The sequence below is a fragment of the Furipterus horrens genome, unplaced genomic scaffold (assembly GCF_987537825.1).
Source record: "Furipterus horrens unplaced genomic scaffold, mFurHor1.1.pri manual_scaffold_4, whole genome shotgun sequence".
In the NCBI taxonomy this organism is placed as follows: Eukaryota; Metazoa; Chordata; class Mammalia; order Chiroptera; family Furipteridae; genus Furipterus; species Furipterus horrens.
Window position 1 is genome coordinate 91,980,588 of NW_028327174.1, and position 288,358 is coordinate 92,268,945.

A 288,358-nucleotide genomic window follows, 5' to 3' on the forward strand; every position below is an offset into this window, starting at 1 on the left:
CTTATATATTTTTGTTTTATTTTGCATAGGATGATATAGAGAGGAAATATCCAGCCGGCTGTGCTTTTCTCTCCTCTGTGCATGAATAGCTCAGGTATACCAAATGCTTACTATTGATATATACCAGATATTTTTAATGCCTTGTCTCATTTAATCATGACATAAATCTAAGATGCTGCTATTATGATCATTTTAAATGAAAGTAAACATACACTCAAAGTTTAAGTACCCACGGTCAAGATCACATAGGTGGTCAATAGTGAATGCAGGATTTGCATCTGAACACCTGGCCCCAGAGCCCACCCTCTTGGTACTGTTTTTGTATGTTGATTCTGTTACCCAAGGACTTACCAAAAAGGTATTCATAGTAGCTACCATTTACTGAGTCCCTGCTAAGTGCGGACACTGTTCTGGTTCAGAAAGCAAATCCTAGAAACTGGACTGAACTTGGCATAAGAAAAGCAGAGTAAGCCAAGTAACTGGGGGCTGGGATTGTGCTGTGGCCTTCATGTGTTCAGAGCACCCTTCAGAGGTAGTGTTTAATGCAATTTTCTTCTCTTTCCACTAATGTGTTCTGAAATTGTGACTGATGGGTGAGTTCTTTTTGAAGTTCAGTAATCCAGGATTCTTTCTGTACTTTTGTTTTTACTTCATCTGGACTTCCACCTTATGTTGAAAATTTTGGTATCATAAAAATCTTATTCTTAATATGCTTGTAATAATTCTGGAAAATAGTTATTCTGAGGTACATCTTGCCTTATTGACTCACATCCAAACTCAAACTCATTATGTGACAAAAATATGAGGTATAATAAAAATACAGTAATTTATCAGCTAGTTTTCTGAGATATTAGACACGACTTAAGCTACAAATAAAGTCTAATAAGAGATTCTAACAGACTGACATTAAAAATCATCTCCTTTTATACCAACAACCTTTGGAAATGTCAATACTCAATATACTCGATAAACACCATTGATTAAATGGCCCATGAAAATAACTATTCTCATTTATTCTCCTTACTCTTTACTGTAACTCTTGAATGAAGGAGATACTTTTCCATTTCCATTTGAACAATTAATAAGGTGAAATTTCAGTCCAAATTAAACTATCCTTCTCTGTGAAATTCTATCATGAATTTTTATGCTCCTATATAATTCTTAACTATAAACTTCACCATCCTTTCCACTGAATTTTATAGATAAAAGCATTACTCATAACCAAGTATAAATTCTATGCATTATAACTTTGAACAAATATTGAAAATTAATTTGCTGAACAATATATTTTCCTGTTGATGTCCTATAATGACACAAATAACAGCAGTTGCAGGATTGAAGAACTACTTTTCCTAGAAAAATTGGTTATCAAAATAATAGCGTGGTGAACTAATCAAGCAGTTCTTAACTATAGAAGCAATATAGTTTCTATAGTACCATGCAGCACTATAAAAATAATTAGTTATGCATAAAAGAAATTTAAAGAGACAAACTCAATAGTTTTTATGACAAAAAAGAAAATAAGCTACTCTATGACGAAATATGGCATTCAAAAAAGAAACAGCAGACTACAAATTTTAGGAGTAAATATTTAAGACAAAAATATAGAAAGCTCATAGAAATAACTTTAAAAATCCTAGGACACCAACAGAAGCATAGGCAAAATTCACAAAAGAGGAAATGCAAATTGCTAATAAACATAAGAAAAGGAAACAAAGATATGCAAATTAAAATGGACAGTGGTTTAAAATATGTCATATTAATAAATATTTAAAATAATGCACCATTGACTAGAAGCATTGGAAATGGGCATCCTTGTTTTGTTACTGATCAGAGAAGCAAAACATTGTTTGTCATCATTAAGTATGATGTTAGTTACATATTTCATATAGATGCTCTTGTTTGAATAGAGAAAACTTCTTTCTATTCCTAAATTCCTTTTGTCTTTATTTTAAGAATAATGCACAATGCTGGCAACAGTGCAGCAAGACAGGCACAGTAGGTATAAGTTTGCACACTCTCCAGAAATCAAGTTTGCAATATGTATCAAATGTTTTTTATGCCATATTTTATGCTGATAGTTATTTCGACTTATCTGACTTAAGAAAGTAATCTGATGTATGGTTAAAGATTTACAAAGATATTCATAAGAACGTTATTCATAATTGTGACAAATTAGAACTAACATAAGGTCAATATTAGGAGAATGGTTAAGGTAATTGTGGTCAAACATAAAAGAAAATAATGTGCAATCATTCAATTTCCATTCACAAAGGTGTTTTAATGCCATGGGAAAATGCTTACTTTAAAAAAAAAAAAAAAAAAAAAAAAAAAGCACAATAAAGATCAGATCTGGCCCAGAAAGTTGGCTACAGTCACAAAAGTGAGGTGAATAGATTTAAAGTGACAGGGCTCTGGGATCCTGATTAGGGACATGATGCGGGGGACCAGATATTGGGGTGAAAACTCAAATTAGGGTCACAATTCCAGAACTTCGGGTTTAGAGGGAGAAGGGCTAGAACAATATGAGAGAAAGGAAAGGAGAGTCATCAGTGAGCATGGGCAAAATAGAGAGAAGACAAAGACCACACAACTTTAATATGGAAAACAAAGTGTTCTTCTCATGTAAATCCACTCATCTCAGCACCACTGTAAAACCCAGAACTCCAGAGCAGCTGCTTTCTATCTGCAGAGAGAAAAAAAATACTGGAAGGAATACACCAAAATGTTAACAGTGATTTTGTCTGAGTTGTGGATTATGGTTGAATCTAATTCCCTCCTTATGCCTTTGTATATTTTAAAATTTTTATAAATGAGTATTTTTAAGGATTTCTACTGTAGAAAATCAGCACTTTATTTTCCTTCTTTGTTGTCTTGTTTTCATTCTTGTTTATTTATTTTTAATTATATTTTATTAATTATGCTGTTACAGTTGTCCCAATTTTTTCTCTTTGCTCCCTTCTGCCCAGTACCCACCTTCCCTCCAGCAATCCCACCCCCCTTAGTTCATGCCCATGGGTCGTGCCTATATGTTCTTTGGCTTCTCCCTTTCCTATATTATTCTTAATATCCCCCTGTCTATTTTGTACTAACCAGTTATGCTTCTTAATCTCTGCACCATTTCCCCATTTCTCCCTCTTCTCCTTCCCAGCTGATAACCCTCCAAATGATCTCCATACCTATGATTCTGATCCTCTTCTAGTTGTTTGCTTAGTTTTTGTTTTTATTTTTATTTTTTAGGTTCTGTTGTTGAATAGTTGTGTTTGTTATCATTTAATATTCATAGTTTTGATCCTCTTTTTCTTAAATATGTCCTTTTAACATTTCATATAATAATGGAATGGTGATGATGAACTCCTTTAGCTTTTCCTGGCCTGGGAAGCACTTTATCTGACCTTCCATTCTAAATAATAGCTTTGCCAGATAGAGTAATCTTGGTTGTAAGTCCTTGCTTTTCATCACCTTGAATACTTCTTGCCAGCCCCTTCTTGCCTGCAAAGTTTCTTTTGAGAAATCAGCTGATAGTCTTATAGGAACCCCTTTGTAGGTAACTCTCTTCTTTTCTCTTGTTCCATTTAAGATTCTCTCTTTATCTTTAACTTTGGCATTTTAATTATGATGTGTCCTGGTGTGGTCTTCTTTGGGTCCACCTTGTTTGGGGCTCTCTGTGCTTCCTGGACTTGTATGTCTATTCCTTCATCAAATTAGGGAAGTTTTCCTTCATTACTTTTTCATATAAGTTTTCAATTTCTTGTTCTTCCTCTTCTCCTTCTGACACCCCTATGATTGGGATGTTGGCGCATTTAAAGTTGTCCCAGAGGTCTAAAAGCCTCTCCTCATTGTTTTTTTTTTTTATTCTTGTTTCTTCACCTATACTGGTTGACTGTTTATTTCTTCCTTATGTTCCCAATTATTGATTTGAACTCCTGTTTCCTTCCCTTCACCATTGGTTTCATGTGGACTTTCCTTCATTTTACTCCTTCCCTTCTGAGTTTGCCATACTCAAGCATATCTGTCAAGTCTGTAAGCATTGTTATCACCAGTGTCTTGAACTCTGCGACTGTTAGGTTGGCTATGTCCTCGTCACTTAGTTCTCAATGGAACCTTGATCCGTTCCCTCTTTTGGGCCATACTTCTCTGACTCCTCAACTTGACAGCCTCTTGTGTTTGCCTCTGTGTCTTAGATAGAGCTGTCACATCTGTTACATTATAAGGGGCAGAGCCTTAGGTATTTATCAGTACTGAATGATCAATTTCATCACATTGTGACACTGTAAGTAGCAGAGGGATTTGAAAGGGAACAATGTCAGTTGCTCAGCACTCGCCCCTTTTCCAGGCACTTCTCCCGCTTCCCGTATGGGGCTGGCACCTCTTTAGCTATTGCCATGGCTGTGGTTCCCAGAATGGGTGGGTCTCCAGATGGTCTAGGACAGGGGGTCCCTCTAAACAAGTGGATTCTGCTGAAAAACTGGCAGTTTCTTCCTCCGCCCCAACCGCCACTGGTTTTCACAGTCAGAAGCAATGAGGCTTTATTTTCCCCATTGCTGGAACCATGAGCTGTGTGGTCTGGTCTGATTTTGGGAGTGTTCCCCAGGTGTCCTTCTCTACTTTTTTTAATATGTAAATATGCTTTCCAGCGGCTGGCTTCAGCTGCTGATGTTGCTGCCACACCACTTCTTCTCTGCCCCGGCTCTGCCCCTCCTACCTGTCTGGATGAGTATTTCTTCTTTATATCTTTGTTAGTTGAACTTCCATGCAGCCCTAATAATCTGGAATTTCTGATTGTCTTCAGTTTTGAGGCAGTTGTTTCCTTCTTAGTTGTGGAGGAAGATGTAGTGTGTCTACCTACACCTCCATCTTGGTAGGAGGTCCAATGTCTATCCTTAGCAAGATTTTTTTTAAATTATTTTTTAGCCCTGGCTGGTGTGGCTCAGTGGATTGAGCATCAGCCTGCACACCAAAAAGTTGCTGGCTCAATTCCAGGTCAGGGCCCAGGCCTGGGCTATGGGACAGGTCACCGCTAAGAGGCATGCAAGAGGCAACCAGTCGATGTTTCTCTGGAACATCAATGTTTCTATCCCTCTCTTTCTCCCTCCTTTCCCCTCTCTCTAAAAATAAATTAATAACATCTTTAAAAAAACAACATAATGTTGTCTTTGATGTCTGCTTTCTTTCACTTAGCATTAATATTTTAAAAATAATAATACTAATAATAAATTATTTTTATTGTGGTTAAATATACATAACAATATTTATCATTTTAACCATTTTTAAGCATTAAGTACATTCACATTGTTGTACAACTGTGATCACCATTTATACTTACAAGGTTTCATCATCCTCAAAAGAAACTCTGTCCCTATTAAACAGTTCCTCCTTTTCTCCTCCTTCAGCCCCTAGAAATTACCTTTCTATTTTGTCTGTGAATTTCACTGTTCTAGGTACCTCATATGAGGTACAAAAACATATAGTATTTGCTCCTTTGTCATTTGCTTACTCCAGTTAATGTCTTCAAGGTTCCTCCATGCTGTGGCATGTGTCAGAATTTCCTTCCTTTTTTAGGTTGAATAATATTCCCTTATATGAATTTATCGTAATTTGTTTATCCATTCATTGATGGACACTTGGGTTGTTTCCACATTGCTATTGTACATCCATTTACTTTTTGAATCAAGCCATCATGCACTGTTTTGACTGAATTATCTTGTTGAGGAGGGGAGAGAAAAGATTCTAGGTAAACCACCATGCTTTTCCTCTTCATCTCATTCATTCTGGGGGCCTGCTGAGGTTCTGTGTATTTATGCACAGCATGTCATTTAATCCTCCCAACAACAGTAGGGGTGTTCCCCTCTGTATAATGAGGACTGAAACTTAGAGGGTTAAGAGCTGTTCAGGATCACAAACTGAATATCCTGAGGCTGGTGAGGACTGGGGGGAGGGAGAAGGGGAGATTCAAGCTAGCCTTCTTATACCCTAATTCTTAACTTGAGACGCTCTAGTACAGCAGTTCTCAGCCTGTGGGTCGGGACCCCTTTGGGGGTCGAACGACCTTTTCACAAGGGTCGCCTAAGACCATCGGAAAACACATATATTGTTTTTGTGATTAATCACTATGCTTTAATTATGTTCAATTTGTAACAATGAAAATACATCCTGCATATCAGATATTTACATTATGATTCATAACAGTAGCAAAACTACAGTTATGAAGTAGCAACGAAAATAATCTTATGGTTGGGGGTCACCACAACATGAGGAACTGTATTAAAGGGTCGCGGCATTAGGAATGTTGACAACCACTGCTCTAGTATTTCAGGGGCCAACTACAATACTACTTTTGAGCTTTATAAAATTTGACTTTTCCTTATTCATTATTTTTGTTGTTTATTTCCCATGCAATGATTAATAACAGAATTCTTAAACTAAAAAAAAAACCAAAATCTTTGCTACTTACAGGCAGCAAAAGAGAGGAAGTAGTGGCTCTGGTGACATTGTGTGCCAGTTTCTCAGGAGAAGCATCCATGAGCTTGAGCTATGGAGAGACTAGTGTGTATTTTCCTGTTACCTGGAAGACTATTTATTTATTTTTTAAACACCCTGAGTTCCTTTTTCTAATCATCATGTAAGGACATATTATATTGATTTTAGAGAGAGAGGAAGGGGGAGAGAGAGAGAAACATTGATTGGTTGCCTCTTGACTGGATCAAACCCACATCTTAGGTATGTGCCCTGACAGGGGATTAAAACCACACCCTAGGATATGCCTTGCCTGGGAATTGAACCCACAGCCTTTTGGTGTATGGGACAATGCTCCAACCACCTAAGCTACCTGGCCAGGGCTACTTGGAAGATCTTTTGAAAGAAATTCTGCCACAATCTGTCAGTTGCATATCCTCAAGGTTTATGCCAGGAAGCAAGTGTATCTGCTCCTGTGCATTATTGCTGTTAAAAATTTTAAAAAAGTAAATTTCAGTATACACCATGCCTGTTAGAATTGACCCAAGGAAATTGAGAAAGGCTAAAGCAAAAAACAACACCGCCCCCCCAAAAAACACACTCTACTAAAAACAACAACAACAACAACAACAAAAAAAAACAGAAAATGTTAAGATGCAAAAGTGCCTAAGGAGATGAGGGTGCTTCCTATGCCAGGGAAAAGCCAGTCAGAGGACTGTTCTATGAACAGGTGCTAGGCATCTGATCATGTGATCATATGATCATGTGATGGACTGTGAACATTGCTTGCTTTTCAGTTTGGGCCTTGAGGATGCCAAGAACATGAGAACAGAGAGGAATTTCTGGGTTCCTTTACCTTCTCATCTCTTACCCCACAACTTCTGCCTTTTGACAGAACAAGAAAAACAACCTATAGACAGCTGCTTGAAGCAGGCAAATAAAAGCTTGCCCCGATTCAAGTGTAAAGAGATTGTGGCTTTCTTTACTAGGAGAGTCTGAGCCAATGAAGGCAGAGATAAGGGTTCTAAAAGAGGGCTACAGAAGGAAGTCTCAGAGTTCCAGTGCATGTTCTACTCAGAACTAAACTTGCCTCACGCTGAGAAGTCACTTCTAAAAAGAAAAAGCTTCACTTTTAAAATGATTTTATTTATTTATTTTCAGAGAGAGGGGAGGGATGGAGAAAGAGAAGGAGAGAAACATCAGTGTGTAAGAGAAACATCAACAGACTGCCTCTCACATGCTGTCCCAACTGGCGACCAGGCCTGCAACCCAGGCATATGCTCTGACCAGGAATCAAACTGGCGACCTTTCAATTTGCAGGATGACACCCAACCCACTGAGCCATACCAGTCAGGGCAAAAAAGGAAAAACTTCAGAATGTGCCTTGTAATTTAAAAATATTGTTACAGAAATGTCTTTTATTTAAGCTTTAAAATGTTCAATTTATTTAATTTTTGAAAGTTAGTTAAACATTTGCATGGTTAAAAACTCAAAAAGTATTAAAAGACATACAGTAAAAATTCCCTCTTTCCTGTTGCCCCCAATTCCCTCATTCCTACTTCCCCAATTTAGGAAATTACCATTAACAATTTCTTGTAATATCTGATAGCATAAGCTAAATATATTTTGGAGTTCTTACTTTTGTTTAACACGGCAATGCTTGACTATTTTAGTAGAGTGTTTTTTAAAAAGAAGAAGTGGAAGCCTTGCCTACTTCCCTTAACTGATGATGAAGCTTGAATGTTTCAAGAAAGTCCCAGGTGGTCCACTGCCTCTCACTAAGTGCGTTAGGTAGGTGAATCAAGTGGCAAGGAGGCCTTGTGGGTCTTGCTAATATATAAATTTGACAGTAAAATCACAAGCTAGAGCCAAATTCTTACAATGCAAACTCCAGACCTACAGTTAAAATCTTGTAAGACATAGAGAAAGACCACCATGAAACATTTGGGAAGTAGATAATAGGGAGAGGACAGGGTGAAGGAAGAAGCTGTCTCTACAGGGAAAAAAGACACAATAAAGAAAATCAGAGTTATGATTGGGGAAGTTAGATACAGGTGCTGGAAACCTTTTGGAGTCCAGAGGATATTACTTTTCTTTTTTTTGTCCTGATGAACTTTCTGAGAGCTGAGCAAATGCTGAGGCACAAATGGGGAACTCCAACCCGAAGAAGGCCCAAGAAGCATCAGAGCATCTGTTACTGTAACAAGGGGACACACCCCAGTAATGGGAGAGAGTTTGGGAAGCACCAAGGATGGCACAAGAGCAGCAGCCACAGTGTGGCTGCTGAACCAGCATACGTTGCCCTGGCAACCAGGGCAACACATGCATGGTGCATGAGGGATTCTGGGAACAGTCTTTAAAAAGCAAAGCTCATGACTTCTGGTCAGGATGGAGGCATAGGTAAACCCAGCTAGACTACTCCCACAACTACATCAAAATTACAATTAAACTACAGAACAACCATCGCTCAGAACTGTCAGAAATCAAGTTGAATGGAAGTCTGACAACTAAAGACTAAAGAAACTACATTCATCCAGACTTGTGGGAGATGCAGAGACATGAATAAAAATTCAGGAGGGGTATCTTGGGAGTGAGGAGTCCCAGCCCAAAGAAGGCTCCGCAGCTCAGGGTTCCAGTGCCAGGAAGGTAAGACCCCATAAATTCAGGCTGTTTGAGTTGGTAAAAGGGACTACTGGATTCCCAAGCAGTTCTTCTTAAAGGGCCCACACATGGATTTACACAAACTCACCCCATCTGAGCTCCAGCACCAGGGTACCAACTTAAAGGCACCAGTGGCATACAGTGAAGAATTGACTGTCTAGCATCAGGGCAAGAGCTGGGGGACAGCTTTCTCACAGACAGAAATATGGGCAGAGGCCATTGTTCCTTTTCTGAGCCCTTATCCCACCAACCTCAGAGCCAGCAGGTGGGTGCCATATCTCCATCAACCAGGCTCTCATAGTTTGTTCTACCCTGATGAATCTCTGAGGCTCCACCCCACCCAACTTACAGACCATCCAAACTGTTAACAGTGGCTTTTCCATAGGAATGGCTAGTCTTGGCTCAGGCTTCACATCTTTCTAATTCCTCTCAAACAAGCAACAGCTAACCTCAGCAAACCCCTAGCCCTGTACTTCCGACTAAGCAGCCCCAGGCTTGGCACTAGCAGCAGCCAGGTTTGGATCACAATTAGGCTTCCTCTTGGAACTCCCAAGCACAGCACAAGTAGCATCCCCCTGCAGATTGCTTTGTAACTCATTCTGGGTGGCCCTGGGCAGAACATAGGTGGTTGCTGACCCAGCCCGCACCACCTGGGAAACCCCAGAGCCTGTGCACCCAGTGGACAGCTACAGACTATCTTGGAACAACACTACACTGCCTCTGCCCAGCTGATTCTCCACAGAGGGTGGAGGTTGGTGGTCAGTATCCACAGCCAGTCCTTGAAGCTGAATGACCTGGCTAAATCTCTCATTGACCTGCCAACAGCAATCAAGGGGCAACTACAAAAGGATGATGCACTCAGTCCATAAGAAAGGTACACCTTGAGTACCCAGCTTTAGTGATAGTAGAGGCTGTGTCACTGGACCACAAACAACACCTAATATGTTAGGCTATGCTATCAAGACAGGGAATCATAGAAGCTCTACCTAATACATAGAAACAAACACAGGGAGGCTGCCAAAATGAACGAGACAAAGAAACATGACCAAAATGAAAGAACATATCAAATATCCAAACAAAGAACTAAACAAAATGAAAATGAGCAATTTACCAGATGGAGAATCCAAAACACTGGTTATAATGATGCTCAAGGAACTTAGTATGTCCCTGAATAGCACAAAAAAGATCCAGGCAGAAAGGTAGAATATACTAATGAAAATAAATATACTAATGGAAATAAAGGTAGAATATACTACAGGGACTTACTGTAGAATGGATTAAGCTGAGGGTCAAAGCAATGATATGGAATCAAGGAAACAGAACACAACCAGTCAGAACAAGAAGAAGAAAAAAGAATCCAAAAAGGGCGGGGGGTGGATAGTGTAAGGAGCCTAGGGGACAACTTCAAGCATTCCCACATTTGTATCAAAGGGGTGCAAGAAGGAGAAGAGAAAGAGCAAGAAATTGGAAATCTATTTGAAAAAAATAATGAAAGAAAATTTCCCTAATGTGGTGAAGGAAATAGACATGCAAGTCCAGGAAGCACAGAGAGTCTCAAACAAGCTAGACCCAAAGAGGACCACACCAAGACACATCATAATCAAAATGCCAAAGGTTAAAGATAAGGAAAGAATCTTAAAAGCAGCAAGAGAAAAGCAGTTAGCTACCCACAAGGGAGTTCCCATAAGGCTGTCATCTGATTTCTCAAAGAAAACTTTGCAGGCTAGAAGGGATTGGCAAAAAATATTCAAAGTGATGAAAAGCAAGCACCTACAGCCAAGGTTGTTCTACCCAGCAAAGCTATCATTTACTATAGAAGGACAGATAAAGAACTTCCCAGACAAGAAAAAAACTAGGAGTTCTTTATCACACAGCCCTTACTATATGAAATGTTTAAGGGACTTATTTAAGAAAAAGAAGAAGATCAAAGCTATGAACAATAAAAAGGCAATAAAGCATAACTATCAACAATTAAATAAAAAAAGAACTAAGCAAACAAGAAGAACAGAAACAGAATCATGGATACAAAGAGTGTTTTGATGGTTCATAGATGGTAGAGGGTATGGGGGAATGGACGAAGAGGTGAGGGGACTAAGAAGTGCAAATATGTAGTTACAGAATAGTCACAGGGATGTGAAGTACTGCAGAGGAAATGGAGTAGCCAAAGAACCTACGCATGACCCATGGACATGAACAATGTGTGGGGATTGCCTGAGGGAGTGGGGGTGCTGGGTGGAGGAGAGAAAAGGGGGACAACTAGGACAACTGTAACAGCATAATTAATAAAATATAATTTAAAATAACAAGTAAAATAATAAAATAAAAGGCAGAGTGCGTAGCAATGCCACATGCTTTGTAGTTTGTTCCCCTCACTGGTCAGGTTGGCCACTGGGGGCTCAGGAGCAGGGGAGTTTCCCAGCACGACCCATTCTCCAAGAGCCTGCCTGGAGTGCAGCAGGAAGTGGGAAGGGAGGACTGCCTGGGTGTGCAGACCCCGTGTGCTGTCAGCCTGGCAGTAAGCTTGGCACCCCTTCCCCACATGGGAAGCCACGATGGCCACCTGTGGAAGACTTGACCCCAAGACTGTGCCTGCCCTGCACCCACAGGCTTGGTGCTGGTTGCCAGGAATTCCAGCATGGTGATAGAAAACAGGTTTGGGGCAGAAAGGAACCCCAAGACCTTGTGAGCTGAACCCGCATGCATGCTGGGGGTGGGGCCCTGTGCTATGTAGTCACTCTGCCATCTTGGGTGTCACTTGATGTGCCACCATCTTGCGTGAGTCATGTGAGTGCTTTACATGTGGGACAAGTCACTTGGGTGTGCTGCCATCTTGGCTTCAGGCAAGATGGCAGCCTATGCACAGAATTTGGGTTATGTTTCATGTGAGCACTGCAAGTCAGATTTCTGGGCAACTGGGATATGATAGAGGCAGTTCTGATTCTGGAGCCCATAACCTGTCATCTGATGGAGACAACTCTGGTTCTGAGGGCCTGGAATTGTGGTCCAAAGGGGACCCTTTGGGCTCAGGAGGCTTTGAACCAGTGTCCAATGGGGACTGCTCTGTGAACTACAAACAAGGCTCTAAGCGAGAACTGTCAAAGCTCAGGGGGGCCACTGAGTAAATGGGTCTGGGAAAGAAACAGACTCTAAGAGCGGGTGAGAATCACTGAAGTCTTGAGAGGTTGCTGTTTGGTCCTCTGGCCCCACACATGGGTCTCCAGGAAGGCCATGTGGCTAGGTTTTGTTGAAGAGCACCAGAGCTCTAAGGGGCCAAAATCTGGGGACCACCATCTGTAGCACCAGTTTGCAGAAGATGAGGCCCTGAAGCCTCCTTGGGAGATGGAGTTGTGGGTTCAAGTGTTGCTTACATGTTCCCGTTTTGCCAGCATTTTTCTGGTTATAGCCTTCGGCCTATACGTCTGGTCATATAGGGGTTATTCTGTGTTGGCTCCTGCAGGGAGCTCTCAGGGTAAAATTTTAGTGGATTTGAGTAAGTATGGCCATGTTCCAATGAGTAAGAAGGAATTGGTCCCATTGAAACATTGTTTGGTCTATGTACATTTTGGACTATGGGGAAAGATGGTCCATGTATGGTTTCCTTAATTGCTGTACCATTATGGAGTTGGAACTGTATTGTCTATGGTTAAGGAAGTGGGATGAGATCTCATATGTCCAGGCATTCGGGTCATTACACAACACGATATTTGCAAGGTTTAAATATCAGCAATTTGCAGGATATCCTTGCAGATCTTGGGATTTTTAGCTGCCAGATACAGAGTTAGGGTATGGTTCTTCCCATTGTTAAAAAGAACAAGGATTGAAAGTGAGTTATCATTATTTCTGAATGAGTATTTAAAGTTGTGAGTGTTTTAACTTGAAATGAAAGAAATCTCAGTTTTTGGTTAGTTATTCTTTGCTTGTTTCCTTATCTTGTGGGGACTGAGGGAATGAAACTGTTTTGTTTACATTGGGAATTCTCTGTCTGTGCCATTTGGGCTTCATGCCATTTGGACCCCATCAGCATCATTTGTAGTACTGGTTGGTATGAGATGACACCTCTGCTGTTTAGGTTTCATGCCATTTGGACCCCATCAGGGTTGTTTGTGGTAACGGTTGGTGTGAGATGACTCCTCTGCTGTTTAGGTTTTATGCCATTTGGATCCTGTCAAGATTGTTTGCGGTAATGGTTGGTGTGAGATGACACCTCGGCTGTTTGGGTTTTGTGCCACTTGGACCTCATAAAGATCATTAGCAGTATGGGTTGGTGTGAGATAACATCTCTGCCATTTGTGCTTCGTGCCATTTAGACCTCATCACTGTCATTTGTGGTACCGGTTGGGGCGAGAGAATGTCTCTACAGTTTGAGGCTTTGGGCCATTTGGACTTTGGAGAGGTTGTCTGTGCAACCGGTTAGTGGAACTGGTTGGTGTGAGACGAGATCCTAAGGCTAGCTCGAGTGCCCTCCTCCTTTTTTATCAAACTCTGTCCTTGCTTTGGATTTCTGTTTTAAAAGAAATTGAGGTTTTTAAGGGTTAAAACTTCACATTTAGTTGGAAAGTAAAGTAGCAAAAGATATAAGGCATGGAAATGCAATTATGGTGATATTGGAAGGATAAAGATTTTCCTTTTTGCTTTGTAATTTTCTCCCTACCTGATCCATCTAGAATTTGGCATTTATAATGAGTAATGACATAAAGCTTCTTTGCATGAAACCAATAAGACCAGTTTCAAGTTGTGGTTTTAATAACCAAGACTTTGACTGGAATATCATGCCTGAAGGAGGCATTCCTGAGCTCTGGTTATTACAAAAAAGCCTTGAGAAACTGATATTGATTTTCAAAACTAATAAAAGCCCACTGGAAAAATGGCCTGGTAACTTGTTTGGTCATGTGATTCATGGCAGTCTTTCCAGGGAAAGAACAAAGGTTGCTTTACTGAAAGATGGCAAGAGGACATGCTGGGAACCTTAAGGACTTGAGGAGTACAGGTACTGCAGGCAAAGCCAGATGGCAGGGGTATGGCTTGGCTTCTGTGCCCTGAAGTGTTAAGAGTCAGTCTAACGGTTCCTTGTGGAAGTTCCAGCCAAGGAGATTTAAAGAGCCTATGTAATCAATTGTTGCTCTTGCGCTCATGCAAATGATGCGGCAAAATTAAAACTTGACAGTGTCTTTCACGAGGGTTATCTTAGGGAGAGGAATCAGGTCTCAAGGAGAATCACAATGCTCGGTTGTGAATATTGAGATTTAGTGCAGTTAATTGTCCTCAAAATTTATTTTCCCTTAGAAGTTGAACTAGTTTACTTCAGCTCCTGATGGCATCACCAGAGGTGTTCAATTTATAGACATGAAAAATTTGTCAAATTATCATCACTGCTTGCCATGGCTGGTGTGGCTCAGTGGGTTTAGTGCCAGCCTATGAACCAAATGGTCACTAGTCCAATTTCCAGTCAGAGCACATGCCTGGGTCGCAGACCAGGTACCCAGTTGGGGGTGCACAAGAGGCAACCACACATTGATGTTTCTCTCCCTCTCTTTATCCCTCCTTTCCCCTCTTTAAAAATAGAGAAAATCTTTTAAAAAACTGTCACTGCTTGATATCATTCCAGCAAAGGCCTTGCAGCGGAATGTATTCTCAAAAGACAGTCTTGCAGACTCAGATGGTGTAGGACCCACTTGAGAAGCCCACCTGCAATGTCACCTCCTGAGACTCAACGGTTTGACTGGTTGAGTTGGAGAAGTATGAGGCGGCCTATTGGTTTCACTTTAAAACTGTTTCCCTTTTCTGCCCTAATGGTTTAGACAGAAAGGGTCCAGAAGTGTTAAAGGGGTTAATTTCAGAATATTTTCTTCAGCCTGATTTGAATGAAGTGTTGTGGACAGTAAGGCTTTGGAAGGGTGTGACATGCCTCACACATCTTCCTCCAAGGAAGCCACTCTTTCTTAATGAGACACCGTAGAATTAGTCCCTACCTTTGTCATTTAGTTGTTATGCTTCTGATTATGCTTTCTGACCCTCTTGCCAAATTTGTTGCCTCCAGAATACAACAAATTTCCCAACTTGTCCAGCAATAGCACCCTTTGAACATTATGCATGCTGCTTTCCAGGGACAACCCACTGACCTGGACTTTGCAAAATCCTTCTCCCTTGTATGAAGACTCCTCTCCACTCCAGAACCCTTTTTGTTAGGGACTGCTGGACCAGGAGATAGGCAGGATTATGCCCTTGGCCAGCAGGAAGTATTTATAGAAGAACGAGACCTTCATCCATTTTGCCCTTGAAGATTACACCTCCAGAGTATTAAAAGGGGAGAGTTGCAATGGGGGACCCATAGAAATTGGGGAGACCCCTAGAAATTGGGGAGGAGTTGGGAAGTACCAAGGATGCTATTTGAGAAGCAGCTGCTGAACCAGTGTATGTTGCTCTGGCAACCAGGGCAATGCACAGATGCTATGCAAGGGATTCTGGAGGCAGTCTTTAAAAAGTAGAGTGTGCAGAAATGCCGCATGCTTTGCAGTCCACTTCCCTTGCTGGTCCGGATGGCCACTGGGGGCTCAGACTCCTGGGTTGGCAGGAGACACTACGGTCTGGGGAGGTTCCTCGTGCCCCTCCCCCAGTGCTCCATGGCCTGCCTGGAGTGCAGTGTGAAGAAAGGAGAGGACTACGCAGGTCACCAGACCCTGGGTGCTGAGCAGCTGGGAGGCAAGCCCTGCATCCTCCCTCACATGGACAACCACGGTGGCAGGTGCCTACCTGCTGCCCACAGCACACTCCTCCAGCGTATGCCCCATCAATGGAGCTGCTGCTGCCTCTACTGTAGGCTGTTCCTGCTGCCAGTCGGGGCTCTGTGGGCCTGGGATGCAGAGAGAGGCCCCAAGCCCATGAAGAGGAGTGCCACTTTATGCAGCTGGGGGACAAGTGTTTTGGTCACTGACCATTCTAGCACCTTACTGGGAAGGAGCAGCACACAGGGAACGAGGAAGCTGCTGTGAGGTGACGGTGGCTCTGGCCCCAGAGAGAGAAAGCCTGGCACTGGAGAGATGGAGAACAATCTTGGGCTGCAGATAACAAATAATGGGAATCTTCTGGGCATGAATTTGGACTTTAATCTTCCTGGGGGTGGCAGGTTTTCTGTACTCTGTGGATAAGGTGGGCTCAGAGCAGGAATGCTCCCAGCCCCCTCAAAATGGGTTATCCTGTTAATAAAAAGCTAGTTCCTTCCCACAAATCTTCTTGTTATGTGTGTACATGGCGACAAGTGGCCAGACTCTAGGCTGCCTGGTTACATTATTACTTTAGGAAAATTCAAATTTATTGTGTTGATTCATTAAGATGGAACACCTCTATGTGCCAGAGTTCTTTTTTATTTGCTCTGGAGTTGGGCATACTTCCAGTGTAGATGTTTATCAGTTTGAATTCATTCAGTAACCAGTATTTCCTGAGTGCTTATTATTCTCTCTCAGGCACTGGGGATAGAGCACTACAAATAGACATGGTCCTGGTTCTCAAAGAGCTTACACTGAGAGGAGGAGATCAGGATCAGGGCAGGCCTCCTTGAGAAGTTGACATGTATTGTAGTTGAGGCCTATCACGTGAAGGGGTAAGGGTGTTCCAGGGAGAAGGGGTGGCCAGTGCAAACGCTCAGAGGAGATGTGGAGCTTATTGGCGGCAAGTGTGGTAGGAAACATAGTGATTGAAGGGGGACGAGTATAAGATGAACCTAGAAAGATAGGAAAGAGGAGGAGGAAGTGGTGGAGGAGGATATAACAACAACAGGTATAATTGTTCTTCAAGATATAATTATGTTACTCTTTAAGATTTCCCCATTTTCCCTGTGAATCAGAATCTAGTATGTGGTATCATTTTTGATGCTTAAAGAAGAAACAATCCCTGGTCAGGTAGCTCAGTTGGTTAGAGCATTGTCCTGATATGCCAAGGTTGTGGGTTCAACCCCTGGTCAGGGCATATACAAGAATCAACCAATGACTGCATAAATAACTGGAACAACAAATTGGTGTTTCTCTCTCTCTCTCCCTCCTTCCCTCTAAAGTCAATAAATTTTTTAAAAAAGAAGAAAGATTTACTCTCTTCTCTGAGCCTTTATAACAGCATAAATCACATAATTGGCATGCATCTAATTTAAAGTTATTTGCATACATGCCTGCTCTCTCAATCAGACAGCAGACTTTTTGAAAGCAGGACTCTTATTCCTTAAGTGTCAACCATAAGCCTTCACAAGTAGGAGTTACGCAAGAAATATGTACTGACTGAAAAAAAAAGTGCAGTTCAGATATATTTGGCCAAATGATTGCACGATCAGAATGGATCATGTTTATACTTGAGGTTGTCAGTGTGTTCTACACTTTTGGCTCTACCTTTCTCTGTCTCCTTTTCACAGAAGAAAGGGGTAGTTAATGAAAGTATTGGAAAAGGTGTCCCCTTCTCAAGTAAAGCTCAGCAACTTTTGAACTTTCTTTAAACAGCCAGAATAATTGTGTCATCCTCCCAGCATCCTTCCGGTCAGGCCCTGCTAAACAAGAAGCCAAATGCACAAAGAAAATATTCTGGTTTACTTTTGTGCTCACCAGAAGTCAAGGCTTTCTTGCCAGTTATAGACCTGTTGGTTTGATATCTCCTTGAAATTTTCTGCCATCTTTAGTCTCAACAAATGGCAGGACTGGGAATTTAAACTGGTGCTATGAAGAACAAAGAAGAGGTTGTAAGGTAGGCTGATTCTACCACTTAATGATGGATATGACAGCAGAGATTGCAGAGCCCATAACCTTTGCTGTTGTCACTGTGGGTTGGATTGTCCCCTTAACATTCCACTCATCTCTACAAACTCCCTGCAAAACTCCTTGTGCAACTGCCTTGACACATCCCATATCTTTCAGGGTCCCTACAGGCAATTTCCCCCCTGCCTGGGAGACCACTGCCTTCCCCTACCCCCTCCTCACTGTTCACTCTATTCTTCTGGATCTTAAGCTGTCCTCAGCTTGTTCCTCCTGCAGGCAGAGCTAGACATGCTCCCCAACCCCTCACCCCCAGCTAACAGCAGTTGGTTCTTCATTTTCTTAGCTCATTTTCCATAAAAATCATCTGTCTACCCCAATGGACTATGTGCTTCCTGAGGGCAAAGACTCCTCTTAGTCATCTGTAGGTGATCAATAATAATAGTTTTAATGAATGAACTCCCATTTCAGTTTTAAATACAGTACACTGAAGCTGTGCCTTTGGCCCTCTTTTTAAAAATGTTAATTTCAATAAAGACAAAATTTTAGGTATATTAGCTATATGCCATCCTGCCCAGCAAATTAGTCATGTGTTCACTGTGTAGATGACTGGACTTTGCTCATTTGAATTAGAAGTCAGCCTTGAAAAGCAAGTGGGTGACTTGTTGATTCAAACCAACAGAAAGAACATCACTTTCAATATCTACCTTTGAGCAGCTGGATGATGTTAATTCATACCACCAAGGTTGATTCATTCAACTGTCAATGGGCAGTGTGGAGAAGGGGAGAGATCATGGGTTTCCAGTCAAAGTGTCTGGGTGTGGACCCTGGCTCTGTCCTACCTGGGCAGCACCATGTTGACTGTGGTAAAATGAGCAGGAAGTGACTGAGTTCCAGGGGCACTGGAAGGGTTACATTAGACAATGCATCTAAAGTGAGAATTAGGTGCCTGGCACATAGCAGAAGCTCATTAAATCTGAGGGAGTAAACTGGCACCCTGAGGGCTCTATTTGCCCACCCTGACTTTTAAAATGTTGACTTTGAATGGCTGTTGTGAGCTTTCCAGCTTGTATTGGGGGCCAGGCACAATTCTAAACATGCCCCATGTTTTGTCCTTGGAAATAGGCATAACCAGATTATCCAGATGAGGAGAGTGAGACAAAGAAACATCTCTTTAAGTAAGTATGCTTTGTAGCTAAAATCTTCAGGTGAGTCCTAAAGGAGCCAGCGCCTCTCAGGTTCATCCTAGTAGAATCCAAATGAGGCACTTTCACATGATCTGGTGTAGCAGGAGAGTGGATACAAGTGTGGCCTCTAGAGCCAGGTTCAGATCCTAGTTTTGTTTACTAGTTGTGCAACCTTGTGTGAGAGAAGAAAACTTTTCCCTTCTTCCCTTCTAGGTTTTTTGGCTGGTTTAATAATTGGCATAAAACAGATAAACAGGAGAAAAACAATTTTAATTTGGAACATACAAGAGCTCATAGAAATATGAGACTCAACTGAGTGACCAAAACAGGCAGCCTTTTACCTTTTAGACAAAGAAATAATACATTTGTGAAGAACTGACGAAACAAATGGGTTTGGGCATGGGGTAGCTAATGAGTAGAGAAGTAACAAGGTTCATTTATACAGCTTTCTCAGCCCTGAATTCACTATCTCTATTGGTAAGGATGTTTCTCTACCCTCCTGGTATAGGGAGGGTACCTTTCACATGGAAGATTTATCTCCTGCTCTTAGGGGGACAAAGAGGCTCAGAGTGTCCTTGCACTAGCTGTGTCTCAAGTAACTTTAATTCAAAATAATGAATATGCTAAAGAAGTAAGTTTGGAGATACTATATTCTGCTCCCCCTCACTTGGGAGTTATCTGTGTGCCCCAGTTTCCTAGAAAATGGGGATAATAATAACACCACTTTCTTGGCTTTGTTGTGAGGATTTGATAAAATGCTTGGTGTACAGGTAAGTCCTTAATAAGCACTACCTGTTATAATAGATATCTTATACCCCCTCTATACCCCCTCTCCACCTCTCCCTTCCCCACCCTATCACAGGCCACATTTTCACTCATTTATGTTAGCTGGTTCTTATTCAAATACCTTCAGGGAGAAGCGGCAGAAATATATGAAGGGGCATGTGGTTCAAGGGAGACAGGAGGAGTAACAGAAAACATGGATGACTTGCAAGGAATTGGACAGTACATGATTGTATAAAAGTATTCAAATTAAACAATTTTAAAAAATGTGCTGACCAATTAATTGAGGTTGGCTTTAGTTCATTTACTTGATTGGTCCCTGTGGTTATTTGGGTCTGTTTTGTAGCTTATACTCTCATAAAGGCCCAAAAGAAGATAGAGGTACATAAACTCATCTTTCTCTAGGCACGATCAAGCTCTTTGTAAAACTAATACAGCTGCAGGTAAAAACTGTGTTCTAAGCTCAGATGGCCTCTTCCAAGCTCTAGGTGCAAAAGTGTGGCATTTCAGCCAAATCTTATCTTCAGCTGCATTATAAATGGTTAAAAAAAGACCCCAGGGTGGCGCCTACCACATAGAAGAATCTCTCTTTTTATTGTGCCTCTCTGACTAACCTTAGGCTGGGAAGACAAGGCATTGTGAGGTTGTGCACTTAGGTTCTACGATAATCACTTGAAAATTTAGGTGGCTATAACACTAAGCACAACTCCAGATAATTCTAACAGAAATTCACTTTAAAAAGGCCTTGTTTTTACATAAACTTTGTATAGAGCTGGTGGCCTTTTCCTGTGACATTTTAGGACTGATGCACAAAGAGGCATTTTGGTGAGCAGAGTAGATAAAGGTGGGGCTTAATTCTGGCACATCAGACCTGAGTGCTGGAACAGAATAACAATAGGGGAGGACAGGATGACAACAGACACTTACCCAAATAGGCAAGACAGGACCCAGGAGCATGGTGACAGTGGTAGGAGGCCCAGGCAGGCCCTAAAGGTCTAAGTAGAATGGAACATAGCAAGTAAAATTCAGGTGGGTGACACTTCCAAGTCTAGGCAGGGAAGTAGGAGGCAAGCACCCGTATACCTGAATGCATAGTGAAAAACAGATACCCACTGGATTGGGTATCAGGCAAAGAGGGTGGGCCCCCACTTACATGGAGGCAGGTGCCTGGAGAACCAAGCCAGTTACCATGGGACTCAGCTATATTCTATTTGTAAATATTTTCTCCAAGCAAGCTTAGAATCGAAATCACTATAGAAGCAGAATTCATGTACCAGAAATCTATATTTCACCTAAATTTTTCTTTGAATGCTCTGTTTTATATTGTGAGTACTTTGAACCTATAAGGTAAGCATATCTGATTTTAGAGGCTTGTCAGAATTCAGTTTCTCAGCCCCACTGAAATGGGGCAACCCAGAAAGTCACCCCATCACTACATTACACCAATAGAAAAAAAAATCACAAGCTTTCTAATATAATAATTTATAAAGTTAATCTACTCACTTGAACTACTTTCTCAAATAGGAAGAAATAAAGCTGAGCTGCTTGACATGAACAGGGTACAATAAATTTTATAAAAGTAGAAAAGAGGAACTATACCACTAGCAAACACGGCTTAAGTATTTCTCACGGGACATTTTTCTAACTTGAGCGACTTCTTGTCTTGGTAACATCATCATCATTGCTAGGTTGAGATCTTTCCTATTTTGCAACTCAACTTTCAGAGGAATATATTTAGGAGCTATATTTATAAACATATTCTAAATTTATGGCCAACAGGCAGTGATGAAGGCAGCTTAGCTCCACCCTCGTCCCCATTACTTACCTTTCTTCTTAATTCAAAGAGCTAAACATAGTTTCTTCTTTGTCTCTTTCATTTTTATGCAATTAGCCTTTCGCTAAGTTAGGGAGTTTTGACTCAGGCAACCCACCCAATATGTGTAAAAAGAAACAAACCACCTTACATTTTAAGTACTTGGGACGTTGGATTACCTGGGTTATTTTAACTGTACAGAAGCAGGTTTACTTCCATCCCACTCTGAATCATCCATCACCGTCTCATTTTCTGTTTCAACAGTGGGAAATAGCTGTCCTTTCGCCCTCGATGGAGGTTGCCGGCCGGTCCCTTCCAGGATTTGCGTAGGTCGCCCTCTTAAGCCAACTCAGCGACCCGCATCTCCCCAGCAGCCCCTCGCAGCTAGAGCTCGGACTGGTGCGTAGGCTCTAGGACCGCGAGGGACGCCGGCAGGAGGCGGTACCTGGCAGAGTGTCTGGCGGAGCCCGCTCCGGAGTTCCGGGGCAGGCGCGCTCCAGGAGGGAGAGGCTTGAGCGGGGAAGTGGGCGGGGCTCCGCGCAGGGCGGTTCGTGCGCGCGGTGAGTGGGCGGGGAGCGCCGCTGGGCCGCTCAGCTGCTGGGCAGGCCGGGCATTAGGGCCTCGGCGAAGCCCGCTCCCCAGCGCGCTGGGCGGGGTGTGTGGCGGACCGCTTCGCGGGCAGGCGCTGGCCCGGAGGCAGCGGCTGCGCCCTGCGCCGGGGAGGAGCCGGAGGCGGACGGGCGGTCAGCAGGCGGGGGCTGGGATCCGAGGTAGGGAGTGCCGGAGTGCCGGCGGCGACGACGGCAGCGGCGGCAGAGCAGCCTTGGTGCGTGGGTCCTCGGTGGCTCGGGGTCCGCCCGCGGGCTGCGGTGCGAGCGGGCGGCCCGGCTCCCCTTCTACTCTGCCTGCCGCCGCCGCCGCTGTGATTGGGTGGAAGATGGCGCTGGGCGGATGGAAATCCTAATGACAGTCTCCAAATTCGCCTCCATCTGTACCATGGTAAGTGCGGCGGGAGGACAGCCGGGGCCGCCCGAGACTTCTGGGGCTGGGCTCCCCGCCCCTCACTCCAGCCGTCGGTGGGGTCTGGGCGGGGGCGGTTGGACGGCTGCGGGCGGGGAGCTAGGGGATTAGCGGCCCCTGGGGAGGGGGAATGCGGCTGGCGTTCCCGGACGGCGAGGGGGTGACCAGAAAGGGAGCTCCCTTGCGGGTTGTGGCTTGGGGATGGGGCCCGGTGCTCAGCGCCCCGGGGCTCAACTGCTGAAGTCTTCCCGCGGCGCCGGGCCGAGCAGCGGGGCGCACCCAGGCTAATGGGTGCGCGGGCTGGAGCGTAGCCCCGGCTGGGGTCGGAGGTGGAAGTACGCGGGGCGGCACGCTCCGTTTCCTTCTGGCTGTGTGTGGAGCTGGGAGATGGCCCTGGCTGGCGGTGGGGGTCCGACGGCTGGAAGGCAGGGTCTCATTCCTGCCCCAGAGAGGACGGAAGTCTAGTGCAGATTCCCTCCTTGCTTCTCTGGCGAGGCCGAGTTCCCCACCCGGCGTTTAGGGGAAAGGGGTGTGTGTGAAGGTGGAAACTTTAAATAAGTGCGGTGGAAATTTTCCCCTTTTCTACTCTTTCTGAGAAAAACGAGCTCTCCCGTTTCCAACCACGTGTCCAGGTGGCAGTCTCGTCTTTGGGAATCCACGTTAATGTTGCCAACAGCTTAAGCTTCCCTGTCACTTGTTTACTTGAATATACTAGGCACATCTGTGTGTGGCTTAAGTATTTCTGTGCAGGGACTGACTGTAAGGGTTATGGTCTGTGTTTTATTGGGGTTTCTAAATAGATTTTTAAGGGCAAAGTGCTAATGCTTGTTGAAAAGTACCGAATGAAGCTTGGTGTTCTTGTGCTTGGCCGGATCGACCACAGTTTTCCACGCGATGTGGCAAATTCATTTCATTAGCTCTTCATGAGCTTACATCTGAGGATAGTAATTATGGGCCATCACAGAAAAAACTTATTCTTTGCAACGTAGGCCTAGTAATTATGTTTTTAAAGATTCTGAAAATCTTTCTGTTTTGTCTTACTAGCCTTTTATATATTTTTTAAATGCACCTGTGTATGGGAGAGCCCCAAAGCAATCTTTGATTTAAGGGTGGTACACTTTATATACTTTATTTTTTAAAGGAGTGGTGAATCAGATCTGCAAGATGCTTTAGAAGCAGATTCTCTAGTGCATACTGATGAACAGTATTAAAAAATGGCTGAAATCAGGTGGGATTAAAATCTACAGCAGCGATTTTCAACCTTTTTCATCTCATGGCACACATAAACTAATTACTCAGATATCATGGCACACCAAAAATGTGTTTTTTGCCGATCTGACCAAAAAATAGACATAATTTTGATTCATTCACACCAGATAGCTGTTGTGTTGGCTGTTGTCATTTTTTAAATTTGACTATCTAAGGGAAAAGAGGTCAGTGCTCCTGACTAAATAGATACTGCTTTAAAAATTCTTGTGACACACTAGTGTGTCATGGCACACTGGTTGAAAATCACTGGCCTACAGGATTAAAGCAATTATAATGAATAATGAATCATTGGAAAATTCATTTCCCCAAATAAATGTTTGGTTTTTTTCTCCCTTCACAATTTATATTCTAGGAAGCTTTGATATTAAAGGAATGATACTAAAATGGTTTCTGAGGGTCATTTGGATTACTTTTAGATATTCCAGTTACTATTCTATTTCAAGAGGAATCTGATAATTAAGTCTTTGAAAGTGATAATCTTGCCAAATTGCTGAGCTACACAGATTGTTGGGTCGTAGTTCCTTGTCAAAGTCTAGTGCTTCAAGAGTGATGTGTTACTCTACTAAGTATTCATTCACTCAGGTATATCAGGTATACATTTGGCATCCACTAAGGGCTAGACTGCTGAGTGCTGAACATACAGCAGTGGTCAAGACAATCCCTGCTGTCATGGTGTTTACATTGTAGTTACGGGAGACAGACAATATTCAAATGAACATGTTAATAATTATAAAATATGCTATAATCAGATTAGGAATGTGAGGTATAGAGAGATTTGCCAAATCAGACGTGGGTAAGTGGGATTCTGATCTCAAGAATGTTAGACTCCAAAGCTGTTCCCTAGGGCTTCCACTCTGGGGCATTAATTGCATGTGGGGTGTGTGTACTGTTGGCAAATACAGAAACACCAGTGGCTGGCCAAATGAGATTGTTTCAAAAGTAGTATTAAAATTGTGTCTATATTTATATTTGAATAAATTCTGATGTGCTTCCAAAGTAATGCTAAATATCTCAAAGTAATATGCAATTGTATCCTTTCAAGAAAACTATAAACCACCTTCTCAGAATTACAAAATTAACAATCAAGAAAAGCAAAGGCATTTACCTCTGTGCCTTTGTAGATGTTATTTTTTGATCATTCCTCCCTCTTTGTCTAGCGAGTTCACACCTGTCAAGCCTTAGTTGAATAGTTCTACCCCTGTCCATCCCCATCCTCTATCCTCCTCATATAATTTCACTGCATTTTTGTAATGTCAGTAGCACTTATCATATGTACTGTGTTGTACTTTTTTTTCTTATCTGCTTTTTAGGTTGTGAAGGTTTAAGGTGAGGGCCTGTTATTTATTTCTGCCCTTGGGTGGAACACTAACTTCTACACATAATAAAACAGTCTGGTTAAATATGGACGAGATTGGAGGTGTGTGTGGTGTGGTGTGGTGGAGAGAAGAGGGGCTGCACCTAAAGAGAATGGTAATTCTCAGAGAATTAGCAGCTGTGGAAACATGATGAGTTGAAATTTTATTTTATAAATAATGAAATTTATGTAATTTTTTCTTTTGTCAACCTGAGGTACCTAGGCAAATCGGCAATACCGTAATTGGGTTAAATAACTGTGTTAAAAGCAAACCTTTCAGATATATCTTATTCTAGATCACTATTGTTTTACTTAGATGTCAAAATGAGTAAAGTTTTTTTTCTTAAATTATCCTGACCCAAATGAGAATGTTTAGATTTCACTGAACAAGTTTGCAAAGGTATCTCTTGAAATGCCGCTTGCTCTTTGTCCATAAAAAAATACATTTTCAGTATCACATGGTGTTTGTTTTGCCTCTGAAGTAGCTTCAGACTTCAGGGCCTGACACAAAGTGGCTACCCAGTACTTACTGTTATACTTAATGGTGAAAAGGTGGGAAAAGTGGCCAGAAACATATAGAGAGGCTTATGCTTTGAAACTGAGCTGGAGTTCCAGAGCAGTTTTTGGTCGCCTGGAGAGGGATAGTGTGGGTCTTGGGTGTTGCACGGAGGCAGGTACTATTGTAGCAAGGGCTCCATATATGTTAGCTAGCTCCCGCTGTGATCATGATAGTTTCTTCCTGTGCGGGTTGTAGGAGTCATGGGTGGGAAGGGATTGTTGGGGAGGGGACTGGATAAGGGAGAAGCTGTTTGCCCAGGAAGGCAGGTAGATCATGGGGTGGCACTGGTCTGGCTACTTGCCCACCGGCAGTCACAGAGATGACATAGATCTGTTAGAACATGGTGTCAGTCAGTGAGGCCAGCGCCACAAGTTAGCTGCCAAGTGGGTCTAACAGGTTTACCTTGAACAAGCCTGTATCAAGCACAGCACCCTGCCCATGGTAAACTTTGAACTACTTATGGAAGGAAAGCCACAAGTGGAGCTGGCTGTTTGTCTTTTTTTTTCATTCTCACTGGTGTCCCTCCGCAAGAGTAAGATGAGTGTGGGGTTAAAGCACTCCAGAAAGAAAGGGAAGTGAGGAAAATCCTCAAAGCCCTTGCCTTGGTCAGGGGGATGGTTTGATAGTCTCCTTTTCAGTAGTAAGAATATTATATTAGATAATAAAATTCTTTGTTCAGTCTCAAGGAATAGGGTAGATGAATTTTTTGTTAGTAAAATATTTAATTTTCATTAATATTTTGTTAGTAAAATAGTGCTTCAACGACAGGAACAAAGTGTTGCCGTTGTTTTACTGATTTTTGCTGTTTTTACTGTAAATAATTTAAGAGGAACAAAAACTTCAAAAATGAGGAGTCTTCTGTCATATATAAATGCTGGTTAAATACTGATAAGGATTTGTGATAAGGAATGTTTGAGCACACGTACTTGAGGAGACTTACTGGAAAGAACATTTAGCATAAGTATTATAAAAGTTTCATTTAAGCCTGCTGATCTTTTGAATTTGGTTAACATACATTTTGGTCATTAAAAATAATACATTCTTATAGGAAATTTGGAAAATATTCTATTAAAAAAGTGAGTTTGGAAATTCTTAAGGAAACAAAAGGAAAATAATTTATTTTACCTCTCAGAGCATATTTTCTCTTTTCAAAAATTTTGCTGTTTAGTTTGCCCCATAAATGATTGTCTTGTTAGTTTTAAAATTTGTACGATTTCAGAATTAGCATTATAAAATGGTGCTGTAGCAAGATTGTTGACCCAGTAAGGCACCGTGATAGGCTACTGAGTCCTTGACAGGTTATTTCATTATTATTAGAGGGTAAAGTTATATAGGCAGTAGAAATGGAATTTTATGAGATGGTGGTTTTATTCTAATCTTAGACACTTATTAGTTATCATAAATAAAGGCAAGACCATTGGGATTTGAAACTTTTAATATGCTTAAAATTTAGTTTTAAATACCATATTTGGATATGGGCAATGTGTATACAAGTACTCTGGTGTTATTTTATATCTTATGACTCTGCTTACCTGCTGGTGTTTTCTCCTTTCACCTCTGGCTGATCTTTTTATAATAGATCTCAATGTAGGTTAATTATCTACTCTGCCTTGAACCATGTGGCCAATTTCAGCCAGCCTTATCTCAACAGGGGTTGTAGTTTTGTTTAATTCTAGGCTTTTGACCAAGCCCCCAGAGATTGAGCCCACCTCCTTTTCATCACTTACAAGTCCTTTCTTCCTTAAAGTCGTATTTATTCTAGGTTTCCTGAAACTTTAACTGTCTCAGGATATTATTGAAGCATTTGTTTACTTAGCATTAATTCCTCTCCAGAAACCTTCATTTTTAAGATTTAAATGATTTAATTTGGTTTTGATTTCTCTTTTAGTAGCTCAATTAAAAATTTTTATGTTGTATTTCATGTATCCTATAGCTTGGTTTATTAAAAAGAGAAGTTGAACCAGAAGGTAAACCCCAGTCTAGGTTTTGACATTTAGATCTGTATGGGAAAGTCTGTTTAAAACTTTCTGAGTTGATTTTTCTCATTTATAAAATAAAAGGATTGGATGAGACACTCTTTAATCAATATTCCTTACACGTTTATTTCCTTCTAGATCTAAAACTCAATATTCTATGATCCTCTGAGAGTTTATAAATGATTATTGATATCATAATCATTTTGGGATTTCTGATCATGTTTTAGGTAATGTGAAGAGCATGGAATAGACATAGTTAAGTATGAATTATGCGTAGTTTCCCAGTTTTCTTTTTAGTGTTATTGAATTTATGGAGAGTTACAGTTGAAAGTAAATATATTTTTCTTCCTTTAAAAGCATTTAGTGGAGGTTAGTGATACCACTATTTTATTCATTAACAGGCTAAACTAACATAGCTATTTACTCATTTGTGACACTTTTCTAATACCATTAAAAGAATTTGAATTGGTTTCCTTTTTTACATTCCACATTTCTCTAGCTGTGAGTATACTATCTTGGACAAGTTACTTCTCTGTGTAATGATTTCTTGTCTGAAAAATGGGGTAAAATAATACCTGGTTCATGGTAGTCACTCTAGCAACCGTTGTTGGTGGTGCTGGTGCTGGTGCTGGTGCTGGTGCTGGTGGTGGTGGTGGTGGTTGTTATTATTCTAAAGTGATTCACTCCCCTCTGTGGTAAGAAGGACTCATTGGCACTACTAATTAATGTTAGCTCAATAAACACTGGTAACCAAATTGAAATTTGTGTTTTATGAAATGCAGTTATTTCAGTTCATTTTCATCATAAGAAACTAGTTTATTAGTAGTATATGCCTCTGAGAAAACACAAATATACTTTGAAGTTAAATGAATTAGATTATAATATAAATTAAGAATGTAGATTGTCTTCTCTGTTTTGAATAGTTTGTAAGAAGACATTTAGTTTTGTCAAAGAATAAAAATGGTCTAATTTGTGATATTCTTACACATGTTTTATAGGTTTAGATGTTGGGAATACTGCTTTTACAATAAAATCTTACTCTACTTGTTATACTAAAAAAAGCAAAACTTTTTGTGTTAGGATGAGGTGTATGTGTGTGTTAAAAGGGAGCTTCAGGCCGTATTCCCTTTCAGGATTTCCTATTGTTTACTGGGGCCATATTATTGCACTGCTGAAAATCCGGAGCCGGAGTCCCTAAGGCGGTTTGACGTTGTAGTCAACACCGGCAACTCCTGCGGCGCACCTGAACCCAAGCTGTATCGACTCCGTCTTTCCCTTGGACCCTTCAGCTGCGAAGAGAGGGGGGGTCTGCTGCATGGGCAACAGCAGACCCTCCATATTACCCTGCCCAGGCTCTGTAGCTTCAGCGTCATCACAAGATGTCGATTCAACACGGGAGGAGACAGATACCATGTCACTCCCGAGTCGGACTGCACAGCCATTCTCGGCGGTGCAGATAGACTCTTAAGAAGCTACACCATCGTCTCTCGAGACGGACGGCTGCCGAGGATTATTGCACTGAATTGCCTTTTGCCTCTGTTCTTTACTCTTGTGGGTCTACAGTGAAGTTACCCAGCTTTCTTTTAGACATTTTGTCTAAAACCTGTTCTCTCCCTATCTATGGCCTGGAAGAGGATTATTTAAGTATCTGTAGTGTACTTTAAGGTGTTGAAAGGAAAGGGTAAATGCTAGATAGATATTATGAAAAGTTATGGGCTGCTGAATTGAAAATTCAGTCAGACCCAGTATTGTTGAGAACACCTATGTATAAGATTTGATCATTTAAAATTTTATGCTCAAAATTTGTATTATAAGGAGATGAGAGAGACAGTTCATATACATAATTTATTTTGGAAGAAAAACTATTAAATCTTTGACTGCTTTCACAGAAGTACCCAATTGAGAGTTTTGTGGTAGTTTAAAGTCCAAAATATTTAATAGAGAACATGATTGAGTGAGGTTCTGTAGCTCCTCATAATTCTTTGTGTTCACTGGCTGTGTTTTTCTGTTGCTTTTCTATAAGAAAGGCCATTAGCTTTTTCTAAAAATTGTGTTGTGATTACAGAGTAATGTATAAGCTTGCCTAGGATCTCTGTCTGTTGTGATCCGCATGTCTAAAACTATAAGCTGATAAAAGTGAATTTTCAGCCTAAAGTAAGAAGTGATGTTTATTTTGGTGCTAACTACAGATGTTACTGAAATGCTTCATAGGTCCAGGAACCATCCATACATTTCCTACTCAAGAATTGTATTTTAAGTCATTATATTTTTTAGTGGTGTCTTGAGTATTGTTGACTTTGGTTTTATTTTTGTGCCCCAATAAGCCTTCTGTATGATAGTGAATAACTTTTTTCATGAGATGATAGGCATGATTTCTTTTTTTTTAAAGCTAATAGTGACTTTGTATGTGTGTGTGTGTGGTGAAGAGTACCTTTTTTCTCTTCAGTAAGTACTTCCTGGAAGTATTAATGGAGCCCTACATTATATTAGGGTATATGTGGGTTTTGAGAATACAGGGATGTCTATGATAAGCTCTGGTGTTACAGAGCTCCCTATTTTGTGTGTCCTGCATGGGATATAGTTGTGCTGAGAATGTAATCCAATCCCTTTGGCCCCTAGGCAGCAATGATACATCTGGGTTGACCAGAGACCCTTGACCAGTCATATTCACCTGTATGTTCTTGTGGGCTCCATTCTTGTATACTTATGTGTGTGCCATAATGAGAAAAAGGTTGGGAAGGAGGATACAAAACAAATGAGTGTGATGAAATGGCTTTCTTCCTATTAGTGTAAGTAATGAGTGTATGTGAAAGAGAAAGTGATTATTTCTCTCTGGGAGAGTAAAATGGGTCTCCAGGGAAAAGACTACATAGAAGAGATTTAAACTTGTTGAACTGAAGTCAGCTATTGTATGGATAGGAAGAGATGGAATTCCAAATATGAGCAAAGATATAGAGTCATGGTATCATGTGTTACTTTTAGGTCCTATAGCTGGTTTAGCATGGAAGGGGTCTTGGGAGAAATAGGCTGCAGAAGAGGATGGGATAAGATCAGGAGGTCCCAAGCAAGTTTACCAGCTATTGACTCATTAAAATATCTGTAAAATATGTATTTAGCTTTAGGAAATATAAGTTCAGAGGAAAGGTGTGGGGATAAAGAAATAATGGAATTGCTAAAAATATGTTGGTAAATCCATTCGTTATATTGACTTTTAAAAAGTTGCTTGTATATTTTTTAAAAAGATAAAACGATGACAGTAACAAGATGGGGTAGGGTAGAAGTATTCAATGGGTAGTTAAAACCTGTTAAAGGTCTTGTCTCCCCAAAACCCTGGTATTAGAAAATTTAGTTATATATGCATGTTAAAAATTAAGGGTAAATACATACCTACACAATAAATGAATATTTTTGCTTCTGAACCAGCAGAAACTTAAACTTTATCATTCAAACTTTGAGAGCAGGAGAATAGGAAAAGCAAGATGGAAAAGGAAAGGATAAATAGAAAACCAAAATACAGTGGAAAAAATAAGCTGTATTTCATTAATTACAATAAATCTAAATGGATCAGATTTATTTATATTATATTAATGGAACTATCAGATTGGATAAAAAAACAAAATATTGCTTAATAAGTAACCTGCCTAAAATAAAAGGACACTATTTAATAATAACAGTACTGCCACACCTAAGAAAACTGAAAATACTGTACACATATAGATTGCTATTTGAAATATTTCAAAATCATTTAGTTCTTTTTGTTAGTCTCATACTCTTTCTCACGTCTGTCATCTCTATGATCCATTTAGAATTAAAAGAGCTCAGGTAATATTAGCCCCACTTTCACAGGTTTGGGGAGGAAAAGCTTCAAGTCATCCCCCTCATCCACCAGGGAAGAGGTGCAGATTTCTTTACTCCCAAACTCATGATGAAATCTACAAGCCAGTGTGCTGCAGACTTTATGTTTGAGCCAAAATTGTTTTTTCTTACAATTTAAACAAGAATTTGGGAATTTTTTTGTTCTAACTTTTAAGCTTTCTGTATGGCTTTGAGTCCCACTTTACTTACTAATTATTTGTTCTTGGATAAATCAGGTACTTGATTTCTACCGTGAAATGGAATAATAATTTCCCCATTAGGTGAAATGAGAGGATACAAGTGAAAGGCCTGTGTACTGTACGTATCAATTAAGTTGTTCTTACATGATTATTATTTGGTAGGACTCACTAGGAAACGATAGGAGGTACATTAAGATATCATGGACTGTGGGAGTTACGACAGGACCCACCAGCTATCTTTGACAAAGTGTAGTCATTTCAAAGTTTAAAAATGAGTATTTTAGTGATCCTGGTCTTAGGATGCTCCAGGTACTCAAAGAAACAAAGTTTTAGATTACTTTTTTAAAAAAATCCAGTGTGTAGGAATTTATGGTTCATGGAAGTTTTTTTTTTCCTAATAAGATATTTGTGGCTTTGGTTCTCTTATCAACATACAGTTTTTGGTTAAATTGTTTGTGCTGGGAGGGAACAGTGATATCAGAAAATTTCTTGTAATTCCCTTTTGATAACTTTTTTTAAAGGTCTAAAATTATAGTGAGTAAATTGTGTGAATTTCTATGGTATTAGTCTACCTGGGGAACATTTGTAATTCTTTCAAATGGGAATCATTTGGGCACAAAGTAAGCAGTGAAGTCAGTTCTAGGGTCAAGGAGAGAATAAAAGACTTTTGTTCTTTGGAATGCAAAATATGTTTATCATATGAGATCCTCTGGACAAAAACATTTGTTCTGCTTTGTATGTGCATATCTCAGTCTAAAAAATCTAGCCATTATATCTTAGAAGAACTTAACTATCTTTCTTTCTAGAATTTTTTTCCACTTTTTTTTTTTTTTCCTGATGTTGGAAAGATTCCCAGGTGTTTAATTTGCTTCATGAAGATACATACCAGATGGTTAATGTGGTATCTTGGGGGTAGCAATTGGTACTTTGAAGTTGTATGAGGAAGATGTATCTTGATGTAGTATAGGAAGGGTGTTCTTCTTTCTATAAAATAGGATATAATGTTTAGAAGGTGTTAGACTCATAGTCTTAATTAAATGAAGGAGATTTGCTTCATCTAGGAATAGGTGAGGAATAGAAAACGTGTTTTCAGTGTTCATTATTTGATGTACTTAGGGGTAACATTGATTATTTCCTCAGATTGATGGTACTCAGAGTTATTTATTTCAAGTTGTACAAAAATTGGGACAATTTTGAAATGTTAGAGCCTTAAAACTAAATATACTTGATCAAAAACAAAACTAAAATTACACTGTGCTGTGATCCTCCGAGGCAAATTGATTATTTTTGTTGTCATTTCTTGCGTAAGTTTCTTTTAAAAAGATCCCTATTTTTTTTTTTTTTACTAGTTTCTTTGACAAGTATTAAGTAGTTTCATTTGTCTGTACTGTCTTTTCTTTTTCTTTTCAATTTGAGGAGTTTTACATCTGTCTCACGGGGAGCCCACCTTAACGAAGACCTGATGTGTTCCCATGCTGAATTCAAGCAGTTGCTTTGACTTTGACAATCATCTTTGCAAACACGAAAGTTGAAAGGAAGCAACTTCCAATGTCTAATTGTTTCATTTCTTACAAAAATCAAGCCTTACCCTGATAACTATACTTGCATCATTTTCTAATTTGAAGGCATTATAGAATGCCCCTTTTACCTAAAATCATACAAGTGCGACCCATCACCATTTTTATCTATGTATGTAGTTTGTTTTATTACTTTTGCTCTTTTAAGACTGTGTGATTGCCTTTGCTCAGGTCACTGCTCCTTCCTAGCTTTCTTTGGCACTGACCTTTGAGTGGTTTTTGCTTCTTTGTGTTCTCAAAGCCTTTTTATTGTTTGTTGTACTTTTTCACCCCAAATGTTAGTTGCTTTAATTCCCCACCATCTTTTTTCACTCCTGGAACTGAGTTGTAGTTGTAATACCATTTTAGTGCTGGGAGCCTGGCTTTATTGTGATATTTTTGCTGTTCTCTGTTAATTATGACTTGGGTCATCTTAGCAGACTTTATACAGTTGAGTGTGACTTCTGTAATTTTCAGCTTACCCAAGAAACTTATACAGTAGTCCCTTTCTATATCGTGGTTCACTTATCGCGGCCTCACTGGATCACGGGATTTTTTAAAATATTATATTTAATTATTTATCGTGGATTTTTCACTATATCACTGGATTTTGCAGCATTGTATACATATGTTGTTAAAGTTATGTATGTTTAAGAGTGTAGAATAAATGTAAGGTTCTTTGTGGGGGGTCTAGAATGTAATACCTGCGATAAGTGAGGGAATGTATAGAGATCTAATGTTTATTGAGTGCCTACTTTGTGCTGTCACTAGGTACATACTTCACAAATTGAAATCTTGAAAATGAAGGTGTTCCCTGGCTGGTGTGGCTCAGTGGATTTAGCGCTGGCCTGCAAACCAAATGGTCGCCAGTTCAGTTCCCAGGCAGGGCTCATGCCTGGGTTGCGGGCCAGGTCCCCAGGTGGGGGTGCATGTGAGGCAACCACACATGGATGTTTCTCTCCCTCTCTTCCTCTCTCTCTAAAAATAAATAAATAAAATCTTAAAAAATGAAGGTCTAAAAAGGTTTGGAGTTAGGTAAATTTATAGATGATAAATGTAGAGGGATTATTAAAGAAAATTCAGATATTTGGTTGACATCAAAGTTAACAAGGCACTCTTAAATGTTGCTTGGGACTGGAACAAATAGAAGGCTGAACTGAGTAGGTATGGCCCAATGGAGAAATAAAATTCAATGATAGAACATTTGTAAAAGCTCCAGAATTATGTGCCGTATAGACATGATGTGGTGGGTAAATGTTATCTTCTTTTTCTTCTGTCATTTTTGCAAACGTCTATGTTTAATACTGCCTCCAAAATATAATGACGTGGTCACTGTTAGAAGTGGTGTGGTAGATATGCCTTCGTAGTTCAGTAATTAATGAATTGTTTCGAACTATCAAATTGAGGAATTCAAAAGTGAATTAAATGACTAAGGTTTAACTGAGTATTGATAAAGAATAATATGACATCTGATTATCTTTTGGAAACAGTTTCAATTCCACATTTTAAAAAAGTTAAAAAATAAACCATCTGGTTTTTAAAAAGTACAAAATTATGTGAAGTAAGAAGAACCTTCCTACAAAAAAATTTCAAGAATGGATTGCTTGTAAGAGTTCGTGTGGTTTGACATTTCTTGTGCATAATGCACACATGGTATTGTGGGCTTGTCATTCCCCGTACCCTCAAATAAAATCTTGAGATTTATTTGTAACTTACTCTTTTCACTTAATGTGTAATGGACATTTTCCGTTGTCTTTATGCTGCTTCATTCTAGGTCAGATTGTGCTTTATTTTATTTTAAAAGATTTTATTTTTTTATTTTTAGAGAAGTAGGGGAGGGAGAAAGTGAGAGAGAGAAACATCCATGTGTAGTTCTCTCTTACACGCCCCAACCGGGGATGGGCCCAGGCATCTGCCCTGACTGGGAATCAAATCGAGGACCCTTTGGTTCCCAGGTTCATGCTAAGTCCACTGAGCCACACCAGCCAGGGCCAGACCGTGTTCATTTTAATTCTCCATTATTTTCCATGTCTATCATATTAGAAAGGTTTGTTTATGAAATACTGTTTGTATTATACATTTTCATTTTCTTAAACATCAGTTGTATTAGTTTATTAGTTTCCTAGGGCTGCCAAAACAAAGTACCAAAAAATCTGTGTGGTTTAAAATAACAGAAGTTTATTGTCTCTTATGGTTCTGAAGGCCAGAAGCCCAAAATCAAGGAGTTGGCAGAGTTGGTTCCTGTGGAGGGCCTCTGAGGAGAGTCCTATGCCTTTTGCCTAGCTTCTGGTAGTTTGCTAGCAATTTTAAGCATTTAGATATATCACTCCATTTTCTGCCTCTGTTGTGTGTGTCTGTTTACATTGATTTCTGTCCGTGCATTGTTTTCTCTCTGTGCTTGTCTGTCTCCATGCCCAAATTTCCTCTTTTTAGAGGACCCTTTCCGCCCTCCAAATCAATACATGGCTTTTATTGCATCTTTAAAATATCACAGATAAGTCTGAGGCATCTGCTGTTTCTGTAGCTGGACAACCTAGATCTCATTCACCAGCCTTTTTCAGAAAACAGATACCATCCAAATTTTTCTGATATCCTTGTGTGTCTTGCTGAATTTGATACAAGTTCAATGTTGTTTCCTTCAAGAATCAACTCATCTTTCTGGGCTTGAGATACTGAACAAGCAACTCCTGATCTCATCCGAACCCTGCAGACTTATTTTTTGCCCAAGAAATTTCTGATTTCAACAGGGCCATTCTCCTGAATAACGGCAGTGATGAGGAAGTGAGTGTATACAGACCTCATCTTGTAGCAGCAGCCCAGGGTCACACCCTTGATCATGTTCTATACATGAGTGCGGTTAGTGGCCAGTGCATTTCTGTTGCCCCACCATTTGTCAACCAGGAGGCTCTTCTCTTCATTCCAAGGAGACTGAGTTCTACATTGATGGAATTGAAGGCTCTGCAGGGTGCCCCTGGGGCCCTTCACAATAACTGTAATATCCACATTTTCTGGGATGTCTACAAACTTGATTGTTGTCAATGATCTTCATCCTCTCAATAGATGTGGCAAAGAAAGCTAAGGACCATTGGGCCCAGCATGACCTTTTAATTTGATTACCTTGTAAAGCCTGTTTCCAAATAAAGTAACATTGAAGTTCTGGGGGTTAGGACTTCAAATATCTTTATTGAGGGGCACAATTTATCCCTTCACACCAATGGAGCAATCAGGCCCATTTTTACAGTCAGTATCAATGAACGTTCAGTACATAGAGTAATGTACTAGACATTAGAGATGCAAAGTTGTTTCAGTTTTTGTCTTCAAAGGACTTGTAGTTTATTTGAGAAGACCAGATTGTACATAACAAGGTGAAGTGAGTGATGCAGACTTGATAGGTAAGTGTTAATGATGCTTAAATGGAAGACAGGTTGGCACTTGGAGTGAAGCCTGGACCGACTGGAGAAGAGGAGGCTTTTGAGAGTGGTGGAGAGGGAGCTTGGTGGGATTTGAAAAGTAATTTAAGCAAGATGAAGAAGGGGAAAGGGCTTTGGAGAGAAGGTGAGAGTGAATGAAACAACTAACAAATACAAGTTTAGTGATTTAAATTATTTATGTAGTTTAATGTTTCAGTGATTTTGTCTTCAAATTTATTAAATTGATTGGATTTGTATTGGTTTAGGCAAAAATCTATGAAGGTTGCCTGGTAGTTAAAAAAAAGGCATGTATATACTGTTCATGATCACTTTATGATATAGCTTATAGAACTTATTTTTGCTGAAATGAGTTAATAAAAAGATCCAGTGAGTGAAGGAAAGTGGGAGAGATTGTATATAGAACACTCACGCTATATTTTCCATTGTAGTGATGGAAAGAAAAGTCTGTAAAACCCCAAAATTTTATGTTTGAACTATGGCACTCTTAATGTTTTTTTAGTTTGTTATATGTAAAACATCAAATGAAAAAGGATCAGAGGAAGTGGTTTCATAGAAAATTTAATTAAAACAGTCAATCAAATATGGTTACTGTGGGTCACTAGTAAAAATAACTTATCCAGAGTATATTTTTGTGCCAGTATTTGCTGTAAAGAAACCTCATCAATGTTATTTGCATTACAGACAACTTTATTATTATTATTATTTTTTTTTTTTTCCCAAACAGCAACTGTAAAAATCTATGTAACGGGTAGTAGTATTCTGTTTCACAGATTGGGAAATGGTCAAGTGGACAAATAGATTACTTCAGACTACAGTTATATAGTCAGTGATTTGAGATTAGGATTATGGCCAGAGATCTGTCTACCATTTACTGCTTGTGCCACTGCACTGTGCTGCTGCTAAGAGTGTCTCCTTCCCCCTATGCAAGCACAATATCATTACTCCCTGAGCATTGCCCCCCCACCCTCAATTTCTTAATACCCTTAATTATTGTGCCCAGTTGTCTCAAATGGTTTTATATGGTTAGGTTCATATGTTGCATTTGATTGTTATATTTCTGAAGTATGGGTCTCCCACCCCTTTTTAAAAATTACAGTTTATCTAGTTTAAGAAGTCAGGTTTCCCCTTAGCTTTTTCCATTTTCTGCATTTTGCTGATTGTATCTTCTAGTGGTGTTTAGCACATATTCCTCCTGTGTACTTTCTGTAAACTGGTAGATGTAGAGGCTTGATTCAGATTCCTTGTTATATTTTGCTTTGTTTTTTCAGAGGTGGAATGGGTGAGTAGGTTGGGTGGTGGTGAAAAAAAGGTATCCTAGGTGATATGTATTTCCTGTTACATCACATTAGGAGGTACTTACGTCCTTTCTTTTTGTGATGGTAATTTTACTAGGTGGGTTGAAGTGTTGTCAGCATGAGTCTTGTATTAAGCAGTTCCGTTGCAGCTTTTAGCAACTGTTGATAATCATTGTCTAGATCCAGCATTTCATTAGAGTTTTAGAATAGAATTTTAACTGCTTCATAAATTTCTTGTTTTAAAGAAATACTCTAAAAAAATTGAGACTCTAGATCTATTTATTATCTCTTTTAAAGCTTATAGATGTAATATACAGAATATTTTTATAATTGTACTCTGGAAATAATAAATTGTGTTAGGCTGAGCTTTACGTAAAGTTTAACTTTTTCATACCTAAACATAATTTTGTTATTTGACAAATGAATAAATGCATGGGGTTCTAATGAAAATTCTTGCATCTGAATTATAATTAGTAAGACTTGACCGATAGTATGCTAATGATTGACAAAGTAGGTTTTCTTTTATATTCCATTTGAACTCATATACTTACTACTCTTTGTTTTTAAAACAGCCTCAAATTCTTAAGCATATGATTCAGAAAACTAGATGAACTTATCAGATATAGTCACTTGAAGTTTCAAATTTTAGGGCTGTTAGAGTACACTTTTGTATATTTGTAATATTTAAAATGAACCCAAAATGTATTCTCTAGTTCTGAGGATTAGGATGTAGATGTTTTGGGGTAGGGTGGAACTATTACTTTTCTGCTACCACAGTGCTGTTTCTGGTCCGAAGTTTGTGTGCCCGATGCTTCGAAAGGCCAAAACTCAAAGTCAGAGTTTGGTATAAGGAAAGGTTTATTGATCTAAAAGCTGGTAACTGAGAAGATGGGAGACCTAGTGGTACCTCAAATCCATCTTTCTAAAGTGCAGAGTTCAGGCATTTTTTATGTCAAGGGAAGGAGAAGAGGAGGTGATTGAGGACCATAGACATCTGGTTACCAGCAGGGGTCTGAGGAAGACCTTGAAACCTCTTTCCAGTCTGTTGACTCCAGTTGATTTGAGTCCGGTCATGAGGTTCCTGAAGATCTTTAATAAAGTTATTATTTTTGTACAATTTCCCCCATCTATGCTGTAGAGACACCTTCTACGAAGGGGCTGTTTTTGTTAAAACTCAAGCCACAAGCAGAATTCCTCTAATGATACCATGTCTGTGTACAAGAATACAGCAGGCTTGAACAAGATGTGAGAGGCCGAGCATTTCACTCTGTTATAGTGCGTATACATTTTTAACTTTAAAAAAATCAGCCATCATCTATGAAAAGTTTAAAATTGGTTCTTGATATGCTTGTAATGAATTTTGAGCTGTAGTGGAGTATTGGAAAAAAGTTTGAGTGGATTAGTAAACATAGGCCTTTTGTACTAAATGGACATTAAGAGGTGGTTATTATCTGTTGTAAATGTAAGAGTAGCAAGAAGTGATTTCTTTTTTCCATCAAAAGCTGTTAGCATACTACCATTCCCAGCAAGAGAAACATAAAGATGCAACAGGGCATTAAGGAAAAAGTAGTTACTAATCCTTTTACAACTTCTGATAAGTTAGTAAATATAGGCTTTGTCACACAAGAGATCATGAAAATTGATAAAACCTATACTATGTGGCTTTGCTCAGCAGAGAATATATAGAGCAGATTTAAGGACTTGAATAATAGATCAAAACCTTTTATACCTATAATAATTCAAATGATAGTTGGGTTTCATTAAAAGGTAATTTTGGGGTAAATTTAGAGAGAAGACTATAACAGACTGTGTGCCTCCTCAGGAAGAAAGGATGGGAAAGGGTACTTGGGGTATTTCTTATGCAAAGTGAAAAGATAGGGAGATTCTTACAGGTCGTAAGATACATTTCATGTTTAAAGATAATTATTAGACTTACAGTCAAGATGGAGGCATATGTAAGACACACTTTGCCTCCTTACACAACTAACCTTAAAACAAAAAACACCCAGAACTGCCAGAAAATTGAACTATATGGAAGTCTGACAACCAAGGATTTAAAGAAGCTATATTCATCCAGACAGGTAAGGGGGTGGAGACGGGGAACCATGGTGAAGAGGACGTGGTGTGGCAGTGGCAAGGCTGTGGCCGGTGACCAGGCGGCCCCACATTTGCCTGTAGTGGATAAAATTCCAGATACCTTGGGAGCGAGCGATCCCAGCCGTGGCCAAACTGTGCAGCCCAGTGTTCCAGCACCAGGAAAATAAAGCCTCGTAACTTTTGTCTGTAAAAACAAGTGGAGGTTGGGGTGGTGGAAGAAACTGCTGGTTTCTCAGGAGAGTTTGAAGGCCCTAGAACATACAGAAACCCAACCACTCTAGGGATCACCACCAGGGCAACAGCTGGAAGGGCACCAGTGGCATAAGCAAGGAGGTGAAGTGACTGGGAATGGGGTGAGAGCCGAGCAGGCCCCTAGGGGCCAGGCAGCAGCATTGTCCCCTCTCCACCCTTGCCCCACATACAGAGTCACAAAGTGGTGAAAGTGGTTGCCCTGACCTGGTGAAACCCCAAGGCTCTGCCCCATACAACTTAAGAGGTGTGCTAAGACAGGGAATCAAAGCAGCTCTACCTAATACACAGAAACCAACACAGTGAGGCTGCGAAATTGAGGAGGCCAAGAAATATGGCCCGAGAGAAAGAACAGAATAAAACCCCAGAAAAAGAACTAAACAAAATGGAGATAGTCAACCTATTAGATGCAAAGTTTAAAACACTTGTTGTTAGGATGCTCAGAGAACTCATTGAGTATGGCAAGAGCATAAGGGAAGAAATGAAGGGTCCCTAAGTGAAATAAAGGAAATTCCACAGGGAACCAACAGTGAAGGAAAGGAAGCTAGGATTCAAATCAATGATTTGGAATGTAAGGAAGAAATAAATATTCAATCAGAACAGAATGAAGAAACAAGAATTTTTTTTAAAAATGAGAGTATAAGATGACCCTGGGACATCTCCAAATGTACCAACCTCCAAATCATAGGTGTGCCAGAGGACAAAAGGAAGAGCAAGAAATTGAAAACTTATTTGAAAAAATAATGAAAGAGAACTTCCCTGATTTGGTGAAGTAAATAGACATACAAGTCCAGAAAGCACAGAGTTCCAAACAAGTTGAACCCAAAGAGGACCACACTGAGACACATCATAATTAAAATGCCAAAGGCTAAAGATAGAGAATCTTAAAAGCAGCAAGAGAAAAGCAGAGAGTTACCTACAAAGGAGTTCCCATAAGACTATCAGCTGATTTCTCAAAAGAAACTTTGCAGGGGAAAGTTTGTCTGAATCCTCAAATTTTAATAAGATTTGTGACTCTCATGTGCCAACTAGTGGATTGCTTTACAACTTCTTGCTGTTATAGAAGTGAGATATTCACTCTTGACATTTCCATTTTTGGAGTAGTGTATTGTTACTAGATTTACAGAACTTATTTTATTTGAGACTAGAAAATATTTATACGCTATTACTTTATATATGCATATATGTATGCAAGACATTTCTTGAAGAAGATTAAAGATACAAGAAACATTGTACATAGGACAGTGGCATCTCAGTCCCCTTCAAAGAAGGCACCTTGGGACTTCACACAGTTCTCCCAGTCACCATCAGCTGCCCCCTGTGTATTTTCCTGACTCTCATTGATAGTCTAAAGTCTCTTCTCTTTCAAAGGTGATTTTAGTTTTGGGGAAAGCCAGAAGTTATAGGGTGCCCAATCTGGGCTGTAGGGCAGCTGAGTCACGTGGTTGATTTGATGTTTTGCCAAAAAACTGCATGAGGCATGATGTATGAGCGGGCTCATTGCTGTGGTGAAGCTGCCACTCAACCATTTGCTCATAGCTGCAGACTTCTGAATCATCCAAATATTATATTAACAATAGCTGGGCTTTTCCCAGACAGACCTGGTATCCATTTTATCTAAACTACACTTATATTGAAGACTATAAAAATGGATTTGAGGTTTGAATACTGCAAGCTTCCATCCCTTTGTGCCATTTTTATACGTATTAAACCTGTTAATGTTATAAACCCAGCAATGCATTGTTGTAGTTAGTTCATTACAGCTTTGCTGTCACCCACCTCTTTTGTGTTGTTATTGGTAAATATATTACATGTATGTTACATTTATATATATATATGTTTATATATGCCCAGCAATACTTTATATACATACATCTTATGGTATACAATTTCTTTTTTAATTGATTGAGAAGAATGGAAAAATACATGAATAGTGTTTCTTGTAGGGAAGTAATTGTCATTACAGGTTCCTTTTTTTTTTTGTTCATGTGGACTCTAAATATTGCCTGAGGTCACTTGATTTCAGCCTGAACAACCTCCTTTAGTATTTCTTGTAAGATGTGTCCACTAGCAAAAAAATTGTCATTTTTTAAAAAAAGTCTTGGGATGTCTTTATTTCACATTTAGTTTGGAAGCTTTGACAGATTTAGTATTTTTGGTTGACAACTCTATTCTCTGAGTATTTTGAATATTCACCCCTATCGCCTTTTTGCTGCCATTGTTTCTGCTGAGAGGTCAGTTGTCTTATTGGTGGTCCCTTGTAGGTGAATCATCCTTTTTTTGTTGTTGCTTTCAAGGTTTACTCTTTTGTTTCTGATGTTCAGCATTTTTATTATCATGTGTCTGTTTGTAGGTCTTTTTGTTCTTATCATATATATTAAATTTTGGCTTATGTTAAACGCTTATACCTTTCAGTTGGCAGTATTGTTTTTGTTTTGACAGTTCAGTTATAGTATACTATATTAACTTTGTAAGTCAGAATGATTATATTCAGATTTGTTATGTCTCACCTGAGAATATATTGCTACAGTGAATATTACAAACATTCTCATAGAAGACATTCATAGGAAAATTGGAAGCATACAAAGGAAATAACATATAAATTCCTTTCATGAGTTGTATATTGTTGTGCCTATAGGTTAGTTTCACTGTACAGTTCCACCTTGAACAACACAGGTTTGAACAGTGCGGCTTTACTTACATGCAAATTTTTTTTCAATAAATACACAGGCAGCTCTCCCTATTTCCAGGTTTTGCATCTGAGAATTCTACCAACTGTGGATTAAAAACAGTATTTTCAGTTTATGGTTGGGGATCTGGAGTGGAGGGCTGACTGTATGCATTATTCTGTGCCACTTTTTATTGGTGACTTGAGCATCCACAGATTTTGGTATCCAAGGTGGGTCCTGGAACCAATTTCCTGTGGACGCTGAGGGATGATTGTAGTTATGTTTTTGGGAGTCAAAAGTTATATCTGGGTTTTTGACTGTGTAAGAGGGATTCACCACTTCTAATCACCATCTTGTTCTAGGATTGACTGCATATTTATTCTACAAACAAAATTGTTCACTGCTAGCTCTTTCAAAAGGCAATTAATAAGAGGCTGTTGAACTGCGTGGAGTTTATAGGATGGCGTATTAGTTTCCTAAGGCTTCTCAAACAAGTACTACGAACTATGTGGCTCAGAACAAGGGGAATTTATTGTCCAAATTCAAGGTGTTGGCAGGGTTATGCCCCCTCTGAAGGTCTGTTATAAAGAACGATTTGTTCTAGGCTTCTCTCACAGCTTCTGATAGCTTCAGGTGTGCCTTGGTTTGTAGATGGCTGTCTTTCCTTGTGTCTTTTCACATTGTCTTTCCTCCGTGTCTATGTCTAAATTATCCCTTTTTATAAGGACACCACTCATTGCATTACAGTTCATTTAATGTCCACATTTTAACTTGATTACTTCTGTGAAGACCCTATTTCTAAGTAAGGTTCCATTCTGAGCTACTGAGAGTTAAGACTTCAATACATCTGTTTTTTGGGGGGTGGGGACACATTTTAACCCATACCAGATAGGTTAAAGGAATATTACCATCTTAAGGCCATTCAGAAACAATATAGGGATTTAAGGTACTGTACTTTTTAAAGGGGAATGGTAATTGGTTAGTTTAAGTATCTTTTTAACTAGTTTAAATACCTCTAACCTAACCTATAAGTCAGCATTGGAGCTCTACAGTGGTGGAACTTAACACTTAATTTTGCATTAATCTATTAATGGTTGGGCATTTTCTGAAATTGAAATTGCTTGCTACCTCTGCCCGTCTTTGTAACTGCTCAATCCTCTACCTTTCATTTTCCAGCCTTTCACAGCTATGATATATATATATATTTCTTTTTTTTACTAACATGGATACTTAATAAGACATTTTATTGTTTTACTGATTATAAAAGGAACACATGTTTGTGATGGACAGAAATGTGTAAAAAAATACTGACAGTCAACTATAATGAATTAATTACTAGTAATTGATAACATATTTGTGTATGTTATCCTGGTCTTTAGAATGCATGGCAAACATGATTTTTAAAACAAAATTTGGATTAGTAAATATCCTTTGAGTAATTGAATTGTTAATGCTAGTACTCTCAAATAAGATTTTTTCTCTCATATTTCCTTCTATCCTGTAACCTCTCAGAGACCAACTTTTTTTCATTGTTTCTCATTTTCTCTAATGACAACAAAAGTTTGGTGTCATAGATTTATAGTTTTTTTTGTTAAAAGGAGTCTTAGGACAACTAGCCCTTTATAGTGGTAAGTACTGCAGGTGAACTAAGCTAAGATCATGATGTTTTATAGTGATGAACAGGTTTTAAATGAATTGCTTCAACTTAGTACTTAGATTGAAGTTATGTGGGTGCCAGTTTAGGTTAGTTGTTTGATACTCATTCATTTTCCCATAAATTCAGTTCCTTAGGCAAATGGTCAAGGTGTGTTCCAGCACTGATGGCTACTATAGTTCAGTAACATGTCAAATTGGGGCTACTGTCGTTATATGGAGAAAAGCGTGGCTCAGAACTTCATGTCTTTTGACACCTGTTATTCTTCAAGAAGGAAACTCACTGGGAAATACCCTACATTTTATAGGTATTTGAGGAGACCCTGGTATTTGGGGAGGAAGAGAAAGAGGTGTAGTGAAGAGTGGGAGGTCTACATTTGATAAAGAGGCCTGTGTTGAGGTTTTCTCATTGCCATTTTATTAGGTACAACTGTGAGCAAATTTCCTTCAATCGTTGAGTTCATTCTATTTATAATATGGACCAAAAATGGTATGTGTAACAGGTAGTACTTACTGTGTACCTGGCATTATTCTCAGCTTTTTACACATACTAACTCATGTAGCTTCCACAACAACTCTGAAGTTGGAACTGTTATTTTTTATGGATCAGAAAACTGAGGCACAAATAACTGAAGGGATTTCCCCCATGTCATACAGTAATGAAGCTGGTAGAGCAGGAATTCGAGTCCCTGAAATTTGGACTCAGAGTCTTGGTTTATAACTTTCATACTCAGCTGCTTGTCTTAAAATGCTGCTTTATGGGTTGTTTGGAGGACAACAACCCATGAGAGTGCATGTCAGGTGTCCAGTTCAGTAAACATTAGTTTCCTTCTTCAACTCTTTAGGTGTCTGTTAATCACAACCTATGAATTCCCTATATCCGCAAAATAAGTTTCAGTAACATAGTACCTCTCTTGATTTGTCTACACATTCACTTCTGACTCTGGGTGAAAATCCCCAGTCAAAATTTAGCACAGTTTCAGGGTGAGTGGAAAAGGGAAGGAAGAACACTGGGAAAGGTCTGACCAGCACTGTGATGATTTCACTTGAAGACAAGGGATAGTTGGGGACTGCAAATCCCTGACAAACGCACTTCCCCTCTCTGGGGATTAAGAGCCTTCTCTTTGTAGTCTTGAATTATACTTATCTCTTCTTTGATTTAGCTTCTAATGAGAAAATTTAACCTTTAGGCTAAAAATTATAGACATTTGATGAAGGAATTGAATTTTAGTGAGTGATTAGGCAGACCCTGATGGATCATCCAAAAATAAGGGCCTCCTTCTACCTAAGAACTCCATTTTCTCATCCAAGAAAAATATTGGTAATTTTTAAGTATCATCCACCTTTTAGACCACATTCTGGTTTTCCAATTAAAAGGGCCTTTTATGCTCTTTCGTTTTTTTTGAACAACGGTCCAGTCAGTTCATACTGTACAGTTGGTGTTGTATCTGTGTAGTCTGTTTAAATCTGTCAGGTTTATTTTTTTCCCTTTTGGCACTTGACATTTTGAACAGACAAGACAGGTTGTTTCAATATAATGACTTTTTCTGAATTTGACCATTTCTTTGTGGTGTCTCTTAATTTGCTTCTCTATACCTTGTATCTACTATAAAGTAGAATATAGGCCTTAAAGCTTGATTACACTGAGGTTAAACACTTTTGACAAGAGTCCTCATAAGTGATGGTGCAAACTTCATATTGCAGCATGTCATGTGGAAGATGACCGATGTGTTACTACTAGTGACACTGAGTTTGGTAGCCCGATTAAAGTGGAAAACGCCAAATCTCTTCACTTTAAGTAAAATGTTTTACTTTGCAATTACCAAGGTATCCGAGGAGTTTGGCGCTTTGCCCATGTTTTGTTCCCCAATGCACCCACCCATTGATGATGAGGGCAGTTTGGAATGATTTCTTTGGGTTCTTCAAGATAATATTTTTTGAATTCCATTATTCCTTCCATGTTTATTAGTAGGCATTCTTCCATAAAGAAATTCTCTCATTAGATGAAGTTGAATTTAGTTCTTCGTAAAAAGGTAGAGTTAAATGCTTAAGTTTTCCATGACCAGTTATTAGAAAAGGGATTCAGGATGACACTTTGACACCAATGCTGTGATTGAGCCTTTCCTCTTTTATCTTTCTTTTACTCTTTTCTTTTTTTGAGTATCACAATGGATTTTTATTTATTGTTTTATAACCAGTTACAGTTTGATGATTACAAACATTTCTTTCAGTGCTCAGATGATTCTAGATTTTGCCACTGAGAGCCCCTCACTGGTCGCTGTGACTTTTTGCTGTAATTTTAAATGTCCAGAAAAGTTACAAGGATAGTAAAAGTAGCTCCCACATATTCTTAAATTCACCAGTTGTTTATATGTTGCTGAACTTGATTGGCACATGTTCAGTGATTTTATTTGAACCATTTAAGGATAAGTTGGAGAATTGGACCGCTTTACTCTTAAATTATTCAACATATATTTCCCAAGAACAAGGATATGCTCTTTCATAAACGTAGTCAAATAAAAAAAAAAATACTGTTATATAACCCATTTTCTACTTTTAAGATTTAGTCACTTATCCTGGTAATGTCCAAAATAAAATGAAAAGTTGTTATGTGATGTATTTGTCTTCTTTTAGTGTTCTTTGATAACAGTATTTCACCTTTCTTTGTCTTTATTGTTGTAGTACTAGCCAATTATTTTGTATACTGTTACTTGATTTGTGTTTGGCTGATATTTCTTCAAAATTAGACTTTGGTCATGCATTGTTTTTAGCAGTGATGTGTCCTATTCAGGAGGAATATGATGATACTGATTTTTTCTAATATTGGTGATGTTAACTTTTTATTATTTGGTTATGCCTCTTAACCAAGTTTCTCCACTGTCAAGTTACTGTGCTTCACTTTGTAATTAATTTGGGGGGGCAGTACGTTTGATACTAAGTAAATATACTGCTCCTCATCAAATTGCACTAGTTTCAGGACTGTCATTTCTTCTATATGTATTTGTTGGCATTCTACTGCAACAAAGACGTTTCCCGCTCCTCTGTTTATTTGTTCATGTATTTATTTATAACAGTACGGACATTTACTTTGTTCAGTAGATTAGGCTCCATTATCATTACTATTAATTTTGATTCTCAAGTCCCTGCATTAGCCAGGGGACTTCAGGCTGCCTCCTCTTTCCCTTTATCATGTCTTCATCATTCTTTGAACAAATTCTAACATAAGATATTCTAGGTTCATCTTGTATTTTCCTTTACACAGCCTGATGCCAGCCATTTCTCTAAAGTGTCATGGTTTGTTTTAGTGAAGAATGGTATTTAGAAACCAAGATACAAACTCTAGGTGTGCTTATTGCTACTGGGGTGTCATAGTTTGAGGCTCTTTTAGTGGACATAGAAGGACATTTTTAAAAAATTAATATATATTGATATTTTCAAGTCAAATGTAATATTAGAGTTTTTATTTTCTTTGAATCTTAACGTCTTCTTTTTAAAATTCTAATACCTACAGAAGGCCTTAGAGAAACTGTGTGATATTTTTGAAGTTTAGTGGTAATCTAGTGTTATTAGGTTGTTTTGGCTGTAAAGTCACTGTCACCTGACTTAAAAATAATTGTGAAATCTGCTGATTTCTTGTTAGAGCAAATGAACATTTTGCAATTAAAAAATTTTACATTTCAAGTTAAATCTTTTAAAATGAGTTTATTATATCTAAATATTTATTTACATATGAAGAAAGAATAGCATTAATCAAATTTCAAGTCTTTCAAGGATTCAAAGTGCAAATTCTGCTATCTATAAAATTAAGGTAATATCTTAATTTTATATCTAAAAGGGTTGTTTTGAAATGAAAATAGATCATGTATGTAAAGTACCTTGTACAGTCTTTGGCTCTTCACAGATACCTAATAAATGGTGCCTATTATTGTTATTGTGCCCTGTTTTGCCTATAGAGGCATAATAAGCATCAAAAATTACTTGATCCTTGTTGATATAGCTCTAGGATTTCATATTCTAAACTGACTTTCTGTTTGTTTTTATAATTATACTGACTTGCTTAACATATAAGTGAAAACTGCAGTGGATTTTCAGACTGAATACACCTATGTAACAGCTCCAATATTAAGAAATAATATTATTAGCACTTCTGAAGCCTCTATTATGTTCCCTCCCAGTCACTGCCCACTATCTTCTCTTTTAAGTGGCAGTACATGAGTTTTTCTTTTCTGCCCCATGCAAAACGTAAAAGAACTGTTTTTGATATTAGAATTGTATTAGATGAGAAACTTTAACTGGGCTTTGTAAATGACTTTTTTTCATTGTATTTTGTGATTATTAATGCATGTGCCCTAATAATAAATTTGCAAGTAGGAAGTAATTTGTATTTGACATTATTACAGGGTAATCAGTAAGTAGTCTGTGCACAACAAAAGCAGAACCTTAGTTTCCTTTTCTGTAGGGGTAAGCTGACTTTGTATCCCGTATCCTTATAAGCCACAGAAGAAAATGTTTTTAAAATACAGGGTGGGGGAAAATTAGGTTTACAGTTGTGAGTAGGTGAAAGTTTATTCTTGTATTATTATTTATTAGTTATTGTATTATTTTCTGTACGAACAATTGTAAACCTACTTTTGCCCTACCTTGTAAATACAAGAACCAGTAAAAGCAAATACTTATAAATATGACTTCACCTATATATATTTGTATCCTACCTACTTAGAATAATTTAAGGTGGGACTTGCATGTATAAAGTCATTATAGGAGAATTCTATCTTTCTAAAGAAATTTCAGGTGTTACCAGTTTATGTGAGTGACTGTTTTTGAAGCACTTTTATACAAGTATATAATGTAAGCTGTAGGAAACTTCTCATAGTTGTAGGAATGTAGGGTATATCAACATTATAGGAACTAATAACACTCCATTCAGATGTAGGGTAAGCAAGTGTGTTTCCACCTTAAGTATTGTATTTTGATCTGTATGCTAAATATCTTTGTCATAGAAATCACTAATTCGGGAAGAGTTCAGTAAATTGTTAACAGTATTGATTAGAGAGATAGGAAGAGTATGTAATAGGAGCAAACTGAAAAGAATAAGATAATCTCGCCTGGAAAGATAATGATTAAACTATAGAAGGTGAATTTAGGACTGAACGATCACTTATTGTCCAAACTGGGACCCTTTAGGAGTGAAAAGTGTCATGGCAACTGACACTCTAGGCAAACTGGGTCATTTGATCTGTTACAGGGTGAACATGGATTCTCTGCCTTTTTCTGGAGTTTTAGAATTAATATTTCTTTAAACTCAAAAGAAGTAATAGTAGCACAACTACAGGGGTTAACAGTACACAAAACATGGTAAGTCAGGAGATTTTGAATTGAAAATGTGAGAGAAAGTTGTATTAATTTTCTATGCCATGGAACAAATTGTCACAAATTTAACAGTGTTAAGTCAACACAGACTTGTTATGTACTAGCTTCTGTGGATAAGCCATGCCCTCTGCAAGGCTGCAGTCCATGTGTTGGCCAGAGCTCAGTTCTCATTTGTAGTCTCTGTTGGCCATGGATCTGTTTCTAGGCTCCCTAGGATGTTGCAGAATTGGTCTTAAGACTTGAGTGAGGGGTGGAAGCTGCCCTTAGCTCATTGCATGGCAGCTTGCTTCTTCAAAGCCAGTCAGTCAGTCAGCATTACAGAGTCTTCCATAATGTACCACAATCACAGAAGTGACGTCCCATCATCTTTGTCATAGTGTTTTGGTTAGAAGCAAGTCAAAGATCTTGCCCACATTTGGGGGAACACTTTAATTTTTGCCCACCACAGTAATGCATTCACAGTAGCTTGTCAGTGAGACAGGTTTAATTCTTGCCTTGCGTAGTAAGTATATTACTTGTAATTATTTTATTTGAAGGGACATCTCTTTTGGAACCAATGCAATTATTATCTGGATCACTCACTTGGCAGTTAATCATACATTGTCTTTTTTAACCAAGCATGATCTTTTTTATTTTTAATTTTTATTTATTTATTTGCATGAAAATAGTCTACATGTATAAAATCAGACATTATTGTGGTATTTGTTAATATGGGATTCAGCCTTTTCCATCATAATCTGATTGTCCAGTAAAGGTGTCATTTGTTCATTTGCTTAACAAATATTTATTGAATTATTTACACATGAGACGTACTGTGTGTACCGATTAGATAAATGAAAGATCTGTTGACTACTAAAAATTTTTAGACTTTTTTTCCTCCAATCTGTCAACAGCTTAGAGCAGTAGAATTTGGCTTTTTTTTTTTTTTTCTATATTCTTAAATCCTAGCAATCTTCATCTCTAATAATATTTGGGGGATGTTAATGCTACTCTTTTTTTTTTTACATGAATTTTATATTTCCAAAATATACTAAGTAATTTGAATTCCCAGTATAGTATATAATTCAAAGTATAATGAAGATCTTTAAGTACAATAATTTTGATAAAGGTGATTGTGGATCGTGATTATAGCCTAATGACTAGTGACATTGACTGAATAGGAACCTTTTTTTCAGTGTTGTAAAGGAGCATGTGTTCTTCTGTGTGTGTGTGTGTAGAATTGGCAGGTTGATGAATGTCAAGGAGAATTACTTATTAACTGTTTGAACCTTGAGATTAAAACAGATCTGAGTTCCAGTTCTGTTTTTGCTTAATATAAGGAAAGAATGAGATTGTAGGTAAGCTTTTAACATAATTTCTACTGCAGAGTAAGAGCTCTGCTATTATTTTTTGTTGTTGTTGTTTTTAAGTATATTTTATTAATTATAATGTTACAATTGTCCCAATTTTTTTTCCCTTTGCTCCCCTCCACCTAGTACCCCACCACCCTTAGTTCATGTCCATGGGTCGTGGATGTAAGTTCTTTGGCCTCACACTTTCCTATGCTATTCTTAACATGCCCCCCACCCCCTGTCTATTTTGTTCCTACCAATTATGCTTCTTAATCCCTGCACCATTTCCCCATTTCTTCCCCTTCCCCCTCCCAACTGATAACCCTCCAAATGATCCCCATACCTGTGATTCTGTTCCTATTCTGGTTGTTTGCCTAGTTTGTTTTTGTTTTTATCTTTTAGATTCTGTTGTTGATAGTTGTGAGTTTGTTGTCATTTAATGTTCATAGTTTTGATCTTCTTTTTCTTAAATAAGTCTCTTTAACATTTTATATAATAATGGCTTGGTCATGATGAACTCCTTTAGCTTTACCTTGTCTGGGAAGCACTTTATCTGCTATTCCATTCTAAATGATAGCTTTGCTGGGTAGAGTAATCTTGGTTGTAGGTCCTTGCTTTTTGTCACTTTGAATACTTTTTGCCAGTCCCTTCTTGCCTGCAAAGTTTCTTTTGAGAAATCAGCCGATAGTCTTATAGGAACCCCTTTGTAGGTAACTCTCTGCTTTTCTCTTGCTGCTTTTGAGATTCTCTTTATCTTTAACCTTTGACATTTTAATTATGATATGTCTTAGTGTGTTTGTCTTTGAGTCTAACTGGTTTGGGACTCTGTGCTTCCTGGACTTTTATGTCTATTTCCTTTGCCAAATTAAGAGAAATTTTCCTTCATTATTTTTTCACATAAACTTTCAGTTTCTTGCTCTTGCTCTTCTTCTTCTGGCACCCCTATGATTGGGATGTTGGCACATTTAAAGTTTTCCCAGAGGTTCCTAAGCCTCTCCTCATTTTTTTCAATTCTTCTTCCCTCATTCTGTATTGGTTGACTATTTTTTTTCCTTTATGTTCCAAATCATTGATTTGAAGGGTTTCCTTCACTTCACCATTGGTTTTGTGTGGATTTTCCTTCATTTCTTTTCTTATGCATTTGCCATACTCACTCATGTCTGTCAGGTCTCTGAGCATTGTTATCACCAGTGTTTTGAACTCTGTGTCTGTTAGGTTGGCTATTTTCTCATCTGTTAGGTTGGCTGTCTCCTCGTCACATTGTTCTCCCACTGAAACCTTGATCTGCTCCTTCTTTTGGGGCCATACTTCTCTGTCTCCTCGACTTGACAGCCTCCTGTGGTTGCCTCTGTTGTATGATCTTTTTTATTATAGAAAAACTTAAATGTATTAAAATACACCACATAGCACTGTGTACTAACTGCAGCAAAAAAGCATCTTGGGACCAAACCATGTGTCTTTTTTTGTTCTTACCTACTTTAAAACTTTCTGGATTATTTTGAGGGAAATCCCAGGCATTATTTCATTATTTAAATATTGTGTGATTTGACTTTTTATGTGTTTGACCTATGTCCCCGTCTTTTATATTGTATATTCCATATGTTTTGTTCTAGTGGTGCTTAGTGGATAGTCAGTACATATTTGGAAAGCTATCCATATGTATACATTTAGAAATTAGAATTTTCTATGTTCTCTATAATTAGTTAGAATTGACACCACGAACTAACCTAGGATAAGTTATTTACCTACTTTATTCTCTCCATTGAAGAAGAATATCACCTTATTAAACTACCCAAAGGGTTTTTATTATGGTATGTTTTGTTCTAATTATTCAAAAGACTTGCACTTAGGAGCCTTGAATTATTTTGTGCTTCTGAAGCAAGTGTTAACTTTTTGAAATGAAGGCAATAGGTCAAATAGAACATGGAAAACTGTTTGCTTTGTTATAGTCACCTTGACTCTCCCACCCTCAGCAGTAGAGCAGAAAATTAGAGTTCTGCATAAAACAGCATTCTTAGAGCAGGAATCATTTCAGAATCCTCCAGCAGTGGGGAACTGGACCACTCTTCCTAATTGCTTTTTCACAATTGACCTGTGTTGGGGAAATAGCCCTTATATAACATAATTTCAGCGGTAACTCAGCCCTCCAGGGGGAAGAGTGGGTGGTGAAAAGGACTTGGGCTGCCTCAATTCTTAGACAGAATGAGCCCTGTGAAAGAAGTTCCTATGTTTTGGGATGGGGTAGTCTTACCCAGATTGGAAGTGAAGAAAAGCATGTTTTTCTTTGTCATTCCCCCACTGCTTCTCATGCTTGCTTCTGGCAGTAAATGTTTATATGTGTATGTATAAAATACCAGATACCTAATGATTTATATATTTCATGGACCTTAATATTTAAGTGTTTGAATTATAAATGTTTATGGATTCACATGCTGTAGTAAAGGGTTGTTTGTATTTTATTTATAAATTTTGTTATACATAGAGATTAAAAATTATAAATATTTTCATTCATTTTGTGATACTATTTTATTAATATAATTGTTCATAAGTATCTTTCGCATCAGTGTTTTGTTCATCTCTAGTTATTTTTGTGACATTAATGTAGTTGGTCAGAGCATATCATCTGTATTTCATTTTAGTGTATCCCTATATACAGCACTTTCAAGTGCATTTTTGATGGCATCAGTGATGCTGTGGCTTGGGAGAGCAGTTCTATTTATATAGTATTGATAGTTGGTTTTTTGTTCACTTATTTGTTGATATCTTCACATAATATATCACCAATTGCTGGCCTAGTCTTTCCTTTATAAAAGTAATTTTAAAAATTCACTGATTTTAGAGAGAGAGGAGCGGGGCAGGGAGAGAGACAGAGGGAGAGAGAGAAACATTGATTTGTCATTCCACTTATTTATGCATTCATTAGTTGATTTATTGTTTGTGCCCTGACCAGGGGTCGAACCTGCAACCTTGGCTTATCTGGATGATGCTCTAATCGACTTACCTGGCCAGGGCCTATAAAGGTTTTTATTTACTATTACATCCATCATGTACAATAATGAGATATTTCTAGTTCAAGGCAATCAGTGTGTTCAAGTTTTTCTATAAAGGCATCTAGAACTATCATTTATTGAGGTTGTTTCAGGTCCACGAGATTTCCTCTGATAACCCTTTGTTGTTCGAAATGAGGTAATTGTGAGAGTATTTTTTGTAACCTCAAAGACTTTAGGGGACTTGAATAGAAAGTAACTCCTCCTTTTCTGAGAGCTTTGGATGAAAGTTCACCCTGTTTGTGCATGTAGATATATGTATTCTGACCTTGAACTCATCAAACTCTTTTCCCACTGTCTGATTGAATAAAGGGGGCCTATTCTCCCCCTTTTTCTGAGTCAGTTTTCAGAATATAACAGAGGATGAGCCTAGATAGCAAGCCAAATGTCATAAATTTTAGAAGTTGAATTGCTTTTGACCAGAACACTTCTGTATGTTACATCTCCCCAAGTTCTGTCTTGTGAGTCTTTCGTAACCCTGCGAATAGAGCTGCTTCAGTCCTTTTCATTTTTAGTGTGGTGACACATTTCAGTGTTAATATATGACCAATACAATTATTTTTTATAAATAATAATAAAATTTAAAAGTTTTCTAAAATAGATAATTTATCTATAAATTTTGTTCACATTTTTACATGTAATATTTAAGAGAACATTTTCGGAGGTTATTACTTAGAATAGTGGTCTGAATGATGCTGGCTTTGGTTTGGGCTGAGCTTCTGATGAGATTGATGTAGCATCGGAGATATTCCTTCCAATATTGTAGATGTTTATTAGCAAAATTTTCTATATGATTTAGACAGTACTTATACTCTGGGGAGAATAGACTACTTTGAATATACTTGCTAAAATAAAAACTTTATTTTGTAAGAAATATGTCCTAAAGGAACCTCAGGCCAGACTGAACACATGCACATCCACTTCTAAAATTTCTATGGAAATAGCAAAGATGTGTCTGTGTGAGTGTGGTGAATATTGCGTTCAGTTTATTAATCTATAATAGAGCCCCAACCAGTGTGGTACAATTGATTTGGCATTGTCTGCAAAGTAAAAGGTCACTGGTTCAATTCCTGGTTAGGGCACATGCTCCGATTGCAGGCTCCGTCAGGTATGACAGGCAACTATCCGATTGATGTTTCTCTCTCACATTGATGTTTCTCTCCCTCTCTTTCTCCCTGTTCTAAAAATAAAAATAAAAAATTTATAATAGAACTAGAGAATAAATGGTGCTTACCAGTAGAACAGATAGTTTAGGATTAAAGATAGCAGGAAGGAGAATAACTGCTAAAAAGAACAACTGGCCATGGAAGCTGAATTTGGATTCTGCAGTTGGTTGTTGGAATGTGGCTGTGTTTCAATCACCCTGGTGATCAGAGAAGTGGAGACATAGCCTTTGCAAAAAGTGGGTGAGCTTTTAGGCATTAGGGCTTGAGAGTAGAGAGAGAGCGGAGGGAGGTTGTGGTAGTTTGATTTTGCCACACACTTGGGGACAGGTTGCAGTTCCACACATGAGTACTTCTCCCTTTCTTGACTTGCCTGCCAGTTTGTCACACATGTCCCTGCTATGGAACTTGGAACCTGTGTGTTTCAGGACAGATGCAGAGGAGACCCATGGGATTGTCTTTAATTCACAAATCTGAACAACTAACCTGGGATTTGCAGTCATGTAAGGAGCATCAAGAGTTTGAATGAGACCAGAAACTTGGCAGTTTCTCCTTTGAATAATTTAATGACTAAGGCCCACATTTCCCTTCCTTCACTTTTTTCTTTCTTTTTTTTTGCTTTCCTGTACTGCTTTTTTTGGGGGTGGTGGTGGTTGTTTATTTATTTTACTCATTAACCATAAATCTTTTAGCATACATAACTAAAATTTTTTACTTCTGAAGTTACCAGCATCTCTGTCCTCCCCTCTACTGCATAAGTCCAGCTCCTTTGTATTCACTAGCTAATATTTGAACAACTTCTTTCCAGTTACTGTTTTTTAAATAAAGCAGATTTAGTTATAATTATAGAAGCAAAAGTAAGTATTATACTATCTGAATACATAAAGAAGGATTTGGGAGGTGGAGGAAATGAGAGGTAGAAGGAGAGGAAAATGCTAATTTCCTTTGGTTTCTTAGATCCTTTTTTAAAAAGATTTTATTTATTTATTTTCAGAGAGGGGAAGGGAGAGAGGAAGAGAGGGAGAGAAACATCAGTGTGTGGTTGCCTCTTGTGCACCCCTAACTGGGGACCTGGCTAGCAACCAGGCATGTGTCCTGACTGGGAATTGAACCAACGACCCTTTGGTTTGCAGGCTGGTGCTCAGTCCACTGAACCACACCAGCCAGGGCTCTTTTTGTTTCATAGTGGACATTTCTGAAACACTATATGAAATTGGTAAATCTAGCTAGAGATTTAAATATAGAATGGCTAGAAGCCCTAAAACAAATATTATATCCAATAATATGTAAAATGATTAGGAGGTACCCTGGGGAAGGAGAGTTGGGAGGTAGTTGTGTGCCAGTTTTTCATCCTGCATAGTCCAGATTTAAAAGCTGTTGACTGAGGCATATATTTATTATTTGAAGTTGAGATAATCATCACCATAAAACTAAACTGTTAATAGTGGTTGTTTCTGGGTTAAGGCACCTGAAGGGAGGGAGTGGTAAATAATACCTCTATGTTTTTATTTTATACCCTCTCTACTTTTTGTATTATTTTTAGATTGTGAACATGTGGTATTTATTATATAAAGTTTTATACAGGAGTATAACAACTGTCCATAAAGAGGTAACTTCAGACTTTTGAATAGATTAAATATTGGTATGTTCCTTCTACCTTCACAGTAGCTTTCAAAACAAAGTTCACTTAAAGAAAAATACTATCTTCTACTTGAATTTTGCATGTGTTACTCAGTTTGGTAAAATGATCACTTAGAAAAGTTTAAATATCTTTACACAGTGTCTTACAGAAGTTTCATATTCATTATTTGATTTTCACAATACCCTGTGAGGTGGGCATAGTAGATGGTTTCCTGTACTATATGTGAGGAAACAACCAAGACTGACAAAGTGACTTGCCCGAGGTCATATGGCTTATAAAGTGAGGACAGCCAGTTCTCTGATTTCAGCTCACTGCTCATCCCACTACTTCGGTAATGGTCCTGCTCGGCCTTCTCTTGTCCTGTGACATTTGAGATGTCTCCCTTTTATCGGTTCACATCTACCTTCTTTATTATATAACCCAGAACAAGTTCCGACATTGATTTCTTATGGTGTTCTGACATTTGTATTCTAATTGTGTTTTAAATAGGAAAATCTGGGGTTTATTTTAAAAGATGAATTTTATTGCAATTTTGAAGGAATGTCACACATAAACATTGGGTATCATTATGCCTCTTGTGATTTCCGCAAGTAGATAACGCTTACCACTCACCAGGAGAAACTGATTCTCAGAGACATAGGTACCTTCCAAAGTTTTTCTGATATCCTTGTTTTGCACTTTTGTGGCTTGCTGATTCAAAGCCGTTGAATTTAAATATTTACTTCAAGAATTAATATATCTTTTTGGGGTTTCAATATGAATAAGCAACAGGTGGCCTTATCTGAACCCTGCCATTAATGTTTTTCACCCAAGAAATGTTGAATTTCAGAAAGTGAGTTGCTCTCCAGGAAAATGGCCCTGGGGAGGTAAACAGTAAGCAGTAAGCATATTTAGCTCTTGTCTTGGGAGCCCAGTGTAAGAACCTTTGACCCTTGATTACGTGTTTTTGTAAAAATTGTGGTAAAATACATATATTATTAAAATTTGCCATTTTAAATACTAGAAGACCTAAAACATGAAACATAGCCATAAGTGTACATTTCAGCGGCATTAATTACATTCACCATGTTGTGTAGCCATCACCACTATGTAATGTAATTCCAGAACTTTTTCATCATCCCAAGCAGAAGCTATAGCTAGTTATTCAGTAACAACCCCCCCAACCCCCTGTCCATACCTTGCTGTCCTCTGATCTTCTTTCTGTCTAATAGGAATTTGCCTATTATAAATATAGCACATAAATGTTATTGTGCAATATTCTTTTGTGTCTGGCTTATTTTACTTTGCATAATTTTTTCAAGTTTCATCCATGTTGTAGCATGAATAAGTACTTCTTTTTTTTATGGCTGAATGGTGTTTTATATTATTCCACATTTTTATCGATTTATCTCTTCTTTTGTATGTTTTATTGATTATGCTGTTACAGTTGTCCCAATTTCTTTTACCTTTGCTCCCCTCCACCCAGCACCCCTCTCCCTCCAGTACTCCCACCCCCCTTAGTCCATGTCCATGAGTCATGCATAAGCTCTTCTGTACATCACCCTGTCTATTCTGTACCCTCCTACTATGCTTCTTAATCCCTGCATCATTTCCCTCCTGCACCCTTCCCTCTCCCCATGTTCCTCATACCTATGATTCTTTTCCCACTCTGGTTGTCTGCATAGTTTGCCTTTGTTTCCATTCCCCAGATTCTGTTGTTGGTGGTTGTGATTCTGTTGTCATTTTAATGTTCACAGTTTTAATCTTCTTTTTCTTAAATAAGTCCCTTTAACATTTCATATAATAATTCCTTGGTGATGATGAACTCCTTCAGCTTTACCTTGTCTGGGAAGCACTTTCTCTACCCTTCCATTCTGAATGACAGCTTTGCTGGATAGAGTAATCTTGGTTGTAGGTTTTTGCTTCTCATCACTGTGAATATTTCCTGCCAGTCCCTTCCTGCCTGTAAAGTTTCTTTTGAGAAATCAGCTGACAATCTTATAAATACTCCTTTGTTGGTAATTCTCCTCTTCTGTCTTGCTGCTTTTAAGATTCTCTCTTTATCCTTAACTTTTGGCATTTTGATTATGATATGTCTTGGTGTGGTCTTCCCTGGGTCTAGTTTGTTTGGGACTCTCTGTGCTTTCTGGACCTGTATGTCCATTTCCTTTGCCAAATTTGGGAAGGTTTTCTTCATTATTTTTTCATTTAAGCTTTCAATTTCTTGCTCTTCCTCTTCTCTTTCTTGGACCCCTTGATTCAGATGTTGGCATGTTTAAATCTATCCCAGAGGTTTGTAAGCCTCTTCTCATTTTTAAAAATTGTTTCCTCCTTCTGTACTGGTTGACTGTTCATTTCTTTGTTATGTTCCAATTTGTTGATTTGATCCCCGGTTTCCTTTCCTTCACCGTTAGTTTTGCTGGATTTTCCTTCATCTCACTTAGTATAGCCTTCATTTCCTCTCTGTCAAATTTAATCTTTTCTGTCAGGTCCGTGAATATCTTTATCACCAGCACTTTAAACTACGTCTGTTAAATTAGCTATCTCCTCATCTGTTAGGTTCACTGTCTCCTTATCTGTTAGGTTTGCTATTTCCTTGTAGCTTAGTTCTCCCACTGAAACCTTGATCTGACCCCCCTTTTGGGTCATACTTCTCTGTCTCCTCATCTTGACAGCTTTCGGTGTTTGCTTCTGTGATTAAGTAGAGCTGTTTCGCCTATTATATTATAAGGGGCAGAGCCTTAGGTATTTGTTAGTGCTGTTGACCCATTTCACCACGTTGTGGTGCTGTATGTAGGGGGGGTGTTCTGAGAGGGAACAATGCCCCTTACTTAGCACTCGCCCCTTTTCCAGGCATTTCTCTCCCTTCTTGTATTATGCGAGCTGCCTCCTTTGAGAGCCTGGTGCCTTCTTCCTCTGCGCCAATCCCCCCTGGCTTTCACAGTCAGAAGCAGTGTAGTTCTATTTTTTTCTGGAGCTGGAACCACAAACTAGGTGGTTTGGTTTGGGACTGGGATCACTTCTGGGGTTTAAAATGTATGACTGTTATTTGCCACTGATAGAGTCAATAGAGTCGCTGTACTGCTAGCCATGTTGCCAGCCACTGCTGCCTCTAGCTGCTTGCCAGCTGCGGCTGAGCACCTTCCCCATAGCCGCTACTCAGCTCCTCTTTCTCTCCTACCTTTCTGGCTGAGCACTTCTTTATTCCTTTGCTGAACTTCCCTGTAGTTTTGATTTTCTGGATTTTCTGGGTTTTTCTCTTAGTTTTGAAGTGGTTGTAAGTTTCTTCTTAGTTGTAAGGGAGACGCAGCGTTTCTATTTATGCCTCCATGTTGACCGTAAGTCCCTTAATTCATCCCTTGATAGAAATTTAGGCTTGTTTTCACTTTTGGGGTATTATAAATAATGCTGCTATGAACATTGACACATGAAGTATCTGTTTGACTTCCTATTATCAAATCTTTTGGATACATTCATAGGAGTGAAATTGTTGAGCCATATGGTAATTCCATATTTAACTTTTGGAGGAACTACCAAATTTCTTCACATACTTGCCAACACTTATTGTCCCAGCCACCCCTTTTTGGTCCTAGCCATCCAATGGGTGTGAAGTGATACCTTACGATTTTGATCTGCTTTTCCCTAATGAGTATTTTTAAATGTAATTAGTTGCTGTTGTATACCTTCTTTGGAGTAATGTCTGTTAAGTTATTTTCCGATTTTTAAATTGGATGGGTTTTTTTTTGTTCTTGAGTTGTAGGAGTTTTTTCTATACTGTGGATATTAATCCCATTTGGTCTTGGTCAGTGATTCTCAATATGTTTTTGAATTTGGTCTGCTAGTGTTTTGTTGAGAAATTTTGCATTTATAGTCATACGAAATATTAGTCTATAGTTTTCTTATAGAGATGTCAGTCTGGGTTCAGTGTCAGGGTAATTCTGGCTTCATAAAATGGGATAGGAAGTGCTTCCTCCAGTTTTTTGGAAGAGCCTGAGAAAGATTGGTGTTAATTCTTTAAGTGTTTGCTGTTTAATTTCCACATATAGGTAAGTTTTCCAGTTTTGTTTTTTTTTATTAGTATTGTTTCATTACAGTATTCTCAGAAAAGATACTTCATGTGGTTTCATTCTTTTAACATATATTAATGTGATCTAACATGTGAACTATCCTGGAGAATGTTCCACATGGCACTTGAGAAGAATTGATTCTGTTGTTGGGAAGAGTGTTCTGTTTATATCTGTTATGTGTGGTGTTCAAGTTCTCTGTTTCCTTATTGAGCTTTTGTCTGGTTGTTTTATTCATTATTGAAAGTATGTATCGCAGTATCCAACTTTTGTAGAACTGTCCCTTTCTCCCTTCAATTTTGTCAGTTTTTGATTTGTATATTTTGAGGTTTTGTTGGTTGGTGCATGTATGTTTATATTACATCATTTTGATAGATTAAACCTTTCATTAATATGTGATGTTTTTATTGTCTCATAACTTCTCCCCCCAAGCTTTATTGAGATATTGTTGACATATAACTTATGTAAGTTTAAAGTATGTACACAGTATGATTATTTGATACATGTATATATTGCAGATTGATTACTACCATAAGGTTAGTTAACATCTCCATCCCCTCACATAAATACTGTGTGTGTGTGTGTTTGGTGATAACATTTAAGATCTACTCTTTCAACAACTTTCAAGTATGTAATACAGTATTGTTAACATTTTTTTTTTTGACTAAAAATATATCTTGTCTGATAATAGCATAGCTTTTTTCCTTTCAGCTATCTCTTAGTTACTGTTTTCTTGGACTGTTTTTATGTCCTTTTACTTTCAACCTCTTTTTGTGTCTCTCTCTAAAATGAATCTATTGTAGATATGTATTTGGGTAATTTTTTTAAATCCACTCTGCCAGTCTCTACCTTTTTATTGAAGAGCTGAATCCATTTACGTTTAAAGTAGTTATTAAGGAAAGACTTCTGTACCTAGCTATTTGTTTTCAGTGTCTTAATAAGTTTTTGTTGGTGGTGGTGGTGGTGGTTTTTTTTTTTTTTTGGTTCCTTAATTCTTCCATTAGTGCCTTTTTAATATTTACTTTATTTTTTGTAATGTACCATTTTGATTTCCTTCTTTCCTTTTCTGTATATTTTAAAATTGTTTTCTTACTGATTTTCTTGGGTATTACAATCAGCATCTTAAGTTTTTAACAACGTATTTTTAATAACGACACTAACTCTGTTCTAATAGTACACAAATACTCTGCTCCTATACACCTGTTGCTCTACCTTTTTATATTGTCACAGATTACATGCAGGTTTATAATTGTTTAATGTGTTTTTCTTTTTTTGTCATATATGAAAAAAGGGTATTAAAAAACTATAGTATAGTTACAAGATAAATAAGTACTAGGAATATAATGTACAACATGATGACGATAGCTACTGCTGCTGTATGATATATTAGAAAGTTGTTAGGGTAAATCTTAGTAGTTCACAAGGAAAATTTTTTTCTTTTTATCATATCTGTGTGAGAAGATGGATGTTAGCTGAACCAACTGTGGGAATCATTTTACAATATATATAAATCAAACCATCATGCTGTACACCTTAAATGTATACAGTGATGTATGTCAATTGTTGCTCAGTAAAACTGGAAAAACCCCCAAAAGTACAATAATGCTGGCTGTTATAGTTACCCATGTTCTTTATTTCTTTACATGGTTTTGAGTTATTGCCTAGTGTCTTTTCATTTTAGCTGCAAGGACTCTCGTTAGTATTTCTTGTAGGGCAGGTCTAGTATTGAATCCCCTTAGGTTTATATTGGAATATCTTATTTTCTCTTTTACTCATGAAGGATGGTTTTGCCATTTATAGAACTGGTTGACAGTTATTCTCTCTCAACACTTTAAATGTCATCCTCTGCCTTCTGGCATCTGTGGTTTCTGATGAAAAATCAGCTCAATCTTGCTGCAGATCCCTTGTATGTGGTGAGTCACCTCTTTCAAGACTTGGAACCCTGGCTGGTGTGGCTCAGTGGATTGAGTGCCAGCCTGTGAACGGAAAGGTTGCCGATTGGATTCTCAGTCAGGGCACATGCCTGGGTTGCGGGCCAGGTCCCCAGTTGGGGGCAAGAGGTAACCAATCACACATTGATGTTTCTCTCCCTCTCTTTCTCCGTTCCTTCCCCTCCCTCCAAAAACAAATGAATAAAGTGTTTAAAAATATATATTTTAAAAAATTCTTGGATTGTCTCTTTGTCTTTGACATTTTACTGTAACATGTGGAACTTCTTGAGGTTTTCCTTTTTCAAATTTGTTGAACTTCTTGAATGAGTAAATTTGGGTCTTTCATCAGATTTGGGGTGCTTGGGTCATTATTTCTTCAGATTTTTTTTCCTGCTTGCTCCTTTCTTGTCCTCTTTTGGGATTCTCATAATGCATACATTGGTATGTCTGATGGTGTCCCACAGGTCTGTCTATTGATTTTTCTAAATTATTTATTCTTTGTCCTCTTTAGAGTGGATAATTCCAATTGCCTTACTTTCGAGGTCACTGATTCTTTCTACTTCCTCAAATCTGTGTTGAACTCTAGTGAATATCTTATTTCAGTTATTATACTTAACCCTTTGAGTGCCATGCTTAATTGCTAAAATGCATGTGAGAAATGCCAGGCTATTTTGCTGCAAAATGCAGAGTTTGTGAAAAATGTGTATAAAAACATTATATTTCATAATAATTTGCTGAAAATTTCACGACATATAGTAAATACACTCTTCTTTTGTAAGCAGTGTTCTTTGATGCAGTTTAGCAAAAAATTTATTGTGTTAAAATTATTTTATTATAATAATTATTTTAGAAAAAATAGATTCTTTCCTTCAGTATGGCTTTTGAAGTATAATATATGGCATAATATAAAACCTATTATTATAATTTGAAAAAACACATAGCAACATGGATAACAAGCAAGAACTATGCCAAATAGTGCATAAGTTTTGGGGAAAAGAAAACACTTTCTAGTGTACAAAAAAAATGAACACAAACGGCATTCATACTAGAGACATATATCAATAGATACCAACAGTATAAAACAGTTTATAAACAAAACTGAAATGCAAAAACAATACAATAGCAAAAGCTTCCTTATCATGCACACTGCATAGAGTTTCGGTGATTATTGCAAAGATAAATGAAATTGAAAGGACTGTTTAAAATATAAGTAAAAATTATAACAGAATTAATATGTCAGTACTTGAACAAGTGTAAAAATTCAAAATTTGGATCAACATGAGAAAAAGTTATATCAATATATAACCTGAGGTACAAAAAAAGAGAACAAAATATAAAATATGAATTATTCCATTGTTATTTACATTTATAGCCATCGAAAAAGGAGTTGCTGGGAGCGACACTGGCACTTTTGGGAAAATTTGTCAGCGTCGCTCACAGCGACTTTGGCACTTAAAGGGTTAAAAAGAAAGCAAACAGAAAATTTAGAATTATTATAATTTCTTCATTGACATTCTGTATGTATTCATACAGCATTCTCCTGATCTTCAGTTCTTCAATGTTTCCTTTAGTTCTTTAAGCATATATAAGACAGTTGATTTAAAACCTTTGTCTGGTAATTTCAATGTCTGGAATTCCTCAGAAACAGTTCTGTTGTCCAATTCTTCTTTTCCTACAAAAGTGCTGTATTTTCCTGTTTCTTTGTAATTTTTTTATTGAGAGCTGGACCATTTGAATATTATAATGTGATACTCTGTGAATCACATTCTCTTCCCTCCTCAGTGATTGCTTTTGAGTGTTGTAGTCATCTGTATAGTGACTTTTCCAAACTAATTTTGCAAAGTCTGTATTCTTTTTGGGGTGTGGTCACTAAAGTTTCTCTTCTGTTATGTCTGTTCAGTTTATGACATGACAGAGATTGATTTAAATATCTAGACCCCCACCCACCCCCTTCAGAAAGGGAAGTTCCTGTAGTCCATCTAAGAGGGTGGAAGCAAGTACAGTCTTTGCTGTTCCCCAGAGTCTGGAGGGCAAGTCCCATTGCCTGCCTGGTACCAGCCTTTGGTCTAGGTACATAGGTTCTGTGCCCACCCCTGCTGTGGGGCTGAGTAACAAGGAATGGTAGCTGGCTGGCACACTGTTTTGTCACCCGGATTCAGCAGCCACTTCCCTGCTTGTTGTATGTGTTCTGAGACAGTTGATTTTGATGGATTTTTCAGCCTAGTGGTTTAGGTGGAGGGACTGGCCCCTGAAGCTTCCTACTCTGCCATTTGCTGTGACAGCATTCCACTCTTGTTTATGTTTAGACATGACTGCTCATGGTGCCAACTGCAGCCAGTTCCTTTCTATATTTGACAAAACTAAGTTTGATGATAGTTTTACTTTTTATTAGTGTGAGCTAGAGTATTGTTAGCCTCTGGAATCTTGAGTATGAATTCTGTTGTAGTAGTTGGAGAGTAATTAAGGCAGTCAATATATTACACAGTTTTGATTTCACTTTAACTTAATACGACCTTGTATCTGTGTAGTGATTTTCTTTACAGGAATGAGAGTGCAAGACATTTGGACTTACCCAATTAGTGTTGGAGACTGTACCTCCCTGTTGGTTTTTATTTTCTTGAGGGTGGCTTTGCTTTGTGCTGAACTCCGATTGTCAGACAGTGTTTGCAGCCCTCTGAGATATGCTGTGATGGCACAGTGTCAGTGCTAAGTCTGTGTCAACCTACGAATCCTCTCTACCGTCTGTGGAACACATTTTAACATTGATGGTAGAGTTAAAACCAGAGGAGACCACTGTAGAGGGCCTAGATCAAGGCTCTTAAAATGATTGCACACCGGGGTGGGGCCTCACGGACTTCCTCAGTGACTTTGGGAATTGCAGCCTTTTGAGAGGTTCATCTGAAGATGGGAGTAGTAAGAAGACGCAAAGGAGCTCTTTATTTAATGCTTATTGTTCCATGCGTGCTTCTAAATTATCTTCTACACAGTTTTCAGAAATAGGCCGTGATGAAGGTGCTGTTTGCCCTTTTTTGCAGCTTAGGAAGTTGAAGCTCAAAGGAGTGAAATATCTTGTCCTAAAAATCACACATTGATTGTGATTTTGTATTACTACTATTTTATAATAGTAAGATTTTTGATTACAATAGATACCATAAACCTGGCATCTTGCTGGTGAGAAAAGCAAGGCAACTTGTGGAAGGTGACCCTGTATTTCGCAGGTTGTGTTAGAACCAGTCCATAGTGGAGGCTTCCTGATCTGTAGGCCTTTGCTTAGTGTAATTCACAGCCTGCAGCTGCACCGTTCAAGTGCCTGTTCGGGTTCTTCAGACTCTGTTTCCAACATGAAAGGCCGCAATGAGAACACCTCTGAAGAAAAATTCAAGGCTTGGCTCTTGTAGTTCCATCTGTTTATGAAGCCTTTCCCAAATCCTCAAGCTCTCAGTGTTATTTTCTGCCTGATGTCCTGCAGCACATGCTGTGTTGTAGCATAGTTTCCTACTTATTTTCTCCGCTATAATTCTAAATTTATTTTTAACAATTTTCTACCTGTGTTATCACGAAAAGCTAATTTTTATTTATTGTGTACTTCTCAATTAGATTATGACTTCGCACTTTATTTTCTTCGTGTTTTTATCCTTTACAGCACTGTATGTGCAGCTTTATTGATTTCAACCTACAGTGAGAAATAGACTTATTTCTTTACAGTTAGACATAATTGTACATAAACACTGGAACAAAAGTTTCAAGAACCATTGTGTATACTGTTAGTAGGGAGATGTACTGTGATTTATTCTGTTTTACTGAAAAAGAAAATGGTGTAGTTGGATGCTGTAGTTTGAAAATCCTGTTCTGTAACATCACATGGGACTAGATATTCAGACACTTCATGGATTTCACCTTTTTTGAAGGACTGCTGCTTTGAGACTATTTTTATGATATCTGAAACTTAGGATACGGAAATGGTTGTTTTTTTCATAAAATTTTTGTTGTATTTGATACAGTTTCAGGGACAAGTGTCTTTCAGATCAGGTATGGGTTTTTAGCCTTAAGTTTCTTTGGTTTCTTGTATAAGAGGAAAAAACTTATTTCTCCTATCTTCTGTACTCTGAATTTATTCACTTCCTCTTTGTTGTGTTCACATTCTCACATCAGTTATCTCTGTGCCTCCAGAACTTTTCCTTAGTGTACTAAGGTCACTTGCTTCTCTTATCTTTGGGAGGCCTTTTCTGCCTGTTTTGGTAGATCTCCTTTAGTGGGAAAAATGTGTTGTGTTTTCTTATATTTGTATTAAACAAAAAGAAAGTTACCTGGAAACTAGCAGTTTGCCATAACTAGTATTAAAAAAGGAAGTATTCTTGGTAAGTATGTTTTCTGGATAGATGTTCATCCTTTTACATTTTAAACATTTTTTTCTCATATATTAAGTTCTCTGTTTTCTTAAACAGATATACTGAATATAATTAGCTTTCCAAAATGATATGTCTTCATAGATACCATTTTCTACCATTTTTCAGATTGTGGAGATTTTCTTAACTTTCTTGAAAACATTCCTAGTTATCAGTTTGATTTCGTATAATTTGCGTCTTTCTCATAATGGCAAAATGGAGGGCAGATATCCATTTTCCATGGTTGACTGTGTAAAAATTATTTAATGGGAAGCAGCCATTTCCCAGCTTTTTTCACTTTTTCTATTTGCTGATGGTATCTTCAAAATAATAGATCAGAAGTGTCCTTCTAGTTTCAACTTATTCTTCTTTCACTTGCATGCTTAATTTTTTTGGCATGGAAAAGAAGCATTCCTAAGCTTTTGAAGAATTCACACTTAAGTAGGTTTAAGGAGGTACTCATTACAAGACTTGCAGATTTTTATTACCAGAGGACTGTTTCTGAGGATTTGATACTATGTCCTAACTTTTCAAAATTTTGTTGACATTTGATAGACTATACAGCATTTTACCCTTAATGTTTAATGAGAAGGGAAGAGCCAATAATTCACATGTTGCTAGGAATGTGGGCGCGGGAGGTACTATTAGATACCAGTATCTTACATACGAGGTAACTGAGGTGCTGTCTCCAGTTACAGAGAGAATTAGTGACATGACCAGTACGACTCAGATCTGTAGCTTTGCTAATTTAGAGCTATTTTTTGTACCCCTGGTCTCTCTACAGCCATAAAACATTTCCTGATGGCCAAAGGTGCAGCTTCCAGTTATAAAAATAGTAAATTCTGGGGTTGTATAGCATGCTGACTGTAGTTAGTCATACTGTATTGTATAGCTGAACGTTTCTAAGAGAGTAGGTCTTAAAAAGATTTTATCTCAAGGAAAAATTTGTAACTGTGTGTGGTAATGTTAACCAGAGTTACTGTGGTGATTATTTTGTGATATACATTAATCAAATCATTATGTTGTATACCTGAAGCTAATTATAATGTATGTGAATTATAGCTCAATAAAATAAAAAACCCACAACATTTTCTAATTTTAATAAAACTTTAGTTTCAGTTAGTAGCATTATACTGATAGGAATATTAGCTAAAAACATTACCTAATATTAACCCTGTTTCTTAAGCATAAACATTTTTCTTTCCTTTTCCCCTTTATTTTGTTTATTAAAACATTTTTTTTAGATCAGTTTTAGGTTTATAGCAAAATTGAGGGGAAAATACAGAGATCTCTTATAAATCCCCTGCCTGCACACATGCATAGTTTCCCCATTATCAACATCTGTCGCCAGAGTGGTGGTGCATACATGTATTACAATTGATGAACATACACTGATACATCATAATTACCAAAAGTCTATAGTTTACATTACAGTTCTCTCTTGGGGTTGTGTATTCTTTGGGTTTTGACAAATATATAAAAACATTTATTCATCATACAGAGAATTTTTTCTGGCCTAAAAATTCTCTGTGCTCTGTGTACTTACCCCTCCCTCTCCCTGACGCCTGGCATCCAGTGATTTTTTTTTTAATCCTCACCTAAGGATATGTTTATCAGTTATAGAGAGAGAAACAGAGAGACAGAGCCACATTGGTCAGTTGCTTCCCATATGCGCCTGACAAGGGATCTAACCTACAACCTTCTGGTGTATGGGATGATGAGGTTTCTGTGGATGCTTTGTTTATTCAATCACTTTGTCCCTGTTTTTATCAGGAGGGTCATGAATATCCCATTGGTTCTTCATGATGAATTCTGTATAGCTAATGAGTCTGTAATAATGTTTTATGTAAGTTACAAAAATGGAAATAGTACAGTCAGAAATAAATGTCTTCTTCCTTCTATGCGTGTCACGTACTCAGAAAAGACAAGTGTATCCCAATGCCTGTGAAAGCCTTAGAGCAGAAATCCAGTAAAGAATTATTGAATTCATAAAACATCGTTAATTTTAGTAGCATCACATTTTTCAAGTGTGGGGATGGCAATACGGATTTGTTCTATGGTCAAGTTAAATCTTGGGATGCTTGATTGACCATTATTTTACGTGATAGAGTTTATCGGCCTTCAACAAAATCTTCAAGGGATGTCTGTGTTCGAGAACCCTAAAGATGCTGAAAATTGTACAGCAAATTTTTGACTTTGTGGTTGGTTTTCACCAGTTACATCTAACTCTAGTACTGAAAACACATTTTTGCCTTTGCCTTTTTATTTTTTATTTTTATTTTATTTTATTTATTTTTAAATTTATTTTTATTGTTTTTCTATTACAGTTGGCCCACTTTTTCCTCCCATTGCTCCCCCCCACCAAGCCTACCCCTTCTCCCACAATCCGTCCCCACCCCGTTGCCCATGTCCATGGGTTATTTATAATAGTTTCTTTACTAAACCCTTCCCCTACTTACCCCCTTCTCTCCCTCCCTCCTCCCCCCGATAACTTTTTTTCCTTTTTATTATTTTTTATGTTATTTATTTTTATTTTGAAAACACTTATAAAAACCACTTATTAGAAACTAGATTGCTTAGTATACTCTTTGCATTTGTAGTTAGCACTTGGCTAGAGATAGGGAAGTACTCTGATCATTTCTGCAGAGAAAATCCTGAATTTGTGCCAAAAGATTATCATTCTGCATTCACAGAATCAGTGATACAGTATTATTACCATAGTATAGTCTACTTAATTTACAGCTGTCATAAAGTAAATTCCATTCTCTCTTTGTACTTTTCATTTTAATCTGCTATCCTTGCTCTATCTGTAACCATAATCCTTCACCGTTGAATTGTATTGCTTGACATGCAGTGGTTGGCTTGGACTTGCCTAGATTTTTGTGTTAATATCATAAGGTCCTTAGAAGAAAAGTGATTGGAAATGATGGACTGTTGAGTTAGAAGAGACTTTAGAAATTACCTAATCTTTTAATTTTTAAAACATATTTAGCTGTGTAAACAAGTAAAGATTTATTTGAAAACCCAACATAAACTTGGGACTGGGGGTTTTGAAAATCATTGGGACTGACCCTTTTATTTTGCAAATGATTCTCTTTTTTTTCTTCTAAATATTTTATTGTCCCAATTTTTATTCCTTTGCATCCCCTACTCAGCCTGTCCCCCTCACTCCCACAAAATCCCTGTACTGTTCACCATGCCCATGAGTCATGCTTGTATGTACTTTGAGCAATCCCTTCACCCTCTTTCAATGAGTATCTACCTCTCCCTTCCCCTCTTATAGCTGCCAATCTGTTCCATGTTTTTATGCCTCTGATTCTGTTTAGGTTGTTTGTTTTGTTTTGTTTATTAGGTTCCTGTTATAGGTGAGATTATATGGTATTTGTCTTTTGCCACCTGGCTTACTTCACTAAGCATAATATTCTGCAGTTCCATCCATGCTGTTGTGAAAGGTAGGAGTTCCTTCTTTCTTTCTGCTGCATAGTATTCCATTGTGTAAATTACCACAGTTTTTTGATCCACTCATTTACTGACGGGCATTTAGGCTGTTTCCAGCATTTGGCTATTGTAAATAGTGCTGCTCTGAACATAGGGGTGCATAGGTTCTTTTGAACTGGTATTTCAGGATTCTTTGGGTATAAGCCCAGCAGTGGAATCGCTGGATCAAAAGGCATTCCAGTTTTAGTTTTCTGAGGAAATTCCATACTGTTTTCTATAGTGGCTGCACCAGTCTGCATTCCCACCAACAATGCACTAGGGTTCCATTTTCTCCACATCTTTGCCAGCACTTGTTGTTTGTTGATTTATTAATGATAACCATTTTCTCCTCAGGTGTGAGGTGGTATTTCATTGTGGTTTTAATTTGCATCTCTGATGGCTAGTGATGTTGAGCATTTTTTCATGTGTCTATGCACCATCTGTATGTCTTCCTTTGTGAAGTGTCTGTTCAGGTTCTTTTCCCATTTTGTAATTGGATTGTTTGTCTTCTTGGTGTTGAGTCATATGAGTTCTTAATATGTTTTAGAGATCGGACCCTCATCTGATGTATTATTGGCAAATATGTTCTCCCAAGCAGTGGGTTTTCTTTTCATTTTGATGATGGTATCTTTAGCTGTGCAGAAACTTTTTAATTTGATGTAGGCCCATTTATTTATTGTTTCCTTTGTTTTCCTTGCCCTAGGAGATATATCAGCAAACATATTGCTACTTGAGGTATCTGAAATTCTACTGCATACGTTTTCCTCTGGGATTTTTATGGTATCATGACACATTTAAGTCTTTTATCCATTTTGAGTTTATTCTGGTGTATGGTGTAAGTTGTTGGGTTTAGTTTCATTTTTTTGCAAGTACTAGTCCAGTTTTCCCAACTTCATTTATTGAAGAGACCTGTCCTTACTCATTATACTCTTGCCTTCTTTGTCAAATATTAACTGACCATAAAGGCATAGGTTTATGTCTGAGCTCTCATACTGTTCCATTGATCTGTGTGTCTGTTCTTATGCCAGTACCAGATGGTTTTGATTACAGTAGCCTTAGTCTGATATCAGGTATTGTGATCTCTCCAACTTTGTTCTTTCTCAAGATTGCTGAAGCTTTTGGGTTTGTTTTTTTTTAATTTTATATAAATTAGTGGAATATTTGTTCTAGATCTGTGAAATATGCCATTGGTATTTTAATAGGCATTGAGTTGAATCTATAGATTATTTTGGGTAGTAAGGACGTTTTTAATAATGTTAATACAGTGTACAGTAGTCTCTCACTATATTGCGATTCACTAATCGTGGTCTCACTGTATCATGGGATTTTTAAAAATATTATATTTAATTAGTTATCGCGGATTTTTCACTATATCGCGGGATTTTGCGGTACTATATACGTATGTTGTTCAAGTTATGTAGGTTTAAGAGTGTAAAATAAATGTAAGGTTCCTACTTCGCAGGGGGGTCTGGAACATAATACCCACGTTAAGTGAGGGAATACTGTATATGCCTCTACTTATTTGTGTCTTCCTCAGTTTCTTTCTTCAGTGTCCTGTAGTTTTCTGAGTATAGGTCTTTTACCTCTCTAGTTAAATTTATACCTAGGTACCTGTTTTTGTTGTTGTTGCAACAGTAAATGGGATTTTTTCTTTGTTTCTCTTTCTGATAGTTCATTACTGGGGTATAAAAATGCCTTCAGTTTCTGAATATTAACTTTGTATACCACTGTTTTTGCCAAATTCACTTCTAAGGTCCAGTAGTATTTTTGTGGAGTCTATAGGGTTTTCTGTGTATACTATTACGTCGTCTGCAAATGACAGTTTTATTTTCTCCTTTCCTATTTGGATGTCTTTTATTTCTTTTTCTTGTCTGGTCACTGTGGCTAGAACTTTCAGTACTATGTCGAATAGAAGTGGTGATATGTCGAATAGAAGTGGTGAAAGCAGACACCCTTGTCTTGTTTCTAATCTTCTGGGGAAAGTGTATAGTTTTTGCCCTTTGAGTATGACGCTGCTGTAGGTTTCTAGTATATGGCCTTTATTATGTTGAGGTTTGCTCTCTCTATTCCCTCTTTTCCAGTATTTTTATCATAAATGTGTGCTGTGCTTTATCAAATGCTTTTTCAGCATCTATTGATATGATCATGTGATTTTTGTCTTTTAATTTGTTTATGTGTGTATTATGTTTATTGATTTACAAATATTGTACATCCTTGCATCCCTGGGATGAATCTGACTTGAACATGCTGTATGATCTTTTTAACGTAGTTCTGGATCTGGTTTGCCAATATTTTGCTGAGGATTTTAGCATTTGTGTTCATCAACAATATTGGCCTGTAGTTTTCTTTCTTTGCTGTGTCTTTACCTGGTTTTGGAATTAGGATAATGCTGGCCTCATAAAAAGAGTTTGGGAGTCTTCCCTCTTCTTGAATTTTTTGGAATAGTTTGAGAAGGATAGAAGTTAGTTCTTCCCTAAATGTTTGGTAAAATTCACCTGTGAAGGCTTCTGATCTAGAGCTTTTGTGTGCTGGGAGCTTTTTGCTTACTGCTTCAATTTCACTAGTTGTCATCAGTCTATTCAGGCTTTCTGCTTCTTCTTGATTCAGTTTTGGAAGATTATATATTCCTAGAAATTGGTCCATTTCACCCAGGTTGTGAAATTCCTCATCATATAGTTGTTTGTAGTAATTTCTGACAATCCTTTGTCTGTGCATCTTATGGAGCAAATATTGCGCCACAGACTGTGATGTGTTTTACCTGACCTCTCAGCGATGGCGACAGCCATTAGAAGAGGAAGCGGTGGGCCCATGCGAAACCCCTGGGGACACTTAAATGTCCCACTTTACTGCTGAATCTCAGAGCGTCTGGTCAGTGTGAAGATAGTAAAGAAAGTGATATCAGTGATTGTGAGCAACTGAGCTTCATAAATTCTGACACTAGCAATGATGAGTTTTGGGGGTTCCCAGAAAACTAGAAGAGTACTTGAACCTTAAAGTCTCTCCTCATTTGTTAATGACAGTGATGATGGTTCTTAATACAGCTGTTGACTGCTGTTCACTTTACATGGTTGAAATATTATTCTGTTATATTTTATTAAATATGTTAGTACACCATTTTGTTCAGGTTTTTTTTTTTTTTTTTCATGTTTTCCTCCTCTAAACCTAGGTGCATCTTATGGTCAGGTGCGTCATATAGTGTGAAATATACGGTATATGTTTACAAGGTTTATATCCTCTTGTTGTATTGTTCCCTTTAGTATTATGTATGACCTTCTTTGTCTTTTGTTATGGCCTTTGTTTTGAAGTCTTTTTTATCAGATATAAGTATGATATCCCCAGCTTTTCTTTGGTCTCCATTTGCATGAAATATTTTTTCCATCCCTTCACTTTCAGCCTGTGTAAATCTTTTGTTATGAGTTGGGTCTCTTGTAGACAGCATATATATGGATCATATTTCCTTATCCATTCAGCTACCTTATATCTTTTGATTGGAACATTTAATCCATTTACATTTAAGGTTATTATTAATAGGTACTTACTCATTGCCATTTTATTCCTTTATACCTTTGTTCCTCTCTATTTCTTCTTAAAGCAGTCCCTGTAACATCTCTTGCAATTCTGGTTTGGTGTTAATGAACTCTTTTAGCCATTTTTGTTTGTTTGTTTGTTTTTTTTAGTTTGGGAAGATCTTTATTTCACTTCCAAATTTAAATGGCAGCCTTGCTATATAGAGTAGTCTTATTTGCAGATCCTTGCTTTTCATCACTCTGAATACTTCATTCCAATCCCTGTAGCCTGAAGTGTTTCTGTTGAGAAATCAGTTGACAGTCTTATTGGAATGCCTTTATAGGTAATTGACTGTTTCTCTCTTTCTGCTTTTAAGATTCTCTTTGTCTTTAAACTTTGCCATTTTGAGTATGATGTTTCTTGGTGTGGGTCTCTTTGGGTTCATCGTCACTGGGACTCTATGCTTCCTGAACTTGTGTGATTTTTTCCTTCATCAGATTAGGAAAGATTTCTGCAGTTATTTCTTCAAACAGGTTTTCTTCCCATGTTCACTTTCTTCTCCTTCTGGTGTCCCTATGATGCGGAAATTGTTATGTTACGTGTTGTTCTAAAGTTCCCTTAAACCATCCTTATTCCTTTTAAGTTTTTTCCCTTTCTTTTTGTTGCTCTGATTGGGTTTTTTTTTTTTTTTCTACCTTGTCTTCCAGATTGCTGATTTGATCCTCTACTTCATCTAGTCTGATTTTAATTCCTTCTAGTGTAGTCCTTATTTCAGATATTGCAGTCTTCATTTCCAACTTAAAAAAGATATATTTATTTATTTTTAGAGAAAGGGGAGGGAAGGAGAAAGGGAGAGAAACATCGACATGTGAGAGAAACATCGATCGGTTGGTTGCCTCTTGCATACCCCTGGCTGGGGACCTGAACTGCAACCCAGGCATGTGCCCTGGCTGGGAATCAAACTAGTAGCCTTTCGGTTCATAGGCTGATGCTCAATTCACTGAGTCACACCAGCCAGGGCCCAGCTGGTTTTTATTTATAGTTTTTATGCCCTTTTTCATGCTGATGTAGTTCCCACGAAGTTTCTTATAGTTTTACGTTTCTCGAGCATCCTTATAATTGTTACTTTGAACTCTTATGTCTGATAAATGGCTTGCCTCAATTTCATTTAGCTCTTCTTCTGTGAATTCCTCCATTTCTTTTGTTTGGGTGTTATTTCTTTGTCTCCCCATTTTAGCTGACTCTTTTTGTTTGTGTCTATGTATTAGATAGATCTGATTTGACTTTCTGTATTCAAGGGGTGGCCTTATGTGTAGAAGTCCTGTGGGACTCAGTGATTCAGTCTCCTTGATCTCCTGGATGCTCTAGAAATGTCCCTTGTATGGGTTATATGGACTCTCCTGTTATATTTGGGTCTTGATTATTGTTGGCCCATTCATTGGTGGGATCTCTCCTCTGGCTAGCTGACTGCAAGGCTCAACTTCCACCGTGTCTTATACGCTATTGTACAGGTGCTGACAGAACAAAACAAAATAACACACACACACACACACACACACACACACACAAAAAAAAAAAACCTAAACAAGCAAAGTCAACCACAAAAGAGCAAAGAATAATTAAAGTGGAATGAGAAATACAATAGTAAAAGAAAAAAAAAAAGAATATGAGAAGACCAAAGGGGACACAAATGATTAGGAGAAGTGGGAGAAGAGAAACAATAAGAGTAAGGATTAGAAAGAGGAAATCTTAAAAAAACAAAACAAAACAAACAAACAAAAACCAGGAAGGGAAAGAATAAAAAAAGAAAAGAAAGGAAAAAGAAGGAAAAGGTAGGAAAAAGCGGAGTAAGAAAAGGAAAGAGTAAAATAAGAGAGATGAAAGAAAAAAAGAGGAAAAAATTGAAGAAAAAGAAAGAAGTAATAAAATGGCTATCCAAAAGAAAATACCAAAAATAATGCAAAAGAATGAAGTGGAATTCGTTGCAGTAGAGTTTAGTGCTTGTCTGCTGGGTTCTCCCTTTTGATATGGCTCTGATGTTGTTTGAAGTTGGTGTAAGCCATTGTCAAATGCTGTCCATGTCTAGCCCTCTGCAGCCTGTTTGAAGCTACAAGCAGTCCAGTTTGTGGCTGTCTCCTCTGGGCTTGTCTGTGCCTGGGATGGGCATTGCTGTGCTGCCAGGCTGGCTTTTATAAGCAGAAGGCCAGGAGTGTGTCAGCAAATGACTGAAGGTCCTGCAGGATACACCTCCACCTGCCTCTGCCTGCTGGACTGCTGTCAGTCTTCGTGTAGCCGCTGGCCTGAGTTTCTGAGAGGACTTCTGGTGGAATTGAGAGAGGATGGAACCTCTGGATCTCACATGGGAGGTGCCATTTAGACTTCAAGGAATGTGGTAGTTGTGTTACCCCATCCCCACTCACATATCTCAAACTGTCCTGGATTATTTCCTTGAACTTGACAGAGCCCCTTGTAGGAAATGGGTGGGGCCTCCAGACCTCAGAGTTTGGGTCTGCTGGAAACCAGGAGGGTGTTTCTATGGCTCTCTGCTGAGGGGGAAGCGCCTGCCTGGTGCTCAGGAAAGTGTATGGAATGGCTGTGCCCTAAAGCTAGTCTCTGACACCCCCTGAGTCTGCCTGTGTTGCTGTTTACTCAGTTGGGGTTAAGATGCAGGGTAGGAGAAAGGAAGAAAAATAAAATGCAGGGTAGGGCAAGCAAGATTCCAGAGGTTGAAGCGAGTGGTTTCCCACAGGGTAGGATAATTGTTTTTCTTCTGTGAGTGGCTTGCTCTTCTCTAGAAAGATGGCTACTGCAGTATCAAGGTATGTGCCTGCACAGAGAACCCAGCAGCCATTCCCCCACATCTCTCCCCAGCCCTCCCACTCCAGACTTCCCTCAGTCGACTCCAGTCTGTGCTGCCCTCCCTTCACCTGAGTCCAGGGTGAGTGGCTGCAAACCAGAAATGTGGGCTTTGGCCCCTTAGGAGAAAAGAAAATTGTGGCTTTGTCTCCAGTGGGTTCCATCTATTCCCGGCAGACAAAAACCCCACAGCATTTCTCCACTGGATAGTGCACGGACAGCTGATCCCAGCTCTGTGCTTAGAAGTCCAACCTCAGGTCCAGACTTCACTTTTCTCAGAGGGAAGCTTCCACAGCTGTGTCTTATCTGGGCCTGCTGCCCATGGGCACTGTGCCGGCCCCTTTCACAACCTCGTCCTTCTTCCCGGGCTTGAGGTGGTTTCTTCCTGTCCTTGGTTAAGAATCTCCTTTTCAGGTAATCTTTGGTTGTTTGTTTTTTTATTTTATTTCCAGTTTGGTTCTAGGAGGTAGTGTGAGACAGATCCTCTTGCTCCACTCTTCTGCTACCATCTTGTTCCCCACTAGATTCTTAAATCCACAAAGGTTAAATAATGGTGGTCTATGGTTGTTTCCATTTTCTCACACATAGCTTCCTCTTCCCAGACCACCTTGGATTACGGTTCTGCTCTGTTTTTAGACTTTTGGAATGTATAGCGTTGGAAACTCCAGGGGACTCTTTGTGTCCTTGGCCAAACCAAGGAGAGGATCTATTTTTTAATGATAGCTGTCTCATTTGATTCTTATGATTTTTGTTTCCTTGTCTTCTTAGTTTTTTCTTGTTAGAATGTAATAAACATTTGTTGAATACCCACCATATACCAGACACAGGATGAATGAGACACAGCCTGGTTCCTGTGGAACTCCAGGTGCATGCAGGTCAGGACAGATGGCCCAGGTGTCACCCAACTTTCTTTTCTTCTCTAGGCTCCACCACAGGAAGGAGGAGGGACTCGTTGTTTCCTTTCTGCAGTCTTCTTCATCTGCTTTTTCTGCTACTGGCCCCCAGTTCCCTCTTCTATTTAGCCTCTCAGGAAAGACTGCAGCCAAAAATCTCGTGGTTGATTAAGAGGTAGACTAGAATTCTGCATAAAGTGCAGGGCCCCTGAGGTTGATCGATGTGCAGTACTTCCTTGAGCATTTGAGAGTTTGTCCTTGGCAGTCCAGGAGCGTAATTACTGAACTCAGTAGACAGTGTCACATACTTATTTCTTAGCTTTTGCATGGATCAGATGATATTAATATTACTAACTCACAGAGTAGCTTTTTTCTTCTTCTTGGGATTAAAGGGAGGAGGGGGAAGAGAACCAACATTTATGGGGCATCTGCTTCTATACCAGATACTGCCAGATGCTTTTTCAAAAATTTAAATTTTGATTATTTCTGACTGTTACCAGTGATTAAAGGACCTTGGTTTTTGAGTTTGGCAAAGAAAGAATTCAGAGTGAAGAATTCCAGTGCTAGAGGAAGTTTATTTAGCATACAAAACAAAAGACACTTAAAGAGAAGATTTGAGTGGGCTGCTCAGAGAGCTTCCTTGGCGTTTTAGAGATAGTCTGAGGCAGAATAAGTGAGCCACCTGGGCTGCTTGGACTCAGGAAGCAAGGTACAGAGGCAAAAGAAGGGCCCTTAGAATTTAGGAGAAAGAGTGCCCTGGCTGCTGTGGCTCAGTGGATTGATCATCGGCCTGTGAGCCTAGTGTCGCTGGTTCGATTCCCAGTCAGGACACATGACTAGGTTGCACGTCAGGTCCTCAGTTGGGGGCACAAATGAGAGGCAACCACACAGTGATGTTTCTCTCCCTCACTTTCTCCTTTCCCCTCTCTCTAAAAATAAATAAATAAAACAAATTAACTAATTAAAAAGACAAAAAGAATTTAGGAGAAAGTAAAGATATATACCTGAAGAAAGAAGGTGTGGGCGTACTCTGGAGAGAGCACATGCACTGGGTCCTTTGCCTTAAGGGTTTTTATCTGTTTTCTAAAGGTAGGAATTTTAGGGGGAGGTCTCAGGGGAGGATCTCAATATATTCATCAGCTTTCCAGGTGTGTCCTTTAATATGCTGTTTCATCAAAATGAGTGTATAGGGTCGGGGTTGTGGTCTCTACTGATAGGTTGGCACTAGGGTCATTGGTCATTGCATCTGGTCCTGTCATCAGCCATGGTGTCACTGCATCTGGTTTTGCTGCTTTTCTGGGCCTGGAGCTGAAACACAACTGAGGCCTAGAATGTTCTCTCTAGTTTGACCAAAGCTCAGTCTCTATGGTCAATAGACCCTGAGGCCTTGCTCCTAAGAGTATTTGATGCTATTCAGAACCACACTGACCCGAGGACATAATGCTTAAAGGGGTGGTTGTGCAAGAGAGAAGGAGACACGTTAGTCAGGGCGCTGGATGGGGCCATTTTCAATCATCAGCTGTCTGTCTCAGTTTCCCTGTTCCACTTGCCAAGGAATTTTTCTAGCTTAACTATCCTGCCTCATAGCTACCCTGTAAAGTAGTTGGTAACATTTTCATTTTACAGTTAGGAAACTGAGGCACAGAGAGGGTAATAACTTGGCTCATAGTCAAGACGTGAGGACAAGAGAATGGGGAAGGGCTTTCTCAGCAGTGCATGAAATTATGCGATATATATGGGGACAGGTGGAACATTGGGGGTGGTTAGACGACACAGTGTGTGGCATGTGGTTGGAATTACACTGGAGAGAGAATGTTCACATGTTGTTCTGTCCTTAGTTCATCCCAAGGCCAGAAAGGCTTTTCCAAGGTGCGTGTAACTGACATCATTCCATATAGAAAAATATATGAGGTTGTATTTTGGATAATAGCTAAGCTTTCCTCTCTCTTTTTTATTGGTAGGAAAGAGTATACTCATTTGAAAATTAAAACCAATTTCAGTAGGTGGTAAACATCTGGGCTTAATGATAGTTGTGAACAGAGGTGAGGAAATTCTGTGACAAGGTACTTGAGCGGGCAGGGGTGGAGAGTGGAGCTTACAGCATTCCCGTGAAGACTTTTGGTCAGGGGGTCTTGAAGTTGCTGTAATTGAATTTGATGTTGTTATAAAACAGTTATTGGTAACCTAATCTAGAAGTAAGTGCTATTTGTAAACTAGTGATTGTGTCAGGATTTTATAGAAAAGTAACACACACATACAGAGTGCTAGAAGGCTAGGAGATATTAGAGGAAATACCTTGTTTCAATGGAGCTTGACCAGCAACTCAGGGGTCCCTTTAATCAGCATATACTTATTTTCAGGCTTGACCCATCTGGAAATTGAGGATGTGTTGTCTCACAAGGGTCTTGGCTTCTCAGGTTCAGGAGACAGCAGGGGTGGGCTTCTGCCCGCTGGAGGTGATGTTAACCATATGCCAGTGTCCTTAATGAGGTAGAGTGTGTATGATGTTGTTTTGTGTTCATCTGCTTTCCTTTTTTTATTTAACATTGTTTTTGAGAAGTATCCATGCTTTTTATGTAAGTCTAGTTTGTTCAGACTCTACTACATAATATGCTATCATAATCTAAAGACCATGTAGATTACCGTCATTTGTGGAATCACCAATGCTACTTCAGTAAACATTCTTGTCACCTTTAGTTTGTGTGAGAATTTCTCAGGTGTATACCTCCAGAGAATTGTTAAGGCCATGGAATATATGCATTTTAATTTCACAAAACTTCAACTCTCTAAGATGGCCACTATCAGATTACAAACTTCTGTTAGAGCACATGATACAGCAGGGACTTTAATTCATTACTTAGATAAAAGAAATAAGTTAGAAATATAATTCCTTGATCCTTCTTTGGTTACTTGAGAAAGTTTCTGCAAACTAGTGTTCAGTAATATTATTAAAAGCTTTTATTCTTCACTGTCCTTTTTTATTTTCTTTGAATAATGTTAGGTAGTTATAGGGAACATAGTTTTTTAAACAATGCCTCCATAATGCCTAAGTAATTGTGATAGTGTTTTGAAAATACTCTAAATACTGAGATTTTTGTTTTTTGTTTTGTAGGGCGCCAATGCCTCGGCATTAGAGAAAGAAATTGGTCCAGAACAGTTTCCAGTCAATGAACACTATTTTGGATTAGTCAATGTAAGTATTCACTGATGCTTAGTCTTCAAAATTATGGTTGGAAGTATATTTTTAACTGGTGAATGCATTTTATAATTTATTAAAGAAAACTTGTTTATTTGTATCTGTAGGCTTAATACCAAGAAACTTGATTTGGAACTTTGAAGTTATAATTAATGGAAGGAAACGTGGTTGTCCGATGACTTGAGTCTTAGAACAGTTTCTACTTGCGAGTCTGACTTCTCCTACTGTGTGTCAAATTTCTCATAACCAAAATTTCATATGGCTTAGTCCAAATGATCTCTTTATTCTTTGAGAGTTATTTAAATGTCTGTGTGTAAGTGGTCCAGATAGTTTTGTAAATGCCTTCATGTATTGATAGGGTCTTTGTTCAATTACTTCTGGCATTTTTCTACTAGTTTAGATATAAAAGTACAAAATACAGTATTCTCTCACTTATCGCGGGTATTACGTTCTAGACCACCACCACCACCCCTCCCCCCCGCGATAGGTGAAAATCCGCAAAGTAGGAACCTTACATTTATTTTAGTATTTATATATATTTTAAGGCTTTATAAATCCTTCCCACACACTTATAAACCATTCCCAGCCCCTTATTAACCTTTCCCACTCCCTTATTAACCTTTTCCACACTTTTATAAACACTACTTATGTTCTTAAACATAGTCTATACTCTTAAACCTACATAACTTTAACAACATACGTATACAGTACTGCAAAATCCTGTGATATAGAGAAAAATCCGTGATAAATAATTAAATGTAATATTTTTAAAAATCCTGCGATACAGTGAGGCCGCGATAAGTGAACTGAGGAAGAGCGAGGAACTACTGTATAAGGAAAAAATACATACCAGTTTTTGTGGAGGTAATTCTAGTAATTATACATTATTAAAACTTTAGAAGAACCGTCTTTAGAATTTTTAACTCTTTTACAACACCAGACAACACCACAAATCTGTGTTATATAATTCTAGTAATTTTTACTCTTGTACTATACTGTTAGGTGGATCCATGGTGAGTGTTTAAAGAAAAAATATATGCATATATGATAATAAAGTGAGTTAAATTCAACAAAATTGGTGTGTCACTAAATACTAGCATGTAATTATGATGTATGAGATACGTTCTTGTGCGGTTTGGTGAAAGCACTTAAGTGCCATGTATGCTTCCCCTGCTTTGGGAATTATCTCTATGATTGTAAAGCTTATGATAAAGAATCAGCAGTCTCCACCCTCCTGCCTCTCCCCAGCTGACACTGCTTATTATTCCTCCGGCTATATTTTTCTGGAATTCATCCTCAGATTCTAAATAAAGTGCTTATACTTCTATTTTTAAAACCCTGCTATTAAAAAAAAAAAAAATCTATTGGCTTCCTGTTATGGTAGATGAGAAATTTAGCTCTTTACATCTACCACCATCCCTTGCCAAATTCACTTTCCCCTATTCTTTCAACATGGAACTAACCATTGCTTTATTTTATGATTTCCTTAATTTCCATTTATTCTTCCCAAAGTCTGTCAGAACTAAAAACAAAAAACAAAAAGAATTTCTCAGTATCGGTTTCTACTGAGTCATCACCATCAAGCGAAACTCTTCTTTCCCTGTAACATCCCTCTGGAGCCTTCTGTCCTGCTGAGCAGCCTTTGACTGCCATTCTTTTCTGCCACCTGGTCATTCCTGTCACATCTTGCCTTTTCTAGATCCTGCTTTCTTTCCTGGTTTTTTCCTTGGCTTTCTGGAACACATTCTATAGTGGCTTCTTTAGGGAGTGTGCATGGGAGATAGACTTTGAGATCTTGTGTATTTAAAAATGTTTTGATTATTGTAATAGCTACATATAGATCCTAATTTATAACCTTCTTTAGGAATTTTAAGGGCCTTACTCTCTTGTTTTCTGACTTCTTTTGATGCTGCTGAGAGGGTTTATGTCATTCTGATTCTTGATCTCTTTTGTATGTGGCTTTTTTCCCCATTTAAAAAAATTGGGGATTTTTAGGATGTTCTCTATCTATTGTCCACAGTGCTCTGAGATTCCTCCTCCGATTACTGCATTGGGCATTTTTGCACCTGTTCAGACTTTTATTTTTGTTAGTTCTAGAACATTTTTTTAAAAATTATTTGTTTGTTTGTTTGCTTATTTATTTTTAGAGAGAGGGGAAAGGAGAAAGAGAGGGAGAGAAACATCACTGTGTGGTTGCCTCTCATTCTCACCCCCAACTGAGGACCTGACGTGCAACCTAGTCATGTGCCCTGGCTGAGAATCGAACCAGCGACATTTGGTTCCCAGGCTGATGCTCAATCCACTGAGCCACAGCAGCCAGGGCTTCTAGAACATTTTTGATACTGTTACCTGAATAATTTCTTTTCTGTCAGTGTAATTTCTTTATTCTGCGTTTTTTGACATACCGTTAAGTTTCATATTGAAACACTTAGACTGATTCTCTGTATTTATTTATTTTTTTCTCCCATATTTGATTATCTGCCTTTTTAATTTTGAATTTTAGGCTATTTCTTTGACTTTTTTATCCAGCCCATTGTGCTTTTTATTCCTTAGATTGGTACTCTTGCTTTTTAATCTTGTTCATGAAGGCAATATTTTCTATTATTTTTCTCAAGTTAGTATTTATAGTTTTGTTGTTGCTGAGGTTTTCTTATACATATCGGATTATTTCTGAGATCTCTAAGTTCATTCCTCCCCACCCCATTTTAAACCTTTTTTTTTTTTTTTGGTTAGAAACATTTCTCAAATTTAATTCATATATAAAAGTGAAATTCTAAAAGGCTGATAGGGTTATTAATAGGTAAAACTTGTCTATCATGGATTTCACTTTAGAATGACCTCCTGGCAAAAAGACTTTTAAGAAAATAGCTCCCTTTCCATACCTCCGCCCCCTGCCACATACACACCCAATTTCAGTAGCTACATCATTTTATCTGGAGCTGTTTATTCTCTCCTGGGAGTACTCCTCCAATCTCTGTCAAGGGGTAGCTTAATTTGGGCCTTTATTTAATCCATTGTTTCCTGTTCAGTTCCTCACTGCTGTCCTTCAGAATTCTTGACCAGAGCCTCCTGGTCAACTTCTGTGGAGCCTAAACCTGCTATTGAAAGAAAGGTTAAGTGTGTGTTTGGGGATGGGGGCGTTGAAATGGCCTTTTTGAAGACTTATTACTAGACTTGCGATTTTAGATGCACGGTACCTCCCTACCCCTCACACACCAAATTCCCAGGTCTTCGGGTGTGAATAAATTTGGTTTTTGTCTCTTATAGGCATTTGGGCTTCTACTTTCTCTCCATCTGCGTTTATCTTCTGTCAGTTTGCTGACATCTGTAGTCTGTGGTTGTCTTGGAACTTCTGAGGTTTTCCCTAATCTGTTCTTTTACTGTCATTTTATTAGGGTTTCATGGGGAGTAGAGTTTAAATGAGTATATTTAATTTACCTTGTTTAATGAGAAGTCTGATCTCTGCTTCTTGTATCTAATATGTTTATGTTTACATACGGAGTTGTCTAGTGATCAAAAGCCTCATTTAAATTCTGGGGATGGCAGAACCCTGGTTTCTTCAGTCTCCTTACTTCTTTACTAAAGCTGTCACCTTTATTTGATTCAGACTCCAGCACTAATATGTGTATTGAATTGTAGTAAAGTTGTGCCCATTGATAGTGTCCCAGAAGAACCCATTTTTAATAGAACGATAATAATATCTTATATATTGAAAGTTGTTTTGCTTTTAACCTTTATTGGTATAAATACAGGGTGGGGCAAAAGTAGATTTACAGTTGTGTGGAAAATAATGCAATAATTAATAAGTAATACAAAAATAAGCTGTGTTTTGTGAACTCACAACTGTAAACCCACTTTTGCCTAATCCTTTATTTCAACCTTTCCACTTTGTGTCTAATATTTTTTGCACATAGCCTCAGAACAAGTAAAACAACATCCTAGATAAAATTACATAAAATGAGCACTAAAGTTCTGTATTTTTTTCTGCAATTGTTTTTAATTTAATGTATATTTAATAACAGTAACAAAATTCAGTGTTGATCATGTAAAAAAAAGCATTTCTAAGAAAGTACCATTTTTATTGCTCCTTGTGAATCAATCTGAATTCAGAAGGTAGTCTTTGTGCTTCTCCCTCAAGCTGAGAAACTGAAATTCAATGAAATCAAGAGAAGCAGAAAGGAGCGAAGGTGATAAGAGACCACCAGAGGAAGCTTTGCCTTTATTCATTTGATGAGTAGATGTTAGTTTCCGATCTCCTAGTTATGATGATGAAGAGTTAAGGTCTCTTAAAGTAACTAGGGCCCTAGCTATGAAAGACTGATGAAACACCTTCAGTTATACCTAGAAATAAATTGGTGGTCAGAGTATATGCAACAGAACTAGTGTAGTGATTAATTTTCTGTGATTTATACTTAAGGCTACTTGGCAATTGTGTTTTGTACTTTAACCTTTTCCTGTAAGTCCTGTTTTTCAGCTCTTAAATTATCACTTCTGTTTCTTATTCCCCTTCCTCTTTTACTTGTAGAATTATCACACTAGAAGAGTTTCTCAGAAATTAAGGTTGAAGTTTGGAGGGTTGGGGGGTGAGTAGGGGACGTTGGCTTATTAGTTAAATAAGAGACCAACATTTCAGCTTTTTTTATTCCATGTTCTTATCCTGTCTGCCAAGTAGTTAGTGTTGGAAGCTACACTGAAATTAGGCTGCTTTAAGAAACTTTGTGGTTAATCATTTCTAACTATTGGATTTTGTTACAATGGAGCACACATATATTCTTTTTAAAAATTTTTAAAATTTAATTTAATTTTTTTAAGTATAGTTTATTGATTATGTTGTTATTGTAGTCCCAATATTTTCCCCCTTTCTTCCCCTCAGCCCAGTAACCCCCTTCCCCCAGCAATCCCACTCCCCTTAGTTCATGTCCATGGGTCGTGCATATAAGTTCTTTGACTTCACCCTTTCCTATATTATTCTTAACTTCCTCCTGTCTATTTTGTACCATCCAATTGTGCTTCTTAGTCCCTGCAACATTTTCCCATTTCTCCCCCTCCCCTCTCCCAGCTGATAACCCTTCAAATGAACCCCATACCTGTGATTCTGTTCCTATTCTGGTTTGCTTAGTTAGATTTTGTTTTTATTTTTTTGGATTCAGTTATTGATAGTTGTGAGCTTGTTGTCATTATAATGTTCATAATTTTGATCTTTTTCTTAAGTAAGTCCCTTTGACATTTCATATAATAATGGCTTGGTGATGATGAACTCCTTTAGCTTCACCTTGTCTCGGAAGCACTTTATCTGCCCTTCCATTCTAAATGATAGCTTTGCTGGATAGAGTAATCTTGGTTGTAAGTCCTTGCTTTTCATCACCTTGAATACTTCTTACCAGTCCCTTCTTGCCTGCAAAGTTTCTTTTGAGGAATCAGCTGATGGTCTTATAGGCACCCATTTGTAGGTAACTCTGCTTTTCTCTTTCTGCTTTTAAGATTCTCTCTTTATCTTGAACCTTTGGCATTTTAATTATGATATGTTTTGGTGTAGTCCTGTTTGGGTCTAGCTTGTTTGGGACTCTCTGTGCTTCCTGGACTTGTATGTCTATTTCCTTTGCTGAGTTTGGGGAGTTTTCCTTCATTATTTTCTCACATAAGTTTTCAGTTTCTCACTCTTCCTCCTCTCCTTCTGGCACCCCTGTGATTCAGATGTTGGCACATTTAAAGTTGTCCTAGAGGTTCCTAAGCCTCTCCTCATTTTCTTCAATTCTTGTTTCCTCATTCTGTACTGGTTGACTGTTTTTTTCTTCCTTATGTTCCAAATCATTGATTTGAACCCTTGTTTCCTTCCCTCCACCATTGGTTTTGTGTGGATTTTTCTTCGTTTCATTTAGCATAGCCTCCACTTCTTCCTTTATGCGTTTGCCGTACTTAAGCATATCTATCAAACCTGTCAGCATCTTTATCACCAGTGTTTGGAACTCTTTGTCTATTAGGTTGGCTGTCTCCTTGTTTGTTAGGTTGGCTATCTTCTTGTCACTTAGTTCTCCCTCTGAAACTTTGATCCGACCCCCTTTTCACCCATACTTCTCTGTCGCCTCATCTTGACAGGCTCCTCTGTTTGTTTGCCTCTGTGTCTTAGGCAGAGCTGTCGCTACTGTTACATTGTAAGGGGCAGAGCCTTAGGTATTCATCAGTACAGGGTGACCCGTTTCACCATGTTGTGGCGCTGTATGTGGGAGAGGAGTCTGAGAAGGAACAATGCGGCTTGCTCAGCACTCGCCCCTTTTCCAGGCACTTCTTCCACTTCCGTATGGGACTGGCGCCTCTCTAGCTATTGCCCTGGCTGTCGTTCCCATAGTGGGTGGGTCTGCGGATGTTCTAGAACCGTGGGGACTCTGCTGAGATACCAGCAGTTTCTTCTTGCAACCCCCACTGGTTTGCACAGTCAGAAGCAATGAGGCTTTATTTCCCCTGGCGCTGGGACTGTGAGCTGTGTGGTCTGGTGTGGTGCTGGGATCACCCCCCTAATGTCCCTCCCGACTTTTTAAAAGGTGTGACTGCGCTTTCTGCCGGCCTGCCACTGCTGCCACCACCACACCGCATCCTCTCCGCCCTGGCTCCGCCCCTCCTACCTGTCTGGATGAGTATTTCTTCTTTATATCTTTGTTTGTTGGACTTCATGCAGCTTGATTTTCTGGACTTCTGGTTGTTTCTAGTTTTGAGGTAGTTGTATTCCTCCTCAGTTGTGGAGGGAGACCCAGCCTGTCTGTCTAGGCCTCCATCTTGGCCGGAAGTCCTTCGAAGCACACATATTTTCTTTACATTAATCTGTTCTCAGCCGAGTGTGTATTTCTAGGTTAATTTTAATTACTTTTATACAAAGCATATACTGAAAAGAGTTCCTATTAGATATGCCCGATTGGAGCCTTTTTTTTGCAACCGATGAGTAGTAGAATCACTCATTAGCACTTGCCTCTGGGAAATAGTACATATGTTTGGGCAGTGAGAAAAGTAGACCTTTTTTTTTTTTTTTTTTTTTTTTTTAATGGAGAGAAGAAAAGTAACCAGTTTAATTAGCCTAGCAGAAAATTTAACAGTGTGGTTATTGTAACATTGTTCATAACAATCTATTTTCCACTATTTTCAGTTGAAAATATTTTTGCTTTGGAGGAATATTTTTATAAATGATAGCTTTTATGACAGTTTACTCTTAATGATAATTCTTATGTCTATCACAGTAAACTACATGATACATAGAATGGGGATTTCCTGTTGCTTTATCTTGTGTTTTAATATTCCTAACGTTATTGGAAGAGGCGTAGGGCTCCGAAAGAATCCTGAGAAGACAGAAGGACCTTTGGAGGCTTTCTCTTACTGTAAAGTATCCTACTTGCATGCCAGTTGTCAGCTAAGTTCTTTGAAGACACATTGTTTTACTCTGATAAACCAGATTGCATTTTTCCCTATATCTTGAAGCTGAAGAGTACTTACTTTAGTAAAGTTGATAGTAGAGTGTGATTCAAACTAGTAGTATTTTCTACTTTTTGTGCAGTTCATACATTTTTAAGAACCTGTTTTTATTGTTTTATTGTATGGTTCTATATTAATTTTCTAATACAGTAATCCCTAACACCAGAAGTAGGTTGAGCTCAATAAAGCTGTTTGTGAGGCTACCATGGAATGTGCTCTCCCCCCAAATCTTTGTTACAAAATTATGATTGTGTTCTTAGATCATCTTATGAAAGTGATTTAGCTTGAATTTAGCTGGTAGTCGTTACTTGGAATTCTGGATCCAAGTAATGGATCCACAGGGTCCTTTGTGGAGGGGAGAGAGAAACAAAAATGAAACTTTCTTTCCATTTTTGGGTTATGAAGTTGATTAAGCAAACATCTCTTAGTTCTGTTTTCTTTTGTGTCAATTTGATGGCGATAGGCTATTTGAGGTTTACATTATCAGAGACCTCAAAGAATGTCCTCAAACAAGGAGACAAAGAACTCTGGCCCAGGTTCTCTGGCTAGTTTGGATCAAGTGCCCCATCCTGTCAGGTGCCTGACCAATAAAAGGATTTGTGATTGACAACCCTGTAGAATTTGCCTAGAGAAGTCAGTTCCTAGAAGGAAGCATGGGGCAGTGGAATAAGAGTATGTAGGGGTTAGCTAACAGATGTCCGCTTACATGTGGAAGGACACTTTTGGATTAGGTCCACTTGTCTGTAGTGAGGGTTTTGGGTTGGGCAGTGGGATGCATAGAGTTACAGACAGGACCACCTAAATAGAAACTTGGTCCCAGAGAAGAGGCCTTTTCTATGAGGAGATTATTCACAGGGGGATGTTGACAGAACAGCACCATCACCAACCTCCAACATGGGGGACAGTGGAGCATTTAACATTTTAAAACATTTTTTAAAGGCAACATGTTGACATAATGTTAAAACCAGTAGTCTCTAAATGTAATAGAGTATTTAAGGTGATTTTAGGGATATGGGGAGAAATTATTAGAATTTCTAATGTTTATTTAATATTTTTAAATTGATTTGCAAGAGAGAGAAAGAAACATCGATTTATTGTTCCACTTATTTATTTATGCATTCATTGGTTGATTCTTGTATGTGCCCTGACTGGGGATCAAACCTGCAATCTTGGCATATCAGGATGACGCTTTGACTAACTGAACTACCCAGCCAGGGCCTAATGTTTATTTTTATCTAAAATGAAAGGTAGCTTAAGCTTAACTAATTCTTAATAAATGGATGGTATTGGCATCTATGCTCTATCTGTTTGTGAAATGCTCCTGTGTTCCTTCAAGTTGAGTAATGCTGAAGAGGTGACAGTCTCACCTTCTCTTATTCATTTATAGATTGCAGTGTATTATAATTTAAAGGTAGTTTAGAGATTATATGATCTAATTTCAGATAATCTAATTCTTCAAAATGGGCACATGGCTTTAAAAGATTTTTTCAAAAGTAACTAATGATGAAGTGCTAGGAATTATTCTAATTGCAGATTATTCATTTAATTCTCTAGAAGATTCTAAAAGTTAAGTGCTGTCATAAACCCCATTTTATAGGTGGAAGCTGAAGAACAGAGCGCCTTAATAATTTTCCGTGATCAGGTTGTAGACCTGGACTCGAACCTAGACTGTCTGGTTTCATGCTTCATATGTGTTTAGTTACCATGCTGCACTGCTCATGAGGCACATAGTTACTGAATGAATCCAAACAAATTTGGTAGATGAGGATTGTAAATTTAATACTATAATTTAAAAAGTAAATGCCATCAAGGAGACTTTTCCACTTGGATCTACGTATATGTCTGTGTGTGGAGATACCTTTTTCAGCCCTGATAGCCATTCAGACCACATATCCAAATAACCCAGACTGTCAAATCACTGTACTAAAATCTATAACTCACAGTTTATCATAGAAAGCATACTCGTTTCAATTTTAGTGAAAATAAAAAAATTAGCATAAGACAAAAATTGAAAATGTTCACGTCATCTTAGTCACATTTGTTACATTTTTAGTGTACACAGTGGAGTATCTATATAATTTATAAATGTGCATATATTAGGGATTTGTACTTAAATGATCTTATTGATGAGGATATAATAAATATTTGTGGGGGGCATATTTTAAGATGTAGGGTAAAAGGCATTATAGAAAGCAAGGATAGGTCATTGTGTTCAATATACAATTGACAAAAAAATCAATGATCAGGCTTGAGGAGGGTGGCAGCCTTTAAAATTTGTCGCCCTTGATTATAAGTCTAGTCATTTTTAATTGTCAGAACCAACTGAGAAAACACAGGGTAGATTTCAATCCTTAAGAATGTCTTTTTCAGAAATTGAGCTTTCAGAAACAGAAAGTATAGAGGTAATCATCTCAGGCACCCTTTTGCATGAGTATTTACTTGAAAGAGATAATTTTAGGTTTTAGGAACTTGAATGAAAGTTACTATTAAAAATCAAGGAAATTGAAGAAGTTTCAAAGATGTGAATAAGATAAAAAGTTAGCATATTCTGGAGAAATATTTCAATCTTTAATGTTTCTTTAGTAGGATTGATAAAGGTAAGTAAAAGAAGACCATACTAGAAAACCTCACAGAATTGATTATAATGTTAACTTCTGCTTTATATTCAGAAGATGAGTAAGGGGCTGACTTCCAGTATTCTGTACAAATGTAGACCCCCTAGTCTAGTTTCTTGGCCTATCCCATCTGCTGCTGCTGTTGCTTCTTTTAATAAGCAGATCAAGCATCATGATGAAATTTTCTAATATACTGTGAAATGCTGTCTTTTGTTTTTATCTGCCTCCTCTGTGGAAGTTGTTAGAGTCCCCTGTTGCTTATTCTTTAATTAAAATGTCCAAATGATGGAGATTATATCTTCTCTTCAACTGACAAGAGCCATAGTTTGTTGGTCATTAGAGTCATTAGACTGTGGTACAAGTACTAATATTTTTCAGACTGATATTAGTATTTTTTAGACTAATATTGAGTAATTGGTAAGTTAATCTTAACAATTATAGATTCTACTGCAGGTGTCCTTAGCCTCTGGATAAGCTTTATTGGAGTATATCCATAGTTATATTCATAATTAATAATATTAATGCATCATCATCATCTACTTCTTTTAGGATTCCTCTAGAAAGCCTTTAAAGCATCTGCCTTTATGAAACCAGTTATTGGCTCTGATTAGCAATATGAATGGAGAAGTCATATATCTTCACAGGATTTCATGTCCCTATTCCTGTTTGTGTGGTATTGTTTAACTTGTTCCTCTGTTCCTGAATGTCTTGTAAATTAGTAATCTAGACATTTGATAAAAATTGAGTGGTTTTGTTTTGTAAGACAGTAATACTTCATAGTAGATGCTATATATTTCTTGGTGCATCATATCACAAACAGAAGTTTGGTTGTTCATTATTAATGATGCTGGGATGCACTAGAGGTTCTGGTCTGGAGCAGCCTTCCATTTTCAAGTTTCCTTTCAATCTTGAACCTAATGTTTTTAGTAGCCATTGATAATTTTTGCCTAATCCATTATTTATAACCTTTTCTTCTGAGCTTAATAGCTAGAATTATTTTATAAACAAAAACTTCCTTTTATCAACTGTTTAGTGTCCCCTGAAATAAGGTTCTTATAGGAAAGGCAAGGTGAAACTTGCTTTCCTCTTATATGTTACTTTATAACCTCCATTGGAGACCAATGAAGGGCTTTTTTAAATGTTATTATTAATTCATAGATTTTTATGTAGTTGATGTACTTTATATTCATTGTGGTAAATCTTGATGCAAATTGGCTTTTGTATTCCCACTAAAAGATTCTTCAGGCTAATCTTGTACATTGCTCATTTCCTGTCACAGACCTTGTATAACCCTATTCGTAAGGTGTCCTGGTTCCTTTTTATGAGAAAAAGGTCTTTAGAGGCCACAATCTGGGTGCAGAGGAAGCTTATTGTTGGTAGGCCTTTTCAGAAGACAGACCTTTAACTCTCTCTCTCTTTCTCTCTCTCTCTCTCTCAAAGATTTACAAAAAGACAAGAGTTTGTACTCATATTTCTAATTTCAGTTTATAGGGCTTTTACTCTATTATTTGTATTGTCTTTTTTTACATTAAAAATGTTGGTTCCTAAGGATATAAACTTAATTCCTTGATTACTTTGTCCTACAATATATCTGTAGTAGTTTTAAAATAATATCAATAGATTAATTCTAACAGTGTGACTGCTGAATGCTGTTTAAGATTTCTTTCTTTTTTTATTCTTACAGTGTAATTCGGTGGTATGTATAGTAAAAATTTTGTTTTAAAATCGCTTGGAGTAATTCTTTTGTGTTTGTAGTTCTGCCACCAACTTGATACACATTAGGTTTTATTTATTTCTATTTGTTTTCAAGAATTTATTTTTTTCTCTCTTTTTTTAAAAATTTAGTCTTTAAAAAATGGATACAAATTATAAACTTTGTATAACAATGTATACTTACAGGAATCTCACTTTCATTTTTCTCTACTCTTTTTTCATCTTTCTTTATAAATATTTTCATTAGATTTTAATTTATTTTCTCTTAGTTTTTAAATATAAGCAAACATGTACATGTTTATGGACATATACTTGACACTGTCAATTGTTAAACACTCTTCTGTACTAGTCTTTTAAAGTTCATATGTATGTGATGTCACCCATGGCAGTGCTATGAGAATTGTCATTATTCCTTTTTTACAGAGTACTCCCCAAATCCTCATTCATTGACCTTTGGGTGTTTTATCAGCTGATTTTGGGAGCCAGTGCCTATCAGTGGGAAGGGAAAAGTAAGGCAATAAATGTTTATCAAAGTATATGTAATTTTTTTCTGTAAGGTAGGACTATTTTCCCTAAAGAGGAGGAAATTGAAGCTCAGTAAGGTATAGTGACATACTCCAGAACACATGACCAGTAAAGAGATGATCCCCAGTTCAGGATATAACTTGGGGCTAAAGTTCGTTTCTTTCTGATAGAGCAAGAATAAGTGAACTAGCATTTCAGTGGTCATTAGGCTGTTACATTAATTATTTTTAATCTAATATTTCAGAGGATATTTTTTTCTTTTTTTTTTTTGTCGTTGTTGTTTATTTTTGGATGGCCCTTAAGAACCTGATTTAAGAAAGAACCTTCACTTTGTGCTTTTTTTATAAAGAATTTTTGACTTATATTTTTAAATGTACAATATATAAAATGCTTAGTATACAACCAGTACTATTAATAACAATGGGAATTTAAAAAGAACAAAATTATCTGGAATCTGAAACCTTAATTAAATCCATTAATTAATCTTACTATTCAAACTATATAGTTCTTTAAATCAGTTTTCAGAAAGGCCAGATTTATCGTATATATTTTCCTTCAATTTTAACCTGAAACGGTTAAAAATGCCTAGAGCATCTGTGTAATGTTAAAATGGCTAATTTGCAGTCAGAATAATTATTTCTATTCCCAGATACCTTTTAATTTATGAAGATCATAAATTTCCTATTTTTCTCTTTTCTCAACTATACACATGGAAATTCTTTCTCTTGAAAATGTGTTGTCCTTAACTTAACCAAAAAAAATTTTTTTTCTATTCTAGTTTGGGAATACCTGCTACTGCAATTCAGTTCTTCAAGCACTTTATTTTTGTCGTCCATTTCGGGAAAAAGTTCTAGCATACAAGAGTCAACCTAGGAAGAAGGAGAACCTTCTTACGTGCTTAGCAGATCTGTTCCATAGCATAGCCACCCAGAAGAAAAAGGTTGGAGTAATACCTCCCAAGAAGTTCATAACAAGATTACGGAAAGAAAATGGTAATCCCTTTACTTCTGAATGTATTGCTCACCTAACAGGAAGGTTAATATAGCATAATGCAGTTCAGCAATCATTGCCTGAGCACCTTCTTTATGCCAGGTGACATGTTAGACACTGAAGACTCTAAGGTGTGTTCCCATGTTTAGGGAGGGCTAGTTTAGTGAGGAGACAGTCAAACAGTAATTAATGAGCTGTAACTAATGTCTGAAGTGTGTTGCACCAAAATCAGATTCTATATGACAGGAAATGAGAAATCATATAGTAATTTCTGTCTTTTTTGCTTGCTTGGCTTTTCTGTCAAGAATAAAGTTTTTTTTCACATGATCCTTTATTTGTTGTTTTCTAATGCTTTCATGTACTTAACTCATTTGATGCTTACAGTAGACTGATGTACAGAGCATGTTTTTGCCCATTTTAGCCATGAAAAAAACAAGATGAAAACCTTGCCAGGAGTCACACCCTAGGGAAAGAAAGAACCAGAACAATAAGTCCACTTTCTGGCTTAGGATAGATAGCTTAGTCATTCCCCCCTCTTTTTAAAAATAGTTACCTATTAAACCCCACTTCCCTTTTCTCAAAATATTTTTAGTTTAACATTTACAGCAAGCCCATAAGTTAGACATTGTTATACTTTACATGAGATAACTGAGGCTCAGAGAAGTTAAGGTAACTTGTTGGGTCCCTGATATCGAAGCCCAGTGTTCTATTTAATATTGTATATTGCCTTAGAAAACTCCAGTGGGATTTAAATAGCATGTAGAATTCGGGTTTTGTTTAAGGTGGTCATTTCAATCATGTAGATATAAAATTGAATCGTATTTTTAGGTTAATATTGTTATCAAAGAGAAAGATACTCCACAGAAATGATTTAAGAAGTCTTTAAGGTTGATTATTAAATACATCAATGGGTAATCTTGTCCTTAACTCAGTTAACATTGTTCGTTATCACTTCAATTGAGATGTGCCTGGGTCATATCTTACTTTATAAAACACAAGAAAATGCTGGAATAATATAGCTATAGGCTATTATTCTTTCATCTGATATGCATGTTAAAGATTTTGTTCCTTTTCTCCATGTGCCAAAAAAAAAAAAAAAAAAAAGAGTAGTTGATTAATTACTCACTAAAATTCATCTGTTTTGTGTTTCTCTGATGAGGCTTAACAGTGTTTACTTTCTTAGATTATACATCTGTATAGTATTCTTATGATTTTAAGAAAGCCAGATATAACTCTGTTAGCATGTAGACTGAGTGAGTCAAATCTTCCCAGTGTTTTTGTCTGTATTTCTACAAAACTTTAAAAATTTTGTCCTGGTAGAATATTCATGTTCATGATAATTGAACATGCCATTCTTTCTCAGTGATTTTTGTTAGTATTTCAGAAGCACAACATTAGAATCATGAAATGCACACAGAACATGCATTATTTTCCTTTCCATTGAATGTTACATTTTTTTGACCTCAGTGTTTAATATATTGCATGTGAACTGTGATAGTTGGGGCTGCTGTAACAAAAATATTCTAGACTAGGTGTCTTAAACAATAAAACCTTTATTTCTCACATGTCTAGAGGCTGGGGAGTCTAAGATTAAGGTGCCGGCAGATTCGGTGTCTATTGAGTGCCCTCTTCCTGGTTTGCACACAGCTGGCCACCTTCTTGCTGTATTGTCACACTTGTCACACTGCAGGGGCAGGCAAACTTTCTTCTGTCTCTCCTTATAAGGGCACTAATCTCAGCTCTCAAGACCTAAATGACTTCCCAAACGCCCTATTTCCAAATAATATCACACTGGAGATTAGGGTTTCAGCATATGAATTTGACAAGGTTGGGGGACACATGCATGCAGTCCATAACATGATCTGTAAGTGTGCGATAACTTTTTAAAATTTTACATTGACTGTCGTGTTGAACACAGCATTCAAGTTACTGTGTTTTAAAAGTTTTGTGTAGTTAAATAACCATGGCTTTATATTTTTGCTTCTCAAAGTTTATTATTTTTAATTGTTTAATATTTTCTGAATTTTGTGTTTAGGCAGAGTAAATTGATGCACAATAGACTTCTTAAATACTTTGTTTCATGTTTCTGTACTTCAGAAACAATATTTAATAGAAAAACTTTTATTATTCTGGTACTCCTTGCATTTGTAAATATGTTTTGAAATACATTTTTGCTTTTGAATTTTTCCTTAATAATTATATCGAGAAGAACATACAAATCAAAGAGGATTTCATAGGTTGTCCATTGTGTAATTTGTCTTCTTAGATTTTGTTTGCTGGTTTGTTTTATATCTCTGTAAAAAATGTCGCCCATATCGGTGTTCCCACTAACTTCACTGTTCTTAAATCCATTTCCTTCCATGTTATGTTAAAAAGTTCATGTTTTACATTCACAGTAGATATTAGCTCCATATTTTTAAATGACTATTGCCTTATATAAGTAATCATTTTTATATCCCTCGGAAAGAATCATTTAATTTTAGTAATAAATTTTTGTCTTTAAAATTTTAAGTTGGATTACCCAGCCTTGGTATAAGAGGACTGTGGCACAGCCGTGCTAAAGCACAGTGTAATCATGTGTGCTCCAGACGTCTTCTGTGATGAGGCAAAACTAGCTGAATGCTGGAACTGATTAATTATTACATATTAGCTCCTACTGTGTGCCAGGCACTGTGCAGAACCAGGGATACAGAAATAAGATAAGGCCTCTGCCTTCAGGGAGCTGACATTCTAGTGGGGAAGACAAATAATAAAGAGTTCTGTAATACAATGTGTCATGGCTATGGCGGAAATAAGCCAGGGAGAGGGGATGGAGCATGAGGGACTTGATAAGTGGTGTTAGAGCAGAGATCTGAGGTGAAAAACAAGCTATTTGAAGATCCAAGGCAAAATTTTTCTAAGCAGATAGAACAGAGATTGCAGTTGCCCTAAGTGCTTTGAAAGACATCAAGAGACTTAGTGTGGCTGGAGTGGAGTAAGATGAAGATAAAGTTAGAGAAGCTCCAAGAAACCATGGAGTGTTGAGAGTCCTTTGGCTGCCAGGTGGCTGCTCTGCGGGAATGGGGTGGGATGGGCAGCGGGAGAAGAAGCAGGGAGACCAGCCAGGAGACTGTTGAGAGATTTAGGTAAGAAATGAAGCAATCATTAGTAACCTCCTCTAGGCTTTCTATTATTTTGGAAGAATTAAAACGGGTTGGTGATCTAATTATGTTAGCTAGAGTTGAATACTGTAAAGTGTGGGGTCATTTACAGTGTCTTTGAGCGTCAGATCAGATGGCATCTATAGCTGTGCTCTGACTTGCTGAATCCTGCTGATGTACATAGCTCAGATTGTTGTTTTGGGCCATATTTACTTTACTCATGTCATTTTTAGCTGTTTGAACCCCTATTGTTCCTCGTTAGTTTCTTCATTCATTCAAAAATGTCAAATCCATCTACTAGGTAGAGGGCATTGTTCTAAGTGCTAGAGGCACATCTGTGAATGAGGTGGGAAGGGTCCTGGTCTCAAGGGACCTGTGTAGACATAACGGTGCTTCAGGTGCTGGGGGGAGATACAAATACAAATAAATGTATGTGTATATATGTTTTTTTCAGGTGTTGGTCTTCCTCAAATGAGGAAATGTTAGTTGTTCACTCATAACACTTATTAAATATGTTTGAGTAAATAATTTTCCATATTCATTGCATTCTTTTTTCTTCAAAAGAGCATGAAAGATACTTTGTGTAATGAAAGCTATTGCAGTTTCTGAATTATAAAGAAAGCATAACTTATTTTTAAGCAGTGATTTTGTTTTCATTTTTTGCATTAATGTTGCAGCTATATCAGGACTATAATAGTTTATACATCTTATATACATTTCTATAATAATGGAATTGTCTCTCCCACTAGATTGTTAGTTCTATGATGGAGGGAACCTATTTGTTTTTGCTCACCATTGCATTCCCAGCACATAATCCAGTTTCTGGCACATAGTAGGTGCTTATTAAATATTTGTTGGTTGAATGAATGAATCAATGACTGTATTTGTTTAATTTTCCAAAGAAAATTTGAAGTTCACCTTTCCCATTATGCTACTTAGCAGAGGAGAAAGCAAACCAGAAGAAAACAAAGATTTTAAAAACAAAATATGATATAGTTTACAAGGATTGTCCTGAGGCCATTTAGTTTATGTTGTTTTGATGTTTATGCAATCCTGGTTGAGGTTTTTAAAAGTATAGTGGCTGTTTTGAGGCAGTGCAAAATTCTGGCATATGTATACTATATTTATAGAAAATACACTGTATCTTATTTTAACTATTTCGACAAAACACTTAAAGAGTAGTTTCTGGTTTACTTTGGATCTCACTTCTGGTGCTTTCAAGTCAGTTGAGGTATTTCTGTGAATACGAAGTCATTGTTCTTAGTTAAGAGAACATCCAAAAAAAAGATGTTTCAGGTTTTTAAAAAACAAAAGCATGTGCACAGTTTTGCTGTACTAAAAACTAATTATTTTGGAAAATGTGCATATGTGCTAAAATATTTTTTAACAGTAAAAAATAAGACTACTTCAGATTGTGGCACTGAGCAATCTTGTAGACAGATATCCACTTAGTGAATTATTCCGCTCTCGCCTTAATTAGGCAGTGTTTATAAAAATCTTCTTATTGGTCTTCTCCCATAATCCTTTTTATATTTCTCCAAGAATTTCCCAGTTTGTTTCCACTTTTCCTTAAGCCCCCTAATCAACTCTAGCACGGTTTTCTTCCAATTTTTATCTTCATGGATTTCCTGAGATGGGTGGTTCTAGATCTGACCTGGGATGGAGAGTGAGGAAGAGGAAAGCTTTTGATTTTTAATGTGCACATAAGGAAACTTCCTAGACACTGGAAGTGGCAAGATTGGTGCAGGAGTCAGGTTGGTTGGAGAAACTGAGTCAGGCCATCAGTGGGTGAGTGGGGGGAGGTTGGCAGGTGACCACAGGGATAGGAGGGTGAAAGATAGTATGGCCAGATTTTTAAGGCTTTTTTGATTGAGGATGAGTTTTTATCTGCAAGTGAGAGTGTGATGATTTAGAAGTGGCAGTAGGGAGCTAGAAAGTGCCAGAGGTTGAAGTGATAGGGAGTTTCTAACAGAAAGTGGTTCCTAGAAGCAGCAACATAAAGGGTTAGGAAATAAGACAGTCCTTGGGCTGCGGAAAGAAATAAGGCACAGAATGAAGAAGAGTAGTAAAGGACAGGAGACTGAGGTTGAGGGGTGGGGCAGTATTTCAGGGTTGGAGAATTAGAATTACTGCATTGAGAGGAAAGGTTAAAGGTAATTGACTTCTGTTATTTCAGCTTTGGTCTAGACCAGTGGTTTTCAACCTTCCTAATGCTGCGACCCTTTAATACAGGTCCTCATGTTGTGGTGACCCCCAACCATAACTAAAGCATAGTGATTAATCACAAAAACAATATGTAATTATACATGTGTTTTTGGATGGTCTTAGGCAACCCTTGTGAAAGGGTCGTTCAACCCCCAAAGGGGTCCCGACCCACAGGTTGAGAACAGCTGGTCTAGACTGATCCACTGGTGGAATCACATGAGGGTTCCAAGCGTGACTTGGCTCCATCTCAGAGCAATGAGGTGGGTGGCCAGAAGGTTTTACAGAGGTGCAGGCTGTCTCGGTGTCAGGGGTAGTGCAGTGCCTTATTCAATGGGCAAAACCCAGTGGACACATGATGTACCAAGTTAAAGATCACATAGCTGTTACTTCTGCGTAGGCTCAAGCAGTAACTTGTAGAATTCAGGGCTTTTATTCTTCAAAATAACATAAGAGTGAAATCATGTAATTCTTAGCTTTTTCTGACTGGCTTATTTCACTTAGCATAATATCCTCAAGGTTTATTCATGTTATCACAAATGGCAGTATTTCATCTTTTCTTATGGCTGAGTAGTATTCTGTTGTATGTATGTACAACATCTTTTTTATCCAGTCCTCTGTTGAAGGACACTTTGGTTGTCTCTATGTCTTGGCGACCATGAATAATGCTGCAGTGAACATAGGGGTGCATATATCTTTGCGAGTAAATGTTTTTAAGTTTTTCAGGTAGATCCCAGAAGAGGGGTTGCTGGGTTATATGGTAACTCTGTTTTTTTGAGGAACCATCATACTGAAGATTTGACTCTGGGTGGTGGGCACACAATACAGTATATAGATCATGTATCATAGGAATGTACACTTGAAACCTATATGACTCTGTTAACCAATGCCACCCCAATAAATTTAATTTAAAAATAACATAGGGAGTTTGTTTAAGGCTAATCAAATCCCACAAGACAAATTCATAGCAGAGAAATGAACTGTGGCTCCAATTTAGTTCTTAACATTATTGTATTGATTTGCAATCCAATAGAGAAGTTAAGTAAATTTCCTGTGACATGTGATGATTAGAGGTGAACTCATAATGTGAATTCAAACAGTCTTGCACCTTAAATGTGATACTTGGTCTTCATGACACCAAGATTAAACTCATGTTTTATATTCATATACCTCCTTGAGAAATATTTTCACTTTTTCCCATTTTATTTTTACAGTAACTTTTCAAAGGAAGATGGTATTCCATTTACAGATAGGAAAATCAAGACTTCTGATTATCGTGCGGGGCTGAACATGTTCTCATGTTTCTTAACCTTTTGAATTTTGTTTCTATAAATTGTTGATTTCAGGTCCTTTGCCCACTTTGTGTTTTCTTTTGTATAAGCTCTTTATGTTAAAAACTTGCTATGTTGTAATATTTGTGGGATAATAGATTACATGAGCTAATAAAAAGCAATTGCTTCTTGTCCCAGTACATTATGTAAATGCATGAGGGTAGATTTTGCCCTTTCCTCGTGGGTCAGTATTACTTAAAAAAAAAAAAAATTCTCATTCATCTTAACTTTATTTCTCCAAATTGAGTCATTAGTTTTAGATGTAAAAGATATTTATTCCTTGTAAATTACTAACACTACCAAACATTTTTACATAATTCTGATGGAATACTAGATATATTTTTTTTTAATTTGGCTTTTATTAAAGTTATTAATTCTGAGATAATTCTCTAATATATTTTTATTTTTAGAGCTTTTTGACAACTACATGCAGCAGGATGCCCATGAGTTCTTAAATTACCTACTAAATACAATTGCCGATATTTTACAAGAAGAGAGAAAGCAGGAAAAACAAAATGGCCGTCTACCTAACGGTAACATTGACAGTGAGAATAACAACAGCACACCAGACCCAACGTGGGTACATGAGATTTTTCAGGGAACATTAACTAATGAAACCAGATGTCTTACTTGTGAAACTGTAAGTATATTGTAACATTTTGTATAGGAAAAAAAATATCATTATTGTAAAAGTCCTTGATAAGTATGAGAGATGAACTTAGAAGCTGTAATTCTTAGATGTGCAGTACACGTTAAAGATGGGCTTGTCAGTTGAAAAAAACTCTGTAAACATTTTCATAATGCTGTTTATGTGAACACCCACGGTGACAGGAAAATACTACATTTTGAGCTATTTGATTTTGTTTCTGTTTAGGAGGTCATAGACCCTCGTCTGGAACTTATGTCTTAGTTAAGCTTATAAGAAACTTATAGGTCAGGGAGGTATATGATATATTTTTTTTTCTCTTCTGCAATTATGTTTGTTGTTTACAGTTGGAATAAAAATGAAAACACACTCTGTACACACTTGAAGAAGGGAAAATATCCATTTGCTGGGTACAATGTCACCCCTTACCCGCAGGGGATACATTCCAAGGCCCCCAGTGGATGATGTTGAACATCTTTTCATATGCTTATTTGCCATCTGTGTATCTGGTGAGGTGTCTGTATGGGTCTTTTCCCCATTTTTAGAGTTGGGTTGTTTGTATATTTTGGATACCACTCCCTTATTAGATGTGCCTTTTGCAAATATTTTCTACCAGTCTGCAGTCTGTCTTCTCATTCTCTTAACAGTGTTTTTAGTGTTTCAATTTTAAGATTTTAATTTTAGTAAAGTCTATTTTTTTCCTTCATGGAAATGATGTTGGTGTTCTCAAAATGCTTTTGGTGTTGTATCTAAAATGTTTTCACCAAATGCAAGATTATCTAGATTTTCTCCTATGTTAATCTTTTAGGAGTTTTATAGTTTGCATTTTGTAATTCATTTTGAATTAATTTTTGTGAGAGGTGTAAGGTCAATGTCTAGATTTTTTTTTCTTTTGCATGTAACTGTCTAGTCGTTTCAACACAATTTGTTTGAAAAAAAATCATAGCCCATACCAGTGAATGATCTGTCAAGTGTTGAATGATCATTGTCCATACTATAATTTTAATTAATGTAGGACATAGTAGTTAATAAATAAAATTCCCTTTTCTAAATTTTTATTGGTGAGCCTCTTTCAGGTCAAGTGAAAGAGGTATGACTGAGTGCTTAAATAGATTAACAGCCTGTGAAGATATTTTTGGGTTGGAGGAAGGTTATCCTGGGTGTGGGCTTTGTTCATTGCTGCAGCCATCAGTTAATTGCAGTAATGGCTTTGACTGCTCAATGTCTGATGTTGCGGGATGGGCTAAATACTCATCTTTATTCATTCTAATCAGCTTCAGTTATTTTTTAGTTAAATTTGTTGGGGTGACATTGATTAATAGAATTATAGGTTTCAGGTGTTCATTTCTGTAATACATCACCTGTAGACTGTATTCTGTGTTCACTACCCCAAGTCAAGTCCCTTGCCTTCATCATATATCCTGACTTTACCCACTTCTCCCTCTTCCCTTTCTCTCTCAACTTCAGTTACTTCAAAAAGTTTTTTTTTAAAGGTATTTTATAAAGAAAAATTTTGTCATAACTGAATTCTGAACTTTAGGAAACATATTGCCAAATTATTGGAGGAGTATTTCAGTTGGAATAGTAGGTATAAATCAGAGAATTTGTCAGTTGCTTTTCTTTTTTTTTTTTTTGAGAGAGAGAGGAAGGGAGAGAGAAACATCAATTCATTGTTTCACTTATTTATGTATTCATTGGTTGCTTCTTGTGTGTGTCCTGACCAGAAATTGAGATCAAACCCACAATCTTGGTATATCAGGACAATGCTCTAACCAACTGAGCTACCAGGCCAGGGTCTTGATTGTATAATGGTATTTGGTCTGTGTTAGACAATATGTATAATTCAGCCTTCTTCAATGAAATAGAAAGTAATTGAATTTACTTAGCATGTAGAGAAATGCAATAATAGGTGAAGCTAGCAAGGTAGATTTGGGACCCTGTGCGGAGGTCTTTGAGGTACTGTGCTAAGGACTTTGAAGTTTATTTTGTAGATTAGGGGTTTGGGGGGCTGGGGAAAAAGTTATATTAGTCCTTATTAGTGCTGAAATATTTATTAATTTGATTTGTAATGGGTAGGTAGTGATCTGCCCGCCCATTTTTTGTAATATATATTTGCATGTAGTCTCCCAAGGATTAAGGGTTTGAATTGAGAATACTTTTTTATAATCAAAGCTATCATTTGACAGATTCAGGAGATGTTCATTAGTACCAAACTAATGATACCAATTCTTCATTTAGTTTTGTGCAAATATTTAAGTACCACCTCTGCCAGGTAGAAGATAGGTAGAGGTTGGGGGTAGATGAATAAGATATGATTTCTGGTCTCAAGATGCTCATGGAGCTAGTCAGGCAATTCCAGGATAGTGTGTGATGGTATAAGGGAAGGACAAGATGCTGTGGAGCCAGAGAAGAGTAAACCTAATCCAGGTAGTGGGGAGAAGCATTGTGAAGGTTCAGGACGGGCTTCCAGGAGAAGACAGTAGGGCAGATTTTAGTAATGCAGTTGTTACTCTCCCAGTTGGTTGGGAGGCTGGTTTCTGTAACAACACCATCTTCTGGTGTTCTTCTCTGTTGTGTGATGGTTTCTTCTTTGTCTTATTGACTGGTTTTTCTTTTCTTTACCTTTTAAAGGTGGGTCTCCTCCACAGTTTCATATTGGGCTGCCTCTCACTCTGTATTGGGAGGGTCATGTTCCATTTTCATTACCACTTGTGTCCCCAGTCAGACTTGTTCACTGAGTTTTAGACCTGTGTCTCCCAGATATTGCGTGTGACCCCACCTTGGGACATAGCAGTGCAACAATAACCAGATGTGTTTACAAACACTTAAAAGTTAAATACTGCCCCATTGGGTGATTACCTGGCACAAACACAATTGTGAACACAAATGTAGTAACTCAGATATACCCAGATGATTTTTATGTTACCATAAAAATGAAAATTTAAGATGAAGACCTCTGAGGCAGTGTCTGAGAACCACAATCTTGTCTTGAGAAACACCACTCTCCCACCTTTATTTCTCTTTAGCCCTGCCTAGTCTAATATAAAGCCCTGTCTGCTCTGGCCTTAGCCCGCCTCTGCCACACTATCTCTTGTTACCATACCCACTTCACTCCAATGCTGGGCTAATTATTTTTTCTTAAACACATCATGTTTCCTTTCCTCTTTTACTTGCCCCCCCCCCACTCTTTTTTACTGAATCTTTTGAGACCCAGGTGAGTTATCTTGCAGTACACATACTTCTGTTTGTTCCTATTTGCACAAGTATCTAATATATATAGCCCCACAATCTGTCACAAGCTAATGATACTGAGCTTATAACAATGATACAATATTGAAGCAGGAGGACATTTACTTGATAGGGTGTATAGTGTCATTGTGGGTGAGACGCAAAGGGGAACTGAGACTTTTCTCCTATTGCATGGTCACCTTGGACAGAGTCACTGAAGGAGGAAATAGCAAAAAAAAAAAAAAATTGATATCTAAAGTTGTGGTCTAGTCCAAATCAAATGAATAAGTAATAACCATTTTTTAAAAGGTGATTTGCCCAAAAGTCAAACAGAATTTTGTATTAGATTTTTTTGTTTTTTGTTTTTGTTTGTTTGTTTTTAGAAATAAAAGGTCATAAATTGCGATAGGGATTTGGCATTTTGGGCTAAGTTATTTTCTTAAATGACAAAACAATACAAGTGTCATGTCCTTTGCCAAGCATTCTCATTCACTCTTGGCCTGCCTGTGTGTATATGGAATAGTTAATTTTGTGGTTTACAATAACACCAAGACTTTGGAAAGTAATGGAATTTCACATTATGTAGCTTTTGCCAGTAAGACAATCAGTCACAGGTGTACCTTGATATTTTACCTGTACAGATATTGAAAGTTATTTATTCAGTGTTCTTCTGGATAATCCAAATCAACTCATTTTTTTTTTTAACTTGGGGAAAAAGATTTTTTTAAATTATTTTTTATATTTTTAGGTTTTCACGCCAGGTTTATTGAGGGAAGGGAGGGAAAGGGGTTAGAGGTCAGAGAGAAGCTCCTGGTCCACCTCAAGGGCCTGTACACTTACTACTAATATTAGAATTCATTTAATTCTATCATTGTGGAACACTTGTTTACTGATATTTGAAAAAATCAAAGGTAATTCCCTATTTTCACAGGTAAGTAGCAAAGATGAAGATTTTTTAGACCTTTCTGTTGACGTGGAACAAAACACATCAATTACTCACTGTTTAAGGTAAGTTTAGATTTATTCATTGTGAAATTTAATGAATATCTTTAGAGTAGTTCTAAATGAATACATGGCTTTCTGGTGTAGACAAAATAATTTTTTTTTTAAATTTTACACAGGGGTTTTAGCAACACAGAAACTCTATGCAGTGAATACAAATACTACTGTGAAGAATGTCGCAGCAAACAGGAAGCACACAAACGGTAATTTAGTGTTTTTGAAAATTTTAGTGATTCTTTGGCAGTGGATATTGTAGGTGAGCTTTTCTAGCTGAAAGTGATCTATGAAAATTTACACTGGATAAAAATTTTTAATTTTATCACCAACAGTTAAGACTCATTAAGTAATTACTAGGTAAATGAGTTTCAGCTCTGTAACCTCAGTGATTTTTCTGCACTTAATGATTGTTTAATAATCATGAACCAGTACAGTTAAAGTATTTGGCTTGGACGCTTTTTTAATTATGTAAACTTTTTTCTTAGTGAGGGAAAAGGGACTCTTCTTAGCTCCATCCTAGTTTCTGCAATTCTTATACTGGACTTTGTACCTTGTCTTAGTACATCATTATAAAGAAGGGAATGTGGTACCAAGGAATGGAGTCATCATCGTCATTCTTGTTATTTTACCTTGTTTTTTGAAATGATCTCAAACTCAGAGAAAAGCTGCAGGATCAGTACTGAGAATGCTTTTTTTGCCCTAAATCATTTGAAAGTAAGGTCCCAATGTAATGTCCCATGATTTTGGACACTTTAGTAGCTATTTCCTACCTGTAAGGAAGTTTTCCTGTGTACCGTGTCCTTCCAAGTCAGGAAAATTAACACTGACATGTCACTGTTTTGTAGACCTGACTGTAGTGCCACTAGTGTCCCAATAATGTCCTTTATAAAAGAGAGGATCCTGTCCAAAATCACACATTGCATTTAGTATTCATGTCTCTTTAGTCTTTTACATTTGGAACTGTCCCTTAGTCTTTTCTTGAGTTTAATTGATAGTTTTCAAAATTACAGATTACTAATTTTGTAGAATGTCCCACTTTAGGGTCATCTCATGTTTTCTAAAATCAGGTTCAAGTTATGTATTTGGGGTGGGAATCTTATAGAAGTGATGCTGTGCTCTTCTCATTGTATCTTGTTGAATGACACATGATTCTGATTTGTCTCATGTTGAGGTTCCCCTTTGACACTCCTTGCTTTGGTAGTCACTAGAAGGACCCACAGGACTCAGCATATAGTACAGTCATGTTCATAGCTAAAATGTATTACAGGGAGAGGTGACAAAGCACAGTCCGCAAGTAAAGCCAGGCAGGCTCCCGAGAGTTTTGTCCCAGTGGGATAACACAAGATGCACTTAACCTTGGTGGGACTGCTCTGTAAATCCAAGCTCCTGGTAGTTAATAGTGGTCCATCCTTGCAAGCAGGCTTTCCTATCCAAGGATTGTGTTAGGGCTGCTGTGTTAACTGCTTTCTTAGCACTGCATTGCTGATGCTGTTGTCTATGAACACTAATTATGGTGGTGTCTCCCAGAATTCTCCACTGTAATCTATGCTTCAAACTTCTAATTTTTTTTTCATTTTTAAAAAATCTCAGTGTGGACTCAAGATTCCTATTTTTTTAGTGGGTTATGATCCATTACCATTTTTATTTTCATGCTCAAATTATTCCTGTTTTGGCTAGTAGGAGCTCCTTCAAGTTGGCCCCTGTCTCTTTTTGACATGACCCATCATCCTTGAGCACTTCTTTACTTTCTAGCACAGAATTTTCCACACACATCTTGTACTTTCCTTGTCTCCAGCCGGATACTCCCCATTTCTCTAAGGATCTCTGTTTTTTTGTTTTGTTTTGTTTTGTTTTGTTTTGTTTTGTTTTGTTTTGTTTTGTTTTGTTTTACGGAGAGTATGATGTTTAGGAACCAGGACCTTGGTACAGGTATTTTCATTGCCGTTGGGATGCCCCAGTTCCTGAGCCCCTTAGTGAACAGAGGTAGAGAATATCAGAGGTAGAGAATATGCATGGATGTGTATACATATATATGCATATCTGTTCACACATATGAACACCTGTTCTTGTCTATTGATCTATCTTTTTAAAAAACAATGATTTCACAACGATTATTTCCCATTTCAGCCAACACTATAGGGTTCATTCTAGGTTTTTTCCTTTTATTTTTTTTTCTATGTAGAATTTTTATTTTGTTTTTCAATTACAGTTGTCCCATTTTTTCCCCCATTGCTCCCCCACACCCAGCCCACCCCTTCTCCCACAATCATATCCCCTCTCCCCATTGTCCATGTCCATGAGTCATTTATATACGTTTTTTGACTAAACCCTTCCCTTATCCCCCTTATCCCCCTTCTCTCCCTCCCCCCTCCCCCCTGATAACTGTTATTCTGTTTCTTGTTCAGTTTAGTTCATTTGTTTGTATTGTTCCTTAGTCTCCTGTATTAGGTGATATCATAAGGTATTTTTCTTTCTTTGCCTGGCTTATTTCACTAAGCATGATTCTCTCTAGTTCCATCCATGTTAGTTTTTTCCTTTTTAATATTTGTGATTCTTTTCTCTGACAGGAAAAATGGGCTCCCATTATCCCAACTTATTTGTTGTTTAGTCAGTGCCCCTGTAGGTAACCAGTCTTACTCACCTCACGTATATAGATGCACAATTCTCTCATATTCGTATAGATATGTTCTTACTCTGCTTGGGCTTTTATTCTCCCCTGCCTACACAGATGTCTATCTTCCACAGCCCCACTAATGTTTGAAGTGAAATGTTCATGAAGGGAAGGGAAAGAACTTACATGTTCAAATGATTTTATATATATATATATATATATATATATATATATATATATATATATATATATATGTGTGTGTGTGTGTGTGTGTGTATTTAAATATGTTTTATTGATTATGCTGTTACAGTTGTCCCAATTTCTTTTTCCTTTATTCCCCTCCACCCAGTGACTGCCCCTCCCTCCAGTTGTCCCCCCCCCCTTAGTCCATGTCCATTGGTTGTGCATATAGTTCTTCTCAACATCTTCCTATCTACTCCACTCCCTCCTACTATGCTTCTTAATTCCTGTACCATCTCCTTCCCTTTCCCCCTCCGCCCAGCTGACCTCCCCCCAATATGTTCCCCATACCTATAATTCTTTTCCCACTCTCATTGCCTACTTAGTTTGCCTTTGTTTCGATTCTCTGGCTTCTGTTGGTTGTTGCAATATAGTTTTCATTTTAGTGTTCGTAGTTTTGATCCTCTTTGTCCTAAACAAGTCCCTTTAACATCTCATATAACAGTGGTTTGGATCTGATGAACTCCTTCAGTTTTACTTTGTCCTGGAAGCACTTTCTCTGCCCTTCTATTCTGAATGACAGCTTCGCTGAATAGAGCAATCGTGGCTGTAGGTTTTTGCTTTTCATGACTTTGAATATTTCTTGCCAGTTCCTTCTTGCCTGCAGAGTTCCTTTTGAGAAATCAGCTGATAGTCTTATTGGGATCCCTTTGTACATAATTCTCTTCTCTTCTCTTGCTGCTTTTAAGATTCTCTATTTTTGTTTTGGACACAGACTTTATTGGGAACAGATTGCTCAATGTTCCCTTCAGGTGTATTAGATTAATCTTGAAAATGTAAAAGTGCCTAAGACTTGGTTAAGGAAGATAAGAGTCAAGAACTAAATGTAGCTAAAAGGAATGTAACTCAAATTTTGCTACATGGAGAAAGGCCCATCTGTGCGCATAAGCTGGTCTTCACATAGCATGACAAGTAACCTGTACATGAGTAATTAAAAATTGTCTATAGAGTCAAGCTATTTTGAAGATACACATGAGATTTTATATATTATTTAATATTAATCTTTTATAGATTACGTGAGGAATATAGGTTCTTTGTACAGAAATTAGAAGATATAGTTAAGTATAAATTACTTACAAGTTACTATTCTTGAAAACACTTAACATTTTCATATAAATCCTAGATATTTTAAGTGCCTATGTATGTACACATATAATTCTTAAATGGAATCAAACTTTATATACAGTTTTGTAACTTTTTTCACTTACTAAATACAACGGTCGATGAAATTATACTTGACATCAGTCTTAAGAGGTGCCATGTATATTTTTTGTATGAACATAGCAGTCTAAATACACCTAACCATTTAGATTGTTCCCATTTTTTCACTGTTTTGGTGCTTCGATGAACATATTTTTTATGTATACAGACACCTCTACCCACATATTTTCAGACAGATTTTAAAGTACTTCTATAAGATAAATTATGTGTAAGTCCGTGGAAAGACACCAATACAGAAATTATGTATTTTCTAGTAGGGTGGAATATCAACCCTTCTGATAACTTGTAGTGTTATATTGGACAAGTCTTTTGGGTTTCACTTGGATTAGTTGATTTCTGAGATCTCTATCATCTCTAAAAGTGTGTAGTTTCTAGTCTCAGAATAAGATTGTGTTGAATATACAGATAATAGTTCTTATTAAAGAAACAAAAATCAATTTGACCTAAAAAGGTTTCAGTCTGGATGAACACAAAAATCCCTAAAGCATTTGACAAAATTCAACAGCCTTTTATGATTAAAGCACTCAACAAACTAGGAATAGAAGAAACATAGTTCAACATAAGGAAGGCCATATATGAAAAGCCTACAGCCAACATCATACTCAGCAGTGAAAAACTTTGAGAGCTTTTCCTCCAAGGTCAGAAACAAGAATACTTACCCTCATCACTTTTATTCAACATAGGATTGGAATTCCTAGCCAGAGAAGTTAGGCAAGAAAAAGAAATAAAAAGGCTTCCAAATCTGGAAGGAAGAAATAAAGTGATCTCTGTTCAAAGGTAACATGATCTTATATATAGAAATCACTAAATAGTAAACAAAACCTTGTTAGAAACTAACAGATTTAGAAGAGATCAGATACAAAAATCACACAAAAATCAGTTGCAGTTTTGTACACTAATAATGAAAAATCTGAAAAGGAAATCAAGAAAATAATCCCATTTACAAACCATAAACAAGTACTTAGGAGTACATTTAAACACAGAAGTGAAAAACTTGTGAGAGCTATGAAATATTGCCGAAAGAAATGAGACACATCAAATAAATGGAAAGATATCCTGTGTTCATGAATTGGAAGACTTAATATTATTAAAATGGTCATACTGCCCAAAGCAATCTATAGATTCAAGACAATCCCATCAAAATCTTAATGGCATTAAAAAAAAAAAAAGAAAAAATATATAAAATTTATATGGGTAACTTTAAATGACTCCGAAGAGCCAAAACAATCTTGAAAAAGAAAATCAAAGTTGAAGACCTCATACTTCCTGACTTCAAAACACATTACAAAGCCACAGTAATCAAAACAGTGTGTTCCCAGCATAAAGACATATAGACCAATGGAACAAAATAAGGAACCCAGAAATCAACTCTCACTTATATGGTCAAATGATCTTCAACGAGTATTCCAAGGCCACACAATAGGGAAAGGATAGTCTCTTCAACAAATGGTACCAGAAAACCTGAACATCTGCATGCAGAAGAATGAAGTTGGACCCTTACTTTACAGCATATACAGAAATTAAGTCAAAATAGATTAAAGACCTAAGCATAAGACCTGAAACTAGAAAACTTCTAGGGAAAAAATAGGAGAAAAACTTCAAGACATTGGATTTGATAATGATTCCTTAAATAAGACACCAAAAGTAATAGCAGCAAAGCAAAAATAGACACATGGGACTACATCAAATTGAAAAACCTGTGCACAGCAAAGGAGACAATAAACAGAGTGAAAAACCATGAATGAGAGAAAATATTTATAGAGTTTTTACAGAATGGGAAGAAACATTTGAAAACTACATACCTAATAAGAGGTTAATATCCAAAATATATAGAGAACTTCTATAGCTCAACAACAAAAAAACCAAAACAGTCACTTACAAAATGGGCAAAGGGACTTCAATAGACATTTCTCCAAAGCACTAATCATCAGGGAAATGCAAATCAAACCACAGTCAGATGTCACCTCTCCCCAGTTTGGATGGCCACAATAAGAAAAAGAAGGAGAAAATAACAAGAATTGGTGAGACTGTGGAGAAATTGGAACCCTTGTATACTGTGGTAGGGATGTACAATGGTGTTGTAGTTATGGAAAACAATATGGAGGGTTCTCGGAAAATTAAAAATAAAATTACCCACATGATCCAGCAGCTCCATTTCTTGGTATATACCCAGAAGAACTGAAAACAGGATTTTAGCAAAATATGTGCACTCCCCTGTTATCACCACTCTATTCACACTAACCAAGTGGTGGAGGCAACTTAAATGTCTGTTGACAGATGAATGGGTAAAGAAAATGTGTATGCAGTGGGATATCATTCACCCTTAAAAAAGAAGGAAATCCTCTCACATGCTACAACATGGGTAAACCCTGAGTGCATAAGAGAAATAAGCCAGTCACAAAAAGACAAATTCTGTATGATTTCAGTTTTATGAAGAATCTAAAGGAGTCAAATTCTTAGAAATAGAAAGTAAAATGGTGGTTGCTAGGGTCTGAGGAAGAGGAACGGGGGTTGTACAGTAGGCACAGTCAGTTTGCAAGATGAAAAAGTTCTTGATCTATGGCACATCAGTGTCCATGTATCTAACATTACTGTACTGCACACTTAAAAAGGATTAAGATGGTCAAGTTTATGTTATGTATTTTTTACCACAATAAAAAACGACAATGAAGTTTGACTTTCATTCATGATGTATGTTTTAGTTAATATAAAGACAGTGTCTTTAAATAAAGTTTCAATTTGAAAATGAGAACAGTTTCTGGAAATCTTATTAATGTGCCATAAAATAAGTATTCTGTGATCCAATGAATTTGCTATATGATAAAATTTCCTGGTAGTTATTTATTTATACTTCATATTGTAGATTCTGAGAAGACCCACAGAATAGAAGAAATGTATCTGTTATGTAGATTCTTACAGAATTTATTTGCACATAGACTGCTTTCATACAGCATACTTACTGAACTGTGTATAGCACGGTCCAGTAAAAATACCAGCTTGGTAAATGGGATGTAACAGTCATAGACTTATATCCAACAGGAGGACAGAGCACTTGGGGAAAATAGAGAGATGTCCCTGGAGAACTGGAATGAAAAAGGATTTGATGGCTTTGTTTCAGGTGGTGTTTCCCTCTCCTCTGGGCCTTGGGGGAGGGAATGGTGCGGAGGTTTTTAAAGAACAATATTTCTGTTGCTCCTCTCTCACTGTGATGATGAGTGACCGTAGACTGGGAGCCGAGCCAATGTGCCTGGCTCCCTGCCTACACATGCTTCCTTTCTCTTTATTTGCTTTGCTGTCCCTTTATTCCATATTCGGCTTAGCCCACTTCTAGGACCAAACCTGTTCTTATGAGACATCAAAGAAGACTCCTTTGATGCCCAGGTGACTCAGCATTAAGTTGTCGTGTCCATATGTGTGTCTCTATCTGCCCTAGATCTCGTAGTTGAGATTCTTTCTATTCCTGATATCAAGTCCTTCCCTTTGCTCCATTTTCATAACTGAATCCTTATCTTACTCCTCTGTGTCCAGGTGCTATATAGTAAGTACCATGTCTGGATCTTCTCAGCAGTAGAGTTTGCCTTCCTGGAGTCAACATCCCCAGTTACCCTTGCACACATCCCATCTTAATCCATTCAGGATGCTGTAACAAAATACCATGGGCTGGGTGATAATGAACAACAGAATTTCTTTCTCACGGTTCTGGAGGCTGTGAAGTCCAAGGTCAAGGTGCCTCATGGTCATGTTCTGGTGAGAACCCTCTTCCTGGTTCATAACCAGTGTTTTCTCACTTTGTCCTCACATGGTGGGAGGGCGCCAGCAAGCCCTCTGGTGCCTCATATACTACATATGAATCCCATTCATTAGGGCTACACCCTCATGACTAGGCATCTCCCAAAGGGCCCGCTTACTAGAACCATCACATTGGGCATTGGGATTCCAACCTATGAATATGGGGGCGGGGGGGACACAAACATTCAGACCATAGCCCCCCTCCCATACCCCTTTAGAAGCCTTCTGAATCTGACCTGTGTTTCTGATTTTCTGGGTCCTCTTGTCTTTTAACAGGTTGATGCTGCATGCCTGGCAGCATCTACAGATAGTGCTCAGTATTCTGTTCCACCTGTGATTGAGATACTCCATGGACCTCATCCATCCACTGACCTGCCCTTCATTTAAAAACAGGCTGGAGGTCAGGTTCTGTCTTGTCTGACGCCTCTCAGTGCTCACATCTCGGTCTCCTAGTGTCTTCCTTGCATCCAGTCATAGCATTGAATTTTCTTTTCATTCCTTAGCCTAATTTGCCCTACAGTTTGTAAGAGTATGGAATTTTATGTCTGTACAATTACTAAACTTTTCTGTGTGATCAAGGCTTCTCTACTAACAGTATTTAGTGAATTTTTATGTGCCTATGCTGGGATATTAAATACTGTGTGTCATTTGCAAACTAGTGCCCTTTGGGCCAAATTCTGTCTATAGACCTCTTTGCTTGGCTCACACAGTTTATACAAGCGGGATATTTCACTTTTAAAAAGAAAGTGATTTCTGGCTCTTCCTGGGGGGGAAAAATTAAAACAGCAGACAGCATTGGGCCTGCGGTGCATTGTGCCCTTGATTGCCTGCAGCTGAGTAGTTGGTATCCTAGTTAGGACTGGGTGCAGTCCGTGTCAGGTCTCCTGCCTCCCCTCCTGCAGATTTCTTTCACTTCTGGCTCTTCTTTGGAGGACTCGCCTTGGGCTACTACAAAAGGAAATTTGGGGGAATTTCTTTCACCTTTGACTGACAGGAGAAGGGAAAATGAAAGTCCAGCTATCCTTGGTGTGGTTGAGAGAAATTCACAGTTCAGGTTTCCCCGTGGGACTCAGGGAGCTGCCCTGTGGGATTTTGCCTGCTCTGCGCCCCCTTCCCTACTTCCCTCAGTCTGCCCTAGAGCATTGCCTGGATAAATCTCCCAGTAGGACACAAAATAGGGAGGTTGTGCTTCTCCTTACCATAGTCTCAACACCTTCTATTATAGGGGCTGTGGTCATTTTAGTTTGTAACCTGGTATATAATGTGGGCAATAAATTCTTACTAAGAAAATAAGACCTGTGGTCTACTCATTCCCAGTCTCGTGGGAAAATACTTTGATTAGGTTGGAAGAGGACATGCTCGTTTTGAAAAATCACATTATTGATTAGTGTTAAGTTTCTGGAAAATTTAAAGTGGGCTGAACATGCTTCCCTTTAGGAGAGATATGCTGTACTAACTTTTAAATGCCCCTTCTGTATTTGTTATCACTTTGTTAATTTAGGAATATAAAGGAATCTTTCCATTTTATAGTTACTGGTTTTTAGAAAGACCCTGAGGCAAAAATCATCCATTCATTTAGTGTAACTATTACATCATCACCAAGTGGGGTTTATATGTTGCTGGATCCAATTTGCTAATGTTTTGTTAATGATTTTCATGTTTATGAAATCTCATGAGAGATAGAGGTCTGTAGTTTTATTTCCTTGTAATACCTTTGTCAGGTTTTGGTGTTGGGCTTATGCTGACCACAAAAATGAGTTGGGCGTCATTTTCCTCTCCTCTTTTATTGAATAGTTTATGTAAGATAGGTTCTATTTCTTAAATGTTTAATAGAATTCCCCCATGATGCTGTTTGGTCTTATTGTTTCTTTTGAAAAGAGGAGATTTTGATTACAAATAGGTATGGGAATATTTAGATTTTCTATTTCTTGTTTTCAGTTTTGGTAAATTGTGTGTGTGTGTACATTTAAGGAGTTTGTCCATTTCATTTAGGTTGATGTAATGCTGAGAAAATTCTTCTGGAGCTACACTTTACTGGAAACTTTTAAAGGATACTCTGGGTTTTTTTTGTTTGTTTGTTCTGTTTTGAAAGCATTCGTTCTAGCAGCTCTACATGGCTCTGCTGTAGAGTTGGATTATCGGTTATATAATTTTATATCTTGGTTTTTTGGTTTTTTTTTTAACTTTCCTTAGGTATTTTCCCATGCCATTTAGAAACTTTCACCATCACTATTGAAGTTGCATAATATTCTGTTACATTTATATTATATTCAGCATTTTCTATTGTTTAATAATGAAGATTTTCTCAATTTTCCATGATACTGAAATAACTCTAGAAGGGAGTTTTTCTCAGAAGTCTTCTATTTGAGATATATTTAATTTAATTTTTAGAAATGGGATTACTGAGACAAAGGCCATAAAAGGCTCTTAATTCATATTGCTGGATTGCTGTATAGGCATGATTAAGAGTTTACATATGTTTTTGCTAATGTTTTTTCAAAGGTTAGTAGAATAGTAATAGTTCCAGAATAATAAGCTGCCTACCACATTTGAGATCTGAAGAATGCAGATTTAGTATAATGCTATAAAATGATTATTTTTCAGTTCATTAGAGACAATGACATAGTAAATTTCATTTTTTAATTATGAAAAGTGTTTTGCTTCACTGCACACGTATAGAAATCAGTTCTGCAACATTTGTTAAGTATCTATCATGTGCCAGGCATGTTGCTAGATAGAGGAGAAATAAAATGAAATAAATGGTTTCAACCTTGCCACAGTTCAGGCCTAGAAGGAAAGAAAGACCCATAATCATATAAATACTTTATAGTGATAAACTATACATATATTAAGTGAATCTGTAAAATGCGATTGGAGAGAGCAGAGGGTATAACATTTGAGCTGAAGCTTTGAAAGAGTGGACTGTTGCTAGGTGAAGTAGGGGTTTAAAGATAATCCAAGACATAGTAAAGATTATTTAGAATGTGAAGGGTAACCTGTGTCTCACAATTAAAAACTTAAGTCCTAAAATTCCCTGATTATTTTATTCTCTTTCTAGGATACATGTAGTCTTATTCTTGATATGGAGTGATTCCTTTCTGGCAAACACCTTTAGTAGAATGGTCTTTAATGCTTTTCTCATGTCTCCTGTTCTAAATCTATTACCATTTTTTTAAATCATTTTTTATGTTTCAATTACAGTTGACATACAATATTATATTAGTTTTAGATGTACAACCAAGTGATTACACATTACATAACTTACTAAATTTTCATTTTCATAACTCTTACCCATCTGGTACCATACATAGTTAATTAGAATATTATTGACTATATTCCCTGTGCTGCACTTTACCATCCCCGTGACTGTTCTGTAACTGTCAATGTTAACTTCTTTATCCCATCACATTTTCACCCATCCCCCCAGTCCCCCTCCTGTCTGGCAACTGTCAAAATGTTCTTTCTATCTATGAGTCTCTTTCTGTTATTCTTGTTCATTTCTTTTTTAGATTCAGTCGTTGATAGATATGTGTTTATTGCCATTTTATTATTCATCATTTTTATCTTTTTTTTCCCCCCCTTAAAGAAGACCCTTTAACATTTCATATAATACTGGTTTGGTGGTGATGAACGCCTTCAGCTTTTTCTTTTCTGGGAAGCTCTTTATATGTTCTTCAATTCTAAATGATAGCTTTGCTGGGTAGAGTAATCCTGGTTGTAGGTCCTGGCTTTTCATCACTTTGAGTATTTCTTGCCAACCCTTTTTGGCCTGCAAAGTTTCTGTTGAGAAATCAGCCAACAGTCTTATGGGAGCTCCCCTGTACTTAACTTAACTGCTTTTCTCTTGCTTCTTTTAAGATTCTCTGTCTTTAACCTTTGTCACTTCAATTATATTGTATCTTAGTGTGGGCCTCTTTGGGTTCATCTTGTCTGGACTCTATTTCTTGGACTTGTATGTCTATTTCCTTCATCAAGTTAGGGAAGTTCTCTGTCACTATGTTGTCAAGTAGGTGTTCAATTGCTTGCTCTTTCTCTTCTCCTTTAGATACCCCTGTGATGAGAATGTTGGTGCACTTGAAGTGGTCTTGGATCCTTAAACTATCCTCATTTTTTGGGTTATTTTTTCTTTTTGCTGTTTTGGTTGGATGTTTTTAACTTTTTATATTCCAAATCACTGATTTGATTCTCAGCTCCATCTACTGTACTGTTGATTCCCTATAAATTATTGTTCATTTTAGTTAATGTAGTCTTCATTTCTGACTGATTATTTTTTATGATTTCCATGTCCTTTTTTATGCTACTTAGGTTTTTACTAAATTCATCTATTCTACCTAAGTTCATTGAGCATTCTTATAACCAGTGTTATGAACTCTGCATCTAGTAGATTGCTTGTCTCCATTTTGTTTAGTTCTTTTTCTGAAGTTTTGTTCTGTTATTTCATTTGAGCTATGTTTCTTTGTCTCCTCATTTGGCAGCCTCCCTGTGTTTGTTTCTATGTATTAGAGCTGCTACTTCTCCCAGGCTTGGTAGAGTATCCTAATGTAAGTGTCTTGTAGGGTCCAGGGTCATAGCCTCCCCATTCACCAGAGCTGGGCAGTCATGGTGTGCTGCCCCACTTTCCCTGTGTGGCTATATACACTCTGCTATTGTAGTTAAGTGTTGATTGCTGTTGGGACGTCGATGGGGAGGATTTAACCCTGGACCAATCAGCTGCAAGGACTGGATGCAACTGCCGTGGAGAATCAGCTTTGCATGGGCTACCGCATGGTACAGGACTTACTTTAGTGGGGCTCTGGTGCCCACTGAGTCTGTACTGAGTGTGTTGATTGTGGAGATGGTTGGGTTGTGCTTTGATGTGATCTGAAGCTTTCCATTGGGTGCAGTGGCTCTGGGGCCACCCAGGAGGTGCAGACCAAGGTCAGCTGCCACCTGTGTTCTTCCTGGGCCCACCTGGCATGAGCTACAAAGTGATCTGCAGATGGCTGCTGCTTGCGCTGGGCTTGGAGGTGCCCAGGAGAGGCCATGCTGTGAACGCAGGCTAGCTTCCACTAGTGCCAGGCCTGGGGACATTTAGTGGGAGGTAGGGGGCACTCTAAGGCTAGATGCTGCTTGTTTGAGAGGTGTTAAGCTAGTCTGAAGTATGAGCCGAGGCAGGCCATTTATTTAGAAAAATCCACTGTAAATGGCTGGGGTGGGCCTGTAAGTTGGGTGGGGGGGGGGTGGGCCTGCAAGTTGGGTGGGGGGGGGTCTCAGAGAAACATTAGGCCAGTGTGAATCATGATAACCAGGTTGACAGAGACTCAGATGATGCTCCAACCAACTGAGCCATACCTGTCAGGGCCCTCCTACCAGTTCTAATGTGGCTTCTTTATATCTTTACTTGTAGGACTTCTGTTCAGCTAGATTTCATGTGGTTCTGAGTGATGGTTCTCCTGTAGTTTAGTTGTAATTTTGACATGGCTGTGGGAGGTTGCAAATACCACATTTATGTCACCATCTTGAGCGGAAACTCTCAATCTGTTACAAATTATATAGATTAATAGAAGCAATGATTTCAGTCTCCATTCACCTCCAAAAGAATTAGTGGCTCTAGGAACTGGTTTTCTCTTCACCAGTTGTAGACATTATGTGCCTTTATTTCAGAAATAAAGATTTCTTAACAAAGACCCATGCCGTTTCATTTGTTTTGGAACTGTGTTGAGTGCTCAATGTATGTGGTTTGGTGATAATGGGTGGAGTGGGGTGGAGTTGTCTTAAGATGTTCAGACTATTGCTTTCTTAATATAAAAATAATTGGTAGAAATATGCAAAGTGGAAGGGCTGGGCTGTTAAAATTGACTATTAACTGTTAATTGAATCATAAAATTTGTTAATTCTTTGAAGGATATAGTGTATGTTTTATGAAATTTTGTTTTATGTTTATTTTAATAGGATGAAAGTTAAAAAATTGCCCATGATTCTAGCTCTACACCTGAAGAGATTTAAATATATGGATCAACTTCATCGATACACAAAACTTTCTTACCGGGTAGTTTTTCCTTTAGAACTTCGTCTCTTTAACACTTCAGGCGATGCAACCAATCCTGACAGAATGTACGACCTTGTTGCTGTAGTGGTTCACTGTGGAAGGTAATCGCAGCTTTGGGGCCGGGCAGTAAGAGTATGGGTTGGTGAACAGTGAGTATTCAGGGTGTTCCTGGAGGGTTCTAGGATAGAGCAAAGTTTCAGAGGTTCTCATCCAGATCCATTTTATCATTTCTTTCTTAAAATTTACATATTTATTAAAATACATTATTGTCTGGGTTTGATTTTTAATTGTTTATCGGGGTGACAGATTGGTTAGTAACACACAAGTTCCAAGTATACAGTTCTGTAGTACATTATCTGTATGCTCCATTGTGTGCTCACCGCCCAGTCTTGTCTCCCTCTGTCCCCATAAATTTGACCCTCCTTACCCTACTCCCACCTGCTTCCCCTCTGGATCTGAATTTTGTTCTTACTGTTTAAATACTGCTCTAAGAACTTCAAGTCCTATTTTCTTTTTCTACTTTTTTATATATTTTTATTTTGGGTTTTTGGTAAAAATGGGTGGTACCCAAATAGCTTTGCAAAATAAATTATTTCTGAGATTCATTGGATAAGTCCTTGTGTTAATGGTTGTGAAACCATTTTAAATGGCTCTGGAAATAATCTGCAAAGATAATTTTTTTGTTTTTAATCCTCAGTATGTTTATTTCATGTTAGCCAATTTAGTGTGATGTTCTACTGTTTGTGTCTCAATTTATAAAATATCTCAAAAAATTCTTAAAGTACAAGACATCACGTTATCAGAATTTATATTTGAAACACACAGTCTTCATTGACGGTTGGGAATTTCCCGTAAGACTTGTAAAATAGGGCACTCATCCTTTTCCCCCAGGTTTGGGGAAACATATACTAATAGTATGTTTTATTCAACTAAAAAAGTCCCTGCCTCCCCAGTTTTAGATGTCCCTCCCACCTCTCTGCTCATAGTATGACAGCTGGAAGTCAGTCCTGTCATAACACTTTTGAACCTCATTAGCCTGTCTTCCTGTGTTTTATACTTTGCTGTCATTTTTCTTTTCTGCTTTTAGAGCATTCTATTTTAAAAGTAAGAGTGATGACATCTGAATGCAGGAAAACGAAAACAGTAAGACATAACTCAAAGAACCTGTAGTTACTCAGAGCAGAGGGTATAGAGGCAGAGAAATCTGGATTTCAGTTCTCTTTCTGTCATTTCTGGTCAGTGTGACCTCATACAGAACTCCCTGAATGTGAGTTTTCTCTGTTTTTATAAAAGGTAGAAATAATAACTACCTTATTTCATTGTTAGGATTAAAAGGGAAATGTAAATCGCTTAGCTGCAGCCACTGTTTTAATAAAAATATAATAATGTTAGCTTTTCACACACTGACTTTTGTAGCCTTTCATATTCGGTGACAGTTTTACCCCATTTAAATTCTTCTTCATTTTTGGAATTGCTCTACTTACAAGATCTTGAACTCCGAGATTCCTGATCACAACCCTGGGCCCCGTCTCCTCTCTGTCTTCTTTTAAAATTTAATCCATCCTTTTTCCCCTTATAGTTTCTTAATTCTTGACCTTTATTTTAAACCCTTTCGTTGGTCTCATGTGCTTTTCCTCCCAGCCTTACCACCAGTCAGTTATTAAAGCGTGTTGTCACACGACTGTGACATTCTCTTGCTGCTTGTCCCTGTCTCCAACGTCAGCTGTCAGAAGGCTGCTGAAAGCTGAGGGGTGCTCGGTGCCTCCCTCCTCACAGGCTGGCCAACTGCAGTGGAGCTCATTCCTGCTTGAGTTCTTCACAGCAGCTCTTTCTCATCCTCCCCACCCTAGTCTCTTACTCCTTTTCTCTCACTGTGGTCCCCTCGGGCCGTCTTCCTGTCCCCTGCTCTGCCTGTTACACCTCTGTGTCTTCCCTGGTGCTCTTCTCCACAGTCCCATTTTCCATTTGGTGCTGCTTTGTGATGTATTATATTGACCTGGTTTATGTTTCTTTTCCTTATGAGAATGGGCACTTTTTAAAACAGAAAATGATTTGTTCATTAAAACACTAATAATATTTTATTCTTATTTTATTTATGAGATTTGTCTGTAGATATGTTTCATATCAGTATAAAGGGCTTACCTTTGTCTGCATCCTTTGACTATTGGGGGATCTCATTTTTAGCGTGTTTGTGCTGGTCCAGTTTGCCTCCTCTCTATTCCTAATGCCTGGCATATAGTAGCTTGCCAACAAATGTTTGCTGAGTTATTAAATATTCTACTTTCAGCCCATCTCAAACCCCAACTCCTTTGTGTAACTAAACTTTCTCGATTCCTCAGCCCTCTTCCCTCCTCTTTCACTGGATGAGGGCTTGTTTCACAGTCCCTGTGGCTCTGTTTTTGTAGTTCTGTATATGCTTTTGGAGTAGTTTATCTACTGAACTGGCAGTGTCTTCAGGGCAGGACATTGTGGGTGTCTCCCTAACCCCCACAGCAGCCAGCACAGTCATTTGTACACATCAGGCATTTGTACATATTGAACTGAGCATGTTGTATGTTCAGAATGCAAATCCCTAATAAATAACTTCCCTGGGTAAAAATTTATTACACTCAATTCTTTATCTTATTAGTTTATGTGATTAACTTTTTCTGCTGTTCTTCAAACTAGCTCTTCACCAAAGGAAAAAGCTGCCTATTGTTTTCAGTCTAATACGTACCCATCCTCAGACCACCTACCTCCATACTCTCAGGCTCTGTTACTTAGCCTTTCTGCAATTTTTCTTCATTTTCAGCCCCCTTAAAATTTTTTTTTTCCCATTTCTTACCTCTCACTATAAAACACATGATTTTTAAGATGAGTCCTATAGAAATGGACAAATTAGACTTATTTTAGCATTAAAATCTTTTTTAAAAAAATGTTTTGAGATGTTTTCCTCTGTAGTGAAAAGTCCTCTTGTTTGTGCTGTTTTGTCAGCTAAGATATTTATCTCACCTATGGGACTGAAGGATCTTGACACATGGGAAATGTAGCAGGTCACTTATTCTGATGTTTGAGGTTGCTTCTTTAAAAATAGTATTCACCATAAAGAATAATTTATGTTGAAAATTACTTCAAATTCTATAATATCAATTATAGAATTACAGTTTAATAAAAAATTATATATTTTTATAATGAATCATACTTAAACTGAGAGGGGTTAAAACCTTTAGCATGTCCCTGTATAAAGCAAAGAAATTACTTTTAAAAGGAATACTGTCCTTTATTTTTACTTATATCTAGATTTCTATATTCCAGGTTTATTTAAAATGAGATACAGAGATATTTATAATAATTATAACTTAAATGTAGCACTAATAATACTAGTTGTTGGGCAAATGTCATTTGTTTTTAAAGAAGTTTATGAAGTTTGAGCTTAAGTTCAGAAGCATGAATTTGATTTCTTTTTTTGCCTTTTCAAGCATCACATAGGATCTTTCCATGAGAGAAAAACTATTGCCACAGGAGTCAGACTTAGAGATAATTCAGCATGCATTGTTTGGTAGTTTACCTACCTCAGCATGTACTGGCTGTGACCCTCTTTTCTCCCACCAAAAATGCTAGAAAATTTTATTTAAATCTTTCATAAATTTGAAAATTATTTTTCAAAACAATTAAAATTATTTCAAAGACAAAGAATTTTAATAGCATAGTTTTAATATTAATAGGATATTTGTTATATCTCTCAGAGTACTAATTATTTGATTTTAAAATTGAATGCCAGTTCAAATCAATGTAGCTTGATTTGGGGGGGAATGAATAGGTAAGGAGTATTTTAATCTGTTTTGGTTGTTCTACTTCATACGATATGAAATTTAGGGCATAGACAAGTAGTAGTAATAAACATTTTATAAAATTAACTTTTTTTTTTTTCTCTTTTTTTCAGTGGTCCAAATCGAGGCCATTACATCGCAATAGTTAAGAGTCATGACTTTTGGTTGTTGTTTGATGATGATATTGTAGAAGTAAGTAGTTTCTTCATTTCATATTTTTCTTCAAAGTTGTGTGTGTGTTTTACTCTTCACTTTTTTCTCCCAGCTTCTCATTTGTATATGAACAGATGATGAATATTAGACAAATGTCTGGGTCTTCAGATTGTAATCTAATTTCTACTTTGTACTCTCTAACATCCAGTGCTTGAATTGTCAGCAAACCTTTACAGTGTTTAGACTAAAACAAGGGGTAGCTTTTAATGGCAGAGTTTGTTTTTTAAAAACCTTCATTATTAAAGAAGAAATGTATTAAGCTATAATATAACTATGGGGAAGTACACAAACCTTAAGCAACAATTTGATGAGTTTTTGCATGGGCATGCACACACACACACACACACACACATGCATATACAGACACACATATATCCAGAGCAAAGTATGGTGTATTTTCAGTACCCCAGCAAGCTTTCTTTTTCCTTTTCTCCGTTAGTATCCACAGTTCTTTTTCCCTCTACCCACCTTCCTTTGAAACCCACTATTTTACTTTTATCATTATGCTGAATATTGCCTAGCTTGGACTACAAATGTACTCATCAAGTATGACTTCTTTTGCATCTGGCTTTTTTTACTCATTATATCTGTGAGAGATTTGTTCTTGTTGCCTGTAGTAGTAGTTCTTTATTGCTATGTAATTTTCCATTGTATGAATATATCAAGTTAGAAACTTGGCTTTTTGCCCATTATTGACTATTATGAATAAACTACCTTGAATATCCTTGTACAGCTCATTTTCTGAACATATGCATTTACTTTCTTAGGTTTATATATTAGGTTTGACCACATGAAGCTGCCATTTGACAGCTCCCAAATGGTTGACTATTAATGGTTTCATGTAGTTTAGCTGATACCTAGGAAAAGAATGGCTGGATCTAAGGGTAGTGTATGTTCAGCTTTAGAAGAGAATGCTAAACATTATCGCAATGTTTCTTCGGTTTTATATTCCCCCCAACTATGTATGAGTTACAGTTGCTGCATATTCTCATCAACACTTGGTATTATTGGTTTTACTAAGTTAAGCCATTCTGGCTATGCAGAGTTATTTTATTAATAAGAAAACGTAAGGCATGTTTTCTAAGAAATAGTGAAGGTTTTACTGGATTTAAGCAGTTCAAGGCACTTGTTTATGTACTAATGTTCACATTTTCCCTCACAGAAAATAGATGCACAAGCTATTGAAGAATTCTACGGGTTGACATCAGATATCTCAAAGAACTCTGAGTCTGGTTACATCCTTTTCTATCAGTCTCGGGACTGAGGGGGAACTGTGATGAAGAGATTTCTGCCTCATTTCTTCTGGTTATTGTGGAAAAGATCAAGCACTGATTTGAAGAAGAGAGAAATGCAGGAAGCTCAGGGGGCAGTAGCACACTTTGCACACAATAAAGCAAAGACTATGGATTAACAAGCTCTTCCTATCATGATAGTTGATTTATTTGCTCAGGTATCATATTGTCTGTGCAGTTCCATTCAACAAGGACGTGACATCAGAGATAGCAGCTCCTCCTGTAAAACAGCCTTCCAGTAATTGACACGCATGTTCTCTTTATTAATTGTACCAGTAATGATTTGAATTCCTTGGGGTACAGTAAAAAGAACAGGAATCTGTGCTAGGTTGTGTTGATAATTTAAGGAGATGATAGAGAATACACTGCATAAATTTGCCTGTGCCGAATATGTATAGAAAGAATACCCGGTGGTCTTTTCAAGCGTAAACCAGAAATACTTTGGGGCCCAACACTTGCAGTTGCCTTCCTGATGTGAAAAAAACTAACAGGTATTAGAATCCAGTGTCAGGAAGACAAATATGTTTTGCTTCTCTGAAGAAGCTTTTAATAATATACAGTATATGTATATGTAGGGAACAATTGGTCAAAAGTGGCTCTTTGTTTCCCCAAGGGGAAAGACTGGCTTTGTAATTATAATTTTTTTTCTTATTTATTCTACTTAAAACTGGTAGAGTCTAAGTATTGTATGAAGTGCCCATGATTCTGTCAGTAAATTTGAGCTTATTTTTACTAGTTTTTGTCAGTTTAACTAGTCCTTTTGTTTGTTTCTATTTTTAAGGTGAATTTTAAACTCTTATTTTAAATCAGTAAGATACCTTAAGAAAAATTGCAATGAGAAGAGGTAAATATTCTTTTTTAGGAGGAACTGATATCTCTGGCTAAATATTTATCTTTTGTTATAGTTTATAAGTCAGTTACTTTATTCAGCTTTAATTTCAGTAAAATAAGAAATTATCAAAAATTCCCTATAGTTGTTGGAATGATAAAAGACATTCTGGTACAGTGGTGGTATACCAGTCTGTAGAATTCTTAAACACTCTAATGTTTCAAGTTGAGGTCATGTCTGGAAGACTTGTGTCATAGCAGTTAGGTTATTTTCAAGTGTCATTCTTTACCTTGGAAAGAAAGGATCGTTCACAGTAACCCCAGCAGCCTGGGCAGCTCGCTAACAAACCCTTTGAAAATTAATTTTAATGAAGTAGATCAGGAATACTCAAACAAACCCTTTTCCCCTCTCTACCTTTACACATCTTCATGGAAGAGTGTTTGGAAATTAACTTTGTTAAGACTCCCTTCTTTTGGGAGTTTTAAGAAATAATGTTTGTAATTAAAATGTTTGTAATTATTGCAGTTGACATTTTTCCATGCAACAGTGGCCGGATGTCACTTGCAGAAAATAATTGAATATATATTCAAAATAATAGCAATCAGGCCTTGGATAGTCTTTATCAGAGTCTTTTCAGGCAGTCATTTTTTTTAATTGCTGTAATTTTCTAAACTTACTAATACTGTTGAATACAAAAAACAACAAATGAATCTTTTTGTCTGCTGCTATTACTAACATTTATTATCTGTATCTTTTAGCTCAGGAAATGACTTCACCTATTCGTTCCATGAACATATCTCTAACAGGGTCACTTAGCTAATTGGGCTGTTTAACAGATGTCCTAGGAGAAAATTATGATGTATTTTGACAAATTGCTTTTTAAGGTACAGTTTCTGAAGCCTTATCCCTCGCTGGAATTGTTTTTGTACAAATCACATAGCCTGGCTGATTTACCAACATTGCACAGAGAATCACAACCAAGAATGTGGGGAAGGTCATAGCAGTGGAACTGGATACATTTCCTATTTTGAGAGCTTAACCAAATTGTCTTGGAATTTAAAGCTATGTTTCTGTGGCTTTCAGCCCAGGGAAGGAGAGTAAAGGGAAGCTGAGTCAGCTTTTATATGAGTCAGGTCACAGCATGTATAAGAAAGATAGATGAAGTCATTTGCATAAAGGTACAGCGTTGGAATACTATGTTTTGTTTTTCACAATGTACATTTTTAAAAGACACAGTAAAAGCCAAGGTTAAATTTCATATTAAAGCAAGTGATAGCATTCTTATGGAGTCCCATGGTAGTCGCACACTGTTCACATCTACACCGTATTTAATAGTATGATTTGTCAAGGGGAGGGTCTGTGGGGTGATGGTTCTCAATGTACTTTTTACTCTTAGTGCAGCTGCATCCAAGTAAAATGTTTGGAAGCTTATCAGAAACTCAATATACTTTAAAAACATATAGGGTTAAGGTTGGGGGGTAAATGCCAATAGAATAAGAAAAATGACCCGTATAGACAGCATTGTGAGGTTGTCTGTTGGTTGATGTGATTGAAGTGAGGGGTGGGCTTAAGTTGCAAATGATGGCTGATTGCTGTTTATGTACATGATTGTTGGGATGGCTGTCCCATATTTTGTATATTGGAATAAAAATTTCTATAAATTATCGTAACTAAAAGTAAATTCTCTAAATTAAAGTCTCACTTTGAAGTCATACGGCTTCTGTCTTGGCAACTTTGCCTTTAGAAGGTGATTAAAGACAGGAGCCTTGTGACTTCAGGAAGGATAAAAGGAAAGTGTAATATATGGGTCTTGTTGCCTCTAACCATCAGTATAGGGTTCTTTCTTTCCTTGATGGCAGTAGAAAGACCTCATTTTCATAACATACTACTCTTGATACTTCTTTAAAGACAATTTTCATTAAAGATTCTCTCCTGAGGTATTTAACTGGGAGCTGGGAAGCAAAGGTGCTCAGGTCCTGGCTCTTCAGTGAATTTAAATGTGTGACCTTCGGCAAGTCACTTAACCTCTCTGTGCTTCAGTCTCCCTATCTTGTAAAATGGGAGTAATACCTACCTCATAGGGTTGTTGTGGGGATTAATTAGATATAATGTCTGTAAAGCATCTAAGGTTCTTGAAGAAGGCGCTATATAAATATAAAATAATATCTATTAAAGTTGGTTTATTTGTGCTTGTGGGTTTTAAGTGTGTTTTTTACTTTTTGCCTAAAATGCATTTGGAGACTGCTTTGGAAATTGTCTTACTGCTTTTGCTCTAAAGTTACTACTTTTGTTATCCAAAGAGATTTTCCCAGAACAGCATTCCATATTGTATTTTTTTTTATGGAATAGCATTGTCTTTCCCAAAAGCCCAAGTTTAAATATTTAAATCTAGAGTCATAGAATCTTAGAGGGGAAAATGTTACAGAAACAGGGGTGTTCCAAAAATCCCCAGAGTTTGCGGCTGGGGATGGGGAAAAGGAAGCAACTTTCAGAATGCCTCCACATGCCTGAGGCTGGTGGCTAGTGTCTTTCTTATGCAAAATGGCTTTAATGCATCCAAGGCCTCAGGTAGATGGGAGGAGTCTTGAACCAGGGGACGGTATGGAAAAAGCACACAGAGCCTATGTGTGGTTCTGTGAATGGTCAGAACTGTTTGCAATGCCCACTGCGTCAGTGGACGCAGTCAGGGATATATAAGCAGCTGCGGACATTTTAGCTCTCGCTCTTTCGTCCCCTCCTTGAGGCTTGGTGAAGGGTCCTTCTCCATGTGGAATAAAGAAGCTAAGTTCTCCATGTGGCTTGGAGAAGGGGTCTCTAGGCTGCTTTAAGAGGCTCTCGCCATGCGGTTTTGAGGAGAGCAGATCCACGTGGTTTGCAGGAAGAAGGCAGTTTCCAAGGAGGCTGAGAATCCAGGCAGTTCTGCATTGAGAGCTGGAGGGCACCACAGCACAGAAAGGACCTCCCCAATCAGATTTGAGTGATTGGCAGCTGCTGGTAAAGCTGAGCTGTGTTTGGAAAGTAGGGAAACAGTTTCTCTAACTTCTAAAACTAGCCTGGTTTGGTAGGGGGGAGGCAAGGATATGTGTTTATGGGTGTTTTAAAGAACATAAGACTTAACAGAAATCCACAAATAACTAAATCTATATAACTGTTAAACAATTCTTTTTCTTTTCACTAAACTCTGGTATTGAGAGTTATAATTCTGGCGGTGGGCAATCAGGCCCCTAACTGAAGAGCCCGTGGGTTTGTTTTCAATTGGAGCAGCCCAAGAGTTCTGTTACAATTACACCTTTGAAGTCAGTGTTCCTAGAATTCCTCCTCCCTTCCAGTGTAGTAATTGTGTTACAGAACCCTTGGACAAATATATAGATTTAGATTATTTGCGTATTTCTGCCGTTAGGTCTTATGTTCCTTAAAACACCCACAAACACATATTTCTGCCTCCCCCTACCAAACCAGGCTAGCTTTAGAAAAGTTAGAATACCGTTTCCCTACTTCCTAGACACAGTTCAGCTTTACCAGTAGCTGCCAATCATTCCATTCTGATTGGGGGAGGTCTTGTCTATGTTAAGGGACTCGCCAGCTTTTAATCCAGAACCTCGTGGATTCTCAGCCTCCTTGTAAACTGCATGGAGTTTTCCCTTCTCAAAACAGCATGGTGTACCCTCTTAAAACCGCATGGTCAGTCCCGTTGAAATGTCTGCCGCTTATTTTTAAGTCACTGGGTCCTGTGACGCAGTTGACCAGTTCTGACCATTCACAGAACCTCATGCAGGCTCTGTGTGCTTTTTCCATACCAACACCCCCCTCCAAGACCCCTCCCATCTTCCAGGGCCTTGGATGCATTAAATCCATTTGCATAACAAAGACACTAGCCCCTAGCCTCAGGCATGTGAAGGCATCCTGAAAGCTGCTTCCTTCTCCCCATCCCCCAGCCACAAGCTCTGGGGGTTTTGGGACACCCCCATTCTGTAACAGTTGCTCCTGTGAGGTGTGTACTTCAGTACCTGCAGCCTGCTCCATTGTTGGGAAATGTGAATAGTCATTTATGTCACTGTTATATGTAATCCATCCTCACCATTCTCGGGAACCCTCTTCTGGAAGCGCTCCTGTTTATCCATGTGCCTGAAAAGTGTCCTCAGAATAAACACCGTAACAGGTGAACTGGACTGTCGTTGGGAACCTCAGATTGCGTTTTTTCTAAGCATCTGTGTCACACTTTGTACTGAACTTGGAGTAAATGAAATTATCTGCATTCAAGACAGTTTTCATGAACTGTTGAAAAGCCAAGGCTGCTCCTTCCTTTTAAAAAATGCCTTTCCTCCCTGGTGCCTGTGCGTGTATTTTAAAGCTTTCCACCTCTCCACTTAAGGTTTTTTATAGCCTACTACCTTCTTTTTTAATCTCTAGAGCTGCTAAAGTAACAACCTATCACGGTTGAGTTGATAGTGGATAGGCCCTATACTTGGCATTTGACTCTTTTTTTGATGTTAATTTTGACAACAGTCTCTATGAGATACTGGTATCCTCCTTTTACAAAAGGGGAAACTGAAGCTTTTCAGAGGTTAAGTAAGTTTTCCAAAGTAGAAAGTAGCAGATCAGGTTTCAGATATGTGTGACATCATTGCCAAGTTCTTAACCATCGCTGTCATTATCAAGAGATTTTATTTATTGAGGGAAAAACAGTATAAAATTTACCATTCTAGCCATTTTAAGTGTACAATTGAAAATTGACAGTACATTTACAGTGTACAAGTATCACCACTATCAATTTCCAGAGTTTTCATCTCCCCAAACAGAAACTATACCCGTTAAACAATAACACTCCCCTCCCCAACTTCTACTTACCCCTTTCCTACTTTCTATCTATGAATTTGCTCTAGGTACTGCATATAAGTGGAATCATACTGTATTTGTCCTTTTGTTTCTGGCTTCCTTTACTTGGCGTGTTTTCAAGGTGTATTCATGTTGTAGCATGTGTCAGAATTAACTTTTTAAGACAATAATATTCCATTGCATGTATAGACCACATTTTGTTTATCCATTCATCTTTTCATGGGCATTTGGGTTGAGGCCATCTTTTGGCTATTGTAATGCTGTTATGCACATTGCCGTGCAAGTATCTGAGTCCCTATTTCAGTTCTTCAGGTATACGAGGCCTGTCCAGAAAAAGTCCAACCATTGTTAATATAATGAGAATGGTTTGCGCAACATTGATGTAACCTGGCAGCTAAAGAGAGTGGACTGGAATGCACATGAATGAACAGTGGCAATGTTACTAGTCAGTAGGGGGTGGTAGATGCCCTTGAGTGAGCATGTGTACTATGTGGCCATCACGTTCAAAGTGAGCAAGTAGACCAACAAGTCTGCATCCAGTGTTGCGTTAAGCTTGATTCCTCTGCAGAAACCCTTCAGATGATTCAGAAGGCCAGAGCTATGGGCAACTGGTGACTGGCAGCTTCATCGTGACTACATGCCTGCTCATACATCATGTCTCATGCAGAGTATTTTGGCAAAATGCCAAGTCACCCAGGTGACTCAGCTCTGCTACAGCCCAGATTTGGTGCCCTGTGATTTCTGACTTTTCCCAAAACTAAAATCACCTTTGAAAGGAAAGAGATTTCAGACTGAGATTCAGGAAAATATGACAGGGCAGCAGATGGCAATTGGGAGAACTGTGTGAGGTCCCAAGGTGCCTACTTTGAAGGAGACTGAGGCATCATTGTCCTATGTAATAATGTTTGTCGTATCTTCTTCAGTAAATATCTATTTTTCATATTACATGGCTGGATACCTTCTGGACAGACCTCGTATACTAGAAATTGGTGGATCATATGGTAATTCTGTTAAACTTTTTCAGTAACTGCATACTGTTTTCTATAAAAGCTGTACCATTTTACATTCCCACCAGCAGTGCACCAAGGCTCCAGTTCCTGCATCTCCTTGTCAACACTTACTATTTTCTGTTTTTCTTGCTGTTTGTGGGGAGGAGAGTTTGTAGTGGCCATCCCAACTAGTGTGAGGTGATATTTCATTGTGGTTGTGATATGCATCTTGCTGATTAATGATACTGAACTTCTTTCCTTGCGCTTATTGGCCATTTGTATATCTTATTGTTTGGAGAATTGTCTAAGTCCTTCGTTCATTTTTTAAAATTGGGTTGTTTATTTGTTGTTGAGTGATAAGTTTTCTTTATACATCCTGGTTATTCATCCTGCTTCAGTACATGATTTGCAAATGTTTTCTGCCATTCTGGGAGTTGTCTTTTTTACTCCCTTATGGATAGTATCCTTTGATGCACAAAAGTTCTTAATTTTGATACAATCCAGTCTACCTATTTTTTCTTTTGTTGCCAGTGCCTGAATGTTATATCCAAGAAATCATCAACAAATCCAATATCATGAAACTATTCTGTGTTTTTCTAAAAGTTTTATATTCTAATAATTTTAGCTCTTACATGTAGATCTGTGATCCATTCTGAGTTAATTTTTGTGTGTGGGGTAGGTAAGGATCCACCTTCATTATTTTGTATGTATATTTTGTATATTCAGTTTTCCCAGCACGAGTTGTAAAACTGTTTTATCTCCATTAAGTATTTTTAGCACCCTTGTCAAAAATCAGTTGAACATATGTGCAAGAGTTCATTTTGGGGCTCTAGTCTATTCCATTAGTTAATATGTCTGTCCTTATGCTAATACCACACTGCTTTTATCACTGTATCTTTGTAGTAAGTTTTGAAATGAGGAAGTGTGAGACCTCCAGTTTTACTGTTCTATTTCAAGATTATTTTGGCTATTCACAGTCCCTTGAGAGTTCATATAAACTTTAGGATGGGTTTTTAGTTAATGTGAAAATTGCTGTTGAAAAGGAACTAATATAAGTAACCCATGAACACGGAAAGCGGGGTGGGGATTGACTGAGGGAGAAAGGGTGGGCTGGGCGGGAGTAGCAATGAGGAAAGAAGTGGGACAACTGTAATAGAAAAACAATAAAAATAAAATTAAAAATAAAATTGCGGTTGGAATTTTGATAGGGATTACATTGAATCTGTAGATCACTTTAGGTAGTATTGTTATCTTAATATTGTTTTCCAATCCATAAAGACAGGACATCTTTCCATTTATTTGTCTCACCTTTCATTTTTTTTCAGCAGTATTTTATAGTTTTTAATATACAAGTCTTTCACCACCTTGGTTAAGTTTATTGCAAAATACTGTTTTTGATGCAGTAGCATTATTTCTTTTGTTCTTTTTTTTTTGTGGGGGGAGGTTTATTTATTGTTAGTGTATAGAAGTGCAGCTGAATTTTGTGTATTGATTTTATACCCTGTAACTTTGCTGAATTTGTTTATTCTAACAGTTTTGGGTGGACTCTGGGTATTCTGCATATAAGATTGTGTCATTTGCAAATAGATAGGTTCACTTAATCTTTTTCAAATTTGGATGACTTTTATTTTCTTGCCTCATTGCTCTGGCTAGAAGTTCTAATACTGCATTGAATTAAAGTGGTGAAATCAGACATCCTTGCCTTTTTTCTGATCTGAGAGGAAAAGTTTTCAATCTTTTACCATTTATGAATATCCTTTTTCATGTTGAAGTTTATTTCTATTTTAATTTGAGTGTTTTTTTTATCAAGAAAGGGTGTTGAATTTTGTCAGATGCTTTTTCTGTGTCATTGAGATAATCATATGCAGGGGTTTTTGCTTCATTTTATTAATGTGATTTTCATATATTGAACCATCCTTGCATTCTGGGTATAAATCCCATTTGGTTATGGTGTATAATCATTTTAATAAGCTGTTAAGTTTGGTTTGTTAGTGTTTTGTTGGTTTTTGCATGAATGTAAGGGATCCTGGTCTGTAGTTTTATTGTAGTGTCTCTGGCTTTGGTATCGGGGTTATGCTGGCCTCAGCATGAGTTAAGATGTGAGAATATAAAAATATTTTTACAAATAAGCAAAATTTACATGATCACTGTAGGTTATTAAGAAAGTTGAAGGCTTACTCTTTGCCTTGTAGGGATTTATCATCTAAGAGGAGTCAGAGGAAATAGGTTGCTATGAAAGTCAGCTATATGTTTAAATATGCACCTAACTGCAGAATAGGTGGAGAAATGTGAGGTAGGAAGGTATCATTGATATTCAGAGAGATGCAGTCAGACTACTAGGCCCAAAGAGAGAATCTGGAAATCAAAAACAGTCAGAGGGAGTAGGTACACTGTAATAGGAGTTTAAGAATATTAACTCATGATACTGTTTGGTAATAGAAGCCTGGTTCAAAATGCTTATTTTCCCCCTTGTTTCCCTAAGGAAAGACTCTGTATTACTCTCAGGAATTCTCACTCAAGGAGCTACTATAAACCTATGATTCCTGAGGAAATGAGCTTACTCTGTTCTGCATCAGATAGCACTTACTATAATTCGCTTTAACTGGTTCCTTTTTAAAATTGTCCTTCCTATTGTCAATGATATGCCCTATAATTAAACTGAGTAACAATTAAACCTTCATACCTCCTAATTGTTTTCAAAGAAGCAAAACTCTTCTGAGATCAGGACAAATAGTCTTACTATACTGACTTACTGAATCATTCTCAAATCTGGGTAATTAGCAAAATCATGGGGGGAATTTTACAAATGTTCAGATTTCTGAGATTCATCCCCAGGATTTTTATTAAATGGAGATAAGAAATCTAGCTTTCAAAAACTCCCGGAAGATTCTAATCATCCAGGTTTGGGACTTCCTGGGTTAGATCTTATCTGAAGTTCTGTAGTATCATTTTTCTGTAAGGTCACTGCTAATCTGGAGTTGACCTGATGGGAGTGTTGTCCCAAATCAAGTTATTTAAGAAATGGTCGCGGGAAACTTAAAGGGGGATAGAAAACTTGTCTTTATATGTGGCATTGGGAGGGTTGCCATTTGGAGGATGTTTTGCTTCTAGGATTGAATTGGGATGGAGATGGCGTAAGGGCAGAGGGGCCATAGTAAATACAGGGAAAGGCTTTCGGTTGTTCAGCAGGGAGAAATGCTGACAGGCTAAAGTGTCAAAGTGATGCCATTTGACTCATTGTAGGTGGGGTTCTTAGACTGGATAGGAGGTTCTGCTAAAAACCTTCAGCTTCTCCCCAGTTGAGGCAGCCAAGACCAGGGTAAACGGCAAAACTGGTATTCTAGGCCATTTTCCCTATTCCAGGGTCCATAGTTCTACATCACACTGCACTTTCCTATCCTCTAAAACAGTGGGATGTAGAGTGCTATCATTTACCATGCGAAGAATTTAAATTGTCATTAGGTTATCACCAGTCCCTGACTAGGGAGCTGTGTTGAACCAAATACCAGTCTCACGATCCCAGAAGTGGCAGAAGTTGAGTATATGTTGCTCTCCGTTTGAGTAGGCACAGTGCATGGCCTTGAGTGAGTCTGCCTTACAGAAGTAAAGCGCTGTGCACTGTCTCTAAGAAACACTTTAGATTTAGGAACCTCTGAACTGTGGCCAACTTAATAGAAAACACATTAAAAAGTAACTGAAGGGTGACCTAATCATCTTGTATGTGTGTGCTGTTTGTAATACTGTCCCAGTACGTCCTGGGAAGTGTGCAGAGTAAAATGGAATTTTGATTGTACTTCAGTTGGCCATTGATTGCAAAGTCTGTCCATTCACTGCAAAGCACGGCAGGACAGTGGTATGCGGTCTGTGTACATTTTGGGATAATAAATACAATGGCTTTTGTTGTTTTCAACCTACTTGTTTTCCCTTTAGGTAGAAACCATTTTTCAAATAGTGTTTATTTTAGTTTGCGAAAATTAGTTTCTCCTTGGCTGGACTTTTACTGACTAGTTTTTTTATAATCTGCCCAGGTTTTACACTTATTTTAAGGATAAAGAAGTAGTTATAAAATAATGAGGAAGGTAGACTTATAAAATTGCTTATCAGTGGATTACATTGTTAGATGGGTAATGATGGGAGTTTCAGAAAATGTAACTATAGGTAAGCATCCTACCTAGTTTTCTGGTGTTAAGTATATTTATCATTCCGAATGTCAGTGATCCATGTCATGCCAGGGCTTCTGTGCATTATATATACTCTACTTTTTGCTGTAGACTAGAACTGGTTTGAAATTACATTAATTTATCTAATGGAAAAGAAAGTTACAAACTGAAATAAGGTTTATGATTTCATGCCAAAGTAGACAGGATTGGAGAGATTAATACTTTTAGAAGTTAATCTTGGGCTGTGGTTTGGAGGGGGCCAGACTGGATATGATGAGACCTCAGGATGACAGGACTTGGCAGTGGGCTGGCAGGGGATGAGAGGGAGAGGTGGTAAGGAGGATTCCTAGGTTTCTCTGGCTTGCACAGTCAGGGGGAGAGAAAAGCCTTTTGCTGAGAACTCAGGAAGAGATCTAGGCTGGGGGGTTAGATCATAGTGTTCCATGGTATGAATGTAGCAGAGGTGATTTGCAAACATTTGCTTTTAATAAACTGACATCACCTGGCAGTTCGGGGAGGTGTAACCGTGATGGCTGTATAGCTGGAATTCACACGCACCATGAGTGCAAAGCTTTGACACTACAACTTACTGGGCAAGTGTTTCGATGGCTGTTGTGCTTCTGAGATAACTACTCTGATGAACTCACAGATGGTGTTACAGCGTCTGCAGTGACTCAGGCATTCAGTAACTGAGGAAAGACTGATAAAATTAGCAACCTTGCGTTGAAGACCGTTGGATGCCTTTTGAAATTTTTTACTGGAAACTAGTTGTATCCTCATCATTTGCTCTGGCATAAAAATTTTCTTTTGATCTATTGAAAAGTGATGAATTTTAAGGACCCTGGAGAGACTTTAGGATTAAAAAAAATTGCAGTTGATGGGCAACTTGAGCATTCTTGGAGAGAAGTTTTAGGAAGTGAACTTAGTGCTGGATAAATTAAAGCCCAGGCTTGAGTCTGATGAAACTGTCCCAGAATCTGGGTGTTAGATAGAGAAGGTGGTCACATAGGACATACGATGACTTCAGTGCAGCCTTTCAGTCCCACCTGGTGGGTGATGGCTAGTAGGTATCACTTGCTACTAGCCTCTCAAGGGGATTCTCTGGTCAGAGACCTCTTTGGCAGTGTGTCACGTTCCACTGACACTGGTCTCATAGCATCTTTGCCAGCACCAGTCCAGCGCTGAATGGTGATCACTTGGTAATCATGTTTATTTCCTTCTTTGTGTGTCGAGCAACTCACACACTTTTAAGTAGACAGTGAGCCAGCACTTGTCAGCCACAGGACCTGGAGTGAGTTGCATGGCCCATCTAAGCCCACATTCCTCATTTATAAACAGCAAAGTACTACTATCCGGTAGGAATGGTGTGAAGCTAAATTGAGATGCATGGGAGATATGCCTCGTACAGTTCATGGCAACAGTTCCTCAAATAGTGTCTAGAAACCCAACATTAATTTCTTAGATATTTATTGAATAGTTATTATTTGATGCCTATGTCACAGTGAAGAGCATTGTAATAGTTGTTACAAGGGCCATAAAGATGGCTAAGAAGATTGCTGTTTTCATGGGACTCACAATGTAGAAAAGTTAATTTTTAAAAAATATTTTATTGTTTATGCTGTCCCAGTTTCCCCAACTTTTCCCCCTTTGCCCTCCTCCACCCAGCCCACACCCCCACTTTCATATTCAATTCCCACACCATTGACCATGTCCATGGGTCACTTCATTTATGTTCTTTGATCTCTTCACCTTCTTTCAATCATTCCCCACCTTCCCTCTCCCCTCTTAGAGTTGTCAGTCTGTTCCATGATTCTGTGCCTCTGGTTCTGTTTTGCTCATTAGTTTATTTTGTTCATTAGGTTCCACTTACATGATATTTGTCTTTCACTGACTGGCTTATTTCACTTAGCATAATAGTCTCCAGTTCCATCCATACTGTTGCAAAAGATAGGAATTCCTTCTTTTATACTGCTGTGTAATATTCCATTGTGTAAATATACCACAGCTTTTTTATCCACTCATCTGTGATGGGCACTTAGGCTGTTTCTACCACTTGGCTTTTGTAAATAGCACTTCTATGAACATAGAGGTGCATAAATTGGAATGGTACATGAAAAAAAAAAAAAAAAAAAAAGAACCAGACCACCATCTTACACCATACACCAGAATAAACTGAAAATGGTTAAAAGACTTAAATGTAAGTTGTGATGCCATAAAAACTGTAGAGGAAAACAAAGGCAGTAAAATTTCAAATATCTTTTTTTTGTGTGTGTATTGTTGTTCTATTACAGTTGTCCCAATTTTTCCCACCCTGCTGTCCATGTCCATGGGTCATTTATATTACTTCCTTAACTAGACCCTTGCTCTTCTATCTCTCATTTTCCCCCTCTCCTCTCTCCTCTGGTCACTGTCAGTCTGTTCCTTGTTTCCATGCCTCTGGTTCTATTTTGCTCGTTTGTTTATTTCGTTAATTAGGTTCCTGTTATAGGCGAGATCACATGGTATTTGTCTTTTGCTGCCTGGCTTATTTCATTAAGCTTAGTACTCTCCAGTTCCATCCATGCTGTCAGGAAAGGTAGAAGTTCTTTCTTTCTGCTGCACAATATTCCATTGTGTAAAAGCACCACAGTTTTTTGATCCACTCTCACTGATGGGCGCTTAGGCTGTTTCCAGCGCTTGGCTATTATAAATAACACTGCTATGAACATAGGGGTGCACGGGTTCTTTTGAACTGGTGTTTCAGGATTCTTAGGGTATAATCACAGCAGTGGAATTGCTGGATAAAAAGGAAGTTCCATTTTTAGTTTTTAGAGGAAAGTCTATACTCTTTTTCCACAGTGGTTACACCAGTCTGCATTCCCACCAGCAGTGCACTAGGGTTCCCTTTTCTCCACATCCTCTCCAGCACTTGTTTGTTGATTTGTTGATGATGGCCATTCTGATCAGTATGAGGTGGTATTTCATTGTGGTTTTTAATTTGCATCTCTTTGATGGCTGGTGATGTTGAGCATCCTTTCATATGCCTATAGGCCCTCTGTATGTCCTCCTTGGTGAAGTGTCTGTTTAGGTCCTTTGCTTATTTTTTAATTGAATTGTTTTCTTCCTGATGTTTAGTCATATGAGTTCTTTATATATTTTGGAAATCAAACCCTTGTCTGAGGTATCATTGGCAAATATGTTTTCCCATACAGTTGGTTCCCTTTTGTTTTTGCTTATTTTTCTTTAGCTGTGCAGAAGCTTTTCCATTTGATGTAGTCCCATTTGTTTATTCTTCCCTTTATTTCCCTTGCCCTAGGAGATCTATCAGTGAAAATATTGTTGCTTGGGATATCTGAAATTTTACTGGCTGTGTTTTCCACTAGGACTTTTATGGTGTTACAGCTTACATTTAAGTCTTTTATCCATCTTGAATTTATTCTGGCGTATAGTGTAAGTTGGTGGTCTGGTTTCAGTTTTTTTGCAGTTACCTGTCCAGGTCTCCCAAAAAATTTCAAATATCTCACATAGCAATATTTTCAACGATATAGCTCCTTGGACAAGGGAAATAAAGGAAAAAATTTAAAAATGGGACTACATCAGATTAAAAGGCTTCTGCATGGCTAAATAAATCATCATCAAAATGAAAAGGGAACTGACTGTATGGGAGAGCATATTTACCAAAGATACATTGGACAAGGGTTTGATTTCCAGGATGTATAAACAACTTACCCAATGCAACACCAGGAAAACAAATAATTCAGATAAAAAATGGGCAAAGAACCTGAAAAGACACAAATCAAACATTCTTTGGGTTCAGAAGAAGGGTTATTAGAGGTAGTTTGCTGTGGTTAAGAGCACAGGTTGTAGAAGTAGACCACCTTCACATCTCAGTCCCAAAAAATAGCTATTACGTATTTATTTATTTCATGTTTAGTGAGCGCCTAATATGTACCAGTTACCAAGAACACGAAGTTGAATAAGACTATATGTCCAGTTCAGTAAGGGAAACAGTCAAATCAGTAATTAATTGCAATGATATGGTGTTGAAAGCCTGAATGGGAACATAAATTAAACAACGTGTCAGAAGAGCATCTAAATCATTGTGGGCCAGGGAAGGCCTCCCAGAGGAAATACCTACTGCTTGAGCTGAGCTTTCAAGGAGAAGTGAGGATTATTTAGATCAAGGAAAGAGGGGGGGGATTCCAGGTATAACAACAAGTTGTGACATAGAAAAGCATTACATATTGGGGAAGAACATAGGTTTATGGCTAGTGCAAAGTACATTAACAACCTGAGGCAAGGAAGGTAGGTAGGGCTCTAATTCCAAGAGGCCTAATTTATCAAGCTAAGCAGTTTAGATTTTCCTAAAATAGGCAGAGGGAATTTTTGAAGGATTTTAAGTAGTTGACTAACAGATTTTAAGAATCAGAATGTTAGTAGTGAAACCAGAAAAGCAGGTGTCCGTGCTGCCTGTCATCTACCAGACCCAATAAGCAGAGATGGGTTGAACCTTTATAGGTGCTTTATTCAGGTGGTTGGTGATCTGAGAAGACAGTGGGTTTGTGCCCTAAGAGACTGTGTTAAATTCCATTATAAATGGGCCCTTTTTATAAGGAGAAGAATAGGTAAGGGGTTGGAATTCAGAGAAAAGGTTAAATCAGATAAAAGCTGCAGCATTCTTTCATTTGTGTCCTGGGAGGTGGCCCTTGTGCCCTGGGCGGTGGTCTTTGTGTCCTGGGCAGTGATCACCCTGGAGGACAGTGGCTCAGATACCATCCTGATTGCTTGCAGTCCTCCTGAGGCACAGAGGTGGAACAGCTTATGGTTGTTACCTGAGTCAAGGTGGGTCATACCTCCAGTTCCTGAAACAATAGCTTTTTACATACATTGATTACTAAGCTTATTAGCTATTACCTTAAACTAAAATTTTCCAACATTTGAGTCCCCCATCAGTAGCAGTGTGAAAATAGATTTCTCCTTCCTGCAAGAGGAAGACCAATGAGAAGATTGTAGTAATCCATTTCAGAAGGCATGAGAGCCCGGGCAAGGTGATGGCATTGGAAAAGGAGGTGGCAGATGACTTGATTGAAAAATCAACAGGAGGAAGGATTCCACTCTGTCCCCAAATGGTGATGTTCTCCAGGGTTCTCTTTATGCATTTACTAGTCTCATCACTCTTCTGGGACAACCACACCCACTCCCATGGCTTCAGTTATCATCTGATGCCACTGACTGCTACTTCTTCACCCCTGGCCTTGAGTTTCAGTCCCATTTAGCCATTGTGCCTCCTGGGCAGCTCCACCTAGATGGTACACAGACACCTCAAACCAAATTGTTCAACCATTTCTTGCTCCAACATGTACTCATCCTTCCCACAGTGTTCCCTGTCTCTGTCATAGCTCTGTCATTAACCCATGTGCACAACACAAACTGGAACAGCATTCCATTCCTTTGTCTTCATCCTGCACATAGACCCAGACACCAAGTCCTGTCAGGACTACCTTCTGAAATTCCTGGTCCAGGCTCCTTGTGCCTCCTGTCAGCATTTAGGCCTCCAGTCTCAGCCTGTGTAAATCTATCCTCCACTATGAAATCTGAAGGCTTTTTGGGGGGAACGTGTTGTTGAATAAGCGGCGAAATAACTCACCTGCTCAAAACATTAAATTGAGTCCATGTTCCTTGGGGTGAAATCCAATGTCTTCAATACAGTCCCTAAGAATTTGGCTTCTCCACCTCTCCACCCCTTTTACTTATTCTTATCACTCCCTCCCCATCTGCACACACACACCTCTCTACAATCTAGGAGCCTGCCATACTGAAGAACTTTCAGTTCCCAGAACATAATGCACTTGTTTGATCTCCAGCAATTGTACAGCCTGTTTTTCCTCCTGTAAGACCCACTCCATCCTCCAGTTTACCTTGAAGACTCAAAGCCATCCTTCAGTTTCAGCTTTGTGTGACCACCTCAAGGAACTCTGCCCTGATCTTCCAAAGTCAAGTTTCATTCCGAAGTGTTCCCGTAGCATTGCATTGCCTCTGTTAGAGCATGTCCACACTATAAGGTAACTGCTTCTGACCTGTCTACGAGCTTGCAGCCAGCCCCTGACTCTACCCCCAGTAAATCATCCTCACCTCTAGATTTTAGTTGTGAGCACATAGCTGTGAGGGAAGTTGTCCATCTTGTGTTCAGGTGCCTAATGAATAGCTGAATCCGTGGATGACTGGCCTTCCTAAAATCTGGCTTAGATGAATAATAGATGGATAAACGCGCTCAGGCTTAGAGAACATAGTTATGAGGAATTAATTTGGGGAAATGATGTATGATTTTGAATGTGTTGAGCTCGAGGTGCCTGTGATGTGACCAAATGGAGATGCCCAATATGCAGGTAGGCGGATGTTGGAGCAAGAACTCGGGAAGGGTTGAGCAGACATGGACTTGGAAATCGTTAGTCTGTAATTGCTACTTGACACCATTAGTTTAGACACGATCACCCAGGAAATGTGTATAGATGAAGGAGTGGAGTGGGCCCCTGATGGTGTCCCAGAGAACACTGAAGAGGTGAGAGGGGGAGCCAAGAAGCAGAAGAAAAGACAGGAGAGAAAAATGGAAGAGGATGTGGACAAAACAGGGGAAAGAGAGTAGTCAACAGATCAAATGTTGAAATAGCAAGTAAGATGAAGACAAAAACATGTTCCCTGGATTTGACTATAGGAGGCCACTGTTGGCCTTGGGGTGTGGGCTGAAGTCGGGGAGCCAGAGGCAGAGATGCCAGTGCGTGAAGATGTGGAGAGGCCCAGGGTTGACTGCTCTTTCAGGAAGCTGGTCTGAGAAGATGTGGAATAAGCGAAAGGCAATGGTTACCTCCTTTGCACATTTAGTGTTTGTAGGATTTAGTATTAAAAATTTTTATCATCACTGTCATTGCTTTTACCTCCGTGGTAATGGCAGAAATATTTTCTCATTAGAGAATTTAGAACACGCAATAAGATATAAAGGAGATTTAGCCATAATTCACACAACCAAGAGACAGCCAGTGTTCCCATTTTGGTGTACTCGTATTTCCCATGCATGTGTGTGTGTGTACATGTGAGTGTATGTGTTTATATATTGGCCACCTGTTCTTCAGCCTAATGGCAGCATCATGACCTGTGGAATATAAGTAGAAATAACTAAGGGTGGAGGGATTGAGCAAAAAGGAAAAAGGACTCATGGGTATGGACAACAGTGGGATGATTGTGGGGGAGTGTCAAAGGGGACTAAATGGTAATGGGAAAAAACTATAAAATAAATAAAAATAAATAACACCAATCCCACTGGAAGGAGGCCGGTACCACTGCCAGCACTCCACACCCCCTCAGTATCTATAGGGACACTTGGTGGTGGTGGGAGGTGTGTCTGTTGGCCGGGGGTGGGGGAGGGTGGCTCCTGATCACCTCTTGATCAGATTCCCTAAATGTTGCTAATTTTTTTTATCACTTTGTGTTAGGTTTCTTACTTGTGCTCCCTCTGTCTGTCCTGAGGGTGCCAGCCCTGCTGAACTGCTACCTTCTCATTACACCCAGGGAGTCTGTGCTTCCCTGAGCATCCTTCCAGCATCTACCTCCTGCATTGTAATCACCTGCTGACTTCCCTGTCCTTCCCACTTAAACTCTAGGACCCTCTAGGGCAGGGACTGTGTCCTGTCCACTGCTTTTTCCTGAGATGTAGCGAGTAGCTCAAGGAAAATGTGTCAAATAACACCAACATACCACCATGTCATTAAAATTAATCTTAATGGATATATAATTTTCCATACACTGGAAGTTTATTTGCTAAGCTTCGTTGTTTTAAATGTTTCAAATTCTATATAAGCATGATGTTTCACAGGACATCCAGACTGCATCTTGAATTATGAACTGTGATAATGAGCTTAAATCAGTTTTCCACATAATATTGCCACCTAAAAAACTATCCTGAATTTTAACAGTGCATGATAGTCATTTTATTATGCTTCTAAATTGTCTGGATCAGGACACAACAGGAACAGCCTGGGACCTCATCTGAGCTGTTGCCTGGCACAGCTATGCCTGGCCTTCCATGTGGTCTCTACCCCTGGGCTGGCTTGAGCTTCCTCACTGGATGGCTGCTGGGATTCACAAGAACAAGACGCAGTGCACAGCATTGTGACTCCCCTCAGGTGTCACACAGCATCACTTCTGCCACATATACTAGGTTGGGTGAGGCAGCCTCAATGGTCTTCCCAGATTTGAGGGAAGTGGACATGCGTCCCATCCTGAGTTGAGAGTGCAGGAAGAGCAGGTGGGATGGGAGGTACTGTGTGCCCTTTGGAAGATAAGATCTGACACAGTATCACATTTCTTCTGTTTGATCTTGTTGAGGAGAGCTGTCCCCTAGAGAGCATATCAGGTTATTTGTTTAGTAAAAACATTTTTGTTATGTCCCTCACCAAAAGCTCAAGGCCAGTACAAGGTATAGAGGAAAGAGGTGAAGACCAGAGAAGGAATTCTGGGCCCTGCAGATATCAGTAGTCATAGGTGTTGCGAGCAGGTCACATTGTGTAAGTTTCACAGTCACTTGGCATTAATTAGTCTTTCTCATCAATAAGTCTTGGGTCTGATGTTGCTATGAAAAAACAAGCAGGAAGGAGGTGTGTTGCCCACACATAGTAAGCAACACACACACCTTTGCTCTTTGTAGGTAGGACATTGATGGAAGCCCTTTGCCTTGGGCAGTTCCCTGGGAACTCCTGAATGTGGGACCAGCAGGTTGAGAATACATAAGTACTTCAGGCAAGAAACAGAATCCAGAACATTAGGGGACTCCTGGCCAAGATGGAAGCCTAGACAGTCACGCTGGGTCTCCCTCCACAACTAAGAAGAAATACAACTACCTCAAAACTAGAGACAACCAGAAGTTCCAGAAAATCAAGCTGCATGAAAGTCCAACAAAGATATAAAGAAGAAATACTCATCCAGACAGGCAGAGGCGGAGCCTGGGTGGAGAGGATGTGGTGTGGTGGTGGCAATGGCAGCAGTGTCAGGCTGGCAGTAAGTGCAGTCACTTGTTTTAAAAAATATGGAAGGACACCTGGGGAGTGTTGCCAGCTCCTGACTAGACCGCACAGCTCACAGTCCCAGTGCTGGGGAAAATCAAACCTCATTGCTTCTGACTGTTCAAACCAGTGGGGGTTGGGGCGGAGGCAGAAACTGCCAGTCTCCTAGCAGATTCCACTTGTTTAAAGGGCTCCCATGGTCCTAAAACATCCACAGACCCACCCACTTGGAACGACATCCAGTGCAACAGCTAGAGAGGCGCCAGTCCCATACAAAAATGAGAGAAGTGCCTGGGAAAGTGGCTAGTGCTGACCAAGTGGCATTGTTCCCTCTCAGACCCCTCCCCCACACGCAGCACCACAACGTGGTGAAACGGGTCACCCTGTGCTGACAAATACCTAAGGCTTTGCCCCTTACAACATAACAGGAGTGACAGCTCTACCTAAGACACAGAGGCAAACAAACACAGGAGCCTGTCAAATAAGGCGACAGAGAAGTATAGCCCAAAAGGGGGAATGGATCAAAGTTCCAGTGGGAGAACTAAGCAATGAGGAAATAACCAACCTAACAGATGCAGAATTCCAAACATTGGTGATAAAGATGCTCACAGGCTTCACAGATATGCTTGAGTATGGCAAACGAATAAGGAAAGAAGTGAAGGCTATGCTAAATGAAACAAAGGAAATCCACACAAAATCAATGGTGGAGGGAAGGAAACCAGGGTTCAAATCAATGATTTGGAACATACAGAAGAATAAAGCAATCAACCAGTTCAGAATGAGGAAACAAGAATTGGAAAAAATGAGGAGAGGCTTAGGAACCTCTGAGGCAGTTTTAAACGTGCCAACATCCAAATCATAGGGGTGGCAGAAGAAGAAGAGGAAGAGCAAGAAATTGAAAGCTTATGTGAAAAAATAATGAAAACTTCCTAAATTTGGTGAAGGAAATAGACATACGAGTCCAGGAAGCACAGAGTCCCAAACAAGCTAGACACAAAGAGGACCACACCAAGACACATCATAATTAAAATGCCAAAGGTGAAAGATAAAGAGAGAATCTTAAAAGCAGCAAGAGAAAAGCAGAGAGTTGCCTACAAAGCGGTTCCTATAAGACTATCAGCTGGTTTATCAAAAGAAACTTTGCAGGCAAGAAGGGACTGGTAAGAAGTATTCAATATGATGAAAAGCAAGGACCTACAACCAAGATTACTCTATCCAGCAAAGCTATCATTTAGAATGGAAGGGCAGGTAAAGTGCTTCCCAGGCAAGGTAAAGCTAAAAGAGTTCATCACCACCAAGCCCTTATTATGTGAAATGTTAAAGGGACTTATTTAAGAAAAAGAAGATCAAAACTATGAACTCTGAAATGACAAACTCACGACTATCAACAACTGAATCCAAAAAAATAAAAACAAAATCCAACTAAGCAAACCAGAATAGGAACAGAATCATAGGCATGGGGATCATTTGGAAGGTTATCAGCTGTGAGGGGGAAGGGGGTAAAATGGGGATATGGTACAGGGATTAAGAAGCATAATTGGTTGGTACAAAATAGACGGGTGTAAGTTAAGAATAATATAGGAAACGGTGAAGCCAAAGAACTTATATGCACAACCCGTGGACAAGAACTAAGAAGGCTGGGATTGCTGAGGGAAGGGGGGTACTGGGCAGAGGGGAGCAAAGGGGAAAAAATTGGGACTACTGTAACAACATAATAAAACATACTTAAAAAAGAAAGAAACAGAATCCAATATCTTCTGGTATCAAAGTGTTAAATATAATCTGCCAACATATTAGTTGCTAAAGTTATGAATCAGTGCCACATATATATAAATACATTGCTTCGGCAAGGAAAATTTCTTTAACTAAATGTACATGAGATAAACCAAGCACGGGTGAGTTGACACTTAAATATAAAACAGAAGGTTACAAACAGGTTTGTTAGTGAGGGTTCTATTATGGTTAAAAAGAAGGAAAAACGTTATCTTCCTTTAGAAAGAGGGTCATTCAGGTCAGATATTTAAACTGAAGAGGCCATTTATTCTTGACTCATTCAAGAAATATTTATTCGACACCTGATTTGGGCTCAGCCCTAAAGAGGTGAGTGAGGCTGTCTGCCTTCATGGAACTTCCATTTGAGTGGGGGCAGATGTGGCACAATTGTTAGATGCTGTGATGTGTATGAAGAGCAGGAACAGGACTATGTGCTGGAGTGACTGAACTGGGGGAGTCTGCCTCTGAGAAGCAATATCTGAGCTGGACTTGGGGGCGAGGTGAGAAGGGTCAGCCACCAAAGAGCTGGGTGGAGAGCACCCAGGCATGGGATGGACGGCAGGGGCATGATCCCTGAAATGGGAATGCAATAGGGGTGCAGAGCGAGGCCGTGTGGCTGGTCATTGGGATTCCTAAACACAAGCTGCTTTGCTGCTTTGTCTTAAACATAGCAAGTTTTTTGCTGAGTGCAAAGGTTCGGATATTCTTTGGGTAGGTCTTTAAAAAGTGACTGAAAATCATGACATTTGTTTTCCGTGCCCATCATAGAATATTTGATGTAAGAAACAAAGAAGGAAATCAAAGAGCTAGCTAGTTTTTCCAATGTCATTCACTGACTGAATCCTCTTCCCCCTTGATTTAATGAAATGCCTTCTCTACTATGTGCTGAAATCACACATGAACTTGTAGCTCTTTGGGGCTCTCTCCAGTTTAATTGATCTGCCCATCTAGTCCTCTACCCAGGACCATACTGTTTTAACTGCTGTGGTCCTCTGTAGTTCAGAGAAGGAAAACTCTGACTCCAAAAAACCTCCGCTGCCTTGCGGCATACCTCTTCAGGGGAAAGGCTAAGGGAGTAAACCCCGACAGAAAATCTGGAGCCGGAGTCCCTAAGGCGGTTTGACGTTGTAGTCAACACCGGCAACTCCTGCGGCGCACCTGAAGCCAAGCTGTATTGACTCCGTCTTTCCCTTGGACCCTTCAGCTGCGAAGAGAGGGGGGGTCTGCTGCATGGGTAACAGCAGACCCTCCATATCACCCTACCCAGGCTCTGTAGCTTCAGCTTCACTGGAGAGGACACTCCAGCATCATTGCAAGATGTCGATTCAACACAGGAGGAGACAGATACCGTGTCACTCCCGAGTCAGACTGCACAACCATTCTCGGCGGTGCAGATAGACTCTTAAGAAGCTACACCATCGTCTCTCGAGACGGACGGCTGCCGCCGCCGACGGTCCTCTGTAGTAGCCATACCTAATTGAAAAATAATACATATAACCATATAGGAGTGTTTAGGGTTTTCTTGTATGATTGTTGTAATACATTTCAGAAAGGAGTATATAGGCACTGATTTTTTTCATAGAACACTATTAGCATCCCATGAAACATGTGTGGTCCCTAGATTTCAGTTTGAGAAATAGTAAACTTGCAACATGTTGCTTCAGAAAGCACTTGGAAGGCCTGGTGTTGACCCTGGGGGAACTCGGATTCACAATGCATTTACTGAACACCTGCCATGTGCCAGGCTTTGTGCTCAATGCTTTTAAATATATCATCGCATTTAATCCTTCCCCTTACCTGCCCTTAGAGTATGTGTTTTCACCTCTGTTTCCACGGGACATGAAGGTTCAGGGACTATGTTATGATGAGGGTCTAATATGTATCAAGCAATGTGCTAAGAGCCAGGGATGAAAAGAAACTTCTATCCACATCCTCTGCTCCTTTCAAATCGGACTGCTTGATGTACCCCATGTAATGAAAACAACAGCTAATATCTATGGAGCACTCTACATGCGGAATCACACTTAGCATTTAGCATGCATGGCCTCTTTCTGCCCTCACACCACTGGACGGTTCTGTCACGGGAACTTCAGCTGGTTCATAAGTGGTGTGGGAGAAAGTGTAGGAACCTTGAAGTTGGATTTTGTTTACAGGTGAGCAAATGGGGGTGTGTGGGGGGGGTCAGTGAATTGCTGGCAAAGTCACACTGCTGACAAAGTGGCAAAGCTGGGATTTGGATCCAGGAGAACCAGGCTCAGAGTTCATGGCTGGCACAACAGGCCACACCCTGGGTTCCAAGATTCTCTGCCTTTCCTCTGCCCTTATTTCTCATGCCTCCTTCAAGGCTGATCTGAATGCCAGTCACAGCAGGAAGCTTTACCCATTCCTCAGCTCCATGTAACTGTTGCTTGCTTTCATCTCCGCTGACCTGCTGAGCTTGGCAATGGTGCACCTGCCCTAGCCTGGCTACCAGATTTCAACCCAGCACAGGGCTGGGGCCACGTCTGACACATCCTTGGCAGCACATGGACTATGCCCTACAGACAGAAGGGTTGTTTATTGAATGTATGGAGCTGACTCTCAAGTGGCCAAACCCAAGAACTTACATGGGGAGAACAGTTGGGCAAAAGTTGTAACCCCTGTTCAGGGCAGACAAGAAGTCCTCTTTGGGCTATTCCTTAGTAAGTGGTACAAAGAAGAGTATGAGACTGGTTTGAAAACTGGTTCCATCACTTATTAGATCCATGCTAATAAGCAGTAGATAATAATTGGTTTGAAAATTGGACTGGTTTGAAAATTGGTCCCACCACTCATTGGCTCGGTGCTCTCTGGAGCTTTGTGTCTTCCCTTGGGAACTACTGTGAGACTTATATAATGCAGTAATGTAATACATGAATAAAAAGTTCCTACCAAAGTCTGGGGGACATGCCACCTCGGTCCCTATCTTCCCTGTTTACTCAACAAATAGTTAGGAACCTCCCATGAAACTGAGGCACTGTGCTATAAATACTGAATTTATCACTTGTTTCTATGGAGCAGTATTTCAAGGTTCAGTCTGGGAGTACCCCAAATACACCAAAATGGAGAGATCGTCACAAACTTCAGAGCTGAGTGAAATGTCTGTGCACCTGCCCTGTGGATAACATCCCCCAGTGCTGGGCCTAGCCTTGACCCTCATTCTTTAGTTTATAAAAGTATATCACCTTCACAAGCAACATGTGACTTCATCAGAGTTCCGTGTGAGGCAGTGTTTGGATAACTCAGCCCAGCTCTCTGGTCTCCCAGCAATTATGGAACCAAGAGCTGGTGTGGCTGATCCTCTGGTGACTCGGTATGAGGGTTGTCAGTCTGGCATGTGGCGGGGGAGGGGAAGCCTCTTCCACACAGGCACGTAGGGTAATGCCATGGGTTTCTTTATATCTCAGGAGTTACTTCTGCAGTTGGAAGAACTCTCCATTTTAACATTTTATGTACCTAATTCCACCATGCCCCGAGTGACTCTTGTCAGATTCAGGCACTGCAGTAAGTCTCCAAAATCAGAGTCAGAGTGAGTTTAATAGGGAGGTGATTGTTTTCTTAAGGATTAAAATAAATGGAGAGGACCAGTATTACATAATCAATAATGTTAGCTTCTTGATTAAAAACACAGAGGTAATTTTAGCTCAGAATTATCTTCTAGTTTTTGTTCTACAAAATTAGATTACAATAATATGAGTTGAGCCGCCTGAACATAAGCAGTATCTTCACATCAACAGCCTCTGGAGGAAGAGTCTTTCCAGCCTGGATTTCCTATGGATGGGATTTTGGGAAAAAAGTGTTACTGATGTGAACATTCAAACCCTAGTTCCTACAATCATTCAAGTCTACAAGATAACAGGACGTCTTGGGGGAAGCTTGGAATCAAATAGACCTGGAGTGAGGTATGGCTTCTTTACTTAACCAGATCTGTGGGTTTTGGTCAAGCTATGGACCTTTCTGAGTCTCATCTCTTAGCGACAAAAGAAAATACAGTATTCCCTCACTTATCACGGGTATTATGTTCTAGACCCCCCTGCGAAGCAGGAACCTTACATTTCTTCTACACTCTTAAACCTATGTAACTTCAACAACATACGTATACAGTACCGCAAAATCCCGCGATACAGTGAAAAATTCGCGATAAATAATTAAATATAATTTTTTGGGGGGGGAGCTTTCTTTATATTCCTTGCTTTGCTTTGCTTCATTAAGGGTGCAAAATGCATTATTACAATACATTAGCTTTTTTTTTTTTAATTTTGGTTTTTCAATTACAGTTGTCCCCTTTTCCCCTAATTTCTCTCCCCCAAAGTCCTGTGATACAATGAGGCTGCGATAAGTGAACCGCGATATAGAGAGGGATTACTGTAGATCATTGAAAAATGGGGATAACAATACCTTACAGCGTTGTCTTTAGGTTTTTAGATACTGTATATAAAGGTACATAACACTGTTTGCACAGGTCCTCAGTGTATGGTAACTAGTACTATTGTCGATGCTGAGTAGAATATAGATCATAAGGCTATTCCAATTGGTTCCAGAACCAAAGGCTGTCTTCATCTTAGAAAGAGAGATACACGAAGCCAGTGGTTCTCAACTAAAGCGGCTCATTAGAATCTCCTGGAGAACTTTTAAGAATAGCCACTGTCCCAGCCTCGCCTCCAAAGTTCTGCTTTTAACTGACCTGGGCTGAGGCTGGTGTCCACTTTCTTTTGGACACAGATTCGACGTGGCACCAGGGCTGGGAACAGCTGCTGTGCGTCCTCTACTGGGACTGGCTGACAGACATCGGGAAGCCTTGTGGAGTGTTTTCTCTGGGGTCTGGTTTTAGCTCCAAAGTTCAGAAACAATCTTGTCAGAACCCTTGAGGTGACTGGACTCAGAGAGGTGGACACTCATTAGCTTATAATGAAAAATACTCGTATACTTGTCAAATAGACCAAGTGTGCACACTGGCCCAAACAGCATGGTCTCCTCTTAAGCAGACTGAAAAAGAAGCCACATAATAAGTGGTGGCTCAGAACAGAGGAGTGGTTGCATGGTTTGGATGTCACCTGGCATCTGGCCTGAGAGCCCATGAAGGTCATGTGCCCTCAGGCAGCTGGGATGCACCTGTCCTCCTACCTAGTCCCTTCTGACCCACGAACAGTCTGCATGGTATGTTCCTTCCTGTGTGTTTCAGACTCTCCCTTGCTTGTGACCATGATGAGATCATTCAGAAATGGGGGTCAAAACAGTGAACTAGCTCACATCTGCATTTAACAAAGTGACTTGTCGGTGCACTAGAAAATGGAACGGTCTGACCGTTAGCTGTGGTTTGATGAAAGAAGTATCATAAGCATACATGGGAATGCCCGAAAGGAGAGGATCTTGGCCTTAACTTCCATCCTTCTCATTCCAAAGGAGGATTTGAAAGCTGCCTTTAAAGGTGTAAGGTCATAAACATTCACATGCACAAACAGTACCTGCAGGATCATAAGCACTTAACTTTTGGAGCCTCCTACCTATTCCTCAGGTGCCCAGCCCTTCCAGACTGTGAGCAGCATGGCTGACCAGGGCTCAGCAGAGAGAAGCTGCTGGGCTTCTGAAGCCCGTGACCCTCAGGAGAAGGGAGGATGATAACATGCCATGACCAACACGCTTGAGAGTTACCCCACAGAGTCAGCATCTGGCAGGGGGACCATTAGGAAGAGGGTCTCAGTGAGTGACAGGGTGGGGAGTCTTATTGGGACAAGATCCATAGCTGAGACCAAAGTTGTCCATCAGCACACAGGTCACAAATGATCGGAACAGGGTGATGGAGACCTCTGAGTTGTATAAAATCTAAAATCTTACCAGGTAAGGAAGGCAGGAGTTAAAGGTTAGGTTCACTCTGGATTCAGATGTCTGTCCCTAAAAATACCTGAATTCATAAGTTTTAAGGGATAAATTCTTTAGAATTTAAAGGACCACAAAAAAATTGAGAATGATTATTCAGTCATTCTTACCAGAGCATGAGCACTAAGTTCAGTTTACTAACCAATGATATAGGATAATTCTATTTCTTGAAATCCAACATTTGTTATGGCTCTGTACTGACTTCAGCTCCTCGGGCCAGGAGGGGCAGAAGAAAGTTCCTCTCCTATGTTCTGTTTGGTCCTTGTTGCATGTAGCTTATCTAATTTTGCTTCTTTTATTCTCTTCTGCAGCATCCATAGTTTGCTTTGGAATGGCCACATGCCTATGTCAGGGATTTGTATAGCACAGTAGTCCCTGGTTACCTGCAGTTTTATGCTCCATGCCTTTAGTTACCCACAGTCAACGCAATCCAAAAATATTACAGGTAACCCCCGTATAACACAGTTGTTAGGTTCCTAACAAATGCCCTGTTATGCAAACCCGTGTTATATGAAACAAAGAACTAGTACAAAAAGGGGGGTTAGGCTCCAAAAATTAAAAAAACATACTATTATATTTTTATAATTAAGAGAAATATCTTTATTAAAGCAATTTTCATCAAAAGTATTATAATTAATATGAATTAAGTAATGTTTTCTTCATCATCACTACTAAGCTTCAGTAACTGAATGCATTCTTTTTTTGACAAGATAGCCTCATCCTCTGAACTTTCTTCAGCATTATCTTGATTTCTATGCTCTACTTTTTGCAAAAAACCTGTTATTTTAGATGGCTTGCTTTTAGCTGAGAGATCTTTATAAATTTTGTTATATGGTGCTAAGCACTTTTGAAATTCTCACTTAAACTTTGTGCTCCTTTCAGTGCAAGGATCTTCATATAAGAAATATGACTCGTAACTGTTCGGCTAAGTCTAGGCCTTTCTTTAGGCTTTTAAGAGTAAGCTGTTTAACTTCTTCATTTTCATCAGTGCTATCGTCTGCTAAGTTATCTTGGCGCATTCTGGCTGTCATTTCCACCAAAATTGCTTCATCAGTTTCTTCTACCAGCAATTGTTGGATATCTTCTACAGTCATATCGTCAAAACCTTCCCCTCCTAAATACTTAGCAAGTTCTCCTATTGCATCCATCCTGTTTTCTGCTGGCTTGATTAGGTTTTCCCTTTGAATTGACTCCAGCATGTATTTTTCCAACAAGCATTTAATGTTGTCAGCTTTATTTCTTTGATGGATGAGTTTATTGGATTAATACAGTACAAAATTTTATCATGTTCAGTATTGCACAGGGATTTCCCTAATTTTGTGTTATGCGGGAGTTTTCCCCAATTCTCTAGCCATGTTAGAGTGAAACCATGTTATAGAAGTACTGTGTTATATGGGGGTTTCCCCAATTCTCTAACCATGATATAGAAGTGCCATGATGGCTATACATAGGATACCTGTAAATGGAAAATTTCAGAAATAAACAATTCGTAAGTTTTAAATTGCACATTGTTTTGAGTAGTGTGATGAAACTTCTCACTTGGGTTATGACTCACCTATTTCTCCAGTATCTCCACACTGCATACACTCCCTGCTTGTTAGTCACATAGTAGCCCTCTCAGTTATCAGATTAACTGTCCAGGTAGCAGTGCTTGTGTTCACATAACCATGATTTTACTTAATAATGGTCCCAAAGCACAAGAGTAGTTATGCTGGCAATTCAGATGTGCCAAAGAGAAGTCAAGTGCTTCCTGTAAGTGAAAAGGTGTGTATGTAGCAGAAAAAGCATAACACGTATGGGTTTCAGTAATATTTGCAGTTTCAGGCATCCACTGGGAGTCTTGAAATGTACCGTTGAGGATGAAGGGAGATTACTGTACAGAAAAAGTTCTATTTTCTGACCTCTTCTCAGTTAACTCACCTTAGCAAACCCACTGGTAGGTGGTAGAGAACATGGGTAGCTCTCTAGTTCACCCGCACACCTTTGAGTTGAGTGGTATTTGTTCTTAAACCAGCTTATGCCCATAATACATCCTATTGTACTTAAGTAATTTAATTACATATATGTTAACCAATTAAATATTATGTAAACTATAATGAGTATAAAAAGGAAGAGTTGTTTCTTTGAAAGTTGAGTTGTTGAAAAGACTCAATAAGGCAGAGTGACTTAAAGATTTGCTTTAAATTAAGTGTAGTGGAGATTGGGGGAAAATAATAAAAATATGAAAGATTTCTGTACTGAAATTGCTTTTCAAGAGTTTTTAAGATCTCATGCTGCTTTGAAGAAATTAAAATTTGAAATTGTGGATGATACATTATAGGTGTGACTTATGCAAAAAAGGAAACAGCCATGATCCCCAATGAGGACACCATATTAATAAAGAAAAGGCTTTGGCCCTTTTTCAAAATACTGGCAAATAAATGACCATATATCATATTTGTTTATTTTAAAGATTTTATTTATTTATTTATTTATTTATGGAGAGGGGAAGGGAAAAAGAAAGAGGGAGAGAAATATCAATATGTGAGTGAAACATTGATCGGTTGCCTGTCGCATGCTTCCAACCTAGGGAACTGGCAGTCAGCCCAGGCATGTGCCCTGACCAGGAATCGAACTGGCAACCTTCAGTTTGTAGGATGATGCCCAACCCACTGAACCACACCAGTCAGGGCATGATCATATATTTGTTTTAATTTAAGATAGAATGTTTAATATATTGTTATAATTTTTTAAATCATTGATTCATCCATCCACACACATTTATTGAGTGCTTACTATGTGTCAGCATGCTGGGTTCTGGGAATGCAGAAATGAGAAAGACCAACAAAGTCCCTACCAACAGAATGTACATTCTACTGAAGGAGACTGCAGTATGCAAGTGTGAAACGCACATTCTGCTCATGTATGAACTCCACGGGGTGAGCAGATAGGCAGAGGTAGGAAATGCCTCTCTAATGAGGAGACATTAGAACGGAGACAGAAATCATGTGGGGAGTGTGGAGCCACATGAAGCCCTAGGGAAGAGGATCTGGGGCAGAGAGACTATGAGACACAGGCCACAAGCCAGCCTGAGCTGTGTGTACTTAAGGAGAGCGAGAAGGCTGGTCTGCCTGGAGGAGCAGGTTGGAGGTAAAAGCTACGGTAAAGGGAGACACAGGCAGGGTCAGGTCATTGAGGGCGTAGGAACTCTTGGAAGGACTTTGGATCCTATCCTCTAAATGAGGGGCGGCACTGGGGGGTTTTGAAGAGACTGGCCAGGTCTGATTTCTATTTCTACGTGGTCACCCTAGCTGCTAAGGAGAATGCACCATAAGGGGGCAAGAGCAGAGGCAAAAAATCAGGAATATGACAGAAAAGGAACCGGCAGTGATGCCCAGGAAGACCAGTGAGAGGAGATCCTATGAAGCAAAGCAGGAGAAGTATCCAGCACTATAGAGGGACAGGGTGCCCTGGTGGCCTGACCAGGCCCATGGGGAGATGCCTCAGAGGGACAAGGTGTGAGAACACAGGGGCAGCAGAGGAGGCAGAGAGGAGGGTCTGGCCCACTTACAAGTAGCTGGAATAGAAGGAACAAGGTGAGACCCTCAGGGCCACACGATCTGCTATGTCTTCCTTGGGACTCTGATTGAGAGGAGATGGCTTTGTTTATGAGAGAATAGGCATAACTTGATATAATTCCCCATTAGGACTGGTTTTCCCAACTTGGGAGCTACTCCCTTCTTGTCCTCTGCAATTCTGGTTTTCTTTCTTCCAGTGAGGAGGGCAGAGCTAAGGAAGGACAAAAGCCTGCTTTTTGTTTGTCTTGGCAGTGGGTCTGTCTCGGGGACCCTGAGGCTGGTGGTGGGACCTGCAGTGTCAGGGGAGGTGGTCCAGTGCCCATGGGGGCGGTTCCTGCCTGTTTTGGGGGCAGTGGCTGTTGGGGAATACTATTGGCAAGGTTCCCACATTGGAGAAAATTGAGCTTCAGGCTTAAATGTCTCAGGCTTCAGGTCAACTCTTCCTGGTTTAAAAGCTTTAGAAAAATATCCATTAATGGAGATCTATTTTATATACATGTGTCAGCAATCAAACTGGAGAAAAAGTGGTTCCTGGAAATCTAGGGACCTGGCTGGGACCCTAGCATGAACAAGAAATGTCCCCAGGTAAGTTTTAGGGACCAGATACAAGTATTTCTGGCTGAGGAATAGAAGGCGCATGGTTCAGAGATTTTACCCCGGAGGGCTGGCTTTAATTTTCCCACCACTTCTGCCTCCACCCCTTGGTACTGACCTTTGGGAACAGACAATGCCAAAGGGTTGAAGACCCTAAATCTAAATTCTGTCCCAAAATAGTGCTCTCTCCCTTTGATGTATGCAAGACAGGGAAGTGGAGGCAAATGCACACTTTACATAACAACAAAGCCCCATGTGGATTCTACAAACTAGTGTGGCCCCCGTGGAGAATGCCTCCTTGCGCTCTAGGGGCAGGTTCAGGGCCTAGAAACAAATCAGGCTGTGTGAGCATTTCCTCCAAGCCACCCCTGAATCTTCCCCTGGGAGGAAGTAGGCATTCCTGTCTAGAAAGGGCCTTTGCACTGCCCTCGGGGGAAGGCTGGAGCCAGGAGCCTTCACCCCAGGACCTGTAGCATGTGGCCACCCCAGGCCAGCTAGCTGGGGGAGGGGGAGCACTGCATTGGGGAGTGGGGAGGGAAGGCTGAAGGTGAGAGGAAGGGGAGTGAAGGGAGCACAGGAAGAGAAGGCAGAGCTTCTCTGGGCAGGACAGCTCCCTGGGCCCAGCCTTTATTAAATTTTTGCAAATAGTACTTTTATTGATATATACAACCAACATACATAAGCTTGCCTAAAAGTGTATGTACAGTTTTAATTAAGCATTGTGCAGAAATAACTGGGTCATCACTGCTTGTCAAGAAGTGGACTAGATCCTGCCACTGTGCATGCCTGCCAGTCACCCCCAACCCCAGTGACCAGCAGCCTCACTCTTGTGAGAGGCACCTATTTACTTTCCTTTGTAATATGATCCCTTACGTATGTATCTAAAACAATAAACTTTAGCTTTCATTGTCTTTAAACTTTACAGGAATGAAATCATACTGCATGTAATTTTTTTGTCTTGCTTCCTTCCCTTTGAGAGTCATCACGCTGTTATGTGCTTTCTGATTTCCACTGCAGGGTAGGATTCTCTCGTATGCATGTCACAGTTCTTATTCATTTGACTGTAGATGGGAAATTGGCTGTTGTTTGGCGTCGTTGGCAATGGACAATGCTGTCTGTTATGAACGTTTCTGAATCGGAGTCACGGTGCACATGTGTCTCTGCTATCTGTACCTAGAATTGGAAATTCTGGGTTTGTATGTCCATAATTTTAAAGATAATTCCAAACTGCTTTCCAAAGAGATAAATTGGGTTGTCTAACTCTATATCCTTGCTGATTTTTTTTTTTCAGATTTAATGTTTTTTATTGATTAAAATATTACATTTGTGCCAATTTCCCTTCCCTCTGCTCCCCTCCACCCGGTGGCCCCCCTCCCTCCAGTTGTCCCCCCCTTTTAGATTATGTCCATTAGTTGTGCATACAGTTCCTCCCAACCTCTCTCCGTCTATTCCATTCCCTCCTACCATGATCCCCAATTCCTATATCATCTCCCTCCCTCTCCCCACTCCCCCTCCCTGTTGACCTCCCCCCACTATGCTTCCCTTACCCACAGTTCCTTTTCCACTCTCGTTGCCTGTTTCGTTTGCCTTTGTTTCATCTCCCTAGCTTCTGTTTTTTAAACCAGTCCCTTTAACATCTCATATAACAGTGGTTTGGATCTAATGAACTCTTTCAGTTTTATTTTGTCCTGGAAACACTTTCTCTGTCCTTCTATTCTGAATGACAATTTCGCTGGATAGAGTATTCGTGGTTGTAGGTTTTGGATTTTCATTACTTTGAATATTTCTTGCCAGTCCCTTCTTGCCTGTAGGGTTTCCCTTGAGAAGTCAGCTGATAGTCTAATTGGGACCCCTTTGTACATAATTCTTTTCTTCTCTCTTGCTGCTTTTAAGATTCTCTCTTTATCTTTAATTTTTGACATTTTGATTATAATGTGTCTTGGAGTGGTTCTCCCTGGGTCCAGTCTCTTGGGAACTCTCCTTGCTTCCTGGACCTGCAAGTCTATTCCCTTCCCCAATTCTGGGAAGTTCTCCTTTATTATATTTTCACTCAATTTTTCAAGTTCTAGTTCATCTTCCTCATTCTCTGGCAAACCAATGATTCTTATGTTGGGCCTTTTATAGCTGTCCCAGAGATTTCTGATCCTCTCATTGTTGCTTCCTATTTCCTCTCGCTGCATTGGTTGACTGCTTGTTCCTTCTCCATATTCCAGTTTGTTGAAATGAACTCTGGATTCCTCACCTTCTGTCTCATATGTGGTTTTGTTCCTTTCATTATGAAAGTTTTTCGCTTCTTTCATATCTTTTTCCTGCTCTTTTGTGAATTCTGTAAGCCACCTGATAACAATGGCCCAGAACTGAGCCTCTGACAGGTTTCTTATCTGTTCATCTGTCAGGTTCTCTATCTGCTGTCTGGTGAGCTGTGCCACCGGGATCTCTATATTTGTCTGCCACATTTTGACAGATGCGTTTTGTTTTCCTGGGCCGGCTGTCCGGGGCGGTGCCTGTGTACGCGTCACAAATCAGCGACCGCCGGCGCCTGCCTGTCCGCGACCTATTTCGCAGCCCTGTGGTGCTTTCTGTGGGGGCGGGGGTCCAAGATGGATTCACACAGTTATTCAGCTAGGAGACCGGGATCCGTCCTCCCGCCCCCCTGGGCCTCACTGTTCAAGGCGATGCTGCGGCTGCTCTCCCCAGCGCCCGGAGTCGCGCACGCCAGGGGCTTGATTGCCTCCGGGATTTTTCGCCGCCCCGCCCGCCGCTCCGCAAACAGCTTTGCCTTCTTTAACTCTTACCTGCCCAAATGGCACCGCTGGTTTATAACTTCATATGTTGGACTTCCGTGTAGTTTTATTTTCTGGAATTTCTAGTTATCCTTTGTTTTGAAGTAGTTGTATTCCTCTCTAGTTGTAGAGGGAGACCTAGCGTGTCCGTCTAAGCCTCCATCTTGGCCGGAAGTCGGCAGATCTCCTCCTTGCTGATTTTTATCTGTTTATCAATTACAGAGAGAAGTATATCAAAATCCCCTACTATGTTTGTGGATTTGTCTATTTATCATTTAAGTTCTATCTCTTTTTTTTGCTTTATATATTTGAAGCTATGTTATTAAATACATAAAATTGTTGTATCTTCTTTGTGAGTTGATTATATTCAAAACAATTTTGACCTACACTCAAAAACATTTATAATAGTATTATGTACAGCCAACAGAACCAAACAGCAACCCCAGTGGGAAACTGAGTGTTATCATTTTATCGCTATGAAGTGACACTTCACTATTTCTGCTAATACTTTTGCTTTAAAATCTATTTTGTACTTCTAGCTGTGTTGCCTCCAGGATTCTGAGAGAGAGAGAGCCCGAGAGAGCAGAGTTGCTAAGAGTGAGGCAAAGAAGGCAGAGAGAGAAGCTGGCCCCTCTGCACTCAGAGAAGTTGATGGAGCCCATTTTCCTCCCTCTTGGGGACTGGGATGAGGAAGCGGAGGTGGAGCAGAGGCTTGAGGACAGCCACTTCCCATCAGACCACCTGCTGGATCTGGGCTCTGTGCCCATGTGACTTCTCACGTGCTCACCCACAGCTGCAGGGGTTGGTGGCTAGTGTCTCTCTGTCCTGGACTGCTGCCCGAAGGATTGCTTTTCCTTGAGTTCTGAGTAGAAGAGAGGCTGGGATAATGTTCTCAGGCGCTGTGTGAGGGCACGGCATCTCCACCTAGCTCAGAAGAGAGCTCCAGATGTTGGTTAACTGTGTCATTGTCTTCTTCACGTATGTATTTAGTCAGTCAGCAAATGCTGAGCTCACTCAACAAATACTTAATTATCACCTACATGTGCAGGCACTGGCCCATTCAGGCTCTTTGAGCTTCCTGGTCCTTGTATTACAGTCATTGGAGAAAGGTCTGTCCTTGAAAGGCCCAACTCTCTAGGGGTCTGTGGTGGCCAGGAAGGCTTTGGCCAGTTTGCAGGGGAGAGCAAGAGGCAAACACTTCCCACCCTTCAATATCTCTCCTTGCAAGTCAGTGGCCTGTGATAGGGATGTCCCTGCTCTGGGGTAGTTCTCTGCTCTGAGAACCATGAAGGCTGGTGACAGGGAAATGCCCTCTGAAACCACCTGGGGATCTCCAGTGTGTGGGTGACATGCAGTGTGGAGTGTGCTGCCAAATATCCCCTATTCTTTCTCCCCAAGCTGACAAGAATCTTTAGGCTTTTCCCCAGCAGACTGTTCAAGTATAAACAACTGCCAATTACCAGGAAGGCTTTAGAAGCCAACAGGTGTAGCTGCCGTCACAGAGACTGAGGATAACTATGGACACTTTCGAGAGTGAAAGAACAAGAGCCGTAAACCAAGCCTGTCTGGGGCAATCTGAGACATACGGTCACCCTCACAGAATGGAGTTTTTCATAAATAATCTGTAATGGAAAATGTTGCTCCCCTTCTGCCTTCTAGGAATGTGACCCAGAACTCATGCTGACCAACAGGAATCTTTCCAAGACAAATGTGTTCCCTCTTTCCAGAACATATATCAGGAGAACATCTCTAAATGCTGCTGGGCCAGGGCCATTTTATAAAGGTCCTTGTGTCCTGTGAGCCATGGAGGCTGTGGTCTAACTGATGTACTTCTAGCAGTGGGATATCAGGCAGGTGACTCAGCCTCCCTATGTCTGTTTCCCCATCAGGAACGTGGCCTAATGGCCTCAACCTCAGAGGGTTATTGTAAGGATCCATTGAAAAACTACATTTAAGCCTTTTCAGTAAATGTTTATGACTGTGTCTGATAATTATCACCATCAATCCAGTGTCCATCTCTGTTATTCCTTGTTGCAATGCTCCCTGCCTGTGGCTTCCCCCATTCTACCTTGATTTCCTTCTACTCCTCTAGCTGCTCCTCCTCAGTTTGCTCTACTCTTCTTGCCCATCTGTGATGGTTAATTATATGTGACAATTTGACTGGGCCATGGGGTGCCTAGATATTTGGTCAAATGTTATCCTTGCTATGTCTGTGAGGGTGTTTCTGGATGAGAGTAACATTTGAATTGATAAACTGAGTAAAGCAATTGCCCTCCCCCCAGTGTGCCTGGGCCTCATCTAATCCAATGAAGGCCTGAATAGACAAAGAAGCTGAGTGAGGGAGAATTTGCTCCCTCTGCTTGATTGTCTTCAAGCTGGAACACCAGTCTTCTGCCTTCAGACTTGGACTCAGATTGGAATTTATACCATCAGCTCTCCTGGGTCTCCAGCTTGCACATGGGAACAACCGTAAACCAAAACCAGGGCAAATTGAGATGTATGGTCACCTTCTATAGAATGAAAAATGTAATTCTCGCCCTGACCAGTGTGGCTTGGTTGGTTGGAGCACCGTCCAATGCACTGAAAGCCTGTGGGTTCGATTCCTAGTCAGGGCAAATACCTAGGTTGCAGGTTCGATCCCCAGCTAGAGCGCCTACTGGAGACAACAGATTGATATTTGTCTCACTCTGTCTCTGTCTCTCTCTGTCTCTGTCTCTCTCCATCTCCTTTTTCTCTAAAAGCCGTGGAAAAATGTCCTCTGGTGAGGATTAAAATTTATTTATTTATTTATTTAAAAAACTGTACTTCTCAGCTTCCATAATCATGTGAGCCAATGTCTTATAATAAATACATCTCTATCTATCATCTATCTATCTATCTACCTACCTACCTATTACCCATTTATCCACCTACCTTTCTATCTATATCCCATACCGGTTCTGTTTCTTGGGAGCATCTTTACCAATGGTGTCCTCAAGCACTCTACTTCTTGCTTCCATGACATTATGTCTGTAATAATAGAATTTGCTTCACATTGTCATAGCCTAATGAGCTCCTTAAGGACACAGGTTACATCTTACTCATCTACCTAACCCACAATAAGTGCTCAGAAGTGTTTTATTAATGAATGAACTATGAACTTGGACACACATAGAATTAAGTACAATATGTGTGACAATAGGTGACTCTCACCAGCTGTCTAGGTGCTCCTCATGTTAGCAATGGGGCTGTCATGGAGGCCCAGGAGGCTAAAGATCTCACTCCTGGTCCTCTGCACCACCCTGAGCCTTGTCCACACCCTTGGGGCTGGTTATCACAGTTGGCATGCGCCTGGGCACCTCAGATGCTCTCAGACCCTAAAATTAAGGTTTTTTGTCTTAACCGCTAGGGCAACTTTTTATGAAAATAATCTTTCATTTGTTTTTGTCTCTGCATTATATTGCATAACCAAAATGGAGTCTCTTTTCCCTGTCCAGGAAGGGCAGCACCCGAGTTTTTTCACCTGTTTGTTATGCACTGCAGGAATCTGGGTCTGCTGGGCTCAGTCCCCTATGCTATACCAACGCCAGGCTGGGTAAGTCGCCGTTTCTTTTTTCTTTTCTCTTCTCTTCCCTTCTCTTCTCTTCCCTTCTCTTCTCTTCTCTTCCCTTCTCTTCCCTTCTGTTCCCTTCCCTTTCCTTCCCTTCTCTTCCCTTCCCTTCCCTTCCCTTCCCTTCCCTTCCCTTCACTTCACTTCCCTTCTTTTTTCTTCTCTTCTCTTCTTCTCTTTTCTTTTGTTTCTTTGCACTTTCTTCTCCTTTTGGTCAACTGGTCCCAGGCTCCTAGGCTTGCAAAGATTCTCCTCTGACCTTGAGCCACAGGACCAAGACTTCACCATCACAACCTCAGAGTATGAGTCCTCTGTGGACTGCAAAGAGGCCTTCCCTCACCAGGTTCTGTAAAGTAGCCCCTCCTGGCCTTCTGCCTCAGTCCCTCACTGCCTCACCACCTGTTTATTTTCTTTATTAATTTATGTGCTCACTTGTTTGTCTGTCTCTGGGCTGCTGTGCGGTCTCCACACCAGAATGTGAGCTCCTTCAGATTGGTGCTTTTTCTTGCCTATTATGTCCTCAGTCCCTAGAACATAACAACCCACAGTAGGTGCTCAATACATGTTCATTGAATAGATATTGTTTTATGAATATTTGCTTTTGTTGTTACCATTTTTAATGTTCAGACCCAGACAAGACTGAGCAAATTTCTCCAGGCTCTCTGACTCTGAGGACTTGGTGATTCATCTAGCCCCAAAGCCCCTCTGTATTCTCTTCTCAATGGTCTAGGTGGGCAACACCTCATGACAAGTCATATGTAGGAAAAATACATTGCATTTTCTGGTACAATCTATTGTCCCCTTTCTTGTCTTCCCTTCCTTTAAATACCCCATTTTCTTTATAAACACTTTGAACGCAAAACCTCTTGCAAGCAATTCAAAGATTTTCACGCCCTCCTATTTCAACTCATATGGCCCTCACATACACATAGCAAATATTATTTATATGACTCTGCCATTTTGCAAATCACATAAAGTTATTCTAATTGTTTAGTAATAATGATCTCCATGGAATGGTCCCCATAGAATGGTTCCATGGAATAATCTCCTATAGAATAGTCTCCATGAAATTATCCCCACAGAATGATCCCTCCCTCTTTTTTAAGTTAATTTTTATATGAGGTATGAGGTATAGGTCAAGGTTAATTTATTTTGGATACAAATGTCCAATATTTCCTGCACCATTTTCTGAAAAGACTGTCCTTTCCACTGAATTGCTTTTGCACCTTTGTGAAAAGTCAGTTGACCGTATTTATGAAGGTTTATTTCTGAACTCTCTTTTCCATTGAACTTTGTGTCTATCCCTTCAGCAAAATCACATTGTCATACTTACTGTAGTTTATAGTAAGTCTTTATATTGGGCAGTAAAATTCCTCCAACTACTTTCTTCTTTTTCAAATTTGTTTTAGTTATTTTAGTTCCTTTGCTTTTCTATATAAATTTAAAAATTAAGTGTTTATATCTACACAAAATCCCATTGGAATTTTTACTGAAATTATATAAAATCTATAAATCAATTTTCGGAGAACTGACAACTTCACTATGTTATGTCTTCCAATTTGTGAGCATATTATGTCTTTCACATTTTAAATTTTCTTTGATTTCTTTTATCAGCATTGTATAGTTTTTTAACACAAAAGTCCTGTACATGTTTTGTTAGATTTATTTCTAAATTAGGGTTGCCAAATAAAATGCAAGTTGTCCAGTAAAATTTGAGTTTCAGATAAAGAATGACTTTTTACTATAAGAATGTCTCATGCAATGCTTGGGGCATGCTTATACTAAAAATTATTATATAAATAATAAAATTCTATATTTTAATAGACTGAATCTGATAACCTTATTTACTTAATTTTGAAGAAAACTATGACAAATGGTGTTTCAAAAAATTGGTTTGCAATTGTTCATTGCTGGTATATGAAAATATGCTGGTTTTTGTGTGTTGATCATGAATCCTGTGACCCTGCTAAACTACTTTATTAGTTTCAGAAAGTTTTTTTTTTCTCCCTTGGGATTTTTGTTATCTGTGAATAAGGACAGTTTTTATTTCTTTCTTTCATTGTTTTTGTATGTGGGAATTATTTCCTCCTTTTCTATTTTCTGGAAGAGATTGTGTAGAATTGATTTTTTTTCTTCTTTACATGTTAGATAGAACTCACCAGTGAGATCATCTGGGCCTAGAAATGTCATTTTGAAAGGTTTTAAACTATCAATTCAATTTTTTCTTTCTTTTTCAATTACAGTTGACATACAATATTATACTAGTTTCAGGTTTACAACGTAGTGGCTAGACATTTATATACGTTATGAAGTGATTGCCCCAATAGTTTAGTACACATGTGACACCATACTCAATTTCTTCAATAGTTGTAGAACTATTTAAGTTATCTAGTTCATCCTGAGTGAATTATTTAATTAGTGGTTTTTGAGTAATTGACCCATTTGAATTTATTTATGTAGAGTTATACATAGTATTCCCTTATTTTCCCTTTTAATGTATTTGGGAGCTGTAATAATATATCCTCTTTTATTGCTGAAATTAGTAATTTGTGTCTCCTTTTTTTCTTTGACAGTCTTTATAGAATTTTATCAGTTTTATTTTGCTCTTTTCAAATAACTAGATTTTTATTTTTCTGTTTTCAATTTTATTTATTTCTGCTTTTATATTTATTATTTTCTTCCTTTTGCTTGCTTTGCATTTATTTTGCTCTTATTTTTCTAGTTTATTAAGGGTTAAGTTTAGATTATTTAGTTGAGGACTTTCTTTTTTTCTAATGTAAGCATTTAATGCTATAAATTTCCCTCTTAGGACTACTTTAACTATGTCCCACAAATTTTGATATACTGTATTTTCATGTTTGTTTAATTCAAAATATTTTCTAATTTCCCTTGAGAAATTACTTACTCTCTAAATGTTTTTGTGGATTATTCTGTTATTTTGGTGTTATTTTTTATTGTTTAATTCAATTACAGTCCATACTTCGTATGATTTCTTTTATTTGCTAGGGTTTGTTTTATGACATAGTATGTAGTCTATCTTGGAGAATGTTCCATGTACACTTAAAAAGTATGCATAATCTGCCCTTGTTTTGTATACTGTCCTATAAATGTGCATTAGATACAGTCAGCTGATGGTATTGTTTAGTCTATATCCTTGTCGATTTTCTACTAGTTTTACTTTTTAATGGGAAAGAAATTGAATACTCCATGAATATTTGTAGACTTGTTTATTTTTCCTTTAGTTCTGTCAGCTTTTGCTCTGTGTATTTTGAAGCTTTAATTTTAGGTACATATACATTTAAGATTATCATATCTTCTTGGTTAAGTGATCATTTTATCATTATATAATATTCTTTATCTCTGGTGATTTTCCTTGCTTGAAGTCTAGTTTGATGATATTGTAGACACTCTAGCTTTCTTTGATCCATGGGACATGTCTCTTTCCATTCTTTTACTTGTATCTATGTCATATTTTAAGTGACAACATGTAGTTGAGTCACATCTTTTGAAATTTATTTCTTTAATTTCTGTCTTTTCATTAGTGTGTTTAGACCATTTATACTTAATATAATTAATGATATTTTAGAATTAGGCCTACCATTTTATTATTTATTTTCTCTGTTTTTCATTATGTTCCTTTTCCTGCCTTCTTTTAGGTTATTTGACTATTTTCCAATGTTGTCTTTTAATTATTAATTAATTGAGTATATCTCTTTGTATGTTTTTTATTTATTGCTGTAATAATTGTAATATAAATATTTAACTTTAACAGTCCACTTAAAATCAAAACTTTACCACTTAGGTTGAATGTAGGATCCTTACCACTATATTGGTACCTTAACCCGCCACCTTATTATTCTTTTCTTAAATACTACATCTACATACCTTAAAAACTCCATCAGACACTTACAATTTTGGCTTTCATTGTCAAACTGTCAAAAATTTAAATAACTCAATAGGGAAGGAATAGTCTATTCTATTTAGCCAGATATTTACCATTTTTGTTGCTCTTCATTTCTGACATTCTGAGTTTCCTTCTGATATTATTTCCCTTCTGCCTGATGAACTCCTCCTGTTGGCAATTATTTTGGAACATGCTGATAATGAATTCTCATACTTTGAAGACATACACTTCCCTTCTTACTTCCATGGGTTTTTTTTTATAAGAAAGCCATAGTCATTTGAATTGTTTTTCCCTATAGGTAAGTGTGCCTAGTATGGGATCAGCCAACACTGTCTTCCTCTTACTGGGAATTGCCAGTGATTTTAACCTTCATATATCTGAAATCTAGTGTGGAGTCTAAAATCCCCGAATGCACTAATTCTGTCAGGCTCTCTGTGCTTTGGTCTCAATGGCCAGGCATTCTTGTCTGAATTTTGGTAAATTGAAAAGAAAAGAATAAATGTAGATTCTTTTCCTGAGCTTACAGAGATAATTTTCAAACCACATCTCCACCAAGGGACCTAGATGTTCTTTCCCTGTGCACACTGTATTGCATTCTCTCTTCTTCTCTCCCTCCTTCCTTCCCTCCTCACTACTCCCCTTTCTGTCACTGAGTAATATATGAAGGATGGAATTATTGGAGAAGAGAATAAGCCTGCATGCCTCTTTTCTATGTTAGAAATTATTTGGCAGGTTAACATTTAGCCCTAGGCCTTATCCTCTGGCTTGAATTTATAGATAAAGTAACTAAACTCTTCTAGGCTGACATAAAACAACAACCACCCATTTTAGCTTTTTTGGATGAGCGAGACCAGGCTGCAGGGACCTGTACAAACTGAGCAGCAACAGTGTTAGAAGGTGCGTCCAGGCCTGAGGGCTGCCTGTGACAACAGCAGGAGACAGTTTGGGCAGATGCTTATAAAACAGAAAAGAGCAGAAAAACAGGTTGTGAGAGTACATAGGTCAATTATGTAGAACATTTCATCTCATTTCTTGTGTGTTTTTCCCAGGGATACAGAACCAGTTTTTCTTCCATGTGTTTCAATTCACCTGGGCACAATGTAGAGTGTGTGAGGACAGAGAGGAGATGCCAGAGCTTCAGAATGGTCATCACATGGCATAGCCTTGGGTGAGGCTGCAGTTGTTCCTGCTTTTTAAAATGTGTAGTAGCACTGGCTCCAACATCCATCTGTTTCCAAAGTATAGTCTGTAAAGGGTATCTTCCTTTTCCCCAACACATATATGATACATTATTAAGTGCAAGCCACTGACACAGCCAGAGTTTCTTATTGAAAATGGCTCCACGGAGCCTGTATAAAACTGAAATTCTTCCTTCCTTTTGAAGAAAACTCTAATAATAAAAGAGAAAATACCCACAGTCCAGTGGTACAAAAGGACACCACCACTGTCAGCCAAGATTTCTCCTGCGTTCTTATGGATGAGACCAAGCATGTTCAGCTCATCTTTCTTGGGGATAACTCCAAGTTGGCAGTTACTTTTAAGCTGGAAGTTGATGAATTCTTGGAGTTTTCATCACCAGGCAGAAGCAGTACCTGAGGATCTATAATAGTGACTCCATAACAGTAACAGCTGCCTCTCAATGACTGTCTCTTTAGGTCAGGCCCGTTGCACATTAGGCTTATTTCTAATCAAGCCAGATCCTTTCATGGCTAAAGAAATCTGAGTCTGAAGAAGTCTGCCACAACCCCTAGCCAGTTACCAGCAGAGCTGAGAGGTCAGCCCCCTGTGTTTTCGGCCCCGAAGTTTGTGAGTCCCCTTCTCCACCCTGCATGTTTTCCGTGACTGCTTTTGTCTTTTTCATTCTCTTACTCTTTATTCTGCTCACCAAAGAAGCTATCAAGAGGAGACTCTTGCTTACTGAGGGTACACTCCTGGCCGTCCTGGGAAACCCAAACACCAACAAGTGCCCTCAAACTTTCAGATCCCTTGGGTGCTTCTTACCTGTCTCCACCTCCTTTCCAAACATGAGCTTATGCCTCAGGCTGTGGATGACTGGTAGACAGTCTGTCTTATTCATCATGGTGTTCCAGGTCTGAGCCTCCACTGGAATATAGCGAGTGGTCAGTGTGGACAGAGCCTCCCTCCTTTTTCACCTCCCACTAGTCCCACTAGTCCTTCTTCCCATGTCTCAGTGTCCTGACTGTTCCTCATTGCCACCTCCCTTGCCTTCTCTAACAAGCCACACTCCTCATGCTGCCTGGTCTTTGACGGGACCTTTCCCTCACAGAGAAAAAAAAGATACGAAGTATAGGGAAGAGGAAGTTATTGTAATAAAGTTGCTGTATGTGTTTCCTGTGGCTGCTGTAACAAACCCTCACAAACTGGGTGGCTTAAGACAACAGAAATGTATTCTTATGGAGTTTGTGAGGCTAGAAGTCGTGAAGTCATGGTGTTGGCAGGGCCCGTTCCCTCTGACAACTCTAGAGGGGAATCTGTTCTTTGCCTCTTGCAGCTCCTGGGAACTTTGGGTGTTCATTGCTTTCCTCTTCTAAGGGCTCATGTGATGCCAGTTAGGGTCTACCTGATAATCTAATGTAATCTCCTCATCTCAAGATCCTTAACTGAATCACATCTGCAAAGACCTTTCCAAATAAGGTCACATTCACAGGTTCCAGGAATGAGGAATTTCTACTTTGGAGCCATTATTCAGCCAAACACTGTCCTTGAAGAATGGGAAGGGAAAGAGGGATCCAAAGAGCAGGTAGAAACAGTGAGTTGGGAGCAACGGGAATGCTCCTCCACCGTTGGAGGAAGAAGAGGAAAGGATGTGTGGGGATGCAAGACAAGTTCATAAGAGGAGTTAGGGATGGGCCGGGGGGAAGTGATAGAAAAGGGCTCACAAGAAGATGAAAGACTGTGTGAAATAATTTCTGAGAGATTTAGGGAGTGGACCGGAGACACAGAGCATTGCCGGGCAGCGCAGAGGCTGCTTGTGGCTGGAGGCCACAGGTCTATCGTGGCGCCACATTCACACGGGAGCACGTTCTCTGATCGTTTGAGCGGCCTGGGTATGTGTGTGCAAACATAAAGCAGAGTGCTGATTTTATCCAGAGCTGAAGTTTGTAGGGCAAGTTTGTGAGGAGAACGTGGGGCTTGGGAGTGGAGAGCGCAGGGGAAGCCGGGCAGCTCAGGCCGGAAGGAACGTGGAGAGGGCACAGATGGATTGAAGAGCCGGCCATCTCGGTACAGTCCAAGGCGAGTGTGGTGGCTGACCACCAGAATGTGTAAAGTTCCAGAGTTGCCAAGTAACCAGAGAGAGTATAACATTGAGGATGACAATCCAGGGTCCCAGGTGTATAATAGGTGCCAGTGGCTGAGATGCAAGGGGGCTAAAGAGCGCTGAGAGCAGCCTGTAGAATGGTCCACCCCAGAAGTGGATAAGATTTGCCAGAATCACAGCCAGCTTGTGGGAGGAGGAAGAATGGGCTCAGGGGCCATGACCTTCCATGAACATATGGGTGGGAGGGGATGGGCAGACGTGAGCCCAAAGGTGGAAGGATTTCATTTTTCTAAGAAAAGGCATTTAGAAGTGCTTTTTAACAGCAATGATTGAGAAAGGGATTGGAAGCTAGGATAACATATGAGAAAAGGCCAGGAAATCAATGAAGCCTCCTTTGATTAAGACTGAGGACATAGGCAGACTTACCGTGGACCGAGAGTGTCAGAGGCACATGGGCAAGCCTGAGCGGAGGGAGTGCCGTGGGAGTCTGCATCAGTGAATGGAAGCCCAGGCAGTGCAGGCACAGCCTAAGGGGGATACACGAGGCATGGAGGAACTGAGCCATCTCAAGGCTTCAAATGTAACTCCAGTTTCCCATTGGAGACCTGTGGCAAGGCCCCAGATGGTATGAGAAATTATGTATTGTTGATAATTTGTTCTGTGTTTGAAAGAGGTAGCTAAAGTTTAGCATAAGCCAATGGGAGGCCATTTCCGAACGAAAGAAGAATAAATGACCTATTCATCATTTGGGCGCTGATGAAGGATTTTGTTGCATAGGGTAGCCATTTACCTGCATTCAGGAAGCCTGTACAGTTTAGTCAGGGTAGCTGAGCTGATATGAGCCCCTGCAATCAAGGTGAGAAGAAACCTATGCTAAAGGGCTGGCCATGGACAGTGGGACTGAGCCTCGAGACCCATCCTCATAACTGGGTGGCTGAGTCTGCTCACCTGCAGCAAACTCTCCAAGTGGAGAAATGAGGCTCCAGGCTTCTCCAAGAGAGTCAGGAGCTGCAAACAAGGGACCCTGTAGTAGGGGATGGGGCACATTTGAGATAAGAGGAGGCTTTTAACTGGAAGAATTCAAGATCTATTTTGCCACAAAAATAAAAACAAAGTCGCAGGACAACCTCTTAAAGCACATGGTTTGTTTTTGCCTTAGAGTTGCTTTAAGTTTTCTCAGCCTGGCTCTAAGTTTTGCGGAGTCCTCTCCCCTAAAAGAGCAGTGTGGTATCTCAGGGTGCAGTCTTTATAGCATGTTTGTCAGAGTTAATGGATTTCAGGCAAATTTTTCACCATGTGCACATAGTGAACACTTAGGTGACATTTTTATTGGCACCAAAAATACTTCAAATTATAGTGTTAGCAAATGATAAAATAATAGCACACTAGTTATTAAAATCACTTATAGGATTTCCAGTGTTCAAGAACAGCTTGGCTCAGAGGGTACAGAACCCAGAGTTTCCAGCTAAAATGGTACCACCTGTGATAATGTATATAATAAAAAAATATATTTTTGGACTTTGTTCCTGGCACAGACCTTCTAATGTAATACAATAAATTAATATCTGGTTTTTGTCCCAGGTTTCCGGCACAGACCTCCTAGGACCCTTGGAATTTCCTTGGGTGATCGAGGTGATTGGTACAACTTTTGTTTTTCGTAGCAGCCCCTTTCAACCACATCTGAGTTTGTGTTCCGGAGGTGAGGGGAGAGAGGCTGGAGGCTGAGTTTAATCACCAATGGCCAATGAGTTAATCAGCCATGTCTACATAATGAATCTTTTATAAAATGCTAACAAAGGGGTTTGGAGAGTTTCTAGCGAACAGGTGGAGGTGCTGGCAGGGTGACACATGTGAAGGTCACAGAAGCTCTGTGCCCCTTCCCACATACCTTAACTGTGCTTCTCTTCCGTTCGGCTACTCCAGTGTTGAATCCTTCATAATAAATTGGTAATAATAAGTAAACTGTTTCCTTTGGGAATTATTCAACTTCAGGAGGAGGTTGTGGGAACCTCTCATTTGTAGTCAAGTTGGACAGAGCTGTGGATAACCTGGGACCCACTACTTGCAATTGGTGTCTGCGGTTGGGGGCAATCTGTGGGACTGAGCCTTTTACCTGTGGGGTAAGGGCTAACTCTGGGCAGTTAGTGTCAGAATTGGGTGCCCTGAGAGTTGGAGAATTGCTTGGTGTGGAAAACCCTACACATTTGGTGTCGGGAGTGTTAGAAGTACAGAAACAGAGGTTTTCCTTTTAACCTTAGTTAACAGCAGAAACACAGCTTATAATTTTCCTCTCCTAGAGGCTCTGAAATTGTGTAAATCTTGATGAATACTTGCAATTTGGAAACAATTAAGTCACTTCAAATTTTGCAAACCAAGTGAGGCTTCACTAATATTTTACATGGCACCATTTCAACTTTGCATAACTTAAATTAGCATGAAATAAATTCATTCATTAAACAAATCTTTTTGGAGTATTTTCTGTGGACCATACTCTCTTTTAGGTACAGTAGTCCCACTCTATATCGCAGTTCACTTATCGCAGCCTCACTGTATCGCAGGATTTTTAAAAATATTATATTTAATTATTTATTGTGGATTTTTCGCTATATCACAGGATTTTGCGGTATATGTATGTTGTTAAAGTTACGTAGGTTTCAGAGTGTAGAATATGTTTAAGAACATAAGTAGTGTTTATAAAAGTGTGGAAAAGGTTAATAAGGGAGTGGGAAAGATTAATAAGGGACTGGGAACAGTTTATAAGTGTGTGGGAAAGGTTATAAAGCCTTAAAATATACATAAATACTAAAATAAATGTAAGGTTCCTACTTCACGGATTTTCACCTATTGCGGGTGTGTGTGTCTAGAACATAATACCCATGATAAGTGGAGACTCAACAAAGTGAAGGAAACAAAGTTCTCACCCCCAAGGACTTTATAGTTTATTATGGAGACTGACAATAAACAAATAATAGATGTATTGGGTTAGCCAAAAAGTTTGGTCTTTTCTGTAAGATGGCTCTAGTAGTGCTTAGTTGTCTTTAACTTCATTTGAAACAATCTTGTTAGATTGTATTGTGACAGCTATCACACCATGTACATTAGAAAAAAACTTTTCAAAATTGGTGAATTTTCGTGTAGCCATTTTAATATTAAGATGGAAGAAAATATGCAACATTTTTGGCATATTTATGTTTTATTATTTCAAGAAAGGTAAAAACACAACTGAAAAGTGAAGAAAGTGAAGTGAAGAAAGATTTGTGCCATGTATGGAGAAGGTGATGCGACTGATGGAATGTGTCAAAAGTGGTTTGTGAAGTTTTGTGCTGGAGATTTCTTGCTGGACAATGCTCCATGGTTGGGTAGACCAGTTGAAGCTGATAGTGATCAAATCAAGACATTAGTTGAGAACCATCAACATTATACCACATGGGAGAGAGCCAACATACTCAAAATATCCAAATCAATAAAGCTATTGGTGAAAATAAAAAAAATGTGTATTTTATTTTACAGAAAAAACCACACAGACTTTTTGGCCAACCCAATATGTGATGTCAGGTAAGGGTAAGTTTTATGAACAAAAATACAGCAGTGGAAGAGATAGGAAGGATGGAGGAAGAGATGTGTTGTCTCAGGTAACATACCAGAGGGAGCTGTGCAGATATGGGTGGTGGGATGGGGAGCATTCTATGCAGAGGAAGCAGCAAGAAATAGGAGCATCCTTGTAACTATTTAACTCATAATGGACTTGGTCTGGCTTTAACTTGGTGGGTTAAACCCACTAGTTATGCAATCAGAGTTAAAAACTCAGCTCTACTACCTACTAGCTGTGTGACTTTGGACAAGTGATTTAACTAATGTTTCTGAAGTCTACATTTGCTCATCTGTGGAATTAGGATAATAGTATACTTGGCTCATAGCACTGTGGTAAGTATAAAATGCAGTAACGTATATAAAACCTTTATCTCTGACCCCAACACACAGGATGTGAGACCAAGATGAATGCCACTAATAATAATAATAATAATAATAATATTTATAATGATAATTATTATTATTATTATCACCAGGAATAGTTAACCCTTTGAAAGCAGCATTTCTGTGGTTGCTACTGTCAGCACATGGGACATGGGCAGAGCACAGAGGCTGTCTGCTGGGAAATGTCTAAAATATAAACATGTCTGTGGATATGCAAACACACTAACTCCCGCTGACAAGAGCTGGTGAGAGCAGAGGGCAAGAGAGCTTTGTTCAGAGCATGAGAGAACAAGTAGAGAAGGAGTGTGTAAACAAGGCCAATTTTAGAGGACATGCTCATTGTTTTGCACGTGTCGGCCCTGACCAGCTGGGTCTGGAGCTGCCAGAATGATTCCTGTGTAAGCACAGCTGCCCTTGGAAGGCTGAGTACCTGGTAATGCTGGCAGAGCCAGGGCCCTGGGGCAGCTCTGCGGAGATGTCAGCTGCTTCACCACAGCGGAGCCTGTGCGCAGAGCTGCTGGGGCTTCCTCTGAGCTCATAGTTGCCTGGCCGGAGGTAACCAGAGTTAGATGTCAGTGCTGGGTGGAACATTTATAAGTGCAGCATAGAGAACTGAGTCTGGCAAAAGGAAGCTCTCATGTTTTTATAAATCTAAAGTTTAAAGCCTTGTCTTTCTCTTATTCCAGCCAGTGGCGTCCAGCGCTATTACAGTTGGCTGTTATCTTCCCTATGTCCCCACAAAAATGTGAGCTCCATGAGAGAAGAAACTTTTCTTGTGTTCCCAGTACCTGGTACATAACACATGCTCAATAAGGAATGAGTGAATGAATGATCCAAGTGTCAAAGAGAGAAAATAAATCACAGTAAAAATTAGCCTTAATATAACCATGTATTTATCTTGCTTTATATAGATTTATATAACACTTTCACTTGAATTATCACACTGGACATTTACCCCAGACCTACCTGTGAGGAAGGTGTTTTTGCTCTTCTTGCCAAGGAAGAAAGTGTCTTCACTGGACGTTTAGTTAGATAGTAAGTGGCAGATGGCTGGGTCCCCTCCGCTAACAACATGGCCTCCTAATAATGAGCAGAGAACAGCTTTACAGAGATATAAGCTTCGTCCACCCACCTACCCATCCATTCATTCATTTATTCATCAGTGTTTACTATGCACTTTTTAAAACCATATTTTGGTAGCAGATAGATCTGACCATGGAGTTGGTCGACTCCCATTCTCTGGAACGGTGACTCTATGGGATCATCTGTTACTGTGAATGCTACACCCTCCCCGAATACGCTACGGTGGCAGCTATGGTTGTACCAGAAGTGATGGTGATAACAGTAAAACCCAATGACATCAGTAATACCCAGTAGCTGCCATTTGCTGACCGTTCACTTTGGAACAGGTTCTGGGAGAAGAGCTTCCTTTATGTCATGTAATCTTCTCCATAACTTGAGGTATTATTGTTGTGATTTTACAGATTACAAGGCAGATGTCAGAGACTGAGTAACTTGCTCAAGGCCACCCAAGCAGCTTGAGTTTGAGCGAAGCAGCCAGCGGGCCCAGACGCAACATCGCAGCCAGTCACCAGCCCCTCACCCAGTGTGAATGCATTCATCCACTTAGCAGTCTGTGAACTGGGCAAGTAACTTCACTTTTCTGTACTCTTGTTCCTCAACTGTGGAAGTAGGGGATTCTAACAGTACTTAAGCTTTTGGGGAGATGGTGAGGTAAAAAAAGTTATCATATTTCATGGTGCCTGACATATAGTAAGCACTCAATTGGAAGGGGCTGTTATTGTAGTTATTATTTTAGAACATTTGGAAAATGCAGATTATAAAGATAAAAATAAAAAATACCTTTAAACCACTGTTTACATTTTGATATATTTCTTTCTAGTATATATTTTGCTGTAGTTTATATGTGTATCTATAGATTAAAATTATTATTATTTATTTATCATACAGATCACATGTTAATTTAAGAAGACACAATTTTAAAAAGTCACCACACATAACAAATGACTTTTCCTATATTTATTTTGACTTATTTATTTATCTGTTAATGTGTGTGAATATAATACCATTTTATTTTTTGACATTTGACTTAATATTATATCATAAACATTTCCCCTGATACATAAAAACTCTTAAAGTTTCTTCTTTTAAATCTCTGCACAATATTTACATGTAAGCCTGGGCCGTTCTGGGCTACCACTCATCCTTCATTCTTGAGTGGCTCCCATCTTAACCCCCTCATCTCCCCACCCCCCTGCCAAGCTGCTTCATTCACCCATCAGGATCTTCCCGGCCCACTCCAGACCATCCTGGAGCTCTTGAGCTGTCACACCATCCAGAGACTTTGAGGTGATTCACAAAATGATCCCCTGTGACTTAGCAAGGAGCAAGCACATCTATGAGTTCTGGGAATTGAAAGACAGAGTGGCAGGAAGGTGACGAAAGGCCCACCCTCATTTTCCACCCCAAGTCTTCTCAGGAAGCCTCACTATGTGGGTGGCCTAGGGTAGGAAGGGGGTTCTCATTCAGTTCTTGCTTGACCCACCTTGACCTGAGGTACAGGCATCATTTCCTCACCTGTCCTGATCCTCCTGCCTATGTTTCGCTAGTGTTTGTCCACTGGATTCCCAGGGCTCACCATTATGCCTGGCATGCAGTAAGCACTCCGTAGATGTCTGTTTTTCCTCTCCCTGTCTGCCTCCCACATTGTCTCTGATACTCACTGTGTTGGTGCTACTCTTTCTCCCACACCCTGTCTGCCTCCCACATTGTCTCTGATACTCACTGTGTTGGTGCTACTCTTTCTCCCACACCCTGTCTTCTGCTGTCCCTCTAGCTTCTGGCTTTGTGACTATCATAAGGTTCTGGAAACCAATTCATCTGACCTGCAATTTTTCCTCTATCCTAGGATGGGTAAAGTGTAGAACTGGCCTAATTTGATGTGCAATTTGAAAGCGGCTTATGAATGGGGCTGATTACAGAAACTGAGTCAGCATGGGGAAGGTTCCTAATGGAAAAAGGTGCACAGCCTGGCACCATCCACCATCCAATTGCTGAAACCTACATACAAGAATATTGCAAGTGTTTCTGAAATAAAGTACACCAAAATCAATTAAGACATTGCAGAGAAAGAGATTGGTATTCAGTAGAAAGGACTTTCCTGTGAAAATGTAATTTTCACTTTTAGTCAGTTCTGCTATAATGCTTATGAACTTGTCCCAAAGCAATCGATCTAGAAGGGAACAATTTGAACATAACACGAATTTTGCGTTTACCTGTGAACATCAAGCTGCACCCAACTGAAATGACTGAATAGGAATATACAAAATACACACACATGCATACAGTTGCACACACATGCACACCTCAAACAGTTATCAGCTACTTCAGTTCACCACATGTTATCCCAGAAGGTTGTGGTTTGCTATGCTTTTGCACAATGTGAGTTTTTCTATATTAAAAAAAAAAAAATTCATTCAGGGAGCTTCTGGTCAAGATGGAGGCATAGGTGGACACACTTTGCCTCCTCCCACAACCATTAAGGATTACAACTTCAAAACAAAGAAAACAACCAGAACTGCCAGAAAATCAAAGCCTGCCAATCAATGATTTAAAGAGGAAGTGTTCATCCAGATGGGTAGGAGAGGCAGAGCTGGGAGCTGGGGCAAAGGGGACAGTGTGGCGGCAGTGGGAGGTGGTGGCAAGGCAGATGCTGTGGCTCATGGTTGAACTAGGGACCCCACATTATAAAAGCCAGGAGGGACACCTGGGGGTTGATCCGAGCCTCAGGCTAGATTGCACAGCTCAGGGTTCTAGCGCCAGGAAAAAAAGCCTCATAGCTTCTGGCTATGAAAACCAGTGAGGATTGGGCCAGTGGAAGAAACTGCCCATCTCTCAGAAGAGTCCATTTCAAGGGCCTCATGGTCCTAGAAGGTATGCAAACCCACCCACTCCGGGAACCACCACCAGTGCAACAGCTAGAGGGGCACCAGTCCCACACAGGAAGCTGGTAAAGTGACTGAAAATGTTCCCTCTCTGAACCCTCCCCCACATACAGCCTCACAAAGTGGTCAACCAGGTTGCCTAGCACTGACGAATACCTAAGGCTCCACCCCTTAAAATATAACAAGTGGAGCAGCTCTACCTAATATACAGAAGCAAACATAGGAGGCTGTCAAGTTGAGACATGGACCTATGGCCCAAATGAAAGAACAGATCAAAACTCCAGAAAAATAAGTGAAAAGGAGATAGTCAACCTGTCAGATGCAAAGTTAAAACACTGGTAATAAGGATGCTCAGAGAAATGATTGAGTGTGGTCACAAAATAAAGGATAAAGTGAAGGTTATACAAAATGAAATAAAGAAAAATATACAGGCAACCAACAGTAATGGGAAGGAAGTGGGGATTCAAATAAACTATTTGAAACATAAAGAAGAAATAAGCCAAAACAAAATGAAGAAACAAAAATTCAAAATAAAAATGAGGAGAGTTTAAGAAGACTCTGGGAGATTTCCAAAAGTGCCAACATCTGAACCATAGGCATGCCAGAAGGAGAAGAGGAAGAGCAAGAAATTGAAAACTTATTTGAAAAAATAATGAAGGAATACTTTCCTAACTTGGTGAAGGAAATAGACATACAGGTCCAAGAAGCACAGACAGTCCCAAAAAAGTTGGACACAAAGAGGACCACACCAAGACACATCAGAATTAAAATCCCAAAGGCTAAAGATAAAGAGAGAATCTTAAAAGCAGTAGGAGAAAAGAAGAGTTACCTACAAAGGAGTTCCCATAAGGCTATCAATTGATTTCTCAGAAGGAATTTTGCAGGCAAGAGGGAACTGGCAAGACCTATTCAAAGTGATGAAAAGCAAGGACCTACAACCAATATTACCCTATCCACACATTTAGAATAGAAGAGCAGATAAAGTGCTTCCCAGGCAAGGTAAAACTAAAGGAGTTCATCATTACTAAGCCATTATTATATGAAATGTTAAAGGGAGTTATATAAGAAAAGGAAGAAAATCTTTTGATTTAACTATGAATGTTAAAATGAAACAAACTCACAACTATCAGCAACTGAATCTAAAAAGTAAAACAAAAACTAAGCAAACAACAAGAACAAAATCATAGGTATGGGGATCGTTTGAAGGGTTATCAGCTGGGAGGGGGAAGGGGGAGAAATGGGGAAATGGTGCAGGGATTAAGAAGCATAATTGATAGGTACATAATAGACAGCAGGATGTTAAGAATAGTATAGAAAAAGGGTGAAACCAAAGAACTTACACACATGACCCATGAACTAAGAGGGGGCACTGCTGGAGGAAATGGGGGTACTGGGTGAAGGGGGGCAAAGGGTGACACATTGGGACAACTGTAACAACATAATCAATACAGTATACCTAAAAAAACTTAGTCAACATCGCAAAGATGTTTAAGGCTTCTGGTTCAAAATTCCAGTGAGCATGTGTGCCCAGGAAAGTATTATTTATAATGAAAACCTTAAGGGAATTGCCAAACCCTGCAGAAGTGACTCCTTTTAGTGCCTGTAATGGCTGGTTTAGTGGTTTCAAGAATTGAGTGCAGATGCGAAAAATAAGATAGTTGAAAACAATCTCCAGCAGTGACAGGAAAGTTCACTCACTGTAAAGGAGGTCTGTAATATTGGGTTAGACTTTCAATTTTGATGAAACAGGTATTTATCCTAAACATACACCTCAACAGATCTGCATCTCAGAGGCAGAAAAACATGCCTAAGGCTTAAACGTTATGGGTGATTGCTTACCTTTGATATCCAGTGCCAAGGAAAACCCAGGACAGCAGCCCTACCCATCTGCATGGGCATTACCACTTCCTGTGCCATTTCCACCATCCACAGTAATGCAACCCTTCCCAGCCCCCTCCACAAGCAAACTTCAGGTCATTTTCGAGGTACAGTGCCATCCATGTTCATGGTAATTTTTAAAAATTTATTAACCATTTAACATGTTAAAACTGTGCTACTGTTTTCATTGGGGTTTTATCTTTTTTCTTAATATGTCACTTGATAGCACTTAGAGTTGTTCCTCAACCCCATTTACCCCCATAAACCCTGTGCTGTTTATTGAGTGATTTTGTGTAGTGTGGTGATTTTTAGGAGCACATACGTCACCTTGAAGCACAGTGAACTGTATTTGGAAATGGTTTGTCAGCTGCACTACTTAATTCGGCTTAGTAAGCTTGCCACATGGCCCGAGTGACTCATAGGTTTTGGGGAGGGCTGAAAGGGGGAGAAGGGGAGCTGGGGCAGGGGGTTGAGCCCGTGTTAATACTCTTAGGAGCCTCATTTTTACTTAGTTACTTTTTACTCTATGGTTTTCAAACATACAGAGATGTTCCCTTTTTTTTTTTTTTTTTAATATTAAAAAATGTCTACCTGGATCTTCTCATGTAAGACAGTCCTGGAACTGGCATCAAAAACCTGGCTAGGAAAGTGGGAATTCCTGACGAAAGCAGCCAAAGACAATTCAAGAAAACACGCAGATGATTTGGGCAGACTCTCGGCTCAGGGCAGCAGGGCCAGAGATGTGAGCTAGAAGTGTGAGCTGTTGACATCAGGGAAAGGGGAGCTAGGAGGATTTGGGGGGAGGTGAGAGGTGGGAGTTACAAGCAAGAGAAACAACACATTCCCTTGAAGCCCTGGATGTGGGAAGTGGGTAAGCAAACCCCAGTAACTCAACTTGGCTCCTGATGTCCAGGGTCTTCTCTGTCTGTGATGCCCGTGTTGCTTCAACAATTCGACTCTCGTAAGTCACTTAGCAGTTCGGAGCCACACAGCTGCTCTCCTCCCTCTGTGCAGCCAGAGTGAATGCATTAACGTTTGTGAGAAATGCCTGAATAAAAGCCACCAAACCCATAAGTGGAGGGAGCAGAGTGTAACTCATTTCACAGTGGTTTACTTGGATTACACCAGCCTCATTTCTTCACTAGGAACCCATTTAAAAAATTCAGCCAGAGGCTGTGGAGCCAGAAGAGCAGAGAGGTGAGAGGGGGTGGAATCTTGGTGACCTGACACGCCTTCTGGATTTGTCCCAGAGGAAGCTGACTGCAGAAGCCAGAAAGGGGTCCCACCCAGCAGAGTCTCTCAGGTCTCACAAGGCTCGCTCCACTCTTCAGCTCTTAGGGACTGGGGAGCAGCAGAGGGAAAAATCCCTCCTCAGCTACTCAGTCAAACCCTCTCCCCTGTTCCTCAGGCTTGGAACCCACCCCCTGGCGTGGCTTCCTGCTCTGATCTTGAGGCTGCAGGCCCCTCCTTGTTTGGAAGTGGTGGGAGAAGTACCACCTTTCCTCCTCCCTGTGCGGGTGAGGCCAACGTCACAGCCCTTGAAAGCACTCCACTAAGAAGTCCTTCCTTCCCACTACCCACCCCCATTTCACCTGCTCCCACCTGCCGCCTTCCCTCTCACATGGAGAATGTGCCTGGGGACACCTCTCAGCAATATGGACATAGATGGTCCAACAACTCTAGAATATGTGGGTACTTGTCATCTGTTATCTCAGCTAAGGGGCCTCTCTGGAACACTAAGGCAATGGAAAAGGTCATCTGTTACAATCCTACTCACATGGCTCTTCTGTGAATTTACTGCTTTTATTCCTTTGGTCCCTTTGTACATCCTGTACCACAGCTAACATGTTATTGTTACTGCGAGCTTGTTGCACGTCTAATTCTCTAGAAACTTGTCATATCTGTGACTGCAGAATATGGTAAAAAAAAACAAGGAAATCTTAAATTTCTTATAGTTTAGTATCTGTAGTCACGTTGTTGCAGTAATTTCAAAACTAATGTATATTGTAGGATAAGATAAATATGTAAATTTGTTGACACATTGAGTCAAGATTTTCAAGGTGAGAGAGAAGACAAATATAAAATTAAAGTTAAAGAAGTTTGCATTTATTTTAAATTGGTAATATTGATGTAAATTCATGATTTAAAACAAAACAAAACTATTTCCTAGCTCTGTCCACTGAAAGGCCTAGAAACAATGACACCGCAGTAGCAGTGAGCACATTTAGGGTCCAGGCCTTGTTTTCCTGGTATGAGGATGAAACCTGTAAAATGGCCATTTTTTTAATATAATTAAGTCTGATATTGATCCTTACTAAAGGAATCAGGGCTATGGAGAGGTGGCTGATTCCAGATCTGGACAGAGATAGTATAAGGTGAGCCTGGTGTATCATATGTCCAAAAGTAAGGAAGCTGCCAACATTAATGGGGTCGCATCAAAAACATACAGAAGCCAACCCAAGGGGTCTCTCTAATGGCCAAATCTGGGACAATTTGATCATCAGAGATAAAGGACTAAGATTGATTATAAATAAATGAATCCTTTATTAATAATTGAATAAATAAAAATCCATGGCTCCGTAGTTTTGCAGAGAAAGGGAGAATCATTTACCACCATGGGTTATGATAGTTACACTAATTTCTTTTCCTGAAAATTTGCAGTTAAAGGGAAAGAATTAAGCATTTATTCTACCTATTGAGGAAAAGGTGCATTTCATTCCTAACTGATGAGAAGCAGTTCTTTACAGAAGAAGGTCAGCTAATATATATGGGGGGAAAAAATGAATTAGAAAAATTAGCATTTTGCAAACCTCAATGAAATATTGATTTGGGCAATAATGGAATCTATAAACCAGGGGTGAGCAAGCTACCATCCACCAGTCAAGTCCAGCCCACTGCCTGAAGTGTATATTCCACTGTCTAAGAATGTTTTAAATATATTTAGATAGTTGAAAATATCCAAAGGAGAACAATATTTCTTGACAGGTGAAATTTATGCATATTCAATTTCAGTGTCCATAAATAAGGTTTTACTGGAACACAGCCACATTCATTCATCTACATATTGCCTGTGACTGTGTTTGTGCTGTACAGACAGATTTGAGTAATTGAGATAGAGACAATATGGCCCACAAAGCCTAAATTATTTAGTATTTGGTACTTTGCAAAAATACTTGGAGGACTCCTGCTTTGAATCATTTGGTGAAAGGGAGTTGGGGATGAGGATTATTTGCATGGTGCCAATGTATCACTCTATAAATGATTCACTGATTGCAAAAAAAAAAAAATGCACTTTATAATGGAGAGATGTGGCAGTCACCACCTTCCTAAGTTATCAAAATTAGCATCACTAGTACAGGGATAATTTGATACGAGGTACCTGCTGACATGAAGCAGTATGACGTCCACACAACACTTTGAAAATAGTCTCACCAAACATGCTTAACTTGAAAGAATTTTAATGGCTTTATTGAGGTCGTGTTGACAGTGCACATACAGGGAGCAAGAGTAGATTTATAGTTATTTGTATGGAAAATAATATAACTAAATAATAAGGGAAGAATAAACTCTCATGCACTCAGAACCATAAACCTACTTTTGCTCCACCCTGTATTTAAAGCATTTTGATATCTGTTTACACCCATGAAATCATCAGTGCAATCAAGAGAATGAACATGTCTATACCCCTGAAGTTCCACTGTGCCCCTTCTTAGTCTCTCCCAATCACTCGCCCCCCTCACTGGTCTGCTTTCTGTCTCTGTAAGACAGTTTCTATTTTACAGAACTTTAAATAAATAGAATCACACAGTATGAACACTTTTGTGTCTGGCTTCTTTCACTCAGCATAATTATTTTATAATTCATCCATGTTGTTTCATGCATCAAAAGTTTATTCCCTTTAATTGCATGAAAAAGTATGGACATATTACAATTATTTTTTCCATTCACATGTTGACGAGCATTAGGGTTGTTTCCAGTTCGGAGCTGTTACAAATAGAGGTAATATGGATATTCATATACAGGTTTTTTTTTCATCATTATTTGAGGACATGCTTATTGATTTTAGAGAGAGGGGAAAGGGGTGGGGAGAGAAACATCAATGTGAGAGAGAAGCATCGATTGGCTGCCTCTCATAAGCACCCCTACTGGTGACCGAATCTGCAGCCTGGGCATGTGCCCTGACCACGAATCAAACCCATGAACTTTTGCTTTACAGGACGATGCCCCAACCAACTGAGCCACATCAGGCAGGGCCATAAATAGGTTTGTGATAGTCATCTATTTTCATTTCATTTGGATAAAGACCTAGTAGTAGAATTGTTGAATCATATGATAGGTTCATGCTTAACTGTTAAAGAGGCTTCTAAACTGTTTCCAAATGAGAATTCCAGTTGCTCCATATCTTTGCCACACTTGCAATGCTCAGTCTTTTCACATTTAGTCATGTAACAGATTTGTAGTCATAATAGTGGTTTTAATGGTAAATGGTGCTGAGCATTTTTCCTGTTTATTGGCCATCTGTATGTCTTTTTTGCCATTTAAAAGTGTCTGCTTGTTTTCTCATTCTTCCATTTTGAGAGGTTTTGAAAAATATGTTGTATTTGCAACATCATAAATGGATCTTAAGGGCATTATAAACAAGTGAAATAAGTAACTGCTGTAGGACCTCACTTATATGAGAGTTGTATGTAGACTCTAAACAGAACAAAACAAAACAAAACAATAATCAGAAAAAGAGATCATATGTGTAGTTACCAGAGTCAGGGGTGGGGGAAGGGAAAGTTAGATGAAGGTGGTCAACAGGTACAAATGTTCAGTTTTTTAAAATCAAAAATATTTATTTTTTACATTCAATATTATTTTGTATTAGTTTCAGGTGCACAGCATAGTGGTTAGACAATCATGTACTTTACAAAATGTTCCCCAGATATTTCCAATACCCACTTGCCACTATACATAGTTTATTACAATATTATTGACTATATTCCCTACCCTGTACTTATATCCCTCAACTATTCTGTAACTACCAATCTGTACTTTTCAATTCCTTCAAACTTTTCACCCAGTTCCCTACATCCCTCCCTTCTGGCAACCATCAATCTGTTCTCTGTTATCTATGAGTCTGCTTCTGTTTTGTTTGTTTGTTTATTTTGTTTTTTAGATTCCACATACAAGTGAAATCATATGGTATTTGTCTTTCTCTGACTGACTTATTTCACTGAGCATAATACTCTCTAGGTTCATCTATGCTGTTCCAAATGGTAAGATTACATTCTTTTTATGGCCAAGTAATATTCCATTGTATGTTTGCATTGGTGCTACGACTTTCTTTTTCTTTTCTATTGAATTTATTGGGGTGACACTGATTAATAAAATTATATAGATTTCAGGTGTATAATTCTATAATACATCATCTGTATATTGATTGTGTTGTGTGTTCACCACCCCAAGACAAATCTCCTTCCATCACCATTTATCCCCACTATAACCTTTTCTACCTGAACCCACTCCCCTTTTTCCTCTGGTAATCACCATACTGTTTGTGTCTATGAGGTAGTTTTTCTGTTTGTTCTTTTGCTTAGTAACTTTACATTTTTCACTCAACCTCTGCAACCTTTCTCCCCTCTGACAGCTGTCAGTCTGTTCTCTGTGAATCTGCCTCTATTTTGTTTGTTAGTTTATTTTTTTCATTAAATTGCACATAAGAGTGTTGCCATATGTGTACCACCACTTTTTTATCCGCTTGTCTATTGATGGAGACTTGGGCTGCTTCCTTAGCTTGACTATTGTAAATAACACTGCAACAAACATAGGGGTGCATATATTCTTTTGAATTAGTGTTTTGGGTTTCTTCAGAAGTAGAATTGCTGGGTCATAAGGCAGATCAATTTTTAATTTGTTGAGGAAACTCCATAATGTTTTCCACAGTGGCTGCATTCCCATCAATAGTGCACAAGGGTTCCCTTCTCTCCACATTCCTTACCAACACTTGCTGTTTGTTGATTTATTGATGATGGCCATTCTGACAGGTGTGAGGTGACATCTCATTATGGTTTTAATTTGCATTTCTGATGATTAGTGATATTGAGCATCTTTTCATATGTCTATAGGCCCTCTATATGTCCTCTTTGGAGAAGTGTCTATTTAGGTCCTCTGCTCATGTTTTATTTGGATTGTTTGCTTTCTTGGTGTTGAGTTGTATGGGTTCTTTATAAATTTTGGGTATTAACTCCTTATCATATATATCATTGGTGATATCTTCACCAATTCAGTAGGTTATCTTTCCAGTTTGTTGATGATTTCCTTTGCTTTGCAATAATGTTTTAGTTTGGTTTCCCACTTGTTTATTTTATTTTATTTTTGTTTTCCCTGCTCAAGCAGATATATCAGAAAAACTATTGCTAAAGAGAAATGTTCAAGATTTTACTGTCTGTGTTTTCTTTTAGGAGCTTTATGGTTTCGAATCTCACATTTAAATCTTTAATCCATTTTGAGTTTATTTTTGTATATGGTGTAAGAAGGTGGTCTATTTTCAATTTTTTTCATGTACCTTTCCAAATTTTCAACAACAGTTATTGAATACACTGTCTTTACCTCATTGTATGTTCTTGCCTCCTTTTAGTTAATATTAATTAACTAAATAGGCATGGGTTTTTTTCTAGGCTTTCTATTCTGTTCCATTGACTTATATGTCTGTTTGTATTTTAGAACCATACTTTTATGATTACTATAACCTTGTAGTATCATTTGATATCAGGTAGCATGATCCTTCCAAGTTTGTTCTTCTTTCTCAAGATTGCTGAGGCGATTCAGGGTCATTTGCGGTTCCATGTACATTTTTGGATTACTTATTCTAGTTCTGTAAAACATGCCATTTATATTTTGATGGGAATTGCATTGAATCTACAGATTGCATTCAATAGTATTGCCATTTTAATAATGTTCAATTCTTTCTATTCATGAGCACAATACATGCTGCCATTCATTTGTATCTTCTTCAATTTCTTTCTTCAAGAAATTTTGTGAGTACAGGTCTTTTACCACCTTGTTTAAATTTATTCCTAGGTATTTTATTTTTTGGTGTAAATGGAATAGTTTTCTTAGTTTCCCTTGTAACAGTTCATTATTGGTGTATGAAAATGCAACCAATTTCTAAATATTTATTTTGTATTCTGCTACTTTACTGAAATCACTTACTAGTTCTTGTAGTTTTTTGGTGGAGTCTTTAGGGTTCTCTATATACAATATCATGCTATCTGCAAATGATAGTTTCACTACTTCTTTTTTAATTTGGATACCTTTTATTTATTCTTTTTGTCTGATTGCTGTGGTTAAGACTTCTAGTACTATGTTGAATAAAAGTGGCAAAAGCAGACATTACTGTCTTGTTCCTCATCTTAAGAGAAACACTTCTTGTTTTTCCCCGTTGAGTACAATGTTAGCTGTGGGTTTGTCATACATGGCCTTTGTTATGTCGAGGTGAGTTCCCTCTGATCTGACTTTCCTGAGAGTTTTAATTGTAAATGAGTACTAGATTTTGTCAAGTGCTTTTTCTGTATTTATTGATATGATCATATGGATTTTATACTTTATTTTGATTATATGACATATTATTTTAATTGCTTTGTGGATATTGTATCAACCTTGCAACCCAGGGATAAGTCCCACTTGATCGTGGTGTATGATCTTTTTAATGTATTGCTGGATCTACTTTGCTAAAATTTTGTTGAGGATTTTAGCATCTATGTTCATCAGGGATATTGGCCTATAATTTCCTTTCCTTGTAGTATCTTTATCTGGTTTTGAAGTTAGGACTATGCTGGCTTTGTAAAATGAGCTTCGGAGTCTTCCCTTTTCTTGAATTTTTTTGAATAGTTTGAGAAGAATAGGTATTAGTTCCTCTTTGGATGTTTGGTAAAATTCACCAGTGAAACCATCCACTTATGGACTTTTGGGGGGGAATTAAAAAATATATTGCTACTTCAATTTCATTAGTTGTAATTGCTCTGTTCAGATTTTCTATTACTTTGTGATTCAGTTTTGAAAGATTGTATGTTTATAGGAATTTATCAATTTCTTCCAGATTGTCCAATGTGTTGGATATAGTTGTTCATAATATCTTCTTATAATTCTTTCTATTTCTATGGTGTCAATTGCTACTTCTCCTCTTTCATTTCTGATTTTATTTATTTCATCCTCTCTCTTTTTTCTTGATGAGTCTGGTTAAATGTTTATCATTCTTGTTTATTTTTTTAAAGAACAAGTTCTTGGTTTTATCAATATTTTTAATATTTTAAATTCTATTTTGTTTACTTACAATCTAATTTTTATAATTTTCTTCTACTCACTCTGGGTTTTGTTTGTTGTTCTTTTCCTAGTTCCTTTAGATATAAGGTTAGATTGTTTATTTGAAATCTTCTTTTTCTTTTTTTTTAAAGTAGGCCTGTATTGCTATGAATTTCACACTTAGGACTGCTTTTGCTGTGTTTCATAGACTTAGGGTTTGTGTTCCCTTTTTCCATTTGTCTCAGGGTAACTTTTGATTTCTTTTTTGATCTCATTAGTTAATTCATTTATTTTTTTACTAACATGTTATTTAGCTTCCATGTGTTTGTGTGTTTTTCGGGGTTTTTTTTCTTATAATTTATTTTTAGCTTCATACTATTGTGGTGAGAGAAGATGCTTGATATGATTTTAATCTTCTTAAATTTACCAAGACATGTTTTGTACCCTAACATGTGGTCTATCCTATAAGATGTTTAATATGCACTTAAAATGAATGTATATTCTGCTGTTTGGGGGTGAAATGTTCTGAAAATATCAATTAAATATATCTTGTCTAGTGTGTTATATAAAGCTACTGTTTTCTTGTTGATTTTCTGCCTGGAAGAGCTATCCATTGAAGTCAATGGGGTGTTAAAATCCCCTACTGTGATTTTATTACTGTCGATCTCTCCCTTTATGTTCATCAAGATTTGCTTTATGTATTTAGGTGCTCCTATGTTGGGTGCATAAATCTTTACAGTATTTATATCTTCTTGTAGGATTGACATTTTATCATTATATAGTGTCCTCTGTATCTTACTATAGCCTTTGTTTTAAAGTCTATTTTGTGTGACATAAGTATTGCTACCCTAGCTTTTAAAAAACTTCCATTTCCATGAATTATCTTTTTCCATCTCTTTACTTTCAGTCTGTGTTTGTCTTTTGTTCTGAGGTGGGCCTCTTGTAGACAACATATATATGGGTTTTGTTTTCTTATCCATTCATCTATCCTATGTTTTTTGACTGGTACATTTGGTACATTTACAGTTAAAGTGATTTTGGATAAGTACATATTATTACTATTTTATTGTTTATAATTATGTTACTCTTTATTTTTTTCCCTTCTTCTTTAAGAAGCCCTTTTAACATTTCTTGTAATACTGACTTATGGTAAGGAATAACTTTAGCATTTTCTTGTTTGGGAAGCTCTTTATTTTCCTTCAATTTTAAGTGATAGCCTTGCTGGGTGTAGTAGTCTTGATTGTAGGTCTTTGCTTTTCATCACTTTGAATATTTCGCACCAATCCCCTCTTGCCTGAAATGTTTCTGTTGAAAAATCAGCTGACAGTTCTATGGAGCTTTTTTGTAGGTAACTAACTTTTTTTTCTTGCTACCCTTAAGACTTTCTTTATCTTCAACCTTTGCCACTTTTATTATGATGTGTTTTGGTGTGGGCCTCTTTAGGTTCATCTTGTTTGGAACTCTCTGCACTTCCTGGACTTGTATGTCTTTTTTCTTCAGCAGGTTAGGGAAGTTTTTAGTCATTATTTATTCAAATAAGTTCTCAGTCCTTGAGCTTTCTCTTCTCCTTCTGGTAACCTTATGATGTGTACATTGTTATGCTTCATGTTGTTCCAGAGTCCCCTTGGACTATTCTCATTCTTTAAAAGTTCCTTTTTCCTTTTTGTTGCTCTGATTAAGTGTTTCCTGCTACCTTGTCCTCTAAATCACTGATTTTATCATCTGCTTCATCTAACCTACTGTTTGTTTCTTCTAGTGTGTTCTTTATTTCAGATATTGTATTCTTCATTTCTGAGTGGTTTTTATGGTTCCTGTGCCCTCTTTTATGCTTACTATCTCTTTGTTTAAGCTCTCACTGAGTTCATCCATTTCCCCCCTAAGTTTCTTGAGCATCTTTATGACCATTGTTTTGAACTCTGTATCTGGGGTATTGCATGCCTCCATTTCATTTAGTTCTTTTTCTGAGGATCTTTTCTGTTCTTTTATCTGGGACATTCTTCCTTGTCTCCCCATTTTGGCTTCCTCTCTGTATTTGTTTCTGTGTATTAGGTTGATCTGCTGTGTCTCCCAGTCTTGGTATAACGGTCTTATATAGTAGGTTTTCTGTGGGGCTCAGTCTCCTTGATCATCTGAACAAGGTGCTCCAAGGATGTCCCTTTGTGGGTTATGTGAGACCAGCTGCTGTAGTTGAGTCTTTATTGCTGTTGACCCCTTCATGTGTAGCATCTAACTTCATGCTGGCTGACTGTGAGTTGCTATGCAGGTGCTGACCACATGAAGTAGAATTTACCCCAGCAAGATCAGGTGCCTGCCATGGTCTCCCTTTGGGTGTGCTGTTTGTAGAGCTGAGGACTGCTCTGAAGTGGTGTAAAGCCCACCACCAGGTATATTGGTTCTGGGGCATCTTGAGAGGGACTCTGGTGCTGGTCTATGTCAAGTGCTGCCTTTGGTCCTGGACTACCTGTCTGGAGCTACAAAGAAACCCACAGTTTGTTCTTGCCTCTGCTGGATCTGGGTATGTGTGGGAGGGGCCAAGCTACACACCAACGCTGGCTTGTACCAGCTCTGAGCCCCAGGGGGCAGGTTAGCAAAGGACCCAAGACATCCTGAGATCTGCCTCTGCTGGCCTCCACCTGCATGCTGCCTATTAGGCTCAGTCACTGAAAGAGCCTCTCTGGTGGTACACGAGTTCTGTGAGGCAGGTTCACAATGACTCAACAGGTAGGGAGAGTGATGTTCACCAGACTGATACAGATTCAAACTAGGTGCCAGTGCTGGATCTGAGGCCACTCAGCAAATGTCCTAGGGTATACCAAGTCTAACTGCCACCTGTCGCATGTTCACAGACCTTTGTTGGGTGTTGGGGGCAGGGCCTCAGGGATTCCTTAGGGTGAGTCCAGTCCAGTTCATCAGGCCCAAACAGGACAGGATTTGGTTGTGTGAAGGGAGAACTCTGCACAAGCATGGTGACATGAGTCTAGTGGAAGAGAGAAAGATGGTCCCCATCCTAGACCTACATAACTCAGTCTGTCCCCAATTCTGGCCAGAGCTCCTTGAAAGCCTTAGGTCGTCAGGACAAAGCTACTGGGGTTTGGGAGTGTGGGGCTAGTGGATCTCTTGGGTGGAGGACATGCTTGTCAGGCTTGTGGGAAGTGGGAGAAATGTCCTTCACCTCAGAGCCATAAACGGATACCCCCTTAGTCTGCCCAGACCTCTACACCATAGGCCCCGGCAGCTGACTACTCTGTAGGGCATGATCTTCTCAGGATGAAGCAACAGGGAGGCAAGAGGGTGGGGCTATTGCATTCCCCCAGGCTGATGTCATATGGAGGAGAGTGCTTGTCTGAACAAAGATGGCGTTTGTGGGCAATATGAGAGAGGAACTCAGCATAGGGACCCTGGTGGCTGAGCCATACAGCCCAGTCTCTCCTCACATGATTCTATTCCACTGTGAGATACCCTCCCTTCTTCCACTGGAGCCCAGGGTAAGTGGCTGCAAACAAGGTTGTGTGCTGGCCCTTTAAGAGGGCACTTGGGTTTCTAGCAGACTCTTGTCTCTCCCTGGCAAACAGAATCCCCATTGATTTTCACAGCCTGATGATATGTGGGTTTCTCTTCTTGGCTATGGGCTGGGGATCCTGGCATGGAGTTGAGATCCCATGTGCCTCAGGCAGAGCCTTTGCTCTTGAAATATCCGCCCAGATTCTCAACTGCCACACATGGGTGGGGGGCCAGCCCTTTCCACATCTCTGTCCATCCTACCAGTCTCAATGTGTCTTCTCTTGTAAATCCTTGGTTATAAGACTTCTTTTCAGTTAGTTCTCAGTTGGGTATTTAGGTTGATTGTTCTATTTTATAGTTATAATTCCAGTTTAATCCTGGGCTCAGAGAAGGAAAACTCTGACTCCAAAAAACCTCCGCTGCCTTGCGGCATACCTCTTCAGGGGAAAGGCTAAGGGAGTAAACCCCGACAGAAAATCCGGAGCCGGAGTCCCTAAGGCGGTTTGACGTTGTAGTCAACACCGGCAGCTCCTGCGGCGCACCTGAAGCCAAGCTGTATTGACTCCGTCTTTCCCTTGGACCCTTCAGCTGCGAAGAGAGGGGGGGTCTGCTGCATGGGCAACAGCAGACCCTCCATATCACCCTGCCCAGGCTCTGTAGCTTCAGCTTCACTGGAGAGGACACTCCAGCGTCATCGCAAGATGTCGATTCAACACGGGAGGAGACAGATACCGTGTCACTCCCGAGTCGGACTGCACAGCCATTCTCGGCGGTGCAGATAGACTCTTAAGAAGCTACACCATCGTCTCTCGAGACGGACGGCTGCCGACGACGGAATCCTGGGCTGTGAGTATAATATCCACGTACACTGCTGCCATCTTGGATTCACTGAAACTTTCAGTTTCAAAATCAGTAAGAAGTGGGAATGTAATGTACAGCATGGTGACCGTAGTTGACACTGCTGTATGGTATATTTGAAAACTATTAAGATCGTAGATCTTAAAATTTTTCATCATAAGGAAATATGTTCTCTTTTTCTTCATGTCTATGTGAGATGATGGATGTTAACTAAACTTATTTTTGTGTGCATTTTTACAATATATGTAAGTCAAATAATCATGCTGTACACCTTAAACTTAGATAGTGTGTATGCCAGTCATATTTCAATACACTGAATAAAAAAAAATGATTACAAATATATAGTCTAGATACAAGTTCATTATCACATATATGATTTCTAAATATTTTCTCTCAATCTGTGGCTTGTTTTTTGGTTCTTTTAATAATGTTTCTAAAAAATCAAAAGTTTTAGTTTTAATAAAGTCTAACGTGTCCCTTTTTCTTTCTGGCTAATTTTGCCACAGAATTGCCTTTGCATCTTTAGGCCATTAGTTTTCAAACATATTCCCTGTCCTTTCTCTTCCTCTTCTCTTTTTCTACCATTGCGCATATGTTGGTATACTTGCTGTTTCACTGGTCTCACTTTCCTATGATCCTTTTCCCTCTCTATTCTTCATATTGGATCATTTCAAATATTGATCTGTCTTCATTGTCATCATTCTTCTGCCATCTCTAATCTTCTACTGAGCCTATCTAGTAAATTTTAATTTTTTATTTATTATACTTCTAAGTATAAAATTCCCATATGAATATTTTAAATAGTTTCTACTACTCTACTGAGATTTTGTTGAGTCTGTATCAGTCTGCTTGGGCTGCTATAACAGAATACTGTAGACTAGATGGCTTCAACAACAGAAATTGTTTTTTTACACAGTTCTGAAAGCTAGATCAGTCCAGATCAAGTTTGATTTCTGGTGAGGATTTTCTTCCTGGTTTGTAAATAGCTGCTTTCTTGTTGTGCCCTGGAATAGCCGAAAGGGAAAAGGTCAGGGGAAGAGAGAGAGAGAGAGACAGAGAGAGAGAGAGAGAGAGAGAGAGAGAGAGATATGTCTTCCTCTTATAAGGGCACCAGCCTATCAACTTAGGGCCCCACTCTTGTGATCTCATTTAAGCTTTATCACTGCCCCCTCCCCTCACAGTAGATATCTCCAAATACAGTCAGATTGGGTGTTAGGCCTTCAATACATGAATTTGGGGGTGGGACACATTCAGTCCATGACAGTCATTGACATAATTTTTCTGTTAACTCTTTGACATAGTTTTCTTAACATCTTTGAACATGTCTATAGGAGCTACTTAGAGATTTTTGTTTACTAAATCCAACATCTGGTTCCAATCAGAGTCAGTTCCTACTGACTGCATTTTTTCCTTGAGTACAGACTGCACTTTCCTGTTTGTTTGCATATAATTTTTTTTTTATTGAGAACCAGATGTTTTCAATAATATGAGGTTGTTGTTGTTTAGTATCTGCTCCCTGTTTGTGTGCTTCTGGTGATAAGCTTCCTGGCTTATGGTGGCAATGTGTGCCTTAGAACAGATATTTCATGGGACCATGCTCAGTTCTTGAGGACACCTATTTAGTGTCACTCTCAAGATGACCTTGTCTCAGAGGGATCCTCTCTTTACAACTTCCCTGGCCTTCTGAGCAATTATCTTTCTTGTTATAGTTACCCAGTCTTTGAGGGTTATAGTTACCCAGTCTCTGAGGTATAGGTGGGGTTGGGTAAGGGGCAGGGGATGAAAGAATGGTCAAGGGGTAATCAGTTTTCCCTGGTTGTCATCTAGTCACTCTCTCATCACACTGGCCTCTGTTACTGACACACATTTATTGTGGTGTTTTCTCATCACAGGGGCTGAAAGACAGGCAGCAACCACCCAGGTCCTGTGGAGGAGAAGAGAGCACAAACTGGCCTCTTCCCCAAGGATGGTACTAGGCCCTCCTCTCCCCAGGCCACTCCATACCAGGTTGGCACCCCTTTCTCTCTTTCTCCTAAGACTTTGTCATTGTCTTTACTTGAGTTTTTCAAATCCATACATTTTCCTTGTAGCTCTTTGGCATCTCCAGGGTTGCACAGGCCAGCAGCCTGCACTATTTCACCATCTTGTCAGGAGCCCTACTTTCTTGGTTAATGCTTGTCTTTTCCTCTAGACTGCTAGCTTCATGAAGGTAGGGTCCATGTTAGCCCCATCCCTCACTGCCAGAGCCTAGAACAGTGCCTACTTCATAGTAAATATGCAATAAAATTTTTCTGAATGAATCACCTACTTGCTTCTTGAAATACTCATGGTCTCTTGACTTTCTACTCCCTTTCAGGGCACCACTTCCAAGGGTCATTCCCAGACTCCTTCCTCCCTACCTGTCCTGAAGTGTTGCATCTGTTTCTGTCCTTGACTACATTGTTTCTTTCCCTGGCAATCTCATCCATACAAATAACATAAACTATGTGATGGTCACTCCTGATGCTGTAATTTGTCCAGCCTAAATTTCATTCTTGAATGTAGGACTATAATATAATAATGAATGGGCCTGGATAAATGTCCAACAGATGATCTAAATTGAATGTGTTCAAAACCAAGTGCAAATGATATTCCCCTGAACTTGGTATCTCTCCTGCCACCCCTATTGGAGGGGTTTCCATGAACACTTCCCTCTCCTTCAGCATTTCCATGTCAACTCATTCATGAAACCATGAAATGCTATAGACTCAGCCTCCTGTATACATTTTATACTTATCCCTTTCCCCTGTCCCCATGACCACCACTTTGGCTCAGACCTTAAGTGCTTCTGACCTAAATTACTGCACAGACAATGATCATTTCGCCTTTAGTCACATCTTCCTCTAGTTCATCCTTCACATGGGTTCTAGAGGACACTTTTGAAGATGCAAGTTATATTATAACATTTCCCATATTAAATCCTGTATACTTGGCTCCCTGTGATCTCTATGATGAATGGTCTTATGAAGCCGTAGACTTCATGAGAGTTGTGAACATGATTATCTCATTGCAGTCACTGTGTTCAGCAAAGCACCTGGGAGATAGTTGGTGCTCAATAAATATTTGTTGAATGGCTGAGTGAGTGATTATTCTGGCCCCTGCATACCACTCCAATTTTATTTCTTAACATAGCCCTGACTCCACTTTTTACCACATTAAAAATTACTTCATTTTAACAAGATTCCTCCCTGAGTGATTTGTATACACACTGAAGTTTGCAAAGCCCTGACTTGAGTGACTCTTAGCTGGGTGCTATTTTTCTTTCATCTGAGCACATCCTGATATAACTGATGTGACCTCACTTAGATCTACAGACTGATGTTTATGAATATTTGGCCTATGTGTTTTTCTGGTCAGGCAATGCCCCTTCTCTTTCTTGTTCCTTTGGAACATCTGGTCTTCCTTCCTCCCACTTTTTCACATGGCTAACATGTCTCCTTCTAGACTCAACTGAGGCATCACCCCCACCAGAAAGCCCTCCAAATTGAATCAGGAGCATTTCCGACATCGGTTACTGGGTCATATTTTATTTGCATCTTTACTAAGTTGACTCTTCATCTAGAACCTGAGCACCTTAAGGAAGACCTATTTTTGCGCTTTATACCCTCCACTGCCATTCACTGTCTGGCACATGTCTGAATACATGTGGCTGAGACTGAATGAATGGTGCTTTGCCAACCTGCATCTTGTTGCCACATTCTATTCACAAAGGCTCTGAGCAGCTGGGGCACTGGTGGCACAGGACTCCACGGGTGGGATTAGGGAATTTGGAGGCCTGCTGGCCCAGCAGCTGTCTCTCCTACCCATCCCACTGCATCACCCTCCAGAGAGCAACATAGCAGAAGCAGCTGTGTGTTGCAGGAGGTACCTCTCCCTCCTCCTCTTTCTTTCCTAGTAAGAAATGTCACAAAGCAACTGAGAGCTGAGGAAGACATGTTTGGGCAGAGAAGACCCCACAATAAGAGCTCTTGAAGCTAAAAGCCCTCCTCCTGCCCTCTCCCTGGACTGGAGCCAGTCTGTGAATGGCACCTAGCAGCTCAGGTGCTGGCTGTCATTTTAGAAGCTGAGTGGAGTGGTAATAAAACTTAATGAGAATGGGGCCATGACAGTGTGCTACTAGTTAGACTCTGAGAGTCTACGTGACTTTAATGGCACTTTCTTATTAAGAAATGATTAAAAATATTTCTTCCTTGCTAGAATGCAGAGCCATCCATTTCTACGCACTGAGGTTTTCTACAAAAGCAGCATGGCTTTAATCTGGAATAAGTGTGGGGTTGTTGCTGGGAGCAGGGCTGCCGGGGTGGCTCTGTGAGCCAGCTGTCCAGGCTGGAGACCACGGGCTCTCTTGGGAAGGCAGAGGGGAGGAGATTGTGCTGTTTATTTCCCAGAAGGCTGACACATGGTGCCTTTCCTTCATGAGGGAGAGCACTCCAGCTGTGTCTGGCGGGCACACATGTTAGGGTATGGTTGGGAAATCAACTCCTGAGCTGAGATACTCCCTCCAGCTGGTGCCTGCCTGGCCTGATTTGCAGATGTGGTAATGGCTTGGTCTGACTTCAAGCAGAGGGAAGCTCAGAGGCTCAGGAGGAGGAAGCATGAGTGTCTGTTCCCAGAGGGGCCCACAGGGAACATTCCTTTGGGAGGCAATGGAAATGGAAAACCCACGATGAATTCATTTATTTGCAAATGTTTGCTGAGCAAGCCCCTGTGACTAGAAGCCAAGGTCTGTGGTGGACCCTTAGCATTCAGATCTGGAGGACCTGTGCCTGTCCTCAAAGAGCTCCCTGTCTGGAGGGGAAGACAGACACATCCCATCTAGCATGGTAGTGCCCAGAGGCAACCACAGGGTATGACAGGAACAAATCACACAGAGAAAAAAACACCTGAGCTGTTTCTTGGAAGAACAAGTCTGGAGAGGAGGAAATGGACACTCAGTACTCATTGCATGCCTCCCACAGTGCTGGCCATGTTACCCACATTTTGCCCCATGACTCTCCACAGATGGGGAACCAGGGCTCAGAGAGGCTCCCTGGCTGACCTCCAGTCACATGGGAACCTCCAGAGACTTGTGCCATGAATGCTGCTTATCAGAGATAAAGGGAGGGACATTTCAGGCTGTATTAATCATGTTTTGTAGTTTATGTACTTAACGTTTTGACATCTAATTACATCTTCAATGACCCTATGTCCAAATTTCAGCTCCATTCTGAGGCACTGCGGTTAGGGCTTCAACATATGCACTTTGGGGGGTCACAATTCAGCCTATAGAATTGTAATCCATCACCAAACTCCACTTCTTTGTCAAAGTGGTCAGTACATCATGTGACAATGCAGGTATTTGGCTGGTTGATGTTTGTCTTGCACCAGACTGCAAGCTTCATCACTGGGGATACTGCTGCTTGTTTATCGCTGTATCCCCAGTGTTTAGGACAGTGCCTGGTGCACAACCAGTAAGTAAAAACTATTTGTGAACTGGCAAATGAATGAACAGATGAAGAAATAATGATTATTTCTAGTAGCTAATGTAAGACCTAAAAGACCAATGACAGGCAAATGTTTCAATCAGCCAAACACAGTTGTTTGTTACACAGCTATTACAGTTGTTTACTGTACAGCTAATGAAGTCTGTTTCTGAAGAATTTTTAACAATGTGGAGAAATGCTTATGGTTTTTCATTGAATGATGTAGTGGACTTGAACTGTGTAGGTAATGTTATTTGTAAAAGAAGAGGAAAATGAGATAGAGCCCATCATTGAACCTTATAATAAGTGAAAATCTTGATATAAACTTTGATCAAATTTATAATTTTCCACATTGAACTTTTTAAACTCTTCTGATTCATTCACTCAGTGCCTTCATATCAAGGCTAAACTATTATTAACATCTTTAAAAATTAGGATTCTATTAACTATTCCATATTCCTTGGGGCATAAAAAATGAGGATAGGAGGAAATAAATAGGACCTTGTTTGTATCTCTTTGGGCTAACATAATCTTTTTAGTCACTCACTCTGTCATTAATAAAACCATGTTTGATCATATGTAAAAATAATGGCTTTGAATTTATTTGACATACTTGTTCTTTAAAATTGAAAAGCCTTTGCTTTTCTAATGTCAGAACTAGTACATGCTCAGTATCAAAAAAATTATGTATCAAAGTAAAATAAAAACTTAAAATACCTTAAAATTGTGTTTCAAAGCAATAACCACTAATTACATTTTGTTAATATTCTTCCAGAGTTAACTCTTAAATATATACATCTGTATGCATTAACACATACAAGCATTGTGCAGAAATAAACCCACACTATATGACAGCCTATAAATTTTTTTTTTCACTTTAAAACTTTGTTTCGCCCGTTGTTTCACATCAGTGTTCATGCACCTCTCTGGTTCTTTTTATTCCAGGTGGGCCTCAGACTCAGAGACGGCAACTTAGGGTCTGAGAAAAGTACCCCAGATACGGAAAGGTGACTGGTCATCTTCCCAGCAGCATAGTGATCAGGGTCCAGGTGCCCAGGTTGGTTTATACTCTGCTGCTCATTGCTTTTGTCAGCCATGGGCACGAATTTTACTTTCCACGTGTGCTGGTGTGATTGGATGAACCATTTGTGGAGTCTCTGTGAGTGGAAGCTGCTATGTAAGTTGCAGAGAGAGAGAGAGAAAGAGAGAGAGAGAGAGAACCAAGGTGGCTCTATGCTTCCTGGAGTTAAAAATTCCACCACACTGAAGAATTCTCTAAAGTTTCCAAAGGGTGGTGGAATTATTTCACCATCATTCAGAGCTATGACTAGGTATGTGAAACTGTATCATATGGCAAAGAATACAGATTAAATATCTTTTAAGGTGCATGGTGATGGTATGGAGTGTGGCTGTGTGTGTGTATGTTTGTATCCATGTGATGGTGTGTTTTACTAACAATTTAGTAAATTTCAGTCTCCACATTTTGTTTTAAATCCATAACCTTCACATGACCTCAAAATTTCTGAATGAGTTCTAGACATTGCTTTTTTCTGCTGTCTGGTGAGTAAAAAATTGTATCTTTAAGTATATTGATGCATTAATACACCTGAAATATCAGTACATCTGAAGTATCAGAATTGTATTTTGAGGTATCGAACGAAAAGTCAAGATTACCATAGAATCTGTATTATTCACATATGGAATATGAAGTCACCCTCCACACCCCCACTCTTATTAGGGATTTCTGGACCCAAGGGTAGCAGCTAGAGGAGCTCGAGACCTTCGCTCATTGTCCTTTATAAGATTATAAAGGGTCTTAAGTCTGAGAGGGGGGGATTGTTATTTTTTATTGTTTAAAAAATTAATCAATTAATTAATTATTAAAAAAATAATATAAGGAAGGGTGAAACCAGAGAACTTGTATGTACAACCCATGGGCATGGACTCGGGGGGCGTGGATTGCTGGGAGAGGGGTGGTGCTGGGCAGAGGGGAGCAAAGGGGAAAAAATTGGAACTATTGTAACAATATAATCAATAAAATAAATAAATAAAAGTGATTTCATTGTTTAGTATTATAAAATATTATATAAAATAATCTATTGGTTATCTCATAGGTAGAACAATTTGCTCATTAATTTAACAGAGCAACTCTGTTCACCTTCTTTCAGGTATAGTACAGAATTCAATAACCCACAATTACAAGAAAGGGCTCTGGACAGCATTATTCCTGCCCACAATCAATACATCACCCATGTTTGTTGGCTTCACCTTTGAAATGATGCAGAGTGCCAAATACATCCTTTTATGTAGAATTAGGAGATGTATTTGCAAAAACAATAATTACATGTTACTTCACAAAGATGAAGACTTAAGTAGAGCAAGTGACAAGGAAACATGAAGAAAAACCTTGAGCCTGTGGAGGAAACTCTACTGGACCATTTCCTGGTATCACCCGCAGTCAACCTCATGTCCAGTCTTGGTGGGAGAGCTAAGTACTTTCCCTATCAATCTGCAATTTGAGCTGAGGTCCTGAGCACAATAGGACCAGGCCTGACAAAGGTTGCTTTTTCACTTGGACTTAATTCACTAATAATTTTTATTCTGTTTCTAGTGTCCTTTCTGAAAGAAGTTCAAGTTCAAGAAACAGAAGCAAAATGAGGCTGCTGTTAAACCCAGCTTCATCTGTCTATCTGTCTTCCCAAGAGACAGGGTGTCCTTCTGGGCCCAAGCTTGCATGGTATACCTTTAATAAATATTTCCTGGTGAATAAATACAGAGATACATAGATAAAGTCCTGGGTTGAGCCAGTGGAGCACTGAGGTCTTCCATGGCTGCTAGAGCCACTGGGTGTGGTGACCCCTAGACTAAGTCAGTAGTACCTCAAGCCCTTATAATCTCAGTGTTTTCTCAAGTTGGGATCTTGCATTGTTTGCCCCTGTTTTGGGCAAACAAATGTTTCTTATTTCTTTTCTTTTCCTTTTTAAGAGAAATGCAAAGATTTAATGAAATAATGCACAAAGCATTGAATGGCATAAAGTTATACACTGGTACAAAATCAGGGCTTTGATACATGTTTATTATCATTCCTTTTTTTAAAAAGTATATTTTATTGATTATGCTGTTACAGTTGTCCCAATTTTTTTCCCTTTGCTCCCCTCTGTCCAACACTGCCCTTCCCTCCAGCAATCCCATGCTCCTTAGTTGATGTCCATGGGTCATGCATATGAGTTCCTTGATTTCTCCATTTCCTATACTATTCTTAACATCTCCCTCTCTGTTTTGTACCTATCAATTATGCTTCTTAATCCCTGCACTGTTTTCCCATTTCTCTCCCTTCCCCTTCCCAGTTGATAACCCTCCAAATGATCCCCATACCTATGATTCTGTTCCTATTCTACTTGTTTGCTTAGTTGTTGTTGTTGTTTTTTTTAGATTCTGTTGTTGATAGTTGTGAGTATGTTGTCATTTTAACGTTCATAGTTTTGATCTTCTTTTTCTTAAACAATTCCCTTTAACATTTCATATAATAATGACTTGGTGATGATGAACTCCTTCAGCTTTACCTTGTCTGGGAAGCACTTTATCTGCCCTCCCATTCTAAATGATAGCTTTGCTGAATAGGGTAATCTTGGTTGTAGGTCTTTACTTTTCATCATTTTGAATACTTCTTGCTAGTCCCTTCTTGCCTGCAAAGTTTCTTTTCAGAACTCAGCTGATAGTCTTATAGGAACCCCTTTCTAGATGACTCTCTGCTTTTCTTTTTCTGCTTTTAAGATTCTCTCTTTATCTTTCACCTTTGGCATTTTAATTCTGATGTGTCTTGGTGTGGTCTTCTTTGGGTCTAGCTTGTTTGGGACTCTCTGTGCTTCCTGGACTTGTATGTCTATTTCTTTCACCAAATTAGGAAAGATATCCTTCATTATCTTTTCAAATAAGTTTTCAATTTCTTGCTTTTCCTCTTCTCCTTCTGGCACCCCTATGATTAGGATGTGGCATGTTTAAAAGTTATCCCAGATGTTCCTAAGATTCTCCTCATTTTTTCAGTTCTTGTTCCTTTATTCTGTATTGGTTGACTATTTCTCCCTTATGTTCCAAATCATTGATTTGAACCCCAACTTCCTTCTCTTCACCATTGGTTTCATGCAGATTTTCCTTTGTTTCATTTAGCATAGCCTTTATTTCTTCCCTTATGCATTTGTCATACTTAATCTTGTCTGTCAAGTCTGTGAGCATTATTATCATCAGTGTTTTGAAATCTGATTTGTTAGGTTGGCTATCTCCTCATCGCTTAGTTCTCCCACTGGAACCTTGATTTGCTCCGTCTTTTCGGTCATAGTTCTCTGCCTCCTCAACTTGACAGGCTCCTTTATTTACCTGTGTCTTAGGTAAAGCTACCACTCCTGTTACATTGTAAGGGGTAGAGCATTAGGTATTCGTCAGTGCGGGGTGACCTGCACTGAAGTTGTGGAGTTGTATGTGGGGGAGAGGTATGAGAGAAAACAATGCTGCTTTCTCAATACTCATCCCTTTTCAGGCACTTCTCCCACTTTCTGTATGGGACCAGCACCCTTCCAGCTGTTGCCCTGGCCATTGTCCCCAGAGTTGGTGGGTTTCTGGACATTCTAGATCTATAGGGGCCCTTTAAAAAAACAGACTCTGCTGAGACTGGCAGTTTTTTTCTCTGTGCCAACCCCTACTGGTTTTCTTAGTCAGAACCAATGAGGCTTTATTTTCCCTGGCACTGGAGCTGTGAGCTGCACAGCTTGGTCTGGTGCTGGGAGTGCTCCCCAGGTGTCCCTTCTGACTTTTATAATGTGTGACTGCTTTTTCTGCTGGCCAGCCATAGCCACTGTCTTGTTGCCACCAGCATGGCTGCTGCCACACTGTGTCCACTCCACACCTTCTCCACCCCTCCTACCTGTCTGAATGAGTTTTGCTTTTTTATATCTTTGTTTGTTGGACTTTCATGCAGTTCAGTTTTTTGGTAGTTCTGGTCGGTTTTAGTTTTGAGGTATTTGTATTTCTTCTTATTTTTGTGGAGGATGGTGAAGCATGTCTACTTATGCCAGAAGTCTTTTATTTCTTTAAAGAGAGAATTATCTTGTGTCAGACACCCTTTTCATAGAAAAGGCTCAAAAGCAAGGAAACAAGTTGTCTAGAGCAGAAATGAAATGGGCGAAAGAGAAACAGGGAGGGAGGATAAAGAATGTATTTAGTGTTTACTATATGCAATGTATGGAGCTAGGGTTTTCACACACATTATTTAAATTTATTCTCCCACCAAGAGACTCTGAGGAAGGTATTGTGCCCATTTCAAAGATTAAAAAAAAGAAAAAAGCATGATCCTTGTGGGCAGCTCAGTTGGTTGCAGCATCATCTCATACACCAAAAGATTTCATGTTTGATACCCAGTCAGGCACATACCTAGGTGGCAGGTTTGATCCCCTGTTGAGATGTGTATAGAAGGCAACCAACCAATCAATGTCTTTCTCTCTCTCTCTCTCCCCACTTTCTCTCTCTCTAAAAATTAATAGACATATCCTTGGGTGAAGATTGTTCTGAAAAGCATGGAGGGGTTGAATGTTTCACCCTAGATCACACAGCTGTCATATGGAAGAGATATGGATTGAACACTGGGATGACTACTTGAGTCTAGAGTTGTTTATGCCGAGACAGGTCCAGTAAATACTCGGACACTGACTTGTCTTCCTGAAGATGTCAGCTATGGATGAAAGATATATCACAGTTGTTGATTTAGAAGAAGTAATAATTCATTAAGGAATTTTTATGTTATTTCATATTAATAGATATCCCTGCAAAGTGTTAAGTGCTTTATATATCTTGCCTCATCTACCACACAATCTAGTGATGTAGGTGGAACCATCATCCTCATTTTACAAGTGGTGAAATTAAGGTTTAAAATAGCACACAGAAAAAAATAATCTTGAAAAAAAAACAAAGTTGGAGAAGTCATACTTCCTGATTTCAAGATGTATTAAAAAGCTACAGTAATCAAAACAATATGAACTGGCATAAAGATAGCTATAGAACCAATGAAATAAAATAGAGAGCCCAGAAGTAAACTCTTGCATATATGGTCAAGTGATTTTCAAGAAGGGTGCAAGGAGACACTCGATGGGGGAAAAGACAGTCTTTTCAACAAATGGTGCTGGGAAAACTGAATAACTCCATGAAACTCTACCCTTACCTAACACCTTATACAAAAATGGTCTAAGGACCTAAATACAAGAGCTAAAACTATAAAAGAAAATACAGTACAAAATTTTCATGACATGAGATTTGGCAATGAATTCTTGAATATGATGTCAAAGAAAGGCATAGGTAGCAATATATAAAATTCAAATTGAACTTTATAAAAATTAAAAATTTTTGTGCATCAAAAGACACTTTCAGCAGAGTAATAGGCAATCCAAGAATGGGAGAAAATATTTGCAAACCATATAGCTGACAGGGGTTTAATATCCAGAATATATAGAGAGAACTCCTAAAACCCAACAACACAAAAAACAAACAATCCAATTTATAAGTGGGGAAAGGACTTGACTAGATATTTCTCCAAAGAAGATATACAAATGACCACTGAGCACATGAAAAGATGATAAATATCACTAATTATTAGGGAAATGAAAATCAAAACCACAATGGGATATCACCCACACCTGTTAGAATGGCTATTATCAAAACAAACAAACCAAAAACACAAACAAACAAATGAACGAACAAAAACTCAGAAAATAGCAAGTATGGGTGAACATATGGAGAAATTGGAACCCTGTTGATGCACTGTTGGTGGGACTGTATTCTAGCCACCGCAGAAAACAATTTGGTAATTCCTCAAAAAAAATTAAATATAGGATTACTATAAGATTCAAAAGGACAAATTCTGTATGATTCCACTTATATGAGGGACCCAGAGCAGTCAAATTCACAGAGATAGGAAACAGAATGGTGTTGCAGGGGCTGGGGGAAGGGGGGATGGGAGTTAGTGTTTAACGGTGTGACGATTAATTTTATGTGCCAACCTGACCTGACTGGCCATTGGGGTGCCCAGATATCTAATTAGAGCTCTAGGTACTTTCAAGACTATCAGGAGTACCGAAGAGATGGGCCATCTCCGCACCTTTGACAATGTGTTCAAATAAACAAATAACACCCAAGGGTGTTGAGAATCCTTTTGCTCTCCTAGGTCATTTTTATGAAGTGAACTTGAGTATATTGGGAAAGTACAGCTGGGTGGCTACCCAGGACCCCGAGGATCTGCCAAAAGTAGCATCTCGCGATGAACCACAAAGGTCAGGTGAGTCACCTGCCAGGCTGCTGGGGCGGACGAGAGAAGCACGGCGCTCACACGCATCTGCTTCTGCCTGGTCTTCCTCCCCTGTGTCAGCGCTGCTTTTGGGGGTCCCGGGCCGACCAGGGCCCACGGCAAGAGGCTCTGAGGACATGGACTTTGCCTGTTGGCCGGGGGTCTCAGATGGTTGGGCGTGTGCTTGTATGGAGAGGGCAGGAGGTGGAACACGTGCCTGCTGGAGCCTGTACCTGTTTACCCCAATTCCTCAGCCTTGCACGTCGGCTAGAGGTGTGCATTCCTTCCTTCGCTCTCAGGCAACGCAACGGGAGTGAGGCAACACTTGGGGACAAAGCATAGGAGAGCCGTTTAAAGCAATCTGAAGTTTTTCTGATTTCAGACTCCCAGCAGTCCAGTGTGACCCCACATCTCCCCTAGGGCCCCTGAGATTCCTGAAGGTGGCCTAATCTCCCCAGGGCTCAGCTTCAGCACCTCACTCAAAACACCTCTTGCAGAATTAAAAAGTGGGTTTTCCCCTCAGGGGTCCCTAGCCATCTTGTGTGTCCCCCACTTCTGAAACGTTAATTTACTCCCCCATGATGGCAGTTTAAGAGCAAACAAATTGAGACAGGATGGAGTAAAGTGTGGCATAAAGAAGGGATCCCAGTGGCAGGGCCGCAGGATGTCAGTGTGGGCTAAGCAGGGGTTTGAACTGCTCATGTCACAGGCGTGTCTGGCAGCCTGGTGGTGCCCATGGACCTGTTCTGGAATGATGTGTTTGTGTACATAAGATTAAATGCATAGAATTACCCAGGGAACTAATTATAATCAAATTAAGTTATAAAAATATTTTAAAATATGAGTAAGTTTATAAAATAGCAATGCATGTGTTTCTTTATTAATACATTAACAGTGGGTCTAAGAGTGACCACAGTTTTGAGGAAATGCTGAGTGTGAATGATGTTTTGAGCTGTCTGCAACAATCACAATGGGACCGAAAAATTCCTGGTTTCCATTAGTGACAGCATTCCAGCCACTGCTGTTACAGCTGTGGTTTGTGTCTGTCTGTGGTTCCACTCATAATTCATAGGAAATAAGGTGAGTGAAAATAGAGATATAATTTTTTCCTCCATCCAAGTTCATGGATGTCCTGACTCTGTCCCCAGACTTTGGGGTTCCATGGACCCTGGGTAAAGAGTCCTTGCCACTGGGAGTGGTTCTCATCAGCTGCACCGAGTCAGGGCAGGAGAGGACCTGGGGCGGACCCACTCACAGGTGGGGACAGAGGAGGAGGCCGTGGATGATCTACTTCAGGTCTGGGTTTATGTAATCCTGGATTCCTGCTTCGGCTGGGCCCTTGTTTCTTTCTTCTCACTTTAACTTTCTCATCCATCACAAAGGGGAATCACTTTGGAGGAATGTGGAAACTAGACTAGAATTAAGCCTCAAGGTGGGAGAGAGTAATTGTTGATATAAACCCCACCATGTGGAAGAACCTGGTTGGTGAAGAGGCTGCCAGGGCTGGGGTGTTGCCAGGTCAGGGGCCCTTTTTAATTTTATTTTATGTATTTTTTCACCTTGTCCATGACTGCCTGTATCATACGAAAGGGGAGTGGCCTTCTCTTGTTTTTGACTCCACAGATTATAAATTTGAGGGTGGGGCGACACTTTTTTTTAGAAAAGTCAGTACGTAATGGTGGGGTGGGCTGTGGGAGCCAGGCTGCCTGGGTGCCTGGCCCAGCTCTGCTCGGTTACTGAGCTATCTGTGGGCACCTGCCTGCCTCAGGCTTCTCCTCTGTAATGGTGCTAAGACCACCTGCCCCACCATTTCATAGGACATTGTGAAGGTCAAAGGTCATGCTGAATGTACACATGCTCTCTGATGTGTATAGCCCCCCAAGTGACTGACAGAAATCTGTACAACAGGACAAAAAAAGTAAATAAGAAAACTGGAGTGACGGGCCTGTGTGAGCCAGAACATTTATAAAATATGTGGTTGCCCAAGATCTTGGAGATAGAACATGTGTGTCTGCAGGGGATGAAGTGGGAAGAGTTTAGGGGTGGTGGGGAGCAGGATCGGGCAGATTTGGTGCTGACTGGCCACTGCAGACAGACAGCAGGATCCCGGGGAGCTGGGAGGACATGGGTTTCTGGCTTTGGCAACAGGGAACAGTGGCACAAGACCCCCAGAATTGAGGGCAAGACCATGAGTTCATTTGGGACATATGGAGTTTGAGGTGACCTTAAGATTCCTCTGGAGATGCCTGTATGATTTAGGGACTTCACAGATAAGTCTGGGCTGGTGATGCAAATTTTAGAGCCATTAATCATTGAAGTGATCTGGGAATGAACGCGATCAGATGGCAGTGAGTAGGAGACAGAGACGAGAGCCTAGACTGCGTTAATGATTGCATATGCCCCACACAGAGTGGCACACCGACAGGCGCCTGCCTTTTCATCTTTTACTAAAATGTGCTCACCTCCATTTTTGCCATTTCGTATTATGACGGCTTTTCAGATCTGTCTTTTGCCCTCTATACTGTCCTTATTTTTATTTTAGTTTGTTTTTTAGGTATATTGGTGGCATCCGTGCATGTACCTGGACCTGGGGAGTTCAACATGTGGGCCACCTGGCTGCCTCCAAAAGACTCAACAGATGTTATTAATGTAATTTATAAGAACACCAGGAACACATAAAGACATTTTCATTTGCAAGAATTTGAGGGGTAGGGTCACAAAAAAATCACTGAACATATCTCCCTGGAGATTACATAGGGTGTAATTATTTGCCTGTCTGCCTGCTGCTCTAGCAATATTTGTGAGCCTCTTGATGGCAGACAGTGTATCTAAAGAAACTATTTGTTCAACTTTCGACAATAATATTGGCAAGCCTTTATTGAGCACTTAATATGTAACAGGCACTGTTCTAAGAGCACTTGAATCTAGAGATAGATATTATTATGAAGTAGATATTTAGATATTACGTTCTCCATTTTCTACACAAGGAGACTGGGCACAGAGAGGTTGTAAACCATCCAAGGTCATATAACTACTAGGTGGCTGAGCAGGGATCAAAACTGATATCTGAAACATGGCACGCACTCCATAAACCTTTATTGAATAAATGGATGAATAAATAAATAAATACCTTGCACCTCCTGAGCTCCCAGACCAGTCCCCCTCTCTTTACTGAAATCTCACCATATAAGGCATGAATCAAAGGTCACCTTCTCTGAGGACACCTTCTGTTCTGCCCCCTTGTGTGACTTAGCCTGAAGCACTTTGTGTCTCAGCCAGGTCACTTGCTCCATTTTTTGTGGTAACTCAATGAGCCCTGCACACATCTTGCTTGGAGGAAGGATGGAAACATCTTTGTATTCCTTTTAGTGCTCTGGGCTAGTAGGTGCTTAATAAATGTTTATTGGCTTGAACTGAGTTGAAGTTGTAATAGGAGAAAAGCTGTTTACTGGGAGAAACCAGGAGCAGCTAGAACACAAAGATCATTGAAAGAGGCAAATATCCTTTATATATGAGGAGCAGCAGAGATCAGAGAAGTGGCAGTGTCCCAAGAGCACACAAGACTGACCCTTTCATCAGAGGTAAAGGGGTCCTTGTTTCAGCTGTACAAGGAACCTGGGAAAATGGTGAAAGAAAATTTAATATCCTTTGGTGACTGGACTGCACAATTTAGCGGTCAATTATGTAATGTTGGATCTGGGGTGATATCCTCTACTTATTTGTTCTTATACAAAATTACAGAAGCAATGTGTATTTACTGAAATTCTTTTCCTTGCTAAGCATGGTCGTCAGGGCAGGAGACCCAATAGTGAGTTTCCTTGGTCTAGGTGCTCTAGGAAATTATAAAGAGGTGAGGAAGTCATAGCTAGAAGGCAAGACCTTGCCTCAGCAGCCCTTATACATGCTCTCCAGCCATGAGCACAATCCCTGGTACACAGAAGAGCCTCAAGAAGTGCTTTTTGATGACACAGTGGAGGTTAGCCTCAGCATGTTTGGATATCTCTTGCTGCAAAGACAGTGTCCCACAATTTAGCTTTCTTAGCTTTAAAAAAAATGTTTTTTTTTTAATACATTTTACTGATTATGCTGTTACAGTTGTCCCAATTTCTTTTCCCTTTGCTCCACTCCACCCAGTACCCCCCTTTCCTTCAACAATCCCACCCCCCTTAGTTCATGTCCATGGGTCGTGCATATAAGTTCTTTGGCTTCACCCTTTCCTATATTATTCTTAACTTCCTCTGTCTATTTTGTACCAACTGATTATGCTTCCTAATCCCTGCACCATCTCACCATTTCTCCCCCTTCCCCCTCCCAGCTGATAACCCTCCAAATGACCCCCATACCTATGATTCTGTTCAATTCTGGGTGTTTGATTAGTTTGTTTTTGTTTTTATTTTTAAAATTCTGTTGTTGATAGCTGTGAGTTTGTTGTCATTTTAGTGTTCATAGGTTTGATCTTCTTTTTCTTAAGTAAGTCCCTCTGACATTTCATATAATAATGGCTTGGTGATGATGAAGTCTTTAGCTTCACCTTGTCTGGGAAGCACTTCATCTGCCCCTCCATTTCAAATGATAGCTTTGCTGGATAGAGTAATCTTGGTTGTAGGTTGCTTTTCATTACACTGAATACTGCTTGCCAGTCCCTTCCTGCCTGCAAAGTGTCCTCTGAGAAATCAGCTGATAGTCCCTTAGGCACCCTCTTGTAGGCAACTCTCCACCTCTCTCTTGCTGCCCCCAGGACTCTCTCTTTATCTTTCACCTTTGGCATCTCAGTTATGATGCGTCCAGGTGTGGTCCCCTCTGGGTCCAGCTCACCTGGGACCCTCCGTGCTTCCTGGACCTGTATGTCCATCTTCTTCATAGAATTTGGGAAGTTTTCCTCATTTTTTCCAATTCTTGCTTCCTCATTCTGCACTGGTTGACTGTTTTTTTCTTCCTTATGTTCCAAATCATTGATTTGAACCCCAGTTTTCTTCCCTTCACCATTGGTTTTGTGTGGATTTTCCTTCATTTCACTTAGCATAGCCTTCACTTCTTCTCTTATGCATTTGCCATACTTAAGCATATCTGTGAAGCCTGTGAGCATCTTTAGCATCAGTGTTTTGAATTCTGCATCTATTAGGTTGGCTATCTCCTCATCGCTTAGTTCTCCCACTGGAACCTTGATCCGTTCCCCCTTTTAAGTCATACTTCTCTGTCTCCTCATTCTGACAGGCTCCTATGTTTGTTTGCCTTCGTGTCCCAGGTAGAGCTGTCATACCTGTTACGTTGTAAGGGGCGGAGCCTTAGGGATTCATCAGTAGAGGGTGACCTGTTTCACCGTGTTGTGGTGCTGTATGTGGGGGAGGGGTTCGAGAGGGAACAATGTCACCCACTCAGCACTCGCACCTTTTCCAGGCACCTCTCCCACTTCCATGCCGGACAGGTGCCCCTCTAGCTGCTGCTCTGCCCGTTGTTCCCAGAGAGGGTGGATCTGTGGGTGTTCTAGGTCCGTGGGGGCCCTTTAAACAAGTGGACTCTGCTGAGACTGGCAGTTTCTGCCTCTACCCCAACCCCCACTAGTCTGCATACTCAGAAGCAATGAGGCTTGACATTCCCCAGTGCTGGGACCATGAGCTGTGAGGTCTGGTGAGGAGCTGGGAACACTCCCCAGGTGTCCCTCCTGACTTTTTAAAACATATGACTGCGCTTTCTGCCGGCCTGCCACTGTCACCACACCACATCCTCTCCACTCTGGTTCCGCCCTTCCTACCTGTCTGGATAAGTATTTCTTCTTTATATCTTTGTTTGCTGGACTTCCATGCAGTATGATTATCTGGGACTTCTGGTTGTTTCTAGTTTTGAGGTAGTTGTATTCCTTCTTAGTTGTGGAGGGAGATGCAGCATGTCTGTCTATGCATCCATCTTGGCCAGAAGTCTCCTGTTTGGGAAGCACTTTATCTGCCCTTCTATTCTAACTGATAGCTTTGCTGCATAGAGTAATCTTGGTTGTAGGTCCTTGCTTTTTTAAATCACTTTGAATACTTCTTGCCAGTCCCTTCTTGCCTGCAAAGTTTCTTTTCAGAACTCAGCTGATAGTCTTATAGGTACCCTTCTGTAGGTAACTCTCATCTTTTCTTTTGCTGCATTTAAGATTGCTCTCTTTATCTTGAACCTTTGGCATTTTATTTATGATGTGCCTTGGTGTGGTCCTCTTTGGGTCTAGCTTGTTTGGGACTCTGTGCTTCCTGGACTTGTATGTCTATTTCCTTTGCCAAATTTAGAAAGTTCTCCTTCATTATTTTTTCACATAATTTTTCAATTTCTTGCTTTTCTTCTTCTCCTTCTGGCACCCTATGATTTGAATGTTGGTACATTTAAAGTTGTCCCAGAGGTTCCTAAGCCTCTCCTCATTTTTTTCAATTCTTGTTTCTTCATTCTGTACTGGATGACTGTTTATTTCTTCCTTATGTTATAAATAGTTGATTTGAACCCCAGCTTCCTTCCCTTCACCATTGGTTTCATGTAGATTTTTCTTCATTTCACTTAGCATAGCCTTCACTTTTTCACTTATGTATTTGTTGTACTTAAGTATATCTGTCAAACCTGTGAGCATCTTTATCATCAGTGTTTTGACCTCTGCATCTGTTAGGATGGCTGTCTCCTCATAGCTTAGTTCTCCCACTGGAACCTTGATTTGCTCCCTCCTTTAGGCCATACTTCTCTGCCTCCTCAATTTGATAGACTCCTGTGTTTGCCTGTGTCTTAGGTAGAACTGTTACACCTGTTACATTGTAAGGGGAAGAGCCTTATGTATTTGTTAGTATGGGACAACCTGATTCACCACATCGTGGCATTGTATGTGGGTGATGGGGTCAGAGAGGGAACAATGCTGCTTGCTCAGCACTTGCCCCTTTTCCAGGCACTTCTCCCACTTCTGTATGGGACTGGTGCCTCTCTAGTTGTTGCTCTGGCTGTGGTTCCCAGAGTGGGTGGGTCTGCAGATGTTCTAGGGCTGTGTGGGCCCTCTAAACAAACAGACTGCTTAGAGACTGGCAATTTCTTCCTCCACCCCAACCCACATTGGTTTGCAGTCAGAGACAATGAGGCTTTATTTTCCCTAGCACTAAAACCATGAACTGCATGGTCTGGTCTGGTGCTGGGAGCACTCCCCAGGTGTCCCTCCCCACTTTTATAATGTGAGACTGCACTTTCTTCCTGCTAGCCACAGCCACTGCCACCACATCACATCCTCTCTGCCTCAGCTCTGCCCCTCCTACCTGTCTGGATGAGTATTTCTTCATTATACCTTTCTTGGACTTCCTTGCAGCTTGATTTTCTGGAACTTCTGGTTTTCTCCAGTTTTGAGGTAGTTGTATTCCCTCTTAGGTATGGAGGGAGATGCATTGTGTCTAGCTGCGCCTCCATCTTGGCCAGAAGTTTTGCTTTCTCTTCTAAAAAAAGTCTTAATAGCATCACATCTCATACTCTACTGTTCTTCTAACTTAGCATATCTTTCCTGATTTCTAATATCTAGTTGTAGCTAGGGTCAGAGAAGGAAAGAAGAAAGTTGAAAAGAAGCTATATTTCCTACAGGGCTTTTTGCTTTTTGGGATATAATGATATAGATTTTCCTTATTTGACAGTTGGCCACACAGGTCTGAGTCATTCTACAAGTTTCTATTTAGAGAGGAATTAATCAGCCTGGTGGTTTTCTTCAGGACATAGATTGTCTTCGCCTGACATCTACTGGTCAACCTTGTAGTTACATGTTTATTAAGTTTTTGCATATAAATGTATGTATATAGTACCCATGATTGTTTGATTGTTTTTCATTTAAAAAATCCAGTTTCTACACATAACCACCCCTCTTTCATGTCCAGTCATTTTCTTCCCCTCAATCCTAAAAGCTAGTAAGACTTGTCCTCTCTTCTTTTCTTTCCTTATTTATCACTGATCTTTTTTTGCAGTTGGTCGCAAGGAGTACTTTTCTTTATTTTTCTTTTCTTTTCTTTTCTTTTCTTTCTTTCTTTCTTTTTTTCTTTCTCTCTCTTTCTTTCTTTCTTTCTTTCTTTCTTTCTTTCTTTCTTTCTTTCTTTCTTTCTTTCTTTCTTTCTTTCTTTCTTTCTTTCTTTCTTTCTTTTTCTTTCTCTTCCCTCCCATCCCTCCCTCTCTCCCTCCCTCCCTTCCTTCCTTTTGTACTTTATTACCTCTTGTTCACTTTCCAATCTGTTTCACAGCTAACATCAAGCTATGGCACTTCTGTCTGCTGGTTGTTGCCACCCCCCCTGATCTTCAGAATAGAGCACAGTATTCTAATGGCCTAAGATCTAAATATAACACTTCCTTCAGACTCCAGGACCAAGTTGGATTTTCTCCAATTGTTAGACTCCTTCAGGGAAAGCATTTCCAAAGAAGCTTCCAGGAACATACTGCAATGTCTCACATTCCTGGAGCTGTGGCTAAGCCTCTATTTTAGAATGAGTCCCACTTAAAGCCTTTGAGAACAGGGAGGTATGAGTCAGTGTGGGGTGGGGGCACATTCACATTGATTTGCTCTATAGCAAAATGGATTTATGTAACCCACATTTCCATCTTAACCAAATCACTTTGTGAGGACAAGTTCACATGCTGATTTGAACAGAGAAGGAGAAGGCAGCTAAGGAAAAGCAGGGGAGTGAGGACCCTATAAGGAAAATCACTTATTCATTAAAAAAAGTCATCCTTGCAAAAAATCACACTATATACACCAACATAGTAAATATGACAAACAAAAAGCTGAGTGAAAAAAGCTAGGTATATAGAGAACCTGGTGTGTGATTCCATTGATACCAGGTTCACAGCCAGATGCCCCAATCTGTGATGACAGAAGTCAGAGCAGTGTTTCCTTCCCACCTGGGGGCACAGAGAGCTGGGTGACCAGCATGGAGGAGGGGTGCCTCTAGGGGACTGGAAGTGCTCTATATCCTCATCCAGCTGGTGGTTGTGCAGATGTGTACAAATTCAAAAGTGCTCTTAAGAATTACTCATTTTACTATCTGTAAATTATACCAAGAGAAACAAAGGATAAAAAAAAATAACTTGGTCATGAGTATCACTAAGAAGCCTCCTTACAGACACTTGCTGTGAGTATGGGGAGGGGAGGGTGCAGCTCCAGGGTCAGTATCACTCTCCAGAGGCCTGCACTCTGGTGGGGAGGCCGCTGGGGCAGACCCCACATGCAAAGCCCTGGGGCCCCAGTTTGGGTGTGTGCACAACAAGAGGCAGGGAGGAGGGTAGGGAGGGAGAAGTGCTCAAGATATCTCATTCTAGCCCCTTAATTTAAAAAATTAATTGAAAATATCCCCTGGAAATTGCTTTTTGTAAATGGCAACAATTTCATCATCAGTCAGGATGATCAGGCTGTGGCGTGATCCTGGTTCTGCAGCTTCTGCCTTGACTTCAGTCAAAACCTCTGGAGGCCTCTCACTTCCTTGGAAGAGACTTGACCCTCATTTCCAGCAGAAGTGGGTTGAGGAGTCTCCTCTTATAACTGAGATCCTCTAAGACACCTACAACTTAGCTTCTGATTTAATGTTCATGGAGCTCAGCTTTGAAAAAACTAGCTCCAGGAGTTTTTAGTCACTGAGTCCCATTTTCCAGGAACTGAAAGGCCTGGCAAGCCGATGCGGAATGCTCTTGAGTGAACTGCCCCGAGGGCCAAGCAGCCCAAGTTAGGTAGGGAGAACGTTGATGGAATAGTCATTTGTAACCTGAAGACATGTCATGTAAACTTTCCTTCATCAGCACGCTGACCACATAAGGATGCCGGCGCAGAAGTTATGAGCTTTTTATTGGTGCTGCAGAGTAACATTCTGAACGGCCACAGTGCTTACACATTTCTGGTTATCAGTGTGTTGTAATGCTTCCAACTGCCAGTGGACGGTCAGAGGTAAACGTGGGCCAGTCGCAGACTGAGCGGCGCCTGGCACACGTTTCATGCCTGTGGATTCCCTTTCTTTCTTTTTCCTTTTCTTTTTTTTTTTAAGTTGTAGGATGATGTATTATTTTTTTGACCTGGAAATATTTACACGAGATACAGAAAGAAAAAAAGTCACCTAAGTGTACAGGCATGAGACTCCTATTGACTCGTCTTTTCCTGGCTTTTTTCTTCTTTGTATTTGACAATAGAAGAGCAGAAAACATAGTATGGACAGTCCGGGTTCTGGGGGACATACCTCAGTGCACAGGTTAGGTTCATAAAAATCGGGTCTGACTAAAATCACCTGTGAAAGTCCCTTGAACCCCCATAAAGCACAGTGAAATGATTTTGCTTAAACTGTTGTGTAGATTAATTCTTACACACACATAAGTTTGAGAACTTGACTGGAAGAATTTTGAGCATTCTGTAAGAAAACTGTCCCCAGCTGTGTATGGAGCAATGGTGAAGAACATGCATTTCCCTGTAGGGCCCACCTGTTTTATTTCAATAGTCAGCTTCTACAACTCTAACCCTGGTAACAGGTCTGCTGTTGTGAGGATTGAGTGAGACTGAGGTGTCTCTTCTCACCTTGGTTTCCATAAGGGGAGAGCCTTGGGTCCAGTAGGACTTTGAACATAGACTACTGGCAAGATCTTGGAAACCTTGAATTCTTGATGCCACTAACAAGACCGATTAGAACTCTGTAGGCAGTCAGCAACCTTTTCTCTTTGACCTCCTAAAAGGATTCATCTGAAAACATCTGCTCCCCTTCGCCACCAGACACTGGGTACAGGGTCTGGGCGGCATTCCTCACAGATGACCTCCCACCAGAATGCCTGTGTTGAGGGCAAAACCCACCTACTCCTTTCCTTTATATCATTGGCACTAGGCCATCTCCTGATGGCACTTCTGGTGCTTTGGGGACCTACTTGAAAACCAAATTTCACAACCACCTTTCAAGCATTGTCGGAGATCTGAGTATCTAAAGACGTTTGGGTTTCACCATTTTATTTAAGATGGTGGTGGGAACCCCATTTGAGTCCAAAGCATAGCTTGACGTTGCTTACTGAGATCTCAGATTCCACTAGAATTGTTTAACTCCTTCAAAAATGGCTGTGGAACAAGTAGACTAACCTGAAATGCCCCTTGTTAGATTGAAAGACTGAATGAAACGTGTTTTGTAGAAACCAACAGATATAAAATGGAAACAATGCACTCAGAGTTGCTGGAACAAGGCCGAGCGCATCCTCCCAGCCAGAGGCAGGAGCTGCGTGTGACGTGGCCACCCGTTTTTGGCTCCCAGAAGCACAGGTGGTGCAGTCACGCGACTTCCAGGCTGATGTGGAGACAGATGGCCCAGTTGCTTTTTACCTCTGCAGCTTCAGCTAAAACATGGAGGCTGAGACAGGTGGGGAGACATCTTCAGGAAGCACACACAGGAGGCGCCATAAAACTTCGCAGCTGTGTGTGCCCTGCTTAGGTAGCACTTTGTCAGGTGAAAAACACATCAGAGAGAACCACTTTCCTCCAGGTTTTCATTTTGCTTGACTTGATTACTCTCTTTGTGCCCTAGAACACTCAGCTCTCTTCCTATGAAGACAATGTAAATGATAAGTTGGGTGGGAAGGAGGAGATCTCTGTGGCAACGATGAGCATTATAAATTGATTGCTGACCACCGTGCTGCAGGGCTGTCGGCCTGGGTGACAGAGGCAGCCTGTGTGGACCCCACATGCTGCCTGGGATGCTGGGAATGGCCAGCCACTGGAGCGGGGCAGCGAGTGGCCTGATTGGAAAGGGGGTGCTGACTACTTAGGGGGTGACTGGGCCTGGTTCAGAGCCTGGGACTCAGCTGTCCTAAGTCCTGATGTCTCCTGCCTTACAGCCCTCCTGGTCATCCCTTTGAATTCATCAGATATTTCCCTTCTGAGTTCTCAACACAAGTATAGCTGATGATGACTTTTAAAGAGAAAATAAGGAGCTGGTTAGAGGGCTGAAGTTGCCTGCTGTTGTCTGCATTTTGCCCCCCTTTCCTGGGGAAGGTAACAGGCATGGAAGAGGAAGAAAGCCAGAGCTGAGCAGGAAAGTTCTAGAAATGGACAGACCAAGGAAGATTGAGCAATGGATTATGGCTCCCTGGTGGATTCTCTCCTGTGAGTAGAGTTCTGCAGGGGACTGCTGGGGAGAGGCCCCGGGAGCCCACACTTCTCTCCAGAGCCTGGGTGCCTGGGCTGACTCTGCTCCCCACTCAGGAGCACATGCCCCACTGCAGGTGGACGATCACCATGAACTTCACCCCTAGTTTTACGGAACTCTGTTACTTCAGTCTGAGCCAATCACTGCCACTGGTCCTGAAGGGGGTTCTCTGACTAGTGTGGTTCAGGGAGCTGTTGTGTCCACTCTGTGCCAAGTCAGCAGACCAAGTGGTGGCCAAGACTCGCCCTCCATAGAAAAGCCAGCGTCATTCTGGTTCTCTGGCCACCAGTCAACTATACTTTATTACAGCTCCAACCACCAGTGTGGATGTTGGCCCAGTGTGTGGAACAGCCTTGGAGCTTCCTATGGTGGGCGTCCAACCACGCTGTGGACCCACCGGGTCTGCACACCGATTCCTGTTCCAGGGCTGGGGCCTGAGCAGGCCCAGTCGGCATAAAGCTGAGAAATGGCCTCAAAGTGTCATTTCATCTAATTCCTTGCCTCCAGAGAGACAGCCCTCAAAGTATGGCAGATAAAAGTCTGGGAGTTTCTTAAAACTCAGTGAATTAGGAATATAAATGCCCTCTTACAAAGCTGAGTCCCTCATTGTCCCTATATTCCTCAGAATCAAAACTCAGTTCTGTGGCAATGGGGGACCCACCAACAGTCTTCTTATTTTTAACTCTTTATTGCTAGATAATTCAAATATGAACAAATATGTTCAGACCAGACTCTGTGCCCACAAAACAGTTCCTCGTTGTTGCACATAAACAGGGCTAGAGTTCCTGGGGGCCCCGGGATCCCAGAAAGTGCTCAGTCATGGTGAGTGACTGTCTTTTTGGCTGTCACATCCTGTCCCATGACCCTTCCATATGACTATCCTGCTTGTCCTTCCTTTGTTGCAGGCTAGAGGTTATAATGATTCAGGCTCTTTTTGAGTTATTCAGGTGCTGAACAATATTCTAGAAGAAACTGATCATAATTTAAAATAAAAATCACCTGTCGGCTCACCCTCCAGAGATAACCCTGTGCATATTTTGGGTCTCTTCTTTATCTCTTTCCCACGCCCACTGTTAGGTCTGATAGGCAGCAAACAGCTAGGGGAAAATCAGGTTGCAGGTAGTTCTGAAAGGCAATTTAAACTTCTATGGCTCACAAACTTCAGTGCTCATAAGAACCATCCGGAGAGCTTATAAAACACAGCTTTCCAGACCAGCACCCAGGAATTCTGCACTGAATGGGAGTGGAGAGAGCCGACCTGCAAATGGCACATGCCAGCCTGGCTCAGCACCCTTTCTCCCTCACAGGCCCCGGCTTCCTACTGAGGCCTTGACCTGATGAGACCTCCTGCTGGGCCTTCCTTCACTGAGGAGGAGGGAGAGGTGCCAAAGTGATTGCAGAGGCAGAGCCAGAGGAGGAGAGGGTGTGGATCCTGCCCTGCCTTTTCCTGGCCCTGTGACCTTGGGTCAGTCATTTCCCTGAGCCCTGGGTTCCTCCCTGTGATGTGGGGATGGTCACTGCACCTTCCCTGTGGAGTGGTGGCTGAATATGGATATACTCTGTCAATGATCACCTGTCTTGGCTCAGCCCATAGTGAGCCCTCAGGGAGTGACTGTAAAGTCCAAGGCTCAGCACACAGTGGCCTCTCGTATGGTCTTGTCACTTCCTTATGAGCTCTCCATCTACAAACTGCGGAACGGTGGGTGCCTACCTTGTGGGTCTGAGATGCCAATTACACAAAATAAGGCATGCAGAATGCCCCTATCAGCCTAGTTAGTCTATGTCATGTGGCCCAAAACTTGAATTACTACTTTAACTGTTTAATAGCTTTGTGCTGTACTCCATAATCCTGGAGATACACCAACAGTCTTTTTATTTTAAGATCTTTTTTTGTTACAAAACTCAAGCACAAATGTAGAGACTAGTCCAAGGAGCCTCCTTACCCCCATGACCCAGATTCAATAATTAGCAAGGCTTTGCCTCCCGACTGGTTTTTCCTGGGCTAAGGTCTGGTCTGATTCAGAAGCAGGGGCAGAGGTGGGAGTCCCCAGTGTTAGTTCCCAAGGGCATCTGGGGTGACGAGGGGGTAGGAATTAGAGAGAGCAGGAAGTGAGGGCAGTGTGAGTTCCCAGTGGGACTTTTGTGGTTCCCATGGACCAAAGCATGAACCTGAATTCAAAACAAGCAAACCCAGAAACGTTTTCAACATCCATCAGCCTTGGCGATGATCCCAAACTTCCTGGTGCTGTCATTTCTAAGTATTCCTATCAATATCGACTCTGGCTCTTACCAAATGATTGAAAAAACCCTCAGGTGTCCTCAGCTCTACCACTTCCCTGAGGCTCAGCGGGTAGTCCCCCAGGCAGAGGGTAGGTGGTTGGCAGCTCCAGGAACAGGGTCTCTGCAAGATCCAGTGCCTCTGCCTCTGAGTCTTTCCTGCTGCCTTGGGATCAGGATGAGAGCTGGCAGTTCTTGGCCCAAGTGATCTCAAGGTTTTCCCGCTAAGGAAATGCTCTTAGACCTTCGGTTCTACGAGGGGTGAGTGAGGAGCACAGAGGGCTTAGGCTGCTTTATCAAAACCAAGAAGGGAAGGTGCTACACATGGCAGGCATTCCTGGATTCCCTGTGTCCTGATAAGTTCAAAAAAGAGAGGCGGCGGATGCAGTGAGTGCAGCGGTGGCCCTGAGCTCTTGCCTCACGTCTCAGCCAAGTTGTCAGGGCGTAACTGTGGGCAAGTAATTTAACCTCTGCACCTGTAACAAGGACAGAGTTCTCCTGCTGAGCTGCTTAGGTGAGCCGAATCCACACTTTTATCTAAGGAACTGAGAAGCAAACGCCCACCCATTCTAAGAGCTATTTCCCCAGGCTCTCCCAGGCTCTCCCCGGCCCCTCCCCTCCCCCACCAGCAAAAGGGAAATTTCCAGATACTCAATGAACTTCTACACTTTCCCCTGAGTATGTTATTCCAAGACAGTAAAAATGAATTGAACGTTAAATAGCTCTTAGGACTTAATTGACGGAGCGGGAGAAAAATATGTGTTATTAACTTGAACAAGTTTTGTTAGACAAAGGAGAGAATGACAGCCACTATGGCCGTGGCAGCCCTTCGAGGAAAGCCGCAGGGCTTGTTCCTGTGCTGCCGCCCTCCCAGCCAACGAAGGGGTTTGGATTTTTGTGTTACAGATCACACGGTCTCAGGCATTCACTGCACCCCGCCCATGCCTTTGGCAGGAGAAGGAGCTTAAGAAATATTTTTAAGTTAATTTAAGTGTCACATGTTACCTACAGTGTCTTAGGGCTTTCTGAGTCAAGTCTTCAGCAGGGTACTGCTTCAGTAGCTGGACTTCACCGAAACTAGTACTGGAGCTGCCCCAGTAAAGCTTAAAAGCAAGGCTTGAAAGGACCACACTATAACCAAGCAACTGAACTATGTCCTGTCAGGATCTGTGAAGGATTTAATATTTTTACCCTATTTGTAAGCTAAAAGGCAGCTTATTATTGTTTCACAGATGCTGGCAGAAGACACAGACTACTGGGTCAGAGACACAAACAAAACAAAAAAACCTGTTACTCAAGGGAGAGCAGGCAACACGAACATCACATCAATTGGCAATGGTTCTCACTTGACCCCTGAGCCCCCACTGGCTCAGTGCCCCGTGTGTCCACGCTGGCTGGTGTACCCAAACTACTCCTGGTCCCGTGTGAGTTCCAAGGGATTCTTTCCCATCTGCTCTTTGGGTGGTTCTTTGGCCTCAGTAGTTTCTTCACACACGCACGCACGCACACTCACACTCACTGAGCGTTGCTTACCAAGGGTTCCCGGAGAACCAGTGCGGTGCTCCGGAATACTCTCCCTCCTCTGTGTCCCTCTCCCCGTGTGAAAGCCTGGAAACTAGCTGTGGGACGCACAGTGCTCCCGTTATTTCCCACCCGCCCCTCTTTGCTCAGTGTTCTGTGTCCTGTGTGCTCCTCGTCCAAAGCCTGAAAGCCTGATAATTCACCTGATTTTCTGATTGTTTCAGATAGTAGGGTACATTGAGCATCTGTCATTCCACTGTTGTAAGTGGATATTACATTTCTCAATTTCTCATGTACAATGCTTAGTTCGCTTGTCTTTTCATTCTTTCATTTGATGTGAAAAATCATTTTAGATCTTTGCACTTCACCCTACTGCTTTAGATGCGTCTCACGCTGTCTTTGATGTGTGGAACTTTCACTGTCATTCAGCTCTTAAGTGTTTCATAATTTGTCCTGTTACTCTCACTTCATTTAACTATGAGTTCATTTAACTATTTAGTGTCTTGACCTTTTTAAGCTTACTTTTTATTACTGATTTAAAGCTTTATTGAATTTAACATAGAGATCATGATGCATAGATTAATTTTTTTGAATTTTGTTGAAATGTCCATTGTGGTCTAATACATAAAACCATGTATATATTCTTGGAAAGGCAGAGAAGGAAAACTCTGATTCAAAAAAACCTCCGCTGCCTTGCGGCATACCTCTTCAGGGGAAAGGCTAGGGGAGTAAACCCCGACAGAAAATCCGGAGCCGGAGTCCCTAAGGCGGTTTGACGTTGTAGTCAACACCGGCAACTCCTGCGGCGCACCTGAAGCCAAGCTGTATTGACTCCGTCTTTCCCTTGGATCCTTCAGCTGCGAAGAGAGGGGGGGTCTGCTGCATGGGCAACAGCAGACCCTCCATATCACCCTGCCCAGGCTCTGTAGCTTCAGCTTCACTGGAGAGGACACTCCAGCGTCATCGCAAGATGTCGATTCAACATGGGAGGAGACAGATACCGTGTCACTCCCGAGTCGGACTGCACAGCCATTCTCGGCAGTGCAGATAGACTCTTAAGAAGCTACACCATTGTCTCTCGAGGCTCTAGTCTCTCGAGACGGACGGCTGCCGACAACAACTTAGGGCTTTCTATAAACTCATTTGATTCCCAGGACAAGCTTATGAGAGAGCAGCCACTGTTGGCCCGTTTTACAGATGGGAGAGCTGAGGTCCAGGAAGGTTTCCGGCCAGCCTGGTATCACACATCTAGTGACTGTCTTGCTGCCCGTCCATGTCCTCTTTCTCCTACTGTCCTTGGCTGCTGCCTTGGGTTCTGTGGGCCTGGAAACTGTGTTGTAATATTTCTCATTCTCTCAACCTCTGGTGATGGTGGTGGTGATTGCAGTGAATGTGCCAGCACAGTCCCTTCTGTCCCTTCTGTCTCCCCGGGCCTCCTGCCCCCTGGCCCCCATGATAGCCACCCGGTTCCTGCCTGACAATGAGCTCTGGCAGCCTCCAGAGAGACACACATCTCATATCTACCCTCTAGGCCACTCATGAGAGCTCTGAGGCCAAACCTGATAAAAACCCAAGGAGTGGGAATCTGGGATTGTGAACAAGGCCCAAGAGAGGCAGCCTCGCCATCCTAACTTCAGAAAGAATTTCTTGAGGGATGATAAGACAAGGGGGGTGAGTGATGAGGAACCAGGCATGGAAAGGGGTGGGACCAGGATAGGTTTAAACAGTTGCTCCTTGCAAGGCCCAATAAGAGCAAACGACCAGTTTCTGCTGTGCCCAATGAATGATTACTCAGGTGGCAACTGCCCTCACAGGGTTTGAAACTGGGAGACCTCTCTGGAGATCTTTACAGACTTGGTTCTGAGAACAGGCGGCTGATGGCCATGGCCTGAGTGCAGCCCTCCTGCAGTGTGATGGGGGGGTGAGGGGAGTGGGGAAGGTAGGCTTGTCAGTGGGTCTGGAGGGAGACAGCCTGATCTCTCCAGTATTCCAACCCACTGTGGGCTCCTGGGGACAGTTAATAGGCATGTCCTAGGGCCTTGGAACCTGTGATCCTTACCAACAAGCAAGGTCAGGCCCCAAAGTAAACAGGTGCATTGATTTTAAAGGCAAATATATTTAGCAAATATTTATGGAGCACCACTGTTGCAAAGCACAGTGTAGGTCTGTGCTAGGGTGGGAGACAGTCCTGAGCTCCAGGAGCTACACAGGGAAGAGGAGGATGGTTGGGAGGTGGGACTGGAAAATCCTGCAGGTGCTGGACCACGGTGGCCAATGCTGGGGTTGGGGTCTGGGCTGTGGGGGCTGCACCCTCAAGGTGCTGGGTTCCATCTCTGCCCCCGCTATTCCACCACTGGCTCCTTTGCAGCTCCGTCTTCCCCATTTCTTGCTGCCTGGGAAGCCCATGTGAATGGAACAGAGGCTTTGAAAGAGCTGGGCAGTGACACTTGTAGGGGCGGTGGGCACTCACCTCCCCCAGTGACCCACACTCCATAGCCAGAAACTTCCCCAGGAGGGTCGTGCATGCTTTTCAACTTTGTGAGGAAGGACAAGACACTTGCCCGTCCCTGTCCCTGAAATTCTTCTTGTCTTACAACCGATATCCCATTCTACTATTTGGAAGACTGTTACTGTAAAGAAAGATAATTTTTTTTTTTTTTAGAAATAAGATGACCACTTTTGTAAACAAATCTGGAGTTTGGTAATCTGGTGATGATCACTGAACAAACACTGACGTGTGAAACAGGCCTTCAGTGAGCACACGCCCAGGAGGCTGCAGGTATAGCCCCGCAGTTGATGCACCCCCGCAGTCGGCACACCCTGATGGTAGGCACACCTGGTCTAACTGCACAGCCTCTCCTCACGAGGAAGGAGAGCCAGGCCTGCACAGCCCTTCTGGAATAGCGGCAGTGCAGACCGAGGGGGTTGTACCCTGAGCTCCTACTGCTGCAGACATTTCCACACCAGTCCCCAGCTTCCTGGCCGTGAGTCCTGGTGGCCCAGCAGTCTAGGGTTCCCCAAATGTATTAGAGCTGCACCAGTGCCATGCCTGGTGTCACAGAACACTAGGCATCACAGAAAAGCTGAGCTGGGGGTCAAGAGTAGTGAGCCATGGGAGGAGGGGATCCTGCACACTTCCACTTGCCCAGGGAACAGGAGGACCTGCAAATTTGGAAATGCTCTCTACCCTGAGGATAAGATGAGGATTTTAGGGGGCCTGGAATTGAAGAAAAATAATGAGTTAACTAGTTATTTTTACTTTTAGAATGAGAAGAGAAAAACCTTGTCAAATTACAAATTTTAAAAAGCTGCCAAATACCACAAACAGCAAATAAACATGTATATGAATCAACTACCTGGCATACCCCTATAAAACTTCTCTTACTTTTTTTTTACTTGTGTGCATTTTAATTTTGCAATGTTATTTGCTATAGAGAGACTAGAAACATAAAAAAAGCAGCATCCTGGACTGCTGGGGTGGTCCCTCTTTCCCACCTCCCCTTCAGGAGCTGCCACCCAGCAATGGGGACCAGCCCTGTTCTTGGGGTACTGAACAACTCGGTTCCAGAATGAACTAGAGCAAGATGCAGAGGGATCTCTCTTAAATGGGAAAAAAGAGAAGGCATTTCACTGTTAGCCTCAGGGTTTCACTGTGTCTGCATTTAACGTCTTTCCTTTTCCTAGCTGTACTTTCTCTCACACATTTTTCATGGACAACTCAAACCGCATGACTCTTCTGTATGTGTGTGTGTGTACTTTTCCCCCTAGAGCAGTGGTTCTCAACCTTCCTAATGCCATGATCCTTTAATACAGTTAGTTCCTCATGTTGTGGTGATCCCCAACCATAAAATTATTTTCGTTGCTACTTCATAACTGTAATTTTGCTACCTTTATGAATCGTAATGTAAAAATCTGATATGCAGGATGTATTTTCATTGTTACAAATTGAACATAATTAAAGCATAGTGATTAATCACAAAAACAATATGTAATTATATATGTGTTTTCTGATGGTCTTAGGCGACCCCTGTGAAAGGGTTCTTCGACCCCCAAAGGGGTCGCGACCCACAGGTTGAGAACCACTGCCCTAGAGGAAGCCCTGTTGTATTGTCAGACATGTTTTCTCTTTTTTACTATCAGAAATGGTTCATAGAGATGCTAAGTGAGGCCTCTTCTCTTACTAGCTGTAAATAGGACCAAATCTCTCTCCCTTAATGCACCGTCTCTGTAATCATCTTCCTGAAGAACCATCCTGATCAATACATCCCTTTCCTCCAGGCTCTCCTCATGGCCCCCATTGCCTTCTGCAGAGGCTCCAACACTCTGGGCCACATCCACAGCTTCACAGCCTGGCCCTGACCTACCTTCCCAGGTTTACATCTTTTTTTTTTCCCTGTCACCAAATGGATTTATGCAGGAAAAAAAAAAAAAAAAGGTTTGCAATCTGGTACATACAGACATAGTGAGCCATGTGCACATATTGAACAAAACAAAGATGGAACAAGTAACTTTTACTTATTTATTAGATTTTCAACCTTTGTGTTTTTATTTCTTTTTCAATATTCTATCAGTTTCAGGTGTATAACCTGGTGGTTAGACATTTATATAACTTCTTTCTTATGCCCTGGGCTCAGACTCCCTCTGTGGGTTTGCCCTTCTCTTCCATTCGCCTGCTGAACACTTGACTGGCAGGGTCCTGCTCAGATGGCACCTGCACCAGGGAGCCTTCCTTGATGTTCAGAGATCAGTGATCCCCTTCAGTTCAGAAACCCTTAACGTCCACCCAATTTTGTGTAATAGATTCCTTGTGCTTTTTTCTTGAAGTTGTTGTCTACCTCATCTTCACATCCACAAGTGCTGGTTGAATGATTGATTCTTACTTTTTGATTAAGGAAGCCACTGGTGGTCAGAGAGTTTCAGTAATTTGCCCCAAATCACTGAGGGGTGAGTTCAGTCAGACCTGGAGCCCAGACCTGGGAATGCAGGCAGGCATTGCCCTCTGTACCATGCTCAGTGTTTCCAGGAACCACGTGGTGACTAACTCAGAATCTGACTGGCCCACTCAAGGATGTCACTAGCCCTTGATGTGCCTTATCCTTTGCGCCCAGGAATGGTGCTAGTTCATGGTCCTCAGGGGAAGGGGGCTTGGAGATGGCAGTTTAACCAGTTCATCCAGGAGCTCACCAGGAGCCTCACCTTGACATCAGCAGGGAGGTGAGGTGTGAGAAAGAGCGAGGTGGATGATTTGGTTCTTCCTTCCGATTTCTGTCATTGCTGTCTCCATTACTGTGGGTCAGAGAGAGGTGACTGATTGGATCTTATTTTGGATTTGTGTATGTGTGTATGCACAAAACACGTGTAGATATTCTTAACCCTTTACTATAAATATTACATTCACAAAAGCAAATTAAATTTTACAACAGCCCCCCACTCTCCCCCCACCTGTATCCATCACCAGCTATGACAGCGATCAACTGATGCAGTTTCCTGCATTCCAGGTCCTGCTCAGTTTCTCATGTTCCGGGTCCTGCTGACTATAACCCTAAGTGTCATTTAAAAATTTCCCCCTCATTTTATATTTCTTGTAAACTAATAACTTGATCTGAAAACTTGATTTTTTTTTGTCGAAAATACTTATTGTATAGGCAGTGGTGTTATTTTCTTAAGGAATGCACAATGTTATGGATGCTTTAAAGTATAATACACTTAAAAGTAGATCAGAATTATCATACACTCCTCAAAAATGTAAAAACTGACTTAGGTTACTAGGCACTGACTGGAAATGGACATTGTTTACTCTGGGTGGTGTCTTAATAGAAGTTACTTGATGAATCAGATATCAAATAAAAGAATATAAGACAATTCTTCAGTGATTGGCCTCCTAAAAGTAAGAAGGTTCCAGAACTGGATACTTGCCATCCTTCAGCTACCTGCTCACCCAGGACAGATGTCAGTATCTGATGATGTCCTGGGACAGCTCTGTGTAATGCGGGATGGATGTCTTCATAGGAGTCAGTATCAGCTTTTTCAAGGAACCACACGAGGCTCCTTTTCTACAGGAATGATTTAAAAAGTATAAGAAGAGCCTCCCGGCTTCAGTATGAGGTAGAAATGAGGCTTCTAACCATCGCCTTCAGTGTGGAGGTGAAGACAAAGGAGTGACAGCGTGAGAATGTTGTGAGTCGGGGCCTTGTTGGCGGATGTGCTCGCCACGGAGGCGTTATGTAGTTCAGGAGCAGGTACAGGGGCCTGAGTTGGGTTAGCAGCTGATGGCGCCATCTTGATTGTTGACGACCACATGCCCTTGAGTGAGTTACTTCTTTGTGCCTTCACTTCTATCTGCAAACTGGGAGACCCTGCTACTCCCCAACCAGCACTGCAATTTCCTAGAACACTGAGAAGTTTCCCTCACCCTTCGTCATCTTACAGTCCTTTTTATTACCTTCTCCTCTATGTCGGCCTTGCTTCCCAATGAAAGAATTCTTTGCAGCTCTGTGCTAAGCACTGGAGTAGACACGCAGTAGGGGCTTAGCAATCTCATTCTTTTAAATGGAGGCATAAGTTCTGCATGTGAAGTTGTTTAAGAATTTCAGAAGAAAACTGATGGAGAATTCCACTGCAAGATAGGAAAGTACTAAAATATCAGGAATGAGAAAGTCCTGCAGAAAATCCTTTTTGAGTCTCACTCAAGCAGAGTGGCCCTCAATGTCTTAGGATGTACCAGGCAATACAGATAAACACTAATCCTCCATCTTCTTGGAAGGTCTTATCGGTCTCCTATTTGGGAAGAGCCACGTCCTAGGAAGATGCCCCTATTGGTGTCCTCACCGTGTACTTTACCAGGCCTGTGTCACTCGGGTTGTGATGTCAGTTCCACTGTTCCCATAGGGAGGTGCAGTGTTTGGTCCCTGAATGAGCACACCCTAGAGGGGGCAGGAATCGTTTGCCCAGGAGTCAGGCGTCAGCCAGGGCCCCTCCCCAGGCTCTCTGCACTTGAGATAGCTCAGGGAAACTTTCTCATTATCACTGTGACCTCCAGGGCCCCCTCACTGCCAGTTAATCATTACATGATCAGGGCTGTATTCCTCTAGCTTTCTGGCCTGTTTTTGCAGCTGGCTGGGTTTATTACTGGCCAAGGGGCCTTGGCTGGTGTTTGGATTGTACGCTGATAGGTGGCCAATGGACTCCAGCTCGGCCCTCACTGGATGCAGGAGTCAGGCTCCCCTTGGGAAATTGGAGCATATGGGTTGTTAGCACCCCTTTTCCCAAGTTGCTGAGAGGCCCAGGCACTGAGCACCCCATGTCTCCTTCTGGAGAAAGCCCTCAAATGAAACTGAGGCCCAGGAAGCCCAGACCCAGAGCAGAAAGCCTCGGAGTCAGAGAGGCAAAGAGGCGCAGCTGTGCTCCTCAGGGACTCCGCTCAGGGAGCAGCTGGGGCCTGATCACACATCCTATTGTGAGATCCACTCTTCCTCATGGCATCCCCTTCTCCATCCCCCCTCCCCATTAGTACACATGGGAGCTGAGATGAGCCAGAGCCAATTGATGTGTATATTGCAAAAGTAAGTTGACTTTCCCTGGAAGCATCCAGCTTTCTTGAAAACCATCAGAAAGTTCTTAGTAACTAAATAAAGTTGGGGAGGGCTCCAAGGCCATCTGTCAAGATGACTTCCCATGAACTAACTGGGTTTTACAGAAGAGCCACTCTGTACGGCAGGGGGACTGCTCGTCTCTGTCACCCATTGTGTGCTTTCTACTTTCTCTCCCAACTGGCCACTTCCTAGACCCGGGACTTCCTGCCAGTCCCTCTATCTAGACTGCCCTTATTCTTGGCCTAAAATGTTCTTCCCCTTCTTCAAAACTCTGCTGAGTGTGGTCAGTCCTTGCCTGTCCTCAGCACGCACATGCACGGTGCTCAGAGCGGGGTCTACATCGCACACATTGACATTGTCTTTGATCTGAGTTGATTCTGTGTTGTCTTTGAAGTTAGTTCCCCTGGGCTGGGGCTAGGCTCCCCCTTTCTTTACATCACTGCAGGCAGCTCAGGGCTTTTTCAAATATAGAGATGTCATGGTGGGTGACACTGAGCTCTAAGGGTCCCTCGGTACCACATCTGTGTTGCTAGGAAACCAGGTTACAGTTGGGGTCATTAATTGTACAGCCTAAGGGGACAAGAGTGGTTCAAAAATTACTTTCTCCCCCTCCTGTGTGTGTTTTCTGAGCCACTCCCACCATGTGCAGCGACAAGGACATCGAGGCTGGCCGAGTGCAGGCTTCGAACCTCCTCCACAGCATCACGGCCTTCAATTGAGAGTTCTTAGACAACCTCAGCTCTGCTGCTTGCTGTGTGGCAGGCCTGGGAACAGGGCCTTCCTACGACCTCAGAATCCACTGTGTAGACTCATGCAGAGAGGGGCGAAAGGGGCCATTAGGAGTCACTGAGGGAGAACCGGCCCAGGAAACTTTAGGAAATCTGAGGGGACAGGGCAGGATGCAGGGCATTGCGACCCAGGAGGCTTTGCCGACCTGAGTGCATTGGGCACCCTGCTGGTTTCTGTGAGGAGAAAGGAGGTAGGCGGGGGTGGGGGTGTCAAATGCAGAGAAGAGCTGCTGTGGGATTCCAGGCCCCCTGATGTTGAACAGGCACTTCAGCATCTGGGCCATGGCCACTGAAAACAGAGTAGAAGGTGGGGCTCGTGATGGAAGCATCCTCCTCCAGGAGGTTGTGAGAAGGTTTAGGCACAGACTAGACCAGAGACCCCCTTCCCCTTTCTGCCCCACCCAGTGCACTAGAGGGGAGCTGTCCAGTTCAAATGCCACTGACAGGTGGTTACCCAGAACCAGTGTGCAGTCTGTTCTTCCAAAGGTGCCTTGTGGTCCCTTCCTTTGGAGCCTGATGCCTGAGCTTTGTGAGACAAGGAGAATTTGTAATTACAAACAAAGCCTGCTTCCTCCCTTTAATGACATAGTTGACAGCATTCGTTTCCTGTGTGATTTCTTTTATTACCCTCAATTTTTATTAATCCTGTGGCTGCCAGGGAAAACAATAAAATAATAACTGAGTGAACTATTGCTGGGAGGCCCATGTCAATGTATCAGATGACATCTCTTTCCTCCCTGGAGTAAGGGGCTGCTGAATAAAAGTGTGTGTCTGATCAACATGTCAGCATGGCCTTGGAGATTTACGATGGTGGTCCATGTCCTGTGACAGGCAGGCCCAGCACTTTATGGCAGCAGGAGCCCAGAGCAGGCCCCTCTGTGAACTGCCAGCTTCACAGTGGAAGGGCCGCAATGCAGGTGTAGCTGGTGGGGAGGACACATCATCCCCTGAGATGCTGTAAGTCCCCTGTCCCCAGAGAGGATCTGGACATATTCAGCTGAGAAGGGGGCACAACACCTCACTGTACAGTGTTTCCTCAGAACCCACCTGAACCTATCCCTTTGCTTGTATGGAAACAGAACGGTTTTCCTCAGCATCCTCCCTCCCCCCGCCGGCCTCATTACCGCCTGCCTGGCAGCCACCCTGTGTGGCCCTTCTGAGGGAAGAGAGCAAGCAGCACCTCCAGGAGACAGGCAGTTCTTCCCAGCAGCGAGAGCCCAAGAAGAGTCTTTAATGGTTTAGAGGTAGCTGCTGGGAACAGAGAGCAGGGGCCCTTGGCCCCAGGTCCCAAAGCGGCCTTGGCTTTCTCTGCTTTTTTCCACGGCCTGCTCAGCTGATGGGTTTGAACTGCATCAGAAACATATTACTGTGGCCCTAAAAGCTTTGACTTTACCTGTGGGCAGCTGTCACTGGATATCCAAAGGAAAGCCCCATGGGATGCAGTACAACCTGGTTGCTGTACAGAATGCTAAACTCTAATGTGGCCAGGCAGGGCTCAACCTGTGTGACCGGGGTTGTGCGTGGGGTGCTGACAAGTTGGCGGAGCTCAGTTCTCATCTGTGAAGCGCTGTCCATTTCCTTTTTTCTTTCTTGCTCTGCCCTCTTCCTTCAGCCCTCAGCTAACTCCAGATAGTCACGGGGATATTTGTAAAAAGAGTTACCCTTTCCAGTAGAGACTTGCTCCTTTTTCATTATCAAGGAGTGAGGAGGTCCTCTGTGGAACTATGTGTAGGGTGGGAGTCTGGAACTATCACACTTCACATTGGGAACAGGCTGACTTCCCGGAGGTGCTGGAGAGGAAGAGTCAGCCAGACCAGTGTGAATGGAACTTGCTCTGCATGTGGCCCGGGAGGGTGAGGGAGGTCACACAGAGAGAAATGGGGGCTCAGAGGAATGCCCACAGCCTCCAATACCCAGCAGTGATCCAGCCTCCATCCTTAACACCACGCCTCCATCCTTCTCCAGGCACCAAAAACCCTCCCCACAGCACTGTATCCCAGATGCCCTGCACTCACACCGCTTCTGCAGCCAGCCATGTTCGTGGCCCACCTGGTGGGAGCAGTGAGTTTTAAGTGCCATCGGCTTGCATTTCAGTAGCATGTTACTCCTTTCTCTCCCAGTTCTTATACCCACTTTCATTAAAAGCCAACACTATGCAAACATTCCCTTTTCATACTCATGGCTTGCCCAACTCAGAGGGAAAAAGAACTTTACAGACTTCCTGGCCTGGCCCCTGAGTCCAGACCATTCTCCATCCTTGTGTGTACCAACGGAGATACGTACATGTGTCCACTAAGAGTACATGCACGTGTATTTTACTTGCGATGTCCCCAAATGTAAGCAGCCCGCATGTTCACTAACAATAGAATGGGTAAGTAGGCAGTGATAGTCATGTAGTGAAATACAATTCACCAATGAGAATGAATGAACAACAACTATATGCCATCATGTGAGTGACCCACATGTGCATCATGTTGAACTGGGAAGGTGGACACAAAAGAGAGCTCACTGTGTGATTCCCTTCACATAAAATTCAAAAACAGGCACAACTCCTCTGTGGTATTTGAAGTTAGGATGGTGGTTACCCTTGGGCTCTGGAAGAGGCTGGTCATGCTGTTTTTTAAGCTGAGTACAGGCCATCCAGGCAGGTTCACCTGGTGGGAGTTTAACTAGCTGATTTGTGTGCTTTTCTGTATGTATGTAATGTTTTAAGAAAAGGTTTCTGGAAATCGCCATATCCACCCTGAATTTGGTGCCATCTAGGAACTTATTTCAACCAGCCTGTCCTCAGAATGGCCTATTTCTTCAACTGTTCCTAAGGACTGTCCTTTAACATGTACACAGCTGCTGATGGCTTCCACATCTGTGTTGCTATTTTAAACAGCTTTTGGCCATATAATTCTCCTCCAAAGCACTTTGCATCGATATTGGCAAAGTGCTTTTGCAGCAATACTTGCAGCAATATTCCTTAACAAGGAAGGCATTAATTTTCTCTTCTCCCTTTATTGTTTGGAGCCAAGGGTCAGGTGCCAGACAAGAAGAGGCTCATCCTGACAACACGCCAGGCTCTGTCACGCTGACAATGCCATCTCAGCCATCTGAACACACTGAGGCCTAGGAGGGTCATGGCCTTGCCCCTGGCATTCAGAAAGTCTCTCAGTGACCCCAGTCACACCTCCATCACTGCCTGTCACACCACATTTGTAAAGTGGGGGCTTGTCCAGGGAGGCAAGAGCTTTCCAAGATGTCATGACTGACAACATGGTTTTCAGGGGTCTGGGTTTGACCCCGACGTCACAACCTCTAAGAAAGACCAGAAGATAAAGGAACAAGAAAGATGAGGAAAGAGATGGGTAAAGTGGGCCATCAATAGGAGGAAGTCCATGAAGAAAGGACAGACAGGTCCCACCCAAGGAAGCCTAGAGCATGCCCCTCCCCAGCCTTCCACCCCTTGGGCTCTCTGATGCTCCCTGCTGGTACCACTTTCCAAGCCCGTGGTGGGTGCTCCAGGAGGGGCCCTTAGCACTGGTCGCCCTGGGCTGGGTCCCAGAGCCTGCTCCCTTCTCCTGAAGCTCTGGCTGCCTCCACCTGTCCTGAGCATGTGGGGTGTGGCTTCAAGACATCTATGTGGCCTTACTTTCTTTGGCTTCTCACTCTTTGCATATTCTTCTGAAAAACCAGACTCTAAATGGTTGATTTCCTCTAAAAACATGAGTTTTTCATCACCCCCACCTGGTAACCAGTTTCCACTGGCACATGGCTATTCCTTTTTCCCCAGGAGGTGTGATTGGGATTGTACTAGAGGTGTGGACAAGTTGGCGGAGCTCAGCCCTCAGCCATCACCCCTTCATTTTCAAGCTGCACTTTCCTTTCTGCAACATGGAGCTACCCAGCCTGACCCTACTACCCTGTCCTTCTCCAGGGCCAGAGGTCATGGGTTGAACCACACCCGTGTTTGGTGACTACTCCTGCCCACGGTTGGAGAACCAAGGTTGGGAGGAGCAGACTCTTTGGGGTCAGGTGGAGGCTATAGTGGCTGAACTGAGAGCAAGGCTCCTGGCTTTACCTTTGCAGTGGTTTTGCACCAGAGCAAAGGATGAGGCAATGGAAGTGGAGGAATGGGAATGAGAGACCCAGGTTGAGCCACATTTCTGCACCTGCCTCATGAGGGGCACTCACTGGTTATGCATTAACAGGGACCCGGCTGCATGGCCGGCCCAGGGCTGCAATCGAAAACCGAAAGGGCATGTTTATAGCCAACAGCCTCCTAATAAATTACCTTTCCTGCCAAAAATGTGCCTTTTCCCCCTTGTCAGCCTTGTCACAAAGCTGAAATGACAGGTGAGCAAACAGTGGGCAAAGAGCTAAGAAAAGCCTGCAGCTCTGCAAGTCCACAAAGCTCCCCTCCGCCTGACCTGAGCTCATTATCTCCTGGGAACAGTCTCTGCAGATTATGAAACCACAGAGGGGAGCTGGGTGGGAGCTGTGAGCCAGAGAGGCCCTGGAAGGGGAAAGAGAAGAGGGTTCAGGGGTGGGGACAGCGGGAAGAAGAAATACACTTTATCTTCACAGGATGGGGCTTTCTGAGCTTATTGCACTCAACGTTGAGGAGCAATGGGGGAGCAGCTGTCTCTGAAGGCCCCAGCAGGAGCCAGGCTGACAAGGCTGTTGGATGTCTGAGCCTCTATTGCCGCTTAGCATTCACCGTGAACACTGACCAGCTGCTGGGGCAGCTGAGCCCCTGCATTGCTCACAGTAGACAGTGGCCAGGGCTCACAAGTGCCCAGGCTGGGGAGGAACTGGAATACCCCCTACACCACTGCGGCTTTCAAAATTCTGGGCATAAGATGAAGGGGCCCTAAGATACACCCACAGAAATCCATGGCAAGTTCAGAAACCCCAGAAGGACCCCTCTGATTCTCAGGCCACATATATGTGCAAAACCAGAGATGGAGACATGTACATATTTGTCCCAGAAAAGGCTGCCTTACTGCCTCTCCATGCATCCACTCTGCCTGTCCCTCCATTCCTCTTTCCCCTCCCTCCTTTCTGCCTTCTATCTCTTCTCCTTCCTACGAGTATTTATTAAGTACTAACTGTGTGCATGATGCTGCATAAACAGTTGGAAATATGGGACAAAGCAAGTATGGTCCCTGCTCTGAGCAGCTCCCAGCCTAGTTGGGAGGAACACAGACATGCAGGGCTGCCCTGACCCCACAGATGCCCATGGGATTGGGGGATGGCAGGCACCCCTCTGGGCAGACACAGCCCATGGGCAGCTGGGGAATTAATGGCACCTTTGTACACACAAGGAAAGGAGCCTTTCCTCTGGGCAGAAGCAGCCCTGACCAGGCCACTGAGGTCAGCGAGAAAGCTGCATGCATGTGGCTGTGCAGGGAGGACAGGGCATCCCCTCAGGACACGGAGAGAGCATACTGGACTGCTTCTCCCAATAGCAGACCCTGGAAGCCGACATGTCTGAGGGTGTGAAGACCCAATATCCAAACATTTTTCTAAATTCTGATAAAATATTTATAACATAAAATATACCACCTTAACCATTTTTAAATGTACAGTTGAGTAGCATTCACATTATTGTGCAACCAATTTCCAGAAAACTCTTTTTATCTTGCAAACCTGAAAGTCTATCCCCATTAACCAATAACTCCAATTATCCCCCACCCCCAGTCCCTGGAAACCACCAGTCTACTCTATTTCTATGAATTTGACTACTCTAGTCACCTTACATAAATGGAATCACACAGTATTTGTCTCTCTGTGACTGATTTATTTCACTCAGTGCAATGTCCTCAAGGTTCATCCACATTGTAGCATGTCAGAGTTTCCTTCTTTTTTAAGACTGAATAATATTGAATTGTATGTATATACTGCATTTTGTTTATCTATTTATCCATGAATGAACATTTGGGTTGCTTCTCCCTTTTGGCTATTGCGCATAATGCTACTATGAACACAGTGTACAGATACCCAATCTCCAAACTCTTAACAATTTGGAAGCCCACAGCAGCTGCTGGAGTCATGGATTCCAGCATGGTGTGGAAGGAAGGCAGGGGTGGTGGTATAAAGACCCTCGGTGCCACACTTGGCCAGGAGGGTGGACCCCAGACAGGAATGTCTGCCGGAAGATGGGAGACAGCACAGAGGCAAATATCCCCAGCCCCACTGCAAAGAGGAACATGCCATAACTTCATGGTAGTTTTTCCCACCTTGCCCTTAACCTGGAACCTGGGGTCTTTGTTGCCTCTGACTAGGATGTGTTCAAGAAATGCCAGCCTTCAAGGCAAAAACCAGACATCATATGAAATACTTTATAGATGTGAAAAATGCATGAAAATTTCAAGCTATTTATTCTGAGCAATGAGAAGCAAAAATGCTGGCTATGTCCCAAAATAATACAGATGACGGCTAACAAATATTGAGTGTTTCCAAATGCATCGTCTCATCTACTCACAGCAACACAGTGAGAACCTTGGTTTTATCATCTTAATCTTACCACTAAGAAAAGGGAGGCATAGAGTTTGGTGCTCAATTCGGATGTATAGTAAGTATGAGAGCTGGGCATGGGGCCTGGGCAGTTGGCAGAGAGCTGGTGCTCTTGACCACTGCATTTCTTGACCTCTTGCCTTGTAGCCTCCTGTGCTAGGGGAACCTGTGTACCTGTTCTACAGGGAGGTCCTACTCATCACTGTCTCCTACACAGTCCTCCCTGACAGACTAGAATCCGCCTCTCTGCAAGGCTGTGGTTTAGGCACCAGAGTGCTGTGCCTGGAGAGAGCCATGGACGGGAGACAACATATCTGATGGATTTTCTTGGAAGACCATTATGGCTGAGTTCTGCATGAAACGTCAACACTGATCCCTTGGTCTAGAATCATTTGGGGACATGCCACATATGAACCTAAATAACATGTCTTATCACTAAAGGGGTCCTATGTCTTATAGGATGATCAGTTCAATTCCACCTGTCTTACAGGGTTTTGGTCAAACCACTACTGACAAGTGCTGATGACCAGCACTTCGGGACATCTTAGGTGCTGCTGGCTGCACACCCTGAGTATCCGGTTACGCTGAGACCCATCTCTACTTCTTCCACCAGCTTAGGCATCCTCCTCTCCAGTAACTGGAACATGGATGCCCACCAGAGCCCACGTGCCCATGGAGCCCACCTGCTGCATGTTGCTCTGAGCAACATTAAACAGGCACCACAGACACGTAGAAGCTGATCAGAGGGGTGAGAGTGCCTCCGGGTGCCCACCCTTTGGCACTAGTCCCTGGACCACCATGATTATCAACTCCAGGTGCTCAGCACTGGGGCAAGTGCTTCCAAGGTTAGTTATGGTGACCTCCACCCTGCTGAACACAGAAATATTGACTGGAAAGCAGCCAGTTGACACACAGAACACCCCACAGCTCAGAGGCCCATGTGTAAGGATGTATGAAGACTTACTGTATGTTAAGCAATGAGAAAAATATGGACAATGAAGAGAAATGAGCTGAGCTTCCCAACAGCTGGGCCTGAGGAGGCCCATAAGGGGTAGGCAGGGGGTTGTTCAGCCTGGGAGTTTTCCATCAGCAGGTACCCCTGAGGGCCCTCCTCCTTGTTAATTGGTCTCTTTAATTGGGACAGAAGAGATGAAAGACATGGACATTTTTTCCCCCAATTAAGTCTATTATCCTTTGACTCAGTTGCCTTTTATCATTTGGAATGCAAGGCACTAGATGAAGCCTTTCCTGAGGTATGTAAGCTTGCTCATGTTCCTCTCCCTTAGCTCTAGTGTTCTGTTTCTCTTCCCTCCAGTGCCTGTACATGACTCATTCTTTCTTTCATTCACCTACTGATCACCCAACATTTCTTCCTCTGTAGTATGTGAACAAATAATATCTCTGCCTTGAGGCATATTAGTACTTCCCTGAAGACTTTCAGTCACACTGGAGGCTGGCTTTATTTCTCGATTCTGGTTTAAGCAACTCAACTTCTTTGACACTTGCCTAGGACAGTCAACTAAGGAAATTCCTGGAAAATGGGTCAATGGTTAGGACTCTGTCTACTGCTAAACTCAGAGAGCTCCAGTAATTTCCCCAGAAAATTAAACAGAAGTTAAAATAAACATTTCCAAAGTTATAGTTTATGATGTGCTACTAAATTGCTACCCCTCTTCTCTTTTTCTCAACTCAATTATAGTGTTAGTTTACTTTGTGGCATCAAATGACTATTTCTCCTGGATTGAATTTTTATTGTCACTCTGGTCCCTGCCCTTTGTCTTGCCGGGCCCTCTGCACCCATATCTGCAGAGAATGTTAGGAAGGGAGGAAGGGGAGGTGGTTTCTGAATGTGGGGAACACTCCAAACAAGTTCTGCTAATCTCAGGGTTTGGTGAAACTCTTTGCTCAGAAACTTTATGGCCAGTGGGAATGGATGCTTTGTGTTTGTTGTTCAAATAAAGGAACCTTGGAGGCAGAGAAAGACATTTTCTGTGGAGCTGCTGACTTTTGAAATCTTGAGCCCTCTTCCTTATCAGGCCAGTTTATTACAGGTTTCATAAATGTTTTATGAGGGAATGGTGAGGCCCGGCTGACTAGGGGTGGTGGCAGCTGTCTCCAACTTTCCACATTGTTGACCAGATCAAAGGACAGATTTACCACCTGATAAGACTGGGTGGATAAGATGGGGCCAAGGAATCTCGAACTGACTTCTTGCCTCCAGCACTGGGCAAACAGCACAGCTTGATCCAGTGCTCTTGCCTGGCCCCTGTTGCTTCTTGCATCCTTCGTAGAACCAACTGAACCTCCCAAGAAATTCCTGTCCCTGAAAGCCAACAACTATTTCTTCTTAAAACTTTTAAAATTTTAAAAGTATATATTTTAATTTTTTAAATTATCTGAGCACTTCAATACCCACTCTGTTCATACAAGTGACACTCATTGTAAAATCTGTATAATTGAGAACAGACCAAATGTGTGCATGAAAACAATTTACGGCTAGTAAATCATCTCTAGAACACCGACATTTGCAGGTAGAGAAATCCCATTGACTGTATTTCCAGCCATTGTTGACATTTTACTAAGTTGCCTCAACAATCTTTGAGAATGTTCTAAAATTTGTCTCATTATTATTGAAAATTGGAAACTTCTTTCTATCGTAGAAAACTCTTCTTCTTGTTTTGTTTTAAGAGACAGGAAAGAATTCTTTCCTGAATCAAAAGAAGTTTCTCTGATTTTCTAGAAATACCCCTGCCACTCGCCTGCTCTGTAATTCACCTGGCCTTCTGATCCTGGCTACTCTGTTGATGTTGAATTAGACAGATAGTCCCTGAGGCCTCTGCCTATTTGGGGGATGATTCTGAGGATATGAGGCATGTTCTGGCAACAGTAAGCACACATCCAAGTGGTTCACTACAGTTGCTGGTGTCTGTTCTCAGAAAATGTCGAGTGGCTGCTTTATAATCTGTATGGTTCTAGGAAGGTTGTAGGGCACAGTCCTGAGAAATCTGGTGAAGACAACTCTGCTTACCTTGATTTTGTGTTTCCACCACTGTAAGCTCCCTTCTCCGCTGAGCTTCCCTTCCTCGCCCTGCCCCCTCCCCTACCGGTCTGCCAAGGGGAGCCTGGCTTCTTGGAGAGCAAGTTGATGAGTACCCATCAAAGTGAAATGCCAGATAGCTCTCATTTCCTATATCTCCTCTCTTCCCTCAAGCTTGCAAATTTGCAGAGCATTGCATGGCAGTGGTGGTATTCCCACGGTCTGAGATCACTCTGTGTGCACCCAACCCTGCATATTAATCCAGACCACTGCTCTATGAAACTCAGTTGTCATCCAAGCTGCCTCTCTGGCCTCACATTGTAGCTCCTGGATCCAGGCATAGGCTACATAGACAGCGACAGCTCAGGCACCTGTTTCTCAGCTCTGGGCACAGGCAGGGCCAGGGCTCCATCATCCAAATTGCACTGGGAGGATAGAAGCACACCATGTTTCTCCAGGGCTGGTGTGAGAAATACACAGGGACCAAAGGACCAGTCTTGGATTGGACCAGGCCTGGAAAGAGGGAGAAAAAACACCTAGAAAGAATTTTGGAAAAATTAAAAAGGAGAGGTGGTTTTAAAAAAAACTTGTGTGAAAGTTCAGAAGCAGCAATGCATGCCTGAGAGGTAGATTTAATTCACTATCATAGGGCAGCCCCTTCTCCAGTTCCTCATTTAAAATTAATCCCCCAAATATGGAGCCCAGCCCCACTGTCCCTAGTCTGTGTAGCAAAGAGAGGTCCCCAAGGACAGCACTGGGGACAAGGGGGTGGGGCAGCATGTCAAAAACATATGTATCTGTTTAAAGAGCAGACTCCCAGAGGGCAGCAAGATAAGGTGACCTTATAATCTATACCTGAGCCCAGGTCCCCAGATACAGGGTGTGGCCTGCACCTTGCAAAGGCTGACCTGGTGCAATGAATAAGCCACCAGCCTGAAGGTGGGGGAACCATCTTCTAGTCTCTCATCTGCAGCCTGACCTTGAACAAGTCACTTGGCCTTGGTGGGTTATAAGATCCTCAAGCCTCTACCAAGACCAGTTTCAAAATCCAGGGAATCTCAGCTACTAGATACTTACTCGCTTGGTTCAGATCTGGGGAATAACAAGCTCTGAGGAGTATCGTATCTTTCTACTTCGATTAGGAAGGCTGTGTTGGCAAAGGAATGGCTCTAATCCTCCCCAATGCCTTCATATGCCAGCTTGATCCTCAGTTCCTACAACCACCAAGGCCAATTGGCCACACTGACTGAATTTCTGTTCTCCAAGCTGCCAGCCCCTCACCCCATGCTTCATGAGCAGCACTGTGTGGTTAAGGACACAGCCATCTCTGTTATTTACTAGCCACATGACCTTGAGCAAGTCCCTTAGCCTTTCCTAATCTCAACTTTTGCATCATCACAATGGGGATAATAATAATAGTATCTCTCTTGTAGGGATTGAGGGTGTATTTATAGAAATTCATATTTAAAAAATTTTTATCCCAATGCCTAACACACAGTAAGTAATTGTTAGGGGTACTTACAATTATTGTCGTTGTTATAGCACATTACAGTTTACAAAGAGCTTTCACATATACTACATGTTCGCGTTATTTTCATAAAGACTCTTGGAGGTGGCAAGTAATTCCATTGTACAAATCAATAAGTGACTCAGAGGAATAGTGACCATCACAGTGCTAATTTCTTTGGGCTCCAAGCCCGGGGCTGTCTCTGAAAGCATCACATATTATTTGTGCTGGTAAAGTGTCCTGTTTTGCAAGGATTATGTTCTTAGTTGTAAAAGTATTTTTCACCTACAGTAGCTCTCAAGAGCACTTGTAGAACAGTGGGCACGGTGACAGTGGGCACTGGCATCTTATGTCTCTGGGCAAGAGGCTGTCCTCAGCAGGCTGGTGGGTAGAGTTGCTGTGTGCTGGGGCTGTGGGGGGATCATCTCCTTCTCTCCCCTATCACTTTAGCCCTGGGTCCTAGGCCACCATTCTCTATTGGGATCATGATGTAGGCAGAAAAGTCGAACCAGGAAGCAAGTAGCCAGGGAAAATGGGGGTCTGGAGAATAAACTCCAAGCCAGACTTTCTACACTGAGAAAGTCAATGTCTAGTGTGTGGAGCCAGCATTTTCTCAGGTGTTGAGGTGCAGCCCAGGTCCTGATGATTAAAGTGTGCATGGGGTCTGGGCTGAGATCGTTTAGAGAAAGGGGTGCCATCTTCTAAAGAGACAGGAGCGATGTGTTTGAGGCAATGCATGCTGAGCCAGTCCTGGGGTGCCTCCAAGTGACACGGGGTCCTGGATAGGTTCTAGGGGCTAAACGGTGGGCACAGGCCATCTCCCTTTTCTGTCCAAATAAGCCAGTCAGGAAGTATAAAGGATTTTGATGCCGTGTTCCAGACAAAGAAAACCTAAACTGACCATACTCAAAGGGCATCGGAGAACACGGATAGGCCTGACAACAGAAGGGGGTGGATTAGAAAGAAACAGAACTACTCCTGTTAAGGTAACAGTTCCTTTTTGGAGTGTTGGGCTTCAAAGCACAATATGGGCCCTATGTCCCTTCAATGTGGACACACAGTTGGCTAGAGATGTTCCAGGAGGTAGTTCCATTCCTTCCTCCTGTCCCCTGAAAAGTGTAGAGCGTACATTCTTGCAAAAGGCTCTGGGAAATAGCCTCCTTGCAAGCAGCATGTGCAAGAGACAAGAAGTGTGTGAGCCGAGCAGCACAGGGTGTGGGCAGTGCATTTCCCTTTTCTAGAGTGGCTGCCAGAGGCCTCTCAGACCTGCCCTCGGAGGAGGGAGCAGTGCCTGCTCCACTTCAGACACAGTGGCCCCAGCTTTTTATGGTCAAGTTCACAGAGACGGCTGAGCTTAGAGTTGCGGCTGGGGTGGGGGTGCTAAAGACGAAGAGGCAACTTTATTATCTGTGAAATTGTTTCCAAAACATTATCAGCTCAGATTATTGGCCACAAATTTTCACCTGAAATTAGAGTAATAGGCTTTTACAGTGCAGTAAAAAGCATATTAGCTGGTTCTGGGGTTGTCTTGCCTCCCATTTACTCCACCTTTTTATCAATATTGCCATAATTTGACACTTGTGAATAGAGGAAGATTGTAAAGTGTTCACAGATCCTGTAAACTACTAAATAAAGATTAGTATTACTACTAAGTTTAAACCCTAGTAAAAGATAATTAAACTGATGGATGTGGCTGTAAATCTCCTGTTTATCAAGTGCTCACTCTCGTGCGGGCGGTCTCAGCCTTATTATTTTACAGCATCATTAATGCTCTGGCAGAATCTGCCCTAGTGGATGCTGCTGCCTGCTGAGTGAGGAGACAATAAGACATGTAAGATATGCCGCAAACACCCTGCACGGGCTCTCCTCCTTTCCTCCTCAGTCACAGCAACTTGGGTCTCTCGCACCGGGACTGCCCACTGCAGGTCCCAGTAAACCAGGCCCACTGCCCAGCCTGGTTCTCCAGCTCTTTAGTGGTGGGCCCTGGGGTCTTTAAAGGCTGCCATTTCTGGTGTTTTTGAATACAACCCTTTTCTAGAAGCTCCTATGGGGCCTCTGCTTCCTACTGAGATAGTGTCACACGTGGCCAAATAATGGTGCTTCTGGGGAAAATAAAACTGCCAAATTACAACTCAGCAGAGGCAGCTGAAACACAGACATACTGTTAATCAGCACCGTGCTAACAGGTAGATCCCTGGGTGGAGCCTGGATCGAAATGACTCAGTCCTGGCAAGGAGATCCCGTCCCAGGCAGGTCATGGAAGCTTTTTCTGCCTTTGACAGGTGAGGGTGGTGCAGGGCTAAGCAGAGTGGTTGGCATGGGACGGTGGAGCCACAGGGGCCACCCCTCCCTAAGGATGTGCCTCTGGACCTGACACGCTAAGGAATAACTAGCTGGGTGCCTCCATGCCCACTTCTCCCTTCCCACATGTCCACCAGCTCATCTGAACCTTGGCCAACAGCAAAACCAGAGCACCAAGGCCTGGGCCAAGCCTGAGGGCACGGGCTCCCAAACATCAAGTGCCAGTGTTTGTCAGAAGCTGCCTCATCCTACATTGGTCTCTTCTCTCCGGGGCCCCTGGGAAGAAGTGACTACTTGCCACCAATCCACTTCCCTTCCATGGCAGTGCTGCCACTCAGATTTTAGACCATTGTCAGATGGAGTAGGAAGCCGTAGGGGTGGGCCTTGTGTCTCTGGCCTTATGCTGGCTTAAGCTGGTCTGGCTGCCACCTTGGAATTCCAGGTGCCGCTCTGAGTCAGATGGTGACTTCTTTAGGTGTTAGTCCTCCTGGACTTCCCAGGGGCCCAATCTGGACTAAAGAAGGGATTTACTTAAATATTTTCAATGCCTTTTGAATTCCAATTAACCAGCACCCCATTATTTATGAAACAGAGTTTGGGGGCCAATGTTCTTCTCGTTACCTGCTCCTGACCTTGGCAGTGGCCCTGAATCACTGCATGTGGCTCCCTGGCATAAGGGCCCTCTGAATGGCCTCTTTGACGAGGCCAAGTTCTCAAGCTGCCAGGTGAGCCTTGTTCTTTGGCTGGCCTTGACTATAAAAGCTGGAACCTGGAGAACAAGGAAACAGCCCTATAGAGGAGTCATCTGGGAGAGACTGGATTTGGCCACAGCAGATAAACACATTTTTTTTCCCTTTTTATTGCCTAAAGCTAAGTGATATGTACCTTGGTTGGAATTAGCAGGCTGAAAGTTCAAGAGATAAGCAGGTTCTCCTGGAATGAGTGGTCAGCAGGCCCAGCAGCGAGGGCTTGTTTGGAAGGCCTCATCACCTTTTGAACTTGGGGCCTGACTCCCTCCCCGAGCCCCCCCCCCCCCCCAGTTGTTGCACAATCTCCTGCAGGAGGGAGTGTGAGCAGAGTGAGCAGAGAGGAAGCAGACCTGGACCCTGTCACCTGGGCTCCACCTCAGCCAGTATTAGCCGGTGATGTGATTTGCCTTTCTGATTTCAAGATGGGCTGGAACCCTCAAGAGGATGGCAGCAAATATTTAGGGTCCTGTTGTGCTCCAGACCTCAAGGCTCCAGAGGTCTGCCCACAGGTAGCTCAGAACCCAATGGAGCTTATGGCAAACCCATCAGTTCCGCCTCTGTTTATGGCGCTGCCCGAGAAAAGTGGCCTCAGTTAGAACGACATTTTGAACACTTGAAATTTCGCAGGGTGCTTGTTAAAAATGCTGCTTCCCAGGGCCCCTCCACAAGGCTACTGTGCAGGGATGTTTATACAAAATTGGGAAACCCTTGGGCTAGGTCTTGATACCCAACCCTGGTCTCAGATGTGAAAAAAATCACACTTATTATTTACTGAAAGACTGATGAAGGCAGAAGAGCTTTACTTCTATAAACAAGGAAATGATTATAGTTACAAAGGCATGTCAGGGTCTAGTGAATGAACTGCCTAGCTGTCCTCCCTGCTTTGGACATTTGAGTATTTGCTTTGACACAAGCACATGGCAATGAAAACAGTTCTGTAGAAACAGGCACATGAATGTGAGGTATGTACTTCTTCACAGAGGTCCTCAATGAGGAAAATGACCAGGACTCCTGGAGTGGGAACCAAGCTGAGGCCTAAAGATGAAAGAACTGGATGCCATTAGTACAAAAAAGTTTGTTTTCGAAGTGTTATCGTAAAATTATCTCTCTAGTTTTGAGTCTACTTATCTACCACTTCCTTCTTCGAGTTCTTATTAAATGTCTCTGTGCCCAGCACTCTCTTGGACTCAGGACATATCAGAGCCAGTTCTTGACCTTCCAGAGCCCCAGGGGAGAAAGGAGACAGACAGGTGAACTAAATGTTTAGCACACGTTTAGTGTGCTAAAAAGGTGGTGACACAGAAAGCTCAGGGCCCTCATTTCTTCCAACTCTGCTGTGGAGTGTGTGTACATGTGTGTTTGTGTGTATGGATGTTTGTGTATGTACACACATATAAACAGCATGGACCCACATACCCATCAGATTTGCTCTCAAACCTGGTCAGGCCTCTGAACTCCCAGCCTCCTGACCTGAAAAGTTCTCACTTTAGGAAATTATGACCTTTAAGAATTTGGCATCTAATGAACATTTTTTTTCTCGTGCATGATATTTTCCAGTTAAATGAATACATACCACAATTGAGATTTATGTTTCTTAAAAGTTTTGCCTAGGTCCAGGTGGGGGGAGGGGAGGAAGAAATACAAAAAATAGAAAGAAAAACAATAACAATAACAAACAAAACTTCAGGTACTGTAACCCAGGTCATACTCAAAGAAGACGAAGAAAATGTTGGCTGAGGTTGACTGTAATGTGCTCTCAGCACTGAAGCTAATAAACCCAACTATCTTGAAGAGTAAACACCGTATCGTTTTGCCAACTATTAGATTTTTACTACCTTCCAATAAAGTGAACACGTTCTTCATTTCAAATAATATTCCACTCACTGTGTCCTAAAGATTAGCAATTGAAAGAGATGTCAACAAATTTCACTCTTCCAATTCAATATAATAGGCTTTTATAGCACAGTATAAAGATATCAGAGGCAAAGCCTGCCACAACAACAGCTCCATTTCTCTTTATCTATCAATACAGCCCCAATTCAACACTTCCCAGTGGAGGAAGCTCGTAAAGAGTCCGCAGACCCCATAAAAGCTAGCAATACTTGCATTTGTTGTATAGCTCACTTCAGGCACACTTAAGTGATAATTTAATTAACTAATGGGCTGTGAGCATAAAGGGTTATCTCATTAGTCCTCTTCTCCTCTGCGTCTTGGTAATCCCAGTGTTGGTGCTTATTTACTAGCAGTAGCCTGGGCCTGGACACACAGGAGCCTTTGGGACAGGTGTCCCCTGGCCTCCAAATGGCTTCTGTTTGGGGTGTTTCTGTGGAAGTGTGACATTACTGTTGTTTCCAGGAAAAATTACAACAGTTTATCATAGCTAGTTTTGAATAGATTTATAGAGGCTGCAGCCAATTTCTTCTCAGGTGTTTACTATCTGAGGTCTGTCCAGAAAAAGTCCAGCCATTGTTAATATAACAAGAATGGTTTGCACAACATTGATGTAACCTGGCAGCCAAGGAGAGTGGACTGGAATGCACATGAATGAACAATGATGACTTCACTGTACTAGTCAGTGAGGGTGGTAGATGTCATTAAGTGAGCGTGTGTACTGTGTGGCTGTTGCATTCAAAATGACTGAGTGAGTAGAGCAATGAATTTGCATCACATTTGGTGTTAAGCTTGAACACTGCTCCATGGAAACTATTCAGATGCTTCAGAAGGTCACAGCTATGGGTAACTGGTGATAGACAGTTTCATCACGACAATGCACCCGCTCATGCATCACATCTTGTGCAGAGTTCCTTAGTGAAACATAAAATCACCCAGGTGACTCAGCAACTCCTACAGCCCATATTTGGTGCCTTACACCTTCTGGCTTTTCCCAAAGCTAAAATCACCTTTGAAAAGGAAGAAATTTCAGATTGTGTGTCAATGAGAATCAGGAAAGTATGACAGGGCAGCTGATGGTGACTGGGAGAACTGCGTGAGGTCCCAAGGTGCCTACTTTGAAGGGGACTGAGGTGTCATTGTCCTATGTACAATGTTTCTGATATGTTGTATCTTCTTCAATAAATGTCTTTATTTTTCATATTACATGGCTGGATACCTTCTGGACAGACCTTGTATGCTTATGTATGTACATGTGAGAGTGTGTGTATGCATGTGTGCTCATGTGTCCATGATAGTGTATCCAGGAGGGACAGCTTTGCCTCTGACCTGGCTCATGTAGCAAAGGACAGGCCAGGAGCCCAGGCAGAGACCATGGTAGGTGGTGGGAGGGATTGGGGCCCCTCCCCTGGCTCCCAGGATAGTCCCCATAGTCCCCATTACCCTTGAATTATTAGACATTTCTTTGAGTCTCTCCACTCATTTCACCGTCCTGCAGGCTGCCCCTGCCATTCCGAGGCCAGGTCCACCTACTATCAGAGGGAAAGCTCAGGGAGGGGCAAGGATTCCTCACATAGCTCTGCATTCCTTGGGTCTTTGCTTTGGGCTAATTGCAATCATAGCAGAGAAATGTCACCCTAACCCCAAGGCTAAGGGAACTTCTTCAGGGTCCCAGGAGGTCAATGAGCCTGGAAGGGTCAGCTTATGGTTCAGGGTTTTAGAGACCACCGAGGGGCACTCCTGCTGGGGCCTCATGTTCACCTGCGGCACAAGGCAGCCAGATCATCCTGCTGGAAGGATGAAGGGTCTCAGCAGACACATGTGCCCTCTGGGCTTCCCTGGTGGCCCTGGGAAGAGAACTGCAGGTTCTCATCCAGGTAGGAGTTGCAGCAGGGAAGATGGGGCCTAACAAATTGGTTCATTTCCAGATTTCAGCCCCAGTGTAACCTTTCACAACCTTTTAGTCCAGAGCCACTATATAGTATACATTTGCATTTTGGAGATTTCAGCACTCACTCAGAGCAGCTCTAGGCCTCCTGAATACTAGCTGCTGAATATCAGGAGACCAGAGGAGTCAGAGCTGGAGTGGGTCCTCAGGGGGCCGGAAAGGATTGTTCGGAGTCTGAGCCTCCAGAGTCTCTCTGCTGCTCTCGCTTCTCTGCTTCATTCTGGCAGTGACCAGCCACGTGAGGACTTTACAGTGCTTGCTCTGCATCAGTATCCCAGGGGGAACTTTTAGAAGATACTGATACCTGGGCTCTTCCCCAGACATTTGAATTTCCATTCTGATAATTTCTTCTTTAAAAAAAGTACTGTTGAAAATTTGTAAAGGTAAGCTTTAAAAAATGTGGTAAAATAGACATAATATAAAATTCACACTTTAACCCTTCTTACATGTATTGTTCAATGGCATTAAGTACATTCACAAAGTTGTGCAACCATCCCCACCATCCATCTCTTGAATACTTCTCACCTAGCAAAGCTGGAACTCTGCACCCATTAAAAAATAACCCCTCCTCCACCCCTCCCCCAGCCCCTGGCAGCCACCACTTTACTCTCTGCCTCTATAAATTTGGCTACTTTGGGTACCTCGTATAAGTGGAATTAAGCAACATTTGTTTTTTAGTGTCTGGCTAATACCTTATGTAGTATGATATTTTCAAGGTTCATCCATATTATAGGATATGTTGGTATTTCTTTCCTTTTTAAGACTGAATAATATTCCATTGTATGCACATGTCACATTTGTTTATTTATCTGTGAAAGACATTTGGGCTGTTTCTACTTTTTGGCTATTGTGAATAATGCTGCTATGAAAATGGGTGTGCAAACATGAGAGGAAACCCCAAAACCTGGAATTTCTTTATTAAAAGAATTGTGTATTTATTTTAACATGTTTAAACTTCAGTCACCTTCAAAGTACTCTCCATTTTATGTAACATGCCTATCAAGATGATTTTCCCCACTGCTCAAAACAGTTCTTGAACTCATCAATTTTGATGCCTTTTAGTACTTATGCTATTTTTTGTTTCACCTCTTCCACATCAGCAAAATGTTTCCCTTTGAGAACTTTTTTTATCTGGGGAAACAAAAAAAAGTTACATGGGGTGAGATCAGGTGAATAGGGAAGGTGGTGCATGAGGGTTATGTCGGGTGCACTTGTAAATCACCCATCATGAAATGGGCAAACACGTTGAGTCTTCAAAAAAATTTTCACTGAAGCTGAACACAGCCTCTCACAACAACGCCAGCTGGTACACTGATACAAATAGGTTCCTAGAACACTCACCTGTAGCGGGAAGCCTGTTCTACAAGGGACCTGCCCTCCAGAAGATAATTCCATTTTGGATGGGATCCCCTGTATCTCTTTGAGTGTCGGCTTTTGATTCTTCTGTAGCTATATCTAATAAGTGGAATTGCTAGGTCATATGGTAATTATGTTTAATTTAGAAAGAATCACCATACTGTTTTTCTTAACGGCTATACCATTTTACTTTCCCACCAGCAATGTACAAGGATTCTAATTTCTCCACATTTCTTGCCATCACTTATTTTCCATTTGTTTGTTTGATAGCAATTATCTTAATGGGTGTGAGGCGATATCTCAATATGGTTTTGACTTACATTGGGAATGGATAATTTTTAAAATTACCCAGGAGGCACAAGTGAGCACTAGAGCTGAGAACCACTGAGTTAATGGCTATCATTTCTTGAGCATTTATTATTTCCCAGGCAGTCCTAAGTACTCATTTACTCCTCAGAACTCATTGACGTGGAAACCATTCTCAATCCCACAGATGAGAAAAATCAAGCCCACGTAAGTGAAGATCATATAGCTAGTAGGTGATGGGGCCAGAATTCAAGTTCAGACCCACGGCCGCAGGCTATCTAGCTTTTGGGGAACTTGGCTGTTTAGCCTTTGATGAATGAGCTCATTTAGGGATCCCTCCACTTCAGGAAGAGAAAGTGTGAAGGATCACGGTGGTAGCTCTAACTTGCATGGGCCCAGTACAATGTCAAAATTAAGTTGTTACTTTCGTTCTTGAAAGGAATTTTTTTTTTCACACCACATTTTTAGTAAGGAGGTTCAATAAAGAAGAGTTGTTTAATTCTAAACAATCATAGTTTTGTCCCTTTAAAAATAACAGTTTAATAGTTATTTTATACTCATTAATTCAAATAAAACTGAAACCTATGTGTTTTAGGATGGACAGAAACCTAGAATGCATTTCATTCACACCTCTTGTACCCAGTAAGAACCCACGAGGCCCTGTGTTAGAATTTGAACATGACAATACTGCCATCTTGTGGGAAATTAAAATATGGCCATTTACAACTGTAGCAACATGATCCTAAAGCTAGGATTCTGCAAATGCTGTATAAAGGACTGTCTAGATCTACTCTTGGTTGAAAGGAGAAAAACGTCATGCTCTATCTTGGATGGGAAGAATCAACATCATCAAAATGGCCATACTACCCAAAGCAATTTACAGATTCAATGCAATCCCTATTAAAATACCAATGACATATTTCACAGACCTAGAACAAATACTCCATAAATTCATATGGAACCAAAAAAGACCCCGAATAGCAAAAGCAATCTTGAGACAGAAGAACACAGCAGGAGGAATCACAATACCAGACATCAAACAATACTACAAAGCCACTGTAATCAAAACAGTCTGGTACTGGCATAAGAACAGACATATAGATCAGTGGAACAGAATAGAGAGTCCAGAAATAAACCCAGGCCTCTATGGTCAGTTAATATTTGATAAAGGAGGAAGGAACATAAAATGGAGTGAGAAGAGCCTCTTTAACAAATGGTGCTGGGAGAACTGGATAGGGACCTGCAAAAAAATGAAACTAGACCACCAACTTACACCACACACGAGAATAAACTCAAGATGGATCAAAGACTTAAATGTAAGCCGTGACACCATAAAAGTCCTAGAGGAAAACATAGGCAAGAAAATATCAGATATCTCACGTAACAATTTCTTCACGGATACATCTCCTAAAGCAAGAGAAATAAAGAAAAAAATAAATAAATGGGATTACATCAAACTAAAGAGTTTCTGCTCAGCAAAAGAAAACATCAGCAAGATGAAAAGGAAACCAACCATATGGGAAAACATATTTGCCAATGACATCACAGACAGGGGACTGATTTCCAAAATATATAAAGAGCTTATACGACTCAACATCAAGAAAACAAACAACCCAATTAAAAAATGGGCAAAGGACCTGAACAAACACTTCTCCGAAGAGGACATACAGAAGGTCCATAGACACATGAAAAAATGCTCAACATCATTAGCCATCAGGGAGATGCAAATAAAAACCACGATGAGATACCATACCATTTTACACCAGTCAGAATGGCCATCATCAACAAATCAACAAACAACAAGTGCTGGCGAGGATGTGGAGAAACGGGAACCCTACTGCACTGTTGGTGGTAATGCAGACTGGTGTAGCCACAATGGAGAACAGTATGGAATTACCTCAAAAGATTAAAAATGGAACTGTCTTTTGAACCAGCGACTCCACTACTAGGATTATACCCGAAGAATCTTGAAACACCAATTCAAAAGAACTTATGCACCCCTATGTTCATTGCAGCACTGTTTACAATAGCTAAGTGCTGGAAACAACCTAAGTGCCCATCTGTAGATGAGTGGATCAAAAAACTGTGGTACATTTACACAATGGAATACTATGTAGCAGAAAGAAAGAAGGAACTTCTGCCATTTGCAACAACATGGATTGCACTAGAGAGAATTATGCTTAGTGAAATAAGCCAGGCAAAGAAAGAAAAATACCATATGATATCACCTAATACAGGAAACTAAAGAACAACACAAACAAAGGAACTAAATAGAACAAAGAGCAGAATAGCAGTCAATAGGGGGGAGGGGAGAGGGAGAGAAGGGGGATAAGTAAGGGAAGGGTTTAGTCAAAGAATGTGTATAAATGACTCATGGACATGGACAACGGGGAGGGATATGATTGCGGGAGAGGGGGTGGGTTGGGTGGGGGAGAGAAATTAGGGGAAAAGGGGACAACTGTAATTGAAAAACCAAAATAAAAAAAAAAGTAATTCATACTATTGGGGGCCAAAGTCAGAATCCTGCCCCCAGGTGAAAGAGACAATGGCAAATATAGTCCTATGCTACTCCAAGACATTGCTGTCCAGAGGGGAAGCTGAGGCTGGAGCCACTGGGACGTTGGTGGAAGGGCTAATTACCCCAACAACCATGCTCCCACCCAAACCACAAACACAAGGAGGAAAACTCTGAGCCTAGGATGCATATTCTAATTCTCTTTAGTTTTAGAAGGTCGAGAACAGGAAGGAATCTCCCCCCACCCTTCTTCATAACTACATTATTGAGGAATACAATTCATATACTATACAATTAATGTATTTAAAGTGTACAATTCAGTGTTTTTAGTGTATATATAGTTTAACAGACATTTATTTCTTTAGTTGAATATGTTCTACGCACAAAATAGGTGGTTTAAGATTTTTGAGTGGAAAGGAGTTTAGGTTTTAAGAGGTTTTGAGTCTGCTAAGTGTTTTCTGGATATCATTTAACTGAGCCTTTTAAGACCCCTGATGGTTGTGGTCAGACAGAAAAAAAGCAAAAATACTCTCATCACCCCAGAAAGACACCCCATTTCTCCCCAATCCTCTCATCTCTCGAAGATCCTACTAACCACTAATCTATTTTCTTTCTCTACAAATTTGTTTGTTCTGGACTTATCATATAAACAGAATTATATAATTATATGGTCTTTGTGAATAACTTTCTTCACTTATGTTTTCAAGGTTTATCCATGTTTTAACATATATTAATACTTCATTTTTTAAATGAATAATAGTTCACGTTATGCATATACCAGGTTTAATTTATCCATTCATTAGTTGATAGCCATTAGGGTTTTCTTCCTTTACTTTTTGGCTGTTTTGAATAGTGCTGCTATGAACACTCTTGTAAAAGTTTTTGTGGGAACATATGTTTTCATTTCTTTCTCTTAGGAGTGAAATTACTGGATCAAATAGTAACTCTGCTTACCATTTTGAAAGCTGTCAGACTGTTTTCCAAAGTGGCTGAACCATTTTACATTCCCACCAACAGTATAAGAGGGTTTCAATTTTTCCACGTCATCACAAGCATTTGTTAATGTCTTTTAAAAAAATTCTAGCCATCCTAGTAGGCATCTTGTTGTGATTTTTTCCCCCAAACCTGCAACCCAGGCATGTGTCCTGACCAGGCATTGAACCAGAAACCCCTCACTTCACAGAATGATGCTCAACCAATTGAGCCACACAAGCCAGGGCTCTTTGTGGTTTTGATTCCCATTTCCTTAATGGCTAAGGATGTTGAGCATCTTTTCATGTACTTACAGGGCATTTGTGTATCTTCTTTGGAGTCCTTTGCCCATTTAAAAATTGGGTTATTTGTCTTCTTACTAAATTCTAAGAGTTTCTTATAAACTTTAGGTACTATTTTCTTATCAGATACATGATTTACAAACTTTCCCCCATTCAGCAGGTTGTCTTTTCACTTTCTTGATCGTGTGCCTTGAAGTGCAGAAGTGTTTAATTTTGGTGAAGTCCAACTTACCTTTTTTTCCTTTTGTTGTTTGTACTTTAGGTCTCATATCTAAGAAAACTTTGCCAAATCCAAAGTCATAAAGCTTTACTTCTATTTTTTGAGTTTGCAGTTTTATCTCTCTTTTAAAAAATCGATATGTTTATATGTTACAGTATGATTACTACCATAGCATTAGCTAACACCTCTATCATGTTACATAATTATCATTTCTTTTTGTGATGAGAATAATATCTAGGCTCCTAGCAACGTTGAAGTGTATAACAATGCTGTGCATTAGATCTCCACAACGCATCCATTTTCTAACTGCAAGTATGTACCCTTTGACCAATATTACTTAATTCCTTTACCCCAGCCTCCGGTAACCACCATTCTATTCTCTGTTTCTGAGTACTGCTTTTTTAGATTGAACATGTAAGTGACATTTTATAGTATTTGTCTTTCTCTCTGACATCTCACTTAGCATAATGCTCTCAAGGTCTATCCATGGCAGAATTTTCTTCTTTCATATAGTTGAAAAATATTCCATAATATACATAATATATTATTCCATTATATAATATACAATATTATATATTATAATATATAATATGTTTTATATATATATATATACACACATATATATATCACTATTTTTTTATCCATCCATCTGTTGATGAACACTTGGGGTTGTTTTCGTAGCTCAGCTATTGTAAATAATGCTGCAATAAGTGTGGGTATGCATAGATCTCTTCAGATCCTGTTTTGTTTTGTTTTTTTAAATCCTCACCCAAAGACATGTTTCCATCGATTTTTAGAGAGAGAGGAAGGAAGGGTAGAAGGTAGGGGGGTGGTAGAAACAAATTGGTTGCTTTCTGTACATGCCCCAACCAGGGATCAAACTCACAGCCTAGGTATGTGCCCTGACCAGGAATTGAATCCACAACCTAGATATATGCCTTGACTAAGAATTGAAATGGCAACCTCTTCATGCATAGAACAATGATCCAATTGAGCCAGGTAGCCAGGGCCAGATCCAGTTTTCATTTCTTTTGAATACACCCAAAAGTGGGATTGCTGGATAATTAATTTTTGTGAGTAGTGTATAGGGGTCCAATTTCATTTTTCTGTATATAGTTATCCAGTTTTTCCAGCACCATTTATTGAGGAGACTGCCTTTTCCCCATTGATTATTCTTGGCTCCCTTGTCAAATATTATTTGATCATATACATGGAAGTTTATTTCTGGGCCCTTTGTTCAGTTCCATTGATCTATGTATCTATTTTTATGCCAGTACCATACTACTTTGATTACTATACCTTTTTTGTATAGTTTGAAATGAGGAAGTGTGATGCTTTTAGCTTTGTTCTTCTTTCTAAAGATTGCTTTCACTGTTTAAGGTCTTTTGTGGTTCCATACAAATTGTTTTATGTATTTCTGAAAATAATGCCATTAAATTTTTGATAGAGATTGCATTGAATATATAGATGGCTTTAGGTAGTATAGACATTGCTAAAATATGACATATATAATATATAATGTAAAAGCATTAATTCTTCCAATCCATAAACACAGGATATTTTTCCATGTTTGTGCTTTCTTAAACTTCTTTCATCAGTCTTGTAGTTTTGGTTTTATATATATAATCACTTACTCATTAAATTTTTATGCTATTTTGAATGAGATTGCCTTCTAATTTCTTTTTTCAGATATTTTATTGTTAGTGTATAGAAATGTAACTGATTTCTTTATGTTGATTTAATATCCTGCAACTTTACTGAATTTGTTGATTAGTTCCAACAGTTTTTTTGGTTTAGTCTTTAGAATTTTCTAGTTATAAGGTCAAATCATGGGCAAACAAACACAATTTTACTTCTTCTTTTCCAGTTTGGATATCTTTTATTACTTTATTTGTTTTGACTTCTTCAGCTAGGGCTTTCTGTACTATATGAAATAAGAATGTGAGAGTGGGGATCCTTGTCTTGCTCCTGATCTTAGTGGAAAAGCTTTTAACCTTTCATTACTGAGTATGATGCTAACTGAGTTTGTCATATATGGCCTTCATTATGTTGAGGTATGTTCCTTCAATACCCAAGTTTTTGAGTGTTTTATCATGAAAGGATGTTGTGTTTTTGTCAACTGCTTCTTCTTTTTTTTTTTTTTTGCATCTGTTGAGATGATTGTGTAATTTTTATCCCTTTTTCCCCAGTATATTTCATTGATTATGTTATTACAGTAGTTCTAATTTCTTTTCCCTTTGCTCCACTTCATCCAGTACCCCTCTTTCCTCCAGCAATCCCGCCTCCTTAGTTCATGTCCACGTGTCGTGCATATAAGTTCTTTGGCTTCACCCTTTCTTATATTATTCTTAACCTCCCCCTGTCTATTTTGTACTAACCAATTATGTTTCTTAATCCCTGCACCATATCCCCATTTCTCTCCCTCCCCCATCCCAGCTGATAACCCTACAAATGATCCCCATACCTATGATTCTGTTCCTATTCTGGTTTGCTTAGTTGGATTTTGTTTTTACTTTTTAGATTCAGTTGTTTATAGTTGTGAATTTGTTGTCATTTTAATGTTCATAGTTTTGATCTTCTTAAATAAGCCCCTTTAACATTTTATATAATCATGGCTTGGTGATGATGAACTCTTTTAGCTTTCCCTTGTTTGGGAAGCATTTCAGCTGCCCTTCCATTCTAAATGATAGCTTTGCTGGATAGAGTAATTTTGGTTGTAGGTCCTTGCTTTTCATTACATTGAGTACTTCTTGCCAGTCCCTTCTTGCTTGCAAAGTTTCTTCTGAGAAATCACTGATAGTCTTATAGGAACCCCTTTTTAGGTAACTCTCTTCTTTTCTCTTGCTGCTTTTAAGATTCTCTCTTTATCTTGAACCTTTGGCATTTTAATTATGATGTGCCTTGGTGTGGTTGGTCCTCTTTGGGTCTAGCTTGTTTGGGACTCTTTGTGCTTCCTGGACTTGTATGTCTATTTCCTTCACCAAATTTGGGGAGTTTTCCTTCATTATTTTTTCACATAAGCTTTCAATTTCTTGCTCTTGCTCTTCTTCTTCTGGCACCCCTATGATTTGGATGTTGGCATGTTTAAAGTTGTCTCAGAGGTTTCTAAACCTCTCTTCATTTTTTTCAATTCTTGTTTCCTCATTCTGTACTGATCAACTGTTTTGTTTTTTTTTATCCCCTCATGTCCCAACTCATTGATTTGAGCCCCAGTTTTCTTCCCTTTGCCATTGGTTTTGTGTGGATTTTCCTTCATTTCATTTAGCATAGCCTTCACTTTTTCCCTTATGCGTTTGCCATACTCAAGCATATCAGTCAGGCCTATGAGCATCTTTATCACCAGCGTTTTGAACTCTATGTCTGTTAGGTTGGCTATCTCCTCCTCACTTAGTTCTCCCACTGGAACCTTGATCTGTTCCCTCTTTTGGGCCATACTTCTCTGTCTCCTCATCTTGTCAGGATCCTGTGTTTGTTTGCCTCTGTGTCTTAGGTAGAGCTGTCGCTCCTGCTTTGTTGTAAGGAGTGGAGCCTTAGGTATTCGTCAGTTCAGAGTGACCCGTTTCACCACGTTGTGGTACTGTATTTGGGGGAGGGGTCTGAGATGGAGCAATGCTGCTTGCTCAGCACTCGCCCCCTTTCCAGGCACTTCTCCTGTTTTCATATGGGATTGGCACATCGCTAGCTGTTGCCTTGGTTGTCTTCCCAGAGTGGGTGGGTCTGCGGATATTCTAGGACCACGGGGGCCCTTTAAACAAGCAGACTCTGATGAGAGACTGGTAGTTTCCTCCTCTGCCCAAACCCTCACTGGTTTTCACAGTCAGAAGCAATGAGGTTTTATTTCCTTCGGCACTGGAACCTTGAGCTGCATGGTCTGGTCTGGTGCTGGAAGCATTCCCCAGGTGTCCCTCCCTACTTTTTAAAATGTGTGACTGTGCTTTCCGCCAGCCTGCCGCTGCCACCACTGCTGCCACTACACTGTATCCTCTCCACCCTGGCTCTGCCCCTCCTACCTGTCTAAATGAGTATTTCTTCTTTATTTTTTTGTTGGACTTCCATGCAGCTCGATTTTCTGGAACTTCTGGTTGTCTCTATTTTTGAGGTAGTTGTATTCCTTCTTAGTTGTGGTGGGAGATGCAGCATGTCTATCTACATCTCCATCTTGGCTCGAAGTCTCTTTACCCTTTTTTTTGTTAATGTGGTGTATCTCATTTATTAATCTGTGGATACTGCCTCATTCTTGCATCTGAGGGATAAATTTGACTTGCTCTGCATCTGTGATCTTTTCATGTGTGTTGAATTCCATTTGTTAATTTTTTTTGAGAATTTTTATATCTATATTCATCAGGGATTTTGGTCTGTAATTTTCTTTTCTTGTGGGTCCTTGCCTGACTTTGGTATCAGGGTAATACTGGCTTTGTAAAATGAGTTTGAGAGTGTTTCCTCCTCTTTTATTTTTTGAAGGAGTTTGAGAAGAATTAACAGTTATTCTTCTTCAATTGTTTGGTAGAATTCACCAATGAAAAACATCTAGTACTGGACTTTTCTATGTTGGGAGATAGTTAATTACTCCTTCCTCATGATTAGGTAATGTTTCCTTTTTCGTTTCTGCTATTTTCTTTTTTTTCTTAATTAATCCAGCCAAAAATTTGTTTATTTATCTTTTTAAAAAATCAGCTCTTAGTTTTGTTGATTTTTAAAATTGTTTCCCTTGTCTCTATTTTATTTATTTCCACACTGATCTTTATTTCCTTTATTCTGTTAACTCTGGGCTCAGTTTTTTTTCTTCTAGGTGTAGAATGGGGTTGATCTTTTTTTTTTATGGTGTGAGGTAAGGGCCTTTAAAAAATATATATACATTCATTGCTATAAACTTTCCTATAAGAATTGCTTTTGCAGAATCCCATAGGTTATGGGGTGTTGTGTTACATTTTATTGGTTTTGAGACATTTTTTATTTTCTTTTAGATATTTTTTTACTCATTGGTGTTCAGAATGATATTGTTTACTCTCCACATTACCAACTTTTCCAGCTTTTATTTTGTTGTTGATTTTTAGTTTCACAACATTGTGGTCAGAAATATACTTGTATGATTCTAGACTTCTTAAACCTGCTGGGGTTTATTTTTTGTCCTAACATATAATTTATCCTGGAGGATGTTCTGTGTGTACCTGAGAATAATAAGCATGCTGCAGCTTTTGTATGTAGTGTTGTATATATGTCTGTGAGGTTCATTTGATCTGAAGTGTGGTTTAAATCCAATGTTTCTTTATTGATTTTATGTCTGGATGATCTATCCATTTCTCAAAGTGGGTTATTGAAGTCCTTTACTATTATTGTACTGTTGTCTATTTCTCTCTATATCTACCAGTATTTGCTTAATATAATTATGTGCCCCAATGTTAGGTGTGTATATATTTACAATTGTTATATCTTCTGATGAGCTGACCCTTTATCATTATCTAATGACCTTCTTTGTGTCTTGTTACTGTTTTTGGTTTAAAGTCTACTTTGTCTGATATAAGTACAGCTACCTCCACTTTCTTTTGGTTTCCACTTGCATGGAATATCTTTATCTATTCCTTCACTTTGAGCATGTGTATGCCCTTGAAGCTTAAGTGAATCTGTTGAAGGTAGAATATAGTTGGGTATTCTTTAAAAAAATCCATACTACTGTTCTGTGCCTTTTGATTGGATAATTCAACATGTTTACATTTAAAGTAATTATTTATATGTAAGGACTTACCAATGCCTTCTTAATGATGGCTTTTTGTCTGTTTTGTAGTTGTATTGTTATCCCCCCTCCCTTTCTGCCTACCTTCATGAACTAGTGATTTTCCATGGTGATATATTCTGATTCCCTTCTCTCTCTCTCTCTCTCTCTCTCTCTCTCTCTCTCTCTCTCTCTTGTGTGTGAACCTATTATGTGTTTTGCTTTATGGTTACTATGAGGCTTACATAAAGATCTTATAGATGAGAGATCCAAGATGGTGGAGGAGAAAGTGAAAGCTACACTAACCTCCCACCAGGAGAAATCTGGAATTACAACTACATTATAGATAAATCATCATGAATAACCAACTGAACACTAGCTGGAGAGAAGCCTTATAACCAAGGACAGACAGAAAAAACCTTTCAGTACAACAAGACTGGTAGGGAGTGTAGAGGAGGCGTGAGAGAGCTGGCTGCACTCCCATGGGAAGCAGCTGAAATTCTGGAAGGATATTTCAGCAGTTGGGCATTTCCCCTGAGAAATGTGGTGTCTAAACCCCAAGCTGGGCTCCCCACCCTACAGCATCAGAGCCAGAAAGGAACCCAGATAACATACTGTTATGAAAAGCAGCAAAGTTGCTGTCTGCCAGGGAGAGATGGCTGGAGACACAGACAGCCTCTTAAAGAGCCAATGCACAAAATTTCACTTGTAGCCACTTACCCTGGGCTCCAGCAGAGGGATGGGAGCATGGACTACAGACACTGGAGGACAGTCTGGGATTGGTGGTTTTGGAGAGAGAATCTAAGGAACAGCCTCCAGGATCCCTGTGCTGAGCTGAGTCTTTTCTGATACTGCAGAAGTCATCTTTCTCAGGCAGAGCACTCCTATCCAAGTGGCATCAGCCTGAGGGGAAACAATAACCACGCCCACAGAAATTACTCTGTGCCATACTGTGGTGGTAAAGCCAGGCTGCTGATTATGGCTTGGGGGCTATATCATTGATTAGTTTAATAACTAATGTGGAAAATACAAAGCAGCAGTCAAAATGGGAAGACAAAGGAACAGGTCCCAAATGAAAGAACAAGAGGACTCCCCAAAAGAAGAACTAGATAAAATGGAGGCAAGCAATTTATCAGATAGGGAGTTTAGAGTAATGATTATAACGATACTCAACAGCTTGAAAAACACATAGAAAACACAAAAAAAGGGCTAGGCAGAAATAAAGAATGCAATATCTGAAGTAAATAATACACTGGAAGGAATCAACAGTGGGTTAGATAAAGTATAGAATTGAATCAGTGATTCAGAAGACAAAGTAGAAAAACAAACATCCAGGCAGAGCAGGAAAAAAAAAAATTAAAAAAAAAAGAGAGAACCGCTTAAGAAACATTTAAGACAACATGAAGCATAACTACATCTGCATCATGGGAATACCAGGAGAAAAGAGTGAGCAAGGAATCAAGAACCCATTTGAAGAAACAATGACTGAAATATTCCCAAATCTCGTGAAGGAAAATGACACACAAGTCCAAGAAGCTCAGAGAGTCCCAGACAAGTTGGAGCCAAAGACACTTACACCAAGACACATCATAGTTAAAATGACAAGGCTTAAAGACAAGGAGAGAATCCTAAAAGCCAAAAGAGAAAAGCAGTAGTTACATGCAAGGGACCACCAATTAGAGTGTCATCTGATTTCTAAACAGAAACATTTCAGGCAAGAAGGGAGTGGTGTGGAAAATTCAAGGTGATGAAAAGCAAGGACTTACAACCACGGCTACTTTACCCAGGAAGGCTATCATTTAAAAATCAAAGGAGAAATAAGGAGCTTCCCAGACAAGAAAAAGGTGAAGGAGTTTGTTAACACCAAATCAGTACAGCAACAAATGTTGAACAGCTTGCTTTGAAGAAGAAGAAGAAAAAAAGAAAGAAAAAACAGAGGAAAATAATCTAAGAATAAAATGGCACTAAATACATATCTATCAATACCGACCTTAAATGTAAATGGCTTAAATGCTCCAACCAAGAGACATAGGGTAGCTGAATGGATAAGAAAACAAGACCCATATATATTCTGCTTCCAAGAGACCCATCTCAGATTGAAAATTACACACAGACTAAAAGTAAAGGGATGAAAAAATATATATTTCATGCAAATGGAAAGGAAAAGAAAGTTGGGGTGGCAATACTTATATCTGACAAAATAGACTTTAAAACCAAGGCTATACTAAAAGACAAAGAAGCACACTACATAAAGATAAAGGGAACAATCCAACAAGAGGATATAACCATGTAAACATATATGCACTTATATATGTGAAACAAATCTTGATGGACATAAAGGGAGGGATTGATAGAAATACAGTCATAGCTAGGGATTTTAACACCCTATTGACTTCAATGGATAGATATTCCACACAGAAAATCAACAAGGAGACAGAGGCCTTAAACGACAAACTAGATCAAATGGATTTAATTAATATCTTCAGAGCATTTCATTGCAAAGCAGCAGAATATACATACTTTTCAAAGCACATGGAATGTTTTCTAGGATAGACCACATGTTTGGACATAAAACAAGTCTCAATACCTTTAAGAAGATTGAAATTATATCAAGCATCTTCTCTGACTACAATGCTATGAAACTAGAATTCAATCACAGTAAGAACACTGAAAAACATGCAAAGACATGGAAGCCAAGTAACATGTTATTAAACAATGAATGGGTCAAAAAATGGGACCAGGGATGAAATTAAAAGATACTTTGAAACAAATGAAAATGAGGACACAACAGTACAAAATCTGTGGGACACTGGGAAATTCATGGCATTACATACCTATCTCAAAAACAAGAAAAAACTCAAAGAAGCAATCTAACTTCACATTAAAGGGACTTGAGAAAGAACAACAAACAAAGCCCAAAGTATGTAGAAGGAAGGAAGTAATAAAGATCAGAGAAGAAATAAATGTAATAGAGTCTAAAAAAATAATACAAAAAAATCAGTGAATCCAAGAGCTGCTTCTTTGAAAAGTTAAACAAGATTGACAAATCTTTAACCATATTCATCAAGAAAAAAAGGAGAAGGACCCAAAGAAATAAAATCAGAAATGAAAGAGGAGAAAAAACAACTGACATTGAAGAAATACAAAGGATTGTAAGAAAATATTGTCAACAACTGTACAATATGCCAATAAACAGGACAACCTGGATGAAATGAATAAATTCCTAGAAACATACAAACCTCCAAATCAGGAAGTTTCAGAGAATCTTAACAGACAGAGCACACCAAGTGAAATTAAAGCAATAATCAAAAAAATGCCAACAAACAAAAGCCCTGGACTGGATGGCTTCACAGGTGAATTTTACCAAACATTCTGAGAAGAATTAACACCTCTCCTTCTCAAACTATTTCAAAAAATTCAAGAGGAAGGAAGCCTCCTGAACTCACTTGATGAGGCCAGCATTATCTTTATTCCAAAATCAAGTAAAGATACTACAAAGAAAGAAAATTATCTGCCAATATCTCTGATGAACATAGAATCTAAAATCCTCAACAAAATATTAGCAAACCAAATACAGAAATGCATCAAAAAACTTATAGGCCATTATCAAGTAGGATTTATTCCAGGAATGCAAGTTTGGTACAACATTTGCAAATCAATAAAGATGATTCACTACATAAACAAAATGGAGGATAAAAACCAGGTGATCATATCAATTGATGCAGAACAAGCATATAAAAAAACCCAGCACCGATTTATTATTTATTATTATTATTATTTTTAATTAATTTATTTTTATTTTTTAGTTTTTCAATTACAGTTGTCCCATTTTTCCCCCATTTCTCTCCCCCACCCAACCCACCCCTTCTCCCACAATCATATCCCTCCACTTTGTCCATGTCCATGAGTCATTTATACACATTCTTTGACTAAACCCTTCCCTTATCCCCCTTCTCTCCCTCCCCCCTCCCCCCTATTGACTGCTATTCTGCTCTTTGTTCTATTTAGTTCTTTTGTTTGTGTTGCTCTTTGTTTCCTATATTAGGTGATATCATATGGTATTTTTCTTTCTTTGCCTGGCTTATTTCACTAAGCATAATTCTCTCCAGTTCCATCCATGTTGTTGCAAATGGCAGGAGTTCCTTCTTTCTTTCTGCTACATAGTATTCCATTGTGTAAATGTACCACAGTTTTTTGATCCACTCATCTACAGATGGGCATTTAGGCTGTTTCCAGCACTTAGCTATTGTAAACAGTGCTGCTATGAACATAGGGGTGCATAAGTTCTTTTGAATTAGTGTTTTAGGATTTTTCAGGTATAATCCTAGTAGTGGAATCGCTGATTCAAAAAGCAGTTCCATTTTTAGTTTTTTGAGGTAATTTCATACTGTTTCCCATAGTGGCTGCACTAGTCTGCATTCCCACCAACAGCCAGCACCAATTTATGATAAAAACTCTCAACAGAGTGAGATTAGAGGGAACATAACTAAACATAATAAAGGCCATATAGACAAACCCACTGCCAGCATCATACTCAATGGGCCAAAACTACAAACATTTCCTTTAAGATTGGAAATAGGACAGGGATGTTCACTTTCACTTCTCTTATTCACTATAATACTGGAGGTCCTAGCCACAGCAATAAGAGAAGGAAAAATAAAAGGCATCCAAATTGGAAAGGAAGAAGTAAAACTGTCATTATTTACAGATGACATAGAAAATTCTAAAGATTCCACCAAGAAACTACTAGAACTGGTAAATGAACTAAGCTAAGTAACAGGATAAAACATTAATATCCAGAAATCAGTTGCATGTTTATATGCAATAACGAGCTAACAGAAAGAAAATTTAAGAAAATAATCTCATTCGGAATTGCTACAAAAAAACAAAAAACAAAAACAACAACCTAGGAATAAACCTAACCAAGGATGTAAAAGATCTGTATACAAGTCTTTTATAAGACACCGAGAAAGATATCAAAGAAGATACATATAAGTGGATGCATATACTATGTTCATTGATAGGAATAATTAACATCATTAAAATGTCAATATTACCCAAAGCAATCTATAGTGTCAGTGCAATTCCTATCAGGATCCCAAAGATGTATTTCACAGACCTAGAACAAATATTTCAAAAATTTATAAGGAACCACAAAGGGCCCCACATAGCAACAGCAATCTTGAGAAAGAAGAACAAAGTTGGAAGACTCGTGCTGCCTAATATCAATCTATACTATAAGGCCATAGTAATCAAAACAACATGGTACTGGCATAAAAGCAGACACATAGATCAATGGAACAGAATAGAGAGCCCAGAAATTAACCTACATCTTTATAGACCATTAGTATTCGACAGAGGGAGCAAGCACATACAATGATCTAAAGATAGTTTATTCAATAAATGGTGTTGGGAAAATTGGATAGATACATGTAGAAAAATTAAACTAGACCATCTTCTTACACAACACAAAGAATAAATTAAAAATGAATCAAATACTTAAATGTTAGACCCCAAACCATAAAAAACATAGAAGAAAACATAGATAGTAAAATCTTGGACATTACTCATAGCAATATTTAATCAGATATATCTCCCCAGGCAAGGGAAACAAAGCAAAAAATAAGCAAATGGGACTATATAAAACTAAAAAGATTTTGCACAGCAAAGGAAATCATCAACAAAACAAAAAGACAACCCACAGAATGGGAGGACATATTTGTTGATACATCCGACAAAAGGTTAATAACCAAAATTTACAAAGAAGTTTAAAAACTCAACACCAAAACAAACAAACAAAAAAATTCCAAACAATTCAATTAAAAATGGGCAAAGGACCTGAATAGACACTTCTCCAAAGAAGACATACAGATGGCCAATATACATATGAAAAAATGCTCAATGTCACTAATTATCACAGAAATGCAAATTAAAATTATAAAGAGGGATCTGGTCAAGATGGAGGTATAGGTAAACACACCTCACCTCTTCGCACAACTATAGCAAAAAATACAACTAGACTATAAAACAAATATCACCCACAATTGTCAGAAATTTGAGCTGTATGGAGTCCAACAACCAAGGTTTTAAATAAGCCCCATAAATCCAGATGTGGAGACGTGTGGAGAGGCATGGAAAGGTTGAGAAGCACAGAGAGGCACAGGTAAGCACAGAGAAGGTGGAATGGGCAGCCCCACATCCACATGTGGTGGATAAAAATTGGGAGGGATACCTCAGGAGTGAGGGATCCCATGCCCACACCAGACCACCCCGCCCAGGGTTCCAGCACCAAGAAGATAAGTCCCCATGACTTCTGGTCATAAAAAACAGTGGTGGTTGTGGTGACAGAACAAACTGCTGGATTTTCAGTAGACTCCTTTTAAAGGCCGGCAATAGACTTAGGACTCACACAAACTCATGCCCTCTGGGATTCAGCACCAGGGCAACACCTAGAATGGCAAATGAGCAGAAAGTGAAGTGACTGGCAACAGGAAAAGTGCTGGGAGACAGCTTCCTCCTGGGAAAAACTCCAGAGGCCAGGCAGCAGCATTGTTACCTCTCTGAGCCCTTTCCCACATGGAGCAACAGAGCTGTGACAGGAGTTTCCCTGCCCTGACAAACCTAAGACTCCACTCATACAACTCACAGGTCCACTTTTGTATAATAGGCCACACTACTAAGACAGGACATCAAAGCAGCTTTACTTAATACACAGAAACAAACACGGGGAGGCTGTCAAAATGAGGAGACAAAGAAATATGGCCCAAATGAGAAAACAACAAAACTCCAGAAAAGGAACTAAATGAAATGGGGATAAGCAAATTATCAGATGCAGAGTTCAAGACAGTGCTTATCAGGATGCTCCAGGAGCTCATTGGGTACTGCAATAGCATAAAGAAGACCCAGGCAGAAATGAAGGTTACACTAGTAAAATAAAATAAAATCTACAAGGAACCAACAGTGGAAGGGATGAAGCTGAGAATCAAATCAATGATTTTGAACACAAGGAAGAAAAACATTCAACCAGAACAACAAGAAGAAGCAAGAATTTTTAAAAAGGAGGATAGACTAAGGAAGCTCTAGGACATCTTTACCATAGGGGTGCCAGAAGGAGAAGAGGAAGAGCAAGAAATTAAAAACTCATGTGAAAAAAAATAATGAAAGAAAACTTCCCTAATTTGGTAAAGAAAAACAGCACACTAATTAAGGAAGCACGGAGAGTCCCAAACAAGATGGATCCAAAGAGGACCACACCAAGACACATCATAATTAAAATGCCAAAGTTCAAAATAAAGAGAGAATCTTGAAAGCAGTAAGAGAAAAACAGACAGTTACCTACAAAGTGGTTCCCATAAGACTGTCAGCTGATTTCTCAAAAGAAACTTTGCAAGCAAGAAGGGACTGGCAAGAAGTATTCAATGTGATGAAAAGCAAGGACTTACAACCAAGATTACTCTATTCAGCAAAGCTATCACTTAGAATGGAAGCACAGATAAAGTGCTTCCTAGACAAGGTAAACCTAAAGGAATGCATCATCACCAGGCCATTATTATGTGATATGCCAGAGGGAATTATATAAGAAAAAAATTAGAAGATCAAAATGATGAACATTAAAATGGCAATAAATTCACAACTATCAGTAATTGAATCCAAATAACAAACTACGCAAACAAACAGAACAGGAACAAAATCATAAATATGGAGATCATCTGGAGGGTTATCAGTTGGGAGAGGGAAGGGAAAGAATGGGAGGAAAGGTACAAGGATTAAGAAGCACAAGTTGGTAGGAACAAAATAGACAGGGGGATATTAAGAACAGTATGGGGAATGGAGTAGCCAAAGAACTTATATGTAGGACCCATGGACTTGAACTAAGGGAGGTGGCTTGCTAGAGGGAATGGGGATACCAAGTGGAAGGGGACATAGAGGGAAAATTGGGACAACTGTAATAGCATAATCAATAAAATATATTTTAAAAAACTACAATGAAATATCATCTCACACCTGACAGAATGGCTATCATCAATAAATCTACAAACAACAAGTGTTGGTGAGGTTGTAGAGAAAGGAGAACCCTTTTGCACTGTTGATGGGAATGCAGACCGGTGCAGCCACTGTGGAAAGTAGTATGGAGATACCTCAAAAAAACTAAACATGGATCTGCCTCTTGACCCAGTAATCCCACTTCTGGGAATATATCTCAGGAACTCAGACCACTAATTTGAAAGGAGATAAGCACCCCTATGTTCATGGCAGCGTTATTTACAATCGCCAAAATATGGAAGCAGCCCAAGTGTCCATCAGTAGATGAGTGGATAAAACAACTATGGGACATTTACACAATGGAATATAACTCAGCCATAAAAAAGAAGAAAATCTTACCATTTGCAACAGTATGGATAGACCTGGAGAACATTATGCTAAGTGAAATAAGCCAGTCAGAGAAAACAAATACCATATTGTTTTACTCATATGTGGAATCTAATGAACAAACTGAACTAACAAGGAAAGTGGAGACAGACTCATAGATGGAGAGCAGGATGACAGCTAAGCGGGGAGTTTAGAGGGTGGAGAAACTTGGCAAAAAGGAAAAAGAACTTACAGAAATGGACAAAAGTATGGTGATCATTGGCAGGAGGAGGTGTAAGGGGACTAAATGGTAATGGGAAAATATAATAAAGATTAAATTTAAAAAAATCTTATAATAGTCCCTTTTATGCTGGTAGTAACTAAACTTTGATCACATACAAAAACTCTACCCTTTTATTACCCCTCTTTTATGTTTGTGATATCATAATTTACTTCTTTTTATATGATGTACTTGTTAAAAAATAATAACAGCTATAGTTATTTTTCAACAAATTATAGTAGCCAATTTTTCATACTCTTTTTCTTTAATCTTTATATTATAGTCTAGTGGTTACCATAACATCATAAAACAGAATTAGAGTTTTCAAAATCTGACTGTATATTTACCTTTACCCCTGGCTGGTTTGGCTCAGTGGATTGAGCGTCGGCCTGCGAGCTAAGTGTCGCTGGTTCCATCTTCCAGTCAGGGCACATCAGAGAAGGAAAACTCTGACTCCAAAAAACCTCCGCTGCCTTGCGGCATACCTCTTCAGGGGAAAGGCTAAGGGAGTAAACCCCGACAGAAAATCTGGAGCCGGAGTCCCTAAGGCGGTTTGACGTTGTAGTCAACACCGGCAACTCCTGCGGCGCACCTGAAGCCAAGCTGTATTGACTCCGTCTTTCCCTTGGATCCTTCAGCTGCGAAGAGAGGGGGGGTCTGCTGCATGGGCAACAGAAGGCCCTCCATATCACCCTGCCCAGACTCTGTAGCTTCAGCTTCACTGGAGAGGACACTCCAGCGTCATCGTAAGATGTTGATTCAACATGGGAGGAGACAGATACCGTGTCACTCCCGAGTTGGACTGCACAGCCATTCTCGGCGGTGCAGATAGACTCTTAAGAAGCTACACCATCGTCTCTTGAGACGAACGGCTGCCGATACGATTTACCTTTACCAGAGTGCTATATTTTCTCATATGTTTTCATGTTACCAATTAGCATCTTTTCACTTGAACTTAAAGAACTCCTTTCAACATTTTTTGTAAGACAGATCTAGTAATATTAAACTCTTTCGACTTTTGTTTTTCTGGGAAAGTCTTTATGTCTCATTTATTTATGAAAAAGTAACTTTGCTAGATACAGTCTCTCACCACTTTGATATATAATTCCATTCTCTTCTGGCCTGTAAAGTTTTTGTGGAGAAGTCTGCTGACAATCTAATATGGGTTCCTTTCTGGGTTACAGTTTTTGTTTGTTTGTTTGTTTTTCTATTTAGGATTCTGTCTTTGAGTTTTAGTTTTGACAAGCTATAATATGCCTTAGAGAAGATCACTTTTCAATTAGAATAATAGGGTGAGCTATTAGCTTTATGAACTTGGATGTCCCATTCTTTCCCCTGGGTTTGGAAAGTTCTTAATTACTGTTCCTTTAAATAAGATTTCTGTTTCCTTCTCTCCTCTCTTCTCCTGGAAATCAAATGATTCTGATATTGATTATTTTAATGGTTTCCCACAGAGCACATAGGCTTTCTTTACTCTTTTTCATCTTACCCTTTTATTCTCCTCTGACTGAGATCTTTCAAATTTCTTATCCTATGACTCACTTATTCTGTCTTCTGTTTGGCCTATTCAAATGTTGATGCTCTTTTTTGCTTTTTCATTTTAGTCATTGAAATTTTCAGCTTCAGAGTTTCTGTTTAGGTTTTTTTTTTTTATGATTTCTATCTGTTAAATTTCTCATTTTGTTTGGTATTGGTTTCTTGATTTTCTAGAATTATCTTTCTGTGTTTTTTGTAACTCACTGAGTTTCCACAAAGCTGGCTGCACAGTAAAAGGAGGTGTAGGTTTTGCCCTTGGGGTGTTGGGGTGCGCACAGGTCAGGTGGGGGAATCCTTAGGTGAGATTTTCACAGCATCTTGTGCACAGGCTTCTAGCTGGAGTCCAGAATACAGTCAGTAGGAGGAACAGTGTTCCTTTAATGATCTCTGACATTCTTATCTGCTTTTCTCCTGCTGTCCCCTCTGCCCCCAGTCATGGGGATTTAACTTTAATCCTCTGGGAGAGAAATGTGTTTCTGTAGCAACACCCTGAAGAGTTGGAAAGCTGGGCACTCAATCACCACTTTCTCCACAGGAGAGATCCCTGGTGTCCCACAGCTCTCAGCTGTGCTGCCTTGGAGGGTGGGTGAGACTGATAAAGTTCCTCTTACCCACTCCATTGTCCCCAACCTGGTTTTATTGTTTTGTTTTGCTCTGACAGATTGCTGCAATGTCCTCCTCTGTAAAACCTGGACTTCTATAAAAACTGTCTTTGGGTGTATGCCCAAGTCAATGTCCTTCAGTTGCTACCAGACTGTGACCAAGAGGGGCTGAAGTCAGTTTATGGGCTTCTGCCTATTTCACAGCCCATGCCAAGGTCTGCCTGCCTATTACCTGAGGCACATGCGTACCCCACAACTCTCACATGCACTTTTGTTCATAGATGGATATTGAATTTAGTTTTTAGTGGCTGGTTTGGCTCAGTGGATTGAGCGTCGGCCTGCGAGCTAAGTGTCGCTGGTTCGATCTTCCAGTCAGGGCACATCAGAGAAGGAAAACTCTGATTCCAAAAAACCTCCGCTGCCTTGCGGCATACCTCTTCAGGGGAAAGGCTAAGGGAGTAAACCCCGACAGAAAATCCGGAGCCGGAGTCCCTAAGGCGGTTTGACGTTGTAGTCAACACCGGCAACTCCTGCGGCGCACCTGAAGCCAAGCTGTATTGACTCCGTCTTTCCCTTGGATCCTTCAGCTGCGAAGAGAGGGGGTGTCTGCTGCATGGGCAACAGCAGACCCTCCATATCACCCTGCCCAGGCTCTGTAGCTTCAGCTCCACTGGAGAGGACACTCCAGCGTCATCGCAAGATGTCGATTCAACACGGGAGGAGACAGATACCGTGTCACTCCCGAGTCGGACTGCACAACCATTCTCGGCGGTGCAGATAGACTCGAGAAGCTACACCATCGTCTCTCGAGACGGACGGCTGCCGACGACGATGACGACGACGACGACGACGACGAGTGGGACCAAAAAGGAGGGACTTCTATGCTGCTATGGTGCTGACATCATTCACTTTCTTTTACATTTAGGTCTTTGATCCCTTTTGAGTGTGTGTGTTTAGTATGGGATAGAGGTTCAACTTCATTCTTGTGCATGTGGATATCCAGTTGTCCCAGCACAATTTGTTAAAAGGATTATTTTCTCCCATTGAATTGTTTTGCACCCTTGATCTAAATCAATATATACTCATTTTTAAAAAAAAAAAGAGTCTCCAGGACCTGTATATGAAACTTGGATTCTGAAGGGGCAATGCACTGGGATCATCTGGCCACATGGCCAGTGTTTTCTCCTGGTCATAGAATTTTCCTTCTATCACTACCTTTTTCATAGCCTAGTAAGCTGAGCTGAACAACTAAAGGTAATTTAAATATTTTTTCTCTTTTGCTTTTAAAGACCATATATCCCCCATGCTCCTTGTTTTTTGGTTTACTGCTCTGGGCCTCCCTCTGGCACTTTTCAGACTCCTAGGAGCTTTCTAAGCAGATGGCACACCAAAGCCAAAAGACATATAAAGAACACTCAGGAGAAATGGGCACTTGAGTGCAACATTCTCAAAGGACTCAGTGACCTAAACCTAGACTTCCTGCCCTCCTCAGTCATCTCGGCCAAGACATCCTTCTTTGTTTCACTGCTTTTGAACATTATAATCTCTTATTACTAAAGGTCTCACCCTAGAATGGTGACATCTGGAGATCTAGGCACAGGGTTTTCTTTGATGATATCTAAAGTGGTGGCAGAGGAAGCAAGTGTTCACAGAGGAACAAGAGAGGTAGGAGGGGACCTGGAAGAGTACGGTATCACACACACACAAAAAGTTTAAGGGAGTGGGAAGAATCTACAGTACAAAATGCAGAGAGGAGTCAAGAAAAATAAGGACCAAAAGGGGATTTGGGGGTCTATGACCTTTGTTTATGAAAACAGGTAAAATTCTCATGGAGCTTGGAGTGGAATAATGATAGTAGGAGGTTAAGAAGTGAATAGGAATTAAGTGGAGAAATTTCTTATGTATTTCATAAAGCAGTCGAGTGCAAAGCCATTTGATGAGAATGGAATGTGGAACTCTGAACTTCAATTCTTGAACATTCCCTTAAATAGATTCATTTTCTACTCAAGGCTCAGCCGCTGAATAGAGAACAGTTACCACATATCACCACTAGAGGGTACCCAAAAGCCACTTCTTAACGTGACCCCTACGCTGTCCGGAGTAGGAGACAGAGGTTTCGAGGCCCTTTGTCTTAGAAAAGTATATATAACCTTCCACCCTAACCCAGTTATGCATATTCTAAAAATTTGTAACTATGTGATCTCATTTGCATTCCTTAATTGCTAATATTTTTGCTATACTCTGCCATTCAGTGAAAAGAATGAGAGATGGGTTAAGACCAATAATTAATGACCACGTGTCAGATATTGGGATAAACACTTTATTTTTTAAAATTTGTTATATGATTTACTGTTTATGCTATTACAGTTGTCCCAATTTCTTTTCCCTTTGTTTCCCTCCACCCAGTAACGCCCCTCCCTCCAGTTGTCCCCCAACCCTTAGTTATGCCCATTGGTTGTGCATATAGTTCTTCTCAACAGCTTCCTATCTACTCCACTCCCTCCTACTATGCTTCTTAATTCCTGTACCATCTCCCTCCCTTTCCCCCCTTCCCCATCCCTGCTGACATCCCCCCAAAATGTTCCCCATACTTATAATTCTTTTCCCACTCTTGTTGCCTACTTAGTCTGCCTTCGTTTCAATTCTCTAGCTTCTGTTGTTGGTTGTTGTGATACACTTTTCATTTTAATGTTCATAGTTTTGATCCTCTTTCTCCTAAATAAGTCCCTTTAACATGTCATTTAACAGTGGTATGGATCTGATGAACTCCTTCACTTTTACTTTGTCCTGGAAGCACTTTCTCTGCCCTTCTATTCTGAATGACAGCTTTGCTGGATAGAGTAATCATGGTTGTAGGTTTTTGCTTTTCATTACTTTGAATATATCTTGCCAGTCCCTTCCTGCCTGCAGAGTTTCTTTTGAGAAATCAGCTGAGAGTCTTATTGGGACCCCTTTGCATGTAATTCTCTTCTTCTCTCTTGCTGCTTTTAAGATTCTCTCTTTATCCTTAATTTTTGACATTTTGATTATAATGTGTCTTGGTGTGGTTCTCCCTGGGTCCAGTTTTTTTGGAACTCTCTGTGTTTCCTGGACCTGTAAGTCTATTACCTTCCCCAAGTTTTTTCACATAATTTTTCAATATCTAGTTCTTCTTCTTCACCTCTGGCAGCCCTATGACTTGGATGTTGGCCTGCTTATAGCTGTCTGATAAGTTTCTGAGCCTCTCCTCATTTTCCTCACTTCTTATTTCCTCTTTCTGCACTGGTTGACTGTTTGTCCTTCCCTATGTTCCAATTTGTTGATTTGATCCCCGGTTTTCTCTTCCTCACCACTTGTTTCATATGTGTTTTTGTTCCTTTCAGCAGGACTAGCCTTCATTCCTTCCCTGTCTTGTTTAAGATCTGCTATCAGGTCTGTAAGTATTCTTATAACCAAAGATTTGAACTGAGCCTCAGGAAGATTTCCTATCTGCTGCTTTGTTAGATTAGATATTTGCTGTCCGATCAGCTGTGTCACCAGGATCTCCATCATGATCTGTGCCATCCTGACTGTTTTGTGTTCACCTTTGCTTCCTGGACAAGGCTGTCACACCTCCTATGCTATAGGGGGCGGAGCCCCGTGCACTCGTCACAAGCAGGTGACCCGTCTCACCATGCTGTGGTATTTTCTGTGGGGGTGGGGGTCCAAGATGGATTCCTGCTGTTCACTCTGCTGAGAGACTAGGAGCCTCCTCCTCTATCCCCACCCCCTCCAGGCCTCACAGTCAATGTAGGTCTGCTTTCCCCGGCTTTGGAATTGCAAGCTGATGGGTCTGGTCTGCAACCAAGGGTGCTCCCCAGGTACTTCTCACCTCCCCCTAAATACGGGTGTCTGTGCTTACCACTGTCCTGCCTCTGTCGCTGCTGCTACTGCCGCTGCGGACAACACAGCTTGAACTATCCTCTCCGGCTTTGCCCCTCCTACCTGTCTGGATGAGCCCCACTTCTTTATAACTTTATACGCTGGACTTCCATTTATTTTCTGAAAGTTCTGGTTATTTCTGGTTTTTTGGTAGTTGTATTCCTTCTTAGCTGTGGAGGGAGATGGAGCATGTCAGTCTAGGCCTCCATCTTGGCCAGAAGTCTCCTGTGTTTGTTTGCTTCCGTGTCCCAGGAAGAGCTGTCACTCCTACTACATTGTAAGGGGCAGAGAGTTAGGTATTCATCAGTAATGGGTGACCTGTTTCACCACGTTGTAGCGCTGTATGCGGGGGAGGGGTCTGAGAATGAACAATGCTGCTTGCCCAGCACTTGCCCCTTTTCCAGGCATTTCTCCCACTTCCACACTGGCCTGGCGCCCCTCTTGCTGTTGCTCTGGCCATCTCTCCCAGAGTGGGTGGGTCTGCAAATGTTTTAGGTCCGTGGGGGCCCTTTAAACAAGTGGACTCTGCTGAGAGACTGGTAGTTTCTGCCTTCATTTCAACCCCCACTGGTTAGCACAGTCAAAAGCAATGAGGCTTGATTTTCCCTGATGCTGGGACAGTGAGCTGGGCGGTCTGGTGAGGAGCTGGGAACACTCCCCAGGTGTCCCTCCTGACTTTTTAAAATGTGTGACTGCACTTTCCGCCAGCCTGTTGCTGTTGCTGCTGCCGCTGCTGCCACCACACCGCGTCCTCTCCGCCCCTCCTAGCTGTCTGGATGAGTATTTCTTCTTTATATCTTTGTTTGCTGGACTTCCATGCACTTTGATTTTCTGGAACTTCTGGCTGTTTCTACTTTTGAGGTAGTTGTATTCCTTCTTAGTTGTGGAAGGTGATGCAGCATGTCTGTCTATGCCTCCATCTTGGCCGGAAGTCTTGGGATAAGCACTTTGTATTCATTATCTCTAATTCTCACAACAACACGGTTAGGAGGCTTTATGATGTTCTTTTTGCTTTGTTCTTCCTAAACTTTTCTTTATTTTTTTTAGGAAAAATTATAAATATACAGAGAAGTGTAGAGTCTAAGGAACACCACATCACCATCACCTAGATTTAACAACTGTTAACATTTTGCTGCATGTGCTTTATCTGCTTGCTTTTTGGCTAAAGTATTTTGAAGTATGGTCATTACTCAGTCCTAAATACTTCACTAGGTATCTCTAATAGATAAGGACATTGCCCATGTAACACACCATTATTATAAAAATGAAATTAACCATCATTCTCTGACATCAGACAATACCCGATTCATATTCATGTTTCATAGTTGTTTTTCATGCTTGGTTTGCTCTGACCAGGATGTAAACAAGACCCTCTTTGGTGTATCTCTCAGGCCTCTTTTAGTCAAGAGCAATTCTTCTCACCCTTCTCCACCTTTACCCTTTTAAAAATGATATTAACATTTTGAAGAGACTCTGTCAGCCTCCTCATAGGTGTAAATTCGGCTGCTGTTGTCACCACTTGCCCCTCTCGGTTCTGGCCTCTCTCTGAGACTTAGCTTCAATTCTGAGAATTACCTGCTACCTTCTCAGTGCATTCCTAACCAGAGTGAGTTTTTGTTGTTTGCAACCATAAATTATGACTAATACAGTGACCAAGCCGATGGGAACTGAAGGGGGCCAGGTGGCTGCCCCATTGCTTGCTGAAGACTCAGCTGAAAGATGACTGTGTTTCAGACACAAACCCAGAATGACTCAGATTCCTGCCTGGAGATGTTAAAAGGGAATGCTGAATATGCCCCAGTATACTCACTAAATTGTGTGCAATTTTCCTGGAAGAGTAAAATAATAATTTAGGTCCTTTAACAGGCTTGTAAAGACTCGTTAAGGCGAGAACAATGAGGAACAAATTAGGGAGAGCACAGTACACAGGATGTGGTTGACAAAGATGGAGGCTGGGCCTGCACCTTGGCCTGGCTTGACTGCCAGGTGGGTTGTGAGCTGTGGGTCTGGTCCATGGCCTCAGCAGCCAGGGAGGAGGGGGTGGAGACCCCTCTCCAGCAGGGCTTCCCCTCCTGGGAGCCTTCCTTGGGTCTTCTCTCATGCCTTTCTGGAGATCAGTGTTCTGGGGCAGCCAGGTTCTGGCAGGTTTTTCAGCCAGGGCCCTGGATTGGCTCCTGACCCTGATGTGACCCTCAGCTGCATTGTACCAGCCAGGTGACCCTGTAAGGAGTGCTAACCTCAATCCCTTTCCTGGAGGATAAGGACAGTAGGAACTTTTAATGTGCCTCTTGATGCCTATATCCTGCTCTTCATTCATGCTGGAGTTCCAGGAGGGCAGGGCCAAGTCCTTCCATTCCTTTGTATACTGTGTACACAGGAGAATTCAGTAAATGCTCCTTGGCAGTGATGGGCGTGGCTCATCTCCTCCTCTTTGCTAGCTCTTACTGCCATATTACCATGCAGCCAGGTGGGTGGATTTAGGTGGAAAAGCACGTGTGAATTCAGAATGTCACTTTCAGCCTGAAGTTCTGGGGCTGAGATGAGAGGGAGAGGAGTACTTTGCAGGTGGGTGGGTAAGTCCCACCCTTTTTCATTTTAGATGGCCAATTCCTGACTTTTACCCTGATATACATATCAGTTGTGTCTACTTAACGGTCTGTGTATTAATGATGGACTTGGAGGATTCTGGTATAAATTTTCATCCGTGTTTAGAGTCTCTTTGCTCCATATACTCCAGATTGCTATTTGAAGCATGAATCAGATCAAATAGTTCCACTGTTGAAAAGTCCTCCCAAGGCTTCTTGTCTCACCAGGGCTCTTCAACATAGCTTTTCATAAATGCCTGTGCAGGCTTGCCTCTTTCTACTTCTCTGCTGCCATTTCTTGCCTTTCACCTACTTGCTCACAGCTCTCCAGCCACACTGGCCTCCTTCCAACCCTTTGAACACTTCAGCCCTCAGGACCTTTACACTTGCTGCTCTTTTTGCATGAAACACCATCCTCAGGCCATTGCACATCTTGTTGCTTCTTTTTGTCACCCAGGTCTCCACTCAAATATCACTTCCTCTCTGACTACTCCATCTAAATTAGCTATTCATTCCTCTCATAAGAGTTTGTCGTTTTGTTCAGTTTAATTTTCTTTAGAATACTTATACCTTCCTAAAATTATTATTTTTTGTTGTGGTTTTTTTTTTTTTTTGGACCTAGAATCATGCCTGGTGCCTAGCTGGTACTTCGTAAAGTTTTGTTGAATAAATGAATGAAGGGAAGAATTGGTGGGAAATGTTTGTAATGTCTATGAGCATATTTTAAGAAACTAATGTCCTGCATTCTTCTTCTAATATTTGTGTTAGTTTACTATAACACTATAATTTAAATTTCCTATAGAATAAAAATGCTTAGTGTACGACAAATCGAATAATCTATTGTTTAAAACAAACAAACAAGTTTATTATCCAATGAATGAATGACTAAAACTTGATGTTCCAGGAAAATGTACCATTTTATCCTGTGTTAGCTGTACCTTCTGGCACAATGCCAGGTACAGAGATCCAGGGGAAATGCAACCCTCTGAACTTGAGGGGAGCATGCTACTCTGTTGGTTTCTCTCCTCCCTATAGAACAGAAGAATTTCCCAAGTCACAGATTACTCCCCAAAGTCCAAAGAAGCAAGATTTTTAGATAGTTTTCTCCTTGGGATTTTATACCTCTCTGTGAGTTCAGAGAACTGAGAGCTAGGGTCACAATCTTTATCATTACTGGCCCAGACTTCCCCCAGAACAGAGGCAATGGTTTCTTCCATCCTTGAAAGAACATTTCATGGCCATTCCCTCCCTCCCTTCCTGGGTTAGCAGGTCTGGAGGGGGTCCCTTAGTGGTCTCCGCCCCAAAGTTTTCTACCAGTTCTTCATCTCCTGCACTAAATGAGCCACTTTTTAAATCACTTTAAAGAAAATTGTACCTCTCAGGCTGATTCCCCCTTCACCCTACATCGTTTGGGCAGTCCCTCCGCTCCTCGGTGTGTGCTCAAGAAATTGCTCTGTCCAGATTGCTGGCATAATGTTAAACAGAATCAGATAAAGTGCTGGGGGAAAAATCACAGCTTGTGTCCTCATTCAACTGGAAATGTCCCCAGTTCTTTTAGTTAAATGCAGTCTTCTTCAAGTTATAACTTTTGGCTTATAGATTTTTATAACTTCTTGGGAGATAATTTCCCATGGGTCCCTTACATTTCTGCGTATCTTGTGAGCAGAGGCAATGGTGGCCTTTGTTCTGGAGTTTTCCGGGATGTTTGTATAGGAAACAACCTTGATGGATAGAAGTGTTTTCCTCTGGGACACAAGGCAGATTTGTTTCCTGACCAGTATAATCATATCCTTGTTGAGGGCAAAGGTTGGGCAGGTTTCCCAGCAGTCCCCATACAGTATTGGGAATTTGCTAAAGTACAGGGCTCCTGAGCTGTGACAAAGGCCTACTGCATGCTCACCAACTGCCTGGGATGCTCCCATCACCCCTGAACCTGGGAGCCTGAGGAACTGATGTGAACACGAAGCTCATATGATGCGGGTGATAAAAGTCCTTTGTCTCTACATCAGCAGCCTCATGTCTTCTGCCTACATTCATGAAACTAACAGCTAACTTGTTATCTGGCAAGCAGGGTAGAATCTCAGAGCCTCCTTGACCCTCCTCTGATCTGTACCCTGTAACTTAACTGTAAGTATGTATCACTAGTATACATTGGACAGTAAACTATATGAATTTCAAGTAAATGTGCAGGCAGGTTGCCCTCACATTTACCCAATAAATACATGGCACATAGCAAGTGCACTGTAACTCTGTGCTGGGAGTTCCTCTTTGGGAGGCCTGCAGCTGGGGGTGTGCCTCTCCTCTGCCCACAAGATCTGCCCCTGAATGCTGGCTCCACAGTGGTGGCAGTGGGTCTCCTAATTTCTAGGGGTTTCCAAGTTTAACCTTAGGCCATTTCTTCCACTACTTGGTGCTAGTTCCCACCACCTGGTGAGCCAGGGGGTGCCAGAAGAATGGCAAAAAAGGTTGAGGGTTCAATCCTTAGTCAGGGGCATGTATGGGAGGCAACCGATAAACATCTTTGTTTCTCTCTGTTTCTGTTTCTGTCTCTTTCTCTCTAACTGTCCTGTGAGGCTCTTTTATTTGCACGTCCCAGTAGAAGATAGTGTGGCTTATGGAGCGCCTCAACAGTCCCAGAGTCTGCAGGCAAATGAGGAGGGCACCGAGCTCCTCTGCTCCGTGGGGATGCTGATGTGCCAGGTGCTTGATGGAGCTCCTGCTTCATGTGGGTGGGGCTGCGAATGCTGGTGGGGTGGCCAATGCCCTGGGAAAGACTGGTACTGACCCTGAGGCCATAACAATGGCATTGTTTTGAGGAATGTATCTTGTGGGCTAGGCTGGTCTGGCCCTGACTGTCTTTTCGAGCTTGGACCTGGCCAGGGGAGCATAGCAGCCAGTCGCTTGGGCCTCTCCTCACAACGCTCTTGGTCATTGTACCTTCCCCACTTCAGTGCCCAGGAAGCTCCCAGGCCATGTTGTGTATTTATCAGTTCCAGGGGCAGCCCAGTGTGGGAAAGCTGACCGGCCTCCAGGCAATGACCAAGATGCAGATGGAACTTCCCTGGGTCTGAAGAATGTGGACCTTCTCTGCCAGCTGCCTATCTTGCTCCCTTCCTCTTTATTTTTTTTTTCTTTTTAAAATATATTTTATTGATTATGTTGTTACAGTAGTCCCAATTTTTTTTCCCTTTGCTCCCTTCTGCCCAGTACACCCCTTCCCTCCAGGAGTCCCACCCCCATTAGTTCATGTTCATGGGTCGTGCATATAAGTTCTTTCACTTTGCTCTTTCTTATATTATTCTGAACTTCCCCCTGTATATTTTGTACCTACCAATTGTGCCTCTTAATCTTTGCACCATTTCTTCATTTCTCCCCCTTTTCCATCCCCATACCTATGATTCTGTTCCTATTGTAGTTGCTTACTTAGTTTTTGTTTTTATTTTTTAGGTTCTGTTGTTGGTAGTTGTAAGTTTGTTGTCATTTTAATGATCTTCTTTTTCTTAAGTAAGTCCCTTTGACATTAAATTTAATAATGGCTTGGTGATGATGAACTCTTTTAGCTTTACCTTGTCTGGGAAGCATTTCATCTGCCCTTCTATTCTAAGTGATAGCTTTGCTGGATAGAGTAGTCCTGGTTGTAGGTCCTTGCTTTTCATCACTTTGAATACTTCTTGCCAGTCCCTTTTTGCCTTCAAAGTTTCTCTTGAGAAATCAGCTGGTAGCCTTATAAGCACCCCTTCGTAGGTAATTCTCTGCTTTCCTCTTGCTGCTTTTAAGATTCTTTCTTTATCTTTCACCTTTGACATTTTAATTATGATGTGTCTTGGTGTGGTCTTCTTTGGGTCTAGCTTGTTTGGGACTCTCTGTGCTTCCTGGACTAGTATGTCTGTTTCCTTTGCCAAATTAGGGAAGTTTTTCTTTATTATTTTCTCCCATAAGCTTTCAATTTCTTACTCTTTCTCTTCTCCTTCTAGCACCCCTATGATTTGGATGTTTGCATGTTTCAAGTCGTCCCAGATGTTCCTAAGCCTCTCCTCATTTTTTTTCAATTCTTGCTTCCTCATTCTGTACTGGTTAACTGTTTTTTTTTTCTATCTTATGTTCCAAATCATTGATTTGAATCCCGGTTTCCTTCCCTTCACCATTGGTTTTGTGTGGATTTTTCTTTATTTCATTTAGCATAGCCTTCACTTCTTCTCTTATGCGGTTGCTATACTTAAGCATAACTGTCAATCCTGTGAACATCTTTATCACCAGTGTTTTGAGCTCTGCATCTGTTAGGTTGGCTATCTCCTCATTTGTTAGGTTGACTATCTCCTCAATGCTTAGTTCTCCCACTAGAACCTTGATCTGTTCCCTCTTTTGGGCCATACTTCTCTGTCTCTTCATCTTGACAGGCTCCTGTGTTTGTTTGCCTCTGTGTCTTGGGTAGAGCTGTCACACATGTTATGTTGTAAGGGGTGTGGCCTTAGGTATTCATCAGTATAGGGCGACCTCTTTCTCCATGTTGTGGTGCTGTATATGGAGGAGTGGTCTGAGAGGGAACAATGTCCCTCTGGGTTCCTTCTCTTCCCAGACTGGGTGTACATCAGGCTTCATGGAGAGGGCACGGCCTGCACTCAACTGGCCTACCTCTAGGAGTGTACTTGAATTACACTCTTTCCAAAGATCTAATGTCCTCAGCTTGTCACCACCCAGCATTGGGCCATCTGTTAGCTAAAGTTCTGTGTTGGTCCACCTCAGAGACCTTACATTTTTATAACCCAGATGTGACTGCCGTAGGCTTGGTCACCAATTTCTGATCCATTCATTCATTGATTTAGTCACTTAAGTATTTTTTTTTTTGTGCATCTACTATGTGATTGCTAGGTACTTGAGCTTTACCAAGACTTAAGAGACAATGTTTTACTCTCCCAGAGCTTGGTGGCCCAGTTGATTGCAGCTGGTGTAAGAGAACGCATTAAAAAAAATCCTCACCTGAGGACATGCTTATTGATTTTAGTGAGAAGGGAAAAGAGGGAGAGAGAGAGAGGGAAAAAAACATTGATGTGAGAGAGAAACATGTGCCTCTTGCACATGCCCCAACCGGGGACCAAACTTACAACCCAGAAATTGAACCCATGAACCTTAGGTCCATGGGATGATGCTCCAACCAACTGATCCACACCATCCAGGGAGCAGAACTCATTTTGAGTGATACATGGTGCACAGCACACAACTTGAGGTAGAAGAACTATCTCTGGCTGCTTTCCTTGAAGGAGGTATGGGCAAGGGCAGGGATTTCAGGCTCACACGCATCTCACCTACACACTAACAAGAAGATCGCCCTGCTCCCCCACCTACTCCAGAAAATCAAGGTGCAGTGGTGATGTGAGGGTGGGAGGCTTTGGAGTCAGAAAGCATTGACAGAAGTCCCAGTCCCCATTTCTATCAGTGTGCCCTTGTACAGGCACTTAGCCTCTCTAAGCCTCAGTTTCCCTGTCTGAAAAGTGGGAGTGAAACTATAGCTGCCTCATAATGTTGAGGGTTAAGTGAATTAATAAAGGCACTAGCAGAGAGTAAGAGCTTTATGAATATTAGCTATTATTCCTACAGTCAAATGGGCAAACACCCAGTGCTTCTCCTTTCCTGTATATGAGCTGTGGAAACCGGAGGGGTGATGTCTGGGCCAGAGCAGTTCTCCTTTCACAGGACAGTGGAGGGCTCTGCCTGTCCCAGGGCCCTTCTCACAGGCTGCTTAATGCTCCCAAGACACCAGCAGCCCAGGGGCCTTTCATAACTGTGATATCCATTGAGAAAGTGGAGTGTTCAGACCGCAGGAAAAAATGCAGGTGCCACCTGACCCAACCTCGCCAGAACAACTTCCAGGAGCCAATGTTTACACTGAAATGCACAGCGACCAGCAATCAAGACCTTGGCGGTTATGTTTTCAGAAGAGAACACTGACTTAATGAGCAAATGTGTGTTAACATTTGGATTTTATTTCTGGATACAGAAATGAAAATAATCAGATTAGTATTTGATAGTATGGGTACAAATAACTCATTTTTATCCTATGGAAACACATGCCCTGCATGTAAAGTTAAGACAATTTCCAAATCATTTGCTGTCTCTACTTGTGAGAGGGTTCTTTGTAGGCCACACCACAGCAGTCATGGATCCACTTTCCCACCATGGCAGAATGACCCCGCACCTATAGGTCATTGGAGGCCAGAAGGATGGCTGCAATGCCTTTTGTCTCACTCGCTGAGCTGTGGTCTGCACCATTTCTCCATTGCCATTCCCTGAAATCCGCCTCCTGCTGCTGTTTGCATTCCTCTGTCAGCTCTGTGCCAGGGCCCTTGGCCCTTGGTTTAGTACAATGTCCCAAGGGCATGCGCAGGGGCAGCCACCTTTCTTTCCTCCTCACTCTCTGCTGGCCTAAGCAGGCAGTGCCAGCACACGGGAGACCAAAGCAGCCACGTCCCTGTCAGGGGCCTCCACAGAGAAGGGAGAAGCCAGGAGAAGAGCCGAGAGCACACAGATTTCAGAAGAATTGGTCTTTCTGCCAGTTCTTCCCTTCAGCACTGTTTCTCTGCTGGCAAGCACAAAAGCAGTGTGTGAAGTTCAAATCTGTTCCTGCAACTTCAGATCAAGCCCGGGAAGCCAACAGATGAAAGAAAGTGTTGTCTGGAGATCACAGACCAGGCTGAGGAGGAGAGGCCGAGTCACAGCATCCTTAGGCTTGGAAGTTCTTGGCCAGAAGCCGGCAGCCAGACTTGGCCTCAGACAAGTGAATGGCTTTGGGCCCACTCCCCGCTGTGTGCACTATGCCCTGCCTAGGAGCACACTTTGAAACGCAGGCTGCTCTACAAGACACCAGGCCAATGCCTCTGGGCTCTGGGTAGATGGAAACTGATGTCAGACATTTCTTTGTGCAGCACTGAGTCTCAGGCAGCAGAGAGGAGAGCTGGGACTCTAAGAAGAACTGGCCTAAGACCTACCCCTAGAAAAGTGGGCCAAGGGTTCAAGTCCCCAGGGAGGCATCTTCCTCCCACCTGGTCAGGTGGGCTATAGAAGCTCTGCACGTGTTCACTGGTCAGCAGCTGGGTTTGTGCTGCATTAGTGATGGTGAGAGGAAACTGCTCAAATGTGTACCGTTAAACATGAGCACACTTAGAGGCCTCTCAGACATGTAATTTTCTCCTGTATGAGCTGGCATATGGACTTTGCACACCAAATTAAATATCCTTATTATCCTATGAGGTCACTCCCTGTATTCAGTGACTATGTTCAAACACAGAAGACAATTCCCGGCTGCTGGTGCGACAGCCTCAGAGAGTTTTGAAAGCTGTTTCTTGTGCAGAAAACTTCATAAAAATGTCTCCAGCTGAGCAATTGCCCTCCTCTAAACGTGGCGGCCCATCCTCCGTTACTGTCACATGTCTGTGGGTATAAGACAGTACTGATTCTCTCTGGGTATTAATAAGGTTGCCTTGGCATGGTTTAGGAGGAGGAAGTACACAGGTAGTAAATAAGGTCTTTCATTTCAGATAATGAATAATGAATGTTATTGAGTGTGAAAATGATGGCAATTCTTCACCTGTCAGATTAAAAGGGCACAGAAAAAAGGGAGTTAAAAATAGCAACTGTGCTCAGTGTGCAGTGGGGACAGCTGACAGCCTGAGAGCCAGTATCTGTCAGGGAGGAGACGATGGGCCAGCCGGCAACCTCGCAGTTCAGGAGCTCCTTGGTCAGGAACACCTGGAGTTAGAATTGAAGGACTAAGCAAGGTTTCTCCTTGGGACCATGATCTTGGGACAAGGTCTTGCTGCCTGACTTCTCTTTGAAAACTCAGCTTGCAGTCCATTGTCATTCACCACAACTCTGAAGGAAGACACAGAGAGGGCTTCCCCACACACTGAATTGGGGAAGTCTCTGGATTTCAGCTTCCCTTGAGTTCATTCAGAAGCCATCTACAATGTGAAGAGGCTGGAGGAAGGCGCAGGGAGGCAGCCTAATGGAAAGAACACAGGCTTTGGAGTCTGATGACTCTGACCTGACAACTGTAGCAATTACTTCCTACACAGACCTGGGGGTGACCCTGGCCTGCAGAGCCTCATCTTCTCTGTATGTACTTGGAGGATATGACTACTTCCCTAGCAGGGCTGAAATCAGATAGGCTACACAAGCCACCTGTTTGAGGAGTTCACTAAATACTTCTTCCCTGTCTAACTTCACTACTCAGGCTGCAGCAATTCACTTCTGCACAGGCTCTTCCAGGGTTTCTTTCCACCTTTACTGTCTTTGCCTTAGACAGAGTCAGCCCATGAGAACAGTGGTTATTTCTCTTATTTGCCACTGTGACTCAGTGACTGGAATGGTACCCAGTGCCTAGCAATTCCTAACTCTCTGTTGAGTAATTTGGTCCTTCTTAGTAACTATTGGTTTTGTGAAAACAAAGGTGCAAATTAAAAAAAACAAAGTGGATTCAATCAATGCTCAGGTTGGCATCTGAAAGGACATAATCAAAATGTCTACTTTAGTTGAATTTCATAGTTATGCCCTTTTCCTAATGATCCTGCTTTCCACCCCTGATCGACATGTGCCTAGCCAAGCCCTGCCAAATTCTGGGGGTCTGAACTTTCTCACAGACCAATATTCCCTGTTTTGAAACTGCCATTGTGCAACATGAGGAGAACTGAGGTAGCTGAGAGAAAGCCAAACCCAAACTGCTGACCTGAAACCTCTGTGACAGGCCTTCCCTTTCTTCCTAGATCCTGCTTTCAGAAAGGAAAAGGAAGTAATCACCCTGAGTCACAGCAATCTCGATACTGACAACATATCTGGTTGTTGTGATAGATTAGGAGATTTAACAGTTCTTGAGAGGTTGCCTGTGGCTAGATCCCAAATGCTCAGCTCAGACTGAGGCCCTGAGCAGAACCAGGAATGTTTATCAAAGAGGCCCTGACCCTGGTCCCCAGAGGGGCTCTGCTTTCTTCTATCTAAAGACAATGGACCTGAGCCACCAGCACTTCATCAATTGCACACCCCAGAGCCTTCTTGCTGGGCTTCTGAAGGGGGACTCAGTGAGTCATCTGTGGAGAATTCTCCCCAGTAGGAAGCATCACCACCAGGGTTACCTGGCTCAGGGATGGAGGAACCAAAGGACTTCCAGGACAAAGCCCAGGCAAGAAGCTCCAGGACAAAGCCCAGGCAATGTGGTTTATATGAGGAAGGGAAGAGCGAGGGAAGCAGAGGTCTGTGACTGAGCTGACATCACCAAGTCCAGGACAAAAATCCTCCTAATGGGAACAGTAACTGCAATTTCTACAAAGTAAACCAAATTGGCACCTCCTGTATCTCAGTCTTGTGTTATTAAGGTGCAGGGAAGGGCAGATGACCTTTCCCTCTGCTTTCTGCAGCCACAACTCCCTCCCCCAACACACACATACTGGGGTTTACCCAAATTCAGTGATGGATGGACTCATGCTCTTAATCCCCACTGGCACTTTCTGCCTCACTCAGCAGACCACCCATTTATGTTCAGGGCCAGTGAGTTTTCAGAGAAAGCAGCTCCTTCCTTGGAGCCACAAACATGACCCCGTAACAGACTATATCTGGAGAAAAAAAGTAAAACATTGTCCCACCAGGGTGCCAATACCTCTCTTATCAACCACTGTGGACAGCCGGAGCAGGTCCATTATAAACTGGCTTTCTGTAGCAATTAACACCTTACAGGCACAGATGGGAACTAAAAACAAAAACCCAAACAAAAAAAAACAAAAATCACCCCAACCTGATGGAGATGATTAAAAAGCTGAAGATTTTCAAATGACCTTCCTAAATTTCTTTTAAAAATAGAAGCACAATCTGCTTGCTTCACCCAGTGATACCTTTATTCCTTTCTCATTGTTGCAGCCTGAATTTATATGAAAGAAAAATTGTCGATTGGAGCTCTGTGTCCTTCCTTGAGGAAATTGGTGAGTGATGATAATAAACACATGTAGTAAGTGAATCTATCAGAGCAGGGATCTTGAGGCATATTATTGTTAAAATGACAATATTCTCCACAACGATCTACAGATTCTAAGTCCCAGCTGGATTTTCTTGTAGAAATTGACCAATTAATCCTAAAACTCATGTGGGACTCTGAATAGCTGATACAATTATGAAAGAAAGAACAAAGTTGGAGGATTTTATACCTTCTGATTTCAAAACTTACTATAAAGCCATAATCATCAAGATAATGTTGTACTGGCATAAGAATAGACATATTGGTGGGCTAGAGTTAAGAGTTCAGAAATAAGCCCTTACTTTTATGGCCCATTTATTTTTGACAAAGATGTCAGGACAACTTATTGGGAGAAAGAATAGTCTTCTCCACAAATAACGCTGGAAAAACTGGATATTCACACGTGAAAGAATGAAGTTGGACCCTTATCTCAAATCATACACAAAAATTTATTCAAAACAGATTATAGGCCTAAATGTAAGAGTGAAAACAATAAGACTTTTAGAAGATGGTACAACACTAAATCTTAATAACCCTGAGCTAGGCAATGGTTTATTAAATATGTCAGCAAAAGCACAAGCAACATAAGAAGAAATCGATAAATTGGACTTCATCAAAACTAAAAACATATACACTTTATACTATCAAAAAGTAAGACAACTGACAGAGTAGGAGAAAATACTTGCGAGCCACCTATTTACTAAGGGGCTTGTATCCAGAATATGTTGTTACTCAATAGTAAGAAGATTAATTTGTGTCTTTAAAATCACGTGCCACTTTAAAAATAGGCAGAGGATATAAACAGACATTTCTTCAAAGAGTATGTGTGAAGAAAGCCAATATACACATGAAAAGAAGAGTAATATTGTTAGTCATTAAGGAAACTAACCAAAACCACAATGAGATACCACATCACACCCACTAGGATGGCTAGAATAAAAAAGAGACAATAACAAGGATGTGAAGAGATTGGAATTGTCATAAATTGCTGGTGGCAATGCAAAATGGTGCATTTTGGAAAACAGCAATTCCTCAAAAAGGTAAATATAGTTACCCTGTGATGACATTAAGATAATTTCTCATCTGTTCATCTATTGAATTATTTTAAAATTACATTTTAGTAAGAATTAAGCATATGTCCATTTATTATGCATTTTCAGAAACCATCTATTTTATTTTATTTCATTTCATTTCATTTTATTTTAATCCTCACTCAAGACATTTTGTCTTTGCTCCCAGAGAGAGAGAGAGAGGAAGGGAGAGAGAGA

At 40.3% G+C, this 288,358-nt stretch overlaps 1 protein-coding gene and 1 long non-coding RNA gene across 2 annotated transcripts; one reads left to right on the top strand and one right to left on the bottom strand.

Annotated features, from left to right (window-relative positions):
• Positions 1 to 16,489: 16,489 nt before the first annotated feature.
• LOC150012434 (uncharacterized) lies at positions 16,490 to 22,064 on the bottom strand. Its single transcript, XR_016510740.1, has 3 exons — positions 21,809 to 22,064; positions 20,744 to 20,811; positions 16,490 to 16,834 (listed from the first exon to the last, which is right to left on the bottom strand). It is a non-coding gene; the product is annotated as an uncharacterized LOC150012434 (long non-coding RNA).
• Positions 22,065 to 22,262: 198 nt separating this feature from the next.
• On the top strand, positions 22,263 to 128,721 carry USP12 (ubiquitin specific peptidase 12). Its single transcript, XM_090273770.1, has 9 exons — positions 22,263 to 22,628; positions 81,570 to 81,650; positions 94,743 to 94,956; positions 102,038 to 102,267; positions 106,433 to 106,509; positions 106,623 to 106,706; positions 120,293 to 120,490; positions 124,312 to 124,390; positions 125,574 to 128,721. The coding sequence occupies exons 1-9, from the start codon at positions 22,581 to 22,583 to the stop codon at positions 125,673 to 125,675; spliced, it is 1,113 nt and encodes a 370-aa protein (XP_090129896.1). The 5' UTR covers positions 22,263 to 22,580; the 3' UTR covers positions 125,676 to 128,721.
• Positions 128,722 to 288,358: the final 159,637 nt, after the last annotated feature.

What these genes read in the sequence shown, in the direction of transcription:
- USP12 (XM_090273770.1), top strand. Translation starts at nt 22,581, where the DNA reads ATGGAAATCCTAATGACAGTCTCCAAATTCGCCTCCATCTGTACCATG. An exon ending in ACTATTTTGGATTAGTCAAT is followed by an intron (nt 81,651 to 94,742) that starts GTAAGTATTCAC and finishes TTTCTATTCTAG; the next exon opens with TTTGGGAATACCTGCTACTG. An exon ending in TCAATTACTCACTGTTTAAG is followed by an intron (nt 106,510 to 106,622) that starts GTAAGTTTAGAT and finishes AATTTTACACAG; the next exon opens with GGGTTTTAGCAACACAGAAA.